Source organism: Clarias gariepinus, chromosome 17 (assembly GCF_024256425.1).
Source record: "Clarias gariepinus isolate MV-2021 ecotype Netherlands chromosome 17, CGAR_prim_01v2, whole genome shotgun sequence".
In the NCBI taxonomy this organism is placed as follows: domain Eukaryota; kingdom Metazoa; phylum Chordata; class Actinopteri; order Siluriformes; family Clariidae; genus Clarias; species Clarias gariepinus.
Window position 1 is genome coordinate 21,310,209 of NC_071116.1, and position 234,537 is coordinate 21,544,745.

Consider the following 234,537-nt stretch of genomic DNA (forward strand, 5'->3'; position numbering starts at 1 on the left):
TAAGAATATAAGTACCTGCTACATTCTGTGAAAATAAGCACCTTCCCTTCTCACTGGGATAATACGGGATAATACGGTATTCTTGACCCTGGAGCCATTCTTAAAGACTACATGTGTTTTAATTTAGAAAAGGCTGTTAATTAAGTGATAAGTTAAATCAGGTCTGCTGGGAGCTGAGGAAACACTAAAATGTACAGGGCATGGGGGTCCTCCAGGACCAGGGTCGAGGATCTGTGCCCTAAAAGCTAATTTATGCCACAAGAAATGTGCTTATGGCTCATATGAAAAGGTAGATTACATGCATATTACCATGTAATAGATACTATTTTAAATAAGTATTTAAATAAGGTGCACCCTTAAGGAATCCTCCCCAAAGTATACACAGATCAGCCATAACAGTATGCAACATATTATGTCCAGTATTGTGTATGTTCCCCTTGTACCACCTGGGCAGCGCTGGCCCCTCAGAACATGACTCCACAAGACCTCTGATGTCTGGCACCAGGTCAATGGCAGAACCCCCATGAGTCTTACACTTAATTAGACTACATTCATATTACCATGTAATAGACATAATTGTTTACACGTATAAATGGTGTAAGGGATCCTCCCTAAACTATACACAGATCAGCCATATAAGGATGCAAAACAGTATGCTCAGTATTGTGTATGTTCCCCTTGTACCACCTGGGTAGCTCTGACCCCTCAGAGCATGACTCCACAATTATGTTAAGTTATAACTTAAAATAAGTTAATGTTATATGTGATCCATGTTTTACAATTTTAGTCTCATACACACTCAATACACATACATGACTGAATACAGGTGAAAAATGAAAGGTATAAAAGCACTAAATAAATGTGCAACATTTAAACATTGCACTAGTAACTATGAGACGTGTAAACATAATCAGGGTGAACTGAGCATGATTTTCGAATAAGACTGCACAAAGAATTAATTAGTGTCATTAATTATGTGGCATGCATGAACCTGGCTGATGTTTCAGTGGAAAAAATTGGCCAAAATGACATCCTCATTTAGATTTATGGGAAAGAGGTGGTCACATTTCAGCTGAAGTGCTTGTGCCTCAGTGCAATATGTAAGGGAAACATGAAGCACAACTGTCATACAGGTGACAAGCATGAGACTGTCAGCAAGATCGTCTACAGAAGGGTTGCAGAGAGACCCCCTCCTTACAAGTATTAATAAACATTTTAGAGGTCAGTAGTGATACATCATAAACAGTGGTGAGTGAATTGGGGAAAAAACCAACATGGTCAGATGAGTCATCTTTCACCATATTCTCAACAGTGCATAACAGTGCATGTATGACGTCTATCAAGAAAACAATTTAGACCAGAAGGCGTTGACCTTTACAGCGAAGGGGTTTATTGGTTCTGTAAAGCTGTCAGGAATGTTTGCTGGCACAGTCAGGCTCCACTTTGTTCCCTTAGAGGGAACTATACTTGCAAATCAATACAAAACTATTGTGATTGATCCCCTTTATCCCATGATGTGACATTTCTGTACTGACAGGAGTGGGATGTTCCAAAATGACCCCACCCACATCCACAGGATATGTAGGCTCACCGAATAGTGTGATGAGTATGAAATGATAAACGCTAAATATTTTTAGTCGTTGCAGCCACCAGATTTTACACCAGTGGTAGAATTCGGAGCAATGTGTTAGACAGCACTTTCCATCAACAGCATCAAAACATCAGCCTAGGTAGATCATCTTTCCAGCAAAGTTGCAAAGACTTGTACACTAAGTTTGTCAAATTGTTTAAATTAATTTGTCACAGATCGGTATTTGCCATGTAGCTAATGTAACAAGATAAACATTTTTTAAAGCTTTAAAATAGATCAGGCTTGTATTAAATAGAAAATGGTGGCAATGACTTTATGATGGCAGAATTGCGGAAGACTTAGCTGTGTTTTGACTACAGACATTTATGCAAGTCAGCAATATTGATTTTACATTATAGCATAGCTGTTAAGCAGCTATTTTTTGTCAGACTTTTGTTAAACCACTTTTCCCATCTCTTTTTTGAATTGATAGTATCTTTTACTCTTATATGGTTAATTTCTTACTCAAACCAGAAATAGGATATACCCAACATGTTCGATTAGAATGCAGTGAAAACAAAAACTTCCTCCTGACCTTGGGAGGAACTCCATCTTGACCAAAGACATTTCATGTACAGCATTATGATCCATTCAAAAATGTCTTTTTAGCAATATTTATTTTATTGACAGTTTATCAACATGAAAAATGCTACCTATTGTTCCTCAAAAAGAACACAGGATAAAAACGGTGAACCCCCATAGAAATGGCACAGTAAAAACAAAGTTTTACAGAGGCACTGACAGTTTAGAACTGCAGTTCCTTTAAAATCTTTAGACAATTCATGGTACAATGCAGTTTTCAATACATCCTGTATAGGTGGAAAAGACAAAAATGGTGCTTCAGTGCTTACATACATTTATTGTAAACAAACAAAAAAACAAACATACAATAATGTACAACAAATTTTGAAGAAGACAGCATTAACTTTGCATGTAGTAGCCGAAACATTTTGGCTTCTGGGCTACCAGAAGGAGTCATCTGGAGGACACGCCAATCTACAACAGTAAGTGCACAAAACCACTATTCATCTCGATGAACTGCAGCTTTAAGACACCATTTTTAAGAAAACAGGTGTTGTGCAAACAGAGAAGCCTCAGTTTGAGTAACATCCTTTAGATACTAAGTCATGTTCAGTAGTGCTTTTGGTGGACTCGATAACAGAACCCTGCCGTGTTGCAATCAACTTTTTCAGGGAGGCCACTTCTGCCGACAGGTCGGCGATGCCTTTTTTCAAGTACAAGTTCTCAGACTCTGAGATGGCATAGCAGCCATCCTTAAGGTCTACAATGAGTTTGTTAGTCACAGGCCCAGGTGAGTCAGGACAAAGTCTGTTCTTGTAGCCATTTGGCAAAGCCTCTGTTTGGTCTTTGTGCCAGTACTCTGGTTGCTGGATCCAGTCCTGGACGTGGTTCACCTGCAGCGAGAGCGGGCTAAGTGATGACTGGGTGTATTCAGGTGTAGATCCCTGACCCATCTGGTAGCATGCCTGTGCAGACATGTCAATGGGGGAAGAGAACTTCCCAGTTGAGTCGTAGTCAGGATCGATAGCCTCTACTTTGATCTGGATGGCCCGGGCTTTAATGCGCAGCTTGTGGGGCAGAGCTGAACCACTGGTATCTGGCACTTTTACAGCAGAGACTATCACACTTTTTTGGTCAGCAGTGGATGGTGCCAGACCTTTGGGGACCTGCTGTTCATCTTCCCCATCTGATGACTTGCTCACGGTCCCATCATCGCCGTCTGAGGTCCGGGGGGAATTACTTGACGATCTGGTGAGCGGCAGGAATGGATTTGGCTGAGAGTAGCCTCCAGGGAAAGGGCTATTCAGGTAATTTCTGTATAATTCATAAGGACTGGCTCGGTCTCTCGAATAGTTGCCGTTCTCCAGTGGCTCTTGCTTGATGATTTCCGGTGTCCTGCATGTGTTCATAGTACTTGAGGAATCAGATCCATCTGATAAGGTGCTATGAGGTGAGTGTTTGATCACTGATATGCAGCTACTGCTCAGACATGATGGCTCAGCCTCTCGGGGGTATGAGCCTTTGACACCATTAGGAGGCACAAATTCCTGGTACAGGGCGTTAGTTGAAGTGGTGATCTTCTGCACCTCCTGAGCATAGGCGGCTGAGGTCAACAGACCAAACTTTAGCTTCAGTGACAGAAGCTCAGCTTTGAGTGAAGCATTCTCCTCACCCAGAGCCATTAGCTTGTTCTCTAGCACCATGTCATTGAGCCGGCGCTTCTCTCGTGAGCGCTTGGCCGCCTCGTTGTTCTTGCGTCTCCGCTCCCAGTACAACGTGTCCTTTTTCTCCTCCGGGATAAACTCACGTTTTCTGCGGCATGAGTTTGGTTTGGCCTTGAAGGGCATGCTGGGCAAGTCTCCGTCTGTGCCTTGCAGAGACATGGCTAGGACTAGGTCATCCTCAACATTGTAGGACGGCTCTTTCTTAATGGCCTGCATATTATACAATGGTGTGATCCAAATTGCATAAGCTCATTAGTTTTTGGTTGTGTTCAGTAGACAAATCATCATAAGTGCAAGAGAGATCATAGGCACCAAATAATGATTCCTGGTGGACCTGTTATAAAGACACAAAGAAAAGATTATTAGAAATTATATATATAAAATAAATGTTATGCAAAACTGGTTAGACATCAGATATTCCAAACAAGAATCTCTGCTTCCCATAAGAAAAGTATGAGTCATCTATCATAACTTATTCAAATTAAGGACTTATTACAGGCAGGGTTTTTCAGGTACAATGAAATGCTCAAACACCCTACAGTGGTTTATGACTAACACTATTTGTCTCTGACTACAATATATTTCCACCCATAAGTAACTAAAAAGCCTTCATAAAGCTTTATAATAAAAGGTAATTGATAATGACTGAATGAACTGATTACATTATCTATTATATTTTAATATACCTTAACCACTACATCACTTTAAGCCATATACTTCTCTGATAACTAAGTATAGGAAGAACAACAAATTGAATTAGTAAGCAATGCACAAACCTATTGCACCATTTTATTAAATAACAATATCACTTTATTTATGTTTATTTAAAAGTTTGGGTTCACTGCAAGTTATGAATGGGTAATTGTGAGCCAGGATCAGAGGCTAATGCCAGCAGTATGCCCGGGACAGCAGCACATTGTGCTCTGTCTTTGAATTCCTTAGTGTTTCTGATGCGTGACATCACGGACCCTGAGACAGGCTTGCTCCTGCCACTGGCTCATTGACATTCAGTAAATTTGTCAGCTGATAAAGTAACATTATGCAAATGTTGCCGAGTTGCTGACACCCCACTGCTCAGGATCACTACACAGCAACCTATTCTAAATGACTAGCCTGTGGATTGGTCTCATTTTGCACAGCATATCTAAATTGCACATCTTGACAGTCTGTTGGATATTTATCCCATAGAATAAATGTATATACTTTCTCAAAAGTGTTAGTGGCTGGGTGGGAGAAATGTAATACAGTATGTTTGTCTTCACGAGTCCTCATTCCAGGATTCCAGAAAGTTAAAGGGGTGGTCAGAAAAAAAACTACAAGAAAGCCGATAAAACATACTTTTACAAACTTTTCCACCTTGGTTTTATTTTATTTAGACAAACATTATGTTGGTTCCACTTGTGCTGTTTTGGCCCCTGAGGCGTGACCTCTAGGGTTGAGCTGTGATGTTTGGGACCAAGAATTTCTTGCTGGATCCTTGGATCGGACTTGTTTGTCTGGCAGACTCCATGGATGCTCAGTCAGACTGAGATCTGGCGAATTTGAAGGCCAGATCAACATCCTTAACCTTTTTCCCTGATAAGCTACATATACGGCAGAGTGTGGTACAATGGGTGTTCTGATACCTTTCTATTATTTACTTTTATTATAAATCTGTGCTACCTTGGCTTTTGCTTCCTTAGGCATATAAAAAGCCTTGGATGCCTGTGGTCCTGTCACCAGATTACTGGTATATAAATGATAATCAATGTTATTCAATTCACCTGGGAGTGAATGTTAATGTTGTTGCTGAGTTGCTGGCACGCCACTGCTTAAAAACAGCAATCTATTCCTAATGTCTACTCTGTGGATTAGTCTCATTTTGCACAGCATATCTAAATTGCACATCTTGACAGTTTGCTGGATATTTATCCCATAGAATAATTGTATACACTTTAGCACAAGTGTTAATGGCTGGGTGGAAAAAAATTCAATATGTTTAGGAAGGATTTGTATTTGTCTTTACTCATTCTCATGCCTGAGGTAATTTTTTTCAAACTCTGATTTGAAAATTAGGATGAAGACAGAACTTTATTAATACAGAGGAAAAATGTTGTGCTCCGTGCAGAAATACAGGGTGAAACATAATTAACAAAATCAAAATTAAGTTGAGTGATTGACATATACAGTAAATTAAGTTTAATATAAAGTATAAAAATGCAGTTTAATTTTTAAATTAAAATCAAGAGTTCAACAAACATGCAAACGGCATTAAGATGCTTCTTTTTTTAAAGATTTTTTTTTTCTTTCAAATTATGCAACTCGCAGCGCACAGCAACCGAAGCACTCGCCTGATGACGTCACCCCTGGAGGTCGGTTACGCAAAAGAGTAACATTGAATCGGCAGTCACTCTTTCTCTCTCTTTGACACATTAAGCATTACCAAATCACCAGAAAAGCACTAAAATAACTTAAACACGCATTTATAACAGAGTAAAACAATATAGACACGTATGTGAGTTTTTTCTCTTTTCGTTAAGGCAATGACCTTCAGCGTGTCGGTCCTGGCAACCCGTGCGCTTTAAGGTTCCCGAGCGGGGCGAGGGCTGCACGAGTGTTCGTACCTGCAACGTGGGAGCGATCCGACTGATATGGTGCCTTCAAAAATGTACCACGAACCACACACAACAGCTTCTTATGCTTATGTAGTGTATGTTTTATTTATTGTTTCGGGTTGCGCCTCCCGCGATCAGAGCGCAGAACAAAGGAATGCGAGCAGCCATCATCATCATCATCATGGTCACCATCATCACACGTGGCTGAACAGAATCGAGACAATAAAAACAAACGGGGATGGCCCGAACCACGCAACAGGAAGACAATAAATAATAAGAAGCTTTGTCTCTGTTTGGATCACCTTGTTTTTGGAGAGACGTGAGCGCAAAACGCGAGGCTTACGCTTCAGGTGTGCGGTTTGGGGTTTTGTAATCCAGTCACATCGCACGTTTACATCACCAAATAACCCGATCGAGGCGGTTATTATTATTAAAATGATTGACGCTCGTGTGGGTTCATTATTCAACTCTCAGGACACACACTGATCACAAAGTGATCATGCGACTACTCCACGCAGTGAGTGTTTAAACAATGCAGCATGATGCTTTCTGACAGACCGCTCCGACACAACGCGTTCCCAAGCCCCAGTGCACACAGAGTTTGGTAACAGGCTACAGCGGGACATGTCCTGGTGTTAAATATTAACCAGATGTATGCACAAAGGCTGGTTTTGTGAACTATTTTCACACACGCGTATAAGTCTTCATTCATGCTTCATATCCTTTTATGGAGTACAAATTGTATGGATTACAACGGATTACGCATTCCGTACGCGTCAGCTATAAGTATAATAACAGACGGTTCACTTCAAATAGATAAAAAGTATAAATAGTAAATATTTATTTTTATAGACTGCATGATGAATATACGCTTTCGATGCTTCCAAAGGATTTTTCTTATTTTGTTTGCTTTTTTGTTTGTTTTTCTTTTAAAAAAAAAACTAACAAAGTGTTACACTATACAGAATAATCCTATGTAAACAATTAACGTTACGATGACAACGAAACAGACTGGTAATATGGGAATAAGCCCTCTAATGTGGAGCGGCAAACAAATGCTGTAAATATGGACCTTTCAGCAGAGGTGTATACACCCATCCGCATGCATTATGGGTCACTGTGCCATTCAAACTGTTGTGGTCACATTTCCAACCTCCGTGGTTCAAATGCTTAGGAGTCAGAAGGTGAAGTGTGCGGTGTCGATGGTGCGAATTGTTACAAATCAATCAACACGGGCTTAAAAGAAAAAAGATCCAACACCACTAATATTAAACAAATCCCAGCGCATGTGAGTACAAGTTTTTTAAATGAAAAATTGTAATGCATTCATACGGATCAGCCACATGTAAATATTTCCAGTAGTCCTAAACCAGATACAATCTTACAAACTAACAAACAACAATGTGACACACTAGCCTTTAGAACCCAAATGAAACTGGCCACATGACTCAGAGTGGAACATGTAACCTTATGAAAAACATTTCCACTTACCTTTATTTTTTATATTTCTTAATGTAGTCCGTAGAAGGGAAAGCGTCTAAAAGACTGAAGAATAATAGCTGTTTCATAAGCAGCACTAAAATTCCGTTAAGGGTGAGGTAATGTTTCCCTGTTCCTCCTTTGCGTTTTCCTCCTGAAGTGACTGCTGCCTCATGGATCTGTGTTAGTAGGTCACTGAAGAAGTGTATTGGCAGCGTGCTGTGACTGACAGGCCGCTCGTCCAATCAGAACGCGGCGTTTTCCGATTTAAACCAATGCCTCGCTTTTCTCGTGGATATATCGGGAATCTAATGCAAATGAATGAGCTCTACTTGGGGCTCTACTGTATGTTGGGATAGCCATGCGGCGAGTAACCCGATCAAGTGCTGCAGTTAAAAAAGACAAAACAGCGAACAACTTACTGATTGGAAAGCAAACTCGCAACTATGATCAGTTTAAGACACGTCAAAATTCCGGAAAGTCATAAAACAAATGTCAATATGAGGTCATGTAATGTAACAATTAGGCTACCGAAAAGGTGAGCTGTGAGATTACATCATGGTCACGTGGCCTCTTTTGTAATTACACAACTCAAAGGCAAACTATTACTCCTGTATGGTAAGGCCATAAATATCAACGTGTTGAATAAATCCTTAAACATAGTCATAGCACTTTAATCATAGGTATTTAGTAATGGTTCATTTTGAATATCACCTTTCATGTCACTTTAATGTCATTCTAATTTTACAGCAGTTGTTAAACAAGCATCAATGGCGCCCTCTCGTGTCCCAGAAACACAAATAATCTCAGAACATGCTCACATTTTATTCTATCTTGTGCTGTGAGCCTCCTGCTGTTCAGAAACAAAAAAATCACGCTGTCATACTATAAGCCCAAGTAAGAGGAGTACATTAAACTTGTTTCAGGAGCCTAATATATTTTAAAATCATTTAATACTAAGCCAACTAAGATTGAGTCTGTTACCCTAAATGTGCCTCGTGCTTACAAATACTCTATTAAGGCCTAATTATGTCACAGAGCATGCGTCATTTGGATGGATCCCTTATCGTTTAAACACTAGATTAGGCTAATGATTCATTGCCCTTGAATGTGATGCAAGTGCATATGTATTGCACAAACCCATTTGACGCACATAAAGCAAAGAGCTGTTGATCTTAGTATTCAATAAAAAAAAGAACATGTTTGTGCGCAGGTCAGTAGGTCACGTTTATTGCGCATGCGCAGGGATAGTAGGCCGCCAAGGCAATACATGATGTAATAGAGGAAAAGCCATATTACAAGAGATAGGTCCTATCTTACAATCATGATATTAGCACACATAGGTATTTTATTTCAAGTGTAAAATAATGACTGGCATCATTAGTACACCTAAGCATAGAGTAAAAACAAAGATTTTAAATTCACTTAATTCTTGTACAGTACTAGTCTATAGATAATAAATAACATGTATTTTTATAATAATATTTATAATTATAATAAATAGTAATTAAAATAGTAAACATAATTTATAATATACTATTTTTTGTAGGTGAAAAGTTAATGAGTAAAAAGATTATTCATTTATCTTCTATATTGCTTTATCCTGTATACAGGGTCACATGGGCCTGAAGCCTATCCCAGGGGACTTATAGCATGAGGCAGGGTACAGCCTAGACAGGGTGCCAATCCATTCCAGGGCACACACACACAGATACACACATATACACAAAAGGCAATTTGGGAATGCCAATTAATGCACCAAAATGTCTTTGGGCTGTGGGAGAAAACCGGAGTACCGGGAAGAAACCCACCAAGCATGGGTAAAACATGCTAACTAAATGCACACACAGACCAGAACCCTTGACACTGGATGTGCAAGACCACAGTGCTAACCACCATGCCAGTAAAAAAAAAAAAAAAAAGAAAGAAAAAAAAAGTATGTCTCAGTAAAAATTAGAATATTATGGCACAATTTAGACTAGTTTATAAAATATATATGCGGGAGGGATTTTATTTTATTATTGTTGTTATTTTAAGTTAAAGTGGTCCCTTTAAGCAAAATGTATACTTAAATGGGTTGCATTGCAATTTTCTTTCTAGCATGCAGCTATTACAAAAATAAGGCAGAAGCTTTACTCATGGCAAAATATTTTATTTGTAAATAAATCCGTACATGCCAAAAAATGTGGGTAACTTCATATCATATGCCTGGGCTTTCTCTACACAGTATGTTTAATAAAAAAAAAAAAAAAAAACTGTAGGCTGGACGATGATGTCTAATACAGATAGCTCTGTGAACGAAATACTTATTCCTGCATTCAGTGAGTATCCCCGGCTGATGTGAGCGCGCTCTCTCCAGCGCCCCGCGCTTTATTGACCTTGTAGCGCAGTTTATGCGGCAAAAGCGGCGAACCGGGGACGCGCTCTGTCTCTTTGACGATTTCCATTTCTTTGGGCTCAGCGGACTCGAATAAACGTTGCTCCACGTATGCTCCATTCAAGCGCGTATGAGCGGCGCATGTAGGTGCGGCTCCTGCAGGACACCTGTAACCGGGCACGGTTTCGTTTAAAGAGAACGCTGCAGAGTTTGGGTATCGGTTCATGGGATGCGCATGACCCCATTTTCTCGCATATGAGACGGGGCTGTAGGCGTTTAAAGGAAAGTTTCCATCACCGGACGCGTGGACTCCGAGGTACCGGTCTGTCTGGTGCGTGTTTTCTACGGCCGCGGGAAAGCTGTGCATTCTAGGAAGAGCTGAACCGAGGTCGCACAGAGCGTAATGAGGCATGCGGCGCGCTCCAGGGAAGCTCACCAGGTAAGAGTCCCGTGACAGGCCCCAGACAGAGGAACAGTCATTTAGGGGATCGTAGGTAGTCTCTTTGCCAGCGCCGTGGTAGCTGATCGCCGAAAGCGCCGCCTTGAGTTCCTCGTTTTCTCGAAAGAGTTGCAGCGCGCGCTCTTCCAGGAGCCGCTCCTCCAGGCGCCGGCGCTCGCGCGACCTCTTGGCCGCCTCGTTGTTGCGGCTGCGCTTCATCCAGTAAGTGTCGTCTTTCAGCTCGTCCGGCGTGAACTCTCTTTTCCGACGTGTCGGGACGTTCGCCTTTACGCTCAAATCGCATTTGAATCCGTGATCGCAGTTCCAGGGGCACTCGTAAGCGTTCGCATCCCGCGCGGAACAGCACGCACTGGATGACATCGTGGCAGGAAAGGATATCGTCCACCTGATCACTTCATCTGATCTCCAGAGGCGAAGACGAGGCGCGTTTTAAACCGATCTTGGCAAAGTTTTTTTTTTTTTTTTTCATTAAAAAAAAGCGTATAGACCAAGGCAGGGGGTTAAACGTAGGTTTGTGTCACACTTCTTGCACGCCCACTGTGAGAACTTCACGTTCACCTTCATACACACCTTCATTAGCTCCTTTCTCCTGTAGTTTATGACTGTGTGAACAGGGACATTTCTTGCAATGTTAGACAAGTTATGTCAATCATGAGGATTTTTCTTTATCCCAGTCCATCCATCTAGGAACCTCTAAGGTCCAACTAGGGACTGCAGGCCAACGTTGATTACCATTCGATTTATTCCCAACCATAGGACCCACGGGTAATTTGGGAACGCCAATTAGACTTATCCGTATGTCTTTGGACTGTGGGAGGAAACCCACCAAGCACATACGACCCCAAGATGGGAATCGCACCCGGACCCTAAAGGTCCAAGGCGACAGTGCTAACCACTTGGCCATCGTGATGCCTTTTATCCTAGTGGCACTTCATTATTACTTAATGTTCTCACAATCTTCCTCATTAATTCTTTTATAATTGCCATGGAAATATTAACTATAATCACAACACAATGGTAATATGAAAAGCTGTATAAAATGAACGAATGATGCATCACTACCACCAATCATTTAGACTTCATATGTGCAGGTATCTGGAGTGGTTGAGAGCATTTGAAAATAGTATAATGTAGAGTTTTTTTGTTTGTTTGTTTTTTCAAAAACACAATACATTGTTTCACCTCTCGCTTTATTTGACACTCCCTCTTCACATACACAATATATGGTTACGTAATAACCGTTTGGTTTTTTTTAAAAAAAAGAAGCAAATATTTGGTTTTAAACTAATTTAAGTAATATCAATGGCTAAACAAAGTTATCTAAAAGAAGGACAAGGAAAATTATAATCAATTTCTTTAAGAAAATCAATGCTATAAATTACACTTCTTTACAACAGCGTTTCAACCTTAAAACAAGTATTTAAAAAAAATAACAAAAATCACATATTTTGGGGCCAACTTGCTTTTTCGAAATGTCTGGATAACGTGTAAGGCAGCTTAGCACTGAATATTGCATAGTGTTGAGTCTGTCAGTTAAAACCGGTGCTCTGTTATATTCACCCTGTGGCCACCTTTAGCAAGACATAATTAACATAAGCTTCAATGTAGTAAACACAGTAAATCCTGTTCTCATTCATTCTGAGAGTTAGATAAACATAAGGCACTCAGATTGCCTAACCATTCCTATGTAATTGTTTAAAGTAAAAAAAAAAAAAAATCAAAATGCTAGTCAAATGATTTGATGGCCGCAAACATCCATATAAAAAGATACAATGGTCCATGTTGCACAGCAACAGTAAGAACTCAAATTCTTCTGAATGGCTTTGCAACAAATTTAATAGAAAAAAAACACTGTCAGTGTGTCACATCAACAACCCACCGCCTGTCAAAAGGTGAGAATTTCGATTCTTCATTGCAGCCAAAAGCAGCATAAGCGTACTGCTGTCACCAGACCTAGAGGTATAGCCTCCAAAAGTAGAAATGTTGTTTTAGTGACTGCCAAATAACCCACAAATAACATTCAGTTTTTGTCACAAACAATGATTTCCCTTCACTGTGTGGTTAAGCTGGCAGAAGCTATAAAGTCACAATCAGAGAACAGCTCTTGCTGTCATTGGGTCCCAAAAGGCTGCCTATGCTTCTGAATGCAGCTCATTGACATCAATCTGTGGGCTGTCGTTGTCGCCGAGAAGCTCTGTCTCGGGGACGGATGTGTCATCATTATGCAGGCCATTCTGTGAAGCTCCATCAGCCATGTTGTCCTCAGCTGCCTTAGCATCCTCACTCAGCAGGCCGGTCTTCTCTGTGCCGGATGCATTGGATGGTGCTGTGGTGACGTAACCTGTGCTGGTGGAACCGCTGCCGCTGTGGTGTGAGCCTGCCTTAGGTACCATCTGTGGATGCATCTGTTGTGAGGGCATCTGCATAGGGATCTGCATGGGGTAGAAGTTCTGGAGGTATGGGTAGGCAGGCACAGGCTGGTAACCATTTACTGGGATGTAAAGTTGGGGTGGTACCATAGGCCTCATCTGGCCCTTCATAGGCATAAACTGCGGCTGTGGGAATGGGGAGGTCTTCTTGGGAGTGACGTAGCGAGCAGCACTGATATTGCTGACAGGGCTTGTGCTCAGAGAGCTGGTTTGGGTGGTGTTGCTCGCCCCAGATGTTTGCGCTGAGCTATTGTAATTGGACAAGCTTTCCCATGTGCGCAAGCGTGCATGAATGTCCTTGAAGCGTGGCCGGCGCGCTGGGAATTCATTCCAGCATTCCAGCATTAGCGTGTAGATCCAGGATGGGCAGTCATCAGGGCAGGACAGGACTTGTCTGTTACGTACCATTTCAATTACATCTTGGTTGGAGTAGCCACAGTAGGGCTGCAAGCCATAGCTGAAGATCTCCCACAACACCACGCCATAAGACCAGATGTCAGAATCAGTGGAGAATTTGCCGTACATTATGGCCTCTGGCGACATCCAGCGGATAGGAAAGGGACTGTTTCCCATCAGCTTGTAGTAGTCAGCAGAGTAGACCTCACGGAACAGCCCAAGATCAAGAATCTTTACGTTGAGTTTGTCACAGACTAGAATGTTTCGGGCAGCCAGATCTTTGTGGACGACATGGTGACTGGACAGATACTCCATCCCTGCTGCCACCTGAGTGACAATGTGCAGAAAGTCCGCCTGTTCAAGAGCCGACTTGACTGTTTTGTCATCATCAGAGCTGCCAACGTCAGAGTGGGGTGAGCGCATAACCAGGAACTCATGGAGGTCACCGTGACCCGAGTAGCTGAAAATCATGCTCATGGGCTGTTCTTTGATCACCACGCCCAGAAGGCACACAATGTTTGGGTGCTGGAGACGGGAACGGAGCGTAGCCTCATGACGGAACTCTTCTTGCAGTGTTCCCTCATCTTTGTCTTTGACAGTCTTGATGGCCACCACTTGGGTCTGTTCTCCTGGTGCTGTGCCGTAGAGGTGACCTTTGTAGACTTTCCCAAAGCGGTCTTCACCAAGTTCCTCCATAAAGCGTACAGCAGATAGGTTAACTTCTCTGAGTTTTCCCTAACAGAAAAAAAAAACATACGGATTTACATATTATTGAAGGATGTAACTTTGGTATAATAAAACGAAATGTAAGTGAAGATGTTACCAACACATTGACCTAGTGTAGGTCAATGTGTTTTAAATGGTGTTTTAAATGGTGTTAAAGGTGAAAAATACTATTGCATGAGAATGAGTTGCTTCTCACGGTCATTACAGAATATGACTGATTATCTATTAAGCTTGGTTTTAGAATAACAAAATCACACCTAGTCAAACTGCTGAAAGTAATACCTGATGCTTGTGCTGGTTAAGGAGTGGCATCTCCATGTCCTGACTGGGAGAGGCAGCAAGTTGCCGACGAGGGGGAGTGTCGATCGACTCCTTTTGCTTGTTACGGCACATGCACACCAGGAAGAACAAGCAGGCGATGACTAATGGGATGGCGATACTGGGGATGAGGATGTACAATACCTCCTTCTTCATGCTTTCAGGCGGCTCTGAATTTGGAAACAATTAATATAGCTTGATATCTAGCTGAACAGAAGTCTTTACTATGTGGACACATTACAGTTTTTCCGTTTATTAATCATGAGGGAAAGTTCTACTTACTGCATGGGCGAACATCACAGAGGTCAGCCCTCACATGGGGATCGAGAGTAAAACACCATGGAGCCTCCATTTGTCCTCCCGGGTTCCTGCAGAAATTGTGCCCACCTCGGAGCTCTGGGTACTCAATCGGTGTCAGATGATGGCTGTGGGGGTACTGAGTATTCCAGGGCTGGCACTGGTGGCCAGACTTTGTTTTACTGACAATTCCTCTGTAATTGGCCCCGCTATCATTGTAGCAGCTGTGATCTGGGGGAGAATCTTTCACAAGGATTTAAAATTAGGAAGCAGAAATGTACAAAAAAAAAGAATCATCATCCAATTAGATGATGCAAAACAAACTAGTAAAAAAAAAAAAAAAGACATTTCACATGTAAGACCACTAGAGGGCCCTCTTGATTCATAACATTAATTGTCATACTCATGATTAGGCATTTTTCTTGCTCATAACAGCTCACCAAACCCTAAACAATGTGATTTAAACAATATGAGCTATTCTTAATATAGTACTACTGAAAATTTCTAGACAGTCCACATATTTCTTCTGCTTCTACATCCAACCCCAGTAATCCAGGTAATCTGAGTTACACATGTCTTGGGTAATGTAAAATGTGAAACAGAACAAAAATGCAAACCATCTCCAAGTTTGGACTGGTTTGGAAATCTTTGCTTCAATGCACAGGCATTTAATTATGGTATGCACAACAAAGAGCTTACTGTCAACACCAAACACCAAACAAAAACAGTGCCCATAAATTATGGCATGTCCACCTACATGTCTCCAGACGGTTGTTGGGCACTCCAATGCGCATGCAGCTGGCAGCATCTGGCGAGCCTGGGTGAGGAAGCAGATGGCAGTTGGGCAGCTCCAGCTGCATAAGGATTAGTGGATTGGAGCGGGCGATGGTGTACTCGGCACGGCACAGGTCGTTCTCAAGTGCCTCGCACTCGTCCCTGCAGAGCTGCCGCTGCTGAGGGCCCCTCGTGCCTTCCTCGCACAGTGGGAAGACGTAGTGGCAAAATGAGGGGATGGCAAACTGTGAACACTGATCTGAGAGTTGGGTGGAGGTGCCAATCATGGTTAATGCAGCTAGGGGTGAGGGGGAAAAAAAAGAGAAAAGAGGTGAGGCAAAGACTCAGGTGCACATGTAACTGCATATTTAAGTAACAAACAATACTGGGTGGTGTTAAATGTGAGCTCAGGTTCAATACACACAAAAGACTCAAGAGGTCTATAAGAGTTTCTAGTAACCAGTTAATTACCACCACCAATACAGTTTTAGTGCTTTAGTTGACATGCATATGTTTTTAAATGCTCATAAAACTGGGCAGCACAGTGGTGCAGTGGTTAGCACTGTCGTCTTGCACCTCCAGGGTCGGGTTAGATTTCGGTCCAGGCTCGATTCCCACCTCTGGGTACTCTGGTTTCCTCCCACAGTCCAAAGATATGCAGGTTAGGCTAATTGACGTTCCCAAATTGCCCGTAGTGTGTGAATGAGTGTGTAAACGTGTGTGTGCCCTGCGATGTATTAGCACCCTGTCCAGGGTTTACCCTGCCTTGTGCCCTAAGCCTCCTGGGACAGGCTCTAGGTCCCGAGTCTGAGTGAGTGAGTGAGTGAGTGTACACTACTGTCAATGCAAAATCCCCAGCCACTGGATGCAGTGCTGGTACCAAGCCCGGATAAAAATGGAAGCGTTGCATCAGAAAGAGTAATCGCGTAAACCTGTGCCAAGCTTGTGTGCAGATCGGCGGTCCACTGTGGCGACCCCTTGCTGGGAGCAGCCGAAAGACCCACAACAACAATATTGAGAAATATTTTTTTCCCAAAGAGCCAGACTTTCTTTTATTTTGAGTTATTTTGTTTGGAATCTTTCAAGCATAAAAAAAAACATATAACTTAAAGCATGAACCGGTGAGAACCAGGTGCAGATGATTACAGATAATTAGGCGGGTGAATAGTATACTGCTGAGTGGTTGGAACAGACGAGAGGGGAAATGAGGCTGCTGCTGATGTTGTTACATAAACTATTTTGCACTTTGCAGCCTGTTTCCATCTCTTTAATTTAATATGCATTATTTAGTTGTATTTAATATAAATTTTATATATAATTTTTGCCCATAAATATTTGTTAATCAGTTTGGGCTTATAATTAATGATAATACATTCATGATGTCTTGTGGACCCTCTCGAACATTTACAGAAGCAAAATCATTTTTCTTCACATCAGTTATGCGAAGGAGAATACGGAAACATAGGAAAATAGTTTTATAAGTCTCAGATTTTAAAACCACAGTATCTTCAGTTTAGTGAGATTACATGTAAATATAAGTAATTACATTACATGAGAGACATTTCCTGAGTGGAAGAAGGAACCAAATCATACTTGGCTAAGGAATCTTAGAAGAGGAAAATTCTTAACAGATATATAGTATTTCAGCTAAATCATTTAATACTGATACTTGATTGTAAAATTAAACTAATAATGTGTAATTTCCTGTCCTTATGTTTTCTTTACAAAAACTGTTCTTAAACAAACCTGGCACTGGATGCCTAAACTGGACAAAAATGTATTTTAATCTGTTCAACATGGATGTTCAGAAATGCTCTACACGAGATCATTCTCAGCATTTTTTTTTCTTCACTAGGTATACTTTTAAATAATAAGGTATATAAAACTCCTACGTGTAATACATTCCATATGTCTCTGCATGAGAGGTTACACATGCTGCATATAAGACCAACAGACGGTGTAAAGTGCAAGGCTAGTATGGCAGCAATTCCTGGGGGAAGAAACAACTGGAATGTTTATCTAAATCAGACAAAATGACTCGCTGAGAACTGACAATGTTTCTATGAGTCACCAAAGGAACCTAAATTGAGAACCGCTTTGAACGTGATGTGAGATAAGGAGAAAGCAACTTCCAGCTGGTGAATGTAAGAGACGATGTTAAAATGGAATGGTCAGCACTAAAAAAAAATGACCTGTGATGCGCTTACCCGTGATACGGTTCTCACTTTCCCCTTGCATCTGCAGAGACTCTACGTAGATGCTCCTGTTCCCAATAAATCGTGCACATGCGATGCCTCGGTACGGCTGGCAGAAACCCTTCTCGTGAGTCCTGTGAAACAAGAGACGCTTAGTAAACCAATATGTGGTATTCTTCGAAATATCTTACGACGAACATGTTAACAGTTTTTCTCTCTTATACATGCTTTACTCAGGTCCTTTAATCAGATTGGGGTATAACAGAAGACCAAAAACATGAATAATGATGATAATAATAATATTATATAATATTATGTAAAAAAAAAAAAAAAAAAGTTTAGAATCAAATTTTTAGTATCAGATCAGTATTAAGATTCAGTATTAAAAGACTCATATTTCTTGGCAGCATGACACAGTAATCGTAATATGTTCCAGATGGGCAGGCTCACTTTTGGGTTCCACACCGAATCCCAGAACTGACCACAGCTATGCTTAATCGTAATAAACCCAAAACATCAGTATCATATTTGCCAGCAGCAAAAAACAGACATGCAAGAGTTGATTATCAGCATCAGCCCATTTAAACACGAGTATCCCTGCAGAGCGGAACATGAACTACTACATCCAAAGCTGCGGATTTCAACCTCAGCAAGGGATCCGTGGACTCGCTGACTTTTTTTTTCTTTTTTAATCCCAACATTAGGAACAAATCCTAGTTCTCAAACATACTAAACTACAGATTTCTTTGTCATTAGTTTGAATGTGGAAAATGTCCACAAACACCATATATTTAGTGATTAGTAAACGTTTTCCATGAAATTTAACTTCATGCTCATGAACTCCAACATCCCATGTTTCCCCAATAAGGATGAAAAGGTTTCATTGATGCACCCCAATGACTCACTGCAGAGGCTCGGTCTTGGAATACAACACGTCTGTTATGTGAAACAACTGGCACACCCAGTACTCTAATGACAAAGTCAGTAGAGCGAAAGTGCTTGCAGTGGAAAACACAAAAGGATTTTCCACACGGGGCAGGAGCACGTGCCCACACGTGTGCACTTTCTCAGCAACATGACGTGCATGCTTAAAACCTTTATACAACAGCACTGTTGAATAAATGAACCTGATTAGTGAGAAGAAGAAAAAATCAAGACCTTCTAAGACACCATATGGAGTGAAATTCTCTTCCTCACATTTAAAGCACTTGGTAATTTTACTCCCCCCAGTGTTTCTCAGAGCTTGTACAGTTCTACACCCCCTCTCACACTCTTCATCAAAGCTCCTTGTTACACCTCAATGCCCGTCCGCCTGACCAACATGGGCTCTAGAGCCTTTAGCCGTACTGCTCATCGCCTCTGGAATAAAACTTAAGACCCATTCATACAGAATCACTTATCCTACATGATGTAAGGCTTAAATCTCTATTTAAATCCCCATTTGGTTTGAGATGTTTTACATGATGACACTATCTCGTTTCACTTAATATTGTTTAATACCACTTACTACTTAATGTTATCTTTGTTATTAATGTTATCTTTTGTTTGAATTGGAGGGGAATCTTGGGTGACCAGAAATGTGCCTATTTAAATAAAATGCATTATTATTATTATTATTATTATTATTATTATTAACAGTGGTTTATTTAAAAGCGTTCCTCTGATGTGGTGTTATTTCTATAGTCACAAATAGTCACTTCACAAAGGATTTGTAAGCAGAGGTAATTCGAGAGTCTGTTGGAGCCCCAGGCAAAAACTTGCAGTGGGCCTCTTCAACCAGCATTCATCACCATTATCTTATAAATAATAGGTAAGCTTGTCAGCCCTTGGGGGCCACCTACTGGCCGGGGGCCACAAGCAGTCGCCTACCTTGCTTGTTGACATGCAGAACCTCTGTTAGTAAGGTAGATACTGCATAAACCATACTTAAAGGCTATATAAAAACCACAGAGACAGAGGATTGTGCAGACTAGAAGAGTCACATTATCAGCAACCAAATCCTTTTTTTTTTCCTATAAGGATCTAAATTGCATTTTAGAACATGCAACTATAAATGGTTATAAAAAGTGCAACATATTTACAAAAATAAATAAATAAAACAGTCAGGGACATCCAGCTATGGGAACATTTTAAGGTGGCAACGGCACCACGTGTATCGCTCAGTCATGCCTTTTTTTCCTCATCGCCGTCCCATTGTGTTTTATTCCGTGCTTAATCGACTCTCTGGCACGGCAGAGTTTGGAATGTGAAAGTTGTATAAGAGCTGTTTGAATAAATTAGATTACTACGGGATGCTTGGAATGCATTTAACTGATTTGCTGTAGAAGGTTTGTTGCATCACTCGCTGCCTGTGAAGACAGCAGAACCAGAAATGTTAGAAAAGGCCGATTCTGATACGCTCATGGTCGTTCAATCATTCTGTGTACCAAACTCCTGATAGATGTAGGACAGTAGTAATGTCTTCAGTGTCTTTACGTGTAATGACCGCGTATCCCTGCAGCACTCAGTGGCTTTTTTTCGACTGACGTATGCATGTTTGTGGGTTTTGATTGGAGCTATTCAGTCCAACTGGTCACTGAACTGACTTTTGGGTTAGCTGTTTTTGTCATTATCGTGGATGAAATCGATCTGCACTGATGGACATGAATAGCAGCTGAAATTGGGTAGAATTTACAGAAATATATACAAACTGTCTGTTATAACACTCCAGTCTTGGCAGGGACTGGCTTAACAGCGTCACACCATGAATTTCATTTTGGTATAATGTAGAATAAACACATCAGCTCTGTGAGGTTTCCCCCGTCATGAATTCCCGAACCACACATAATTAATATGAAAGAGAGTTTAAGATAAATTATTGTAACAAATATTGTAGACACAATAAACTTCTCTTACTCTTACTCATCGTCTGTACCGCTTTATCCTGTATACAGGTTCGCGGGGGGCCTGAAGCCTATCCCAGGAGACTTAGGGCATGTGGTAGGGTACACCATGGATAGGGTGCCAATCCATTGCAGGGCACAAACTTACTCACACTTCCTTATTGGGCAGTGGTGGCTCAGAGGGCTAAGGCAGTGAGTTACTGATCAGAAGATCGGTGGTTCAATCCCCAGCTCCACCAGGTTGCCACTGTTGGGCCCTTGAGCAAGGCTCTTAACCCCATCTGCTCCCGGGGCGCTGCATCATGGCTGACCCTGCGCTCTGACCCCAGTTACGCTGGGATATGCGAAGAAGGAATTTCACTGTGCTGTAACGTATATGTGACAAATAAAGGCTTAACTTATTGGGAACACCAATTAGCCTTAATGTTTTTGGATTGTGAGACGAAACCAGAGGAAACCCACCAAGCAACATGCAAACACCATGCACACAGACCCAAGGAATGGCGTGAATCGAACCCGGACCCTGGAGGTGCAAGGCGACCTCAAGGCGACAGTGCTGCTCTACAACGAACTTGCAATTTTTAATCTTGCAACTGGTTCCATCCTCTTTTCTCAAGCTCAGAAACAACCGATCTCCGACACACATTGGACTTATTAGACTTTGCATAAACGACGAGGGAAGTGCGCATCAAAGAAAGAAAGAAAAAAAAACATTTTTTAAACTGCCACATCCTCTCTTATCCTATTTCAAAGCCAAATGTGTAAATTGATATTGTGCTTGTGTGATTTTTATTATAATTTTTTTAAAACCCTTTTTTTCCCACAAACTAGCCTTGCACAATTCACATTGCGTTTTGCTCAAGTCTCAGCATGCTGTAATGCCAAAGGAGCTGTTAATGTCCAAAACGGCCTGGTCCTGCTCACATCAATATCACATATGGTTACAATTTTACTGCAGTCTAAAGTGACTGGAAGGAATTTTGCCTTTCCAAAAATGTCTAACGGCTTCAGCTTAACAAGATTTAGATTTACTTCCTACTTCTTTCGGTTAAAAAAATATGATACTGGGTAAGAACAAACCTGCATAAACAGAAAACGGACCGAAGAACTGGAGTTGTGTCTGAGCACCAAAGGTCATGAATTCACAAGCTGTGTTTAAAGCCCTAGGATTAGTTACTTAGTTTTTTACTTCCTGCGAATTTTGACGTCATGTTTTTTTTTTCCATTTTCTTTATCCATCTTCAAAATTAATTCATAATTAATGAAATATTTTATTTAAATAATTATTATTTTATGTTTAAAGTTAGACCTTCATGTTTTTACGTTTCAACATGAACAGCTACTGATTTTTAACTGTCTTATGTATGCCGTTCTGTTTGCATGTCTGTTTGCAGGAAAATTATGGGTTTAACTGCAGTTGTTTATTTAGCACAAAATTCGAAACCTCTTTTTGCAAAAAAAAGGGCTTTCATGTGGTCGTTACACGTAATCTCATGTCTCAAAGCTCATCTAGTGAGTTACCCATTTGATCCTAAATTAAATTAAATCTCTACCAATTACTCTCCTCACTGAAAGTAATATAATTCTTCCAGACCCTATATTTACGCAAAGCGATTTCGGGTCGTTCTGCTTCAAAGGACAAAGACGCTTTGTGACTTCACAAAACAGCAGAACACTTTGGATCATGTTTATGATCATATCAAATGCTGATTGCAGGCATTTTTCATAACATAAAGATCCTATGAGAACACAGAAGAACATAGCTAACAAGTCCCGGGAGACTCCTTTTAAATAGCAAAACTGACTATTCAGAATTATGCCAGAGGACACAAAGATTTGACACAGAGCCCTGAACCATGTCACGTCTTTGGCAGGAACCCGATGTGAAGAGCCAGACTTTACTCTTGAGGTCTGGTCTTGAAGGAAGGTAGAAAAACAGAGGAGGTGTTGTGTGAGGAACACAAGCACGCTGCAACGCTTCTACCTGCTGAGGTCCGACACTCATCAGGTCCCTCCCACTACTGCAAATCAGGGACAATGTCCTCATTCAGGAAGCTGACAGAATCCTAGGCGTCTCGGCAACAAGAGCACGTCGTCTGCTCAAAGATCCTTGTTATGTCTGAGAATTGTTTGACCAAATTAATCAAATAGGTTTTTGAAAAAAAGAACAGCTTTGATGCGTATTATCAGAAGGAATGTTGGTGCTTGCTGTATTAATAAAATCGCTACATGATTGTTTTTTAAAGAGCAAAAGATCGAAAGATCTTTAAGACATTCCACGTGCTGCAATCTAAGAATACCTTAATTCTTCACGGCAAATTTATTTCTATTTATAGCAAAAAAGAAAAAAAAATAGATTAGATTTAAGTGTATGCCAAGAAAATAAATGTTAAGCCTTTATAGGGCAGTAATAAAAATCCAATTTGTATGTTGCAATGTCAGTGACATTAACAGATATGCTTGTCACCTATTTAGAGTAGTACTTCTTTTTCTCCAAAAAGTGCGTATATACGTAGACAGCCCAAAAAATATATGACATGCACTTCAGGAAAAGAAAAATTGTATGATGTATATTAGATTAATATAATATGAATAATATTATTATCATATTACACACATATACAGTATATACAAATATATATATATATATATATATATATATATATATATATATATATATATATATACACAAATAAATAAATAAATAAATAAATAAATATATATGCAGGAATCATTTTTTAATGATTATTTTCTACAAATATGTGTTTTTGTGAAGTTACCAAACATGCTTCTTCACCTGATTAAGGGTTAAATAAAAATCTGTTTTCATGTTTTTGTATTTTCTATTTTTTCATGAAAAATGAATGACAGCAACATACACAGATCAAAAAAATATGCACGTAAATAGATTACAAAAAAAAAGAAAGAACTAGGCTGTGATTGATCCAAGTGGCAAACAGCCTAGTCAGGCTCTGACTGACAGAGACCAGATGGTAACACTGATGCCAACTGATGCCTGATCTGCAATATCTGAGTAGAACCATGTGTCGTTAAGCTAACTCAAACATCACTATACACTGAGCGAGATCCTTGCTAGGCCGGGCACCCAACTGGGCAGTTTAAACAGAATCTCTATCCAGAAACTCTGAGAGCAATTGCAAGGATACAAGCAAACAAACAAGGCCTGTGCCAGGGAAAGAGATCATTCTGTAAACAGAGCCCAGGGTGAGCTGGGAATACTGTTTAGAACATCTCAAAGCTGGAGCTCTGATTGGAGGAAACGCTTAATTGGAAGAGAGCCTTTAAATCCCTCCTAAACATACCCGGTGATGACTGGGAGTCTCTCTAAAAAACACAAAGTGACAAAACACTGGACTTAATGGAGGATTCAGGACATGGTGGTGCTCCAGGGCCTCCTGCACACTCAGAGCATCGTCCCATATCACTGTATAACATCTGTTACACCACAAGATGGCAATAATTACCCCCAAAATAAGTTCTGTCCAAAAGCCTCACATTTTTAACTATAACATTATCAACCTAGAACGGGTATGTGACATGATATGGCTATCAACCTAAATTATAATGCAATATTCTTTTCTGCGATATATTTTTCTGTGCATTGCCATAATATGTATTTACTCTTAAGAATAATAATGTTAATGAATTATCACAGAAAAGTCTTTCACAATCTTATATGCAATATAATATAATCTTCATATGGCTCCAAAATATAGAAACACCTTCACTTAGATTTGTACTGCAAATTGGACTGGTGGAGGTGTAAGCTTGCTTTATAAGTAACATATCTCTATAATCAGCAAACAGACATACAAGGCTTTTAGGACACAGGCTCTCTGTGGGGCAGCAATGATTCCAAGGAAAGGCAATAGTTGGAGCAACAAGACAGACAAAAGCATTCCTGCACAGTGGAATTTACAACATGGTCCTAATCAGTCTGTGTGACTTGAGAGTAAGCACTGGACGTCCTCTAGCATCATGGAAATAACACTTATCTCCATCTCTCTCTCTTGCACTCTCTCTCGTTCTCTCTTTCTCTAACACACACACACACAGGCACATAGAGACACACACACACACAGGCACATAGAGACACACACACACACACACAGGCACATAGAGACTTTTCCCCTAATGTGGTTTGTGCCGTTAAGCCATTTCCTATTACAGGAGATCTTTATCAGAGCATATCTTTCTCTTCTTCTTCTTCGAAACATTTATCTATCCCGAGGAACCCCATTGAGTGCTGACACTCATTGGCAAGTCAGAAAAAGGGAAAGGCTTAACTGTGTGCCCAAATCACGCCCAAATACCCAACTGAGCCCCTCACAAACATGGCATACCAGCAGCAAACCTTTTACAGAGGTAGTACACTTACTTTTTATCTCTCTCTCTCTCTCTCTCTCTCCCTCTCTCTCTCTCTCTCTAACCTTGCTATTGGGATAGTGAGATAAGATCAAACACATTTTGCCCGTAAAGTGCATCTTTTACCTGCACATCAAGAAAAAGTATACTACATGCACTTTCCAAGGTAAAAGATTATTTACAAAAAGAAATGCAGCACTTTTATTCCTATGCACGTTTGAGTCAAATTAGTTATCAAAAAACGCCCCTTAAACCAAACTTTGTTCTCTAGCAGTTTTCACCGAATGTCCCTTCAGACATTATCCCCTTTATTTAAAAGTTGGAGAAGGATCAATTTGGCCCTCACCCTGTGCTTTCTTTCCTCGGGCCATGGTGACCACCAGCTCCCTGGTTCTCAAGGAAATTTCGCCAAATCTTGCTCTGAATGAGAAAGGCTCTTTGTTGCTTATGCAGCGCTGACTCCAGCCACAGTCCTTGTACACACACAGCATCCATGGAGAGCGCTCCAGGGCTAACACGTTTTAGTCTCACTCTCAGAGTGTTTTAGGGCCAAATCAAACAAGAAATGCAGTGCTGCGGCAAAGCTGGCAGAGGACAAGGAGAGACAGAGTATGGAATAATAGAGGAGGAAGATGAGGCGAGAAATCGGGAACAGTCAGACCTTTTCCACCGGCACAGACTGGTGCACGGGCATAATCGAGAAACAATTCGCTTACAGCACCAAAAAGAACCAGTGACGTCAGGGTTTAAAGCGCATGAAAACTCTAGCAAACTGACCACTATCGCCAACATTAATATAAGACATTGTGTGTGTGTGTGTGTGTGTGTGTGTTAGGGGGGTTTGTGTTTTGTTTTTTTTAAGTTGGGGCAAATTTTTTAAATAACTAACTAAAAGTAATTTAACCATTTGTTCGTATTATATGAAGATACTGTTATTATATCTGTTATGCAGTTTAAAATTCCCACATTACCGTCTAAGTTATGTCAACTGGCATTAAACACCTTAGGCACAGTTTCAACTGTAAAGAAGAGTCTTTTTTTAAACTATTTATTTTTTGGGTGGGTAGGTACACTGAACATTCCAACCGAACACACTACGCTGACTGTTTGATTGCTGGTTTCTTTTAATTTGTTTCTGTATCACTACATTAAACCCACTCAATCCAAGTGTCCGGTCAGTCAGTCTAATAAATTCAGCTATTAGAATTTAAAACGTATATAATAAAACTGTATGTACCCTGTGTTAATCGTTGTAAATAAACGAAAACCGATACACTCTCCGCCTATGACAAATGGACCCTGAGTGTGTCTGGACACGACTTTAACAATAATTGTGTTCTGGGTATGGACTCAGATAGCTTATTTCAGGATAACATACAATATGTTCTTTATGCATGGTAAAGCTTTTTAAAATTTCCACTTGTGTTATTCCTTTTATTTTTATAAAAATAATTTATTTGAAAAAAAAAAAAAAAAACAAGCCCAAATTAATGTAATGGTCATTTATCTTAGCACTAATAATAAAAAAAAAAACTAACATAAAAAAGAACAATAGTGATGTCATCACATCTGCTCAGTTATGAAGGTCTGCATAGATTCCCTCCTCATCTATTCTACTTATACCGAATGCACTTTAAGTTATAAGAAATGTTGAAAGCACTGCTCGTCTGAAGATTCCAGATGAGTTGTCGGACAGGATTCACACCCACATGACTAGCTGTCGCTGCCTGGAAGTGATGAATCAGTTTTTTATCATGCACTGACCCCAGCAAAGCGAATGCCTTTCTTTATCACTCTGGTAACGAGCGAGCTCTGTTTTATGACTAATTCACTGCAGGACTGTCTCTACTCAAATGGAAGAGAATATGATGAAGTCTACAGGGAATTGTTCTGAAAGAGTGATGTCAAATGTCAGGTAAACAAACCAGACATGAATTAAAGGAGACAAACAAATGCATACACACACACACACACACACACACACAAACAGAAGACTTACGCATCATCTGGACCCCTGGTTGGAGACTGGCCTAAAAAAAAAAAAAAAAGAGAGAGGATTAATTTAAGCTGTAAAGTGAGTAAAGCCAGGTTTGTATGGTTTCTGGGCCAATTTCGGCCGTCATAGACAAAAATGGCACAAACTGCATTCAAGTCGAGATCGTCAGTCTGAAACTGCATGATGTAGCGATGTAGTGAATGAGCAGAAGGCAGAATTACTGATCAAAAGGTCGTCAGTTCAAGTCCCAGCTCCAGCAGGTTGCCATTGTTGTTGTGCCCTTAAGCAAAACCCTAACCTTAGTATGCGAAGGAAGAATTTCTCTGTGCAGTAATGTATGTGACAAATAAAGGCTGAACTTAACCTAAAAGGCTTGAAAGGAAAAAGGTCACGTGGTCTGATGAGTCAGTTGGAGAGGTCTAGGCTCAGCAACATTATACGGCAATAAAATGAAATCAGCTGATGACCTGAAAGTCCAGGTTATCACATCTATTGAGTTTTTTTCCCCCTAAGGCACGAACACATTCCAGGACTTAAATTGTGAAAGACTGGTTCTGAAACTGTCCACCAAATCGTAAGCTGTAATCAAAGGTAAAGGCAACTGAACGAAATGTTAAGAGTGTTTTTTTGGGGCCTGACATTGTATATCTAAAAAAAAGAAGACAAAAAAAAGCTCTTTTACCACACTAGAACACATATCAAAGTGGCATGTAAGGTCACCTATCTAAACTTGCCAGGCTTTCATCATGAACACATAGTACCGCAACCCTGATCCTGACCATCACTCATGTGTGTACCAGATCTTTCATCTGCTTCCTCCCTTCCCTCATGTTCCTGCTCTGAAAACCACTTAATGTTTTCAAGAGACCTGATCTTGCATTTTAGTGGAGAGAAAAAGACTAAAAAATTCTTACACTAAGATGATTTTGCATGAAGAGTGGGGGCAGAAGACCACTCAAAAGCACTGTTAAAGCTGCCAGGAACATGGTGGGGAAAAAAAACAGCATTCGCTTCTAGTGGAGAGGACGGTATGCAAACACAATGGATATGTTTCCCTGTTAAAAGCCAAAACGTTGGAGAGTTGTTTAAGTGGAGTCCCAGTGGTGTGACACTGAAACTTATACCGGTGTCGTGCTATAAACGCGCTTGCTCCGATACCCAACACTCAGTTCATGCATACGGTTCTTAACAGAGCCGCTTTAGTTCAAGCTACGAACCAGGCTTTTCATATAATAACCTAAATTGAGCAGACGGCAAGGAAAACACTGCCCCTATGACGCTGACGTTCAGTTGGGGAGAATATGGTTATTATGATGGTTAATGGGCTACTCAGAAATGTGATGAAGTAAAAGGACATTATACATGCAAAGCAAAATCAGAAGGGGCTTTGTTTATGGAAAACTCACCACAGGCATGCTGTTGACAGTATCATCATTCATTGCAATGTTCTCCAATACAGTTTATGGATCCATTAAATTAGATACCTACCTTCAACGGCAATGAAAAACAACTCTATATTTAGTATTAAAAAATAACTTTATAAGCTCTTACCTAGGCGTACATACAGAACACCAGTGGCTGCGATCATCTTCAGGGAGTTGGAGGCTACGCATTGATAGTATCCAGTGTCAGTAGTGTCCAGATCCTGGATACGGAGCTTTGAACCAAACTCTGTCTTGCGGATTGAGATGCGGCCCTGCTCCTGCACCACTGGCGCGTCGTTCTTCAGCCATTTGATGGTGGGCCTTGGGTTACCTGCCACTTTGCAGTGTAGCGTAGCTGTCTGACCTTGCATGATTGTCATGTTGTTTGGAGGCTCAACAAATTCCAGAAAGTACCCTAGGGATAAAAGCAAAGGTTAGAATCAATGCGGCGGCGTGGGCGTGTAGTGGTTAGCACTGTCGCCTTGCACCTCCAGAGTCCGGGTTCGATTCCGGGCCAGGCTCGATTGGTGTTCTCAAATTGCCTGTAGTGTGTGAATAAATGTGTAAGTGTGTGTATGCGTGATCTGCAATGAATTGGCACTCTGCCCAGGGTGTACCGTGCCCTGGGATAGTCTCTGGGCCGCTCGCGACCCTGAATACAGGATGAATATGTTATAAACGACGAGTGAGATGAGTTGCATTTGCAAATCAATACTTGCATTTTAAAAATTAAATAATTCAGTCGGATCGGCACAGACAGTCCAAAAGATAACACATGGCCCAAACTACACGCTTCCTAGACTGCAACACATACTCCAGACAACACACACAAGTCAAACTATTATTCTCTGCCCAAACTACAACATATTTCCCCCAACCATAAGCCACCGCCCAGACAACACATTCTGTCTAAACTACAATATGCATCCCAAACTACAACCCACTGCCCAGACTAAAACACTGCCTGAAGAGCCCTGGCTACAACACACTGCCAAGACAATAACACTGGGCCCGAACTACCACATACATCCCAACCTGCAACAGAAATGATAATGCACTCACACAATGCTCTTGAAAAATTTACGACATATGTGTCTTAATGTGCACATCTGCATCTCTGTCCTTCACATGCCAGTAATGCAGACTTAGCAGTTACAGGCCAACGACCCTGCTTTTGAAGGTCTGATCTTTCACTAAGCGCAGAATTCCAGAGAGCGTGATTTGCCACATCTGGATTAAGTAACTGCAGTTTTTTTTTTTTTTTCAGCCCATGAAACAAACATACTGTTCTAAGCAGCTCCAGCTTGATAGCTGCAGGGTGAATGCGGAGCATCAGGAAAGGTTTTGTTGTTTTTGGCTGATCCGCAGCGGGAATTTTTTTTTTTCACCACAAGACACACTAATGTCATATTTATCATTGGAATACTCTGACAACTACAAACAACATGACAGTAAAATAGATATCCTACGAAAAACAATTACTTGCCAGGAACTTGCCAAATCGCCCTTAGTGCACTAGTGTGAAATATCACTGCGCTATTCACTTGCAAATCCGAATTGTCCGACCTATCCTAAACCAACAAAAGAAAGCAAGATGAGGGGGTGATGGTATTAAAGGTTTAGCATTGCAAACACAAAACGACCGGAATCTGTTTTTTACTCTTCACGTGTGACGGAGACTAACTGCGGTTTACCATGCAGAGGCTTGGAATCCAGCAGGTTTCAATTTAAACCAGCGAGAGTGAGCACAGGTCAGAGCCTCACACAGGAGTGAGAGATGACACATTAGTGCAGAGGTGACGTTAGAGTACGTGACTGGAGGAAGAGAAAGATGAAGAAGAAAAATATGTTCTTTTCTCTCATAAGTCTAGAACAGGAGAATCAGATTATGTTTATTCTTTGCTTTGGACAAATCCATGAGATACAGTATGCTAATAATACCAATTATCAAGATGGTACAAAACTCTCTAGCTTCCAAATCTTTCCAATGTCCAGACACAATCTCTGATTGGCTTATTAATGAATAAACGCATCTCTTATAAATATCACCACTTTAACAGTGTACGTTCGGGAGTCTGGTCACAGATTGTGTGCAATTATTTTTACCTACATTTAATTTAAAATACCTGATGCCAAACTAGAACGCACATCAAACTACAACACTAGTCGTCTAAAATAAACTAAACATACTGCACAACCCAGACTTTGCCACATTGCCTATACTATAACACATGGTGCCTAAACTAAAACACGCCGGACCTATACACAGCCTGAATTACAACACACTACAATACACCACATCCAAACTACAATGCATTGTCACACTGCACCCCACCAAATCTACAACGCACTACACCCCATCAAAACCACAATATACCTTGCCTAAACTACAACACAACACTCAAACATTTATACGTTGCCCCAGGATTATAACACATCACAAACTATACCAAATGTCTCAAATTCCAAACAAATTTCTCACTTTACAAAACATAGCTGGTTTCTTCTTTTTCCGCAAATCTAATAAATATGCAGTAAAACTAAATATGTGAGAAGGTTTAGATAAAAAGGAGATAAGAAGAAATGGATTTTGGAAGTGAGAAAAAAAGTAGGCAGGAAAAAAGGGAGGGCAGGTCTGGTCAGCTTCAGTGAGTGAAGGGTATGACCTCAGATCATGTGAGGAGCCAGACGAAGCTCAAATAAACACTTAGACGGGAGCACCAGACCTCCATCTTATCACCCAGACATTAGGACCGGGCTCTGCCAATCACTGCGTTCTCCCCAGCCCCCCCTGTCCTTCCCAAACCTAGCTGAGGTTATGTCTCTGTGGCCTAGTGTTGGCCTTACCCACAAGGCCAAGCGCAAGGCTAACAAGGGAAACATCCATATATGGAAGTCTTCTGCCCTACCACCAGCCTGCTTCGGTTAGCATATGCTTGGGTTATATTAAGGCCTGAAACACAACCAGACAATTCATAACCTTTGATTTCATTTAGTTCATTTACTTTCAATGCAAAACGTTACTCTACTGACAACAGAGAAGTTCAAACACGGCAAACGTAAATCCTTTAATGGGAATGTCTACACAAGCTACAGAAACCACTAGTCCTGACAAAACGAGTGTTGACAAAAAGCGCCTCCAGGTAATCCAGAGGATAAATTGAATCCGAAAAAAGAAAAAAAAAAAAAGGTAAAAGATAGAAAAGAGAGGGGGCCGTGGGATAGACAGTTTCAGTAGTACAACCTGTTCAAAATAGCACGTAGAACAAGAGAGGAAGCGTGATGGAGATAGAAAAAGAAAGCACGAGTGACACATTGTGCAACAGGCAGGTTTATACAGGTTGTTAGCAATCTTTCATTGGTGTGGTGGCAAATGACTTGCAAGTTATCTGTTCTGGGCACGCTCATTTAGAGCTCTGATGTGCCTGGCTGATATAGACGGCACTGATAACATGTGAAATACGGAAATCATACAGCATGTTGTAGTGGCTGAAGTGGTAAATCTACAGCCTTGTTCATGTCCGGGTAAATCCAGAAACCTGGACTACAAGAGATATATTACTCAAACTAAAGGACAGAGCAGTAAACATGCAGATGAGGGACATACATTTTGTATTTCCATTTTCTAAGAAATAATTTTTACTTTCCAGTAATATAAGGTAAATTGAAAACGTGTGCAGTTTAAGCAGGCAAAGGAAAGGGCAACTCAAAGTCAAGTTCCAAATGAGGAATAATTTGCTTTGATTTTTTTTCCCTCCCGTGGGGAACAGGTCTCTTGGATGATGCCCATCTGCTGATTGGAACAAGCACAAATAAAAAGCATATTTCTAAAGGGTGAGTAAGGACAAGCCATTTCCACCTAAACATGTCCAATTTCTCTTTGTAACACATATTGTACAATGCTAATAGTGATTTACACAATGCATACCTGTTGCTATATATGCATAAATTAAATTTCTTATGCTCTGGACAGTTCACAGCCTTACAAACGAGTGCACATGCTGTTTGCTCTCCTTGCAAACTGTCTGGAACAGGACAGGGACAAGCACTGACATGCCGCATTGCAGCTGGTGGATGGCACGATATGTACCCTTAAAAGGTGGCACAGCATTGATCTTCTCCTGCTGCAGGTACTGGCAGTCTGTTTTCAATGAGTGATGCAGTGCTTTCTAGTGGCTGATGTGCACTAATATGGTAAAATCAGATAGAACCCACTGGGACACAATAAGCCAGAGATGAAAAGATTTAGCACAAACAATAATTACGAGACATTTCCTTCTAAGAGGAATGGAAACTATGTAACTGAAAAACAATTACAACGGACATCAAAGGTCAAAACATATCATTTCTAGAACAATTTAATGTCTCTTTATCCATATGAGATGGATCATGTTTGAGACAGACAATAGTATTTAATTGAATTAGCTTTAAATAAATCAGTGGCTTAAATAACGGTATTTATGTAAAGTAGAGATTAAAGGTGGAGAAGCACTAGTTACTGAATAGATTTCATTTGGTTTATATTTTTTCCAAATCCAAAAGGATGTTGTACATTATCCATGGCATTAGATGGAAAAGATGAGAGACATTTCACCAGCCTGTAAGAACAACAAATTACAGTACAAAACCATTGTTCATATATTATTAATAATAATAATAATAATTTCCAAAAATAATAATTTAGAAATGCAAACTCTTCCAAAAATATGTTATATATGTTCAGAAATCAGTTTTAAAGTTGTAAGGTCAGGTATTCTTTAAATGCAGCTGTCTCCTAAAAACTGCTGCCCTTTAACGTTACTTATCAAATAAAGTAAAAATAATATCCAATACTTTGATTTTACTGCTTGTGGTGTACATATATCCTTTACAGATGTTGCGGATAAATATCAAATAGAATAGGTTTAAATATTAAACAGTGAAAAGGTTAAATATTTGTCAAAACTCAGAATATGATCTTTCATTGGGAGTAAACCGAGTTGGCAAAAACAACCTCAACGAGTGGTGAAAGATTTGGCATGCTGCCTCGAGCATTTTTAAGGAACCACTCTAACAGTGATACTGCAAATTTGTGTTGTACATGGATGGTGTGTTCGCCAAAGGCACCGCTTTACTTTTATGACCCATTTGAAGAATTCCACCACAGACAGATTTAACTTCACTTTCACCTCGGTTGCTCCAATGCAAATTACAGTCAACTGAATCAGTACAGGAATGCATGCGGATCGTGCAGCCAGGCCACCAGCTACACGAGAGGGTGCTTTAAATGGCTGTACGGCAGAGGCTCGAGGCAGCTTCAGACCTGACGCAATGGAAAATCTGCTAACAGTGCCCATCACCACAAAGGAGCACTCAACCATGATGTCACCACCATGTTTAATTAAAGTTTCCTAGCCCGCTGTTTGAAACTCGCTCTGTATATTTTGCTATCTCCTTTTGTTATTTTCACATTATGCTCTGTCAAATCCCCGTTTCCTTCTTCCCTATTTAAACCTATTCAGAGTACTCTCAGCTGTGTCCAGGCCAAAGGAGCTGGCAGGCTGGTCAGCACAAGTTTGCTTGCTTGTGGTTGGCCATGACTGAGGTGCTAAACAATGTAGGCAGTGCTGACAAGCCACTATAGCCCTCTCTGGCCCAACCACCACACCAGTTAAAGGGATTTTAACACTGACTTGCTTACTAAACTCTAAAATAAGACCTGTTGCTTTAAAGATCAGATAAAGGGTCTTTTAAAGAAACTACAAAAAAAATATCACATTTACAGGCTTCCATGTTGCAGAGCAGATAGGCAATCAAATGATGGCATTCTCTCTCTCTCTCTCTCTTTCTCTTAAGAATTAGGGCAACACTAGCTAATCATTGGTGTCTATGGGCTCCAGAACACACTGCCCTGTGATGCAGAATGAGCAGCATTAAAAAAAAAGATGCAGGAGCTTCATGTTTCTTGGAGGAAGCATGTGGCAACCTCTCTGCCTTTCTGCTTGGTAAACATCTTTGTAGATGGTCAAATTTGGAGACGTCTTCACCATGAGTCTACATATATAAATATAAATCCTACAAACATTCAACCACTCATTGTTTGAGATAAAGTGCTCACAACAATTTGAGGAAGGCACCCTGAATAATAGTCCGTAGACATACAGGTTAGAGTAATTGGCAATTACCAAATTACTCATAGTGTGTGAATGAGCATGTGGGTGTGTGTATGTGCATGTGCCCTGTGATGGATTGCCACACTGTCCAGGGTGAACCCCAACCTGTGCTCAGCCCCCATGACCCTGTATATAGAATAAAGTGGTATGGGCAATGAGTGAGTGAAAAATCTCAACCGTTCTGCAATCATGATCATCTTTTGATCAACACCAAAGTTTAATAATGTCTCCTGATGAATACAATGAATAATCCATATAAAGTCTACAAATATTTAGCCACTTCACTCCGCACTCCAGAAAAAACAACAAATTCTAATAAATAATATATAATAAAAATAAAATACATTACTAGCTTCTAAAAATCATAATGCCTAAAAACAGGTCCGATTAAAAAAAAAAAAAAAGGCCAGATTTAAATTCTTATCAAAATCCAAATTCTCTGGATGGAAACCAGAGCCATGCCAGGGTGTCAGGAACAAGCTCACTGATTCAAAATTTTTAAAAAGAAATAAATCAGAAAGACTTGACCCCTTGCTCTCTGAGGTAATGCCACCTCTTCCATCAGGCCAACACATCTCCATCTGTGTAAATGGCTGTCCAGAGCGTGTAATGAAAATGAACAGCAAGGCAAAAGCCTCAGAGAGATACATTTAACAAGTCCAACAGTCTGTCTGAGCATCAATAATACAGACTCAGACGCAATATAAAGTGATGACAGATGAGAACTTGCTCTGTAACACAACAAACTAGATTATTACACGCTTTCATAAGTAATCAGGATGATTTGAAATGCCTCACTGTTTTCTTTCTTAACCTCACTGCTTGGTGTGTGACTTTTTCCTTCCCTCTCGCTTTGGCAAGAGCGTGTAAAAAAATGCTAATCAAGTGAAATTTAAACACACTCCAGAGTATCAACTTTGCCTTCTAGGAGTAAAAATTAACAGCTCTAAACACCACTCAGATCTCAAACAGCCCTTAGCAAGGGTCAAACATCATGTTAATAGTTTTACATTTTGCTTCACGCTGCCATTTATTATAAAAGTATGCTTTTAAAACACATTCCTCGTCACTTTGTCCTGTTCTCATTTTCGAAAAAAACGTTGCTGATTATGTTAATTTCCAGACCCTCCGCTTCATGGCCAACACAAATATAGTAATTCGCCATGGTGCACCATTCTCTTTACTTCAGCTGCTCTTAAACAGGCCTGGCAGGACCAAGTGGTGCATTTTACTTTTCTCATGATTTATGTGGGTCGAAGACTTGAGTACAGGCGCGCGCCCCTGCACGACCACAAGAAGCCATATATCAAGATCCAAATCTTCACAAGGAGCCTTCCTTCACGGTCTGACATGCATGTGATGAACCAGACCATTGTAAATGCTCTTAAAGTCATTATTTCCTTCCAGAATGATGGCTGAGGGGCTGTTAGATGTCACTGCTGTTAAAGAGGGACAGACATAGTGTTTTGCCTCCAGGTCCATGACAGAGGTATGCACCGAAATAAGGGTGAAAAAAAAGGGTGGAAGAGTGACCCATCTGACCTAATGCTTATTTAAAGGTTAATGACTTCCGCGACTCGTAATCATGAAGAACTAGCCGAGCGTGTCATGAGCCGGAACTTTAAACAAGAGGATTGGTAGTGTTTGAGAATCAGGGGCTGCAAATGTCAGTGTGATCTTAAAAAGAGAGAGAACAGAGAGCAGGAAGTACATAGGACAAAAAGCATCAGCAAAGCTAATAAATTAGGCCGAGAATTTTCCGCAAGATTTTTTTTTTCCCCTCTGACCGCAAAATTAGGCTGAAAATCCATCAACGTCTTTATATTGACTCATTAATACAATTTTTATTAATTGAATTGATTTACTTGATTAAACAAAAACAAAGCTCGATATCACTTTCATATTTTTTTCATATTAACTTTTGGAAGTTACTTTTGAAATGTATGTTAGCAGCTAAGGATAAATGCCCTGTGTACTAGTAAGTTAGCAGCTAAGGATAAATGCCCTGTGTGCTAGTATGCTAGCAGCTATGGATAAATGCCCTGTGTGCTAGTATGCTAGCACCTAAGGATAAATGCCCTGTGTGTTAGTATGCTAGCAGCTAAGGATAAATGCCCTGTGTACTAGTAAGTTAGCAGCTAAGGATAAATGCCCTGAGTGGTAATATGCTAGCAGCTAAGGATAAATGCCCTGTGTACTAGTAAGTTAGCAGCTAAGGATAAATGCCCTGAGTGGTAATATGCTAGCACCAAAGGATAAATGCCCTGTGTGCTAGTATGCTAGCAGCTATGGATAAATGCCCTGTGTGCTAGTATGCTAGCAGCTAAGGATAAATGCCCTGTGTGCTAGTATGCTAGCAGCTAAGGATAAATGCCCTGTGTGTTGGTATGCTAGCAGCTAAGGATAAATGCCCTGTGTGCTAGTATGCTAGCAGCTAAGGATAAATGCCCTGTGTGTTAGTATGCTAGCAGCTAAGGATAAATGCCCTGTGTGCTAGTATGCTAGCAGCTAAGGATAAATGTCCTGTGTATAACTAATTTAAAGCTAAAAATGGACCAAGACTGAGAAAACACCAAAAGGTCTTGGTACTCTTTATCCATAATACCTGAGGTGCTGACCGCAGAACCCCAAGTAAACTGCTAAAATCTAACGTAGATAAAAACAAACACGTCAGACAATTAGCCTGCTGATGGTAAACAGATGGGTTCAAAAGCCAGCATGTATTTGAAGATCACATGACCTAAACAGCCCATGCTTTTAAATGTCATGGGGTTGTGTAGAGGAGTTCAGAGTTGAATTGGTGTACCTTCAGCTGTTGGCAGACCTCCACTCTGGGCTTCGGCCAAAGGCTCGATCTCTCCAGACTCTGAAAGGTTCACGTTGGTGGCTGCAGAAAACAGAGAGAAAGAAAGAGTTAGTGGATTCTCACTGACATGATCTTGGATTGTGTGTTTGCAAATTATTGGAAAGTGTTGAAAGATTTCATGATTAAAAATCTCTTCATGTTCGCATAATCTGAAACTAATGCTCAAATTTTTTTTGGGCAGAAGGTTTGATAAGATAGAAAGACAATTCCTGCCTTTTCCCCTTCGATTTCACCTTTGCAACAGCAGACAGACATGAACAATCATTCAGCATGAAATAGCACAAGTTATCTATTTCAGCACTTAAGAACAGAAATCCCAGCACAGGCTGCGCCAACATTATTTCTACAAGCTGCTGACATAAATTTAAGTACTAGACACGCCAGAAAGATTCAGTAACCTGGAGTAAATATTCAGCCACAGGACAGAATCAACTTGGACTGAAGAGGCGTGGAACTCACAAAAAAAGGAGAATTCCATGGGGAACCCTGAACATGCCTTACATGGGTACATGGTTATATACTATATATATACACATTTAATACAGATGGTAAGCAACAAAATATCCAATCACTAGCACTGATGAGATTGAACATTGCCAAAGGTTGGGATTAGTAACGGATGAGTTCATCCCTGCAACGATGCCCAACGGGATGCTCAATTAATCACAAATCACAGGATGAGATTAGAGCAGCTCTGATGTCATGTGAAACACCCATAATTATAAAACAGCAACAAAAGATAAAAGCACTGATGGCGCTGACAAGCCAAATAGCAATGAGATTTCCCCTCCTAAAAACAGCAAGCACTTGAAAATGACTAAGCACTGAGAAAGACCACATCTACTTTCACAGCATTTGGCAGATGCTCTTATCCAGAGCGTCTTACATTTTTATCTCTTTATACATCTGGGCAGTTGAGGGTTAAGGGCCTTGCTCAAGGGCCCAACAGTGACAACTTGGTGGTGTTGGTGTTTAAACCCGTGACCACTATGAACCATAGTCCAACACCTTAACCACTGCCCCATATCAAACATCTAACACATGAATAGTACCTGATCTGAGGTTTCAGAAGATTTTTCTGCTTGTTTAACTGAAGAATGTCTTCCTCATGGAAATAAATAATCTGCAAGGACCATTATGTTTGTACAAGACAGCGAGTTATTTTGTGCCGAGGGGTTAAAAGTCCTAATAATATGTTATTACTGAAAACACTCAAACTGAAACATATCCTCCTGACTTTCTTGTTCCCTCTTGTCTGATACAGCGAGACATTAAAAAGGGTCAACACTCAGAGGGCAAGATTTACACAAGTGTTATTCTTCGTTCTATTAATCTTTATGACAGCCTTGGATATGATGGCTTTGAGTTGGAAATCACATTTGGGGTGCTGTCAGTAGCCTGTCCACGATGAAATCGCACACATAATTAAATAATACTCTAGTAAGATGGAGTGTTCAAGAATGCACTGCTGCTCTGACTATTAGCATTAATGATCAAAGGATAATGAAGTCTAATCAGGAGTGCTTCGTCTAATTCAGGATCCACTGGTTGTGCAACAGGCCCTCGACACGATGATAAATGATAATTTACTGGCATATGCTGTTTTCAAGAACAATGCATCTGTGAACAAAGTTACATTTAATGTGTCTTTGATAGATGAATGGGGATCACATTTTTAAACTTTAGAGTCATTGATATTTAGTACTGTGCAAAAGTCTCAAGCCACCCCTCATTTCACACTACCACATGTTGTAATTTCACTGTACAATCCCAGCGTGTAACAGCTTTAGTCTACATATATATTTTTTACATTGATCATAAACCTAGCGATAACCCATATTTGCAAATCTATTATGAAAGTGACATTTTCTGTTCATATACAATACTGTGGAACAGCCTCAAGATATCCTTTATATTTTGTTTTAAAAGTGTTAGACTTTCCATTATTTTTAATGAAGTATTGGAGAATAGTTCTTCAGGCCTTCTGAAGAATATTTTTGCCTCTCATTTTTTTGGCAAGTTTAGGCTCTCAAATTTTCAGTCCAGTGCCTGTACCTGACCAGTTTCAGAAAAATGTTTTTTTTGTTTGTTAAGCCACACAGTATCCTATGACTCATGCATGCATTAAAAAAAAAAAAAACATAAAACAGTAAGAAACGGATGCAAACGATGATAGATGATCAAGCCGGTGATTAATATATTGGTGATGCTGAATGATAAGTGGTTGGAGAGGGGAAATGAGGTTGCTGCTGAGGTTACATTAACATTAATTTCATTCATTTTTAAATTGCATCTTTAAGCACCCATCTCTTTAATTTAATCTACATAATTTAATTTAATTTAAGTTAATATGAAAGTAATGAAGGGTGGTTTAAGAGTGTTGCACAGAACTGTATATTATCCTGGACAGTTCATTTGCCTTAAAAGCATAAGGTGTAACCTAAAAATCAACACAGAGTATACTCCTACATTAAAAATAAGTAATATGTGTAACCTGGTTGCTGACTAAGTGCTCTTATTTTTAAAACCTTTATCTTTTAACTGGAAATTTGGACACACTGTACCTTTAAAGAAAAAATTATATACAGTTGGCTTGTCATTTTCTGTTTTTTAGGAATATTTAAAAGGTGCAACCGGTAAAAGACACGCAGTAAATGTCCATTATGTATAGACTCTAGGTTTATGGAAACGTACAGTTTACCCTTTTTTATTAATCATGTACAAGTTTATCAGTGTGGAAATCAGACCTGGTCCAACATATAAATACTCATCCGTCATAAAGCATGAATAGTATGCTGAAAACCAAGGCAGATTTTATAAGACCATTAGGGTAACTGACAAAACAGGACCTTTTACAGCTTGTGATTAACTAAGGGCGATCTCTTGTTAATATAATCCAACTACAAGCAGTTAGGAATGTTATTGCTGGATAGGAAATCAAGGCCATCAGGCTGTTTGAGCTGAACCATTCCAAATATTTGCATCTGTAAGAGGATGCAACGTATTCACACGTCATAAGATAAGTAACAACTTTACAAAAAGCCACTGGAAGCCAAATATGAGCAGTCCCACAATGTTTAGGTCACACCATGGGGGGAAAAGTGTGATCTCAAACCAAGAAACATGAAATGACATTTCGGCATATCTAAAACTAAACAAGAAAGAGATATAACAACACTTAATTTACCACATCTGGAATGTGAACAAGCTTCTAACCTCTGAACATGTAGGAAAAAAAATTCAGCTCCCTCAAGAAATTAAAAAGAAGAGAATGTGCAGGCTAACCTTGGCACGGAGCTCTGCCGTGTCCTGAGGGAGTGAGCTAAGATGAATGAGTAACTCTGTTTTTTGGCTGGGAACCAAGGCGATTTAAGCTCACACGGGTTGACAAATGAAGACAGAGCTGTTAATTGTTTGAGCGGTAACATCAGCTCCACCGCTCGCTGTCAGCTTGTTCAAAATCAGCTCTTCCATCATAAGTGTTTAAAAGTATGAGAAACTGCTTCTTCAAACGTGGCTCTGAGAGTAAATCATTAAAAAGAAAAAAAAAACAGTTGTCTCTCTCACACTGCTTTGCAAAATACAGATTATTAACTGTAACTTGAAGTTGTAACATTACAACAAGTATGTGGAAATGAACTATTTTCTTTCTATTGTGGTGATAAGCCTGCTTCTCAACACACAGCTTGCAGATTTTTTTGTTAAATAAAATTTCACATCTTAGGCCAGACATGAATCTCTAGAGCATTATATACATTTTGGCATTAAACATCGCCAAGAACAGTCTGCTTTTAAGAAAAATCCATCTGACTGAAAATCCAGGAAACTAGCCATGGTTTTTCTGTAATGCACCGACATGCACGTGACAATATCTTGTTTACTTGCTACTTATGGCTGGGAAAAAACCACTGGGGTATCTTTTAGTACTGGATACCTTAGACATACTGTATTCTATTTCTTGCTCTACGAGATTAGTGTCGGCACATGTAATTTTGTCTATAAAAGTACTTTAATTTTTTTCTCTAAATCCAGGTAATAACTTTAAGAAAACTCTAAAAAAGGTCTTACACATTACTTGCCAAAGTAATGTGCATTTTTCCTCGTACTAATCATTCCTGCTGCCTATTAAATTAAACCTATTTTAAAGCAAATGCCTATAATGAACAATAACAGCAAAGCCGAATTTCACAGTTTCCCTCCACCTCTATAAAAGCAGACCTGAGCTTGGGCTGCCTATATCACAGAAAGGAGGGTGGACAAAAAAACAAAAAACAAAAGGGCCAGTGTGGAAACCTCGGTCAAGAGGCTGATCTGATTATTTTGGCTCAGCATGTCTGCTAGTGCTTGGGGGCCCTGAATCGTCGCCTTTCACGGCCCATTCTCCCTTTTCAGTACACACTGCTCCTGGCAATCGTTGGCCAGCAGGCCGCTCTAGATCGCTCATAAAGAGGTGACGGCAAACAGCACAGAGGCTGAGCAGCACCCCACCCCTTTCTCGAACTCCCTTTTGGGAACGTCCAGGCTCCAGGATGAAGAAAGAGAAGGAAGGAGTGCACTCTTGGCCTGGTTGAAAATGCAGGAGCTTGTTAACACTCTATTTTGCTCTCCAGAGGGTCGTTCTGTCAGGAGATGAGTGCCAGAGTCATGAAATAAAATGAAGGAAACGTGAAATGAAGGGCAGTCACTTTAGAGTTGCTGGCTGTTTTCAGAAAGAAGTGCATAAAATTAATAACTTGTACAGCAGAGTGGTAGCTTCCTGTTGAGTATATTTCCAAACCTTTCGACTTTTCTGTTTTCTAAAGATGGATTAACCCCGAGTTCGTTTTGCAAAATTTGCCAAGAACAATTCTCTTTGCCAAACACCAAAGAGAGACGGAACATGCACTAGTATGGATGACCTGAAGTCAGAAGGAAACTCAAATAAAAGCACGTTTGGAAAATAAAAGGAACCCTCCGAGGTGTAGTATACCTGTAGATGCTCTTAGCCCAGAGTGACATTTGTGAAAAACAGCTCCTGGAGGTGCCTGATATCCGTTGGCCCACATATCCTACGACCTGGAAGAGGAGCGCTAGGAAGTATCTGAAAACCAAAGTCTATCACCTTTCAGGTTTGTAAGACGGGCCAAAAAGAAAAAAGAAACCAGTCAATGAGTCTCTCATGACTCCGTCATTGAAATCGACTCAGGTCTTAAAGCGCAGCCTTGAGGTCTTGTTCTATGTTAGGGAGGATGCTGGGTTTCGATGGCTGTGAGCCAGTTTCACGGTAGTACATCAAGTAGTGCGTTAGTGGTGCATTGCAATTATCGCCATTCCATTCCAAGCCATTATTCTTTTTTCTGGTAAATACTGCAGAAAAGAGGGGGAAAAAAATCAGATGACCACATCCTCTGTGGCCTTCTAGAGCCTGGCACCAAACTAGCCTACTAATTGTAAATGGCCTTTCACCACGAGTGCAATGTCATGCTGAACTCCTCACCTCTCGTTTTTTATTTCCTACGGTTTGAATTACACACTTAATTTGCCACCATATAAGAACCTTGTAATGACTTAGGTGATGTAATTTCATGCCAGCTTTTAAAATCTGTTATTCTTGTGACACTCCGTTGGCATAATACAAGCGAGCATCCCCAAGAGACAGAAACAACAAGGCTCAAGTGCATGGTTGTAGTTTTTGGCTGGATTAAAAAAAGCAGTATCGCTACAAAACCTCTATTGTTTCAACCAGTAAGGCTCAAAGAAGTTTTCATCACTGTGTAATAACTATAGTATAACCATATCCTGTAGAAAAAGCCAAAATTTTAACCTGAGCTGCAAACGTTTGCTAACGGCTGATCAAGCAAAACGCTATGTCAGATGGCAAAAAGTAAACACCTGGCAAAAGCATGCTCACTTACAAGGGCTCTTCATTACTCATTAATGCATGCAGGTGTGGAATCACAGCAAACATCACGGTACAGCAATTATCCTCTACATCAAGGGGGGAACATCAAAAATCCAAACAAACCAACAACCCTGCAGTGGGAAACCAAACTCTTTAGCATTCACGATTCTTTGATGAGCAATGAGGATATCTCAGTAGAAAGCATTCAGAAGAACATGATCTGCTGCAAAAAAGTGTACCAAGGCCAATAGAAATAAAAGAAAAGTAAATCTGTAGGCTGCTTTTCCATACGGGATGAATCATGCGGACCGTGCAGGGCATGAAGTTGGAAGTCAAATTAGCTGAATTAGCTTCTCTAGGAAAGGTCATGGGAGCAATAATGGTATTCCCAGACCTGAGCACTCTAGGTTTACACTTTTTTTGGGACATCGATCAGTGGCATAAACTTACTTTCATACTTGGGTTCTTCCTAGCCGTGCTAAACCATTCATGCAAGTAAAATGAAATAACAAATTTAGCTAGCTATTTATCAAACTACCCGCGCAGTATATGGGAGCTAGGGTTTCATAGACATAATCATGGATTGAATGTTTTATATTTTTGCTTTTCACGTTACTACTGCCAGACCAATGTCTTCTCTATAAAATTTCTGCAAAGTCTTACCTAATAGTTCTGTAGCCTAGGCTTTTTTTTTGTTTTGTTTTGTTTAAGTTTTGTGATGAGCTCGGGTTTTTGCCAGGTATTGGAAATATACCTCAGAACGGACAATAATTTAGTGTTTCAGAAATGTGTTTGTATAGGTTTTGGTGCCCTTTCAGTTCTCAAACTGTACGGAAGTGATCATGTTAAAACCCTGTAAATCAGGGCTTTTGCCAACAATGAACTAAAACCTAAGATTTTAAATATCTGAAGCAAAATTAAAAGGTTTTTAACCATTCTACCAAGGATACATTCAATGCTATTGGAATGGCTCATTTTGGTAACAGCGAGGTTCAAACCTGATGTCATTTACACAGTGACGTCTGTATTGCATGTGTAACCAGAAAACCCCTTAGAGAGGCAGTGACGGGGCAGAGTAGTAGTTGAACTCTTGTCACTGAAGGAGGTCTGGACGTGTACAGCATGTAACATCAAGGCCAACTTGCTAAAAATACAGCAAGAAAGACACACATAGAGGAGACGGATGGAGACTTAAGGAGAATAAGCGCGAGTGAACTAAAAAGAGATGGCCTGATTCTAGTAAAGCTGTGTGTGTGTGTGTGTGTGTGTGTGTGTGTGTGTGTTTTATAACCAGAATGTAATTACATGGCAGCACACTAGCTCTGGTCCTCAGATCCTCTGCACAAATGATGGGATAATAACAGCTCTTCAAGCTCTCTCCACAGACATAAACTGCACTCCGTACAACTCGCCAAACTCTGTGTTTATCGACAGGAATTCTGGTAGTCATAACAAGGCCGCTAAATATAAAAGTTAACAAAATGGTGGCTGCAGTGCAATATCAGGTACATGTGTGCTGCCATCCCCCTTACACCTTTTACCAGTATACCGTATACTGTAATTAGGCTGGCTGCATGTTGTGCCAGGAAAGCTATACATTCAACCACATGCTGCTCAGGCTCATGGCATAAATCATATCAAATACCAGTCGTTAAGCACCAGGAGAAACAGAGACCAGTAATTCCCAACCCAAAGAATTATTGGGGTTGCATGGTCCTGAACAAATTATGTCAAAAGTACTGAATGTAAGTCAACTGCACACACGCACGTTCGTGTCATTTCTGAAAAGATTTCAGCAATTAAACCTTCTTCGATGACTTATTGGTCTCCATCAACAAAATCCACCAATACCATTCATTTTAACGAGACAATTAATCGCAGAATGCAGAAAATTAACTTTGTCTCTACTAATAACGTGCGTTCACGAAACATATGCTTGCGTGTCCTTTTATCACCCTGTGACTCTCACTGGAAAAAGGCCAACTGATAATTCTTCAATCTTCAACAGTCCAGCTTCTAAGAGCCTGTGTCCACTGGAGCCCTAGGTTCCTGCAATGTGGGCTTCTGCTGTTGTCTCTTATCTGCCTAAGGGTTCAATGTGTTGTGCATTCTCTTCTTTTCTGCTCACCGAAGTTGTAAAGAGCGGTAAAGTTAGCACAGGATTCTTGACAGCTCAAACCGGTTTATCCATTCTCCTCTGACAGCTTGTATTAACAAGGCATTTCCTCCCACAAAACTGCCATTCACTGAATGTTTCTCTAAAGCATGTTGTGCATGAAAATCCCTGGAGATTATCAGTTTCTGAAACACTCTAACCAGCCCATCTGGCACCAACAAATCATTATAATCCTATTTTTTTTCTTTATTCTGATTTCTGTAGTATCCCAGAGATATATCCTGATTCAGCTTGCAATACAAGCAATTGCTAACAATTTAAGCATCATAGCGTGCCCGTGTTCAGCAAACGAGATTACCTAAGGATAACTTGGATACACTTATAGCAACAGGTATCTATGGTTGAGTCACACATAGTTGGAACGGATCCCAGCTTGAATTTTATTGTGTAAAAAGAAATCAGCTTTGAATTGTCTCTTGTTGAGAAAGCAGTCCTATGTAAAATGTTTCCCACACCAGACTGTGTTTACATTACCAGCCTGAATTGACTTAAATCCGTGTCACTTTCGTGCGTTGTACTAGATCAGCTATATATCCAAAATGTGGTCATGCGACTTGAATAAGAACGGTCCAAACTGAATTCATGCATCAACGCCGACAAAAGCTGCTAAAACGGCTAAAACAAGGCGTCTGGCTTTCTTCCTTCATCTGGACTTCAACAAATACAACCGACTAACTGCGTGACATCCTCCAGGGCAAAACCCCAAGCATATATTTTGCTAAAATAGCATACTTTGTTTGAAATGAATGAGTGGTCACACAATATAATGTTTTAACCAAAAATGTGCGAGCCGAGACGTATCGGTGTGTGCATGCGTGACGTTTCCGAGAATCATCATTAGAGTCAGATAATGTGAACAGACATGACGTGCAAATCCAATCTGACCAAAAAACTGGAATTGATCATTGTGGTTTGTAATGTGAACATAGTCTAACTCGCTCAATGCTTTAAATCAAAACACATATCTGTGCTGCCTCTTTTGGGTCTGTTTTGGAAAAATAAAATGGGGACTTCTGGGCAGAGCTGAGCCCAGAGCCGGAAGAGTCCCTTACCATCTTTTATCCCCTCTTTGTATATGTCATGAAGAACAGACAAATTTAAAGAACATGGATCCAAAACGCATCCAAAGTAATGCATTTTCCCATGGCTTTTGTATAATTATGCCAACTAGACCTTCCAAAAATGTAAGTATTGTAAGGGCCCCCTTTAAACATGGTGCATACATTTAAAATGTGCATACAGCCTGATTTACAATGTAAGTTTTTGAAACAGTTTTCAAAAAAGTAAATATTATTTTAATGATATGCGCAGGTGGTTACTTGGATAGCAAATGCTTCTTTTTTTCCCCACAACGCCAGTATAAACAGTTTTACAGCTATTTGCTTGGATTATAGTTATTATCATTACTCAAGCATTGAAGCTTTATGTTTGACTCCAACATCTTGTCAAAAAATATGTTCAAGCATCAAGTCTTATTATGGGGACGATAAGCTTAAAATCTATCATAAAAAGAAAACATTTTCCCGACGATCCGCTTGATATGTATTTACAATTATCACAATTTCATTTTCCAGAGTTTCAATGAGTGAGGGGAATATGAGAACATGCCAGAGATTACTGTTGTGCCATGTCACCGTTATCTGCGAGGCAGAAAAGCACACGATCAGACTCTATTGCCAATGGACCTGGATCCGGAGTTATTTAAGAAGTAGATTTAAAATCCTCTTAAAAGCAACATCACTTTATTTGGAAAGTTCTTCCATTTAACTTTGTTGATTTATATATACACTGTATATAATAATACATCTAATAATACAGAACAAATAATACATCTCATTTAAATTCTTTTTTATAAAATTAACATTTGAAGAATTAAATTTAGTCACTATTTTAAGGTTATTTGCTCATGTAGATAGAATGAAGAATGATGTTTGAAATCATCTATCGCATGTGTCTGTGATTTTCCATACCACCCATAATGTTTTTACAGAGATTGACATGTACATCTATAATAGCTGTCATAGGAATGATACAGTGGATTGGATGGCTCTGGTCATTTAAGTCTCTACATCTTCTTCTGCCCATATAAGGTGACGTTCTAAGACTGTAAAGAAAAAAAAAATGAAAAACTACCCCCACCCTACAACCAAAGACCGTTTACACGGAAAGGCAGCTTAGACCTCCAACAGTCAGTGCTGTTCTATAATATACTTTACTATACCACACTATACAGCCAGCATATGTGGCCACCTGACCATCACACGAATACGGAGGTCTTTCCAAAATTCTTGCCACAAGGTTGGAAGCACATTATATGGATAATGTTTGTGTGTTGTATAACATATACAATTCCCCTCAATATTTCAGCACGACAATGTCCCTCCTGAACAAATAGTGACCAGATTAAATTAGGTCTCTGTATAGTAAATTAATATACAAATACACATATTGTATAATTCACCATAAGTGGCTTTTTAATGAGAAATATCTTTCTGCAATTTTTTTCTAAAATTGAACTCTCCTATCCAAACCGTAAAATTAAACAGGTTATTAATAATAAAAAATTAAACTTCCTTTTTTGTTCGTAGAAGGAAATCCAATAGGATATAACATCTCCGATTCCATACATTTCCATAACCAAGCAAAAGGTTTCAGTCCTTTAATTCATATCTGCAGGAATGCATGTTTCACTGTCAAGGTCACCGGTTCACGGGTGAGGCATTATAACTAACCATTTCATGCAGTTTTGGCCCAACGTGAAGCAAAAGTCAAAGTGAGAGGCCAAAGTAACACATGCAAGTTATTCTTGGCTTTAGACTTAGACGGACCTACTGGAGATGTGAATGGGTCATTAGAGATTGACAATGCTGTTATTTTTTGGTAGCGGTTTATGAGGTGTGACATCTCATGTGCCTTTTGCCTAACTAAACTTTTCACTAGTGTGTGAAATGCTCATGTGTGTGAATACTGGTGAAAAGGGGTTAATCAGATTGCTCACGGGGGGTTAAAAGTGAACGCGATTCTGAAGAGCCAGAAACAAGAAACCCGCTCCTTCATTCTTTTCCCCCCACTTTGCAAATGTCGGATAAATAAACATGACATGAAGAGACCTCAGGCAGTTGCTCAGAATGGAAATGTGTCTACGTGCATTGCAGATTAATGCCCTCCGTGAATTCTATCCAGCTCTGGTGGTGTTTGCATGAGTTGTGATTTAAGTAAGAATATTTAATAAGATTATGCATGCATTTAGGCAATAAAAAAACAATTAATTAAAAAGAACATTAAGTATTTATAATAAAAAATAAGTTGACAGGTTATTCATAACAAAATCAATAATGAACTTGTAGTTTTTGTCAAATAATTGCGATGTCAAAAATTGAAAAAGGAAGAAATATCTTTTAAATGACCTCATTAGGAGGAACGGACTGTCAGAATAAAAAGAATTCCAGAAAGTGGCCCACACATTTAGAAGAAATGAGTATATACAGTAAGGTTAATGATGGACAAAACAAATATTCTATAGTTCATTATGCATGAATCAACTTACTAAAGCTCTTAGTCTCCATACAGCCATTCGAGCAAAGTCTGCAATCTGCATTAGTCCCATCTGGGCCCTTCATCCAACCACTTTCATAGCGCATTATGGAACACTTACAGTCAAAGACTATGATGACTGAAAAGCCAACTTTCAGGAGAGATGTTTTTTGTTTTGAGCCTTTTCCAGCTGAGCCCAATTTAAAGAAGCTGTAATGACTGATAAGGTTGTTTTCTATGCCGTAGTGATGTCCTCCCATCATTTGAGCCAACATCAACCGTGATTTTTTCTTTACACAGTTTGACCACTTGTACTCTAACACTCTATGCAAAGCAGGCGGTTACTTTTTCCTTACACAGTAACACAAAGCTTTACTTAAAAGATACTGATCTCAATGACGTAGAAAGGTTCGCTGTAATTCATGGTCTAGCATTTTATCATGAGCCATGACTATTTTATTTTCCATCCATTTTTTAGCCCTTGGCAGGTCTTTGAAACCCGATGGCCATTTCCTTTTTCAGCCGAGACAAACTACAGGACATGGAGAAGCACTTACATTATTCATCATCCAAGCCTTCAGCTTCATACATAACTTTCAGACAACTTCAAGTATTTTATAATATGAGGAAAGAAAAATGTTTTTTAATTGCATTAACATAACTACTGCAGTATTTTGCTAATATTATCTCATAAAATGGCATTATCCATTCTGTCCATGACACCGTCAAACCACAAAGCCTTTGAATCTTTCCTACCATGCTTTAATTCATGGTGTTAAACATTAACCACTAAATCACTTTTTGCTTCTTCGCCAAAGCAATCATTAACTCAAAATTTCCTCTTTTAGTAAGTAAGTCTATTGAGCATGGGCATAAAACGCATCAGCATTGCCAGAAACAATGTCTCGAAAGGTTTAGACTGTGGCTTCTTCTGTATTTAACTCTCCTACTGGAAAGCTGACAAAGGGCACATTAACCAAACACTGAGCTCCAGCACATCTTTTTGGCTTACATTATTCCCCCTGGCAGAAGATGAACTTAAACTCACCAACAGAGAGACACACTATGGTTCTCTATAACTGTGTGACAGATGCAATGTTTGGAGCAAAGCAATCAGACATAAATTCCTGGATGTAAAGGAGCAGGTCAGTTCATCTATGAGGATTTACAGACTGCTCTGCGTTGTTCTTTTTCTTTTTGCCAGCAAGCAAATTAATTTTACAAACTGTACCGTTACAAATATACCGAAGAGACAAACTCTGTTTACATGAGATGAACTCAGCCAGGTCATAAAAGTCTGTGTGCCATCCTTAAAGTGGTACACGCTCTCTCAAAATAATCAGACAGAACTAAGAGGTGTTAGAGAACTGTGCAAGTATATGATGCCATTTGCCTTATAAGGAGAGATTATAAGAGAGTTTGGCTTGTACAACAAGGACAGACATGTGTTTGAAACCCAGGCGGAAAGAAAAATCTCCTTTCTCTTATTCTGTAAAACCCGAATCCTTATTAGAGCTGTGCCGTCCAAGTCGCACCTGCCATTAGGCTGAAAACTTGAAGGGGAAATAAAGAATGTTAAATATGTGGAACATGAGAATATAGCAGAAGATCATCAGTTAATTATCTATAGGAATAAACTAAGACTTGTTTCTTAAGCATAGGCATTAAGCCTTACCTAGGTAATGCTCTCTATTATACTTTCCTAATACAAATTAACAAGCATTTATAAAGCATTAAATAATGACTTAATCTGTATACACGTCCAAGTTCATCAGTGTTTATATTTTTCATTCTACATCAGTAAAATCTCATGAATTTTTTTGCAAAAAGAATCCTATAACGTGTTCATCAATCCTAACCGAAGAGCAACGACTGGGAGAAAAAAAGAAATCAAAATCAGGGTGGGCTAAAAGCTAAACAGAAAGCAAGACCTGGGAGCCAGTGGTGTGTAGCTTTGCATGGTTTGCCTCATTCTGTGACACTAAAGATAAATGGAGGGCCCGTGTGGTTCATGCATTAGACAGGACTGTATAGACAAATGGTAAGGCAGATCAGATGGTCTGTTGATTGTGTATTGTAAATGTTTGTCCTTTTCCTCCATGCCTTGTCTTTTATGTTAAAATTCCACCATCATCAAGTATGGCTTCAGGTCAAAATACCAGAATGCACTGAAGGGTTAGCTGCGTAATTCACTCTGAAAAAAAAAAAAAAACCCCACAATGCATTGCTTTTCTCGACTGAGATCATGTTACTTAAAAGTCGTTGCCAATGAATTGCCAAATGTATTTAAAATGAGAGCACCATGGTGCCATTATTGTTGTAGTCTTTCTTTGCGTAACCATGACTTAGTAACTTATACCTTTTAGTCAAAACAATCAATCAGCTGCATAATGTTGTATTGGTCCCTCTTGTGTCACCAAAACAACTCTGAACAATCGAGGCATGGACTCCACAAGACCTCTGAAAGTGTGCTGTGGTATCTGGCACCAAGTTGTTGGCAGCAGACCCTTTAAGTGCTTTAAGTGAGCTTTCACACAAAGCATTTGTCCCGCGCCCAAGAACGATTGTTCCCCCACCACACTCGCCCACTGGCCAGCATTTACATCACTTTTCTCTGTACTCGAGTACACTTGCGTATTTTCACCCTCCAGTGCAGCAGGTGGCAGTATACACTTAGATGGTTTGCAAGCCACCATTAAACACAAAAAGACGAGGTAGTCAATCTTCACGTTAAGCCTAACTGATATTTCATTAAATATGGCTATGGCTGTGTAGGTCAGAGGACAAGATTGGCATGTGCTATGTGCACACGGATATTATGGAGGAGACAGATGGCACTAATGAAATCAAGTCCACTTCCATGTTCAGGTACAATTGACTTCCATATCCAAATCAATCCGTGAGCATGTACACCATATCGTTCTCGAGACCCTCTTTTCCAGTGGACTCGCGGGCACGGAACACTCATGTTCTCACTGATCACACTTTGGGGTCAAGTGTCCTTGGAAACAATCCTGCGTCCGTAATGTGTACGTGTAAAGGTGGGCTGTTCATGCATCAGATTTGTTGGTCCAGCTCATCCTATGGATGCTCACTCAGATTGAGATCTGGGGAATCATGATAAGATCATTCCCACATGATTTTGTAGTAGTCTGTCTGCAACAATGTTTGGTAGGCGTTACATGCCAAAGCCACATGGCTATCACGGCTTGACCTAAATATGATATAAAGGGAAAACGTGATCCATAAAACCAGGCCACCTTTTCTATTCCTTTATGGTTCAGGTCTGACATTTACGTGCCCGTTGTAAGAGCTTTCAGCAGCAGACAGGGGTCAGCATGGGCACTCAGACCAGTCTGCGGGTAATTCACCAGTTGTTCGAGAGCTGATTGTTCACTGACTGCCATCTAATATATCACACTGCTTGACAGGTGTCAATATGAGAAGATAAAGTTATTCACATCACCTGTCAGTGCTTCATAATTGATCTGTGCATGTCAATACTCACAGACTGCATGCTAAACAATTTTTTTTTATTATCATATATAAAAAATATATGGTTCACTGGAATCAGCTGTTAAATCCGTCATCACTTTAAAAAAAAGCTAAATGCTGAATGACAAAGCATTCCCTATACAGTATATAATTATCAGCCTTATTTTATACACGTATCATGCTGTTGCATTATCAGGATTTTTTTTTTTTTGTACCGTAAGCAGAAATACTTCCAAAAAACAACATATAAATAATACAATCTGTATGATATAAAAATCACAATGCCAATAGTTGTGTACTTATGTACATGGATACAGTGATTACATACAGTGCTGGTGAATTTCGCAGGTTCTGCTCTGATATTTCACACTACTATGTTGCTATTTCAGTAACATCTGGGTGTGCAGGAGGAAGCAGGGCATATCGGGCAGTCAGGAAGTAATTATACACCATTTTTGTTCTTTCATCTCTGTACTCCAGTGTTTTAAACTTAAAATGGTCCGTTTGTTGAAATGTTCCTTACTAAGAAGCAATATTTTTGCCTTTTGCCAATATTTAATGCTGATTTCCAGCTTAATCCTGTTTCAAGGTCATTGACAGATCATTGAAATGAAAACACATTATTCCACATGCATAACACCGCTAAGCGTTTAATTAACTGATCCAGTTCTGCGTTTCTTCTATTCTGCATCATCGCCCAACTTGGATCTCACTTTGCCCAACACCCTGCTGTGTGCTTTGCTATTCCCCTTTTTCCCTGGTATAACTTGCAAGAACCTCAATAACTTTAACTCCTTCTAAGTCCTGCGGGTCACATTACGTTCGTTTTACGTCAGTTATACCGCTGCCAAGCTTTACACGGTCGTCCACTTTGTGAATCAACTTTGACACTTTTACTCCCAAACTGACACAGTAATTCTACTTCTCCATTGGAATATGTAGTACAGCACAGAACGTTGACAAGTCCAGAACAGTCTGTACCATGGTTGAGTGCCTTATTTCTTTTTTCTATTGCATATTTCCTGCATTCATGTTCCCTGCATATTGTCATGTGGTGACATAATTTACAATGCAACACAATTATTAAATAAAAATACATTATGGTTTCTAAGACCCTACAAGCTCATGGTAAAGGCAGAGAAGCCAGTGCCACGGTGCCTACATTTGATGCCGATTTGTTTTAGGTCTTCTTTAGGCTTTTTTTTTTTTTTTTTTCACCAAAATAGCCAGTGATACTTTTTTTTTTTCCAATGACTGACAAAATCGCAGAAGTAGCTCATATGTATTGTACAAAGTGCGCCAAGTCCCAATAGTTACAATCATATACAATATTTTCATTGTGTAAGTGATTTTATAAAAATGTCCAATGTCCAGTATATTGTCCTCCCCATAATGTCTTCCCGAGCTCCCTTTAAACCAGGTCAGCTGACCACGCTGGGTTACCGGGATTCCCCTCGCAATTTGGAGGCAACTGCTCTTGCAGTTTATGCAGGTGTCTCTTGCATACAACTGCAAGAGTATGTTTACATTATATATGGGTGTCAAAGATGTATAAGACTCACTTCGTCGGACATAAGAACAATGACTTGGTGTAGTTTACATATTGCTGTTAGATGCTTTTGCCAGTCAGTGATGGGCAGACTGTGTGTTTTTAGAGATTGCACAAATTTGATGAGATGCAAGGATGGATGTTGAGACACTTTGCATTGTCTTGTTATTTTAAAAAAAAGTTAGTTTATGAAACTGTAACATGCGTGTTTTTTTCTTTAACTATGCATCGGGCATTGATGGCTCAGTTGTAGGTTTCTCGCCTGCCTTGCGGAAGACCTGGATTTGATTCCCGCCCAAACCCCTGCCACTGAATACAGTGCTGATTCCCAGCACGAATAAAACGGGCGGGTTGTGTCAGGAAGGAGATCTGGCGTAAAACCTGTGCCAAGCTGTGTGTGGATTTGATGGTCCTCTGTGGTGCCCCCTCAATGGGAGAAGCCAAAAGACAACATTTCTTTAACTGTGCACCCCTCAGCTGACGCGGCGTTCACAGCATCACAGATCCCTAAGTGAGAGGCATTCATATACAGGATTCCCATACAGTAAGCAAAACCTACATCAAACTTAGATGTACAGACCTTTTGTAAAGGTAAGTATGGGCCACTGTTTGGTTTGCCATTTCCTTCACAGAAAAAAAAGGTTCTTTTATGGTCCTTTTTATTCTTTCAGGATTTGGCAGGTACTCGTGGAAATTATAAAAATACCCTTATATTTTTAATGTGGTTCCTTTTGATTCTTTACCAGAGCGGTTCTCTCCAAGGTTCCCAGTATGAGTGGCCTAAGGGGAAGGGAGGGTTGCACCAGACACATGGTACGTGTTTCACCATGAAGTGGTTTCAAAAATGTCAAAGATGTGAGTCAAAACAACAGCTTATTTAAGTTCTTAAAGAAAGTCTGAGATGAGAGCAAAGTAGTACTTATGCATTGTTTCATCGTTCTTTGGTTCTTTCTAATGGTTACAAGTTATTTCCAAACAACCAATTTAATGCTGGTCAGTGCAGAGGCCAGAAAAGTCCTTAGAGACACTGGTGTTTAAAAAGCCTTGAGGCTTCGGTGCCAGGGGGGGGGCTTGCTTAATCAAACACCATACATATCCAGTTCTTAACAATTTCACCATCACTGGATGATTTTACTAACCGATTGGTGTGGAGTAAAATTTTACTGCAGATCAAAAAGAATGTCTTCCCATTAGTTCTGCAAGCCTGAATCTTATCTGTTTTAGAGCCACATGAGGTGGTGCACCCCTAACAGTGCAAGCTCTGCACATGATCACATAACTGTTTTAAGCTGGTGTAAACCAAAATCAACATGAATAAAACCATCCGTAAACAGACCTCAAGCACCACATATCCAAGCACATTGGAGCATAGCAAAAACAAGATCCCTCTGACCACAGAGTAGCAAAAATCCATCATTTACAGTAATCCTAGAAGATACACAGGATATGGTGGATATAAGAAAAGCAAAATGAGGAGTTTTGGTATTGAATGCCAGACTCTCCTATTACGGTTTTATTCTAAGTTAGCCTTAACCTTGTTGTCATTTACAACGAAAAAACAGTGGAAGTGCACTAGAATTTTCCTGGGATGGGAGTACATCAGTTATGCTGAAGTATCTGAACAGGATGGACTTTGGCTCTCTAGATCAATTCTCCCCAACCCTGGTCTCGGGGTTCCCTCTGCCCTACTGTTTTCCCAGATCTGTCACACCCTGTTCTATTAGGAAGAGGCTCTTTTTTAGCTAATTAGTTGAATCAGGTGTGCTGGGAAGGCGAGGAGTGCAAGGGTCCTCTAGAAACAAGGTTGGGAACCACTACTCTAGATGATGAACATTTATCTTTAAGTTAGGTAGTTAGTTAGCCAGACTTTTGTGTCTCCATTGTTCCGTTTTGATTTTTTTTTTTTTACATTTGGTTACGTCAACCAGTCAGAGGCTGCGTTCCTCCGTTTTCAAACAATGGGATGTCATGCTCCTTACTTGTTAACCAATCAGAGGCTGTGCAAATGCCTACGCTGATTTATTTAATCGCAGTTTTCATAATATTTCAACCTACTGGCTTAATTGCAACCTGCTATATTTTATTGTTGCTCCTCAACATATCCTTGGTTTTAACATTCTCACAGAAAAAAAAATGTTTATTGATTTTTTTTGTATAATTACATTTTTTTAAAAATATTCTACTGTTTTCAACTGTTCAGTAAAAAAAGAAATGCCCCAAACAACCGCAAACTAAATTGAGCTAAAATTTAATTGAAGCTGATAGTGTAAATCATAATTCAGTCAATTATTCGTTTCAATAACGATAGAACTATCAAAATAAATGAAAATCAAAGTTATTAGTATATTAATCCTGATTGCAATAGCATAGCCACACCATACAATATCTTCTAATGCAAATATTTATCAAAAAATATGACAGATTACCCTTAGTATTTAAAAGGATAATCAAGATTTGGACAGGATTTGTCCTAATTCTGTATTTTCCAAAAGGGAAAAAAAGCGTTGCATGAGAAAGTTTTTCTATAATTATTTTTAATAACCCTCATGTGCTCTGACTTTTTATAAAGGATTCTTTCAGCTTTAGCGTCTGCTCTATTCTGAACAGAGTCTTATTCTGACCAGATACACTGGAAAAAAGCATGAACACACCCTAAATGGGTCATGAGGCTATCCTTGGGCACTGTGTATTAAAATAATAATAATAATAATAATAATAATAATAATAATAATAATAATGCACACATTAAATTATACATAGGGACAATTTAAGTTAACGAAAGTACATACTGTTTTTGGGAGGTGGGGGAAACTGAGGACCTGGATGAAACAGATACACACTGGGAGACCATATGAATCTCCACACAGACAGTAACCTCATTGAAATTTTATCTGACACGCATGCACACACAGTATTATGTCCAATGAACTGCTCCTAACCTGTAGAGCTGTCCGCCAGCTATGCTTTGCTTTGGACTCTACAAGCTGTGCATATTATTAGAGATTAAGTGATGCGTAAAAATTCCTGGACTGTTGGTAAGTAGCGAGTCACACAAACCATGCCCAATGGGTTCATATCACGCTAAAGATAAGCGTGGCATCAAAAACATTTTTTCGTCTTTTTACCATAGAGTGTTTTTCTAATTAACTTCTGGCTGATGTTTTATTGACCACAAATTTTGGCAGATGCATTTATTTACAGAGATTTAGCAACATGCCAGTCGAATCCAAGCATATCAAAGTTAGTTATTTCGGGTCTAACACAAGATCCCGATTTCGAACTCGAAACCAGTGAGAAACTTTACTGCTCAGCCCTCCGTTTAAGAAAACAAAGACTAATTGTGCAGAGTACGCCATGAGTAGTTTCAGACCAACAAGTGTTTTTCTACTTTTAACAACTTCAGCACAGAGTCCCCCCCCGCCCCCCCCCCCCCCCCGCCCCGCCCCCGACCCCCTCTTCCTCAATGATGCACATGTGCTGTAGTACAAACCCTGCTCACTGATGGGAAACATATCAGCGAGGGCAACATCAAACAGGATCCAAAGGCCTTAGAGGAGAATGGACTGATCAAAGTCTCTGTGCTTAGGGCTTCTGTGTGTGGGACTGTCTGTTCGAGTTTAAATGAAGCAGAGGCCAGGGCAAAGTCAGTGGACTTATGGCAAACTAACCCAAACCAGAAAAGTGTAGCTAGGAAGAAGCAAGAGGGGTCAATCATGGGTAAAAAGAGGGCAGCGATCCAGGTACATCACAGTATGTAGTCGAGACATTTACGTTTGATGAAATGTATAACCTATATATGTGCTTCTTCAGGACAGAGGCCATGTGTATGACTGATTTAATCTCTGGCTCCTCATGAGATATAATCAGACCCAGGCATATACAGCGACTGCACTCCAATCTCCCTCTCGCTCTTCCATGGCACTGCCATGTGCTCAGCAGATGTGTGAGGAAACAAAGCCTTGTGCTTTCTTATTCTATTCCAAGCCCCACTCGTCTGTGTAGTAGGTCTGCCTGACAATATCTGATGGAGGACCTAAAAACTCAGATTAATTAGACACCGATGCCATTTTACAACGCAATGAAATGGCTGCCTAGTTTTCATTATGACAAAAAAATTTAAGGTCTGTTACCCGGAGAGAATTAGCGTTCGTGCATATTTTGTGACACGACATAGACTGTATATGATAACTTGATCCAATGAATTATTTCACTTAAAGAGCATGTCAAATAAGGCATGACTTTTTGTAAACATTTCACCGAGCAGTTTAGAAAAAGCGTTATGCTAAACAAACAGGCTCTTATGAAGACAAGTCCATGCAGACCAATACAAACTAGTACGTGTCACTGGAAATGATACTCCTTAGACCAGTTCCCATTTTTGACAGGGGTGTAAGGAGTTATTCTAGAAACTGACATAAAAGAAAATCCTGTGTAATAGACTAACATACCTCAATGAGTTAAGCAAAAAGCAATGAGTTCAGTAAAAAAATTAAAAATAATTAAAAAAAAATTAAGAAATGGAAGAAAATTATTATACATTTCATATGGTCGTTATAAAATCGGTGTTATGGAAGTACTAAAAAATTGTGACGCCCAAGCAACGTTATACCGTAAAAGTTTAAATTCCAGTCTTTTTTTCAATAACATTGTAAAGTTTAATCTACAACCTCTGCTTCATGGACCCAGCCAGATGAATGAAACTTTTCACTAGACTATGTTGTAGGTCCAGCCATATCCAAGCATATTCAGATCTCAATTCAATTTGCCTTGATCTCTTGCAGAGCCAAAAATATCCATAACATCATAAAGGGTTGCACTGCAGATTAAAATAACATTGCAGATCTAATACACTGGACTACAATGGAATACATGATTGTACACAAGTGCTGTGATTGCCACCCCTTCCACATTTAATAACCTCACCAAGTCAGATAAGAACAATTTCCTTCAATTTGCTCCCAAGTGAGCTAACCACATTTGAGCGTGTAGTTACTGAATTAGAAAAAGAGGAAGAAGAAGAAGTAGGACGAAGAGAAAAAAAAACATCACGTAATCCAAAGTTGGTGGAAAGCATTTATGGTCTAGAAGTCACCAGAGGAAGTCTTTACTGTCTGTGAACAACTGCAATTAAACTTAAAAGGGTCTGAACCCACTAACAGGAGCACATCTCTTCTCCCACCCACATCTCCTACTTTCAATAAACATAAGAAATAAGCCAAGACATAACTGAAGGGCAATTAAATGGTCTACAAACTGCTGGAAATAAAATGTCTATCTAAAACCTGTCTGTATTTTTTTTTCTCTCCCAAACCCATATCGACATTATGGTACGATTTAACTGTCTTTCAAAAGCCTAAATATCTAGCTGATATTAGGCTTGCACAAAAGTCCCTCATGTTCGAAGGGTCATATTGCCATCAGTCCAGTGCAAGGCAATATCTACTCTAGCTGCATTCCTCCAGCCAACTGGCCAGACCATGAATACGTCCATTGAGGAAAGGAGACCCTGACTGTTCCATCTACAGGGGCACGAGAGAGGGCCGTCTGGTAAGCCTCATCCCTCTCCTCCACCTCTGTTAGTTAAAACTCCTTTTCAATAGGTGTTTTTTCTCCTGCTCCCCCCACCATTCCCTCCCTTTAGGACTCTTTGTTCTTTGTTGATTTCCATCTCTTGGTCACATTGAAACCCTGTTAATGGCCCTATCCCTGCCGACCATTTCACTTTCAACCCTGCAGCAAGCACCTTTTGTCCCGGCCAAACTGGCTTTCGAACCGGGTGATGGCCGTCCAACTGCAGAAACGATATCCGAGCAGACAGAACACTACTTAAAATCACGTTTGATCTAAAACTAAAATCTCCAAGTCGATTGCTACATAAATAATACAAATAGCTTGCAGGACAAAAAGAAGAAGAAAACGTCCCAAGCGTATATATATATATGTATATATATATATATATATATATATATATATATATATTTAATCTCCAAGCAGACCACACACCAGTGCGAAAAACTCATCACTACTAACTGCTAGTCATCTCCTTTCTGGCAGGCCTCTCATGATAAAACCCAGGATTGGAACAAACAGTTCAACATCCCCCTGGTTTTGTGTGTAATATTGTAATTATTTCAGTTTCCACATATACAGAGCGCTGTGGTCGGCCAGCGCTCGGACCTGTTGTTTTCATAATGCGAGCTTAGGGACCATCGCTTGTGTATCTTTCGGCACCTCACACAAAGTTTACAGTCTCTCGAAATCTCTGAGGGGCACAGCGTTCGTGTAAACATGACAGGATTGGGTCAATATGCAGGGGATTTAGAGAGTCTCAACCACCTGCAAACTGCAAACACGACTGCTTTGTGGTCAGTTGGAACTTCTCTCCCACGGTTCATCCAATTCTGACTGAAGACTGTGGGCTTGCACCCAAGATCAGGATTAAGGGGTGGTGAGAACCCCGAGTGCCAACTGTGCCATGGATCCACACCAACAATTACTCAAACGAGCCCGAGATATCAGTGAGGGATTAACTCTGTGAGTGATAAAGGAAGGGCCCAAGTACAGAGCATGTTGTGTGCTTTGAAATTAAGACCACAAGGTAAGTGTGAAAGGAGTTAAGGATTTGGTTTCTCCAAGCACTGCGTGAGAGGGCAGGACCGATGTTGATGCTTGCTGGCTTTGATCACCATCCTGTTCAAAATACCGAGCCAAACCACAGTGTAACTGATATGCAGAAAGTCTGCAGTGAGGGCAACTTTAAAGAGGAAGCCTGCACATTGTGTTTGGTTTAATCGCTATTCTTCAATAGACCTTTTTAAATCTTTAATTAATTTCACTTCTGGGAATCAACAAGGACGTCAGTGAATGAAAACGGCACTCCACAATCATCATCATCATCATTATCATCATTATTATCGGTATATATAACAATCCCAAACAAATGGTTGCGACAGATAAAATATAAACGGACAGACATTCAATTTAATTGAATAAAACCCCAATTTTAAAACTGTACCTTCTCTGGAAGGTGGCAGCCAAATATACTGGAATACAAAGCACACTTTCAACTTCAAGGAAAAGAAAAGAAGAAAAAAAACAAGTCTGTTTTTTCTCCCCACGACATCTGGATGCCATTGCTACCTTTGCAAACTGCGTTTTAATTGCAGCATTAATCAGATGTCCACTACGCTATTCCAAAGGTCATCACATAAAGGAGATGTTTATTTGACGACTGCTTGTCATAACATTGCTAAGGTGTTCGGTTTGAGCACAAACAACTTACTAATCCTAGATCACTGCTTATTAAGCAATTAGACTCCCTTAATAAGAGAGTAAGGTTAAAATATCCTTCTTAAGTACATTTGTTAAATAGACATTAATTACTTCCTACACACACAAAAAAAAACTATTTTGTCCTAAAAGATTTATTTAGCGCTTGTACTGGGAGAGGGCGAAAAAAAGCTTAACCACGTCATAAATCAGTAAAAATCATAATAATAAATGATAATAATCAACAGGGGTCAGAAATGCATTTAAACCATCACTAATAAAAAGTGAAATCCAGACATTTTCAAACAATTGTGTGAGTTTGTAAGTGCTAAATTGACCCTGCTGTCTGGGTGGCACCTACCAAACACAGGTGTCTGTGAGTTCATGTATGTGAAAGAAGGCCCTTTGATATAGTATGTATCAGCAGGTTTTGTCAAAGGTGACACTTGTGAGACAACACACTTGGTGTGGGACTAAGCAATTGCTCAATTTGGGAGAAGGCAGAGTAAAACTTGAAAAAGTGAGAAAGGTGATTCACTCGAAAAAGGCCCCAAATATTCAATAATAACTTTTTGCTATAATGAACCAATCTGAACAAAAAAAAAAAAAAAAGCTACGTACCTTGACGTATGTATAGTCGATTGAATTACATGTAATGCTGGACCACATTGTATGTTTTTCCGTTCAGATTGCTTTGTCCTATAGAGTTATTGGATAATATTCGGGGCCTCTTTCTTGTGAATCACCCTTTATGTATATACAGGATGTATGTATATTCACACACATACATACACACAAAATACTCAATATTTACCGGTGAATAAGTACACAAGCATCTTATGTCAGGTGAATCACTTTGGCTGATTCACCTGACAAGGACAGGGCATTTACAGAAGATGAATGCATTTCTTCAGTCTAATCTGATGTGTTGTTGATTAGGGCCCGCACTTCCACCACCACTGCTGAATTCCTGAGCCTCTGTTGAGGATTAAGTCCTGTGTTTTGGATCAGTCATGTTAAATTCCTGACCCTCTGTTGAGCTTTAGATCACAGACAGGCTTCCTCACGTTGTGCTGCAGAATTTCCGGGTTTCTCAATGGTTGCAAGCTGTTGAGGTCCTGACTCAGCTCTACAGCATGATGCCAATTTGATGTTTTACAGCTGGGATGAGCTTTTGCAATTTAGGGATCTCCTAAATTGCGATAAATAAATAAATAAGTAATTTAAATGAATATCTCATTTGTTCTTCTTTTAACACACCAGTAGTAGAATAACAAAGTGGTCACCATATTCGATGGAAACAGCAGCTCTTTATGGAGAGCGATTTCCAAAGGAGACAATGAGACAAAGAGTGCCTATGAATTTCATTTGGTGTCTGACTGGTTCCAGAACTCTTAACTGGTTCAACTGGGTATCCTTTGTAACAGATGAACCCTGTTGAGGGGTGAACCGAACAAGACATGAATCCTAAATGGAAGATTCTTTCACATCCATCAACTAAGACTTGATCCATGATCATATGAAAGTGGTTTGTGCAACAGTGTTAATCAGAAACATGTATGTTCTTTAAGGATTCAAGATGTCTTGGTCTTTAGCAAATCTTCATTTTATGAGCTATAACAGTTATTTTTTTTTCTTTTAAGCAAACATCTTATAAAATCTTTTGATCGAGCAAAATGTTATGGGACGGAATTCCATAGTTAAGAACAAATAACTACGTTTTTGTGGTTTCTTATATGCCATGGCAGGACAAATATATTCCACCTGACCTCAATTAAAATCTTTATCCTGTTTGCATATTTTCCCTTTAACAGGTCCATGCAGGAATTCAGATTATTTTAACGAGTTTCCTTCATAACTGCATAATGTTAATTCACTGTGCTGCTGCCGTGAGCTTCCTGATGTCTGTTCTCTCCGCTGATCAAACATCAAACAGAAGATAGAAACTGCTCCTCATGGGTCTAACCCCTTCATTCTTAATAAAGTGCCGAGCCCATGTCAGCTGTCTGCATGGGGGCACATTTCAAGTCAGAGGAGAAATCCCAAGGCAGCCTTCAATCACAGAGACAGATGTCTGCCCCTTGTTATTTCCAAGGCTGCTTAAGTCAGAGAGACTATGGTTCCCGCTGGGAGAACAGCAGGGTTCTGTACCAATCTCACATTAAAAGAAGGAAGCAGGAAACGCCAAATGAAAAGAGAGCTCAGCCTACACAGTCAGTGAGCTTAGAGGAATTCACCATGGAGACCTGAACACAGGTATGTAGGGGGTTGGCTGATTTAGTGTGGTCTGGTTTATGGCCACCTGGTGAGGAGATCTACATGAGCCTGTCAGTGTTTAAAGCCACCAAGTTTGACCTGTACCCTGTCTGCTAGCCGTAACTTTAAAATACCTGACCATGGTCTACCATGCTAAGTGCTTTAGCAGATACCAGAAAAAAAATGCCGGGATGTTCTTAAGCGCTTAATGGCAGGCAGGACCTGAGAAGGTGCGATGCTTGGTCTCTGCTGATACTTGATTTACTACCTTTGGGTAGCAAAGCGATAATAATGCAGTCAGCAATGTTTTTTCCACCTTCCACCTCTATCATCTTACTGGATGGCTGTGAGCCCTCCTTATTTATTACGTCCGGCATGGAAAAAAATGTCTTTTCACACTTTGCGAGGAAGCTCAGGATCAGAGCAAAGGATTAGCCATTGCACAGAACCAGTGGAGCAACTCAAGCACTTGCGCAAAGACTAAACTGGGAATTGGGTCTTCAGTGAAGCAGAACTGACTGAAAGATTTAGTACAAACCTACAGGTGCCAATGGTGATGCAGGCTCAATGGACACATTTAAGATACATCTTGCTTGCTTAAGGATAGAAAAAAAAAACAGCCTATAGTCATGTTCCCATCATTGAGCTTGTGCTTTCTGTTGGGTTTAAGCAAGCACCAGTACAACTAGACCTAGTATTGAAGGAGTTTTTCTGAAATGAATGTCTAGTTCAAGGGTCCTGCAGGTCATATTTGCTCAATCGTCCGCAAGCCAGCGGGCCAAGCCAAGAAGACAGCTGCTTTAACTTTACATCACAGCAGTGGCAGCCAATAGCAAGAGAGAAGGATGTCTTCCAGGTGTTACTCACATAGATTAGCAGGAAGAGAAAGAGAGTAACGTAACTGGAACACATCCTGACAAAACTTGGAAGCGAAATCCTGGACTGGCAGATTACTGAGAGCTTTATCTCTCTTTAATATCGGACATCTGTTGGCAGCCATGTGACACATGCTTCCTCCTCCAGTCTGGAGATTTAACACGAGACTCATCATCCTTATCATAATCAATCTCTCCATATATTAAAATGTTAGCAGAGAAGAATCCAACATGATATATGCTGGCTCTGTTTCCCCAACATCTGCTTAAAAAACATGACCAATATCAGTGCATCAAAATTACAAATAGGCTTCTGCTGCTGTGAAAGATTCTTCTTGCAAATGTTTACTCGGACCCTGAACATGTAATGCAATTAGTTATAAACATGTTGGACGCGAACACAGCCAAATTCAAGATAACAAAATGTCTTGCGCGATCTTGTCATTCTACCAAAACATGCTACTCCCATTATGGAAGCAACATAAACCATTAACACCTCTGTGTTGATTATTTTTCTATAACAGCGTCTCGTAACGACTTGTAATCTTTTTTATCTTCTACTTTTTTTTTCTTTCTCTTAAAGTTAAGACAAAAAAAACCTACATCTTACCAAAAAGTTCTTGGTCCTAAAGGCTCTCTTGTAGTAGAGAACCTACTGAGTGTTGACAAGTGCTGCTATACCAGCATTAAAGACTATGGCTACATTCACATTATAAGCTACAGTGTTCGATTGCTATTTTTTTTTTGTCAGATCGGATTTGATTGTTATGGCAATTTATATTTATAATTAGATGTGACTTTTATTTGATTCTAATGTGGGCTCATTCTCACTCAAGGCGCATGATCACATATCTGGTATATATCTGGTCTAGGATGACAAAAACAACAAAAATCTGATCTGTGTCACATTAAAATAAAAACGTAGAACGTGACCAATACTCTTTCATGGATCAAGTAACAGCATCAAGAACAGAATTCTGCACCCCATGCATCCTTGTCAGCCCCTTTACCAGCTTTAAGCCTGACTCACTCTATGCCTCACTTGTTATTATATGTTGAATAGAAACTGTCTGCCAATTGTTGAACTATAAATGAAAGGAATTATGATATATTTAATGAAATATTTATGTAAACTACATTTAGCTCTTTCAGAAGACCTCAAAGACTTTTCAAGGCTTGCTAAGTCTGTCCCAAAACCCACAGCTCGCTCCAGGAACAAGGAGCAAAACCACAAGTCCGTTTTTGTGGTCAGTGTAGAACAGAAATTTGCAAATCACACACACGCACACACACTCCACAGAAAAATTGGCAAAATAAAAATTGAGTATTGGAATTCAAGTCACTGACTTTTTAAACCATCAAATAAATAGCAAACTCTAACTGATTGATGTCTCTGTAGACAGTTAGGTTGAAAGTGATGGACTTAAACCTGTAACTGATTTTCTGGGAAGACAACATAAGTCAAATGTATTTATATTTTTAATCTATGACCTCATCTCATATCATTACTTGAATAAAAAATGTTGGCTAGTCTTACTTTAAATTATATATATATCTTAACTGTGTTACATCAGCGCTTAAAGATTCAGTAATATTTATATTCAAATGTTATAATCTTTGTTAATACGAGGTGAATTCAAGTCAAACCAGGACTTTTAATTGTGTAGAATAACAGAACACGGTTAAGTAAATAAAATCTCCTTACTATTACTCCCAACTGAGTTCCTGTAATGTGCAAGTGGTGTTCGTGAATGATTGTGTGTACAGTTTCCACAGACAGATGAGTCTCTTCTGCAAGTTCTATTTTCAAGAACTCAGCATTCCACATGCTGAATGTTCAACATTCAAACAACAGCAGTAGGTTCCGAGCAGGATCATCATTCATAGGCATACGGCCTTCTTTAAAATTTAAACGTCTCCTGTAAGTGTCAATCACTTTAACGCCTTCATTTCTATGAAATCTCATCACAAGTCCAAAATGAAATGTTAAACCTAAAGCATCTTATAAATGATAGCTCAAGGCTTCTGAAAACATATTTCTAGCAACCAGTTTAAAAACCATAAGTGTATCTGGAGTTTTTAAGGAAAAACGTTTTAAACTGTTCTTTAAGATGTGCATGGAACATCAAAAAAAAAAAAAAAAAAAAAACATCAAACCAAACACAAAGAGACACACATTTCTGTTCCAGAAAAAAAAAATTGTTGTGTTCTTAAAGAGTTTAAATAATTTCTTTAGATTCACAAGATGTTATGATGTGTGTTCGGCACGCTGACACGATTCCAACATTAACATCCTGGGGATATTAAACTTGGACGAACAACAGAGCTGACAAGAATGGCTGTCTCTGGAAATGTTCAGCAGTTTAACAGGGAAACCATGTTCTCAGTAGAACATAAAACATTACTTTTGCCAATAATTTTTAATTATTCTTGTTTAAGGATTAACCTGGTCCCCAACCATCAGGCATAACAGATAGTGATAAAGTTTCAACCAAAATGAATTCATGTTTCCACCAGTGAACATAATGAGTATGTAAGGATATTTCAAACAACCAATATAAAATGTGGAGAACAACCGGTGCAGTCATATACACTTGGTGTAGTGAATAAAATTGCCTAATATGAAGACTGTGCTAATAAATTAAACATACATAAATAAACCTCTTAGTATAAGACAAACTGCATAATAAGAGGATGAATGAGTTACAGCGTATTGGTTCAGTGGAAGGTTTTAAGTTCAGAGTCCTTAAAATGCAACAGGCAGAATGTAGTGGCCTTTCTTCAATTACAACATATCTCCAAAATAAAAAATAAATAATGAATTCACTAGGCAACAGTGTTTTTATCCACAGTTAAACAGACACTTCTACAGTTAAACATTACAATGCAGCCAAAACACAGTATTGGTACGGATTTTGGTTTCGTTTTTTTTTTAAGTTGAACATATAAAACACAGAAAATATGTGTGAGAAAGAAGCTACTTCTAAAGTTCATGCATCATAGAAATGACCAATCTTGCTTCACTAAAAATATCAAGTTGCTATCCTTTTATATGTGCAACATTCTGGCTATTTTTTTGTGTTATGCTGTCTTGTTTCAATCATTTTAAATGCTAATTATTTATATTTCTGAGTATTGATACCAAAATTGGTATAAGCTTCTAAAAGCATATAATGTAAAAATTGTTAGCATTCCGTGCAAATTCTTTTTTTTTTTAATTTCAAGTCCGTAACCATGTCAAATTTATGTTACAATAACTTACAAATAATACAATTATTTAAGAAAGATCATTTCATTTTTTTAATCAAGTTTGTACAGACCCACATACATGTACAGTATAAGTTAAACAGAATCATCATTGAATTTTTTTATTTTTTTTTTAAATACAGATGCATCAATCGAATGCTCAGTGATTTAATTATGTGCAATAAACATGCACAAGCTCCCATATGATCTCAAAAAGAAGTCCTACCATTTAGAGATTACATGTTCGAATTCCAGCTGGGTCTAGGAAGCAGATTGGCCGTGCCCTTAGGGAGGAGGGGTGGCATACTTGCTCTCTAATGTCAACAGAGTCTATGCAGTTGACCTTACAGCTCGGGCTTGATCTACTTCTAGTAGTCTGTTTTCTGGACCGTGACTATTTTATTCATTCAACCTTATTGCTAGCTTTGTGCATATAAAATGCTGGTGAAAGTTGTATGAACCAATGTTTCAGCCAAAAGACTAAGAAAAAAAAAAATTACAATTCCCTTCTGACTATAACCAGAGCTAAGGGCCAGGTGGAAATTATTATATTGCCTTGTTCAATATATCTAACCTGAAGAAATAAGTGTATTTGACACTGTTCTATTTGCTACATGCATTTAATAGGTCCCTCTCTTATATTATAATTTTCTTAGCATTCAGTGCAGTAGGTAGATGTCAGGCCTGTTATTATGTTGTACATAAGTGGAAATCCTAAGATTGGGAATGTAAAATCATCACTTTTCCTATCAGAGTAGTGTCAATACCGGACAGAATTAATCTGCCAGCCTGCTGTTTGTCCATTTTAAACACACACACTTTTTGGTTTGCTTGACATTAAATTTTGTCCCATGTCATGTTCTTTTTATTTAATTGCAGCAAAACTTGATGCTGTGATCATTCCAATGCAGTGGCCAGACATAGTTATTAATTATAAACATACAATTAAGTTTCATATTAAAGAAAGGTTACGTAATGTTTGTGCATGTTTCTTAGAACGAAAGAAAATTAGAAATCGCCTGAAAATTGGGTTCAGCCAAGAAATTTGCAATCGATGCATCTCGATTTCAACCAAAACAAATGAACTAGGCTCAAATAAAACAATCTTGTTATCTGACCCTGTAATACCCTATGACCTGTAGTTGCACAGTCCGTACAACTGTAACTTTAGTTTGGCTCAAACTGTGACTTTTTTTTGTATTGTTTTTTTTTTTTTGAGACTGAGACTTGTCAAATGATAAATGCAACCTTACAAACTACTAATATCTGCACATTTTTGTGCAATGTGTTAGAGCTTGTCTGTTATCAGATTCCTTTCAGATTGTATTCATAATCATTTTTAAAGCATGTAATTTTTTTTTCCAACAAAAACTAAATAATTATAGACTATTCTCTTTATAAAAATACACTGATCAGCCAGAACATTAATGGTCACTGAGAGTTGAAGTGAATAACACTGACCACCAAATATATATCAGTAAACTGGATCAAGGGAACGCAAGGCTCATCTATGCCTGCGTGGACCAAAGGGTAGCCCATCCAGCCTAATCCCACAAAAAAGCCAAGGCAGCACAAAAAAGTCAATGCTCACAATGATGCGAAGGTGCTTGAACACCCGGTCCACCACAGCTTGCCACATATGCGAAGGCAAAGAGCTCAAGGATGCTGATACAGCTTCCAAATCCTCAATCAGAAGAGATTTTAAATAAATAAATAAAAACATATGCTGCCTTACTTTATTTAATTAAAGCGGAAGCAAGGAATCATTTCTACTAGTGCCACTATCAGCGGGTAGTAAAATGGCATCGTGGGTGGTGAAGGAAAATGTTAACCAAAGAAATAAAGAGAGAATATGTAGATCATGAATTAAAAAATAAAGCAAAAAAGCAAACTTTGTCACTAAACAAATCTTGTGTGCCACCAAAGAACATGCTAATTATAACGATCATGATGCAATTCATTTGGGTGGAATTTTCTTTCATCCTCTCTTATAAACACTAAGCGCAGCAGAAACTGATAATGAAATGTAACCTACTCCACAACAAGCATTTTACAGAATAAACACTACTTTCAACAGCCCCACGATAAAGACTTCCTAACAATACGCGCAGAACAAAATGGTGACACCACACACTGGTTACGGTGAATGAGACCAAAGCTCCTTGGAGGGAAATGGTGAACCAACTGAAGCAAAGAAAACACAAGAGGAGCCACTTGATGCACACAATAGAGAAGGATTGAGTATCTCCGGTAGCAAGGAGAGCGAATAAGGAATGATTTAGGTGGCCACGTTGATAATGGGGCTCTTCAGTCAACGGCTCTGTCCTAGATTACAGAACAAAGGGATTTCTTTAAGCATTTGAAAGCATTTAAAAATCCCCTTGGCACTGTCTCTGTGGAGGGTCAAGTGCCATCTACATTACTGAATGTTGTCGCACAAATGCATCATAACTGTAGAACAGGGTATTTGTCCTTATATATTTATTCTGCACTGAGGAAAGTATACTATATTGTAAGATACCTAACTCAAACCTAAAGCCTACACAAAATCACAAGTAATTTGGAGTACGCAGCTTGTGGTGCACAAAAAGTGGCAAAAAAAAGTCAAATAAACTCAGAATAGTGAACAAATGGAACAATTTGCGCACATGCATTAAGGGATATAGAGCTAGAAGGCTCTGTATATCTAGGTGGGTTTCTTAGGGACAATTCCAGCAACAATCGTCTACAAATCTCTGTCAAGACCGTTTTATTACTCTCCTAACAGTATGAAAATCCACATTATCGATTCTCTCAGCTTACTGAGGGAAAAAAAAGACCAAGCAGATCAACTGGAAAAGCAGTCAGATGAACCATAATCCTGGCATCCTGATTGCTTTTCCAAGCAATAATGCTGGTCAGACTTGGAACGTCACAGTCACTGTCAGATTAATTGAAGGGGTTAGACACATCCTGGGTAAGGATCATCTCCCTCTGACATTTACAAGATATTCCTGGGCAGCCCTAAACCCTATGGAACGCAGATCTTCTAGAGCTCAAGCTTCGAATGGAAAGGCACACATTCACTGTTCATTCTTAGCTGCTTTTTTGTCAAAAAAAAAAAAAAAGGACTTAAGGCATAGTTTGGCCTTGTGGATATGGAACGAGAAAAGAGTAGTTGCAGTAATTATTTAAATAGGAAAAAACTAAATTCTACCTTAGATCACACAAAGAAAGAGACCAATTAGTAAAGATAGATGTCTAGGTGCTTCTACAATAGTGTTTTCACTAAACAACAGAAGGAAAACCAGACTATAGACTCACACTGAGCCAAACCTGCAATTTGTTACACCACGTTATCATCTCCTACGACAAAAAGAAGCTCTGCAACACTGCCAAAGGGTTTCGATGTTGATTGTAACGCTATTGTCGTGCAATGAATGAAGTGATTATGGGCCAATTCAGGCAAAGAAGGGAAAGAAATCCAAAATAAAACTGCTCACGTTAGCAATGTTTCCGATGCCAAAACTCATTTCATCATCCTTACTAGAGTACAAGGCCATTTACAAAACTAAAAATATACAGCAACACTTCCATGTTGGCAGTACACGACACATGAAACCTGGCATTCGTTATCATCATTTGTTATAATTTACAGTGTTAAATATATGACAATCAAATTACTGCCTTTTAAATACCCTAAGGCTAGCTTGTATCAAGAGCAAGCTGAAGCATAGCTAGCTACTGTACCTAGCGCTTCCTGTTGAGTCATGTTATATTAGCTGACTTAACCTAGGTCCTGGGGGGACAAAAAAAAAAATCAGTGCTCAATAGCCTGAATACAGGCTAGAAACATAGCTTCTTTTTCTTTAAATAAGGTTTGCTTTATATCAAGTGTAAGATGGCTAGCTAGCTAACTGCCTCCTATTAACTTACATTATGCTAGCTGCTTAAAGCTAACAAGTCAAATGCAGTCAATCTGGCAGTCTGTTCACGCCCTGTGCACTGGTAATAAAAGCATTAAGTCAAAATTTATTTGAAAGCTACATTCTTTAGCTGGAGTGACAATTTTTAGACTGTTACAAGACTGAGCACTTTCATAAAAACAGTGCTGCTGGTTTCTCAAATCTGACTGCTAAGAAGGTGATGATTCATTTTCTATACCAGCTGCTCTGAAAGCAAGTGCAGCTGCAACACACTTCATGTTATCATCACTATCATCTAATATGGGCAGCACAGTAGTTTAGTGGTTAGCATTGTCGCCTTGCACCTCCAAGGCCAGGGTTCGATTCCCAGTTCGAGGTCTGTGTGCATGGAGTATGCATGTTCTCTCCTTGCTTGGTACTCCAGCTTCCTCCCACAGTCCAAAGACATGCAGAGTAGGCTGACTGGCGTTCCCGAATTGCCCAGAGTGTGTATATGTGTGTGTGCATTGTAATAAATTGGCACCCCATTCAGGGTCTACCCCACCTTGTGCCCCAAGTCTGGGATAGGCTCCAGGCCCCCTGCGACCCTGAATACAGGATAAAGCAGTGTAGACGATGAGAGAGTGAGTGCACGAGTGTTCTAATATGCTGTAATTATTTCTATAGTAATTAGGTAATTCAAAGAGGATTGCATGTAAATAAAAGAAGTAAAAAATTTACATTCAATAATAATACATTTGCAACTGTTGGCATGGTAACGTAGTTAAAGAGATAGTCTTTAACGTTTTGAAAAGGATTTTTAAGGTCCAGTGCTTTGAAACAAATATAATATATAAGACTGTTCCTTGAAGTTTTCAGACAAGGGGAAAGTTCACAGGATAAAGCACTTTGTGTTTTCTCAATAGCATGACAACCTGCCTTTTTTGTCCAGTTACCTTTAAGCGAGAGAGCGAGAGCGCGAGAGAGAGAGAGAGAGAGAGAGAGAGAGAGAGAAGAAAGACAGGTGATGGAATGACTGTTTATAGCTGAGAGATAACACGAGCTAACTTGTTCTTTGAAATCTTCCTTAACATAATATGTACTTATAATCAGATTTTAAAAAGTATAGCACATTCTTTAAACAATAACAAAGCTATACATTTTAAAATCTGATTATGAGTACATATTATGTTTGTATTAGTAAAACTGTGGTCTAAGAAGAATAGAGCACTTGCAGGATGTGCAGTTTCTTGGAAAATAATCAACTCGATCCCCTCGGGTTACATCTCAGCAACCTGTTATTGATCATTTTCCTATAAAACCTGTTGTTTTTATTTCCTCCATAGATACTGTGTGACTGATAATTGTTAGTATATGCACCTTGGATACAGAAAAAGAAAAATAGTAAGTACCCATAATGGCCGAATTTCCCAAACTACAAATAAATTCTTCCAAACAGAGCTGTTCCCACTGCATGTTAACGTTTTAAATTCTGCTTGAGATTATGGGCTGAAGGTATTAAATGACCTAAACAAACACAAAAACCGAAGCATAAACACGGATAGATCTAGAAATAAACTGCAACCAACTGTTTGGGAGGACAGATTATTAAAAAGACAGAATGAATCATAGTGACTCATAATATGGCGAGGGGGAAAAAATGGGAAAAATGGTCGATCAGAAATCCTATTTAGGCTGCTGCATGCATAGACGACTTCATCTGGCTCCTATTAATTGGCTAAGTTTAGGAGTGCCAACAGAGTGTGTGTGTGTGTGTGTGTGTGTGTGTATATATATGAGTTCAGTGAAATCTGAGAGAGCTGAGCTAGAAGAGGGATCTATGGGAGTCGTCTAGTAAAACAGAACAAGTCACTTCTGACTGCTGACCAGTGAGCTGTGGTCCCAAGGTGAAATTCCACCCTGGGAATCTGTCAAGAAAATAAGAAAAAATGCAAGTGTTTAAGTCTATGCATGCGTGACTGTATGAGTCAGTTTGTGCTGAACGTCATGACATCAGATGTGGATATTAGTTGAAAAAGAGAGGGAGAGAGAGAGTCTAAAAGGGTGAGAGAGATTTAAACTCTGCATACAAGCAGTGTAATTAAACACAGATGCCATTAAACAGTTTTTCACTTATCAGACACCTTTCCAGTTTCCACTGCCTTGTCTTTTTTTTTTCCCCCGTCCAACAACACAATTAATCCTTTTAACATTCACAATCAGTGCCTTTGTATCCACAACTGACCTTAAGAGAAGAAAAAGCAAGCTTTTCGATGATTGAAGAAACGCTGCGCATATTCCAAAACAGGCTGCAGACTTGTCAAAACGGGTCAGGCATGATTAGTCAACCTGTAGATTCCTGCCAAGTCAACACAGATGTTTCTCCTTTGCAATTCAGTCAGATTCAATATAAAAGGATTTAAGGAATCACACCTTTATATCGGCTAGGCTAATGCACAATCTACAGAAATCTCATCATCTCGTCGATCAGATTCCTAATTTCGTGTTACAGTTATTCATGTCGATGCATGCAAGAGCATAGCACTATAAACGTTTGACATACTGCATCGACAACCATGCCAACACTTAAGTGGTTGCTTAGCGCTGTTTGATTAGCTCCATCAACATGGGTTAACATGATCTGGATATGCCGACGGTCGAACACAACCATCAGCAGATCCATTTCCGTCATCACGGCAATGGTATGTCAGCGAGAGCTGAACAGCAAAGCCTTTTCATGTGCCAGGAGATTTTATCACCGTCTGCACGCTAATGGTATTTTCACCAATTGCAAAAAAAAAAACAGATGTTATCTGCAACCAGCAGCAGGGATAACCCTCATCGTTAAGGTGAGTAACTGATTGTAATTTCATCCCAATGCCTGGGTTAAAACAATAGTCCAGCTTGTAAATACAGGATATTCTCTGGAAGGTAAAGCAAACATGTAAAATGGAGTGGCGGAACAAACGTTAAAAATGCAAACTAAAAACGAAAGAAACAATTCTGAGCATGTATATATATATATATATATATATGATAGATATTAAATAAAACCACATAATGCAACACTTGAACAAGTACGCACAATCCACAATAAGACAGTATCCTGTGTGTGTGTTTACGAGCTAAATTAACAACATACAACATTCAGAATGCAAGAAAAATGGCTCATTAGAGGACCGAACTGTTTAACGCTGCCTCCAAGTATCTCCACAGCACATGTGGAAAATATATGGAAATGTCCATACCCATCAAGTGGAAACTGAATCAAAATAAACAATGGGGTCATACAAAACAGCCAGTGGAACATGTCCCACTGTTAAAATCGGTTTTCAATTCCTAAGACATCCATAAAAAAAAATAATAAAATAAATAAATAAAAATAAAAAACAGAGGCACAGATGCTGAAAATAACAATTGATTTCAAAAACTTTGCATAAGGATGATGTGAATAAAGGTCCTGACTGAAATTCTTAACGAAGCTGAATTTTAGCACACACACACCAACACGTGTTTCCCGTCTACACTCTCAGGATAAAAGGTTGGACTATTCTTAAGCTTATCCCCATACACAATGTCTCCATGGTTCCATGTACAGACGTTTCCTTTTTCCAAAAAGATACAACCCTAGTTTGAGAGCAAGATCCCACTACTCATACAAAAACCCTTGAGGAACTTTTTTTTTTCAACGAGTATAAAAAAAAGGCTGTTGTACTTTTCTTCATGCTGCTGCTTCATTCAAAACATGTGCAGGTTAAAACGGTGGATTATGGAACAGCAGCAAACTTTCAGCTGCCTAACAAATGTCGTCTTCTTTTTTTTTTCTTTTTTTTAGCCAGTTTTTTAAGCCAGTTTCCCAAAGTTGACTCAATTTTTAAAGAAAGATTAAAATCCTGTCTCTTCACTTTACAATGCCTGGGTTGTTCTATGTAAAGAAATTCTGTTCAATGTAAAAAAAAAAAATCTTTCCTTCGAAATGGGTTAAAAGCACAATCGTATTTTGAGGTAAATCCATTATCCTCCCTCCACCCCACCAAAAAAAACACAATTCTTTCCAAGAAGTTTACCAGGTTTGTTGTGTTTTTCTCCATGTTGGTGGTTCATTCAAAACATGTGCAGGGCAACATTGTGGAACACCAAAGTCTCAGCAGCTTCAGCTTCTCATGTTTCTAAAACCAAGGAATTTCCCAAAGCTGACCAGAATTTCAAAAAAAAAGTTGAGAGTTTATCTTTACTGAATATGAACAGATTTTAAACAGTAAGATTATACAGACTAAACTACGAGAGTCGTTCAAGTCAAACCAGGATCTTTGATTTTACAGAACAAAGGAACACGAAAAAATCAAACCTTTTATGATGTGTTTAAATAGAAATAAACAAAGGCAAATAAAGAAGTTATGTAGCCTATGACCTCATTTCATGTCATCATTTTTTTTTATGACAAATCTTTTTTTTTTTTAGAATAAATAAATTAGTTATCTAGTCTAACTTTAAATAATATATTTTTAATTGTGTTACAGCAAAGCTGTTTTTACATTTAAATGTTATAATTTTTGTTAATATGAAGTGCATTAAAGTCAAACCAGAATAACAGAACACAGTTATAAGAGTAAAAATCTACCCTAATTCCTCTATATAACCCCCTGCCACACTAATGCACTTGTCACAGCGTTCCACTAGTGCTTGGATACCATCAAGGCAGAAATTTTGCACTTTGCCGGCACCATGATCAGAGTATTTACTTCATTCCTGAAATGCTGGCCTCCCAGGAAATCCTTTAATGGCCCAAACATGTGGAAATGGCTTGGACAGAGGTCAGGACTGTACAGGAAATGTGGTAATAACTTCCAGTCGAGTTCCTGTAACGTGCAAGTGGTGTTTGTAAATGATTGCGTGTACAGTCCCCACAGACAGATGTGTCTCTTCTGCAAGCTGGCGACCTAGATTTTCAGGGAGCAGGTGTTTCACTCGCTAAACGTTCAACTGCATTTTAATTCGCAAAAAAAAAAAAAAGAAAAAAAATAATCACGTCCCGGTTTGACTTGAACACCCAACATATTTACAGATAATCAAGGTTCTCACAATAACCTCACGCTTTATTTCTTAGTTATGTAATAGCCGGTAGAAGAATTTGATGCATATTTTTGTTAAAGTCAGTTTATTTGTATTCGAAACAGTTTCTCGGGAGGCGTCCATAATAAAAAAAAAAATAAAGAATTCTTCTGTTACAAGACTCTTGCATCTGGACGAATAAACGCACACAGCACATCCGAGTTTTTACGAGGTCCCTTCAAACTTTGCGTGACACTGGAATATGATCACTTGTATCAAATATTTATTTATAGAACACTACACTCATTATATTATGGCAAATATAAAGCATGAGGTTAAAATCCAGATGTAGTTGCCATTATGAAGGCCAATTATAATCAACCTGTGAGACCACACTCTTCGGTTTACTTTATTTATTCTTCTAACATGTCCCGTAAGAGACAATGTACGTGATGTAAACCGCAGTGACTAACTTTTAAAAGACTTCCAAAGCATCCGTCATCTGGGATTGCTGGAGATAATTAAAAAGCTGGTGCTCTTTTAAACAGAACTTAAAATTGAAACATATTTTCTGTGAAGCTTGCTCAACACAGATGAGAAAAAAAAAAGAAGAGAGAAAAAAAAAACGGAAAAAGAAGAAACCCTTTTAGTGCAAGTTGAAGTGATGTCTCATTGTTCACACATGTTTTTATTATGATTTATTTATCCGTTATGTCATCGTTCCAGTCTCCGGAACTTTTCTAAACAGAGAGCCCCCCCCCCCCCCCCCATGGTCTTTACTTACTTACACATTTTCTATACCGCTTTATCCTGGGTCGCGGGGACCTGGAGCCTATCCCAGGAGGCTTAGGGCACGAGGTCTTGATACATTTAAATAGTATTAAAGAGTTCATTTATAGTTCAGTAGAAACAAACTAGATCCAGTGGAATGCCTGACACCAGGATCATAATGTTAAACAGAAAGTATTTCATTCTCTTCTGTCTGTCAGTGCAGCACATAATTGGAGGACATTTCAAGTACATTATGTTTTCTATGCCAGAACTCCAAAATGCAATTTTCACTCATCACTTTTTCCCCCCTGCCCCCTCTGTATTTCAGTTCCAGTGCCAGGCTAGGGTACCACCTGATGAAATGCCAGATCTCTAAAGAAAACAGCTGGAGGACCTCAAATCAGTGAAGACAGATACATGATGGATGCTCATGAAAGCCTCTCTGTGCTCCATCGTCATTTGGCTGACTCCTATAATCTGTCTAGGGGTGGCCAACAGACGTTCCTCTACACATCTCTGATGAATTCATGTGGAGGGGGTAACAGATGTTATCTGGACATGGCAAACCAAAAAAAAAGAAGGACTGTTCTTCAACTTCCATGCCTGGCCTCACTGTGGATCAAGCCGTAAAAATGCTCATCTGACACAAAAAACATTCATGTCAAAACTTTAAGCAAGGAAAAAGAAAGGGCAATAAAACTTTACTTGCAAATCAAAGTAATGTGAGGTAACGAAATATCTTAAAAACCAGACGTTATTACGATTACCTTTTAGAATAAAAAGCACAATAAAAGCAGCGAGGTCTCATTACAGAACAACTAGTTCTTGCATGTATTTGCTTTATTGGTGTTAAATTAAGAACACAAGTGTTGTCTTGCATATTTTCCAAGACCAAGGCTAAGCCTTTCCCAGAGTGAGCAGTAACACCTGTTTTCATATTGCTAAAATTATTAACCAGCCACAAAAACGATCACAACCCAATCTCTACAATCTCTACTTCCAAGTCGAGTGCGTGCTCCTCCCTTTCCCCCTGGTTAAGAACCTGACTTGACGTTTGTGACAAATCAAATCTTTTTGATGTCAGTCAGCTTCAAACTGCTTCCTTTATGCACATTTGTAAGCTGCACCCATAAAAAGGCCCCTGAGCATACCGATGTTTATCCTTTCGCCTTGGAAAAGATTAGCGGCTCCTCCACATGCAGGCACACAGTCCAACGCAACCGTAATGTCGTTACATCAACACTGCTTTTGATTAGCAGCACGGCACTGGACTGAAACCAGCTTTCATTTAGTCTGAAAATCCACTAGTTACATAATCAGTCATTTCCTTAGATAGAAAAAAAAACAAAACGAAAAAACACCGCATGGTATTTATGGACAAGCTGGACTCATTTTAGGTCTTTTTCTCAGCAGGGTGTTTGCTTTTACGTTTTATGCACTTAGCATCTTTGTAATTAGTTCTTCGAGTCATGTGATGTATATAGATGTGAAGCTATCAGACTTTTCCTTTATAAAAAATGTATTATTATTATTATTATTATTATTATTAATAATAATAATAATAATAATAATAATAATAATAATAAAGGCAAGCTTTTACAGTCCATTTGACTCCAGAGCAGTCAGACAAGTATGGACTTCAGTGATTATGCCCGAGACATATTTCACCATCATTAGCAAAGAAAATGAAGTTTAAACACAACTGTGAGATTGTTTTTCCTAATGTGTTGGAATAATTCAAAATAATGAAGAATTCGTTTTCGTTTTAAAAACAACAACAATAACCAACAAATCTGTGGGAAGGACATTGTTCCAATATACATCATAGGAGAATGAAGTATGATTTAACTCTAGAAGAAGCTACGGTTTTTTCGTAGTGATATATTACAATATTCCGGGCAATCTCTCCAGACAAACCAAGAACAAATAAATACTTTTTAAAAAATGGCTTTAAACGTGTATAACACAGAGCACTTCCTGCAAATTACCAGATAAAGAATTCACATCAGTTTTTCACCATGGACCAAGACCAGATCCAATTTTCCAACAGAAGGCAACCGCATTAATATTTCACTGCTGGGGCTGAGCGCGCTCCACTGCTGATGGGTCACTGTGTCAAAAATTGCCATGTCAGCTCTTCGGTTAATCCCCGTGTCTCCTCCTAAACATACCGGTGCTTCAGATGGAGTTGAATCCTGATATAACAAACTGTTTGTACTATTTCAGCACTAATGGAAGCATTACCACAGTCTTCCATACAGCCCCAAAGGAAGCACGCCTAAGACAAGCTAATGATGTGTCAGTGTTTAAGTAAGTAGATAAGAATTTCTTTTGGTTTATGTCAGAGGATCATCACCTGGCATATCAGACGGAGATTAGCACTGTTTTTACAGTATGTGTCATCAGATCTATCACCCGTTCAGGTTTACAGGGAGGAAAAAAAATCTCCTTTTATGGTGAAATGTATGACCAAGTGCTGTTATCTACTCAGAAGCTGCATTACAGACTTTTTATTCAGCTTTGTTCAGTACAAACCAACTTCGGAAAGATTTACTGTTGAAATGCATGAAATCTGTTATATCTCGGCTGTTACATGCTACGGGATTTATGACCGTTGCTGCACACATTCGGTTACAAGTTAAAGTCTTACAAGATGCTCCAGACCATTATTTATACGAGGGGGTCATGTCAAACCAGGACTTTGTGTTAATTGTGTCGAGTAAATATTACTGTTATTTCTCTATATAATCCCCTGCTACACCAATGCTCTAATCTCAGCATTTCACTAGTGTTTGGATACCATCAAGGTACAATGTTCTCTCAGTACACCGGAGACTGGCAGGTACACTGGAGACACGAAACGCTGGCCTCCCAGGAACTCCAAGTGGTGAATGTGTGTACAGTTTCCACAGACAGATGCATCTATTCTACAAGTTGGTGATAAGTTATCTGTGGCTTTTCAAGAATCAGGCATTCCATTCGCTGAATGTTTATGGGAAAGACTGCAGTGGGCTCCGAGCCACCTTCGCCAGGACCATCATTCATGGACTTACTGACTCTTTTAAAAACTTGTTGCATACCTTAAATGTTTTACTGAGTCTCATAACCGTACTGTGCTTGAAGTCTTTTGTAAATGTCAATCCGTTTTACGCCTTCATTCATGAGAAATGTAATCAGATGTCCCGCTTTGACTTGAACGCCCTTTTAGTTTCAACTCCTAAACGCTAACATTTGGTTTTAACTCAAATATCATTGATCAAACTTTATTGCCTACCATTTGCTATGATGAGAAAGAGAAATAATCAGTCTGGTTTTATGCCTTTTTCTTCCCCATTTCGGTATAAAGTCTACTAGTCACTATACATAGGGAGATTAAAAAAAAAGTGTAGATCTGTTTTTATAATCCAAGATATAATTTCCCCCATGTTACTAGCATTTTGTTTTATTCATTGTCTATGAAATTGTATTTTTCCATTTTCCTTGCAGTGACCAGTTCTGTATACCACCATCCGGTATACTACCATCCAGGCAGCCACCCAAAATAATTTTAGCACATTTCCTTTTTTTTATAACCCCCTGAAATTAATCTGCAGCCATGTCAACACACATTGAATAGACCAAAAAATGATTATTTAAAAAGCACATGTAATATAACTAAAACACTAAACGCCTCTCAAGCACAACAGTCAGAAATCATCCCCAGATTTCTACACCGTTTAAAAAGACCCCTTGCTGGAGGTACAGCTGGAGAGGTTTATAAGGGGAGGAAATTTTTTCTATTAATAATAAAAAATACACTCACTGTTGATTCAGACTGATCCCTGGCTCCACTAGGCTTAGAGAGTTTATTCGCGAGCTAAAGCTGGGTGGCCCTTGGAAAAATGTCGCTTTATGGGCTTAACATGGAGTCTGGATGAATTGGGGTCCTTAAACTGTCAGAAGAAATCTTAAGAACTGGAGACAGTAGAAATTCCACAGACTTAGGTCATCCATGAGCAGGAGCAAGGATAGCTTGAATGCTAGAATATTATAGTTTGACAGTCAAGATATTTAATATAAATAACCTTCCATAAAATGTAAAGGATCATAAACAACAAAGAAAACTTCCCTTTCACAAAGCTGAAGAAGGAAATTTGAGGAGTAAGAAAGATAATTTTGTTAGGAAGTTCCAAGAAAGTGATTATAAATCTTCAGTTCAGTGGGTTTTTTTGGTTTATTCAATGCAATCAAGACTCACCAAAGAAAAAATATATAATATTAAGCCTGTAATAACCCAGCTGCCTTTTCAAGGCAACAAATCAACTCCAATTTATTTTATTTCTACAGTCCTTCAACACTCATCTCTTTAACTCCTTATTAGGGCTATTTTCGGGATATTCGAAATGATGCAAAATATCTAATAATGTGTTCTTTCAACTTCATTTCTCCACACACAGCTATCCCTCATAGCATCTCCCAATTTATGGAGCGTGATATAGGCACCTTCGGTTCGTTCCCGGTCATGGCACTGAACCAAGAAAGGGGTGGAGGTGTGGAAGCAAGCAGTAATGTTTGGAATAGAGGTTCTCTGAAACCATAGACCAAAATCTTAAAACCATTCAAAAAACATTTCCATTTCATACCCAGCCACTGACCACAGCCCTCTTAACTCAGTCTGGTTAGAAAATCAGGGATGCCTTTCATCATCATGACATATCTTTCCAGGAGCAGCACAAGCAACTTTATTACCAATGCAGACTGTGCAGTGTATTGCACCGGACTGTACAAATGCGCCCTCTCTCTCGTATTTTTTTGCCTGCAACTCAAGAAGTATTTAAGTCACACTGTGTGCAGATTATCATCGGTACACATCCATGCCCTTATAGGTTAATTACGTATAAATAAAGAACAAAGTGTACTTAATGTTCATTTTCACCAGCCTGGATACTCTCAGGGGGACTTTGATGCATAATCCCTGTATAAATAGTGTCCATGCATATCAGTTTAAGGGGCTGACAGACTTTTTAAACAATTGATAGGGACACTGAGTAAATTTAAAACTCCTGAAGGATCAGCAATACGTTTCTTCATGGATTTTCAGCTAAAAATCCTCTGTTGTGGCTCAGGGTGTTAGGTTCTTTGTAGATTTACGCCCTTGCCCTGGTTAAAACAGGATTAACCCAGTGGACTCTGGCTAACTCCTCAACCGTGTCCACTTCTTCTCGCTCTGCTTCATTTCACGGCTCAGAAGCAGGGCAGGGAATGGGGGGAGGAAGGTGTTGTAAAAAAAAAAAGGCAACATGCACTTTTCTTCTTTGTTTCATCATTCCATAGGTCCTGTAACAACTTAGCCCTTCATAAATCAAGCCAGAGTGGTCGTCTTTGTTGGCAGATTGGCAGAACCAGTTTTTTGTACATCGGTGGGGGGAGATTTCTGTAAGTACTGTAAATATACCCCAGATGTTCTCCTTCCAAACTGGGTAGATCTGTTATTAAAGTCCTAAACTAATTTAGCAACAGCGAGGACCTCTCTGGAAGCAGGGCTCGAGTAAAGCTGCACAGCGGGAAACTCGACATCAATCATTCTGACTGGCTGTTATTGTTCGCATTCGCTTTGCTGGATTAGTGTTGGGCATGATGGGAAATTGGAATGTCATGGTTGTTCGTCCAGAACACCAACCTCATGGACCAAACAACATTTGACGACAAAGTTAACAAGTCTTAATTTCAAGCCCCTTAAGTGACCTCTCTGTGTTGAGCAGCATCAAGTCAGTTATGTTGAACGCCACTGGCAGAACAAAACAGATTCAGCACAAACAGGGTTAAAAGATATTCAATTAAAGGGGGAGGTCAGGATGCAAATTAAACATTCATGTTTGAAAAACCCATCCATCTTTTACCAAAAGTCCTCCTTTGTTTGGCTCCAAAACAATCACCTCTGGGTTTGAGGACTCTTCTTAGCAAGTGAATCAATTACCATGTCAATGAACTTGCTGAATATCCACACACCTTGTTCATGGGGGGCGAGTGGTGCTGGCCAAAAGAGCTCAACCTCCTGTGGTTAGGCACAAACACCCAACTCCCAAAATGCATTTAACTTAAAGCGGCGATCTGACTGTCACTTATTCACAGATACACACTTTTATTCATAATTTTCAGCAAGTTACTAAGAGTGCTAAATTCCAAGCTTCAATCTTAACCAGGCAAACCATTTACACACCTTTTAAGCCAGACAAGAATCAGCACTGCTGGAAAAAGGGTGATAAAAGGGTTAGGAGACAACCTCCAGGTCTCAACATCTGCCCCCACCCTTAAACTCTTTAACCAAATGGAATGGCAAGGCCCCAAGAGGGCAAGCTCAAAACAGGAAACATGGACATCTGTCACCCCCCACCCCTGCAGGGAGCTAAATGAATTAGTGACTCTAACAAAGGTGCATCACTTTCAAATAATCTTATTGACTGTCTGGGGAACGTGTTAACGAAGTGGATCAGAGCTGGTGTTGTGGTGCTGTGGAAATTGGATATGCACGCAGCATGCACTTTTAAGGTGATGAGAAATTCACTTGAAACTGCCAGTGGCACCAGATTGTATAGTTTTACCAGATTACGTCACTTTATCTACGCGCATCAAATAGACTCGCAGCACTTGTAACAATGTAACGCAATTCAAAGGTTGTTTTGTTTCGGTTGCATTTGATCTTTTTCGAAGTGTATTTATGAGGAAAAAAAAACAAACAAACATAAAACACTTACCTGCGCCTCTCACAGTGGTCAAGACGGACAAGGCGAGAAGAAGAGTTTTCAAAGAATTACGCAAAGTCAAACGAATAATCCTTGAAATATGCATCCTTCCAGGGAATAAACTCAGCCAGTCTATGGACAGGGCATCAAACATCCAGCGCAGGTACTGATCAGGGCTCTTCTTTCTGTTAGAGGTGCAAAACCCTCCGAGTTTGTTTAGAAATGTCTGTGAAAACAAGCCACGATTTTTTTTTGGTTTTAAATTTTTAGGTTAGAAATAAAAGCTGAGCTGTGAATACGGCTCTTGTTCGTGGTGGCTGATTTCCAGAAGAGCAGCGCGTTTCATTCCGGGAGAGCTGCACACCGCGTTCGCGCGTCTCAGGGCTGGAAAAGTGAACTGAGAGAAACGGAGGTGTTTCTCCACCAAGCTTGGGATCAGTCCTGAGGGAGGGAAGCGGGAAACGTGGAGCCAGGCTCCTGGCATGAATGAAACGCGCCACCTACGGGTGATAAACTGTACTGACGGCGCAGATGCTGCAGGCAGTGGACGATGAAATGGAGAGCAGTGATCTAATCCTAATTTGAAAGATATTAGAAACAATTGGATTACAATTTGATTACATGTTGGGTTACTATTAAAAACTACATGGCTTATTGGTTAGTACTATCGCTTTGCACCTCAAGGGTCCGGGTTCGATTCCCACATGTTGGTGGGTTTCCTCCAGTGACCTTCCCAAATGGCTCTGTAGTGTATGATCAAATTAAAATTTCAAATTAAAATTTTATTTGTCACATACACAAACATACACAGTACGAAATGTAGTGAAATGCATTATATGACTGCCATTGACCCTAAAAGAGAATTAAAGTTTACAAATAAGAAATAAATATAGATAAGAGAATACGATAGAAATTAAATAAAAAAAATTAAATTAAACTAGGAAAAAATAGAACTAAAAATAAAAGTAGAAATGTGCTAGGAAAAATAGAACTAAAAATAAAAATAGAAATATGTGCATAAAAATAGAAATAGAAATATACTGTACATAGAAATATGTGCATAAAAATAGAAATATACTGTACAGTGTGAGTGAGTGTGTGTGTGTGTGTGGTGTACTCTGCCTTGTGCCCATAGTCTCCTGGGATAGGCTCCAGGCCCCCCGCGACCCTTTGCACAGGATAAGCTGTATAGAAGATAAATGAATGACTGAATGAACAAAGGGACAGCAAGGTTGCCTTGTAGTTAGCACTGTCGACTTGCACCTCCAGGGTCTGGGTTCGATTCCCGACTCTGCATGAAGTTTGCATATTCTTCTTGTGCTTGGTTACCTCCCACAGTTTTAAGAGATGCAGATTAGGCTAACTGGTGTTCCGAAATTGTAGTGTGTGAGTGTTGGCTGGAGGTTCTACCACAGTCGAAATATATAAATACAAATACAAAGGTCACCACTGGCCTCCACGGTTGGTCCCTAGTGGGACTTTGGACAGAGGAACAAATAACAAAATACGCTTGGCCTCTTAAAAATGATGTAAGACGAATGCATTGTAAAAATATGTAAATGTATTTGTATTATATGTACCATTTGTAAATCTTGATGATTTGACTGAATTCTTATGAATCTTATGACTGTTAATTCATCATGTAAAAATGTGTAAATGTATATAATAGTTTTCCTGTTTAATCTTTCTGTAAAGTTTGAGTTAAACAGGACAGCAGTGGTTATGTAAGATCTTAAAGTTATTTAAGAAAACATCCGTCCTCGTTTTCTCAGTAACACACGATTCAATGATGATCCAATATTTCTACTACACTTTTTTTTTTTTTTATTGACATAATGGTCTATTTTCAGTTTGGTTACGTTTGCTAAATTCACCCACAATGCTATTGGACGTCCTGCTGGGACTACCAGTGAGAATTCCTTTCTACCTAAAGAGAGCAATGCAGCAGCGCTTAGGCCTTGAGTTTGTCCAGCTTTCTCACCTCCCCATGTGTACTTTATGGTTAGATAAGATTCCTAAGGTTTCCTGCTAATATACTGTCAGTGTAATCATGGTTATCATCTTAGGAACTAGATGCTCATTAATTTAGTAAATAGCTTGATTTCTTAATTCTAAATCACGTAAGTTAAAAAATTTTAAAGATTTTTTAACATCACACATTTTGTGCTTTACGGTGGACTTTTTCTTAAGAGCCATTTCAGTTTCAAGAACCTTGGATTCCATTCCCACCTCGAGTCTGTGTGCATGGAGTTTGCATGTTCTCCCCGTGCTTGGTGGTTTCCTCCGGGTAATCTAGTTTCCTTCCACAGTCCAAAGACTTGCAGATTAGGCTAACTGGCATTCCCAAAATTGCCTTTAGTGTGACTGAGCCAAAATCTAGTTTGGCTAGATTAAATATAATAAGGCCTGATGTTCCAACAGGCATGGATAAACCGCTATGAAGCACAGAATGGCCAAATGAACATTTAAGTATAGGAAGAGCTGCCTCTTGAAAACAGGATGCTGCTTTCACAATTTCAGCCTCAGTCTGCTGAACAGTCACCACTACTCTGATGCTAAAGAGAGTGAAGGGAATTCATTTAGACGATGTTCATGGTTGGCATAATTAAGCAAATAAATAAGAGAAATAATTAACAGTCATATTCAAAATACACGTAGCTCCTCTTATAGGCAGCTCACCATGTCATTAACCAACATGTATAAATCAAATAACAGTTTTGTGTTTTCTCAGCCCACACCCACTCAGCTAATTAAAAGCCTTTTCACTTTTCTAATCCAAACACAACATATAAAATCAACATCTTATGGTGGTTTAAATGCCAAAGACAACATGAGTTTTTAGATGGGATTTAAACACCATCAGTGATGCGGCCTCACGAATGGTCAAGAGTAGGTCATTCCACAAATTGAGTGCTGCCACAGAGAACGCCAGATCACCCCTAATCTTGCATTTGGTTTTGGGTACAGTCAGTTCTCAGTCATCAATTAAAAGAAGCTGGACCGAACCACAGCACTGATCTGTTTATCAAATTTAAGGCCATGGTTGAAAATAACACCTAAATATGACGCCTGTGGGTTTAACATAGTGCTCCAAGGCTCCCAAATCCAGAGGTGGAACTAGGCACCAGGACCAAACACCAAAACCTCTATTTTTTTATCATTAAAATTGAAAAAATTCAGAGCTAACCATGTCTTTAGTTACAATTCCAAGATTCACTAAGCTCAAGTAAAAAAATGGATCTTGGAGCATGATGAAGATTTTGAATGACAAACATTTTAGCTTTTAAAAATATAATAACTGATATAAATCGTTACCAGTAGAGGGTAATACATATGTGAGAGTCTGGGAAACCCATCTGTGTAGTCAAAAGTTTACAGTTTCTGTAGTATACAGTATCAGAAAAAAAATCAAAGTAGAATTGTTTTCCAGAATTCAGCCTCAGCAATATCCGGTTATGGCTGCTCACATGTTCTGTTAAAAAATAAATAAATAAAGGAAAAAAATATGACAACATACAGTACAACAAAAAAAGGAAACTGTCTCTGGAGTTTAAAAAAAACAGTTTAATCCTGTATTTCAGGCCAAAATATTACAGACCCTCTTAATCACAATCACAAGAGTCACTTTCTTTCATAAAAATATTCAGCACTGACAGACTGCCTCATGATTCATGCTCCCAACCCTTTCCAATAATGACAGAGCTACATATGGGATAATAAATGACATTTCATGGAAGTGCTTTGATTGGGAGAGCATTTTGGCAGAGCTTTGGGTTCAATGTTTAATCATCTGTCATGGAAAAATATCAGGAATTAGAACGACCTAACCCTGCAGTTCTTTGTAGACACATTTACACTTTTTTTCTCAGGATGGAAAGTCTTTTGAAAAGACAAGATCATGTCAAGATTTCTGTCCTGGATAGCAATATTTTCTAATAATCTATCTCATAGTGATTAGTTTAACTTGGCCATAAAAATCCTTGTGCCTAATAACTTCTACATTCTCAGACATGAACCTCCTGTGATCCTACTCCTTTGTGACATGTGATAGACGTGTCCCAGGAGACTCACAGCCCTAGACTGGGTGCCAGTCCATCACAGGGCGCACAAGCACACACTATGAGCAATTTGGAAACACCAACTAGTCTAATCTGAATGTTTCTGGGCTGTAGAAGGAAACCTTGAAATCCTTGGTACTTAAAACCTCAACCCTGGTCACATTGTAAACTGAATATCTGAACATTTCAATGAATAAACTAGTGTTTGTCAAAATGAGGTTCGGGAACCTCCAGCAGCATCTAAAGCATTTGTTACAGAGGCAGACATGACAGTTATCAAAGGTATTATATTTATTGTGGTTGTGAAAAATTCCCAAGCAGGCACAAACCTAGAAAATGTTTTTTGATGTTCATACACAGGTGTTGTCTTCAACTACGCACATACCAAAAAGCCTTTCTGTAACCATCCTACAGTACATAGGCTGCTGACCCTGGGTTATCACAAAGACCCTGGGTTACACATTCCTGTTCAAGGCCCTGACTAACACATTCCTGTTCCAGTGAGGAGGTTTTCATTAGCCCATGAAATGTTTGCCATGCTCCAATGGGTTTAATACTTTCATTTCATTACTCAAGAGCTTTTAGAATAATTATGCTCCACTCCCATTTTTTGTTGAATTTAATGAGCATTAATACTAATAAAAACAAGTATATTTTGATTGCATTTGGAAAACTGGATAAAAAAAAAAGTAGTATTGGGTAATTAACTTACGAAAAAAACTAAATTGTTTGTATAAAAGAATTAAATTGAATTTAATTATTTAATCATTAGTGATTATAGAGTGCCTGGGGAAAAAAGGCACCATTCCAGAAAGGTCAAATTATTGGCTGCATCAAGCAAAGAAAACAACAAAGGAGATTTGAAATGACTGGAACTGGGTTAAGAACCCTTTAACACATTATCAAAGCCTGGAAGAATAATGTTGAATGCTTGCATAGTAAAAATTAACAATAAAAACCAGAGCTATGTTTTATTGTAAAAGTAAGAGCATTTCTATCTGCACACTATGTGATGAGAACTCACAGCATGTGAGTGGCCATAAGAAAACCACTTGTTAGTAAGAGTAATCAGAAATTCAATTCAATTCAATTCAATTTTATTTATATAGCGCTTTTAACAATGGTCATTGTCTCAAAGCAGCTTCACAAAGATGAAATAAATAAAAATAAAATAATAATAATAATAATAAAATATTAATAATAATAATAAATTGTGTATGTGTGAGAAAAATGTGTCTAGATAATAACGAGATGAATGAATGAAATTTCTCTGATGAGCAAGCCAAGGGTGACGGCGACAGTGGCAATGAAAAACTCCCTGAGATGGCAATAGGAAGAAATCTTGAGAGGAACCAGACTCAACAGGGAACCCATCCTCATTTGGGTGATAACAGATAGAGATGATATAACACCATGTGTGTTATGCAGCTGAGAGTACAATATAACAGAAATTCTTTAAATTAACATGAAGTCCAGTTCAGCATAGGGATGAGTCAGTAGGTGCAGAGGGCAGATGAGCACAGGAGCAGGATGTGTAGCTCCAATCATAATAAGGCAGAATTCAGCTGGAGCTGGTCCTTCTCTGGATGCCTCAGGATCCTCACAGGGTTGGCCTTTATCTACTGAAGCTGGTACAATCTCCAGATGCCTCGGGATGGGTAGAAAAATACAGAACAGATGGAGAGAATTAGCGTAGTTGCCATTCAGAATAGATGTACTAAAGTCTGAAGTTATGGGATGAGTTACGCGTATGCCAGATTAAAGAGATGCGTAAAGAGAAATAAAGGCTTCAGTTTGCTAAGAGCATAAAGATTGAACTTTGTAGAAATGGGAAAAGGTCATGTGGTCTAACGAGTCGAGATTGATCCTATTCCATAGTGATGGGTGCATCAGGGTAAGAAGGAAAGCGCATGAAGCGATGAACCTGTCATACATAGTTTCTACTGTACAAGCCTCTGGAAGCAGTGTTAAGTATCTGGGGATGCTTCATTTGGTCAGGTCTAGACTTAGCAACATTATGGGGTAATAAAATAAAGTCAGATGATGACCTGAATGTACTGAACGACTAGGTTATTACATCAATAGAGTTTTTCTTCTCTGCTGGCACAGGAATATTCCCGGATTCAAACTGTGAAAGAGTGGTTCTGCTTAGAGTGCACCCGCCTGTTTATGTCCGCTACTAGAGAAGAAGCATTGTTAAATGTGTCTGGGATGAACCATACTGTGGAACTAAAACTATGGTGGCCAAGATGTGCAGATATACAGGAAGTACTGCAGCCTCAAGGACATGTGAATGCTGTGAGACTGCAGTACTTCTTGTATATGTTGAGTGACAGATGTCTTGTCCAATCAGCGATAAGAATTTCATTCGCAAATTATAGCTACCTTTTCCCGTTTGTCTGAATTGTCGTCGTGTTTTCTGATTTGGTATTTTGTTATTTTGTTTTTTCAGTTCAGTTATTTTGTTTTTAAATTTGTTATTTTGTTTTAGGTTTTATTATTTAGTTTTGCAAATTTGTTATTTTGTTTTAGGTTTTGTTATTTGGTTTTAAATTTGTTGTTTTGTTTTGTATCAAGTTTACCATTTACCAATATTTAACCCAAATGAAAAATGATAGCTGAGTTAATCCGTCTATCAATATATATACTCTACCTGTAAAAAGTTGTTAAAAGTTGCTGACCCAGTACCATTGTTACATATTTTAATAATTAGTTTAATGTAAGCAACTCATTAAAAAATATTGTATCCTTATATCAAAAAGGTGGTTAAAATAAGTGGAATTGTGAGATTAGGAAAATTTCTACGCTTGCCATCCACTTGACAGTAACAATGGTTTATCATACAAAACTACAGGTGTGCACTCTGTACCCAAGACAATTTCAACTTTTGTCTTTTAAAAAAGTAAAAAGGTTAAAGTTAAAAAGTCATCAGAAATTACAAGGTAATGAGAAGGTGATGGAGGAGTTTCAAAGGAAGACTTAGTCCTTTTAGAGGGAGGATGCAGTCAGGCTCACTGACTTGCCAACAGATGCACCAGATGCACCGGATGCACATTCTCCATTGTTAGTACACAATACCATTAAATAAATTTAAGAAAACCTGTCAAATCTCCATGTAAAGGGCTGGGCTGAACAGAAATGATTCTAGGGTGGATATAATGATGTGGGCTCAGGAACACTTTGTTAAAGGCTTCTCTGGGCTCTGGGCTCTGAGATAGTGAGACAGTGGCACACTGGAAACGTGTTTTATGACCAGATGTGTCAGCATTTTAAATTGATTTTAAAAACAACAACCATCATGTTCTCTGGGTGAAAGAGAAAAAGGACTATCTAAGCTGTAATCAGCATCAGGTCCAAAAAGCCTTGGTATGGGTAGCTCAGTGGTTAAGGCATTGGATAAGGTTTGGAAAGTCCCAGATTTAACCTCCATGACCACCAAGTTACCACTGTTGGGCCCTTGATCAAGGTCCTTAACCCCCAAGTGCTCAGATGTTTAATGAGATAAGTTACTCTGGATAAGGCCGTCTGCCAAATGCCTGGATGTAAATGTATGGAGGTGTGTCAGTGCCTGTGGCATGGGTAAACTACACATCTGTAAGGGCAACTTTAATGCAGAAGAATATGTTCTTTTTAGAGCAACATATGCTGCCATCCAAACAATTTTTTAAAGACATTCCTCTACTTTCCAACAAGACAACGCCAAACCGCATTCTGATCGGATTACAGATTCATGGCTGCCAAACCTAGAGTACGGGTGCTAGACTGATCTGCCTCATCCAACCGAGAAAATGTGGTGCATTTTAAAGAAGTGCAAAATTTGGCAATGAAGACCTGTACAATCGTGCAGCCACAGACATAATGCAAGAATGGGGGGAACTTCTCCTAGATAAACTTGATCAAATGGTGTCTTCAGTGCCCAAATGCTATAAAGTGTTATGAACAGAAATGATGATGCTACACATTAGTTTTTTTTGGGATGATGTTGTAGCAGCCAGATTCGAAATGAGTGCATATTCTCAACAAACAATTCAATTCACATAAAAAATTATTAAATAATGAGTTGTTGTGTAGTTAATATAGACTCAATATAGAATAGGGTGAAAAAACATGACTTATTTTTGGTTTTATTAGCAATTTCCATATTGTCCCAACTTTTTTAGGGATTGGGGTTGTATCTTAATCTTGAGATCTGTCTTCCTATTCTAATTTATAATTTTATTGCTGGTTTCATGTGTTTGCAGTTTTCTTTATTTTAACCTTATGTCACATTTCGCTGCAGTTTTCAGCTGGACACAAGTCTTTAGGATCTTGTAGATCTTCAAGTTTTGTAGATCCATAGCTAATGTGATTTTTATTAATTATGATGGGAGGTTCTATATAATAAATGGGTGTATATAACAAAGATCACAAAGATCTACTCACACAATGAGTAAAAGTGCAATAGCATGAAGGCTCCAATTGTTTTCCTGCAGTTGTCCTCTTCATGTATACTGTACAGAGCAAAACAAACAAACACACAAGACCCCATCCTAAAGAACACTAGAGGGCTCTCTTGACTCATGCCCCCTTACTTTAATGATCACACTCGTTACATTTTCTGCAACATTAGTGAAAAGCTAAGGCTTCAGCAAACCTTAGTGTGGTCAGTCATACTTAATGCTGTATTCTAAATATGTTTGTTATTGCAGAAAGCTTTTACATGCAACACAAGTAATCCACATAAATTAACATATAGATTGTCTATTTTATGTTTATATTAAATATAAATATTTTTTATATCTTTATTCAGTCTATATTCATATAATATAGAGCTCAGTACAGTGTTTTATGTCTCAGTGCTGGGAAAGTAAACCGAGAGAAACTAAGGCATTTCTTGACATGGCATCAACCAGTCCTGACGAAGTGAAGCAAAAAAAATAGATCTGGGATCCAGGCATGAATTAAACATGCCTCCTACAAGCGATAAAAAAAAAAAAGTATAAATTTCGTGATTTAATAAGTGAAACTCCAAATTCATTAAATGTGAAGTGAAATATTTCAAGTCTCTTTTTTTTTTCATGACTTCTGGTTACAGCCTATTGAAAATCAAACATGCACTATCTCAAATTAAATTACAAAAAATTATAATACAGAAATTCTGAAAAACTATTTTCATTTATTCACACAACAGTTGGTCATAGCTCCTTTAGTACAAATTACTGCAGTGAATGTGGCATGGTAAGGAGGCATTATTTATCAAAAATATTTTAGCAAACACTTTTTTAGACCTTTAAGTTAATTTTAGAAACAATTCAAGTTTCAATAACCTATAGTACAAGATCCTTGGAAACCCTAATCTTTAGATGAATTAGAGCCTTCATGCTATTGACAGCTCAAGGAAACGTTTGTTTTAACTTTCTAAAACAGAGCAAAATTACAGACACAACACCTTATTTACAAATTGATTTTTATTAAAAAGAATCCCCACAAACAGTTAGCAGCAAAACAGTATAGGTTAAAAAAAAAAAAAAAAAAAAAAAGCAGAGGAAAAAAAAAGTTCTTTGAATGGCAATAATTAATTTTTTTACTATTTTCTTTTTCTAATTAATAAGGCATTACTTGGGACACTGGGCCATTTGGAACACTTTTACCGTTGGATGATTCAACATAGAACCTTTAATGTTTTACTCTGTTTGAGAAACCGAAGAACCGTTTCTACTGCTAAATTGAAATTTTTAAGAGAAGAATTTGATTAAAAACGTTTAACCAAACAAACCAAAAGAATAACATAGTATTCAGTAAAAGTAATAAAAAAAACATTTTTATAAATTATATTATTATTATATTATAAAGGGCTTTGCAGTTGTAACTTTTTAGGCTTCAACACTGAACAGTTTCTTTAAGAGGATACCTCTGTTTTAGGATTCCGATAAACCCAAAAAACTTGAACGTTGCTTAAAAGGAAAAAACTTTTTTGAATTCAGGACTGAAAAAAAGTGTAAATAATGCTGGATGCAGTCATGCCGTCAAAACAAACTGACAGTCTCATGCAAGATATTTAAAAAAATAATCATGTTAAAAAAAAAAAAAAAAAAAGGCAGCTAAATAATAAATTCCTAACTGTACTATAAATGTTGATGGAGGAAAAACCCAGTGTATAAAAGGAGTGTGCGTGTTTGAGCTTTGAATTCTGTTTTTAGTATTCACTGCAGCAACTTTCATTCAAGGCATCAGATGGAAATACGTGAGTGGAACTTACATTCATTTCAATATGAAACTGAAACACGAAACAAATCAGTGTTTTAGAAATTATATTTATAATGAAACAAAAAAGCTGCAGCCATTAATTCAGTTCTCTTGGTGCACAACGTGCTCAGTATCCCACAGCAAACCGAAGTCTGCAGTTCCAACAGCCATGGCATAAGCTCTATGAGGTGCAAAATGGATGATGGTCTGCAGCTGGACAGATGTGTTATTGTTGATATCAATGTCCGTCGCCATCCTGAGCCGTTGTCAATTATTTAAGTGCAGCAAGAGCTGCCTCACGAATACAGGATGCTGCATTTTCAATTTCTTCCTCAGTCTGCTGAACAGTCACCACCACTCTAATGCTGGAGAGAGTCATGCAGAAAAAAAAATTATTTACGCATGAAAATATATGAATCAATGCAATATTATTTTATTGTAAAATTGGCCAAGCAAAAGGATAAAACACTTAATATGTAGAAAAATATGTACATGTACTGGATGTAGTGCATAAGTTCTGTATTATGTTATACAGCATATTATTGTTTCTTAATGAAATCTGCTTTTATTCATAAGCTTATTGTTTTTCTGGCACAGGGTGAGCTGAAGGTTTTCCCATTAATTTATAAACAGACAAGAACAAAAATCTAAATCTATCATGGGTAGAAACTCACCCAAACAGTTCAAGACTGGAAATATACCAGGTGATAAAAAAAAAAAAAAAAAATTATTCATTAACTGTCCAGTTTGGTTTGGTCTGTACCCATGATAGCCTCAGGTTCCTGTTCTTGGCCGACATGAGTGGAACCTAATGTGGTCTTCTGTCGATGAACCCATTAATTTCAAGATTCACTGTTTTTGTGCATGCCGAGATTAGGCGTGTAATAAATTAATAATAAAAAAATTAAAAAAACAGTTCAGGTCATATTGATGAATTGGATCATTTTTGGGATCAGCCAAAAAAAATAAATAAAATAAAATAAACATTTAACATACATTTAATAAACATTAAAAAACATTTAAAGCAAGGAACATTGGCCCATGGCAACATTCACAATGTCCAGTGCTTAAATAAATTCCATGTGGTCACAAGCTTTTTTCTAGAAACAAAGTATGTGCATCTACATCAATAAGCCATAAAATTACCACCGTATAACATCAACACATTGACATTGATCATCAATTATATAGCAGTAAACTTTTGACAGGATCATGGGTATCCGATGCTTATTTATGCCTCTGGGGAAGCAAAGGCCAGCCTGTCTGGTCCGATCCCACAGAAAAGTCAATGCAGCACAACTCTACAGACACCAAAAAGACACTAGAGCACCCAGTGCACCACAGCCCACCATACACAAAGCCCAGAAGGGTAAGTGCCTCAGGCTGCTGACCCGGCCTATGACCTCCCCAAATCCCAATCTGATTGAGGATCCACGGTATGAGCTGGACAAACAAATCTGATCCATAGGCCTCTGCAACCTATATCCCGGTGCCAGACACAAAAGTACACCCTTAAAGTTCTTGTGGAGTAGCCAGAGCTGCCCAAGTGGCACAAGGGGTACCTACAAAATATTAGTCATAATGTTTTGCGTTGAAATGTTATGGGCAAAAATATGGTTTGTGTGCATGCAAAAAAACTGTTTTCCTGTCAGTAATGGTAGATGAATATTCAATGTATAACAGCAAAATCCATGGTTCAGGGAAAAAGATCCATAACGATCACAGATCAACAGCACCAGCTGAGATACTTTCCTTTTCACTACGGTTGTGTTCATTGAGGGGTTATTTGGGTTACTTTGTCCTTCCTGGCAGCCTAAAACAATCTGGTCCGATATCAACAAAGTGTTTCCACATGCAGAACTGTTGCTAAACTGTTTAATACTCAGTTTATGAATTCCTCTAACCAGCCCAAATAATACCAATAATCATGCCACAGTTAAGAGATCACATTTTCCCTTTTATGATGTTTGATGTGAACATGAACTGAGAATTTTTACTTATATTGTAGCTGTACAAATGTGTGCGCTGTGTTGCTCTTATATGTTTGGCTTCATTTTCTGCATAAATGTGCAGGTGAACAGAAGTTCCTATAAAAATGGGCAATGAGTGTAGATATTACTTTACATTTCCCATTAATTTGGGTTAGAGAGTTGTTTCGCTCACCTTGGGGGTGGAAGGAAACGCTCCTCTTTGTCTAGGTAGCGAGCCTGAGTCAGAGCTATATGTCTGTCCAAACACTGCAAACAAGAAAATACAACAGACTTAAATCAACTCAGTCCAATCAAACATCCGGGGTATTGCTACAGTTAAGGACCTATTATTATCTTTAATATTTAGCAGTCTTACATGGTAAACAATTTGCCAATTTACATCGAAATTGATTCAATTGCTTAACGTAAAAGTTCCAAAAAAAAAAAAAAAAAAAAACCTATAGAAAAAAAAAACATTAAATATAACCCTAACTTTGACAAGTTTTAAGAATTTAGATGAGTATCTTACATAATCAACAATGGAACGCAGTGTCCTCATATCACTCTCTCTGGATCCGGTGCTGTTCTCCAGCTGGAGGTGGAGTGCTGGAGCAAAAGACTCCCCAACAACCTTTAAGCCTGGAATCCTTAAATGGCAAAAAAACAAGAGATGAAGATTTACAATAAACAATTTCAAGAAAGAATTTGAAATGATTAAAGTTTTAGCTCTTAATAATAGCATAAACAATTAAGCGTTATCTGCATAGTGTAATAAGTATGTGGGGCCCTGAGAGGACCCAGTCATGTGGTCAAATTTGTACATTTTCTTATGTATATAGTAAAGGTTTTTAAGTAAAGGTGTCAGAAAATCATATAGGCAGAGAACTCAAATCTGGTCGAAACCTGATGTTTTGCCATTTTGGGCCGTGTTCCAGAATTCAGACGTAACAGTATATCGTGGATTTTAATGGCTGCTTACATATGTTGTTTTTCCATGCTCAGAACCAAAGCATGTTCGCACAAACTTTCTAAAAACTATTTCCCTATATTATTAGAAGAGTACACACACTCGCGCACACACATTAACGAAAACACTTGTCTGTCGTGATTTATTTTTCCTTTTTTTAAAGTGCAGGTTAATTTGTTTTATTTTTACTTCATATTTTGTACCAATTATTTTTATGTATTTATTTTTTTGGGCTGTGAAACAAATAATTTTAATTTCCATTATTTCTTAAGTGTTTTGAAATATAAGCTCGCTTCCGGAACGAATTATATTTGTAATCCAAGGTTCCACTGTACCAAACAATTAAAAGTAACTAATGATTTATGTTTGCAACAATTTCCAATAATTACAGGGTTACATAAACATTTGATAATAATTTACACTACAGAGAAGTGCTTTGAGTTTTTGGCAGAATGCCCAATCGTCCAATATTCAGAAACACTTACCCTTGCAATGCTTTGTGGACACATTTACACTTTTCTCTCAGGATGGTAAAAATTTCTGAAAAAGAATAAGGCACTTTAGTCAAAAGTTTTTTTTTCCCTTTGTGAGAAGAGCAAAGACACAGGCAGAAATTTAAATAAAAAAATAATCTAGCTCACGATGATTAGTTACACGATGATTTGTCTCCTATAATAAAAGTCTTAAACGACAAAAAAGAAAAATGATCAATCAGGTGTTTTTATTAAAAAGGATCTGTACGGACCCCATAAACGCCTATATAGTCATATATTAAATGTAACAGTATTAACTGCCTGTAGTAGTAGCCTAATAGTAAAACATTTTCACAGTAACAGTTATTGACAATGCTATCATGTACTAAAGTATATGTACGCGCGTGCATGTGGCTTGAGAAGTCGTGGTGCAGACTGAAAAATAGGGCTTCCCTAAAAGCCACTGTACAAGTCGAACCCTTTATTTATTATGGCAACTTTTATAAAAATCATTTAAACTGAATTGGTTCAATAAAGGTCTATAGAAAGTAAGCCTATAAATAAACATCTATTTAGATATCATGTGGGCTGTCTTGCTGCTAATTCACCAAATTAGTGGTGCTAATGTGTTAGTTGATGCCCTTATTTTAATTTCTATAAAAATGTAGCAGTCAACCATCATGCTGAATTACCCCTAACTCTAACCTCCTGAGAATGAAAGATAAAGCTTTAGAAGCTGATTTGTATGACAGATGAGAAGGTGAGAGAACTGCACCAACTTAAAGACTAAATGAGTTACTGCACCGCTCTCATTAGGATAAGTGTAAGAGCTAAATCTCACGATTAGTGCAAGTAGTCAAACGGCACAGCCCATATGCAACTGTTAACCAATGTGAAAATAGAGTAAAAATCAATGACACAGTAAAAAAAACAAAAAAAAAAACGCTCTTAATAAGCAATCTACATAATATAAATGAATTAATTTATTGATTAATTGAATTAAACACAGAGGTAAGACTAATAATTTCTTACTCCTTAAGTGGTATCCTACCACCCAGTTCACATGTGAGACAGAAGTTGAAAGTTAAGTGTTTTACTTAAGAGCACACCGACGCTCCCTGGAGTCCATAAATGCTCTTTACGACAAACTTTTACATTTTAAACTATTGCTGCATCATCCATAATAGAAAGATCCATATAAATCAAGAGAGTTTTCACAATGAATGTTTCAATGAAATCCAGAGTTAGATCTGTGTTGTGTTATGAGTCCCTTTTCGGTTCTCAGTGTTTTTTTTTTTTTTGTAGCTTTCATATGGGCCTCAACATATGGTCTAAATCAGGAAGATAGTTGTTCTTTCTGTCTGAAGTCTTTCCAGTTCAAAATTGTGTAGTGGACTGAACCCAGTAATCTGATGGTTAACAAAAACTCTCATTAATCTACTCACTGCTTCTCCCTTCTGATATTCCTGTGCATTCAAACAGTTTTTGTGTGCTTTGTTAAGTAAACAAAGTTGAAATATAGGCTGAGGGAGGAGAGCTTGAATGCTGGGCCTGTGTGTGGGTGTGTGTTTACCTGGGTCCTCCTCCATGATGTTGAGGGCCTCAATAGCAGCTGTAGCCAACATGGGTGGAAGAGATGCTGAGAAACAGTAGCCCTGTCCAGACAGACGCTAAAACACACACACAAACAAGTATTACATATTAATCAGAAATATCCTATAAATGCTCAATGTCTAAGTAAAGTATTGTGAATGAAGGTGCCTAAGGATTATTATTATTCAAAGTCTATTCTCCACTGAATATCGTGTCCAACAGTCACTGTGATCAAATGGTTCTTTCTGCCAAAAATCTGAATTGCATATACCAGATACTACATAAATGGGTCATCTTGCATTTAGCTTGGTTTATATTTCAAAGGACATATGTATCCACTTATATCCACTGCTTTTGATCATTCTATCGATGATGCAAAATTCATTCTTTAAAATGTAAAGATTTATTGCAGCACATCTGATACAGATCATGTCCAGACCCCCCAAAAAATTAACTACAGCAATAATTTAGATGTATGATTTGCACAGAGAAGAACAGCATGCACTGAAAGAGGCACAACTCTCAAATACCTGATGATCAATAACAAATGATCGTCCACAGCAGAATCCACCTATGGAACCTACTGCATTCTCCATGTTGGCACTTATGAGGTCAATGTCATCTATCTGAACAGAGTAAAAGCCACAACATTACTAAGACACAATACTAACTGTAGTAATAGACATAGCGGTGGATTTTACAGTGTAAAGTAGGTGTAAATTATCAACAATTTTCATCCAGGGACCTCGATCACTGCAAACATATTTCTACAGATCAAGTTTTTAAATAATAATTTTTTTATTAATTTATATATTTATGGTATGCACATTTAAAAAAAAAAGTGCATCCAAAATCTTGATCTAACATGATTACATAAAGACTTCCTCAAACAAGTTTACGCAGTCTTTTACAAACGATAAATCACACAGCTCACAGGCTCTTTGTCTTTATCTTGTGAGTAGTATGGATTTAAGAGACCCACAGCTGTGAGCTTTTATCGCACACACAGATTTTTTCTTGCTTCTCTCGAAGCTTGCACAACAATCAGTGGAATGCTTTCTGTTACAGCAAATATGAATACATTGTGTAGTTTTGTTTAACTGTGTTAAATTAAATAACATTTTCAACCATCTTTTACAAATTTTTAACAATGACAATGATTTTGATTAGAACTTTCCTTTATTTACATGACTGCACAACTTAATTTAAAATTAATGCATGGGCAAACTAGCATGCGCTACTTACGTTAACATCAAAGTGTTCAGTGACGCCCCGGCCATGCTCTCCTAACACACCGAAAGACATGCTTTCTTCTAAAAAGATGCGCACTTTATACTTGTACTTCAGCTTTATCTACAAGTAAAAAACACAGCCAGTAAGAATAATTTCACTGGTTATGCATCATTTTCAAAAATTCAGTTGCTAACGGTTTTGAAATCAAGAAACAAAATTGGTATTTTTATTTAAGAAGACCAACATCACTCCTTGAAGTTAGGGGTAAGCATGTTAACACTGTAGTCAGGAGAAATAGTGGACAAGGTGTTTTCTCACCAGCTGTGGGAGAGGGCAGATGTCAGCTGTGTTTATGTACAGGCCTTCCACAACTATGAATCTTCGAGTGACCCTGGCCTTGCGTGGATTCTAACATAAATAAATAGAAAATACACATATAATAATATGTGATAGGCAGATAGGCAAGTAATACATTTAGCAGACAATATACAATATATAAATACATTTATGCAGAGCGACTTACATAAGTGCTTTGAAGTTATTAAATATAAATGGCTATTATAATAATATCCATACACTGGTTTACTAAACGACCAACTAGAAGTACCACTAGAATTGGGGGGGCAAAGTAGGGGGTATTTAAACCAAAAGCCTAAAAAAAACCCCCAAAAAACAGAACTTTAGACGTTGCCTAAAGATTGCCAGTGACTAAAGTTTATTCCATCACCAAGGTGCCAAAACAGAAATCAATCTAGACGCAGGTCTCCCTTGATCCCTGTGAGATGGTGGAACCAGACCAGTCAAGCAGTGCTGGATGATCAGAAGATACGTGGTAAAGTGAGGGGGGATAAGTGCTCTGAGGTAAGTGGGTGCTGGCCCATTTTTTTGGCTTTGTAGGCAAGCATCAGTGTTTTGAATTTGATGTCGGCAGAGAGAGAGCGGAGAAGTGGGATAGTGCGGGGCAGTTAATGGCAGTTAAAATGTTCCAATTCAAGTCACAAGTCTAGAGTCTTTAGTCCAAGTCTAATGATTCGAGCCCTGAGTCAACAGAATATATATGAAAAGTAGGAGTTGAACTGCATATTAAGGATAAATTAAGCATGTAGCGTTTATTGAGTCTGTGTCCAGTCAGTGTAGACTTAGATTCTTATTCTTGGCCAAAAGAAGAGCAAAAAGCAGAATCCGACCATTCACCTCCAACTTTGTGGTTTCGTATACTACAGGCTGCTTTTCCCCCCCCCACTCACCACAGTTATAAAGAGTGATTATTTGACTTGTATCCTTATGACTACATTTTCCACTCTTATCAACAGGGCACTTCTATAATATTATTTGTTTTTGTATTCACACTATTCAAAGTAAACTCTAGAAATTATTGTGGTGAAAAACCCATTAGATCAAGAGTTACAGAAATACTTAAACTGACACCAACAATCATGTCATCGTCCATGTGACTAAGATTATATCCCTTTTTTTTTGTCAAGGTAGCCCAAAACAAATTAATTAAATAAAGCAAATACACAGAGCAAATACAAAAAAAAAATTTTTTTAATCAGAAACTGTCACAAAATTTGGGTGCCCAGCCTGTATGGAGGTCAGGAAAATTACAGCTAAGAGAGAAAAATTAAATATTGAACTTATTTGGTAAAGGAGCCAGATTAAGGCCACGTCTAATAACCACAGAGGCGATATTAGACATCGTTGTATGCATAACTCTTTCCTGACCTTCTGGTCCTCAAGCTCCTGCTCCTTCAGCAGTCGTTCCAGATCCTCCATGTCATTGTGCTTGAAGTACTTAATGAAGCTCCGGGAAGCCTGCAAGCCCTTTTGGATTGCAAAACATGCTGCTTCATCCCTGCACAAACAAGATGACAAACAGTACACAGTAAAAAGTTTTATCCTTGTGAAATCAGAAACTGGTGCATCTGTAGAATAAGCAAAAGTAAATGTTATCAATAAACTAAAGAAACACTGGAGGGAAAAACATTATAAATCACTCTTGCTGAGAAGACAGAAGTATATAAAATGCAAGCACTTACACAAATACGATGTCACCTCTTTTGGAGTAGGCAGGAATGGCACTGGCTATGGTTGCAAAGCCGTAGGAATAGATGATGGCCTCCTCTGTCCTCATGAACTTAGCCAAGCGCTCCTCTAACTCCAGGTGAACATCTAAAAAAAGGTACGTTAATGGCACGTTTTAAAAAACCCAAAAGAAGCATACATTATTTAAGAAAAGTTTATGAATATAAAAGCATGTGGAAAGAAATATCACCCACCAAACGTCCCATAGAAGCCTCTTGGGCCACAAGTACCCACGCCATACTTCCTAAGTGATGCAAGTGCCTTTTGCTGAAACAAAAAAAAATTATTTAAATAAATTTATAAATACTGTAAATAGACAGTTAGCACAGAGCTACTGATACTTAAGACCAACCTAATTTGTAGATTATCTGAGTTACTCCAAGTTCCATTTGTTTGGATAATCTTATCAAAAGCAATGAAATATGTTTAAGATACACTTTTCTATCATTTAGTAATAAATAAGTGGCGCTGACAAGATGATTATGTTCCACCATAAAATTCATTAATGCTGTTAAAATACACTGAGAACTAAAACAGCTGCCTCTGACCACCACTCTGAAATCAGAGCTGGATACGATCCGAATTTTTAAGTTTGGAAGTATGGAAAAGCAATTAGGCAGACTTCTGCATTCACGATGGTACAAACCTTAACACGTGCATTTTCCAGCAGGCCCAAGAAGTTAAATGAGGCAAAGTTAATGCACTCTTTCCCATTAACAATCATTTTGTGGCTTGGAGAGCTGTAAAAGAAAAGCATTGTTATTAGCAGTAAGTAGGTGGCAAGCACATGAATTATTCTTTCAGCTTGGAGTTGATAGAGCAGCTGTAATCGGTCATGTCAGAGCTAATAACGTAGTACCAGTGAACCCAAATGGAAGATGTTCCAGGCCAGCTTACCCAGTCACGACGTCGTAATTTAGAAATGGCTGATCTTTCAACGAAGGGGGAACCAGAGGCTCTGGCTGCCATTCTTCAATTAACTCCTCTTTTTCCTGAAACACAGCCAGTAAAGCGATTTCAGTGTTTAGCAATTAATCAAGTGAGAAGAGTTTAACTTGCACTATATAGCCAAATGTTTGTGGACACCTGAGATCCAAACCTGCATGTGGGCCATTAACAAATAAGTATCACAAAGATAGAAGCACAGCATTGTACAAAATATCTTAGCATACTGCGGCATTAAGATTTCCTTTAACTGGAACTAAGATGTATTATTCAAGTTTGACAATGCCCCTGAAGTAAGATTTGCCAAAAATACATGGTTTATCAAAAATGATGTGGAAGAATTCAGCGATCTCCACAGTACTCTTAAATTAACCGCACTGAACAACCTTTTAATTATCCAAACTCCAATTTTATCCAAAATCTATAGAAAGCTTATTATAACAGCACAAAAGGACTAAATCTGGAACGGGATGTTCAACAAGCTGATACAAGCCACTTTCAAACATGCGCTCCTTCCACAAATCTGGTAACAAATTAACTTGTTGACTTCATGTCTGCTTGAGCACTCTGGTCCCTTTTTCTATAAAAGTCACAATGGCAATCTGACTAGGTCAGGCCTGTTGACATTTATGCGTCACTTTCTACATGGTACAGGATCTTATATATAGTAGGCATAAGACTTATAACAGTCTGAAAGTGACACCTTAAAATCTGCTAGTTTTGTTATAAGATTGGATAGTTTTTTAATCCCAATTGGACACTTAAGAAAAACGTACTTTTAGTTTTTCTGCAGCAGGTTTTTATAGATAGTAAGCAAATAAAACACCTTAAACTTATGTCAGCTCATGTTTTATCTGTGGCATTCAGCACCACCTAGGCAGGATTTTGTCAGAATGATTTGGCAACCATGAATACACTGTATGAACTAATCCCTGAAAATATTTCGAAAGCAACATGTGTGACTGTTAAGCAACATGTAGAGTTTCTCACACACTACACTTCACTTGATGCTCTGCAGACACTAGCGGGTTCAGCAAATATTGCATGTGTACCGTGGCTCTTTCCTATATCTAAAAAGGGCTTCACACCTACTGAACACTTTAATGGGTACACTACATATTTGCTAGTTTTTTTCGAGAAACATTCTTTGAGATTCTGCTCCACATTAAAATGATTGAACATCAGATTTTCAGATGGACAGATTTAAATAGGGAGACTATTGTCAGAATGTTAAAAGAATTCTGCAAATCTCCCATTCTACAAAACACCAAACTTATTTTTCGTGTTTAACAAGTTCTGTTTTGTGACATAGTGGCAGTGCATTATCACACTGGAAGTTGCCATTTGAAGATAGTTGCATAGTAGCCACAAATGGGTAGCAGTGCACACAGCCAGCAACAATACTCTAACAGGCTGTGGCATTTAAACAATGATTTTATCATGCATTTGAAGATTGATTATAATACGTTATTTAGCAATTTTACTAAGTTAATATTTAGTTAGGTTTGGACAGTACACACAATACAAAAAAAGTGTTTTTATGGAGTGCTTTTGGGAAAAAGCATGAAAACTCCATTCCCACAGGATATGACTAAATCTTTATAGCAGTTAAAACATGACATCTATAAAAGCAAAAGCCCAGGCAGTACATTTTTTTATTGGCATGTCAGATTCAGACTGAATTAAAAGCAAAGAAATATGTCTGTTATACTTACAATTATATTTTTACCATCTATTATACCATATGCTTTAAGGGTATGTAGGGTCTTATAGATACAGTACAGTATAGTATACAGGGGTATATAAATGTATGCATCTTCTATTTTGGTCAAATAAAATTAGCACATGAACAAAATTGTTGGATTAAAAATTGATATCACTAAGCATTTTCTTTTTGTTTTTAACTTGTTGGTCCATCATTTAAAAATATATATTCTTACAAAACTGGAGTATTATTTCTTATCATAGTTTTCTATCCATAGTACTAAGTGAACCCGAGCTAACATACTGTAACGTTATACAAGTTGGTTAGTCAAATCATAAATAGTTAAATATGATAAGACGGATTACAAGTAAAAATTACTCATGATATTGTGCTTTAAACTGGCCGTAGCTTACTGTTATTACAGTAACAATCATAAGACATTATTAGATGATTATTCTAATGTATGTTAATATGACTGACGTGATGATGCGGAGACCTTGTTTGACAGTTTACTGCAGTGCCAACATGACCTTTAACTTATTTATGAACAGAAATTTCTAAAGAACCTAGAGTCTTCCAAAACCTACCAAATGACCAATAACTTAATCAGGTTGTTTTTAATGATTAATTAAAAAAATATATATTAAAAAAATAAAAAACATCTTTAATACTCACCATTTTAAACAACCTTTTAATTATCATAAATTACACAACTATTATTGACAAACTCAAAACAGCAATGGTGGACACACACGAAAACGTTTTCGAAAACGTTTTGTTTTTCTTACCTAGATGTGATAAAATGTTTAGGATGTTTCTCAGTACCTTGTCAGTGAGATCAGACCTCTCTTGCAGCTTATATGTTTTTGAGAACAGCAGTCTGATGATCCATAATATTAGGATTCCTTCTAATATCAAATGATATGCTGGTGCCTAGAAGAAGAAAAAAAATGTTTATGGAATATTTATAAACAATCTGGAAAATAAATAAATAAATGAATAAATAAACTAAATGACAACAACAACAAACGCCTATAATGTCTCCGAGTTTGTGGTTAGTATTAACTGTATAAGACAGAAGACAAATTAAAAACAATAGTCTCCTTATTCAAATCAACATCTGTTCTTCCACAACTACCCTAGAAACTTATTTTAACTTGTACATAAAATTTTTTAATTCCTTTTAACTGGGTTTTGCTGCAATAAATGCATACAACTAGTGTAGTTAATAAACTAGATTGAAGTCCTTACCCCAAACGACTGCTTATTTTTTACCCAAATGCACGTAATAGTACATGGCAAAATTAACTCTACACCTTTTGTAGAGCACTGCATGTGAAATTGGGAGTAACTCAGGATGTAACCAGTACCTATTTGGCAACCTGGGCCGGTATTTACTCAGCATCTGAGTTTAGGAAATCACTATTAACTAGCCATAAATTCTTGTGTGTGCAAGAGTGATAAATTCTTGAGTGAGGCAATTTTGGTGTTACTTTCAAGAGAAGGAATAAATGCAATTTATCATCATGGTTAAAACAGGAAATCAGTCCTATCTCCACCAAAATGTAGGAGAGCCTCTGAGGTGTGTGCACAGGGAGGATACTTTAATTTCTTCTTGTAGTACAGTGTAGGTTGTTTTTAATGGTAAGAAATTAAAATTTCATGCAGAGCAATCCCTGTGCACACTGTCCTTAACTGTCCACACCCTTTGGTGTACGGAGTGTACAGTACATTGACACTTAAGACCAACCTAATTTGTAGATTATCTGAGTTACTCCAAGTTCCATTTGTTTGGATAATCTTATCAAAAGCAATGAAATATGTTTAAGATACAATTTTCTATCATCTAGTAATAAATAAGTGGCGCTGACAAGATGATTATGTTCCACCATAAAATTCATTAATGCTGTTAAAATACGTCCTCTGTCATTTCTTTGCCTCTATTCTGACAAGTCACTTGATAGCATCAATAATGGTGTGACTACAGAAATCTTTGGAGGAAACATGGCTGGCAAAATATAAATGGAGTTTTAAAAAAAGAGCATAGATAATCGTTGTCATGTGTATAATATAATTAATATACAATATTAAATATACTACACACACATAACATACTACAGTGTATATACAGGAGCATCGCAATAAAAAACTGAGAATACTTTTCAGTAGTCCAACATTTCCATGTTAATCTATTTTTAATTCTTTTTTATTAGCTGTAAACCATAATCATAAAAATTAAAAGAAATAAACACTTAAAATTTTAGTCTGTGTGTAATGAATCTATGTGGTTTACTGCTTGAACTGAATTACTAAAATAACCCCATGAGTGTTGATGCCGTGATCATGTTTTTGTTTCTTGCACTATTGTTTTTGCGCATCACTGGTTTCCCTGGAGTTGTGGGCGTCACCCCTGGCACGCACATTAAAATGTGTGTCTGGGATAGCTCAGTGGTTGAGGCATTGGCCTACAGTTCAGCAAGGTGCCAGGTTCAAATCCCATGACTGCCAAGTTGTCCCAGTTTAGTGGAATTGTCGTCCACTTGAGCAGGGCCCTTAAACCTTAACTGCTCACATGTACAATGAAATAGAAATGTATGTCGGCCTGGATAAGGGCGTCTACCAAATGCCTAAACGTAAATGTAAAAATCAGTCGACTTATGTAAAACAAAAACATTATAACGGCATCATGAACGCATTTTTTTTAACACTCCTCAGTGGTACATGCAACAAACTGGCAGGTGTCATTGATGGTTTCACAAATTGTCGTCCAATCGCTTTTTTTCTCTTTAGATGTAAAATTAGGGCAGAATGGTCCTGTGATTATTTCTTTACATTTTACTAACTCCTCTGCAAGTCTATCCTCTGAAGTTTAGATAATGACAGTCCTGCACAGCTCTGTTACAGGCCTTTATCATTTCGATTTTCCACATTTTAATAAAACTAGAAAAACCCTGTCAAGCCTACAACACCCAGTGTAATGTGAAGCCTACTTTACGGCTCTCAGTGTGGACTCTACAGTGACGTCACCCGCTGTCCTAGGAGCAGTTAAAGTGCGAGTTTGAAGCTTCATCAATGACTTCCGTGTCCTGCTCTGAGATAAGAGTATTTCAGACCTAAATTAACCCTCAGCTCGAGACCCAGCAGTGATTTTCAGTTACTCAGTGAACACAGGCCCTGCTTTTACTTCCTGTATTAGCCAGACAAACTAAATAAACTACAATTCTCCTCTTAAAAGAGACACCAAACCGCCTCGGCTTCAGTAGAATAAACACACAAAACGTACAGTAGTCTAAAAAAAATAATAAAACGCTCCAAATGTTTTACTAACCTCATAAAAAGCTTGGACCATCTCAACTAACACCCACTGCTGCCCAGCCGCCATCTTGGTTGTCAGTCACATGACCATGAAACGTCATTTTGCCCTAAAAAGAAAAAAGCCTACGTCAATTTCCCTAAATGGTACCTGCGCCCTCTTGTGGACGCCTATTGAAAATGTTAGTGTCCTTTTGAACCCCCCCCCCCCTCCCGCCCACAATGATTTTTTTTTTTTATTTCATAAAAGTAAAGGAAACGTTTTCTCTTCAATTCTAAACAAAGAAGACAGGTAAAGTTAAAAGCTTTTAAAGGGAACGCAGAAAACATCTCTGCATATTAAATTATAATCTCTGTTACTGTATTGATTTAATGTGTGTAATAAATATAATGTATCTGTACAGTTACATTACCTATGAAGAAGCAAAATATTATTTTGGTTAAAAAAAGTAGAAAAAATAGAAAATTGCAAAAGACACACAATAAGATATTGTTTTTACTATTTTAAGGCCAGTTTAACTATTTTTGGTCATTTTTTTTTACTTTTTATCTTTTTCCTTTTGTATTCTATTTAATATTGCCCTAATTACTTTTTTTTTTATAAACCCTTTATTGCCCTAATTACTTTTTTTTTATAAATGTAAACCCTGTTTTGTTAGCAAGATAATTTGTAATGAAATGCAATAATACTAATTAAATAATTATAGTATTTATATATAATTATAATTATCTTTTTAAAATGTTTATTATTAGAAATTATTAGAATTTCAAATACTGTATAAAAATTATACATTTGCAATGACTAACTTAAAATACACAATAGAGAAACATAATTATTTTGTTTTATATCATCTTCAAAAAAGATTAATGCACATTTTATACAATGATCCTCTTTTGGGGTTCCACTGGTAAAAGAAAAACAATATTTGAATATTGAAAACAAAATATGAACTATTTTAATTATAATGTTTCAAATAATCAACTATTTTTAAATATATTGCATTCATTCTATAGTAAAGCTGTATCAAAATGTAAATGGTCAAGTCAAAATATGCTGAAAGTTGTTCAGTGAAAGGTATATGAAAATCTTTATTGTGTATGTGTTTAATGGCCAGAAGAGGACGCTGTTCTACAATACTGCATCACATGAGACAGTAACAGACAATAAACTTTCAATGTAAGTAAAATTTTTATATAGAGAGAGATACTAGTAGTCATTAAGTAATTTTGTGAATGATACAAGATTACTTGATTTATTATGATTTATTATATGTTTCCACTCTCATGCTGAAGAGATTTGCATTGAAAGGTGCACTATTTACAAGAAAGCTAACAGTAATTTACTAGAAAAGCTATTAACCTCTTGTGCCAGAGGTGTGTCCTTTCTTAACCTTCTGACAGCTTTTAAATCAAGCATATTGCACAGACATGTCCAAGCCTGTGCTGAAAAATTGGTCATCAAGTTTGCCAATGTCAACATTGCCTAATGGGGTGTCTGCTTTGGGAAAACACACACACACACACACACACACACACTGCAGTGGTAATGTCTGAGGTTACACACTGGAAAATAATGTTTATATAATAAAGAAAAACATCAAATGTCATGACACCATAAACTTGATGATCATATTAATGGTCTATATTAAACACTGAGCATTACAGGAGGGTAATGAAAACATTATTTCCAGGCATCTATTTCTAGTATGATTAAAGTTAAAAGGAGAAATCGAAGGTGCTTGATGTGAATGGGTTAAGAAAATGCTATAGGGTTACCATCAGCATGAAGGATCAAATATTATATATTCTTTCACGTCTTTACTTCCTGGTGTGATATCACATATGAAGTCACATGAATGTCAGAAACATGATTGCAGGAAATGTAGCTGAGGTAAGACTAGTAGTGAGGCATGATGTGGATGAGGTAGGTCTAGTTAATTCTTTTTTTTTTTTTTTTTTTTTTAAAACCCACACATTTAATAAGCCTGTTTATTATTCTAATAATGTTTTAGTACTATCATATATTGTATATTCTACATTAGTGCGGTGTTTACATTGGTGGCTAAGTGGTGCTTCAATTCCACTTAATTCAAATGCAGTGCCAGTCCGATTTTAGGAAAGGGCATTCACCATAAAACCCTTTGGATGGACAAAGCAGATGGACCCCCAGCCAAAATGATAACAACATTAAGACATACTGTAAGTGCAGTGGTTTGTACTGTGGCCTCCCACCTTCAAGGTGAAGGGTTCAATTCTCACCCTCGTGTGCGTGTGCGTGGAGTTTGCATGATCATCATCAGTTTCTACTACAGTCCAAAGACATGCAGGTTAATTGGTGTTCCCAAATTGTGTGTGCATTGGCGTGTACCCCTCCTCATGACCTGGGATAGTTTCCAGTATAAGCGGTATAGAAGATGAATGAAGATAGATCATATATTATATACATACAATAATAATCTCCCAGAGCATATGGATGAACACTGGTTATTAATCAGGTGCATCCTGCACAAAGAGCACATTCCAGGTGTTCTTATAGGAATTTAGCCCTTCTTGGATTTTTCACCATTTATGTGTGTGTTTTTATGGACACTGTTAGTATAACATAATATATAAATGTACATCTCTTTTTTTAAGTATTTGGGTTGAAATTTTATTCTGTTTGACTTCCGGTTGTAACCTAGTGAATCAGTGTAAGGATACATTTATTGATGGAAACTTCAACTTATTTACAGAATTCGCTCTGGATAAGGGCATCGGTCTAAATGCCGTGAATGTAAATGTAAATGTAAAAAATGTAAAAAGACTATACCTCATTCTGTCCTCCCTCGGGATGTATAAATTGTCCCTTCTGCCCTCTACTATCCCTTCTGTTTTTTGTCTGTAATTGTGTATCCAGAAAATAACCAATATTGTTAATGTAGCCAAAAGAGCAAAGAGGCATACAGGCAAAGAGGCAAAGATGGAAAAGAACAACATAAAGTGTCTTATTAAGTTGTTTAGTGACAACGAGTCACAAGCTTCAGGCTTTAGAATGTCCTCTAATCTATTATTGAAAGTTGTCTTATGTACAATATTTGCAGAGGCGTTCGTGAAATGACAAGTAACAGGGTGTGGGTGTACTAAACCAGGTGGAACAGTCCAGGTGTAAGACTGAAAGTCTTTCATCGTGGGTTTATAGGTCGCTACTTTCCCTATGAAAACCTTGAAAAACAAATGTGAACCATGTACATTCATATAAACATCGACTTTGTTCATCAACACTGGGCACTTTCTCTTCAGCTGAACGTGAGTCATCAAGATTGACGTCATCGAGGAGACCTCTTCATTTGCTACCTGACCGGTTGCCTAGCAACAGCATGGCACACCAACTGATGGCTTTGCAAAATGCAAACGATGAAGATCTTCATGGAGGTGAGAAGCCTTGCGCAGAGCCGCAGATCCGCAGAGCCTCAGGGCCTACTTACTACACCTGAATAGATCTCCTTGTTAGCGAGCTATGCATTCCACTGTATTGTTATCTGTGTGGGTTTGACGCTGCTGCTGGTGTGTTTGCTTCCACGGTTTTAAAATAGATTTGAAAAAAAAAAAAAAAAAAAAAACAGCCATCTTAAATCATTACTTCTTCAATAATCTTAACGTGCAATAATTTGTTAAGTCGTGTAACATGGAAAAAATATTTATTTCAAGTGAACACATTTGGTAATGTATAGGTCGACATAGAATGCAAAATCAAGCGTTAAATGTATAAAATGTGCTCTGGCATCTAAATCTTTAGCTTTTTGAAATCCCTGATGATGGAATCCATCTGTGGCGAACAGAGGCTGAGGGTCATTGCAATCCTAATGCATGCCAGTTACACCACTGTAAGCAAAAAACTTGATTATTTTGTATGAACTTGATCTCTAATGTCCTCAATAGTTCCTTTTTTTAATACAGAGGTGCCAACATTGTTCAAAAAACCCTGTGATTTTTTTTCAACTGATGAGAACACTACTGGTTCACAACTTCAGAAGATCTTAAAAAAAAAACGTGAAAGATCTATGAGATCTTTATAAGTGTTCTGCATCTCCCCCATCCCTCATGTTGCACATCTGTCATGCCACATGTCCTTTTCTGCCAAGGTTTTTTTTTCTTCTTTTTTTAAAACTACAGCAGAAAACTGTCATTGCCAGTTCATTTTGTTAACTGACTAAAAATCTAAAATCCATCCATCCAGGGAACCTCTGTAGTCCAACTAGGGACCATGGAGGCCAGTGGTGATTACCATTTTACAACAACCGATCATTTGTCACATAGTACAGGCAATTTAATAACGCCAATCAGCATGTCTTTGAACTGTGGAAGGAAACCCACCAAGCACTGAGAGAACAAGCAAACTCCACACAGGGGAATCGAACCCTGACCCTGGAGATGCAAGACGACAGTGCTGACCGCTAAGCCACAGTGGCGCACAAAAATGCGGAAACGCTAGACTAAATTATAGATGCTGGCACCTCTGTAAACATCACAGATATATGTTGCTCCTTTAACCACTCCTTCATTTAGAGCACCAGGAAAACATTTCAATTTGTCCTGCTCTAAAGTAACAAACCCTGCCAAAGAAAAAAAAAATCTTCATTTTGACAACACCATAATGAGATACATTTATATGACATCACATTAAAGACGTTGGGAAAGGGCGGGGGGGGGGGGGGGGGGGGGTCACACAGAAGGAAAAAGGAAAAATAAATTAGCATAGTTTAGGTCGTGGCACACATAATACACTGTATATACAAACAGAAAGCACACAATTGGACATTCAGCTGTAAGATCGCCCTTCATACTGTATGGCCTTGTATCTCATTTAACTTTACTGGATATACCTCCCTCTAAACTGAGGTTGTTTTAATGTTCGAATTGATCAATGACTTGAATCCAAACTAATGTCATTTGTAAAATTGATTGAGAAGCCTTAGCGACTTGTAAAAGTCATCTATTGTATTTTAACAAGCCACACTTTAAATTTCCAATAATCTACTGATGTTCACTTTGCATTCATAAAATTAGTGCAATTCGACAAAACTATTTAGTTTAATAACCATTTAAAACGTGAGTCTCTCACGCCAAAAAATCTTTGAGAGTAATAGTTTCAATAATAAATGGCAGGCTTGGGGCATTTGTTCCAAAGAAGTAAAAATCGCTAGAGCATTATCTAAGAGGTCATATTATATTTTCCAAATGACTGCAAAAACAACAGAGATAGCGAACTGGCCCCAATTTCAAGATCTTCCATAATCTCATAAATATTGATGCCATATCAGCTTAAAGCATTTAGACACTGACGACATTGTTAAAGCATTAGGACATTGACTGTACAGCAAACAACTATATCTTGAGCATCTTCATATCAAGTTTATGATAAAACATTTACAGCAGGGTGGTAAAAGAAATGTCAGTTGTGCATTTCAGCATCAGTTATTACCAATCTAATCATGTTTTATCACAAAGAAAAACAAAAGATACAAGAAATGATCTGAAATGACGAATAACAGAAGAACATTTATACTTCTTTACAAAATAGCATTCATTTGAGCGTCCGTCTCCAAAAACTAAACACACTCACACAAAAAAACAAAAAAAAACAAAACGGTAGTTCTGCTCAGAAGTGACTCCTCAAACAATCGGAAACGAGCATTTTGACATCGCAGAGCAACAATTTATACGAATGTTGTTCATGTTGTTGTTCACGCCAGGATTCAAACTCAAAAAGTCTCTGAAGGAAAAAAAGAAAATAAATCAAAACTGAAAAAAAAAACAAAAAAAAAAGTTTGTACTTGTAGGTTCCAGACCTTTGCGTATGAGTGCTGAGAAAATGAGCTGTTCAAACCACAGACATATAGGCCAGGTTACACCATGCACTGCTAGACGGTTGTTGACGGGGCATGCAAGCGTCCATTATGAGGGCGGCGAGGACACTGACAGCCGTGGACAGGGCATCCTCATTCCCATGGAGTGCATGATGGTCCGTGTGTTTGCTTGGTGAGAACAGAGGGATGCTGGGAGGCTATGGAAAAAGTTGGAATGGATACACTGATGCAGTGGAAGCCTAGCGGAAAAGGGATAAAGAGCACTGACTGTCAAAGTGTTTTCAAATAATCATGTGAATCTGTTGTGTCCTATGCAATTAATTTTTCGATAAAAAAAAAATCGGCAGTTAAAATAAATAAAGACTCACCTCCTGAAGTTGGGGATTATCCTGCTTTTGTGTCTACCATTTGCATCTGCGCATTAATGGACATGGTCTCACGTCCGTACCCGCCCTTCGACTGCATTTGGTTCTGAATTGAGTTCACCTAAAAAAAAAAGGCAAATAATTAATAATTGATTATTAAACTATCGAGTTGTTGCTGTTGCTGTAGGTGTGTAAATACACCGCCTGGCTAAAGTCACGCACACTAATATTTTGTTGGGCTGCCTTTGGCTTTGATTATGGCATGGTTCTGTTTCAATAGTTTTGTTTCAACAATCTCATGCAAGGTCACATTTACTTCCATCCAGAGATGCATACATTTTTGGCTGACATCTTGCATTAATGATGGCGGAGTCAAAACACTCCAATAAGTTTTCTCAAGCACATCCCGAAAGAATTTCAACTGGGGTACGGTCCAAACTCTGTGGTGGCCAATTCATGTGTGGAAATGAATCCCAGAGTGAATCTTGGCATCGTTATGCCTGGAATATGGCCATGCCATCAGGGAGGTCGAAAAAAAAATCCTTTGATGGGATAACCTGGTCATTTAGTACATTCAGGAAGTCAGCTGACTTGATTTTATTGCCTCGTAACGTTGCTGAGCCTAGATCTGAGCAATCGAAGCAACCCCAGATCATAACGCTGCCTCCGGGGGCTTGTACACTCGGCACTGTGCATGACGCATGCAAGGCTTTAGGCACTTCCCTTCTTAACCTACTTAGCCGTTTTCTTCTTTTTAAGGCAGGCCGATATTCTGACCCTTCTGAAACACAGTAACATTGTTTCCTGGACTAAAGAGTATGTTTTCTACAATGGAAAATGATTTATTTATTTATTTATTTATTTTATTTTACTGTTGCTAGGTAACAAATTAATCACTGTAGTTATTATCTATTATTATCACGGGCTCTAGAGGATTTGCTTAGTTCCATTCAAACTGCAACTTTTTTGGCCAAGCATTATATGATGGGAAATATTGATTCATGTCTCTAAATCCCACGCAGGATTGTCAATTGTTTAGCTTTAAATTACCTGAAGTTAGTGCCATTTTACATAAAGATTACACGGTCGAGTGTAAATAGTTGTTTAACTTAATTTCACATCAATCATTTTATAGCAAGCAGTGCAGAATAATTTCATGAATTAAGACTAGTCATTCATTTAGGAAAAAGGAAAAGACATAAAGGAATTTATTACTTGACGATTTAACACTCATGACTTTTAGGAAGCATTCTTTCAGTGTTTAGCGGTTTAGTCGGTTGACTAGTTTTGAGTCAGTGGGTTTTGCCTTTTATGGAGTTTTGTGCATCACTTTGATATAAATCAGCTGTATTGTGAACATTCTAGGTCACTTATGACTAATCGGTATATAAGAACATGTAAATGTAATTCTAATTGTTCGTGTTATATGGAAATTGTTTTATTGTACTACTTAATTATATTGTTTTCAGATTGAAAAGATTTTGTTGCAAAGGTATTTTATATAGCAAATAGTAAACACATTCTGAATTGGTTTCTGAGTAATTAATAACAAATCTAAGTAACTGTTTTGTGTTGATGAAACTTGGTGAATCAGAGCAAGGGAAGTTATCTTACAGAGTCCATTCCGCTGAACAGATCTCCAGATCCCACGTGGGCTGTGTGGACAAAGTTTGTCGGCTCACCGATCATACTCCTGTCAATGCGCCTCCGTCGCTTCTGCCAAGGAAATAAAACGCATCGAAAATTGGTTAAAAATAAGCAACTGCTCATTAGACAAGGTATGGCTCTGATACTGATCTGCAATTGCACCTTAGCACAATCTGCTGGAAAAGCGTTTGGATAAATGATTAGTTATTGTAGCCCCTAAAACTCAGAGCATTTTGGCCATTTTTTGATTTTATATATTTTTTTAATCAATAATTATATAGCGCTCAGGATTGTGTGGTATAGAGTGACAACATTTTTTCAGCAAAAAATGCGCAATATGATGAAATTATTATTTATTTACTTATTATTATCATTATTATTGTTATTATTTCGTTTTAATCAACTATAAAAACATGTCTTAGGAAAAAAAAAAGGTAAAATGGGTCACATAGGCAGAGAAATAGCATAGATACACATGAGCACATGAGTTGTTTTCAGTTCTTACATTTTTGTGACATCCCATATTCCTTTACTGGTAAAATTTACATGTTATAAAGGTAACATTAACTTTCTATGTACTTGACATACCCAAAACCCAAATGCACAGTTTGATGTCTAAAGCCTCCGTCTGAACACACACCAGCAAGGCGTCTGCATAAGCACACGTGTCGTTAGTTTTAAGGGTTACTCCAACATACATGTGAACATTACACATGGAAAGGATACAAAAAAATGACATCATAGCCTTTCCCATTGGATATAACTGTGTATCTGAGTATATGATTCCTCTCCTTATATTTAACAATTCCCTGGGTGCACTAGGGCCTAACATGCTGAAGGTCTTGTATTGTTTTCATGGCAACTGACTCAGTCTTTTAACTATCACGGTTCTCTAAAGCTTATTCGGTTTACAGTCATACAGTGTGGGCTTTTGCCTCAGAGACTTCAGCAGAAAAGTCAACACTTGTGGCTTGGTGTGAGTGAGCACTGCTATCAGCATCAGCTGCTACTCAATCACCAGTTAGCTGCTGCCCACAAGCCGTGTAGCAGTTGCTATGACAACCACAACAGTGGCTAAGGCAATGGCATTTTACACTTCACTAGACCCGAAACAGCAAAACCTGCGGCTGCATCTTAAAAAAAAAAAAAAAAAAGTTTATTTATAAGTATAGCTATAAAGTATATAATCTTTTTGAGTTGTAAATGTAGTACATTTTATAATCATATTGTATGTTATGTTGCGTCGGAAAATGTGGTATAGCTTTAGTTAAATTTAGTTAACTGCAGCCATTTATATGTAAATTAGATATGGTCAGTGTGACAACATACTATCAATATCATGATAAATTATGCCAAAATAAACTCTTAAATACAGAATTATATATACAACGACTGCATTTTAGTTTAAAATACCGTATTTTTTGTCAGTAAAGAAAGTACACACTTTCTTTCTTTTCTGTTCAATCAAACTTAGTTATTTTAAAATGCAATAATGGCAGCCTTTACAGTTTATCCTGATACATATCATCTATAATAAAAATGTCATTGAGTATTGTGTTGTGGTATTTATTTCACATCGATTAGCGGGGATTTTTTTGATTAGTATTCGTTATGGAATTATGATTTATTGCTTTTTAAAGCGATCAAGCATTGAAAACTCAACCACTACACCAGCGCCAATCTGGAACTTCCAAATGGCTTTCATCCAGCACTAAAGACATATGAAAACTGAAAGAACCTAAGAGATATTCAAAGCCGGCCTCACTCTGGACCCCCTGACTTCAATTTAATAAAAACAGATTTTTATAAACCGATGCCAAATCTGTTGCTATTTCATGTACAGGCCTCCAACTAAGCATGGATTTAACGTTAAGGACCAACTTGCAATGTGCAAATCTGGCCTGCTATTGGGGTGAAGCGCAGGTCAAACGAACAACTTCTTCCATTCAGGAAAACCCTGGTTGAATCACTCACACTATATGATAATTGTAAAAGTACAGTACATCATTAGCCTGGTTTTAAAGGAAGAGAAAGAGAGAGAGGACAAATCATTCCACCATTATGAGATGAGCGACTGACAAAAAAATGTCAATGTGTAACTGGGAAATTGTGATTGCTCTTTGCTGAGTACTCTCTGATTCATTCATGCAAAGGAAAAACCAAAAAAAAAAAAAAAAAAGCCTGACCCAGAACCATAGATGACATTTGAGCATGTGAGAGCACATGACACACCCACTCACACCTACAGAATACATGACATTTTCAAACCTTTTGCTATATTAAAGCAAAATTCTCAGACCGTACAAGGAAGGACAGAGAAAAGATACAAGATGAACGCACACCATGCAATGTGACTGTGACACTCACATGGCTACTTCATCTGTGAGGAAGCTGCTTCTCTTATACAATGGCAGGAATTCAAACTGCTCTAAAAGGGGAACTTCAGAGGAAACAAGTCAAAACCAGCATGGCCATTGTGAACTTGTTACATTACAACAATCCCCCAACAATCCATTCCTTGTCAGGCTGAATATTACCCTATTAACTTTGGTATCTCGCACTTAACCACACAATGAATTATTTCGTAAAGGCACTGACATTTGCAAGACCCCTTTGACATCTCTAGTATAAATTAAAATAAATAAATAATAAAAATTTGTAAAATAATAAAACAACACGCCCCATTGACCTCTTTCATGTGCTCACTGCCAGCGTCACTCTTCATAACTCTATAATTTTATGTACATTTATACTACTCTTATTGTTCTGGTCAATCTGCATCGTTTTTGCTGTGGCAGATTTGTGGTGGCCATCCAGGTGGTGGTTACGCATCCATGGAAACTGCCTACCCTTACAAAAGCATATCGGTGCAAAATTGCTGACCATAAGTGCATGCGGTCAGTCTTATAGGTCTTGAAATTTTCTATGTTTAAAAAGACATCAGAATAATCTTTAATCACTTCTTAAAAGCTTTTCAGAAAGATTTTTTAATCCTCAGACAGAGACCCGGTAAACAAACCAGCATCCATGGAAAGGAGCCATATACAATGCTGCAATGCAATCACACTGCAATCGCCGCCCACCCCCAAGCACTAATATAGGAGCCTCAGAAAAGGCTAGCTTTTCACCCACCTTCAACCTAAACTACAGCTGTCCTCTGGATTCTTGTTCTCCAGAGATCCGATGCACAAGCCTGTGACTGAAACACTGTCACACCCAGCTGGAGATGCCAATGTCTACTTTCTCACACCCAACAACTATTAAAACACTACTAGCCCATATATTCCATTTGGCACCAGCATGTATATAATGAAACAGATGGCAGAACATCCAACTGGTTATATGACATACCGCAATATTTAAGATGCCAATCTAATTTATTATTCTAATTCCACAATACTGTTGTATTCTCAATTCTAATTGTTCAGGTTGTTGTTGATTCATGTTCTGTAATAGCAGCTCAGACAGTAAGGTTAGTTATAAGGAACTCGCAAATTATTTTAATCAGCTTGTGTTTCTTTAAATATTATTTTTATAGTAATGACTCATGAACAAGTAATAGCTCATTCATGTCAACTTGCTGGAAGGAAGCTCCATATGATCTACGCCTTTTGTAGGTACTGTACATAAAGTACGTGACAAAAGGTCTCTGGTGTCGATGTTGCAGAGGTAAAACGAAAAAAAAAAAAAAAGTCCCCTTCCTTGTATTTTTTTTTTTCCACAGATTAAAGATGCACTTTGTGGTGTCTTAGTAACAAGCTAGATTTTTCCGTCTTAATAACTTCAGGTGTAAGTGTGGGAACATCTATACAGAGCTGTTAAAACAGAGATTGTACCTGGGAACCAGTCATAGATCGTTTTCCTCTAATTGTACACCATCATGTTTTATTCTTTAGTTCATGTGAAATAATTAACTATGAAATAATTAAGGTCATTAATTTTTTCGTGACATAAAAGGAAAATAACATTTCAATATGGCTGATGGACAAAAGGTTTAACGTCCTTGAACTAAATATCAGCACGCCCGCTTAATATAATTGACTAATTTTGAACAATGAATTATGCTTAAAAACAGGCCACACTTGAAGCACGTTTTAAAAGGGTGAACAAATGGATGGAGGCGAAACTGAAAACAGCTGTCTGCTGTGAGGAAATGTTGATTACTAAAGTAAGGCAATTTATGTGCGTTGAATATCAAAGGCCTTTTACTGCAGTGAGGAAGGGGCGAGTAGAGAACGAGTCATATTACTGCCCGATCATCTACATGTCTGTGGTCAACCACAGCAGAGGAAATGATCCAGACGTAGGTCTGTCATACCCTTACTGCAGACTTATGACTGACTGCAGGTGCAGCCAATACATACAGAGCAATGAGTTGGGTCGGGAACGCCAATGAAACTTTACAGTAAACTGGCAACAATCTTGAGAAAAAAGCACCAATTAAGTTCCAAGTGCTACTATAATGTTGATGCAAACTATTAAACTATTTGTATTGACATAAAGCAGGGATTAGGTTTACATTTAGGCATTTGTCAGATGCCCCTATCCAGAGCAAATTACATTTTTATTTCATTATCATCTGAGATGTTGAGGGTTAAGAGCCTTGCTTAAGGGTCCAACTTGGTGGTCGTAGGATTTGAACCTGGAACCTTCCGAACCGTAGTTCATTTCTTTGATCTTTTATTCCAAAGATCATTACAGTTAACCAGTTGCAAATAAATTCTAGATCACAGTCAGTTTACATTCCAAACTATTAAATGTTAATAATTTTTTCATTTTACACAATAACCTAAAGTATATTAGTTGGGTACGAACAAAATCAAAGCAAATTCCATATTTAAAAAAATAATAATTATTTTTATATATATATTTCTTTCTTTCTTTATTAAATAACATTTTTAATCCATTTATTGATCTTAGATTATTTAGTCTGAGATTTGGATTAGATTATGTGCAGCATCCATCATACTAGTCCTGTGGAATGAGCTTTAACTACAGAAACCTTAAGTTAATACAATCAAATAAACTTGTGATTTAAATTGCAGTCGGTAATACTGTCAGAGCTGCTGTTCTAAAAACAAATATGTAATCAATAATTACTGATTAATCAAAAGAGTACTGTACAGAATTGTGGTATAAGGTTAACTGCCTAGTAAGTAAATGTGACTGTGATGCAGATATAGATTTTTTTTTCCTTTTAAGCGGACATATCCACGGTGCATATCTGTGGAATTATGATTTATAATGGACTTTCCATTTACCTGTCTCTCAACAATGTAAAAAAAAAAAAATTGCGTCATGTCTGTTCCATGCATCCACCCCCTCACTTCAGAAAATATATATAGAAAGAAAAATATCTAAAAATGTCAGAAATATTAGAAGCTACACTTCAAATTCAAGTAAACAGCATCTTTGCATCTTGTATGCAATCTATGCACCATCTTAATTCATTTAGGTCTCAATGTCAGAGCTTATTCAACATCACATGACGGGTCTAAAACCAGGACACAACCGCACACGCAAGCGCACATACGCAGTTATCTTAAGGCCAACTGTGACCTAATTCAATGAACACCGTATTCCGAAATAACACTAAGAATTAAGATGAGGGGAAAACTCATAGCTGGCATGTGAGGTACTGATTTGTATTAATAATTTACACTCTGTGTTTTTAATAGCCCAACTTCCTGGATCACATTGTCCTCTATATTACTGCTCTTGTATTCAACTGTGACAATAGGCCTTTGGAAAACTACTAAGCAAAGTCAGAGGGGGGAATACCACACCCAAATTTCACTGCCAATAATAATTACCTAAGTAAAGCAGATCCAAAGCAAGAATGTTGTTTGAGAGCGTTTTTTTTTTCTTTTCTGGAAGCATTTGATAGCTTTTCTATACTAGAAACTGTATTAAAGTCAGACGATTCTCCCTATATATTAAGTGAAACTCTATATCTTGATGGTATTCTTCCAGAAGATCTATAAATGGATGATTCACTGCGCCCTCCTCTTCCATTTACATCAGAGGCTAAAGTAGATAATACATGACCGTGAATCATGCTGAAATTATGACATACTTACGTCGAATTGTTAACTAATCAGAAACAGACTTGCCAGTGTAATTTCTAAAAGAGAAGCCATAACATTAAAATGCAAAACATTACGTGCAATATTGTATTGGCTCCCCTTGTTCTGGCTCCTCAGGGCATGACCTCTGGTGTGTGCGGTGGTGTCTGGCACCAGGACATTAGCGATGATTCCTCACGGTGCAGCAGGTTGTAAAATAGAAGGAACCTTCATAGATCTGACTTATTTGTCCGGCGCTTTCATTGGATGCTTGGTTGGGTTGAGATCTGGAGAATGTGGAGGCCGGATCAACAACCTTGAACTCTTTCTGCCTGCTTAACTCTATATGTGATGCACTGGGACGTTCTGGTGTCTTTCTAATGTGGACAGGTGGTTGTGTTAGTGTTGTGGCTGATCAGTGTGCATGCTAGAAATTATCAAGGAATATAATTAAATCATACTGGCAAATCAGTATGAATCCCTGCATTTGTCTTTGGTCTATTAAACCAAAGACATTAACCTTTCCATGAAAGAATTTATTTCCTCATACATCGAAAATGTAACCAATATTTGGGCACATTTTGCTTGGCTACTACACTATAACTAGGAATTACAAGCATCTTCTAAAACGCATCTCAATACCACCGGTTTCTATTGGCTGATCCTACTGCTTTAACTCTCCAAACAAATTGCTTCATGGGCTAATCATTCTTGCTATAAAACAGACCAATAGAAGGTGGAAAGTCATTTGAATTGTGAATTTCAGTGTAAGGCTGCCAAGTTTTTGCGCATCGGTGTTGATTAAGGGGAGAGCCAGCGAACACTTGAGATTCCTCAAATGTTTTTGCCATAAAAGGCCTTGAGCGACATAACTCATCTCCTCCCAGCAGCCACTAAATATGGAGCTCCAGACAGGAGGAGTAACATGGAGATGCACGCCGCCTAGACCTGGAACGCTTCAGACGGGGAACAGCCCAAAAACGCTGGACATCATCCAAACATATATTATTCACTGGTTGATTTTAAAAAATGATATATAAAGTATAGACATTTAAGTAGATATTGAACAGTAACATAAAACCACATTAAAAAGGTATATAAAGTTATAGAACCCACTACAGTCTATCTTGTAGACATCTCAAGTCAAGGTTTACCTGTCAGTCAATGCGAACTGCAGGGAAAAAAATTCTCAACAACTAAACCAATTCTCAGATCCAAATCAAAATGAAACCATTATCTTTCTCAAAATATATAGAAGTAAAGATAACTAAAAATCCAAACACAACTCGTACGCAAAACTAGTAGTTCTGATGATACAGTTGGTCTAAACTATCTTGTTCGGTTATTTTTAGATGTGCGCTAAATGCAGAAGAATGCAAGGCTTTTTATATTAATCTTATCAGTCTTGAAGGCAAAAGGAGATAAAGTACGACCTGAAGTCTCAAGTTCTTGGAAGACCTGGGGATAGCAATACAGAACGAGTTCAAAACCTCAGTCAGGAATAATTCTACCTTGTTGCAGCTTAAAAAAAAGAAAAGAAAAGAAAAAAAAAGGTCACAATGACGCCCGCCTACAATATTTCCTTCAGCAGTAAACAACAAGCACACACACACACACACACACACACACACACACACACGGCTAACTCTTACGTATAATTGCGTGAATAGAAACCTTGTGTTAGATCTGCACAGGTGCCGCTCAATAACCAGCGAGCACTTCCTGTTTCCTGTGGTATGAATGTGTCTCAGGAGACGAAGCACGAGTGGCTTACCGGCTGCGGCTGCTCGGCGATACAGCAGTTGAAGCACAACCAGAACTCGCTCATGATTTGCTGTCCTAAAGTGCTGCTGTGCCAGTGTTTGCAGAGGGTGTGAAGGGCTCTAAGGGAAAAGTCAGAAAAGAGCACGCCGGGCTCAGCAGGCCTGGCACGCTGGATAATGATGATATTTCTCAGTCGAACGTGCTGTATGTAGACGGGTTTCTCAGACAAAGCAGATCCTGAGAGAACCACATACACACACCCACAGGGAGAGGCTCTCTTTGGTGTGCTTCGATAGGCAATCCCTCAGACCTGCAACACAAAAGAGCAAAACATGAATAGTTTATACAATTACAGACTGACACGGAGGTGTACACGTGTGCATAATGTATATAGATGTTAAAAAAAAAAAAAAAACAGCACTAATGCATTGTGCAGGCTGTTCTGATAGCGCTTGGGAACACAAAGCTGGTGTGTGACTTCTGGTTTCAGTTTCTCACACCACCAGCACTAATTAGGAGCTGGTTATGTCTCCTGATTCAAGGGAAAATTAATTAGTGTTGTTCTCCTTTAGTGTGCAATTATACTAATGTGCATGTTCACATGAAACACCAAGAGGCTGGTCCATTGGAAAACAGGAGCCTATTCAGAGCCAACAGCGGGCCATTTAGAAGTCACTGGAACGGGGCCATAACGGACACATGCACTAAGCACAGAGTACGCATTGACCCTACTAGACCAGCTATAAAAAAAAAACCCATTGGATTATTGCCTTGTTTCAATTCCTCACCGACCATAGACCATGATAAACTAATGACATTGATTTCATGACCACAGGCCAATGATGTTGGCTCTATCATTGATGGAGAACTGTTTCTCAAGCCACGACTGAGACTGCTGTGTTTGAAACCGGGAGTGATGCCTCTGGTTCATACGATCATACAAGCACCACATAACACTCGAATGTCACTTCAACGTCTGGGTCAGTGTTGTGCGGACACGAATGATCCCCCATCCAAATATCATTGATGGGTTCTTTTCAATAATGGATGAGGTTGGAACTTTTGCAGAAGAAGACCTAGCCACTTTTACCTTCAGGTGGTTCTGTGGTTAAGGTTTTGGGCTACAGATCACAAGGTCATTAGTTCAAAACTCGGCACAACCAAAGTCTCAGTCAAATAACTAAACATACATATAAGACACCCGGTGTACCTATATGTGTACATAAAAGGTCTAAATGCTGTGTTGTACCATGCTAAAATTAAGTAATAACACATGATAGACTGTGATGTTAGAGGCAAATAATTCACCATGGGGTGGTGTGTATGGCCCCATGTTTAAGCCAGAAGCCAGAAGCTATTCCTCTTATACCACAGCTATTTACCAATGATTTTAAATTTTGAAACGTTATATTATAAGCCATTTATAGCTATTTTTAATGTTTCGGAAAAACCAAGAAATTGGTTAGTTTGTCAGCACATTATCATGTTACCTGAGAAATCATAAAGCAAAAAGTCTCTCCCCTGGCAGAAACCTGACCAACGGTACTACTAAAGTGCTGACACTTAAATAAATGTTGCATAAATAAAATAAAAAAGGCCGTGTCTGGAATTGTCGTTCACAAATGTACAGCCTTTTTAAAAACGTTTGCACCATTCGAACGTTTACAGAGGCTAGGTGGAAAGTGTGTCTCATCGGCGTGTCTCAGGCCTTCTGTAAATTTCAATCCTTTTCCACCTTAGAAAAAATTTCATCAAAAGTCTGTCCCGGTAAGACTTGAACAGCCATCGTAAGTTAATTTATTGTTAGTTTTAGTATTATAACATGCAACCTCCATAGACTTTCCTGTGAATGACCGGCTACCATTAAAAAGAGAAGAACTGTTCGATTGTGCTGTTGTAAAAATCAATAACACATCCCGATTGAAGCATTTGACAGTTCTATGGTAAAAGATTTTAGTAACATGACCAAACGCAAGTACTGGCCCCTGGGAAAACGCCAGTACAGTGTCACAGAAAAATGTGTATCAATTCTGCCCAATTTTTCTTTTTTTATAGTGGGAAATAAAGAAAATAAAGCCAAGCCATCACTGGAACTGCCTTTCTTTGACGTGTGTGGGGCAGAGATAAGAGTGGCCTAACCCAACCCAGCACTTTCCACATTGGCTACAAATGAAGAACGTGCAGCAGAACCACTCTGGGAAAGTCTTCGTGGTATGTTGTAGTCATTAATGCTAAGAGTGCCGGGTTCTAGCCATTAACCCTGCATGCTGCACACTGGTCAGTGGAGTGTTTTATTACTGCAATATACATTCACGCGCAGGCTAGACAAGGGATAAATCTTTCATTCACCCTCATTAAAATGCCCTTACACAAAGCAGTGTGCTTTTTTAAACCCAAAGCAGGTGCTCTACACACCTGCCTCATGTGGGAAAAAAGGCTTTGTTTGGGAGGCATGATGGCTGGTGCTTCATGGTCCCATTATGTAGAGTTTCCCAAAAGATCTGCGGTTTTCCCCTAAATGCTCCAAAACTACACCATAGGTGAACTGGCTACAATGTGAACGAGTTTCACATTGGCTAAACTGGGGCTCAAACCGCCAGCCTTCCGATCAGTAACTCAGAGCCTTAACATGCTGATCCAGCACTGCCCAACCACTATGTTTGTGCACATACTGGCCTGTGATCCAGAGTGTATTTCCACCTTACACCCAATGTTCCGGTAAAAAATGGTTACTAAATATGAAAGAATGTACTATTCTGTTCTGCTAACTCAGGAAGTGGAGGTGTCATCTGTTTACGTATTCCAGTTGGAGGTCCTCAGGGCTTGTCCTTGAGAGAAAGCGGAGATCTGTAGTCGCTAGACTGTGCCAATCTTTTGCTGTCCACACCCAGAGCCATCACACTGACACGTTTCTGGGTGTGCAGCTTACAACATGTAAGCAGTTTTGAATCATGCAATTTGGCTTTATTGCTGTGTGAAACATGGAGGTTGGAGTGGAGTTCTCATGTGGGCAAGCTTCCACAAGGGAATTATGAATTGAGAGAGACAAAAGGTAGCATGAGTCACAGATTGTACAAGCTTCAACATTTACCGCAAAACGTTCGTCTGGGAAGAAACTGAAAGCACAGCAGGAGTATCGTAATTAAATATTCTACCAATATGCAACTCAATAGCTATTCATCTAGAATACACATTCGACTTTAACGACACCATAGTCAAAAGCCGCGCTATCTGAAATCAAGCCCTTCCTTTCCTATCTACTGATAGAAGGTGTCAAATGTGCCATTCATCTAACTAGAGACCGCCCAGTGCTGTCAAGTCTCACATCCTGGACTTAGAAGAGAAGCTTTGTGGACAGAGCTCAGCCTCAGACATGTGGGCCAAATATGTATGTAAATGAGCTCTAAAGCTGCCCAAACTTCATCCTCTTCTGCTAAAATTATCCGTCCTCTTCCGGCTCCTTTGATTCCTTCACTGATGTGCTTGTGTCAGATACCGGTCTTTTTTTTAACCTTCATCCTGGAATAATTTACCAAAAAAAAAAAAAAAGTATGGCTTCACTTCAGAAATTAAAGCTCTGGATGAGTATGAAAGAAGAACTGGGATCACACAATGCTGAGCTTAACCCTAAACTAACATGGGCAGCTAATGAAGTTTTAGCTTGTCAGGGCCAACAGAAATATGTCCCCGAGAGCCCCAGCAAACAGACAGTCAAACAGAAAAAATAACTGTTGAATTTAAGGATTTAGCAAACATACCATGGTAAGCCCTGTTTGAAATAGACTAGTCTTACATGGAGAGGTGGGGTATTGTTATTATTGTTGGACGATCTGTTGGATTTTGTTTAAGCTGAAATCCATGCTTTTGTGCATGCACAAAAATGACTCATGCACTGGAAAGATTAAGCCATATTCGACCTTCTATAAAATAACCAATAAAAATAACCACAGGTAACCACAGAGTCCAACACATGTCCAGTGTTGCCTTTTTCTCCAGTATAAAAAAAACATACCGAGGGCAGGGGTAGCTCAATGGTTAAGAAGGAGGACCTCGGTTCGAGCCCCGATGCCGTGCCATTCTTGGACCCTTGAGCAAGTCCTTCACCATCAAGTGCTCAGATACAATCTGGCGTTGAGTTGGCAACTTCGCCCTGTAAATAACTGCCACAGAAACAACGGATATACTGTATATCTGTCACCCGGTGTGCTGGGTGGCATCTTTAAAGTCCTGCCTGAGTTTAAAACATATAACAACAAAACACACTCAACATCTAAGATAACATATTATGTACAGAGATATTTTGTGGTGGGGTGGAGGAAGAAGTATAGTTAGGCATAAGTAGATTTTTTAAGTTTTTGCAACATTATTTAAGAGACGTAAGCTCGGAAATGTTATAAATCTTATTCCATCTAAATAGTATTTTGGTCAGTAGAACAATCATAATCCAAAAACTTCTCATCATAGGTTTAGATAACGTCCCATCACAAGATGCTCAGCAGCAAACAAAGAACCTGACAACAAGATCTATTACTTAAGGCATTGCATACAGGATTCCAATCCATCAGGTCACAAAAGACCCCATGAAAGTATTCATTAGCCATGTAGGAATGGAAGAGGAGCGGCATGGGTAATCGCTCCGAGTATGAATGGCTGACCGATCCATGACACACAAATGTTAGAGCCTAATTGACCTTGATGGAGGAGGAGTAAGGATGTTTCTGTCCTGTCTCTGATGTCTAAACAGATTCCTCAGAGATGTCCACAGAGTCCCTTTAATTCTGAAATACAGTGAACAGCAGGTTGCTTGATAGAAACATTTTCTAAAAGAGAGAGTCTGCTGGAAAGTGAGAAAAAAAATGTGCTGAGCAGAATGAGCATAGAGTGAGAGTGAGAAAGTGATCATGTATTGTATACGCACTCCAAGACTAATCCTGCACAGTCTTCACCAAAGCTAGTGGAACATAATTGAAAATAAATGACGGTCATCATTCTATGATATACCTCTGCAACAAAAAACAACAAAAAAAAAATCTTTAACAGATGCCAAACAATATGATCGTTACTCACTCTCCACAGCTGAAACCGAAGGACAGCGCAGCGGGCTGTGCAAGAGAACTATGAAGCGTCACTTCACTCCGCGGGAGGCCTTTGTCCCTCACTCAGTTACGGATCAGTGGCCAAGTGGCATTCACTCGCTCCATCACTAACCCTTTCCACACAAAGCTGCTGCACGCTCCTGCACTAAGCCCTGCCTCCAGCCCCACCCCTTTCCTTCATCATGTAACCATGACGTTACTTATACGTATATAACCATCACTGTTTGTCAACTCCAACCTGCTGTAAGAGGACCTTCAATTCTAACATTCTAAGCACCTTGGATCTTAATATTCATGAATGGAAATGTTTTATTTACTATACCGTGCTGAATTCAGGTTATAGAAAGAATTTTTAGTACATTGGAAGAAAGGAGCATGCTCTTTCGCCAAAGCTGTGGAAAGGCAGCAGATTACAATTCAGCACCAATACCTGAGCAGACACAATCACAAATGGTATCTGTGCTGAGGAAGCAAAACCGAGACTCCTTTGCTGCAACAATTGGCCGCCTTGTTGCACGGGGACAGCCCTCAATTCTTCCATCCAAAGCCTTGTTGCCACAGCAGCCACTAACCACTGAGGAAGGGGGTTTGTATGATTGCAGAAGATCACAATAGACCCCCATTTTAACCCCCCCCCCCCCACCCCTTCTGTCTCTCCCTCTCTCTATCTCTGTTTAACAGGAGGCTCAACTTACAATTTTCATACAAATGACCCAAATGTGACTTGGCCAAGTGAAGGACATCTTTGCAAAAGTTTGCAAAAGTTTCTGCAGTCACTATACATCTAGAACAAGATATTGTTGAGACAAACGAAAAGATTTAGTGACAAACGCATCCAGTCTCACTTGATGCAAAAGAAGCATGCTCAAAATTCCAGCTGCAAGAACCGAGTAAAAGATATCTACAACATCTAACATTCCCGAGGGTATTTTGAACATATAACATTTTAATTCTGGCATGACTAAGATTGAGCTCCTTCATTCCAAGAGAGCAGGAATTTTATCAAGTCTTGAAAGTAAAAAAAAAAATCATAGGCACAAATCTTAAAATCTCTTTAAGTAAATTCTATAACAACTCCTTTTTTGGTCTTTCAGAAGTTCATTTACAAACGCTGTTACTTGAAAAAGTTTGGAATTGCATTATCATTGATTAGGATTTCCAAACCTTGATAGCAGCTTAACTGCAGATACACCACCTTGTACAGGCTGCACTGTTGGGAGCTTACAGTCACCATATGGTGACAGCACAGGTGTGACATCTCTAACCTTTTACAAGATTAACATATTGCATGAACGGATTATGCAACCACCAATAACTATGCCTTTAAAAAGTTAAGAAGCATAGGCAGTAAATTATGGTGTACCAGAACCTTGGAGTACAGAGAGAAAAAAAAATCACACGCCATTCAAAACTATTCTAATTTTGAGCAACAACTGTTTGAGTAAACTTTTTTTTTTCCTTATCAAGTATCTATTTTGGTAACCTTTAATGTCTTTTTCCTCTTTCTTGATTCTCATGACAATCAACAATTTTCAGCTGCAGTTCTGCTTTACAAAGCGTTACAGTACATGCAAAAGAACTATGTGAAGGTTTCAAACAAGAACTTTAACACAGCCACTCTTAAACATGCTTGAATCTTTCTCACTGCATCTGGTAAAGATGATGTTTAGGCACCATCAACCACAGTTTAAGGGGTCAGGGTAACCACTACACCACCAGTAGCACAAAATAAGTGGTGCTCAGGATATGAATCATGCTGATTCTTCTTCTATGTTCTGTCCATACCAGAAACCATCCCACTGCTTCACTCAACATTCTCCCTGCTATTGCTTGCATGGGTCCATCAAGTGACATTGTACCAAATACCTTGGTTCGATTTAAAGCCTAATCACGAAACTATTCTATTAATAAGACATCATAAAAGGGGTTGGATTGTAGGTAGAGAGACAGAACGTCTACAGGGAAACACAGGGAGAAAGAGAACAAAAGAAAACAGGAAGGAAGGAAAGATCAGAAGATGTAAGAATACATGGCGAATCTCTCAGCAAATGAAGTCTATAATGGCTGACTTATATATAATCTTTGCCAGATTCATAAAAAAAAAAAAAAGACTTTAATACACCATATACAACTGCATTACAAGCGCCACGGACAACCCCGTATGTTTTAATCCATCGCCTTTCATTATGTAAAGCATAACTGCGTGCTTATGTAAGGTCTAGAACAATGTCAGCAAACGATATTATCACAAAATGGATGAAGTGATAGAAAAGCATCTATTAGATGTCTTTGTCGTTTTCCATTTTGGACACAGAGATCAACATCGAGTACACGCCTAGACAAGGTCATTTCTGCACAATAGCCGTGTTTAATATGCAGATACAGCACAAATCCTGCAGCCTCCCTGTGTAACTTACCCCCGGCTTCCTCAAGAAAGTCAGCTGCTGAGTTTAGCAATCCGTTTGAGCCAGACAGGGAAGTGGGACGAGAAAATAACTGAATAAACACCACCACTACAAAACAGTTCCCCAAAAACGCAAGATGAAACATGACGTTTCATGTTATACCTCACATAGCCACACTTGTTTCCAAGACAACCCACATCAAAGTTAAGGCTATTTCCAGAAGATCTGCTTCATCTGTGTGTGATATGGCAGGAAGGCAGCTGGGACACATCCAAAATATCCCCACTTATCATGCCAGGGGCCACTATGATGAGGTCATACTTCTTTGAGCCAGCAGCACTGCTTCAGGCGAGCTCTCCTCAAGCAGGCGAGCACAATCGCAGGATGGTGTATTTAGGTCTACAAGTCATGGCTCTATGTAGCATGTTTCAAAAAAAAAAAAAAAAAAAAAAAAAATCGCTCTACATGCATTAATTGAACCCTCAGTGAACCCTAGTGCACAGAGTTCAATGAGACATTGTAAGCCTCTATTTGAGCAGATATTAAAATTGGATACGGGACCAAAGCTCAAAATCTATATAGCTTTGGTTGTCAATGCAAAATATGAACCAAAACTGTGCATTAAAGTCTGTATTGTTACAGTTTTTCATAATCATTCCCTTACTCACTAAAAAACAAAGGCTTTTGGCTTAACAATATTATTATTTAAAATCATTACTATTAGGCGTAGTGGTTAGCACTGTGGCCTCGCACCTCCAGGGTCAGGGACTTGGGTATGTGTGTGGAGTTTGCATGCTCTCCCAATGCTTGCTCAGTCTCCTCCAGGGAATTGGCATTCCCATACTGCACGTAGTGTATGTGTGTGTGAGTCTGTGTGGCCGCACATGTGTCCCCATTTCATGCCTGAAGTCTCCTGGGACAAGCTCCAGGCTTCCCGCAACACTCACCAGTCACCACCCAATATGATATTATCACGATACCCAAGTGCCGATTCGATTAAAATGCAGAAGTATCACAATTTTATAAATATTCAATTAAAAAAATGAATATTAAAATTTTCCTTGATTTTGTTACCTACAATTTGAAACCTTTAAAAATATTTTATAGTTAATTACATTTACCTCATTCCTTATAACACTAATTTTTCTAACTTAAAAACCAAGCAAAGTATTCTAAACAAAAGAAAATAACTTCAAATACAAAAGATTAACATTTTACTTGAGATTAAATTTAATTACATTTTTATATTTATTTTTTTAAAACATAGCAAAAAATTAAGTTCAGTTTAAAGTTTAAATGAAAGTTAATAGTTCAGAGTATACCACCTGTAGGTTTATAAAGAAACAGCTGGTATCAAAAAGTCTCAAAACGCAACTTGACTGTGAGGATTAGGGTAGCAATTTATAGCTGAATTGTTTTGTCCCTCCCGTCTCTAATTTGGACACAAGCCATGCACTGTGTCTATTACTATGCTAGTTAGCAAGCACATAAGACTACATGTTGTTAAGGAAAAGGACAATCTGTAAATTTCTGAGATCAAATAAAGTTAATGTAGGACAGTTACTGTATAAGGCCCAGGTTTCCATGTAGCTCTATAATCCATGCTGAGAATGTGGACACCTCCATCGTCAGTACGTAAGAAAGAGCAATTTAAATATCAGATAGTGGAATAGCAATTATGTAACCCTCACAAGTTTCCCCCATTATTCACTTTCACACAGTTTAAAGTGTTCATTCTTCATTGTTGCGATTACATTACAAGCTCTTGTATTAATGTAAATAAAAATACATAACCAAATACAGTAGATGTAAATTATACAAGTTTACATTTCTTATCAGAATGCCTTATCACAAGTAGAGTCATCAGGAAAACAATAATGAGTGTTGTTTAAAACAGCAGTCGGTTTTTTGGGACGATTACCAATAAAATATAAAGATCAAGAGATTCTTGCATCAAATAATGTATTGTAAATATATTTCATCTATGTTGTGAAGCATTCTTATGACATTACAAAAAATATTGTGCGCTAATGAACCAAGAAGAGTACAGAGTATGACTTCAACGCCCTGGAAAGAGAAAAGAAAATGTGGTCTATTAAAGCTCTTAAAACCCAATGTCCACTCACTCAAAGAACGAAACATGCTTTGAACCTGCCTACTGTACATTTCCTCTGACTATTATCAAATTACACATCGTTGCAACATGCAAAGAGACAGAAGCTGCTTCATGGTTCTATAAAGCAACTTCAGTCTCTTTCATAATGACAATAATAAGATTATATTATTAGGCTATAGTCCCAGTCTGACATATATTTATGGTAGATTATAGTCCTATTCTTGACACAAAGATAATGTTCAAATAAATGCAATGGCTAACTTAAACATTAATATGATTAATCAGTACTTTGCATACTATCATGATAAATTATAAAACGATTTATAAACACTACTTAAAAATATGTCAACCTCTTACACTTGACAATTTCATGCATTTTTTTTCCAACCATGAAGATTGCATGAGGTGCTGCTCTTGCCACAAATACCACCAAAGATACAGATTTGCATAGCTGCAGCATGCAATAGTCGTGGGGATTTTCACAAATGCCAACTACAGCCAGTGGTACTAGATGGTATTAAAGAGAGGATGCACAAAACACAATCTGCCTTTGTTCTAAAGTCTAGAACCTCCTTTAGATCATCAGCCATAAGAAATGTCTCAACAATAGAATGCATAAACAATTATGATTAGTATGTTCAAATGAAAATGTAAGCAATCTACAATGAAACTGAAAGTCATCATTTTTAGTAACCTCTGCTTTCTGTAGGGAAATTCAAGTAAACTCTTTAAGCCCAATTGTTTTGAGATGTAAAACTTCTAAAATATGGAAGTGGGTACCAGGCACAGTTAAGACAGGAAAACCCAGACAGACATCTTTTCACCTTTGGCAACAAAAAGATGACAAAGCTGAGCATAATAAAGTTAAATGGAAGCTGCCGTAGAATGCTCCTAGTTTCTAGCGGTTCTTATCTTGTGAAACAACTGTCAATAACCTGTCGAGCTTTTCTAGGATGTGCAAGCATGATGTGCTAAATCAGACACTTTCATTTTTTACTACATAAACTAAGAGATATGTAATGTATATACAAAGTAACACAAAACAACTTGCAACAGAGAACTGAGATAAAGAATAAAAATAAGTATCTGACAAAAATAAAAATGGTAATGAATACAAATGCAGGTGTGTGGATGTGTGTGTATACATGAATACACAGACATAGAGAGAGACACATGTATACATGTAGATACAGAGACCTGTATACAGCCTACAATACCATTTGACAGCTTTTGACCCAAATCAACCCATCCAGCAAAGACCATACCAGATACTAACCCCACTCCAATGCTGGGCAAGCACCCACCAGCTCCAACACCACCACCACCACCACCATGTGACCAACTAACCAGACCACCACACAAATCCACAGATGAATCCTGATCAGGGAGGGGATTGCAGATTTGGTTAATGGGGAATAAGGAAAAAGAAAGAGAGAAAAGAATCAGCATAAAAAACAAACAGGGGAGGAAACAAGAAACCATAGCGACTATATATACAATACATGTTTAAACAAAGATAAGTTGTAAAGCTAAATAAAATACATGCGTGTTATAAATACTGCCAGTAATATGAACCTTTTGCTACTGTAGACTGTTACTGTTATAGGGCTGTGGTAGAGTGCATGGCCGCAGGTGTCTGGTGTAAATCGAAATGAATTAGGAATGGGTTCCAGATATTGGTAAAAGTGGTTGCGTGCTTTTATGGGTGGATGTGATTTTCTCTAATGTGGTTTATTCTTTAACAGGGTTCATCCATTGAGTGACGTGTAATGTCATTTTAGATTTCCAGTTTAGAAGTACAGTGAAACTTCGGACTGCGAGTAACACGGTTTGCGAGTGATCCATAAGACAAGCAAAGATTTTTTTTAAAAATTTGACTTGGAAAACAAACAAGTCTTGGTTTACAAGTACCGAGTATCATGTATCATGCATGCACTTCTTGTTTTGATGCCAAGCGTCACATGATCACAACTGAGCCAATGTTTTTTCTCTCTCTTGCGCTGCGTAATTGTGGTTAATCATCTCCCCTGCTGGGTCCTGGGTCTTACTGGTATAATTAACATCCGAGCATGCGTGTACTTTTTACTATAACACTGACTACGTGTGTGCGTGTAAAACATATTTTATGTTGTGTCTGTATGCGCGTGTGTGTACAGCGGGCGTGTAAAGCAAAAGCAAGTCTCATTAGGGAGGCTAAAAGTCCATTTTCTTTATCTGTATTAGCCTGCCCTTTGTGTCTGTGTGCGAGTGTTTTAAAATACGACCCGCTTCCTACTCTCTCACTTACTCATTGGCTACACCACTTACTGTGTGTACAGGGTTATAGTGGGCCTGAAGTCCATCCCAGGAGGTATGGATGGGGTGCCAATCCATCGCACACGGTTATTCTCAAACACTATGGGTAATTTAGGAACTCCAGTTAGCCCAATCTGAATCTGCATGTCTTTGGACTGTGGGAGGAAACCGGAGTACCTGGAGAAAACCCACTAAGCACAGGGAGAACATGCAAACTCCCATGCACACAGATCCTGGGCAGGAATCGAACCCAGACCCTGGAGGTACAAGGCGACAAATGCCTAAATATCAATGTCTAACCACTAAACCATCGTGCTGCCTCATAATAGGACAATCGTGTATTTATCGTGTATTACTTTTATACTTTATAAATGCGCTTAACTAACTAACTCATCATATGTTAGGTTTCTGGGCATCGAAAACATATAACTTGTCGGACTGAATTTATTACAGTGAATTGACCATTTGAACTCATAATGAATTTATGATTTGTCTATAATACTTTACAATTGAAACGTCCAAAATAAACAGCCAAAAGTTATGACATTCTCAGCAAGTAACTCTTATGTACATAGCAACACATACTTCGTAATGTTTTGCCAGCTGACCTTACTTGTTAAAATGAATTCTAGTAAGACCTCTATCACACGCCAGTGCTGGACGGACACCCTTTATTGAGGTTCAGACACATCAGATCTATTTCACTTAATGACCAGCTTCAGTCATGTTCAAGCAGTGAAATAACTAAACTAGGCTGGGCTGTAGACCAGACCTGGACGCTCTTGTATAAAGCAGATCAGACCAGTTTGCATTTTCAGTGGAAAGGAACGAAAACCTTGACTTCACCACTGGTCTAATGAAACACTTACTATATGTAAAGTCAATACCCTTGGTATGATGACTAAGTATTATGTCAACAGGAGACTGGACCAGAGTATTTGTCAATGCAACTTCATTAAAAAGAGGTATTCCAACAATCTGCAGATTCAGCTTAGCTTAACCTGACAAGCAACTCTTCATTAAGTAAGGAATGCATTAACAAGGAAACCAAACATGTTAGCAGTAAGTGGTGGGTTACGTCCTGTCGAGCTCAGTAATGGGAAGTGAAAACTGTGTTCTTCTGATAATGTTAACAGTTGTTTGTATCTTCACTTCCCATTTTTCCTCAAAGTTTCATTGTGATAAAGAAATCTGAGAACAGCTGGACAAGGCTCTCATATTTTTAGGTCTATCCCAAAAACGACGTCTTTTTGGAACATTTGTTGGACAAGAGAACCACTATAGTGTAGACTTGTAGAACGCAATGTTGAATGTTTGTTGAATAATACCTAGTATTATTTTTAATTATTCCTGATAGCTATTTATTTGATAATATTTAAGGATTAAAACTTTGTAAGTTGGTAATGAATCTTCATAGGCATTTTCGTAAAAATAGTCAAAGCTCTATTAATGTGTTTCACAAATTCTTTCGTTCGTTCTTTTCTTAAATAATCAATAATAACACAAATATAAGATTCATATATTCACTTATATAGTTTCTAGAAATGCTAAGCACAGCTTATATTTATGAATATAAGTGTCACAGATGTGAACCATGATAGAACACAGAAAAACAATAACTACAAATTTTCGTCTTTTGGGAGTCTACCTGGAACAAGAAGCACTTTATTTTGTTCATCCCAGTTCTGACTAACTGAATTTAACATGTCAACTCTGCTTCATGTCATCCCAAACCTCTACTTAAAACACCCAATGCTCCGTTACGCATGGTGTGTGTGTGTGTGTGTGTGTGTGCATGTGCGTGTGTGCTGCCGCCGATTAAAGACTCTTGAGATGTAGTTCAGTTACGTTACAGCGTACAGATCCCTGCAGGACTGAGTTCAGGGTCTTGTCTCATGTGATGGACAGGGTGTGAATACGTAATTCTCTGGGTGTTTTTCCAGGCCAATATGACAAATGTGGCTTTCCAGATGTGATGCTTTAGAGTTTAAAACCACTTCCTCTTCGGCCTGTTCTCAGTCATTCTCGATGTAGCAATATAAAACACGCATCACACTGAGTTTGGAATGAATAGTCTTGGGAAAGTATGGCAATTTATAAGTGACTAAGAGCACATCAGCTGGGACATAAAATGTACGCTTCTCAGCTATAACTGAGACATTTTTTATTTATTTATATAACGCTTTTAACAATGGTCATTGTCTCAAAGCAGACATTGGCGTACATGGATTATAAAGTTCTCCTTGCAGTCACTTAGTTGTGAATGTTTCTTGAGAGTAGACTTGAGTAGACCTGGTTGCGCAAGGTAGCCTTTTATGGAGGGGGACTTAAAACTTTACATTCCGCCCAAAAATTAAATAAAAACTGCAGTGCCACAAAGTAGGGGACAACTTCCAAGATACATTTACATGCAGAATCCCTACGTATTACAGAGCGTAGATGTCTTAAACATGGAAATGATCTCTTAAAGAGAAACATATGAGGTCTAAATTAGATTAGAGGGTTACAAGAGAGCCCTGCAGGTTTAAGTAATACTGAGTGCTTAACAACATAACATGAGTCATGTGTATGATTGAGGTTACCTACATCACTATAGTCTTGTAAAAAATAAAAAATAAAAAAAAAGGTTCGAGAGATTCTCATGTGTTTCTTGGAACAGTTATAGTATGTAAATAAAACCTCTAATGAATTCAGTGGCATAACATAAAAAAACCTTTGCACTGACGTAATCCACTCATGTGAAAGGGGTTCTTAGAAGAAAAAAAAAAAACTTTTAGTCCTGCTGTTCTTCTTATAGATTCTAGTAGCAATTGCATTTGCTATTGCATAATGCAAGCTAGTGATTAAATTCCTTTAAGTAAATCTTGATTGGCTGCCGAATCATGTTATCTTTAATTGTCTGTCATGCTGGAGGATGATAATCTAGGAGACTGTCTGCTGATAACTGGTATATAACATGTCTACCTGCTAGCCTGCCGGAAAGTCTCCTATAACGTTTCAAAGTTGCCACAGTCCAAATGATAAGGAATAGTTTAGAGTGAAATGTATTAGGACTGAACTAAAAGGAAAAAACATCTGATTTTGCATATTATAGATATACAAACAGTCTTGTGCAAAGGTTTTTAATTCTATTTGTTTTATTATCAAAACAGAATAAAACTTGTTGCTAAATACAACCTAACATAACTTTTTTCACCGTGCCATTATTTATTCAACAAAAATGAACCCCAAAAAGCGCCCCCATGATTCAATAACCTGTAGATCCACCTTTAGCATTGCATGATCTGACCTTTGGAATGAATATGCTGGAACGTCCACTCCTGGAAAGATTTGTGAATCATTTTTCCTCACAGTAGAATGTTGAACTCTAACATGTTTGGAAATGGTTTTATAACTCTTTTCAGCAACAACTGCTTCCCAAACCCTATTGCTTATGTCTTTTCCTCTTGGCATTGCGTAAACACACACCTGAACGCTCCAGACCAGCAAACTGCCAAAACTTCTGCTTTTATAGAGGTCTGCACACCTGCTGATGATCAGCTAATCAAGGTGTGATGATTAGCAGCACGTCTTTTTTTCTTTTTAGTTTCATTTTCTTGTTAAGCAAATAATGACACTGTAAAAAAAGCTATATGTTGTTACATCATCTAAGTTAATTTGCTAGGGAGCATAAATTGAACTTTGGAGCAATGGAAAAGGGTCATGTGGTCTGATGAGTGACCCTATTGCAGAGTGATGGGTGCATCACGGTAAAAAGGGAAGTGCATGACACAATGTTAAATATGGGTATGGCGGCAAAATTAATAGAATTTTAATAGCAATCACTATTTTGGCTACCCACAATTAAATGAACATGATTCGTGAACATGACGTTTGCTCTGCCAATAGAACAGCATGAGCAAATGACGTACAGCCACATGGATTTAGAAGAGCTGCAAACGCAAAGTGAGTGAGTGAATAACGCACCGCTCGTTTGAAAAGCACACACAAAAAAATAGTTACAGACACGGGTATGCACTAAATTGTCTGAAAATGTTTTAAGTTGAGTTTTGAAAGTAGAGGCAGGGACAGTGATTGATGTGGATCTAGACATAGCTCAAGACTGGCCTGTGTGTAAATGTTGTAGGGTTTTTTTTTCTGAATAAAAAATTATATAACGTACCTTTTAGTTGCTTTTGTTTATTCAAGATTTTATGATGTATGTGTAGAACAAAAAAAATTTATCTTGTTACTTATATTAATAAGGCTATTATCACTACTAGATAAAGGTGTATCAGTAAAAAAAAAATTTTGGGTCTTAGCTCCCATGAAAATCTTCTGTACTGAATAAATGTTTTTATTATAGTGATTATTATGTTGTAATAATAACAATAATGGTTGTAATCATGGATGTGAAAGCAGTGTTCTGTTTATGTGACAGTTTAAAAGAAATTGCTGTCATTGAAAGCAATAAATATTAGTGATAAATAATTGTGACCTCATTATTGATCAAAAGAATTGTGTCGATTATTTAGGCCATAATCATGCAGCCTTACTCTGGAGGCAGTGTTGTGAGGCAGGGTTGCTTCAGTTTGTCAGGTCACTACCTGACTACCTGAATGTACTGAATTATCACGTCAGTGGAGTTTTTCTTCCTTGATGACACAACCACATTCCAGGTCAACAACTCCAAGATTAATTGGGCTTAAATTGTGAAAGGGTGGTTTTGAAAGCATGGGGAATTATTTTCACACATGAACTGGTCACCACAGTTTTCTGAACTTAACCCCATTAAAAGTCTCTGGGACGTGCCTGAGAAGACTCAGCATTTCCATTATCGATAAAAGACGTCACAATCTAAGCTAGAGGTGGTCACAAAGACGTCACAATCTAAACTAGAGGTGGTTCAATGGAATATTAAAGTGTGCATATTTTTGTGCGGCTCGACAGTGTGTGTGAAAATATGCAGGGGATTTCTACATAAGGAAAATGAACAAAATACCACTTGTAGATTTTTCATAATTGGTTTATATTGTTATTAAAGATCCTGTTTAAGGAAACTTTTGCAAAGGAAGAGCCTGTTGAAATCAATTCCCTGGCTCGACTGGGAACCTGACACATTCAGAACACATGCTTAACACCAGATCTATTGACACGAGTTCATCATGAGTTGGAGATACTAATCCACGTGTGTAAAATGATATAGCAATCATCGAGAGAATTTTTGGGGAAATAAAGGTACATTTTGCATGTATGGTGATTTTTGAAACAGCTTATACAATACTGCTATAAAATGATGTAATCGGTGCCTTTCACATATAGAATTTATGTAATTAATATGTTTAGCTTTTATAAAGCTCTGAGGCACCATGTGTAAGAATTCCACAGATATGACCTCACTTGGTTAAGCTAATATGGTGATGACTGTTCAATTTATCTTACATTTATATTAAAAAGTCTATTTTTAAATTAAGCACTTTGACCATGAATTAACTTGGGTTTCTGCTGCCGCCAAATTTATTACATCTAAATTGATTTGAAGGATTTAGCCAACTGAAATTAGCCCTGTCACCAGTGAAGGTCACCATTTGTTTACTGTGGCACCTACTACTATTCAAATACCGAGTACATATTGTGAGACGTGTAAAAAGGTCAGTTCACACTGCTTTTCCAGACATTTAAATTAGTAATGCTACGTCTTTGTATAATAGGCCAAGCAACACAACTGCAACATTTTCCTGTAATGTTTTCACCTTTAAGAAATATTTATTAAAAGCAGCAAATGAAGGTATACCTTTATAAGAGAAAACCACAAATGAATAATCTAAGATTTCCATTATGCTAAACTGGTCTAGAAAAGAACCTGAAAACAAGGTAGCATTTACTGGAAGTGAGTTAGGCCTGCATATAATTCCATGTCTTTCTTTTTTTTTTTAGATCTTGTAATATAGTGGTCACATTAATTGTACCAGAAATCACTGTAGAAATACTGCATAATATAAAAAAAATAAATTGTGCAGCTTAAATGCTTGGAGAATTCTAGATGTTGGACTTTCCATCAGACTCAAAAATGACTCAGAAAACCTTCAGAATACAGGGCGGATCGCTATTCATCTTGAGCCCTGGAGACGAAAAAATTAATAACAGAGCCAAACGTTTTATGAATAAACCATTCAGGATGGTACAGAGGGGAGAAAGTGTCAGCGTGTGTTTATGCTGCGCTGTGATGGACTGGTATTTTATCCATGGTGTATACCTGCTTCATGCCTGGTGTTTCCAGAACAGGCTGTGAGTTCATTGCAACCCTGACCAGTATAAAGCGATTATATGAGGAATGATTAAACAGCATCCATCATGTCCTCTGATAATGTATAAATCACTCATGCTGGTCATTTCCTTATAAGTTATCTTGATCATTGCAGATAATGAGTAATGTATTGAAACAGGTATTTATATATATTAATAAGTGTCTTTAAATTCATTTAAAAAGACACACAATAACTCTCTTGAACAGGTTATACGCTATATACATGCACCCACACTCACACTCTGTACGTATGTGTGTATATATATATTTTTTTTTTCAATTCAATTTTATTTATAGCGCTTTTAACAATTTACATTGTCACAAAGCAGCTTTATACAATCAAAAGAATTAAGTTTTTATGAAATGTGAATGTGTATGAATCAAAATGATATGATTGTCCCTGATGATGATGATATATATATATATACATACATACATACATACACACACACACACACACACACACATATATATAAATATATATACATACACTCACACATATATCAACCTTGCACCTTCAGATTCAGGGGTTCGACTGCCGCCTTGGTGGGTTTCCTCCGGGTACTCCGGTTTCCTCCCACAGTCCAAAGACATGCAGATTAGATCAACTGTTGTTCCCAAATTGCCCATAGTGTGTGAATGAGCGTGTGAATGTTGACCACAGTCGTAAAATGCAGAATAAATACAATTGTAATCACCACTGACTTCCACGGTTCCTAGTTAGACTACAACGGTTCCTAGATATATAATTTAAAAAGACACACAATAACCGTCTTGAACAAGATATTAGCTATACACACGCGTACATATGTAGACAGTCATACATTTGTGTATGTGTGTCTATATACATACATACACATATAGGCCATCAAATATGGTTTTCAACGCAAAACAGTAATTATCATTTATAATGGTGAAGTATGCTGTCATATACCTACAAGTAGTTGGATATAGCTATGAATAGGAATTGCACTATATATATATATATATATATATATATATATATATATATATATACACGTCTTGACTACAAGGTAGAAGGCCTATAGGAGATTTATATGTTACATAAATTATCATCTGCATGGTAAAACTAAAATCTCAGGTGCAAGGACTGTCTAATCGTTCTCCAAATCATACACCATTCTGTACCAGTTGTATAACAAGGATCTCGTTAAAACACGTCTAAGTAACGATACTGCAAGGACTTGATGCTTAGAATTAAAACGCGAATCCAGCACAGAAACGAGCCACAATCGTGTACAGTAAAAAGCATCTTTAAAAACACACACACACACACACACACATTGTACACTTACATCTGCAGCCTTAAAAGATCCAAATAAACTGCCGCCTTACCGATGTGGACGAATCGCACAAAGCTGTTCTTCTGTCCTCCACACACACACACACACACAGGCACTGAGATTTCACCTGTGCTGTAGGGAACAGCGCGCGCCGAGCTCCCCGACACGAGCCCAGACCACCAGCAGCACGAGGACACGGCGCCCGGGAGTCCAAGCTAACCGGAGACAAAAGCACGACTTGTCAGGAGCGAGTCAGCAGTAAATGTCTGCAGCCGGGAAAAAACAGAAATGACTCGCTACGGCTAAACACTCCCATCAACGCTAAGGAGGTGCGCGGTAAAGACAAAATGTAAAATCAGCGCCGCCTACAGGGACGTCATTAACGGTGCGAGCGCGCGCGAGAGAGAGAGAGAGAGAGAGAGAGCGCGAGCGAGTATATATATATACTTGTTCACTTGTACAGTATATATATATATATATATACTGTACAAGTGAACAAGTTCTGGAACTGGAATGCGTCGATGCACACTGTTCTGAGAACAGTTCTAGACCCGGACCTGTTCAAACTGATAAGAGATTAAATGACTGTTCTCAGAACGGTTTCCAGTCGATTTCCAGTTCCAGGGTTTCTTTATTCGAATAGGCTCTGTACTATGTATTTATAAAATTGCCCCTTCCTGTTTTTTTTTTTTTTTTTGTATATTTGTCACACTTAAATGATTCAGATCATCAAACAATTTTTAATTACACAAAAGATAATTTAAGTAAATGTAACCCAGGGTCTGGGTTTAAGTTACGTTTGATTCTGGGTCTGTGTGTGCATAGAGTTTGTATTTTCTCCCTGTGCTTGGCCGGTTTCCCCCAGGTACAGACATGAATTAGGCTGATTGGTGTTCCTAAATTGACCATAGTGTGAACGTGTGTGTATACTGTATGTGTGTGCCCTGCAATGGATTGGTACCCCTCCCAGTCTGTATCCTGCCTCGCACCTCATGAAAAAAAACAGTCCACACCTACCTGGCCCTATGTGAAAAAGTACTTGCCCCCTTGCTAAATCATGAATGAACCATGATTTTTGGAAAGCTAAGTTTAAATCCCACATCAAGGCTGTATAACTGTACTGCACTGTATGTTGTCTGCTATTATCAGTTATTAAAACCAATGCTTAATGTATGTAGGAACTGGTGAAGATTTCTGACACTAAATATACTAGAATAATTCATTTAATAAAACTTGAATCTGTGCGAACGTTTGGGCTCAGTAATGGGTTTGACAATGTTAATGTTGGATGACGGATTCTCAGATGATTCTTTTAAAGCAAGTCACTTGCTTAACATGTGGTAACTTGTAAAACGTAACAAAGTTGCCAATATTAAAAATAACTTTTACCCTGGTCAGAAATTTCACAATGAGAAATATGACACATGACATAACCTTTATTACAACTACAGAAAACAAAAATATTTACAAGTATACACTGGGAAATATACTGTCACTTTTTTTCTTTTCACAAACTTTAATTATAATAATTTAATTGTACTCAGATGTTTGCTAACAGATAAAAAAAGTTATGATATTAGATAAATCTAATGAAAATGACTTTGGGTATTTAAAGTCATTTTAATTTGGTCTGTTAAACCAAACTCAAACTCGGATTTACACTATACACAGACAGATAAGTCCTAAGTTGAAAGACATAATACTTTTATGCAGTCACAGAAATGGGTTGCATATTGAATGGTAGGAATATACTCAGTGTATAATACAGAAAGACTTGTATGTTTTTATACAAAAAAAGCTTAAGTTACCCTTTCCAGCTCATTACTTAGAGGCTTGAACAACAGAGAACAATTAAAAGCAACTGTCTGACACCAACTTCAGAGAAGGATTTAGTCATGGAACTTTTATTAATTTTTTTATCTTACAACAATAAAAATAATAATTTAAAAACACATTAGAATTTTAACATTTTTATATTACAGCCGTAAATTCCTCAGGATCCATGGAAGCTGTCCTCTGTGTTCTAACAGTCATTATACGATTAGGCATGTTATTAGATGATTTATACACAACATGGCAAAAAAAAGGGCTGTAAATCTATGGAGGCTATGTTTTTTTTCTAGGTGTCTCACAGAAAGGTACATTTTCTAGAAGAAGACTATCTCTGGGTCGTAGAACTGCAGAAAATGAAACAAGACAGTTGGTTTATAACAGGTACTGTTCACAATGATTATATCACGATTGTTTAACCACAATGTTCTGCATCCAGACATTACCAAGCTTGTTTTCTCCAACATGCTCCGCTTGGAGGACATTTTCCCGCAGGATGGTTTCGACAGCTCTGCTCATCTTAACCATCTGCAGAGAAACATAATGATGTCAAATTATTCATTTGTACATGAAATACGTGATATGAAAAGGTCTTGCAACTGAAACAAAACTAGACAAAAATGAACTAAATGAATAAGTTAATGAGTAAAATAAACTCATTTATCTTTCTCACACATATGTACAAACACACACACACACACACACACACACACACACAGGATGTCACAAAAAATGTGACAATTTCGTGCTCTAACACCACAGCCAATTCTCCCTTAAATTATCCCAATTTTTAACGAGATGTATAAAAACTGAGTTTAAAATTTTACTTTTTCTTTCAGTGATAAATGACATTGTGCTGTTAAAATGGCCGTCACATTCGCCTTACTTTACACCTTGAGGGGCTATGTGGAAGGACTGGTCTTTATCCCCCCTCCTCCTACAAGCCTAGAGGAACTCAAACAGAGAATCATTGAGGCACTGGAGAAAGTTACGCAAGATTTGGGGCAGTGGTAGCTCAAAGGGTTAAGGCACTGAGTTATTAATCAGAAGTTCGGCGGTCGATCCCTAGCTCCACCAGGTTTCCACTGTTGGGCCCCTGAGCAAGGTCCTTAACCCTAACTGCTCCAGGGGCGCCGTTTAATGGCTGACCCTGCGCTCTGACCCCAGTTACGCTGGGATATGCGAAGAAGAAATTGGGATTAATAAAGTTCTAATTATTATTATTATTAAGATATGCTACAGCAAGTTTGGCAGGAGCTGGACTACAGACTTGCCATGTGAAATGTCACAGGTGGTGTGCATAGTCAACATTTGTAAAGCTTTGTAAAATCAGTTATAAAATCTATATCCGTTTGAATATTATGTTGGAATTTTGAGAAATAAATCTGTTATTTTTTATTTTGCTTGGCTAGGACATGTAGTTACTTAGATATTCATATTTCAAATGATGTCAAATATTTTGGATATATATATATTTATATTATTCACACTGTATGTATGAGCCATACCTCTTGTATATTTTCTTCTGATGTTTCATTTTTGTTTTTCTTAAATTCTTCATTGATCTTTAATCTGGCTGCTGTGGTATGAAAAAGAAAACTAATAAAAAACACATTGACTAAGAAATAGTTTTCATACTACCTGCCACATACTAATGCTGTCAGTTACTAATTATTTCCCACATTCCTACAAAATTAACCCTTGAGCAGAAATATATTGCCCTTGAGCAGAAATATATTTGCAAGTTACATAAAACAAAAACAGCATTAGCTAAAAGTGAAATTATCATTTGACCTTCACTGATGACAGTGTGAGACAATTAGCGTCTTTTCCACCTGTAAACCCTGGCATCCTTTACGACTCCTGCAATATACTGTAACTCTGTACTTTGGCCAAATGAACAAAATCATCTAAAGTGGAGTGGAGAATCTAAAGGTTTTTTTTTTTAAAAATGCATAAAATTAAGTGGACCATTTACATGGAAAATATACATGATATAGACAGTACCTGTCAATGCCCGTTCATCATCTTTAAACACAACCATCCGTGTTCTATGTAGAGCTTTAAATGTTTGAAGTACCTGGGAGAAAGAAAGCATTCAAGAAATCATTATTTTACATACTGTTAGCTACAAATCTGTGTATTGCATAAAAATATATATTTTTTTAAATCTACAGTAAAGCATCAGGTTTAACAGTTAAGGAAAAAAACTGCATTACGATTACATTTGGGATACAGGCCATTTTTTCTATTCTGATACTGCACACACCTATTAATGGAAATACATAAGGAAATATGCTACATTCAATGGAAATATATTTCAGGGGAATATGAACTTATCCAGATGTTTATATCTTTTGAACGTAAAGTGGGGGGGAAAAAATTAGTAATTTGTAGGAATTTTTCTGCTTATATTATATTCTTGCCAAATAAGTGCAGTAGGGTGCGACTGTGACGTTATTTTCTCACTGATCAATGGACCACTTTCAAGTTTAGCTCCCTTAGCAAAAACTACGCCCAACATGGTCATCAGTGGGGTCATGTATAAAAAAGTTCAACTTGAGTAGCAAGAACATTTGTACAATCTGGAGGATATATATTTAGGCACACAAGTCAGCATAATTTATGTGTAGACCAAAATCAAACTAAAACAGCTATGCTGCATTTTTTAATGAAAAGTTCTATTAGGCAGCATAGTGGCATAATTGTTAACACTGTGGCCTGGCACCTCCAGGGTCGAGGGTTTAATTCCCACTTTGGGGCAGTGTGTGTTTGTGGAGGTTGAATTTTCACCCCATGGTTGGGGGGGGGGGGTTCCTCCCATGATAAATGAATAAATTTTACTATCTAGCCTATAGCCCCTTTCTCACAGAAATCAAACTATTCCCCAATATCCTGCTTGCCATTAGATTTGGTAATTAATTTAATTAGATTCAAATACCGCTTATAACAATTGAGGAACCCACAAAGTCTGTATTCAGCCACATTAAGTGTGTACTTTTAAGAAGTGCACAGGCATTCCAGGATTATAGCAGACCGGATACTTAACACAACAATGTTAACGCATAGGTTGACGTACATGCGTTGGAAATACTGTGCATACAATAGCTAGTGTTAAGGTTCTTCTGCACACATTTGGAAAATTCACCAAATGCAACCTTCTGCTCTGAGGTCACCATCTCCTCAATTAAAAATAGTTAAAATAAAAAATTTAAAAAACTAAAAAGTATTTATCAGAGCTGTGTGACCAAATCAATCATAGGCCAAAGCAACCATTAGACAGAAGATGAAATTTGGCAGAAAAGAGCTTTTTTCTCACAGCATATCAAGATGCTAGTGTCAGCCCAGTGCTAACAATCACACTTTGAAAAACAGTGTATCACACATCACACGCCTCACACTGTCAGACTCCATTCTTCAATGATGGTTCTAACTTTCACGAATCTCATCTTGCCCGTCACTACCTCTGACCCTAGCTTAAAGCCACCAGTCATTAACAGGTAGCCCATGTGCAGATCCTGATGCACCGGTGCTACCATCACTTGTGAATGGAGTGTGCAGTCAACTCATTGCTGCTCCATAATTTCAGCAGATATATTACTACCTCACAGTATGACAAAAAAAAGTGTTTATGACACCGGCCACCCATTACATCTGGGTTCCAGTAGTTATGAACTCGGCCTGATATACTCATTTTTGCCGTAGACAACACTGCCTACTGTTACAGTTGGTGATAAACATAAGTTGATGATTATGATGCCTACAACCTGCCTGTACAAACACTGCCCATCCCCACAAACAAACAGAATCTTGTTAGGCAACTCAAGTATAACTAAGCAAAGTAAAAATGTCTCTTTTCTATGGGTCCCAGGGGAATAAGAGGGTATTGAGAGTTGGTAAAAACCAAAAAAGTGGATGTTCAGGTAAATATCAAATTATCAAAGTCAGAGGCGAAAGGTATAGTGTGGAAAACAATAGCAACATGAGAGGGATAATAAACCAAGCGCGGTGGGTAGGCGAACACCCAACCGGACTCTGTAAGCAATGCCATAAAAGTGAGACTGTGGAGAATGTATCGATCTTGTACAGGAAATATATGCAGAAGAAGTTAAATACAGTATGGTGGGACCAGGGAGAGTAGAAAGCAATCTTAAGAGTCTTTTTAAATGGGGGAGTTACTGATCATGGAAGGAAGCATTTCATGTTTTTGAGACTGAACTGGAAAGTCGGTTTTAAAAGTCAGGGAAGCTGAGGGAAAGAGAGATCTATGGGTGGCGGTGATGCAACCTATAGACCTCTAAGTAGATGCTGAGTGGTACTAAAAAAAAAAGTGTTGAGAAGAAAGAGAGTGTGGAAGTACCGGATAAAGCAGACAAAGATTTCAAGACACAGAACAAGTCAATATGAGATCAGGGAGGGATGCATTAGACGTTTTAAGGAAGGCTGGTCTGGGAAAATTTTTTTTTATGAAGCCGGGAAGTTGACGGAGAATAAGTGATGGAGTTGGCGGTAATGTAACCAACCTACTAGATTCCAACGTACATATTGTCTCTGATCTGTTACATATTTTTGTTTGATTTCAATTAATTTCATCTTTTCTATGATTAAACAAGAAATTAATGAGTTATGTGATATTAAATATGACTGAATTTGTTTTACGTCACACAATTTCTACTGTTTTTCACTTAAGGTAATGAAAAGCAGCTTTAATCACACAAGCATTAAATCCTCATAACTTTAAATTTCATGACATATGGTTAAAGTTTTATCAAGATCTTTAATTTTATATAAAATAATAATTTTTGGTCACATTCCAAAGGTGATTAAAAAAAGAGATGAAGTCCAGAGAATTCTGATGGTCTTTAAACAGCAAAAATAAATACATGAATAAATTGATGAAGCACTTTTCATAGGAACACAACCTTAAAGTGCTTACAAGAAATATAACAAAAAAAGAAAAAATAAATAAAACAAATAGCGTTAACTGAAGCCATTAGTAAACAGAAAGCAGTGTTTTAAACACGATTCTCAAGCAGACAGACTGTGGTGAATGTAGATAATATTAAAGAAATGGTAAAAATTTTTATCTTAATCATGCACACTGTATTTAACAAGTCATCAAAATGTCTAAGTATAAGAGTGTAAAATATTATATTTATTTATATAACTAAGACAGTGCTCCTAACCTTCAAGCGTGTCGCCATGGTTCCAGTGCAAAACCCTTCTTCTGGAGTAAAAATACACTTTACTCGCGCACTCTGTGACGACAGCAGCGCCACCTGTTGTATTGGAGCACTCATGGCAGGTTAGTTTTGAGGTGGAAAAAAAAAAAAAAGAAAAGCTAGTGTGCTAATACTTGCTGTTTCCATGAATCTTACCTAAACGCTTACGTGAGCTCCACTGAAGTATTTTAATGCATCAGAAATACCCAGCCTGGGAATGTGGGTTCAAATCCCATTCAGGATGTAGTTTAAGCAGAGTGGCGCGGAAGTGTGCTTGGCCCATAACCCAGAGATCGGGGGATTGAAACCATTCTCTGCTAGCCTTTCTGTTCTGTCTCATATTATCCAGAAATATTACAATGACTTTAAGCATAGAAATGGCAATGACAAAATTAAGACCAAGATTCTTTAGCTTGTGACACAATGCCCCTCATCGAAAGATGGTACGCCTGACCCAAAGTGCAGACGCGCTGATGGCTGCTATTAAAGCAACCTGGTCTTTAATAAAGCCTCAGCGGTGCCACAGGCTGACTTATTCCATCCTATGCCGCAGTGGAGTAGTTAATATTAAAAGAGCTATGACCAAGCACAAATTTTTGAATGAATGTATGAATTTCTTTATTGTAAATACTTTTTTACTGCTTTAAGGAAATATTTAAAGACATTGGATTTTTGATTTTAAGATTTAATCAGAAAAAAGCTTGAAATATTTCACTTTACATTTAATGAGAGTTTCACTTTTTAAATTAAATTATCTCTCAGCCCACAAGTGAACCAATGCTGCCCAGTAACCGTATCGAAGCTTGGCAGACTCTTCAAGCAATTCCTTTCTCATTTTACTGTAAACCAAACAATCTTAGGGCTCACTCTCATGATTTTAATTATAATACTCTGCATTACTGATTTATTTCTTTTAAAATATTTTTTATATTGCAAACAGCAATGACAGTGTAAGAAAAAAATGAGCACATTGAAGAGAAAAAGAATATCCCAATATCTGGACTAAAGCATTTATAATGTTCCTTCAACAACCTCCCCCCATTCCTCATGTATATAGGAATTGTTTTATATACAATATCCTCAAACCAATTTTGTCATGAACGTATTTATTCACCTACTTTTGAACAGCGGTGATCACATCTTCTTTGATGGTATTCGTTGACTTGCTACCATTCTCACGCTATCAGCGATGTTGCACCACTAGAGTAATACTATTTACTGTACATACTACTGCAACCAGATGGCTAATAAGGTCATCCTTTAAACATAAGATGGTTCTCAATGGTCCACTGTCTTACCCAGATGTAGATGATCACTCTACTATTAAGGTTCACATCTTACCGAAGGGATTGCCTCTATGAGAATTAAGCTGGCTGGGGGATAAGCATCAAACATACTGTAATGTTTTTTTACTCTAATGTTGGGGTTTATATATATATATATATATATATATATATATATATAAATTATTTTTTTATTTTTTTTATTTAAATTCTTTTATTATTATTCTTTTTTTTATTCCACATGTTCTTGGTATTTTTGACATCATTCTTTTGTGACCGATAAAGTAAATTAAACACAATTAAACCAGTGTTATGGCAGAATATGTTGATTTTGAGATATGAAAAAGTGTTTTGGTAGGCTTGCATTTTGCACGCAAGGTTATGTGTATGCTAGTAAAGATCTATGTGCTAGTAAAAATTATCTGTGTGCTAGTAAAGAAAACTTTATTAAAAGTTTTGAAAAGATGTGCCTAGTATAAAAAATAGAATCCCTCTTACAGCAATGGTAATAATAATAATAATAATAATAAATATAATTCCTGTGTATGCAATTGATAAACCTATGCATTTAAAACATAATTTACATCTATAATATTTAAAATGTTCCACTGCACAGTGGATTTTATCTTTGTTCTTATCAGTCTTTCGTGATAAAACATACTTTCTTATTGCTGATTGTTTTATGTAGGAATCAGAAACATGCTATTGTTAGAGCATTGAGAAAAGCATAATATTATAAAAATTTAAAGTTTATTTGGTTTTAATACATTGTGTAGGTTTTAATATGTTTGTAATACAGTACATCAGATGAGATATGGTCTGAACCCACAGTCACTGGTTTGAGGGGTTCCGGCGTATCCAGAGGCATAGCATGGACTACAGGCATTGATAAAAAAAAAAAAAAACAGAGGAAAGCACAAGGAGAATAGGCGAATAAGACAGAGGCAAGATTTGAACCTTAAACCTGAAAGCAAGAGACACTATGCAGCCTTAAAGGATGTTCATATTTCGCATTTATGTATTTTGTCTTCTTCAGACCAGAAACTGTGACGTAATCCACTCTATTTTTAATTCTTTGCTGACACTCGATGGTGGAAGGTGGAAGTGACAGAAAAAAAAAATCACAAAACAACTGAATTCCTAAAAAGTCAAATAAAACCTCAGATGCCACAAAGAAAAGTACCGAACCTTGTGTGAACTAGACAATTACTACATTTTCAAAACTAGTTTATCCTCTTGGTTTTAAGAAATACGAAATATAAATTATTTGTTTTCTTAAAAAATATATTTTTAATAAGCATTTTTAGCTTTATTATATTTTTTATGTATTTTTTATAAACATAATTCTGTGCAATTTCAGCATATTATATAATTACATTTTGTCTAATATGTACTGTATGTGATTCATATTAGATTTTAACAACAGAGCAAAAAGGTTAATTTCAATAAAACATGAATAGTGTAAAAAGTTGTGCTATCCATCATATGATTAAACACTTCCTTATGTTTGCTCCAAAATTTTACAACAACTGCTTATTATTAAAGATAGAAGAGTTCCTTCCTGTGTGAACTGCTTTAATTAAAAAGAGTCACTTTTCAAAGTTGACCCCCCCATGTTATGATTAATATTTTAGATTTTATTTGCTGCAGCGAAATATTTTTTCTTGGCTATAACTGATATACTAAAACACCAATTTCTTTGCCTTCTCCCAGGGAAATTCTTCTCTTCCAAAATGTCCAAAACAGGCGGTTCTCTGAAAAATGGGAGTTTTCAAACCAAGCTGTCTGTAAAAGAATAAAAAAAATTAAAACAACCTAATAAAATCATTATATAAGTCATCCTTAGGAGCATTATAACCTGTACTATTTTAAAGTCTTCACTTAATTGTGTCCTAATCCTACTTACCTAACAATTACTCCTGGTCTTAAGTCAAAATTCTTTTGTACAATTTCCAGAAGCTCATCTTCATCTTTGGTGGACGTCCCATAATGGAAAACTGAGATTGACAAAGGTTGGCTTATGCCAATAGCATAGGAGATCTATTAAAAAAAAATTGTTTGGAAAAGCTGTTAACAAATTGAAAACCAAATTTTCATGATCTCTTTTTAATTAGTAAAACAAGCAGTTGACCTTTAATACCGAGAACCAAGACAAAATTTTATAGAAAATCTTGTATAATGTGTAGACACAATCGAGAATATTGGCCTTCCTTACCTGTACCAGTGCTCTTCTGCAAAGCTTGGCTTTTACTAGTGATTTGGCGACCCAGCGGGCAGCGTACGCTCCAGAACGGTCCACTTTGCTGCAATCCTTCCCAGAGAATGCACCGCCACCATGACCACCCCAGCCACCATATGTGTCAACAATGATCTTTCTGCCTGTAAGCCCCGCATCGCCCTGATTACGGAATCAAATTTTCAGACACAAGAAGGTCAGGTCATACCAAACTTCTTACACAGCGATGTAAATCAACTAAAATTCTTTATAAAAATCAATATATCTTCAGAAACTTTCATTTAAACCTTAAATATTAATGTTCTATTAATTAAAAATTGCACTCACCTGTGGGCCCCCCATTAGGAATTTTCCACTTGGAAGCAGGTGATATATAGTTCTGGCATCCAGGTACTTGGCTGGGATAACCGCTTTAACCACTTTCTCCATCAGATTCTGTCGTATTTCATCTAATGTAATGTCAGCTTTATGCTGGACCGAGATGACCACTGTATGAACTCGAATTGGCTCCATAGCTCCCTTGTTATCACAGTATTCCACAGTAACCTGTAAAACAACATTGTTTTAAATCTGCTGCTGTTATTAGACTGTATTGTGAAGTCTCCTTCCCTTCATTGTACCTGAGATTTACAGTCAGGTAGTATCCAGGGACACACTCCATTTCTTGACAGCTCTTTCATCTTATAGTTAAGCTTATGAGCCAAGAGGATGGTCAATGGCATGCATTCCTCAGTCTCATCTGTTGCATAGCCAAACATTAAACCCTTTAATAAAAAAAGAAGAAGAAGAAGGGGAAGATTAGTAATAACCATTTAAACAAACATATATGACATTAATAATTGACGCTATATGAATAAGTTACTTGTATGATTTGAGTACACATAAAGAACGGGTAAAATTGAAAAATGTATAGTGTATTTGTATAAAAATGTATCCAACCTGATCACCAGCACCAATGTCATCCTCATCACGACCTTCAAACACACAGTCACTAATCTCAGCACACTGTGGTTCTAAAGCAATAATCACATTGCAGGTCTTGTAGTCAAAACCTAGTGAGAGAGTAGCATCATAAGTGTTTCTGTGCCACCAATTATTTCATGTCACTTTGCCCATCTTCAGAAAAATCTTTATCCTGGTCAAGGTTGGAATGAATTCTACGCAATATATACAGTATGGACCCAAAGTGGGATGCCAGGTATAAGACACGGCACAATGCACACACATTTGCATCTTTATTTAGACCTAAGGACATTTTAGTATATCTCTGGCATGGTCTTGGATGGTAGGAGAAAACCAAACAACCCAGAAGAAAGCCACACATACAAGGGAGAACGTGAAAGATTTAAACAATGACAATAAGGATGGTGAGATTACTAACTGCTTTCATAAAAGGATCACAAAATGCATACAAACTTAGTCTTTTCATTTTCAAAGTAATTTGTCTTTCTTACCTTTGGATGAGTCATCGTAACCAATATTCTTCACAGTATCTCTGACCACTTTTTGAAGATCAATGAATGCCTTCGAGGTCACCTCTCCACAAAGCAGGATCATACCCGTCTTAGCCACACATTCTGTTCGAAAAGAATGTTCCTCTTAATTGAAGCCCAGTTAAACACTAAAAATTTAAAGACTAATAAGACTAAATAACAGTCATTGACTGAAGCCTAACCCTACTATTCTAATCACACACATGCACACACACACAGATACTATACTGTATACACTGACCACACACTTCATTAGGTCTCCCAGTTCAACTGCTCGTTAATACAAATATCTAATCAGCTAATTCCATGGCAGCATATTAATATATATATTGGCATGTAGACATGGTCAAAAGAATCTTCTGAAGTTTATGCCAAGCATCCGAGTAGGAAGGAAAGGGATAGTAACTTTTAAACATGGCATGCATGTATAGCAGCAACAATGTGATATTATGTCAGTATGGACCAAAATCTCCAATGAATGTTTCCAGCACATATCCATGCCAAGGAAGTTACGAAGACAAAAGGGGGACCAAACAAGTACTAGCAAGGTGTAGCTAATGAACTGGGCAGTTAGCATGTATCACACACACATACAGAAGAGTGAGGCAAAATTAATCCACACACTGGCTGTAGAATTTATTTTACTGAACTATTAGAAAAGACAAATACATAATATTTTGCCTTGCTTTTTTAAAACACTTTGTTTATCTGTCGACAAGATTTTGTATTCCCTCATTAACAAAATATTTTGGGCTGAGCTGCGAGCCACAAATGCACCACCATCTTCACTTCTTCATCCTCGTTTGGCTGCTTTCAGGGAACAAAACTGGAGTCCAAGTCCAATGGAACAAGATGAGGACTATAGAGTGGTGGCTTTTACACCTCAAAATGAAGTTCTTACAGAGTGTTGACAATGTGAGCAAAAGTGTGCGGACGTGCATTGTCATGCAAGATCACAACGGCCCTTTTTTCTGATAATGTTACAATACTGGTCCTTGAGAATCCCAGTGAACTGTAAACATCAATTTTCCAATTGATGGTTGACTTTCAAACTTTTTTTGAGGATATTTCCGTTCCATAGCCGTTTTACTCTCAGGCTCGTAGTGAAGAATCCATGTCTCGTCACCAGTCGTGATTGTCTTCAAGAAACTTTCTCCTTATTTAGAGTATCAGCCCAAATTTAGTTTGCAGATATCTGAACGATTCTGTTTATGCTCTTCTGTGAGTTGTTTCGACACCAGCTACACCATGGGGCCACACACTCATACAAAATTTTAAAAATCCACGAATCGCCAATCACAAGTGGGGCATCCATTTTTGCTCGCACCACAGTTACAAATGAAGTGATGTAACATGTTCACACCTGCAGTAAGACAGTAGCCTTGAACGGAAAGCGCTGATAAGACAGAGGTTGTAATATAGCCAGGTTAAGGATCATTTTTGACTTACCCTCATACATATACACAGTTCACACAAGAGGACAATTTGGAATTAAACTCAAAGGACAACTCATACCACAGGCAACTCTGGAGTCGGGGTCTCGCGACAGATATGCATCCAAAACAGCATCACTTATTTGATCGCACATTTTATCTGTGGGTGAAACAGAGTACACTTTGTTTTTTTCCCCCAATTTTTTTTTAATGCTATGGTATACAATGAATGAATTTTAAAATGAATATGGATTATATAATAAGTTTATTACTTCATTAATAAGGCATGTATGGACATGTCTGAACGGGTACGTACAGGTTGTATTAGAACTTTTCAAGATTTAAAAAAAATGAATCATTAGCAATAACTGTAGTCAGTAAAGAATAGTTTTATTATTTGTATACAAGTAGAGTATAGTACGTGTATAGCGGGTTTAATTTCTGGCGGATACATTAGTACAAGTAACATAGGACAAAAATCAAAGTCTCACCAGAGTGACCTTCACCGACAGATTCCGATGTAAAAAGGAAGGTTTTTCCTGGTTTGCTATACCCGGTATTATTCATTATGAATGTACAGAACAGTACAGTATAGAACAGTACAGCTTTTTGCTTCGAGAAAACAAGTAAAGGATCTTCACCCTCCCCCCCTAGTGGGCGTGGTCTATTCGGTCCGTGAATTTTGCCCCGCATTCAGGCTCACTGAAAGTGCTGCGTCAGCAACCTCTAGTGATAAACACCTACAACTACTACAAAATTCTTTAAGTTAACTTGGAGAGTTCCTTTAGCTTGAAAATAAAAGATGACATAAAGAAACCGTACACACACAAAAAAACAATCGTTCAGGAAATAGGCTATGACAAAACAAAATCTGTTTTTACATACGCGCGCGCGCAAACCGAATTTCCTTGAATTGCTTCACGTTCAAATATGTATATGGTTTTTGTCATATGTCATATATTTTCTTGGGTTTGACTTGGATGGGGGGCCAATTCAGGACACATTTTGTACTTGTATATGCTTAACAGACAATTTGGGAGGAAACTCACCAAGGACAAGGAGAATTCCATGCACACCTGAAGTGGGAATTAAACCCAGACCCTAAAGGTGCAAGGCAGTGCTATCCGTTTCTCAGTCAGGTCTATTTACTATTCAGATGGGGTTCTACAAGTTCACCATTAAGCACACTATTGTGTTATTTCTGGTGAAAACCACTGAAAGTGTCTGTGATCATTAGGTAGTAATCATGTGTTGTTGTTTTTTTAACCATGTTTTTGAAGATGATCAGACTCATTGGTCTAGACATCACGATATGACCCGTGTCAAAGTTGCTTAGATGCTTGCCCATTTTTCTTGTTCTTAAGTTATAAACAATAACTTAAAAAACTATAAGAGGTTTCACTTGCTTTCTAATATAAATGGTTTCAAGTAGCTTTAATGAAGAATCTCACCTGAATAGTGAAGACTTAGGTATACCTAAGAACTGCAGATGTAATTTTAAACAAGTATTTAAAAAACGGGAAAAAAAAAAGACTTTACTTTAGCAGTTGTTTGACGACCAGGTGTTTGACGAGCATATGCTAGGCCTGGTCTGAATGATTGACTGACTCATAGCCAGTAGGCAGGCTGCAGTTATCCAGCAGTTGTTAATGTACATAAGAGGTTTCACTTGCTTTCTAATATAAATGGTTTCAAGTAGCTTTAATGAAGAATCTCACCTGAATAGTGAAGACTTAGGTATACCTAAGAACTGCAGATGTAATTTTAAACAAGTATTTAAAAAACGAAAAAAAAAAAAAAAGACTTTACTTTAGCAGTTAATTTCTATTCATTAAACAGCACCTGATTTATCCTGATTACAATTGTAGTGGGGCTGCAATATTGCCTTGCACCTCCAGGCTCCAGGTTTGGTTTCTATGTTTGGTTTTCTAAGTTTACATGTTCTACCCGTGCTTGGTGGGTTTCCTTCCACAGTCCAGAAACATGCAGATTATGCTAATTGGCGTTCCCAAATTGCTTGTAGAGTGTGAATGAGTGTGTGTGCCCATCCAGGATGTACCCTACCTTGTGTCTGGGAAAGTCTTCAAGCGTCCAGTGACACTGTGTACAGGATAAAGTGGTGAATACAATAAGTGAGTAAGTAAGGGATTGTTGTGGACCTTGAGTCTGTGGGTGCCGTGTGGGATGACACCCAGAATGGGAAGCGAGACACTACACTGACATATTTACATAGTTATATACATCCCCCCCAAAAATAGCGAGTCCAACTAAATTGCAGTGAGACAGCAATGTTACCCACTAACATGTGTCACTCCATAATAGAGATTATATTCTAAGATAGTTTTAGTAAGTTAAAACTGAACATTCTTTTGACACACTTTATACCGGTTACCTTTATAAAAGACTAACAATTTTAACCCCATTAAAAAAAGATGGTGGTCATATTAGCATTGACTCCAGTTTCTTGCCTTATCACACTGGCTGTAAAACCCCAATTTCCAGAGTGAATGTAGATTTTGTCATATAAATATCTAATAATTTAAAGGTACAATTTTGTGACTATGCCAAAGAAGAAATAAAAAAATTGTATTTAGTGCTGAAAGGATCCTTTGCTAGGATTATATAATAGTCTGTGACAAGAAACAGAATGGTAAACCTTGTTCTTTTATTACTTTCCTCTTTTTTATTGCCTTTTTTTTAACAGTCCTCTGATAAAGATCGTGGCCTTTGGTCAGTCATATGAGTACATATACCTCACCAGGTGTTTGACGAGCATATGCTAGGCCTGGTCTGAATGATTGACTGACTCATAGCCAGTAGGCAGGCTGCAGTTATCCAGCAGTTGTTAATGTACACGCAGTCTGGGAGGGGTGGCCTTGTGTGCAAATGAGGTCTGAAACCTTCCTGCCTGTTTGCTCAGACTTGTATCGTAGCTAGTAGCAGCCTGGGATACAAACTATATCCTGTTTCTGGTAAGCAATGGTAGAGAGATTGTTGTAAAACAAAGTTGGTGGTGTTAGGATCATTCGAGCACAGAACACTTGAATTCGGCATCTGAGAGAAGTACGACTATGGTAAGTGAAATGTTTCCTCGTTCTGTTTGCCTTGTGATTGTGCACTTATTTGCTTAAGGTTAAAACCAAGCTGTTAGCTCCACAAGTTCTTAAAGATAGAAAGAACAATATACAATAACAGCAGATATGTAGAAAAAACAATGTATGAAGTACAAAGATAAAAAGACTTTACAGAATTGAGAATATAAATGCTTTAAATATACCAAAGTCTATTACATCACTCAATCGACATATAGAGGAAGTCCAGGATCCGCTCAAAAGGGAAGTATGAAGGCGAAATGTCAGCAAAGGAATGTCACAGCTTGCAAAACAGACATTTTGCTGATAGTTCGTATGGCGATTGCATAACAGTTTAATTACTGCTATTTGAACTTATGTTAAACTGTCAGCCAATGATCAACAACTCCTACAACACACATTGTACCAGGCATAGTACCTAGTACTAATTGATGTTTACAGATACAAATAATAAGTATGTACTGTCTAATGTCATATTTTTCTCATTACGATGCTGTATTTTCGCAGCGAGTAAAGATTAAGTGGAACTTTTTTTCACTTTTTTTATATTAAATTCTTTGGATACCATCTATAGGCTGAGCAAAATGTCCAACCCCAAGGCTCTAGTAAGATGCATCAAGTGCAGGAGCAAGTCAATGATGTCAAAATTATCCTCAAAGACAACATAAACAAAGTTTTGGAAAGGGGAGAGAGGCTAGATGACCTAATCGAGAAAACAGATGATCTGCAAGCCACTGTAAGTTAATTCTGCTTTATTTACTGCTCCTGACTATAATGCATAAATAATGTATCTTTAATGATTCTGAATTTCAATTACGCTACTAAGTTACCTCCATTTTTACATTATCCTTCACTTTTTTTAACGCATGCCCTCTCGACCAGGCGGACTCGTTTCAAAAGACGTCTGCACGAGTATCCAGAAAGTATTGGTGGAAAAACATCAAAATGATGATTATAATTGGAGTGATCGTGTCCATCATTGTTTTGTTCATCATTCTTTTGGCGACTGGAGTCATTCCTACATAACGTAGTGACTTTTTTTCCTGCTCTCGTATTAAATGTAATTAAGTGCAAATTAGATCATCCATATTTATGCTGTTTCTTTTTGGTCTTTCAACTGTACCTTGAAAGCTAACATTTGACCATGTAAATATAATGCACAATGTTTACTGTGTTAAAATTGATGCTAACAGATAAATGGTACATCGAACCACTGAGGTTGCAAGGGTTGATTAGTAATAAACATTTCATTCTTAGTATTTACAAGACTGACCGACACTAGTTCATTTCTATCCTCTGTAGACCTTTGAAACTGCATAGTGGTTGTAGTTTATTTGACAAATGAGTCATAAAATACATTTCTGTCAAGGGTAAAGGTAGAGAAGGAAGTACATTTATGATTGCATTAGGTATTTTGGAGTACACGTATCCTATTTATGGTCCAACCTTTGTTTTGGATGTTCGTTAAATAGTATTGGTTTTTATTTTATAGTATTTCATTAATTATGAAGGTTTTCTTTTTCTGTCTTACACTAAACATCCTGGACAAAATGAAATGTACAACTATCCTTATTCACTCAAAAAATATGTTAATTTGCATGTAAATACTGAACACTACACAACAGACTGCTCATAATAAAGAGAGACTCTGTGGCATGCATTGAATTCAGAATTTTTACAATTTTATTTCATTCATAGAATCACTAAATGATTTCGCAGCAAAACACTCCTAAGCCTAAAAAATATATATATCAACGTACTTGCATATATTAATGTTAACTAATAAATACTATTGAAATGTAGAAATGATCTAACGACCTAGGAGCACAATGTTTGCAAATAATGGACTATCAAACTCTGCTAATATAAACTAGCATATCAACACAAAACAAGAAATTATGTCACTAGAAAAAATTGTGTTATACTGCATCTGAGGGTAAGTTAAATGACGAATGGAATATCCACCTTCATCAGGTGACATTAACACAAAGCATACTGTACATGGCCAGTAGCTGTAATTAAAGTGTTTTTTTTTTTTTTGTCATTAACACTCCTTAATAAACATCTGCCTCGACTCAAAGATGTTTGCTTCAGATGTTACCTTCCAAAATATCTCCACCTGAAAAATAGAAAATAAAATAATGAATTAATTTTATACACAAAAAGATGTAGGCATGTTTCTCGGAAAAAAAAAAAACTCTACTTCTTTAATACTAAAATGCAATAATCTAGAAATACTTGTTTAAAATTCCATAATATAAAAATCCCAAAATACATTAAACTTAATTAATAAATTTAAGCAAAGACACACAAATATGAAGATTTTACTTTTAAATTCACAATAATAACATTGTCATGCAAATTTTTCAGGTTTGCAAAGATTAAAAAAGAGAATTTGTTAGATGAAATTAATGAACTTCTTCCACCGCTGTCATTAAAACACAATACAAATATGAAAATTAAGCAATTCTCCAACGTAGTGGTGTCCAAGTACAAACCAGGTTTTAGCTCATGGACTACTGGATATTACTGCTACACGAGCTATAAATAAAAAAGCAAGCATTACATGTAAGATTAAAAGTGCATATATATATAAATATATATATTAACACTGGAAAATCCAGAGAAGGCTGTATCCTTTGAAAAGTAAACAGTTATTTTTTTTTTCAGTGTGTGTCGTATTTTACCATTACCTGTAAAAAATGACATTACGAAATTACAGAGATATATTGTATTACATAAACAAATGCCATGAATTTTAAACAGAATGTAAAAAAGGCAAGAATAAATGCTTGGTGTATCCGTTATATGTTTTCTTGTTATTTTTGTTTGTTTTGATTTTTTTGAAAATTCATATACAGGATGTTGGAAGACCATACCAAATGGGAGCATTCGAGAGCGTACGCCTCTCGTACCCTGTCCGCATTGAGCGGGCCTGAGAGAATCGGGAAGTCAGCTCATGGCCTGCAAGGAAGTTCCCGCTGGCAGGTACAAACAAGGTCAGAGTTAGGAAACAACATTCTTCTTTTGTGCGTTTTCGTTGCAAATCCTTATTTTCTTTCTCGTACCCATTTAGCAGTACTGTACCTGTTAACTTTTTTTACTGTTACAAAAAAAAAGGCAAGAAACAGCCAAAAGCCAGCTGTAACATTATTGCCAAAAGACTGAAGTCTCTATGTTAACCACTACAGTAAAGCACTCCAGGGTGCTGTGAAAAACTTTAAAGAAAAGCAAAAAATTAAGCAAAATACATTAAATATGGTGGTTAATGTAGGATAAGTTAAAGGCTAAGGATGGCTTGGGTTAAGTAATACAACTGCATACCTGTATGTATGTTTTGGAGTTTATGCTTGTAGTATGCTAGTATGGCTTGTAACTGTTTTGATGGCCACCTCGCCTTGGAGATTTGCCGTAACCACTCTGCTGGTCTGCAAGTTGAGCAGAGAACACAGGAGGAAGAAAACAGTGGCTATTAAATGTATACGAACATGGCAGGATGATAATAGCTTAGAGCCAAAACATTCTACTTTGGATATACATGATGTAGATTCACATACCAACAACACCATCGGAATTGCACTTTATTAATCCAGTTTTAATTAGCCAATTACTCAAAAAATATTTTGTAATTAATATGTTAATTGCATTAGATACTTACGTTACACTGTATTTCAAATATAATGTTTTCTGCAAATATTGGAGGAGACAAAAAATTTTTGGAGTAAACTGGATGAATTTTTAAAAATAGTTTATTTTCTTCTAAAAGTGGCCATTGGCTGGTGGTCATTTCTTCACTGACCTACAGATGTACATTTTAAACTCTTGTTGAAGGCTCTCAAGGCACTTGTGACAAATGAGTTGTAAAGGTAAGACATCCCTTTCCCATTCCACATAGCACCACATCTTATACAATAAATATCTACATTATATTTTATGTTAAAGCAAAGACAGACAAAAACAAAAACACGAATGATCTAAACAGCTATGCTTAAAGCTCAGGTAATTTAGTGTACAGTTGTCATAATATCAGTATCAAAAAAATTCTTTCATACATTATTTTCTTAGAGTTTTTGCAGCGTTTTTTTTCACAAACAGCATTACATACTGCTGTAGTCACCATATCCGTAGTAGTTGTAACCCGAGTAATCATATCCCCCGTATCCACCATAGCCTTGATTGTTGTAGCCATAGTTTCCATAATTTCCATATCCTTGATTCCAGTAGTTTCCATATCCCTGGTTCCAATTTTGATTAGGCCCTGAAATGGAGAGCCAAAAAATTTTAACATATTGCATACTACATGCACAGATAGATCAAACAATAACCAAAATATATACTGTTATTATAAGAAATGCTGCTACATGAGAGCAATTCAGTTCAAAATTAAGATAACTTGTACCTAAAATTTTTGGGTACACTGCATGTTGTGCAAATATTACCCCCTGCTCTCATGGCCTTCCACTCACCTTGCCTGATGCATGCAATGCCCGAGAGGTGTCTCTGTCTACAACCAGGTTTACAAGCAAACCTTTTGATCATAAAAGTGTTTTTTTTAATGAAAAGTATTTAATCTGTGTAACCCAGTAACATGGATGGTGGGGATTAACAAATGCAGATGTGTTTTAATCATTCACTATGCAATACAGCTTTTTGCCCAAAACACAGAAAGTTTTGGGAGCCTTCTATTTCTTTTATTAACTTGATGTAAATCTTAAAATAGGGCAAATCATACATTAATAAAGAATCTACACAGCGCACTTAACTTGTCATGTATGATTTATTAGGAGGCATATATGACATGAAACAAGGCGGCACGGTGGTTAGCACTGTCACCTTGCACCTTCAAGGTCTGGGTCGATTCCTGGCCAGGTTCGATTCCCATCTCTATGTGCATGGAGTTTGCATGTTCTCCCCATGCTTGGTGGGTTTCCTCTGGGTACTCCGGGTTTCCTCCCACCATCCAAAGACATGCAGATTAGGCCCACTGGCGTTCCCAAATTGCCCTTAATGTGTGAATTAGTGTATGTGTGTCCTGCGATGAATTTGCACCCTGTCCAGCCCCAAGTCTGCTGAAACAGGCTACAGGCCCCCCATGACCCTGTATACAGGATTAGGCGGTATAGATGATAAATGAATGTATGTAATATATGGCATGAAACTATTCAAATAAACTTATTTTGATTTATTGAGTCTTTGTCCCTGAAGACAAGACGTTTAGTAATTTTCAACGTTATTCATCAAAAGCTCTGTTTTTTTTTTATTATTAATTTTTTTTACTTATTAATTTTTTTTTTTTTTAAATGCCAGTGTCATTAAAGCCACTAGCATGCATGCTCTGTCAGTTCAGTATACCAGGACGTAAAGTTGTTTTACACAAACAGTACTCACCTCCTCTCCCACGACCTCGAGAGGTGAAGCCACCTCTGCCACCCCACTGCTGCTGCTGGTACTGCTCCTTTGACATTGCCACTTTGACTTCACACTGTGTGTGTGTGTGTGTAAGTAAAAAAAAGTACATACAAGCATTAACATTTACATTAATGCCATTATAAAATTTCTTGACCTGATTACTAGTCATGTTTTTTTAATAATACTAATTAATGCAATCTTAATTAATACAACAATAAAGGTTATTATACCATACCTTGCTTAGGCCAATGTTATGGTACTTCTTTTCCATGATTTTCTTTACTGGTTCCTCCTCACTGAAGGTAATAAAACAGAATCCTCGCCTTTTATTTGTTTTGTTCTCCATTGGCAACTCAATAGACTCCACCTGACAGCAGAAACAACAATAATTGTTATGAGGTTAAAGGTAAATATAATTAAACCATCAAGAGAAATAAATTTTAATCAATGAACAATACATTCCATATGTAACCCATATTGAAGAGACAAAAAGATTTGCTCAAAATCTTTAGGAATTCGAAAAATCATTTTAACACACCTCTCCAAATGCATGAAAGTACTCTCTAATCTTATCCTCGGGAGTGTCTGGTGAAATGCCGCCGACGAAGATCTTCTTCACAGGTTCCTTAGATTTCATGGCTTTTGCTTTCTTTGGGTCGATCACTTTTCCATTAAGTTTGTGTTCTTTTTGTTGAATAACCTGCAGCGAATAGATGACATATCATCATTATTAAGTGGGTACTGTCTTTTATAATAGAAAACTGGTTGTACTGTATATTAGACCAACATGTAAATAATAGGCTAACTAATATAACAGGAAGTTGAGAGTTATGTTTGCACTCACACAGTGTTAGATAGGTTGATTTACTGAAACCTCTAATCTAAAGTGCTTATTATAATGTGAGCAGTCTAACATGATATCATTTCGAAAGTAACAACTCTTTCAGAGAGACTTGTATGCTGTGGCTCGGCATCATCAAAGCTAATAATAAATGGGTTGTTATTTAAACAAAGAATAACACATTATTTTTATATTTTAAAGGGTTTTAAAGGGAAATGTATATATTATGGTGAGTAAATAATGGTGAGTAAGTTTTCAGCTGAAGGAAAATATTCAGAACAACAGACATTTCGCTTTTCCAATTTATTGGTATTATGGTGAACTGTGTTTTTGCTATTATTTTAAAGTGATAACTGAAACAACCTTATTTGGTAGATTTTTCACAACATTACTATGTTTGTATGAATATCCAAACATATATAATATGTTTGTAAATATAAACTGTCCCAACGACATAAAAAATTTTGTTATGTGGAAACTGCTGTAGAGATTTTGGAACAAGTTGTTAAAAAAACAACGACAACTTTGGTGTGGTTCTGCATCTCTTGGTTTTACAATGCTTATTATTTGTCATGTAAGTTGAGTTTTATTCCATTCGTTTTGATGGGTTTGAAAGGCTGTGGCTTTTGAGGATGTAAAAAGATCAAAACACAGCACACTGAAGAGCACTACTACCTTTTCCACACTTTCAGCATCTTTAAACAGTATGAAGCCGAAGCCTCTGGATCGACCAGTCATAGGATCCAGCTTTAAAGTGCAGTCTACAACCTCCCCAAACTTGGCGAAGTAATCTTTCAAGTCCTTTTTCGTTGTGTCCCAGCTCAGACCTCCAACAAACATTTTCCTGTAGGAAAGAACAGAAAGGTGCATATTATTATTGTTATTATTTTAACGCCATGTGTGACATCCTAAGGTTATTCTCCATTATATTTTACTCAAATAATGCACAAGTGACTCGGCTTGTGTAGCTAGTTTGCATGGCACCACTGACACTATTCCGAGAAATAAAAGCGAAATGAACTAGACAAAAAAAAAATCATTACTTTCTCAAGTTATGCTTGTTAGAATAGGATCAGTTTAGGAGAACCATTTAATTGCCCTTATGATCTAAAACCTGGGCACATTAGCGTGCTAGCTACTTTATTAGCAGGTGTTTTGTTTTATTGAAACATTCTATCGTTAAACTAAAGGGTAGTGCGTAATCTGCATTAGAAACAAAATCGATACAAAAAGTCTGAATGTTACATTATAATATTTCGTTGCTACAACAGTGTATGAAAACAGAACTATCATTAAAAGGTTAGCTACATAGCTTAAGGCCCTGACAGGTTTCATTCAACATCTACTGTATTTCCAGTTAGGCTGGTTGTGGCTAATAATGATGGTGTCTGCTTTTCTTCTATTTTCTATTTTCAAAAAAAAAAAAAACACAAACTAACTCGTTTATAGTGGTTAAATATTTGCCATAAAATTAACTGAGTAAGTTAACTAGCTGGTTTTGCTTTACCGGTTAGCTAGGCTAGCTAGAAACGTCACCAGATCAGTCCAAATAAAAGCTTACCAAGAGTGCGGTGGAAAATAATTAAGAGTAATAATATAAAGCATATACTTGGGGGGGGGGGGAAACATGCATGTAAGAAAAACAAAACCCTGAATTAAATGAAATTTTCGATTTTGAAGTTTCCATACGAACATGCACTTGGATACTTTGCTTGTTTTGGCTAAGTTTCTATCTAACAATCAGCGTTTCTTCGTAGTAAATAATTTACCCTTCATCTTCCTCGTTTTTACTCGCATCAATCTTCGATCCCTCGCTTTCTCCCGGACCTCCATCACTGACCGCCTGTATCTGTTCTTCCATACTCGCTTCTTCGTCTTCCTCCATCTTCATAGTCGGATCCTCTCCGATGAACTGCTCCTCCATTTTCCCCCCGTCCGTCTGTCTCTCTCGGATTCAACGCTAGCGAGTTTCCTTTACTGATGGCCGAGATCCAGCTTTAAAAACCACTAAAAGGGCGCAAAAGGCACCGCTTTCGGTTTCTAAGGAAATTCGCAAATTCGAAAGCAACTTACTTGGATTCCAACTACAAGGAAGATATCTCCTTAAGATGTTCGCTCCTAACCTTTAGTCTGTACTTTTGTTGGCGCACAGCAGTGTTCTGGCACAAAATGGAGGCAGAGGGAGCAAGAGTCCGTCAAGCGCAACCAGAGCGTCAAATCAGTGTCTCGTTTATGCAACAGGCTTTGTTTTCATTTCAAATATATATATATTTATTTATTTTTAAAAAGGCTCTTAAATATCTTAAACGTAAAAGTACCTCAGTGTATGTCTAGCCTTAAATCACTTTGAAAAAGTAGAACTCATCTGTAGGAGATAAACTAAACTTTTCTTGTCACTGTGGTGGTACCCTCAAGAGGACTTCACAATGTAAATTCAGTGTTTATCCTTGACCCAGAAAGATGTGTAGAGCTCAATATTGATAAAAAAACAAACAAAAAAAAAAAAAAACTTAATTTAATTGCAAACTAAGGGGTTTTTTTTGTCCAAAAGTGAAATCATTTTCAAACATATAAAAATTCATTAAACACACAAACACACCACACAGCCATGTTTTTTGTACCCCAATTTTAATTTTTTTAATTTCCATTTATCCAAAACTGAAAAAAAAAATAAGACAAAAAGGACACTTTGCAAATCAGGATCTAAGCACACATCACAAAAACTTTAAGGGTCTACTTGAACAAAGCACAGGATAAGAAACTTAATATTTACAAGGTCTGACTGTGAATGTCTTCATCAGAGGACAATGAAACAAAAGTACTTTAAAATCAAGACGCTCTTTGTTTAAGAAGAACAGGGTATCCACGAGCTGCCTCCAGGGTACGAACGCTCAAGTCTGCCCACCTAAAACAGACGAGATGAGACATTACCTACTCCGCCGAGGCTAGAGTTTCACTGAAAAAGATCACCTCCATGTTTCAGTTTAACTTCGTGAGCTGTTGACTTTAAGCTATTAAGATCACCATTCAAGACTAAAGATCATATGTATAACTTAAAAGTTACTAAAAGCGCACACATGGCCAGTGAAACGTTTAGCTCCACTGAGCTGGTAATGAACAAGCTCAATGAAAATGAGCATACCCTTTAAAAAGTGTCATTAATTTTAAGGTAATTTCCAAACACGCATTACTTGCATGGAGCTTTTTTTAATGTCTTTATAAAAAAAATAAATAAAAAAAATGGTTTACATATGATCTTTATCATCTATGTCTTAAGGAAAAGGACTGACGTGTACCATTTGAAGTTCTCTATGGAGTCTAAAGAAAAAGCAAGCATTATGAGTTTTATGCAATTTTATGGGGTGGGAACCATTTTAGACAAACAAAAGAAAAAAAAATTATAATAAAGGAAATAAATCACTGAAGCTCCAGAACTGAAATACAAGAACACTAAAATAAAAAAAGAGAATAAACAGCAAGGTTAACAAACAGTTTAGGGTTCACTGTTAAATACCTGTAAAAAATCCATTTTAAAACTGTTAAACAAAACCTTGATAAATTAAGGGAAAACGAGAGATCTCCTGCTTAACGTTTGCTCTTTAACGCTGGTACAGGAAATTTGAAGAGACCATACCACAAGGACAGCTTTTTCTCGTGCATGCCGTGCTCTCTGCCCGCTATGTGCGACGCCCAGAGAATTTCGTGGTCAGGTGACACACGGCCTGCAATGAAGTCCCCACTGGCAGGTACAAACAAGGTATAATAATCAGAATTAGGGAAAGAATGGAAAAAAAAATCAGGAGAGGTGCCCTTACTCTGTACCCTTTAGCAGTACTTTACCTGTTAGCAATGCTATCAAGTTTATGTTATTTCCTTATGAACACCTGTTAAAAAGCAGGGAGAAAAGCGGGAAAATCTACAGAAAAACACTTACGTTTTTCTGAAGAGATTTTATTAAAAAAAAGAAACTGCTGTGCAAGCATTAGCAATTAAAGATCTATAGACATATCCTTAAAATGGCATTCAAAATGTGATGCATTAATATGCATACCACTCTGTTTCAGGATAGTCAGTGTTGTCTATTGATCTTTAAAGTTCACACATAATGCCAAACAAAAGGCTTGGATTCTAATCTTACCATTTATTCTGGCAGGTCAGGTCATTTCATCAATATGGCTGGTAGTTGTTCTGATGATTTCCACCCTCTCGGGAGACTTTGCCATAGTTGCTCTGTTGACCTTTTGGAATTAATAACAAAAAAAGGGAATTAGAATTAAACGGTAGTTGGCATTATTTGCATTATATAAACACAAGGTACTTAAACTTACCATTGTATTCATCATAACCTTGTCCATATCCATAATTTTGGTAATTGTAGCCCGAATAGTCATACCCAGAGTAATCATTATAGCCCTGGTTGTATCCGTTGCCGTAACCCCCATAGTTCTGCCCATAGTAGCCACCATAGCCTTGGTTGTAACCTTGACTTGGTCCTGCACAAAGAGTTGGAACAAGACAACGATGCTCAGAATTTGCAATTTAAAACATATAAGCAAAACAGTAACACAAGTGATTTCTTTTTTTAAACAGTGCTTGTAAACCAAACAAAATACCTCCTCGTCCACGGCCTCTGAATCCTCCCCTTGCTCCCCTGTCACTTCTGTTCTGCTGCTGTCTGTAGACCTCTTTAGGCTGGGCGACTTTAATTTCACACTAAAACACCACAATTTTTTTTTTAGATGCATGCCAGCCATGAATACCCGTTTTGGTTTAAACAAAAAGCCGGTATACCTTTCCTGCTCCTACGTTGTGGTATCTATTTTCCAAAAGCTTCTTAACAGGTTCTTCATCCACGTATGTTACAAAGCAGAACCCTCGCCTCTCGTTTGTGTTGCTGTCCACTGGGAGTTCAATATTTTCGATCTATATCGAGAAAAGACAAAAAATGTTTACTGTTTGATATCAACTGTATAGATCTGGTAAAGATATGTTCAGAGCATCAGGCTTACAAGTCATATTACTTACATCACCAAAAGAGCCAAAATATTCCCGAATTTGTTCTTCTGTTGTTTCTGGACGAAGACCTCCAACAAAGACTTTTTTCGGTGGCTCTTTCCCTTTCATGGCTTTGGCCCGCTTTGGATCGATCAGTTTACCGTCTAGTTTGTGCTCCTTCAGCTCCAGAACCTGAAAACAAGGTAAAGTTTTAACAATAAAATTTAACCCCTTCCAAAAAAACTAACAATAAAAAAAAACAATAAACCTCAAGCTACAATTAAACATGCATTTTTGTTATTCCAAGAGGAGCTTACAGAAAAAAAAAAGTTTAAAAATAAATAACTGGGTTTGACCAGATTTACACTCATTCATTTTCTGTAAAAAAATTTTAGTCAATAATAACCCCCCACATAATATTGTATTTTAAAACAAACTGCACTCACTCTGTCGACACTCTCGGCATCTTTAAAGAGAACGAACCCAAAACCTCTGGATCTGCCGGTCATGGGGTCTGTTTTGATGGTACAGTCCAACACTTCTCCAAACTTGGACAGGTAGTCTTTAAGGTCTTGCTTGCTGGTATCCCAGCTCAGACCACCAATAAACATTTTCCTGAAAATTAGTAAAAATAAAAAAAAAAGTTTTAAACTTACACCCAACTTTTAGTTAAGCACTAGGATCAGCATGGACATGGTGCTGAAACACAGCATCACCGCTTACGGGTTAGTCTTAGTATAATAAATTCGAGCTAGTCACACGATCGGAAACTGATCTGTTCACTACAACAACATAAATCGACCTTAAAACAGGTCGATATTGTTTACTATGCGAAACGTGGACGTTTAAACATGGTCAGATAACTACCGCGGGTTTGGTCTAAACGACCTAACTTGCGCCTTGCACGCCACGTTTGAGCTTTCTGTAACCGCTAGCTTGAGCTCTGGGAGACAAACCGTGGAGAAATCCCAAAAACAGCCGTTTTCTAATATTAATTACTTTACAAAGAATTACTATACGTTTCAAAAGGTATGTTTAAAAATAAAAACACATAGCATTACATAAAATAAGCTCAACATAGGGGAAAAAACAGCTAAACGAACAGATTAGCAGTGTTAGCTAGCTAACCCGAGGCGTTGTTAGGCCGCGTTGCCCCGGCCTAGCGCCGACACTCACCCATCATCCTGCTGATTTTTGCTTGCGTTTATTTTGGACCCCTCTGGAAACTCATCCGTACTGAAATCGGTCTGTTCATGTTCCGCCTGCATTTTGGGGTTTCGGTAATCCGGTGAAATCAAATATCTATATGAATTAGTGTGAATATAAAAGACCACGACACAGCGGCAAACACAAACACTCTGACCCGTTTGCTTAAAATGGCGGACGGTGACGCAATAGAGCAATCCGAGAATGCGAAAGGGAAAGAGGCGGGGCGTGTGGATAAATAGGCGGGGCGCAAGGACAACAGAAGCAGGCGGCAGCAGGCGTGTCCGGTCTTTGATACAGACCTTAAAATTCAAAGCATTTTAGCGCTTTTTTTGTTTTGCTCTAAGCATATATAAGGCTCAGGATTGTGCAATATATACACACTGTGCAAATATATATGATACTATATATAGTATCATATAAAAGCCTACTTGACTTGATCGAGTAATTGATCAAAAGTACTGGAAAATATTTTGTCACTGTTGCAGTACTTAGATATCTGCCTGAAGTTTAACCTGCACTATAAGTGAAATTTACACTTTACATTTCATACATTGGAGGATCCGAAACCAGTGTCTTTCTGTATGTCTGCCTGTCCAGCCAGATTTCGTCAAAGCATTACACAAAACTGCCTAATGAAACTTCTGCAGGTTTACTGAAGTTAAATCTTTTTGGTTTTTATTTTAAAAAATGTAAATGCGATGTTCTGAACAGTTATGTGCTGGATATAATAATCTACAAACTAACACCTGCACCAATAAATATATATATAAAAAATGAATATTTTTACTGGGACTAGTTAATACTGTACTTTGCCCACTGAAATAACAGTGCTAATGTGGCACAAGAGAATGGAGCCATTTTAAGAAAAGATTCGATCTTTATCCGTTCTATTTTTCAATTTCTTATCTGTGATTCACTCTCCGATCACAGAAGAGGGAGTGTTTTTGGCTGATGACAAAAAAATTACACCTTTGCATGAACAAAGCATAAACATAATCTTTCCTATATCCTCCCTTATACCTCTTTCATCTTTGTTTCAGGTAGACATTTACACAGGCTTCAACATAAAATAATAATATTACTGATTACATTAAAGCTGAATTTAGCTTTAACTTTTTAACTATTTCTAACTTTTTTAGCATTGTCACCTTGCACCTCCAGGGATCGGGTTCGATTCCCACCTCAGGTCTGTGTGTGTGGAGTTGTGCATGTTCTCTCAGAGCTTGGTGGATTTCCTCCAGTTTTCCCTACACTAATTGGTGTTCCCAAATTGACTGCAGTGTGTGAATGCGCGTGTAAATGTAAAAGGAATAAATAAAATGGTCGCCGTTGGTCTCTATTGTCCCTAGTTGGACTACAGAGGTTCTTACAGTAGATGGATGGATGAAATAAAAAAAATATAAGCTGTCAATATTAAAATAGCATACAACCACATCCCATATTATTGATAAAATAATTATATTATAAATAATTAAATTTGATATGCTAGATTTATTTAGTTCACATTGTTAGTTTTAATTACCAGATTAGAATCAGGTAGAATCTGTTAACGTTCTGAACTGCTTAGCAACTCACTAGAATCTGATCCACATGCAATGGCCATTAAGAAACGCAAACTCAATGATCTACAGTGGTTATTATCCACCGGAAGTACTTTGGGTTGTTGATGTGCAAATCATTGAATCTTGACTATAACGGTGGCTTCCCGGTAGGTTGACGCTAGCTTATAAAGTTGCCAGATTGGCATTATGAACGTTAAAATCCATTACTCCTTTACTACAGTACAGTGAACTTTTTTTTCATATATCCCTGTTAGAAAGCCAGGGTCTACGTGCAGGATCAGCCACGATGTACTCAATTGGAGCAGACAGAGTTATGTGCCCTGCAATGGACTGTCATTCTGTCAAGGTTGTACCCCAAATAGTGCCCTGAGTCCCCTCCCGGCCTCTCACTACACTGTACATGAATGATAAGCAGTATAGAGAATAAGTGAAAGTAAGTGAAAATAAATATTAGGACAAAAAATGTCTTCAGGTTAACTAAATCAGCATACTATCATCTTAAAAACATTGCAAGAATTAAATGTTTTGTTTTCAGTCAAGACTAGAAGAAACTGTCCATGCCTTTATCACCAGCAGAGTGGATTATTGTAATGGTCTCCTCACCGGCCCTGCAAAAGACAATTAGACAGCAGCAGCTCATCCAGAACGCTGCTGCCAGAATTATGACTAGAAGCAGAAAATTTCCCATTTAGCCATTATGCTGCCCGCAGTTGGAACCAGCTTCCAGAAGAGATCAGATGTGCTAAAACATTAGTCACATTTAAATCTAGACTTAAGAAACACTAGAGTGTTTTCCCTGATCATGTCAATTAAGAAAGTCAGTTAATTTATTTTTTGGTTAAATCAGGTGTGTTGGGAGCTGAGAAAGCACTAAAATGTGCAGGAAAAGTGGTCCTTTATGACCATTGATGGGTAAATTGTGAAAAATACTATTAATTTCATGACACACTTTCTATAGCCGGTATTATTTGGGAGGTGGTGACGGGTTGATTCACAGCTCTGCTAGGTTGCCACTGTTGGGCCCTTGAGCAAGGCCCTTAACCCTGTGGAATAAAACAACCCTGTGGCCTACTAAAAAAAAAAAAAAAAACTGGAATATGTGATAAAATAGTATACTATAATAAATACTTTCACTGTTCAGTAATGTAAATGTGACAAATAAAGGCTGAATTTGAAAATCAGTACTTTCTTAATAACAAAATCGTGCATTGTTACAACTTATATAATCTTAAAAAGTATTGCATAATTTATAATAATCAAACTTGACAAAATTAACTGACTAAAAGCAGACTTACCATGAAAGGGGATTTGGTTGAAGTTACCTGGCAACCCGTTGACTGAGCCATGTGTTAGCACATTGCTAGCTGGTTACAGTGCAGTTCCTCGTATGAATTGTTTTCGCTTCTCGAGCCTGTAGTACTCACCTTAAACTCGTTTTTAAACACATATTTGTTACTGCAAACCGTCGTGACGAGTCTGTCGTTGTCCAATTGAGAGAAAGAACAAAAAATGGCAACGGTTACAGTTCCTGAGAACGTTAGCGTTATTCTGTTGGACATTGAAGGAACCACGACTCCTATCACGTTCGTAAAGGTAGGAGTGTGAGATTAGATAATTAGTGTGACCGCGTGATTATGAAATAACTAACGTTTATTTCTCGTGCAGGATGTTTTATTCCCATATATCAAAGAGCACTTGGAAGAGTACCTGGGTGCGCACTGGGAGGAGGATGAGTGCAAGCAGGATGTTCAGCTCCTAAAGAAACAGGTCGGTTTACTGCACCATTTTTACTCAGATTCACATAATTTGTCTATTTGTTATGTGCACATTTCATAATATTGACTAGTTTATCAGATGAGCATGGGTTGAGAAGGATTATCCAATGCAGCACTTTGTTTCTGTGCACACTTTGGAAGGAGTAAAAAGGGTCCAAGGGGTCCAGGAACTCCACAGATGGGTGCCAACCCATTTCAGGGCACAGGCAATGGACACTTTTAAAAAAAAAAAAAAACAAGGAACAGGGGAAATCCACAAAGTGCACGGAAAAACATGCAAATGGGAGTGGTGGCTCAAGCGACTAAGGCTCTAGGTTGTTGATTTGGGGATCTGAGGATCCTGGTTCGAGTTGCACCATCCTACGCAGCCAATGCATGCAGTGCCAGGTCCCAAGCCCGGTTAGAAAAATGGGAGGGTTGCGTCAGGAAGGGCATCCTTCATAAAAACCTGTGCCAAGTTGGGTTGGTCCGCTGTGGCGATCTCTTGATTAGCAGCAGAAAGAAAGTTGGTTACAGAGAGAACCTGCAATCATCACGGACACAGACCGGTGGTGAGATTTGATTCTTTAACCCTGGTGGTGTAAAGCAGTAATGCTTAACTGCTGCTGATTTTCCGTGTATGTTTGTTTTGTTTTTAAACTGTAAGGTATTATAATATAATTTGGGGTGCACTGGTAGCTCAGTGGTAGGTGCTTCACCTGCCATGCAAAAGGCCCAGGTTCGATTCCCATCCAGTGACAAATCTCAGCCACTGGATACAGCGCCGTTACCAAGCCTGGTTAAAATGGGAGGGTTGCGTCAGCCAAAAGGCCAACAACAAATATGATGAGACGGTTTCTATACCCATAAAATAACTCCCTTCATGACGCACTTTCTATAGCCTGTACCCAGACAAAAAATATTATTGAAATTACCATTAATTAATTAATTAACGTATAAATATTCATCCAAAAATCTTGTTTGCTAGAACCCTATTGTTTAACCGGAAAATGCTATTTTATTTCTCTCATCTGTCTTTCCCTGATTCTTGTTGATGTTGATGACTGTTTCTTCTGAAGTTCGGCATGTACTGTAAAGGGCACCTGGCCAAAAGCATAAATATGCTCTCTTTTGCTAATAATAAACAGCGATCTTCAGATATCATGTGTGTGTGCGTGTGTCTGTATCTCCAAATACAGGCTGAACTAGTAAGTGTATCAAGGTGTGGCAGACACAAGAAGCAATAATTGCCACTCCCTCACTCAAGGTCTATCCTGCTTTATCCTGTATACAGTGTTGCAGGGAGCCTGAAGCCTATCCCGGGAGACTTAGGGGTACACCCTGGACCATGGTGCTGATCCATCCCAGGGTGCACACGCATTCACAGGCTCATTCAAATACTACAGGCAGTTTTGAGATTGCCACTCGTCTTTGGACTGTGGGAGGAAACCGGAGAACTCACAAAAACCCCAAATGCAGACAGACCCAAGGCGGGAATCGAACCCAGAACCTGGAGGTGCAAGGCGACAGTGCCAACCACTAAGCCAAACCCAATCTTATAACTTATCAAATTCAGATACAATTCTTTTTAAACCTAACAATTCTTTTTATTTCAATGTGTGCCTTAGGTTTTTTTTATTTTTTATTCTTAAAGTCATTTAAAATACCTTTTTTTTTTTTCATCCGAGAAAAGGCTTTAAAATAAGAATGTATGGCACTGTAATGCACTTAATTTATCTCAGGCAACTTTAAAACCCCTAATCTCACCTACACGGTTTCACGCAGTGGCTGGAAGTACCATGCATCATGATTTACCGCAAGTTTTGGCGCTGTGGTTACGTTTCCATCTTTCCACGCGAAAAATTAAACATGTTTAAGCCGTCCTAAAAACGTGTTTAAACAAGTTAAATTTTTTTGACGAACCTTGCAGAACTTTGTGGAACGTTGGCGGGCAATCGCGGCAGCTCACAGTGCCTAACATTGCATCTCACCAGAAGTCAAACCGCATAGGTGAGATAGGGGTATAAGGTTTAAATCTTGGTTTCTCTTATATATTTTACCTTGCTGTTTAATTAAGCAAACATACATTTTATTCGATTACTCGATTAATCAATTACATTTTTGGTAGAATACTCGATTACTAAACTATTCGATAGCTACAGCCCTACACTGTCAACTCTGGCTGCTTTTTAGTGCCACTGTGGTCAAAGACGGCTCATGCAAAGCTCTGCGGGGGTCAGATATTATTCATTAAAATCTCAGTGTGTGATTAACCACCTTTTCTAGAACACCACCAGTGGAAGGATGGTGAAGGATTACACTAAACTCAGTGCTGGTGGTGGTGACAAGGGCACAATATAATTGAAGCCAACGTAAGGACATACACCTTATTAATTATAGATCTTTTGACGATGTTTGATGATACTAAGTGTATAAGCTGATATGTACGAAAGCTGAAAGTCTATTATAGAATTAATTTTTCATTGGGATACAGTCTCCTTCCCTGTCTTTAAGTTAAGCTGGTTAGGTCACCATAGCTAAATGTTTAAGCATGTGTTATTTATAAGGCTGTGCATTACAGACTTATTCTATTATATAATAAACAGTACATATTCCAGTTCATATTCTATCCCACTGAAAAATCTACTGTATGTAGCAAAAATTGCTGAAAAACCACCAGTTACTTGGTGCGAGACACCACAACACGCTGCCAGGGTGGATGGGTGAGATGCCTAAGTGGTTAGGATGCCCCAGTGGAATAAAGGAAACCTGAAATCTAGTTGGTCTTACTGCTATGGGTGATCGTTGTATATTTTTGTCCCAAATAATCAGACGCATTTTATGCGACATTTGTCTTTCAGACCGAGGAAGACTTAAAGCAGAATAGAGCATGCCCAGTTCATGCTGTAGACCAGACGGTTCACACGGACGAAGAGAAGGCAATCCGGGAGGTGGTTGATAGTGTCCTCTGGCAGATGGATGCGGACAGAAAGACCACTGCTCTCAAGCAGCTGCAAGGCCACATGTGGCGAGCAGCCTATGTTTCAGGGAGGATTAAAGGCGAGTAAGTATGCAGAAGCTCCCATTTTCCCCCTCCCTCAAAGCACATTTTTACATGAATGAAACAAGTGATTTAGAAAATTTTAAAATTTTCATACCATACAAATATTATTTTTGCATTTATACTCATATATGAGGTTGCCTTTTCTGAACTTTTCTCATGCAGAGTGTATCAGGATGTAGTTCCCACTATAAGAAGATGGAAGCAGGATGGTCTGAAAGTCTACATTTATTCTTCAGGAAGCATAGAGGCCCAGAAGCTACTCTTTGGCTATTCAGTTCAAGGAGATCTATTAGATGCAAGTTCTAATCTGTCTGCTTTTTTCATATCATGTGGGCTAATTGTTTTATGCTTGTAGTATTTGAATATCTTTCTGAATGTCTTTTGCAGCTATTTGATGGTCACTTTGACACCAACATTGGTGCCAAAGTGGAGAGTAAAAGCTATGAAAAGATTGCAGAGAGGATTGGCTGCTCACCAGAAGAAATAATGTTCTTAACAGATGTGACGCGAGGTGGGTACAAAATGTTGTTAATTCATGTGTCTTTTATTTTTTACAGTGCTTCTTTAACTGCCACTGTCAAATATATTACACAGATAAAAAAAAAAAAAAAAAAGATTTATTTCTTTTGTCACTTGTTAAGGCAACCTTTTGAACTGCAAATTCTTGAGCCTTGGTCCATTGAGCAAATTGAAAAAAGGGCAGGGCTGTGGTTTCTGGTTCATAAAAGCATGAGTAACGACTCTGATAGTAACCAGGTCTTTGGACAGTAGTGATGTGTATAGCAGCTTAACATAAATCTAATCATTTGCACTGACAAAAATAATGCCATGTCTATTCACTGCAGTTTAAAGTTTTAAAATCACAACACTATTTGCAAATAATGCCATGGCAGCCATAACCAAAAAAAAAAAAAAATGAAGTTATGTGAGTCACTAATTTAATGCCCATTCTAACTTCTTATTGGGTTAATCAAAATGACCAAGTCTTTACTAACTTGGTTATGATGGTGCACCACTCATACAAGTCAGGATTCAGTGTTCATTTTTGGGCCCCACTTTTATGTAAATAATCAAAAGGCAGTCTTAAAACTTTGAGCAGCAAACTGACAGCAGCTGAAATAGTCTGGAAACAAAATCGAAATGTGTGATGTAGCTAGATTAATGCCTTTAGTATCACAAGAGGAAACGAAATCTATTCTGATATAAACCACGTTGATTGTAAAGTTGCGTGTATATTTAGAATCTAAGTTTTTAGAAATAGTTAAAAGGTTAAAGCTAAAAATAAGCTGATCAACTTTAATCTAATCAGGTATTATTTTAGGCTGAAGTCCACTTACAGGTCTGCCTGTCTTTCTGTAAAGTAGAAAACTCTGCCTAACGTAATACAAAAGAGATAAAATTTTGTAAGGTTGAGTATCTTATGTCTTAATTACTCTAAGTTGTATTTATTTCGCTGTCGGGTAATCAAATGGGATATCAAAAAAGTAAATAGAATAATGATGTTTTGTAATGATTAAAAAAAAGTATTGTCTTAAAATTAATTTAGCATATTAAAATTGACATAGCACTTTTATTTCAGGGTGAAAATATTAACTTATCCCAATAAAAATATTTAGTTTAGCTTTTCTAATTAATATCTATTGGTGCAGGTGTTTGTTTACATTAAGCAAGTAGCTTATTAGTAGCTTATTTTAAAGTGGATTATTAAATCCATCACATAACTGCTCATAACTTGCCTTTTACTCAACATTTTGATTTGTTTTGAGAAACCTTTTTTTCACCTTCAGTTGCAGGCCACCCTATTGTTAGAAAAATTAACAAAAGAATAATCTTAACAAGTAAACTAACATAAATAACACCTTATACTTGCTTGCATATTGCTTACTTGATTAACAGTCAGCACTCGATCTTCTCAACTTGCAGAAGCAAAAGCAGCAGAGGATGCTGGGGTGAACGTGGCCGTGGTTGTGCGACCAGGCAACATGGAGTTGACCGAAGAGGAGAGGAGCCATTATACAACTATTACAACTTTTAACCAGCTGAAACTATCCGGAAGAGCCTAACATACAAGGACAGAACAGTGTCAGCACCCCTCAAGTGGACTGTATCAAAGATGGGCTGACATTGGATCACCAAGTTATAGCTTGTTACTTGTGGGGGGAAAAAAAATGTTATGCAGCAAGTGCCAAGTGCATTATAATTAAACTCCAGGTGCTTGCATTTTTTTTTTTTAAACAAAACAGTGAAGTTTATAAAATTGTCATTCTATTCGAATGTTTACTATGATATGAAAGTGTTGACGTGTACGTGTAATTTAAGTTATTAATTATTTTCACTGTAAATGTACCTCTTCCTTAATCTAGTAAACGTATGTTATGCTCTCAAACGATATTTTAAACACCATTATGTAAAACCGGTATTGCCAAAAGCAAATGTGCAACTTGGATATGCAGTTACAGGTCATGTAGGACCTGTAATGTAATCATTGAAATAAATGAAACCTAAAACGTAAATTAATCAATCAGTATGTCCAAGTTTAAACTTAACTTGCATTTTAAAAAAGTAGGTGTTTTACAGATAATTCCGATCACGACAGAAAACCGAATCTCATGAATGCATGTGATTTTCAATATAGATTAAAAAAAAGAAAGCTGATCGTACCTAGCCTGTGTTTTTAATATTACTATAAAGTAGATAAAGCACTGGTATTTTTACAAATATGATTCTTAAAGATTCTAGCCTTTGTAGGTTCGGTTTTATCTGTATTGGGCAAAAATTGATAAAGGTAAATAGATTTATTTGTATTATTATTTCTAATTCACCACATAAGGACTGAAATTTCCACCACCTTTAAAGAAAAATGGCAATGAAACTATGTAGTAGAATGCCATTAGACTTATATCACTTCAATATAAATCTTCATTAAGTAGGACTAAATACATAATCTTATAAATAATGTACAAAATACACCACACTTTTAGTTTTTTTTATTTTGATCTTGATAAAAAATGTGCATAAAATGTGCAAAGAACTAGTGTTTATATTTAAAACTAAACTTCAGACGTTGACCTACTTTTTAAATTTATGCTTATTCTCTTGTAGATGATTAGGTGTCTTTCTCAAGTGCTACAAATGATGTCTAGTCACAAATCTAATATGTACCTTTACTATCTATACACACACATCTTCCATGTAAAACACTTTGTGGCACCTGCGATACAAAAAACTTGCTTTAATTCAGACATGATGTCTGTTTGTGCTTCTCATATTTTTTGTATTATACCTGCGAGAAAAGAAACATACTTCGTTATTATAAACATGCATTATTATTGAGGGTAATAAATGATGGAGGTTGCGGTAATTCTGCTGAAGAAACAGAACCCGGAGAGTCTTATAGCTGGTCTGATTGGTACTCTGAGACCTCAGAGAAGGTCTCTGACAGGCTCATTGGAGGCTCCTGGTCATCGCTGCACACGATCTCGAAGTGGTAGTGACGGAACTCGATAGCGAATGACCCCAGGAACGTCAAGAAGAACATGACCAGTGCCCACTGTGCCCGAGCGGCGTGCATGTGCAGACGCTGGGCCATTAGAGCAAAGTCTGGTAGTGTGTTAAGATCAGAACACGTGTAAGTTTATCTGAACTTAGTATTCATGCAGTAAGTAGTTATGATCTTCAAAGTGCTGTGTTTAAACATTCTAATGCTGGTGCAGGCATACAGTAAATCCTATACACCATAATGACATAATGCTTTTAAATCGCTTGCAGTCTTCTCCATAAGTATTGGAATGGCAATCCAATCCATTTGTTTTTGCATAACACACTAAAAAGATTTGTATTCAAGGTCAAATACACTCCTTTATGTCACTGCCTGCACTGCCTGTAAGTCAAGACCGGACTACTGCAGCTTACCCCTGGCAGGTCTGCCTCTGTCCACCATTCGTCCTCTGCAGCTGCACGTCTTGTTTTTAACCTTCCCAAGTTCTCCCACACCACTCCACTTCTCCATTCCCTCCACTGGCTTCCTGCAGCTGCCCGCATAGAATTCAAAACACTGATGCTCGTCTACAAAGCTAAAACCGGCCCAGCACCCACTTACCTCTCAGCTCTAATCACACCCTGCACTGCACCACATTCCCTCCGATCTTCCAGCACTGCACGACTGGTCCCACCATCTCTGAAGGAGCGAGGAAGACATGCATCTAGACTTTTTTCCATTCTGGCACCTAGGTGGTGGAATAAGCTTCCTCTAGATGTATGTACAGCTGAGTGACTGGTGATCTTTAAATGACGACTAAAGATGTATCTGTTTCTTAGATATTTTGGTTTATTCTAAAATTCCTACCAGTGTTTGACTGATGGTACTTAGTCCGAAACCTAGTGTAAGGATATATCCAATGATGGAAACTTCAAAGCATTTTTCAAGTTTTTAAGCAAGTTGCTCTGGATAAGAGTGTCTAACAAACGCCTAAATGTAAATCAAAAGATATATATGTGAGAATGGGTTAAAATCTTTTGGATATTCAAATCAAGATTTGGTCCAGAACTGCATTTTAAATGACTAAATGCTGATCAAATAATTGAATTGACCGCTGTAAAAACCTGTATCCCCTGATGAAGTCATTTGTTGTGTAGTGTAGTGTAGAGTACAGATAGAATAGATGCATGTATATAATAGTGTTGTTTTTTTTTTTGTTGTTTTTTTAAGATTGGCTACGCACAGTGCTTTTTCCCATATCAGCTGTCTTGTCATGCTGGTTTCCCCTTTAAACAATAAATTTAGCCTTTACAGGTGAAACCTTCAAAACAAGATTCAGACCTATTAATTGTTTCCATCATCAATCTAACAACAACCACCGGCCAGGGTAGCAACCAGTGTTCCAGTATTTTTGATCACATGAAAAATGGATGGGATCAAACAAAAGTCGCCATATTCCAAGCTGTTTAACATTTTCATCTTTTCATCCCAAATGTCTACCATCCCAGTTCTTTTGGAGAGGCCTCTGTATTTATGAGATATTATAGCAGCTATTAATAGTTTCTTCTCATCAGCTTCTCTTTTAACTCATTTGTAGTTTTATAAAATAAAAAATGCTATTTGTGACATTACAAAGTACCAATCCCTCACTCATGATAAAATAACCAGTGTGTCTTAAAATAACAATTGACTGTTACTTCAAACTGTTAAACTGTGTTACTTACATAATTCCGTATTTCATAGTTTTAAAATCTCCAGTATAGTTCTAGAATGTAGAAAATAAATTACTCAACAAAAAACACTTATAAGTTATGTCCAAACTGGTACACTGTGGAATTCTATATAGATATATAGAGATGTGAAGGATACAAAGCACCATGCACAAAGTGACTGCCCCGGACAAGAGGAAGCGGGGTATGCCAGCTCGTCTGCCTTCGTTCCTCAAGTTGACCTTTAGAGTCATGAATGACTGGATCCAACAAAAGAGTGTACCTAGGCCAAAGGTCATGGATGTGCCAATATTGTGGAGCTCCTCATCATTTGACAACTAGACAGTGAATAAAACAGTGAATAAATTGATCACATTTAAAAATATCAAGACTGTACTGTAATAAACCCCCTTGACTTTAATATTTTTAACATATAAACACAATTACTACAGTCACAAAAATACTAGGGACTGGAAAGGTCCATACCACTTTTTATGTCATTTTCTCATTCTCTATACCACTTACCCTGTATAGGGTCCCGGGAAGCAAAGAGCCTATCACAGGGGACTAGGTAGGGTACACCCTGGACGGGGTGCCAGTCTATTACAGGGGACAAGTAGACATGCACTTACACTCACACACTATATGCAATTTGGAAACGGCAGTTAGCCTACAGTAATCTGCATGTCTTTGGACTGTGAGAGGAAACTGGAGTGCCCGAAAAAACCCAAAGAGCACGAGGAGAACATGCACGGATACTAATCAGTAAGCAGGACTTAAACCCTTTGACCTTGGAGGTGTAAGAACACATTGATAAACACTACATCACCATGCCAATAATCCATACTATACCTGGAAATTCCCAACCAACGTCATACCGAAGCAGGCCAGGGACAGAGCTACCAAACTGATGATATTAAGCCAGGGTTTGCATAGTCTTGGCTTCAACTGCAAGTATCTGAGGACTCCGAGGATGAAGCCTGAAAAATTAGCTATTATTAAAACCAAGCTTATCTAAAAACTGACAAAGCTGTTCTGAAATATAGACTTATAGAAAAAGATCCTGTAATATTATATAAATACTAAGTAACGTAGCCTGCATTTACATTTTGTTCAGCATTCTCTTTGCTGAACTTCATTAGCCCACAATACTCTATATACAGTAATATATATATATATATATATATATATATATATATATATATATATATATATATATATACGCTATATGGCCAAAAGTATGTGGACACCTGAAAATTACACCCATATGTGCCCCTCCTAAATCCATGGGCATTAACACAGATTTAGATCCCCCATTTCAGGCTATAACACTTTCTCACTTTATTATGACATCCTGAAATAATTTAGCCCTATAATCTCAGTGATGGGAATTCTTAATATTACAGCATACAAAGACATTCCAGACAGCTGTGTACTTCCAATAAAATACTCGACATGATCACAGTAACATTTAGGCATTTGGCAGACATTTAGGCATTTGGCAGACGCTCTTATCCAGAGCGACTTACATTTTTATCTCATTACACATCTGAGCAGTTGAGGGTTAAGGGCCTTGCTCAAGGGCCCAACAGTGGCAACTTGGTGGTTGTGGGGTTTGAACCTGGGATCTTCCAAACCGTAGTCCAATGCCTTAACCACTGAGCTACCCCTGGCCCAGTAACCATAACCATATTTGTTTTTGCTAGTATTCATTCATTCACCTTAAACTGCAATATATAAAACAAACCCTTTATACACAGATCATTACCTTACCCACAAAAGCTGCCATGTTCATGACTTGGCTAAAAACACAGCTGGCAGGAGGAGCATCACCTGCGATGCTAAAATATAGAAAGGCATTTAAAAAACGTATTAAGACAAGCTTTCAACTGCAAGAAGATTAACAACATAGTTTTGGGAGTATATAATTGATTTATACCTTATATATGGAGGAGACTTTGAAAATGCTCTCCTGTAAAAAAAATAAATAAAAGTCCATGTGACGCAGATGGATAACACTGTAATATGATATTAAGATACAGGATATAAAGGAAGAACATTAAACTTACTTATATTCAGAATTTAGTGGTGTGATTTTGTCATCCTCCACTGCTATAAAATAGCTGTTTTCAACATATAAGAAAAATTTTCTCAAATCTTAATTCAATTCTCTTCAGTTCCAGATTAGCAGGCTTAAAATGATCGGAACAATACAGTTTAACACTATCAAAGTGTGACATGTGATACAGGATCAACTGCCCAGTATACATACATCAAATGGAAGTACATTGTAATTTACTTTGAAACCAGATATATCATTAGTCCATTAAAGCTACAGAAAGAAAAAAGCAAACAGGTTTAAATACTCACACAACCCATAAGCCTGCGGCTGTGAAGAAAGACAACATAATAGGCAGAAACGTCCAAGGGCTGCACTTCCTCATGGTTATTAATAAAGCTTGACCTAAAAGAAAATAGATTGTGAAACTGTGGTTAAACAACTCCAACATCTATAATACATCCATAAGGCATACGTTCGTGAAAATACACAATGAGCTTTAAGCTCACAGATCAAAGACTTTTTTTTTCAGATTAGGATCAGGATTGGAAGGATGGAGAATTTGCCATCTCTATATTTTCCATTTGTTTTATAGCTGGTGATACTAATGAATTTCCTATTTATATCTGGAAAGTTTGCCATTTATATGGACAGCACAAATTAAGAAAGCATTTGAAAACAAATTCACAGGACTTAATCAGTGGACAGCGGAAATCGCACCAGACTACAGCACTTACGTACCACTTGGCTACATAATGGACATACTGCCAATTAAGCCTAGCTCTAATAATACTGAAATGACATTAGCTCTAAAAATTGTAATATAATATTACTTAACTGTAGACAAAATCTGTAGTTACGACACTGTTTATAATAATAAAGATGGACTGGGTATTTGTAGCAACTTATATTTGCAATTTATCAAAATAAAGAGCATGGTGTAAATATGTCAAAACAACGAAATGATTTTTATTATAAAATAAGCAATATAAAAAAGACATGTATGGGAAAAAAATTATAAATTATATATTTTTTTCATATGCAACATGTATATTTTATACTGCTTATTTTATAATAAAAATCATTTCGTGTAATTTTTCATCATAAACAATATTTATTTAGTGTAAACATTTTTGTATTACATGACAAACCCCTGCAAAATAAATGTGCCACAAAATAAACATTATATGAGAATTTGTATTTCGTGTATTAATTTGTCACGTGCCTAGGGTTAATTATAATAGTAATCTGTAGCAGGGGGCATTTTAACGCATAACACACACATTGAAATAAATAATTATACAAAAAAACTAAGCTGTGCAACTTAACTTTCAGAACTAAAAGTAAAAAAAATTTACAGCTCAGGCATAACATAAGCCTTTACTGACAATTTCTGTCGTTTTCTTTTGCTGGTTTCTTCATCTCTTGGCTCGCTGATATTTTTATCGCTCCTTTCCATTTTGCAGCTCGCAACAGAACGCTCCATTAAATCAATACACAGCTAACTGTTTGCGTCTCCTTCCTCTTTTTTGGGTGATGTAAGCGCTTCTTCTTCGTCTGTGTTTAGTGGTGGCTTGCACCAGTAGGCGCGCTGTCACGCCAAACAAATAATTGCGCAAAAACATAACGCAAGCTTTTAAAATTTATTTTTAAAAAAGCTCAGAGGCAGAAGATATTGCCCTGATCATTTTTTTTGTAATCAAATTACTCGAGTTACTCGAAAGAATCGTTTCAGCCTTCGTTCAATCCTAAGCCCAACATTTTGTCTTGTAAAGTTTTTAATACTACAGGGCTCAATCCTGAGCCCGGCATTTTTTGTCTTGTGGAGTTTCTAACAATCCAGGATTTAATCCTAAACCCAACATTTTGTCTTGTAAAGTTTTCAATTCACTCCAAGGTTCAATTATGAGCCAGACATTTTGTTTTGTAGTGTTTCTAGCTTTCCAGGGTTCAATCCTGAGCCCAGTATTTTGTCTTGTAGAGTTTCTAATACACTACGGCTTGATCTTGAGCCCGGCATTTTGTCTTGTGGAGTTTATAATACTCCAAGGTTCAATCCTGAGCCCAACATTTTGCCTTATGGAGTTTTTAACACTCCAGGGTTCGACTCTGACCCTGGGATTTCGTCTTGTGGAGTTTCTAATACCCCAGGGTTTGATCCTAAGCACTGCATTTCGTCTTGTGGAGTTTCGAATACCCCAGGGTTTGATCCTGAGCACTGCATTTCGTCTTGTGGAGTTTCTAACACTCCAGGGCTTGATCCTGAGCCCGACATTTCTTCTTATAGAGATTTTAACTTTCCAGGCTTAGACCCTGACCCTGGCATTTCATCTTGTGGAGTTTCTAATAATTCAGGTTTCAATCCTGACCATGGCATTTTGTCTTTTAGAGTTTCTAATAATAAAAGTTCATAATACTCCACAAGACAAAATGTAAATTTATGTAATTGATTGTGTGTGCATGGTGCCTTGTGATTGACTGGTGTCCCATCCAAGGTGTGCTCCATTCTCCATGACTCAGACCAGAATGGGATGCTCACTGAAGCTGAATGAATGAAGAAACAAATCTTAAAAACTGGTTAAATAGTCTCTTAAATAATTAAATTTTCCAACGGACACTAAGAGTATGGCAGACTGCCATATGTTTTAACATGAAATTATGAAAGGGGACATACTGTAAATATGTGCTAATGTTTTCCTGCACAAACATCTAAGGGGGTTATAATAATTTCTTTGCCTATTTATCTATGAAGCCTGTTACAGTTTGTACTGTACATGATCCTCATTTTAGATATTTTCCCCAACTGCATAGCGTGATTTCTGTTCCAGAGACGGTGCAATTGCTCAACTCCTGGGTCCAATGACTCAGATTAAAACAAAACCAAACCAAATGAAAACACATTTTGTTTCATGATAATTCCCTCACTCTGATAATTAGCTTACAATATGACCAAAAAAAAAAAAAAAAAAACAGCGATAGTAATCACCGCGCCAGTCCGAGCATAAGGAAGTGTATGCTTAAAACTGAAAGCAGACCTCTCTGTCTCTCTCTCTGTCTGGCTGCAACACACACACACACACACACACACACCTCATAAAATGGAGGCTAAGCTAACGCGCGTTTGTTTTAATCAATATCCTAAGACGCTATTTTTTAAAAAGTCTACCTTGTGATAAGTGCACTTCAGTTCCGTGTGCAGTCCTCGTCTCCTCTTCATTTGATGAAGACCCGTCTCCCCTCTCTCTCTCTCTCTCTCTCTCTCTTTCTGCTGGTCCGGTTGGGAAGAAGAGAAGAGGCAGGATGTCTGTACACGGTATTAATGCACTATTGGCTTTCCTGTTACAACACGGCTGATACGAGTGCACACCAGATCCTTCACACAAATACACACACAAAAAATCCTACAGACTGCAGGGTGGATTCACACTCACGAAGTCTTTCTTTAAATATTCCATTCTCTCTCACCCGCTTTGACAGCTCTCTCTCTCTCTTTCTCTCTCTCTCTCTCTCACACACACACACACACACACAGTTCCTCATTTCCCAGTGAAGACATTCAGTAATTACTTATTAATGCACTTTATTATGCTATGCTTTTCCTAAATCCACCCTTACTATCAAGGCAAACTCTTTGACAGTGTTACGGTTTTCATGTCGTTTTGCACTGTCAACTCTTACAAGTAGAATTTACTCGAAGTATTGAAGGAAATTCGTTGCCTTAAAGACGCCACTTCTTTTTCATTACACTAGTGGTTAGTGTTGATGCCTCTCACACCTCCAGGGCCAACGGTTCGATTCCTGCATGGGGTCTTTGTGTGTGGAGTTTGCATGGTTTCTCCGGGGAACTCTGGTTTCCTCCCGCAGTCCAAAGACATGCAGATTAGGGTCATGTCCACACTTACCTGGGTGTTATTTAAAAAAGCATTTGTATTTTTTTGTGCGTTTTTGGCCTTTCATCTACATGCAAATGTAGTTTTGGTCATTGAAAACGGAACTTCCAAAGTGAAGGTTTTCCAAAACTTCAGGGGAAACAGAGATTTTGGCTTGTTGTAACGTCACCTGTGCCGATGATGTCATTGTCTGTGTGCTAGTCTCCTTGATTTGACATCAGGTTTGTTTATGAGGATGTTTTGTGCAATGGTGGATTCACATACAGTAAATAGTGACTGTGTTAACGCTGCTTACTGGACTTTTTAAATGCGTGGACATACACGTGCAGTTACTTAGAGATTACGATAACAAATAGAGGTGCCTGAATTACTATGCTCATTGCTGCTACATGCAAAACTCCAACGACACAGACCACAGCGACAGCAACAGCGGTTTTAGACCCGGTCTACATAGCACAACCGGTAATGACGTTTTGTCTAGGCTTCTGATTGGCCCCCTGTTGATTAGGGATGCTCAGCACTTAACAGAGTTTTGCGTTTTCATGTGGGCAAAGATATTTTCAAAACGTAAATTATGTGGACAGAATTATTTTTAAAAATACCTGGCTACGTGTGGACATAACTGGTTCCCAAATTGCCCATAGTGTATGAATGAGCATGTGTAAGTGTGTGCCCTGTGATGGATTGCCACCATGCCACCCTGTATACAGTTTAAAGCAATACATACGATGAGACTGATGATGAGTGTGTGTGCCCTGCAATTGATTGGCAATATGTCCAGGGTGTACCCTGCCTTGTGCAGGGTGTACCCTGGGATAGGCTTCAGGTCCTCGTGACCCGTCAGTCGCGATTAATCATCCCTGCTGCTCATAAGGGGATTAGAAGCAGCTTGGCAGTGTTGGGGCTTAAACCACCAACCTTCAGATCAGTAAACCAAAGCCTTAACTATTAAACCACCACTAAACTTTGGAATGCATTTTAACACAGAACTAGTGTTATGGAATTTGGTTGTGATTACTTATGTTGGAATAGTGTCTTGGGTGACAATCTTGGGTGGTTTGCAGAGGAAGAAAACCTCAGTTTTAAATTTTAGTTTAAAAAATAAAATAAAATAAAATTCTGAACTATCCCTTTAAAAATCAGAGTGCAATAAACGATAACCTTTTCATAGTACAAAACACTAATATTTGCTAAGTAATGCAATAGACTTCTTTTTAAAATTGTGTTTATTTTGGGCTACCAGGGTGGCAGTGGTGGTCACAGTAGAGACTACAGTAGTCAAATATCTCCAAAGGAAATTTGATAAAAAAAAAAACTCTCTCTTCCCTTATTATTGTTGGCTTGTTATTTTTGCTTCAGAAGGTCCATGTGATAGAAGAAGCGGTATAGAAGATGAATAAATGAATAAATGTTTGCCTATTTTTTTCCTTTTTGGATTACTTTACTATTCTATATTTGTCTATGTTGTAGCATTAGTTGCTGATGGTCTGCCAACCTGACTGGCTCAACCTGCTTCAGCATCTGCCTCAGCTGTAAGACATATTGCAAGTCTTTACTTTGTTGCACACACATTGCAGAGTAGACACACACACTGTATATTGATATTCCAAACAGTTTAATTGGAGCTTTTAAACTTCTGCTGCTCCTAAACTTCTTAAAATGCTATGTGACAAAATCTTGTTTTGATTCGTGTAAAAATCAAGATTGGCTTCATGTTCAAGCTTGTGTGCAAGACCCACAACAATCTGTGACAAATAAAAAAAAAGGCAATAAGTTGTAAAAGTGTCCACCCACAGGCTTAGACAAATCCAATATTGTAGCAAGGGTCAATAATTCCCCAGAGTTATATCTGACAGAAGTTGTGCACAGGGCTAGACAGTTCCACTTTACACAGTTTCACTTCACAGAACGAAGCAGGTAATTAAATGTTGAAAGATTTTTAAATTAGTTAAATAATCCAATTCACAGATTTGATTCTTCATCTTCATCTTCAACAATTAAACACAAACACATGCACAGACACTTCTCTGGCTCACCATCTGGATTGTAGTGGCCACTGCAGTGCATTTTCATCATTTGAATGTGTTGAAAGTTGTTGATCACCAGATACCTAAGCACTCCCTTCCAACACCACGACAACCCTTCTGAGATCAGACCACTGGATTTCGGTTACAGCAAGAATCAAATTTAAAATGTTGTTCTCACATTACAAACCTCAAAGTTGCATACACCTTATTATCTATATGATGATGATGATGGTCTAGAATGACAGACTACATACCTGATCAGATTGTCAACATGAATAGCATAGGTCCTAGCCTTTGATCTAGGCTATTGCTTAATGGGATTTCACTGCACCCGTTCCATCGTCTTGTTTTTCAATTGATTTTTGTAAAAGTGTAAAGACTTTTCAGGCAATTTTAGGTAAATTATTTTGGTTATTTTTCTGCACCTTTTAGTTTTTTTTTTTTTTTTGATGGTGGTGGTGTTATTTATTATTTTTTTAGATTTCTGTACATCAGATTTTTTATTTATGCATATAATCAATTCGTGCCCAGGATTGAAATCTGTTTTTTTTTTTTTTTTTTTTGAGTTAAGTAGAGCAGGGTTGAGTTAAGTAGAGTTCAGTTGAGCATATTTTTTGTATAAACCAACATTCTCTAGTTAAGTTGTCATCAACACAAACCTATAGGACCTTGTACCCAGACTTAACTCAGAACTTAAAAAATACTGTAGCACAGCCAACAAATGCAGTTAGTTTAGTGACAAGATAAAGCAACAAATATTGTTCAGCTATATTTGTATATTTTCCCAATATCTTTTCAAAGGTGAACCAATCTTACGTTTGTAATAAATTATCTTCTACAGTATCTTCTGCATGACATTTGTTTAAATTAGTCAAATAAAACCAGTTTTAGATGTTGTTTTGTAATGTATTTCAGATGTAATTTTTGACCCAATTTATTTTATTTTTATTGAAAATTTTGACAAATTTCACCAAAAACAAAATGTTTACTATTTCGTCGTGTTGCTTACTTAAGCCCTTTTCATATATACAGGGGGCTGGCAAAAAATCTTGTAGAGAGTGATTTTGGCGAGAAAATGGTTGTTCTTTGATCTAGAAAAGGTGTTACATTGTGGGGGTACTAATTTGAGGAGAGCTTTGACGAGAGCAAGGAGTTCTCAGTGAGCATGCGGTGTGTGTGCAGCAAGAATGAGGAATATCTACTTATTTCAAGGTTTGGCAAAGAGTGAGAATGAGGAGCATTCCTACAGGAGCAAGGAGAGGTGAGGATTGCTCTACAAGAGGCCTGCAATTATAAAGAAACCTTGGCGAGATTATTACATGGCACAAAAGAACAATGCTACCACCGCGTATGCTCCACCCGCACCTTCTAGCAGGAGCTTTCGCCAACGCTCTCCTCGATCTCAACAACTCTCTTTGGGATTAAATAGATCACTTGCCAATGCTTTGCTCGTTCTCCCCAATCTCTCCAAAACTCCAGCCCAAGAGAGCCACATGCCCAGGAGTGCTTCAGGAGTGAGTCTACTGTACCATCGCCAGGAGCAATGTGAGAGAAATGTATAATTTTGTCTTGTAAAACTTTTACAGAGTTTTTTAAGAGGCTTGGGATAGTTGAAATAGAGCCCAAGAGTTCCAGGAAATCTCAGGAAATCTACAGTATGCCAATTTTCTCTCTTGCTCTTGGTAAGATTTCTTGTCAGAGTCTTGTATGTATGAAAGGGATTTACCCAGACCTTTGTAAACCTTTTTTTTTAGTCAACATTTTTAGAAGCTTATATTAGTAAGGCTGCTTGCTGCTCCTTCAGCAGTGTGCACATTTTCAACATTCCCTGTGATATTTCCCGGGGATTTAGCAAGTAACAGGTGATGTTTATATGTACTTTGATGCCTTGGGATCATCAGGCACTGAAAATACCCCTACTGAACCATGAATCCAATCTTATCGTATTAATTTCCTGATCTTCCCCTATAACAAAGACTTCAAAGAATGCAGCTCAGTTATTGCTAAAAATACAGACAGAACCACAGTTTCTAAAGGCTGTGCCAGATTGTCCAGTTGGACTGATCAAAAATGTGTCTATAAATTAACATATTACCGTGAAGCAGGAATTATGGGTAAACGTGAATATAACCTATATTGCCAAAAGTATTTGCTTTGATTAAGAATTGGATGCTACATTTGACTGCATATGAACATGATTAACATGAGCATTGGCAAACAAGCAAATACTTGAAATATATATATATAAAAGCAATCATGATCAAACTTTCTCTCTGTGATAGCGGTGTTTAGGTGTTAATCCTTCCATACTTGCTTTTTTTTTTTAAGGCAAGTAAGCCAAGTATTGTTGCCCAAGCATGAATTATAACAATTATCTGTGGACGAAAGCAATATAATAAAATAAATGTCAAAAATGAACAAAGCAAGTTACAGTTAATACTTAATATGAAAAAGCTTACCTAAAAGTAAGTAGTAGTCTGTCAATATATTTATACAGACCTGGAATAGATCAGGTGAACATCTTGCACTGGGAAATTAATCTTTTTTCTTTTTTTTTTCTCCTAAAATGGTAAATATTTAATTTTTATTTTATAGGAGCTAGCACTTAAACCTGACTCTTATTCACTGTATTTGAGATTACTGAATTGTTTTCTTGCAAGAATAATGTACTGTAAAAACAGCACCAACCAACAAATTAGCACAAGAACATAGCTTCGTACATCACAAATCATTTATTATACGCACATTTAATGTTCCAGGGCGAACTTTCACTTCAACTTCTTTAAGCTATGTTTCATGTAAATCTGTTTGCTAACATTAGTGTCAGTACAAATTTACTCACTAAATGACTTGCTTTCTGTGACTAGTATTTTCATTCTTTAATTGATTGACCTGACGTAGGTCTGGTCATATGTAACGTATATAATATAATTAAACAACAAAGTGATAAAATATTGCATAAATACCTGCAAGAAAAAGTCGGGTTGCCAGGAACTTAAAAGTAAATTCATTCCTACAGCATGTTGCAAACAAAATAATTACATGCACTGATGTACACAGAGCAAAAAGTTACACAGCCACACATTAATGCACGTATGGGCATCTTCACAATGAAAATACTTACATATATTCTGCTACTCTACAAAATGATTCATGTCAACTGATGGGAATAAAAGCAAATTTTTCACATTTCTACTCATGTGATGCTTTTCGCAGCATTCTACTGTATGTAATATTAATGTAAAAGTAGGCTACAAATCTGCATAATCTATAATAACCCAGGGCATTGATGTGACCCACATGTAACAAACATGTACAATCTAGATTTAAAAATGGGGGACGATAAAAAGTAACATTTCCTTGTATTCCTTCAACATCTTTGTAAACTTTTCCATAATATGTATTTTAATATTAGCAACAGGAGAAAACAGACAGCTAGTTTCACTTCATTTTTTATTTAGTGACCCTCTGCCATGTTCTTGCACCTGACAGCTTATAAGCGATAAGGTGCAGCCATAGAATACATCTAGCTTAAACTTAATTGCCCAAAAAGTGCAAATTTACTCATTGCCATTTGGATTCAATTAGGCCGTGTGTTCATGAAAAGCCTGAACAACTTGGGCTTTTCTTCATTAAAGTGCCTGATTTGGAGGAAATTACAAAAAGCAGCAAATTTAAGGCAAAGCCTGCACATGGCAGATTATTGGGAAAATAGAACAGACTAAAGATGTCACCTTATAGGGTAGGATGGGGCAGATGTAAACATAACATTAAAGTACCCTACCTTAATTATGCTACAAAATATGTGGATGCTTATGTTACATGGATTGCCTAACTAAAGAAAAAAAAAAAAAAACTTGTCAACAATGAAATCTAAAATAAGTACAACAAAGAAATTCACATTCAAATCTACTCTCCTATGAAACAGCCAAAAATGTCCACAGTTTTCAGCTAAATCGAAGCCATCACAATGGTGATCTTGTTTATAGTTAATTGCTATGTGACAGATTAGAAGTAAAGACGTTTTACAGAAAGAATACAACACTCCACTTTTACATTGCCGTTCTCATATATATAAGCGGTGCTCAGAGCTTTTATTCTGCATTTATATTTCAAGCACTCCCATCACCTGTCCTTAGCTTCCGAGCCATGATCATCTCCGGCGTGGCTCTCTTCCGGTTGCTGGCAAGGCCGAGCCAGCACATGAGATCGATGAAAAACGTGGTGGTGTTGAAGCGTAAGCCAAATTCACTGGCCGCATAGTCAAAAGGGAACGTGTGATGGAAGTTGTGGAAACCTTCTCCTGGGAGATGAGGAGATACAATGACCAATGTAAACAATTTAAAAACATACAGTTTTTTTAATCTTAATTTAAAAAAACGTTTTCTGAATAATTGGATAAATAATTAAAAATGATTTCACAATAAAATATTATACTATTATATTATATATTATAAACATTTAACTAAAGCATAGTTATATACACATATATTTGGTTGGACCCCCTTCAGCTTTGATTACGGCACACCTTCGCCATGGCACTGTTGCGACAACCTTATGCAACCACGCAACAATTATTTCTTTCCCGATTCGGGATGTGGAATTGAATCCTTTTTTCTCATTACCCTCACTAATAAGTGATTTTCCTACAGTAACACAGATGTTTAGTCTTAATCATGTATGATAATGTGTTGGACAGTTCACAACTTAATTCCAGACATTTCAGAGATGATTAATTCAATTATTAAAAACATTGCAATGATATAGTCATTCAGTGGGATATTTATATTGTTTACAGAATCCACCACTATAAATGCAGTACATAAAAATATAATATATCATAGGGGTTTGTGCATGCTTTTATCTTATATATATATATATATATATATATATATATATATATATATATATATATATATAAGCATGCACAAACCCCTATGACATCACTAATTGGAATGATACATAATACACAAACATAAACATACCAATAGCTCCAAATGTGACAAAGCGGTTTTCTCGAGGATTGATATTCTTGTTGTAGGGTCGGTTGCCATACATATGTGCAGCACTGTTGACTAACCAGGTGAGATTGAGAACAACGGTGTAGCGTAATATTGCAGCCAAGAAGTAGGAGTTCCACATGCTCTCACCCCAGAAGTACCATGGCACCAGCGTGGGCAGGAGAAAGCACATCACCAGCACTGAGATTTTGTAATATCTGGGCCAAAAAAGAATGCCACATTTTGTGAGGTGTTTAATAATTTATATAGTCTCACCCTCAGGTTATATTAATGAATTCAAAATACTTTATTATAAAAGATTTTTTTAAAAGAATTTTTACTGTCTGTCTGTCTTGCATTAGTATTCACCCTTATTACACATTTTCAAGTGTTGTATTGATTCCATAGAAAACTCAAGTTTAATGGCGTTAGTATAACTGGAAGTATAAACTCACTGGCCACTTAATTGGGTACACCTGTTCAAACTCTTGTTAATGCAAACAACCAATCAGCCAATGGCATGGAAGAAACTCAATGCATTTAGGCATGTACTGTATATATGGTCCAAAGAAACCTCTGAATTTCAAATTGACTTGGACCGTGAAATGAGTGTTGATGGCAGACGGGCTGTTCTGAGTATTTCCGGAATTGTTGAATTACTGGGGTTTTCAGGCACAACCATCTCTGGGGTTTAGAGACAATGATAAAAAGTTATTTGGGCAAAACTGCCTTGTTGATGCCAGAGGTCAGAGGAGAATAGCTAACTGGTTTGAGCTAATAGAAAGGAAACAGGAACTCAACTAACATCTCATATGCCGAAGAGCATCTCTGAATACATAACATGTCAAACCTTAAGGCAGCTGGGCCCTTTAGTACCAATTAGGCATTGTTTAAGTGCCACAGCCTACCAGAGTATTGTTGCTGACTGTGCCCATCCTGTTATGCCCACTGAATAACTCACCATGTCAAGTGCCTCCATTCACCAGATCTCAATCCAACAGAGAACCATTGGGATGTGATGGAACAGGAAATTCGCACCATGGACGAGCAGCCAACAAATCTGCAGCAACTGCTTCATGCTATCATTTCACTAAGGACCAAAATATCTAAGGAATGTTTCCAGCACCTTGTCAAATTTATTATATGAATTAAGGCAGGTACAAAGGCAATAGTGGACCAACCCAGTACTAACAAGACGTACCCAATGAAATGTCCAAGAAGTGGATATCAATCAACATAATTTAGTCCACAATACTCAACAATTAGTTAGCAAAATTATTTACAAACAAAAAGTTATGATTTCACATGTATTCATATATGTTGCTATATGGACAGCTTTTTCTGAAAAAAAAAAAAAAAATGTTTCTGTCTGTAAGAGACATGAGACAAAACTGATCATGTTCTCCCAAGTATTTGACCTAGGGGTGTGTGAATATCTGTAGTCAGCGTCCTTTTAGGTAATTAACATTTGTGTCACAATAATAAAAAAAAAAAAATCCACCCTCTAACATATGGTGTAATTAAATGGTATAAATCCAAATAAGTTCAATTTCAATTGCGAAAAATAAGAATACAAAAGGTGTACAAGATTAGAGGGGTGAATACTTATACAAAACACTTCTTATACACTTATACACTTTAAGGTTTCAGCACAATGTACCCACTTTCTCTGGAACATGACGACAGGGTCAGCCAGCAGATCACTAAGGTCCAGCCGCTTGCCTTTTTCAATCACGTCTTTGTGTTTATGAACAAACAGCCAGCCTACATGTGAGAAGAAAAAGCCTCGCTGTGCATTGTGGGGGTCAGCGTCTGTCTCTGAGTACTTGTGATGGGACCTGTGATCTCTGGACCATTCAAATATATCGTTCTGCAAAGAAAATAATGTATTGCAATGTTTTAGCCGAGACTTCCATCACCTTTTGTAGCATGTAGACGTAATTGAGGTAGATACGAGAATTTAAGATAACTTGCTCATGTATTTTTGAAAATTTAAATAGGCAGGTTATTGTCCATTAAATGTCAAATGTTGGGTATTAGATGTAAGTTATATAAAACAAAACTTCCATACCTTACTACCAGAGAAGGGAAGGATTGTAAATGATTTTTTTTTTATATTTTAATCTTGACCTTTTTATTTTTCTTAATACATATTAAAAGGTAAGACCATATACAATATACAGTCATATAACTATGCATTTATGACTACGAAGGAATAAATAACATGACAGATGATGTACTTGTAAGTCCCACAAGTTCCACAAAAGTTGTTACTATAGAAACTATAATGTGTTACAACAAGCACATTAACAAAACTACTTTTAAAGCTTCTATTATAGACAAATAATCAACACCAGCCAGAACAGAGAATTTAACAATCATGTAGTAAAAATCGTTATAGTTGAGTTGATTATTTTTAAAACCAACATTTTTTCCTAGAAGAATTATACTGTTAAATACACCATGAAACAAGTCTATTGATCTATCGACACTAATGGAAATAAACAATTATGCCGCAGATCATATTGCAACATCTTAGCCAAATCAGAGATTACTGGACATATTAAAACCCAAAAGGGATCCTTCAATACTCTTTAAAAATTATTTTATAATAACGTTCATTAGAGATGGGGAAAAAAATTCACAAATCACAATTGTTTTTGGTGGGAATTTATGTATCGCCACAATGATTTCAAAATTGATTTTTTTTTAAATTAATTTTTAGGCTATATACTGTATTACTGTATGTTTGCATTTTAAGTGGTAAAACGTTACGTTTCCTCTATGCTCCTACAGGTGGTGCTCTAACCTATTCACACATTGGCAAGCAGTGTGTGTAGAAGTTTGTTCCAAAATTGTAACAAAATCTAAAAAAAAAATATTCTGAATGATTTATTCATTCATCCATCTTCTATATGATTTATCCTGTATAGGGTCGAGTGGGCCTGGAGACTATCCCAGGAGACTTTGGGCAGAAGGTGATGCCAATCCATTGCAGGACACACACACACACACACACACTACTGGCAATTTGAAAACGCCAATTAACCTAATCTGCATATCTTTGGGTGTGGGTGGAAACCGGGATACCAGGAGGAAGCATGGGGAGAACATGCGAACTCCACAAACACAGACCTGAGGCAGGAATCAAACCCTCTATCCTGGAGGTGCAAGGCCACAGTGCTAACCACTACGTCACCGCCTACTATCGATTCAGGATATTTATATATAAAATCGGGACCCTAACAGAATCGTAATACAAATCGAATCGGCACTGAGGTAGCATGATGATAACGTATCTGGAGGTTTCTATTGGATTATGCTGAGTTCTTTAGCTTAGAATACAACAAATACTAATCACCTGGAAGGCCATGGAGTTGGCGGCAGCCAGAAAGATCCTTAAAGGCAGTTTTGCTTTGTAGGACCTGTGACTCCATAAGCGATGGGCTCCGGCTGTAATCCCGAGGGCGGTCATCATGAAACAAATGTAGGCTGCAAAGGAAAAGCACAATGCAGCAGGCTTCTCATTAAACAGCTAAAATATTCCAGTCAGTAGAATTTTAATGGCTTTCAGTCAGGCTAGCGTTTGAGAGGCAGATGGTTAGACGGCCTCGATGGCTTTAGTCATCATATGAGCAGTGAGTACGTAAACAATAACTAATATCAACACCAACAGTCTCGAAAATGTGTTAAAGACTAATCAAGAGCCCGGAATGAAGGCTACAGCAGTGATAATGACAGTGAATGATTCTGTCTCCTATGTTTCCATAGAAACTGCTATTAAAAAAAAATAATAATAATTCAGATGTATAACATTGCATCCAGGGTTGCAAAGACACAAAGACACGCCTGATGTTTTTGACATCTACTACCGTACATGCACCACACTTCGGTGTGAAGTGTTGGCCTTGGTGATGGCTGTTCTTTTATCTAAAAGATATCAATAATTAATGCTTGATTAAAAGAATTGAATCGACTGATCAGGGTTATTCTTGTTTGGGGTTTATTTTATTCACACCACGAGCAGAAAGGGTTTGCATAATACAATACATGGAAAATCAACATTGGAAAATATAACAGTTTCCATGGTGCATTAAACAACAGGCTTCTGGTGGTGTGTGTGTGTGTGTGTGTGTGTGTGTGGTTAATAAAAAATTGTCAGTGATGTAAAATGGCTCACTGTTTGCATACACGAATGAAAGCTTTGCATTGCATGGTTTCTTTTAAATATAAGCTAATGGGCAGATAGGTGTTTATACGTTGATGTCAGTATTGCAAATAATAATAATAATAATAATAAAATAATAAAATAAATAAAATGAATGATGCCTTCGTGTATTACCCAAATCCAGGATTCACCCCATTGTCAGACTTACACCATATCCAGGTGAGAAGATGCGCCTTGGGGATGAGGAGCAGGGAGTAAAGCGCGCCGGTATGGAGGAGACACATGAGAATAACGTTTCTCCAGACGATGCGTGGCCGCTTTGCTCCGTTCAGCTCGCGGCTCTCAGCGCCATCCGGTCCGGTCCGGTCCACCACCTCGCATCCCTCACGATCCGGAACTGCGTCCATCGCTTAAATCCTTAAATCACTTAAAAAAAAAAAAAAAAAAAAAAAAGACCAGCGTGAATTTCTAGGCCTCCAACGGGCATCAGTTAATATCCATGTGAGTGCGTGTGTAGATGGTGGAAGAAACGTCCGGATGCGCAACAGACACACAGGCGCAGGATTCTTATTATACCCTGCACAGTGTATGGAAGGCCATACGTATCAAAATGGATTCAAAGGTGTGGCTTAGCAAAGAGGCCAGCAGTACTACAGTCTTTGTTTGTTTGTTTGTATGTTTTTTAAAGCAACAAGGGCTACGTCAAAAATTTACGTTAATCTGATACAAATCTTTTTTTTTTTTTTTTTTTGCATAATTTTTTTCATTTTGGATCCGAGACATTTTTATTGATGTTTCCCTAAAATAAATATACAGTACAGGGTGTGTTAAAAGTACTGAAATTAGGCATTAATGCAAATTCATTGAAATAAATACATTCCGTATTCTCAAATACGGAAGCAACATTGCATTGTGGGAAAGGTCATAGGTTAAGGCCTCATAAACTGCCCCTGTAAACAAAGTATGGGAAGTTTTATTGTGTAAATATTTGGATACAGTATTTACAACTAAATGTACTGGAATTTGCAGATTTGTGTTAGATGTCTAGTGTTAAAGCAGTCTACTTGTTGGTAATAGGACGTTGGCCATAAAACAATTTTGCTTCAAGTTAATGCATGATGTGTACTGTCATTGTTAAAACCAGCCTACATTCAGGCAACAACGTTCAATTCCATATTTGCATGTCATGACGGTTCGCATGCAAAATTACAACTGACTTACAACAAACATGATGCATCTGTTTTATGAAACAGGACCGATAAATCTTGGCTCTTGCGGATCCTGACGGCTGCTTGCTAGTATTACCTGCGAATGGCATGTGCGGTCAACCAGCTGCGGCTCCTCACTGAAACCCCAGTGTTTCGGCAGCCCTTACTCCCATCTGTCGTACACATCATTGCTGTAGGTGCGCCATGGTCTGATTTGGGGTTTCAGTAGATATGTGCTCCAAAAAGATGCATTGCTAATCTTAATGCACATGATGAGACTTTGAGGTGTCACAGACACCCACCTCATTGAATGTAACGGTAGGAAGCATTATCATCGACTTTTATGTCATACTGTTAACTAACAGTAGTCAGTGTCATCATTAACATTTATGCCAATCTCTGGAGTTTAAGAAACCCAGACTCGAAGAATGCAACTCACTGTTCAAAGATTATGTCAATCAAAACCGGCAGGGATAATCCAAATTCGAAAGTCCAGTAAACAGGCAAATGTCAGGCGATGTACAATGTGCATTAACTACATCATGCTAAACTCAAAAACGAAGAAACAAACATGGTGAAAATCCGAAATCGCATGCAAATATCAAAAACCTTGGTAACAAGCAAGCCACACAGAGCGTATACTTCGCAAAGACCGGAAGTGTGTGAATATCTTTTATCTGGGTCTGTAATTAGAATTCAGTGCCGGTCCCAAGGATGGATAAAATGGGAAGGTTGCGTCAAGAAGGGCATCCGGCGTAAAACCCGTGCCAAATTGTAGTGCGGACTGGGTATTCCGCTGTGGCGACCCCTTGCCGAGAGCAGCCGAAAGACCAACAACAACTCTGGAGTTTAACAGTGTGGGCAATCTGCTGCCACTTATTATGCTGTTTCGGCCAATGTTTCAGCCTGTCTATGTTGTATCAGTCAAAAGTCTAGCATACCTGATAATTCAAGAGTTTTTCTTTATCATTTTCTACGTTGAATGCTGAAGACCACAAAGCTATGAAATCAAGCAGTATTACATGTTATTTTTGGCAGCCAACAAATGCTTAATATAGAGGAATCATTTCAGACAACTACCTCATGAAACTGGAATCATAGAAAAATAAGCTACTTCGAATGAGCTGAAATATAAACCATTTTGCCTTTGTTTGTTTTTTTTGCTACATACATCATTGTAGTTGTTTTGACATCTTCAGAAATGTTCCATAATGTAGAAAATAGCAAAAATAAAGAAAAATATCTTGCATGAGTAGGTGTTGTACCTTTGACTGGTTCTGAATATTCATACATGTACAAATATCAAAAAATACATGCATACATCAATTAGCCACATAACTAACATAATTAACATTAAAACCACCTACTGTAGGCCTTAGGTTCCCCTTCTGCTACTGGGGCAGTTCTGGGTAGCTCAGTGGGATGTTTAATTTTGTGCTGTAATGTTTGGCACCAGGCCGTTAGCAGCGTCTCCTTTGGGTAGTGTGGGTTGTGGTTCGGGCCTCTGTGGATCAGGCTTGTTCATCCAGCGCATTACAGAGGTGCTTAATCCGACCGGGATTTGAGGAATTTGGATGCCAAGTGAACAACACTAAACACGTTACCTACTTAGCCACATATGTGGCAGGCTGTGATCAGGCATAGAAGAGCTTTAAAGGCTTATCATTCTAATCACTCAAATTTGAAGTTGATCCAGGACATGTAAGAAGTACTACTGCCTAATCGATTGGGCCACTAGCATATTATCATTAATAATAATTTTATTTATATAGCGCCTTTCCAGAGCTCAACTGAAATCACACTGAACATTAAGAGTTCTCCACCACTAGGCAAACTGAAAGTTTCTTTAGCAAACCACATGATTGAAAGCGAACCATCTCTCCCTTACTCTTAATAGAGTTCCAGAACATTATTAAACTCAGACCCAGAGCTTGGCTGGGGGATGATCCAAAAGATGACATGCATAACAGTGCTGATGAGAATTTTATCATCATGAACACGTAGGGTTTGGAACTCTTATCCGTTTTAACAGAGTGTACACTCGAGAAGGTGATCTAGCTGAACAGTCCGCTACGAGAAAACCAGAGCACTGCTGCATTGCTCTCTTTAGGAGCATGACAACTCTATATGAGCAAGAATTTAGATGGCATTGTGGGTAATTTAGATCAACAAAGGTTATAGTAGACCAACATTAATAATGAGGTAAATCTTAACTAAATAGATTTCTCAATTTCAATAGGAAATAAATTCTGGACACCGTTAATAAAGACTCATATGAAAGTCATTTTGGGATATATTTTTTTAGGAGTTTAAAAAGAACACCAAAGCTGAGAAATATTGAGCACTTTATTTAACCATTTCATTAAAACGCAACACCCTCCTCTGATTTTTACAATGGTCATTTAAACATTGTGCACTGATTCCTCCCTTAAAACTAAGGGGCACAGGATTTGTACAAAATAGGAGTTTAAACAGGAGTGGTGAGAAAAATTACATTGATGGCTAGTTTGCTCTCCGTGATATCGTCCTTAGTGTTTAAGCCAGCAATGCCTCTAAAATATCATGCGATCCTTTAAGAGTACATAATAGAAATGTTATAATATCATGAATGGTTTGCTGATATGCAGTACTGAAAAATTATTTTCCTTTCAAAACATTTCCTTGAGCAAAAGAACTAAAGTGAGTCTACCACACTTTTTTGCCACCATTTCTGCAGCAGACAGCTGAGATACTTCTAAACCATTTAAGTCACCTAACTGTGGCGTTAAGGTTTCAAATTACTACAGAAGGGAGTAAAACTAGACAGCCATATAACTAGGCAGGCCTGGTTTGCAAAAGCTGTATGCTTACTGATTAACTCAAATCTTAAAAGATTTAAATAAATAACATTTATTGAAAATATTTCCTCATTACCAAGACTGTATGTATATCCTGGTAAACGGATAAAATGCAATTACATGTTTTTCTTTTTTTTGCATTGAACATCACTGAAATGGCAAGGCTTCTAATTAGCACACAAAGCAATAGCCTAAAATTCTTACTGACAAAAATTGGAAGGGAAAAAAAAAAGAATCTAAAATAAGTCAGAGCTCAATTACATAATAGCAAATATCTGACAAATGCTGTCTGACATGTGATTGATTTCTCCAAGCTGTGAATCCTAGGAGTTGCCCAAAAACATGCAGACAAAAAGAAAAAAGGGGAAAAAAAAAACCCATTGCACTCTGCTCTGCCACAATTACAAATATGAAATAATGGCAACAAACATATACAAATTCTAAGACTAATAAAAAAAAAAAAAAAAAAAGGAAGAAAAGTACGCCTTTTAACTGGAATGCTATATTCCAGATTTAAGACTGGTGAAGCACGTCAATATGAGTTGGTCCTTATTGACTGATGGCTTGTGTCGGAGTTGCGGGAATACTGGTGAGAACTGTGTGCGCGCACATGACATCAGACACCCAGCTTATTAGCCTGTGTTAGCACAACCTTCAAGACTGGCATAAAAGCAGAAGTCTCGCTGAAGTTACTGTTGCTGACGATGTGTGTGTGGATGTTGAGGCTGTCCGTGTAGGCGCGGGATTCGATGCTCCTGGCCATGTTGTGCAGGCCGCCCACGATGGCTGGGGAAAGCTGGAGAAACAGTGGCGGTGACGTTAAATAAATACCAACGCCCCAATATTGTAAAATTCTACAGAATAAAATAGTCATGGTTATGTATAAAGTTCTGACTTCTGAATGTTTTTTGGCAACAATAAACTAATGTGGTATATTATTATTATTATTTTTCCCCCACAAAAATATTAAATAAAAAGTGATCAAGTTGAAATGTATCTGCTTTGACCACACAGAGCCGTTTTCCAGAGCAACTTAATTGTTATCTCATGATACGTCTGAGCAGTTAAGGTCTAAAATGTACTTTATACCACCCATGAATATTGTTCTGCCCCAAAACCTACAATCAGCTGAACCTGGATGCTAATTACTGTATATCCGAGTGGCGCTCCACCTTAGAATGTGAGTGCGAGTGAATTTTCATTAAAACACTTACAGTTTGCTCTCTCAGTTTGTCATAAAGGGACTCTAGCCTCTTGTTAGCATCATCCAACTTCCTCTTTGTTTGCTTATTAAAAAACAGGAAGTGTTTGGTTAGACACAGAAGGGAGAAATAGCTAAACACAAACAGATTTCCTATGAGAAGACAAATTAGGGTAAAATTACAGGGTCTGTGGCAGCAGCCAAGCACTTCTGGATCAGGCCCTCAAATGTTGTTTTGAGAATGAGGTGCTCATCTGGGATGGGTTTCTTGGTGATCTTCTCAGTGGGGAGTGCTTGCATTGGCTAGGAGTAAAAAGATGCATATTTACAAATAAAGTCTGTTGCTTTTCTTAATCGATTTGATCACAAATATAAGCAGAAAAGGAACAACATATTTTAAGTTGTGCAATAGTTTAAGCTTAAAAATATCCATATATTAATTATACAGCTCAATAACTTTAAAGGTGCATTTGAATTTATGTAGCTTTTTTGACACCTGTATGACATCCCCGGTGGGTGCGCCAGGTGGCCCCTCAATGGGCATGCTGGGCATGCTGGATGTGGGCGGGTTCATGAGTGCAGCAGTAGGTGGTTGTTGCTGGATGAGGTTAAATGGACCAGGAACCCCTGTTGGCTGCGGAGGAAGAGGAGACTGTGGCTCGCCCAATGGAGCCATGATGGGTGCTGTGATTGGAGCAGGAGGAGTGTAGTTTTCTGGAACCTGGAAACAAGATTTCGCAATTAACAGAAACAAATGTCAAGGTGATGCAAGAACAGGAAGCCATTAGCGACCATTTTCTGAACGTTTGCAGATATTATATCTACAACAGATTATATAGACGTTACAGTATAATCCAGTTATGAAATACTTGAAAGCGGGTGACATTTTGGTGAAAGTACAGTAAACTACGGTTCTGTTTTCACTTCATCAGAATCCCTGGTTTGCCAATGACCATATTGGCTAAATTAGTAAGAACAAGAGACCAGGTAAGCACCGTCATTCTTACTCCATCCCGTCGCCTGTAGAAATTTTTACCTAGCTTCTAGTTAGGCTAGTCCTCATGATGAGTTTTATGTTTAATACCTTTTACAGTGGTACTTTGGCATACAAATTAAATCTGTTCCAGCCACCCAAAAATATGACCAATACTACCAATTTCCAACACTATAATCCTATTTTAGGATTCCTATGATTCTATCCTTTCATATAAAAAAACAAAACAATTAGAACTGACATGTAATTGTAGTAAAATAAATAGACATTAAGCCTCATTTAACCTTAATTTATGATTCCTCTTAGCACTGGCTGTTGTAAAAACATAGATAATTTGCTTTGCAATGATTATCTATACATAGAAATTGCTGCTATTTCTATATCATCTGTCACTATCACAACAAACTGTTAGGATCAGGTCATATATAATTACTTGGAATGTTGGGGAAAAAATATATTGTTAATAGTGTTAATAGTATATATTGTATAGTGTTAATGAAAGAGCATTGGCACCACTGCATCCATTGTAAGAACCCAATTAGACCATTTTTTTAAGCTACTGGATCAAACCTACCTTCTTCTTCTTGGTTACTCGCATGAGAGCAGGAGGATCATTCCAACCATTTTGGGGCCCTAGGGCAGAACAAAAGACAGATAATGTACTTAATCATGTTTATAGACAGTGCTAAACTGACTCTTCAAAATGCCATACAATTGATATCAGTCAAAGAATTTGCATCTTTATTAATGCATCATCAAGAATGCTGGTTCAAGCATCATTCATTTTGTAATCATCAGCCAGAATAAACAGGTGTGCAGGAAATATATTGCTTTGTAATCTTAAATGCATTTTAAAAAAGTGAGGGGAAAAATAAAAGCATTTGTCATGATTTGACAATGAAATTAATGTGCAATACATTGAGCTAAATTTAGAAAAGAAAATACATGCTAAAAAATGGAACCGTTTCACCCACAACTATTCTCATTAGGATAATAGCTGACCTACATTGGGCTTCATGCACAGGGCTGATCAGCGTTTAATAACTACTGTGCTCATCAGTTATGAATCTAGGGCAGCTGGTGATGTTCATTATGCCTTCCCAGGCTCAGACAGACAGAATTAAGCTACAAACTGATTGTTTGCATTGTTTGCCCGAAATTTCCATAGCAGGACCAAATTATTATTTTTTTATTTGATTTTGCAGAAATTACTTTATCACATAATTGTCAGCACAGCATGATTACAGTGCATTATATAATACTACGCACTACAACCGGTATGAAAATTCACCTTCCAAAAACCAGAAATCTTGGGTAATTCCCCCTGTGGATAAAACAATGTCAAAATGTGCTTTATAAAAACTAACTGCCTAATGTATATTCATTAGAGCAGCAAAAATCAATATCACAGATTATTATTTCTACCTAATACACCAAAAATGCAGGGTAAGAGTCAGATTAATGCATGACTAAACCCGTTCTCTAAAAAGGTATGGGGTGTTCCGGATGTCTTGAATTTCCACATTTTTAACGTTATATATTATTTATTATTATTGATTATTTATTTTACATATTTGATATATACTTGTATATATACTTCAGGAAAAGAAACACGCCTATAAATATTTTATACTTTATTTATTTATAGCTATACATTGTATATTAATATATATGATAATATAATTTTTAAAATGAGAATATTATTTATATTATATTAATATAAGTTAAAAAAAAATTCTATTCCTGAATCGTGTATATTTTTTTGGCCTGTAAGTGTGCATGCATATATATATATATATATATATATATATATATATATATATATATATATATATATATATACACACACACACACACACACACACACACAAATAAAATATAACCTAAACATCCATGTTCCATGTTTCTTCCTCCCAAAATGACTAACATACTAACATCAATTTTCTCTAAACCTAACCGCTCTTTAGTTTAAGCCTTAAAGGGAACCTATTATGCTTAATTCGCTTTTTATTCAGGTCTCTAGCGTTTATGTACAAACTAAAGAACCTTAGAGGGAAAAAAACTTTTTGCCCTTATTCTGTTTTTTATTGTATAGGCCTGGGCTTAAACTAGCCAATTAGATTCTCCCATATTGTGACCTATAATAAGGAGATCCCTGCCCCTGGCCTGTTGCTCAGCTCTGCTGTTCTCTCAAAGGGCGTGGCTCAGCAGTAGCTCATTCACACCGACATTGAAACAGCACATTTGGAGGACAAGTGAAACCGAGGGAAGTTTGTTATATGAAAAAAATTATTATCTTGGGGATACTTTTGGGGCCTCAGAGCCCACCCAACATTAATTGATTTGTTAAAGTAATAGTAAACTGTGGGTTTGGGCATTGGTTATGCCATGAAGATGGTTAGCAAAAAATATTAACCGGGTTCCTTCACTACAGGGCTCCAATAATGCGCAGGTAAAAACTATTCTATCGCAGTAAGAACACTGACAACAGGATCAGCTGAAGATGCAATAAGGCAAAAATCCAGCATGTCTGCTGCTTAATACTGCTCCTATATGCTACAATTAAACCTCACTAAACCCTATATTTAGGAAAACCTGTAACATCAAATCTGTGGTACCACAATCTGCGCTAGTTGTCCATGTAGAAAGCCTCAGCCTGTTTTAAGAGTGTTTCAAGAGAAGGCACTGTGGTGCAGACCTGTTCTTTGGGAGGCTGGGATCATGTCGGGTTCAGCCTGAGTACCTGAGGCTCCGGTCGGTGGGGGCGGGAGCATGGCAGTTGGAGAGCCTGGCCCGCCGTGCCGGAACGAGCCTCCCGAGGAGAAAGGAGGAGGCGAGAAGGAGGAAGTAGAGGTGGAGGACAGACTAGGAGCAGTTGGAGCTTGCTGGCTGGGAGAGAAAGGAGGTCTGGAAAAGGTGGGTGGTGCAGCCTGAGACGAGGGAGGATGCATAAAATGAGGGGGGTAGAAAGAAGCAGCAGAAGATGAAGGTGGAGGAGGAAGAGGAGCAGATGTAGAGGAGGAGTTCTGGAGCGGGTCATAGATCGCAGGACCCCCAGCACCTGGTGTGAACTGCTGGACCTGGGGGTAGCCTGAGATTTACACAGACAAGAGAGAGCGGCAGTCATACACATTCCAAAAGGACAAACATGCAAAGATCATTTATACCATGGAAAAGTTCTAATGTTATTAGTATTAGTTATGACATCTAGCATTAAGAAAAAGATGGATAGTTATTTCTGAAAAAATGTTCTCATGCAAAAATTGTTATCAATAGCCATAGCAAAATGTAAAAAAACAAAACAAAAAAACATTTAGCCATTGCACATTCCAGTCATTGCACATTCCAAAGTTGTTTGGTCCACAAACATTGCAAAATGTTTGCCAGTTTAATCAACTTGAAAACCACTATGCGCACATGTGTCTGAGAAGCTGAGGTGCATCTGAACACTTACTTGAATACGGCTGCAAGTGTGAGTATGGATTGGAGGCATCCGGGGCATGCACAGGGAACCGTGGCACAGCTACTTGTGTTGGATCAGGCTACAAAAGAAAAAAAAAGAAAAGAAAAAGAAGACAAAGTAGGAGGGCTATAATAAATATTTCATAACCAAGTCATCATGATCTGTGTGCATCATGAATGGGGTTTAGGTTTCGTCTAGCACCGACACCTATGATCAAGTCAAAAAGATTTTTGACCATTTTGTACAAATAATGTTGTTGTGATCGGCTTCACATATTAACAACAATTATACGCTGTATGACATGTTTAGATACACTTGGATCGGCCATAACATTACGACCACCCGTCTAATATTGAGAAGTTCCCTCGTTTTCCTGCCAAAACACTAATTCACTGTGTTGTTCACCTTTTTATGGGAACCAGCATTACCCTTTTTAGCAGTGTGAGCTACTGTAGCTCTTCCATTGGATCAGACTGAACAGGCCAGCCTTCACTTCAAACATGAATCAGCGAGCCTTGGTCGCCCATGTCCCTGACGACGGGTTTGGAGTTGCTCTGATCTGGTGTTCTAGTCATCAAAATAAGGCCCTTTGTCAAAGTAGCTCAAATACTTCAATACACCTACCTTCAGGGACAAGGTTTATCTTGCTGTCTAATTGCATTCCACTCACTTCCAGGTGCCACTGTAATCAGATATTGTAACTGTAGCTATTGTGACAAGGGCCAACTTGTAACGGCTAGACGACTGGGTCACAGCAACTCTAAAACAGTAGGCCTTGTGGGATGTTCCCAGTCTGCAGTGGTCAAGACCTACCACACGTGGTCCAAAGAAAGAAAACAGGTCAACCAGCACCAGGTCAGGCAGGCCAGGGTTAATTTATTTACGTGGGGAGTGAACAGCTGGCCTGTGTAGTCTGATCCAGTATATGTTAATAATATTAAGTGGGTGTTCATATTGTTATGGTTGATCAGCGTTACTATAAAGCAATGCATTACATGACTAATAAAACATTTTTGCTTTACAAAGATTTTTATACATCGTTTATTGCTATAATGTATTGCTACCAGATAGGGCTGCAAAATAACAATGCAGTTATATTGCTAGACATTGCAATCGCAATATGAAGCCATAATGAGTTAAAGATATAGTAAAAGTCTTTTTAAAACCCCACAGCCCTTTAAAAAATATCACTCATATATTATTTGCATATTTCAGTCTTCTATGAAACCAGTATATTATATATAACCAATAACAAGCAATATAATACATCCCCTTGACATACATCAGTGCAACATTTCTTTCACAGTGAAAAAAGACAAACGGCATGGATAAAAAGAAAAAGAAAAAAAAAAAAAAAAACTCTGGACCAGTCATGTATAAACTGCTGCTTAAGAAATTCATAGCATAATGTAAGGACTGAAAATGTAATCAATATGCAGAGAGACAATCATTTTTTGATCAGAAGAGCTCTTGATCAGCAGCTGCTCCTGTCACAGTGTAAAAACTGATGAATAGGAGCACAAACAGATGTTATAGGGAAAAAAAGGAGGACATGCAAGACTCAGGATGGACTCAGTGGGACAGCAGGACATGGTGCACACTCCAGAGAGGTGAAGGGACATGGGGTTAGGGGTGGTGGGACATCAGTGCTGCTAAGACTTGTAAGTCTGCAAATTTGAGTCATTGCTACGGGTATGACAAAGAAACGAGAGATTTCAATTTGAAAACGGGTTTAAATAAAAACAAAATATATAGGAAAAAGGGTTCTTCGTTGAACAAGGAATATATTAGTGCATATTTTGGGGATTTACAAAGCAAAGTAAAAGAAAACAAAATACTGACATCATTCTGCACTGTTCCAAAGTGGTTTAACTTTTTATGTTGAATGCACAATCTTTTATAACAACAAAAAAAAAAATCCTAGAATTTTACATGTAAAACCTGTAGTAGATGTTGAGGGGGGAGGGGAAAAAGTAATATAAAAATTATAAAAATAAATATAATTTTTTTTTTTGTTAGAAAAAATCAAGGAAAAAAAAAAACAGTTTTTTTGTCAGAACATTAAACACTACAGAATCTTTATAATTTTAATCGTATATAATGAATATATTTGAGGTTAGCTAGGGTAAGTAATATAAAAAAAAAGTGAAAATTTTGGAAAAGCAGAAAGCCTGGAGCAAGAATTTTTATTAAATGCAATGCACTCACTGACTGAGTTAAAAATGTCTCTGGTAAGAACATCTCACCAGTCTCCTGGGTAAAAAAATAAAATAAAAATAAGCGGGGAAAAAAATAAGCGCATGTTGTGTTGTGCGTGTGTGTGGTGCGGGCACAGCTCCGTCTGTACCTGCGGGTCTTTGGCTGGGGCTAGCGGATGAGGGGCACTGGGCAGAGCGGTTGGGGTTTGGTTACTCCAGGAAGTGACAGTACAGGCAGCCCTAACCTGAATACAACAGAGACACACACTCACACACACACTGTGGCTGCCGTCGGATGAGGAAAATGGATAGATGGATAGGAAGGAAATAAAAGCTTATGGAAGGAGGTCAAAATTATTTGGGGGTTTATATACAGATTTAAAAAAAAAAAATTTTCATTTGAGTTTACCACTCACTGTTGAGAAAGAAGCGCACGAATCACACAGGTAATATCATTTCCAAGTTAAAAAAAAGAAAGAAAAAGATAGCAGCATGCAACACTGTTGCCTGAATATTCAGTAGTTGACCCCTATGTTATGTTGGTCTCGACTCACGAGAGATTAATTTATAAGCAAATTTTTTTTCCCAAGGTTGAGACATAAAATATGTTAAGTATTTCTTCTCAGTATATTTATCTAGGATCTTCCCAGCCTGTTCGTGTGGGAGTGTCAGTGAGAGGGAGACAAAGACAGAGAGAGAGAGAGAGAGCAGTACCTGCGGGTAATACTGTGGTACAGAAGCAGCAGGAGGGAGCTGAGAAGGCAGTGGTTGAGGTTGAGGTTGAGGTGGGATCGGCCTGTAGCCTGGTTGAGGCGCAGCAGCAGCAGCCGCTGGGTGTCTGTTCGATACAGGTGCTGCTCCGTGCTGTCCGAGTGCTCTGCTCAGGCGCTCTCGCAATTGTTGCACTGCAGCCTGGAATTTTTATTTTTTTTTTTAAAAAAGACTTATTATGCGATGGAACAATCCACGTGCTTCAGGTTATTTTAAATATCCAATGACTTCTAAAGATGCTTTCAGACCTATTAAACCAAGTCTGATTTTAGGCTAAATTAATTTTGGTTTGGTTTGTTGGCACATTTACAAAAAAAGGGCTGCCTCCATCACATCATGTTTGTCCCAAATTGATTTAAAGTTGTTTTTATTTGCTGCTGCAGTTGTACCAAGCTGGATTTCACTTGGTACCAGACCAAGACCAGCTCACGTAAGTGCTCTCGGGCAGGGTGCTCTGATCCACATTGGAGTGTGATTGATGGATCGTCCTCATCTACTTAAACACCATGGTTTGATTCTAATGGATTAAACTGTGCATATGCAAGAATCTTAACAGTACCAAATTAGTTCTTGATGCTCCACCACCAATTTAAGAGACTTCATAATTAAATTAAATGTTAAATCACACTGAATTCATACTATTTAACAACAGAACATTAGACAGTAGAAGTCATCAGTTACTAGACAAAATAAGAATCCTGTTTTTTTGTTCTGAATGTCATGTGGTAGCAGTCGGGATATTTTGCAAAACTGCTGATGCCAACACCATTCACAAAATGGGGAATTTTAGGAATTCATGGTCCTAATCAGACCGGTATATCCCCATAACAATAATGAAATATTTTCATTGTGCTCACCTGCTCCGTGTTGGTGGGCAGGTAGGAAATGGCGGTTTGCAGGCTCCCCTGGGAGGCCAGCAGGTTGGCATACTGACTCATCTTTTCTGCCCATAAGGTGCCTACAGCAGGGGCGACTCCACCCTGAGTCTTCTCCACAGCCCGCCGCAGTATCACCACTTTTTCCACCAAGTCCTAAAGGAATAAAAAAAAAAAAAAAAAAAGGTCAATTTAGCTATGATTGACTGTTATAGATGCTAAAATGTACAGGATAAGCAAAGAATGCAATTTGTATTTATGAATGTCTTTGCATTTATATGACTGAAGCCTCACCTGGAGTGCGAGAGGGCAGCTAGAATCCTGTGCTTTCGACCAGCAAGACACCAGCTGCTCTACACTCCCAGCACAAATGTAACACAGACAAGCCTGTGCTTGCAGAGCAGCATCTTTAGCAGCCTCCAGCCTGGAGCCCAGTATCCCTGTAAACGCAAACATCCATTGTGGTCATTAACTAAGAGCTGCCATTCTCCCTAATTTAGTCGTGTCCAATTTCTCCCCGTCACTAGGTGGCTTCCACATTAAGGCTACTACTACCACTTAGTCGGGAGGGCGAAGACTATCACGCGTTCCCTCCGAACCACGTGACGCACTCGAAGGACAGCACTATCCGCTCCGTCCGCGAGCTTACAGACGCCCCTGATTGGCTGTAGACCTGTAATTAATGTGGGAGCGCTAAGTGCCTCTCATCCCTCCCCTCTGCGAGAGCTCGGCCAATCAGCTCTCTCTCGACCTCCGGCTGTGAGAGGTAACAGCATCACCCGGGAACCGAACCAGCGACCTCCGGATGAAGACGAGCACTTTACCACTCGGAGGCCATAACATTTTTATTACAGTTTGAGGCATCTAACAACCCCCGGCCAATTTTTTTTTCCTTTGCCACCAAAACAGTAACGCGATGTGCTTTCGGACACCTTTCTACTGGATCCCCCATTACCCTTTTCTTCAATTTGCAGGTACAGATGCTTTTCTATTGGATCAAGCTACACGGGCCAGCCCTCAGTCCCATGTGCATTAATAAGCTTTGGTCGCACATAACCCTTACTGTTTGTCAAAATCACTCAAATCATTACATTTGCCCATTTTTTCTGCTTTCAAAACATCAACTTCTGGGAGAAAAAAAAAAAAGTTTACTTGCTGCCTAATTTATCCCACCCACTTCCAGGTGCCATTTGAAGACGATATTGTGATGGCTAGACATCTGTGTCAAAGCAACTCGGAAAAACATCTTGTGGGATGTTCCCGGGCTGCAGTTGTCAGAACCTAAAAAAAAAAAAAAGTGGTCTTAAAAAAAAAAAAAAAAAAAAAAAAAAATCCCCTAAATGTGATAGGGATGTGTGTTGGTGACCTATGCTCATTAGTCCGTGTAGCCATTTCCGATACAATGGAAGAGGTATTGTAGCTCAAATTGAGGAAAAGGTTCAGGCTGGTTCCGTTAGAAAGGTGTTAGTAGACACACAGTTCATTCGTATTTTTGTGGGACGTAGTAAACATAAGGTGGGTGGTCATAACGTTATGGCTGATCGGTCTATACTAAAAACCAAACAAACAACAAGCAAAAATAAAAAAGCTTTGCAATAGATGTTTTAACACACTGGTGGCTTGCCCTACGATTTTGACATTTATTGTTCATAATGCATATGCCTGTTGATTTTAGGCTAATAAACCTCAGTATAAACCTCTGCATATTTACAACCACAATGAGACAGTCAGGATGGCTAAAAGTGGAGAGATCAATTGATCTGATTATTGTAGTACAACCCATTGCAGTACAACCCATTCCACATTACACTCACCACAAAGAGAGGAGAACTCTTCAGGTTTGGCATAGGTCATAACTGCAGCCAGAGCCTCCTTCCAGTTCTGAAGCTCACACGTCTCAAGTATATTCGACCAGTCCCTCATAACCACAGCACTGATGATCTACAGGGTGAAACGCAGACAGATGTTGATTAAGAACATTTTTGGCATTAGAGCAATTAGAGCACTGGATCTAGGACTGTTGGCAAGCGTTACTTATATCGTTAAATAGATCTTCTGTAGAAATCTTTCTCAACCCAGGATAAAAAACCAACATCTTGCCTCACCTTGCCAACTTTGCTTTGAGTTTTGGTTAAGTATTTCTTCTGGGTCTTTTCAAGAAGCTCTGGTCCACCAGCGATGGCTAGGATGATTGCATCCGCCATGCGGTCGTCATGAAGACAAAGGTTAACAGCAGCCTCAAAGTCCCCAACGAGAAGAGCTTGGGTGATCAATCCATCTACATCTGTAGCAGCAAATAAAATTAAAAAAACAAACAAACAAAAAAATGGGCTATTAGAAAAGCTCGACTGGTAACTTAAATATAATCGTCCAATTCATAGTAAATCCTTTACATTCACATAAAAATGGCACACGGCTCTAGTTTCTAATGATGAACACTTGCCTTGGTTAAATTTGACGTTAGAAGGGATCTGATGAACAGGTTTCTCTTCAACAACCGGAATTTCTGCAAGCACCGGGGCTGCAAGGGCATCCTCTGATGTTAGGTCTCCATTCTCTTCCACCTGGGTGCATGACAGAAGACTTAATAAATGTTTTAGAGAACCAACTTTTTTATACTTCAGCATAACCAATATGAGTTAAACATACACACTTTACTCATAGAAATTAAACCAAATATTTGACCATCAAATCAATTTATCAAAATGTGTTTAACCAGAGTACAGTGATGCTGAACGTTGACTAAATGTGGACTTTTAACATATGCCTGTATATGCCTGCCAAAATAAACTTTATTCTACGTATAAATGGTCCACTTGTAAAGTGCTGTAAGTAAAGTCCTGATCGATGCATGGAAGATATACTGTAACTAGAAATTTTCAACAGTACACTTAAAATGGAATTATAATTTAATATCAAAAGCAATTAATGAAACAGAGCAATCATAAAGCAGCCTTTCACTGTGGGCTTTCATTTACACATTCATTTAGTTGCTCAATGTGTCAAATCTGACAATTTCATCGCTTGTTTGTATTAGGGTTCATTGCCATATCAGCTTTACAGGCTATTTCATGGCAGATACGTATTAAACATTCAACGAATTTATATGAACCAATATAATATAAGGTAGTAAAAAAATTAATATATAAATAAAGTAAATATCACACTATTACATGGCCTTGGCAAGAAGAACAAAATTTTATACAAGGTTCTTTAGCTGCACAATTGTAAAAGTTTTTCTGGTTTTATCTTGCAGAATAAGTTCTTTAAAGTTTGTTCTGGTACTGTATAAATCATTTTCCTATGGCCTTAATAATCATTTCTGGGGCAGGTCAAATGTTTTCAGATGTGTTCAGATTAGGGCTACAGTGCTGACATTTTGGACCTTCCTCGCCCTTCAATAAATACGCTTGGGTCAAACTGAGAATTTCAACTACATTCGTTAATCTCAAGAAAATGTATGCACAGCAAAATTAAAATCTGTTGCTTAATATCCAGAATAACAATTATAATAAAAAAAGAAAAATCCAGCATGAATCCAGATAGTATAATATTGATGGACACTTGGACTATACTGGAAAGAATTCTGCTTAAATGTGCAGCAGGTAACTGTTTTAATGTCCAGTTTCCTGGAACTAAATTAAAGACGAGAAATTTCAAATTAAAAATCACTGTTCGTGTTTCGAATATGTGCAAGGTTAAGCTCAATCCATGCCCAGGAAACAATAATACATTTTAAAATAATAATTTGATTAAATTATGCTAAAATATCCATAATACAAAATGATATATGGGATTCTGGGGAAAGAAAATACAAATCTTGTCAGCATTCCTGTGTGAAAACCCGAACGATGTTTCAGAGCACTTAACCTTAAGCGTAAATGTTAATCCAAAGTGAGTGTACAGTTATTATTTTGTACTGAGAGAAGATTAGCAATAGAGGGCACTATGATGCTATCACACAGGGATGCTGTGGCAGAGGACTGGACTACGGCGGGCAGGTCAAGGGTACCTCCTCCGGCAGGTCTGGCTCCTCTTTACTCGTATTGGCAGCCACGACCCCATCATCGGACTGCTCTTCGGCCAATGGTACAGCGCTCAGATCCAGCTCAGAGTCTGGCTGACCGTTAACTGGAAGAGCGAAGTCTGTCTGGGGTGTACCGTCTAAGTCATTCGTCAATGTCGTGTCGATTTCAGGTTGCTGTGACATAACGGGCAGTGTAAACATGGGAATAGGCTGTTGGTCAAGTTGAGGTAAGAAGCTTGAGACATGTTGGAGGGATTCAAGATTTGCAGATTTTAACTGAAGGCCAGCCTCATCTGTGAGGTCAGCAGATGATTGAGACTGTTGGTGATCAAGACAAGGCATTAACACAGCTTCTTCTGAGACAGCAAGTGGTATAAAATAATGAGAGACTGTGATTGGTGTTGGGGTGCCAGGGTAGGCACAGAATAAATTAAAATCTCGATCTAGAGAAACCAAATTATAGTCTGGCTCATGCGAAGCAACTGAAGCACAGAACAGAATTAGAGGCACCAGCTGTGGCTGGGCTTTAAATATAAACTGGCCAACCTGCTGTATCATATGAGGAGTTCATTGACGAGGATATGTCGGTACAAAAGGAGATACAAGATTGGATGGTGGGATGAAATCAATAAGAGACGCAAATGGAAGGGAAGAGATGGAAGGGAAGGCTCAGGTTTGGATTTGAGGATTTTTGGATTTAAGGAAAAAAAAAGGCACTGGAAATAAGATCAAGCAATAATTTATCCCAAATTTGCAAAATAAGCTCAACTAATGGCTGGGATTCAGAAAGTCTAAGTGGGGCAAAAGGCTGGGCAGGGGAGTCGTATCTATTACAGGTGTAGGATCACAATCAGGTGCGATTGCTGGGTCAAGTACAGAAGTGGAGGAACTCTACACATCCACACCAGGTGCAGGGATGAAAAGATGTGCATAAAGTTGCACAGAATTCAGCAAATAAATATCATTATCCAGCAAAAGTTAAATCATGCAGATGAGGGTTGAGCAGTGTCTGATTGCACCGAACATGTAAATTATGGGACAATTAAGATGAACTGAAGATAACATGAGTTACTCTCAGATTAAAGAGATAAACCCAAAGTTAAAACATTTATTAAAAAGAAGGCATGCAGAGATCTGGAAGAGGTAAAAATTCATTCAAGAAACTTTATTTATGGAATGCTTTTAAATTCATCATAATAGATTTTTTTTTTTCTATTTACAGGAGGAAACATTAGAAAACAAAATAGCATGGAAGTCCAAAACTAATCATGATCTTATCATCAATTCATGATCTTAATTTCCCAAACTCAAATTAATTTTCTTCATAAAAGATATGACAGAAAGGCCACTGATCTCTGGATACATAACCAAAATTTACCCCATTAAAAGTGATCATGATGTCATCAATGAATTAGCATTTAAATTAAAACAATCACGTTTAGTCTCGCTAAAAAAGAATCTGTATGATGGACCTTACCTCATTGCCTTCATCTGATTTGACTTCTTTTCTTTCTAATGCTGAAGCAATCTGAAAACACAAACCGTAAATAGAATATCAGTTTGACACTATAGGGGTGGATTAAAGCTAATCAGCTGGTTATTAGACAAGGTGTTACAGTACAACACCAGAACACAGACATTTAAAAATGTAACAACACTATAACCCATATAGCAATAACTGTTTAACAACATGGTTTGAAAAGTAGCTTTGCAATAGTACAGTATCGGGAAGATATGTTTAATACAAATGATGAACTTAACATTAATGCGCTAATTTTAAAGTAAAACATATAATCACTGATGTGATGTGTTTCCGTCACCCCTGTAATATAAGTGAGAACCGTATTTGAACTTGTCTCCACAACCTTTAAACTTTAAACTCCACAACTAAATGCATCACTCCTTATTTAGTTAAACACTAAGTTCAATGCCAAGGAAAAAGGAAAAAAACTGGCCAATCATTTTTAATTACTGTGGTGTTTAAGATTTTCAGTTCAACGCATTTGTGTGTGTAGCATAATACTTGATAATAAGTAGGACGTTACTACTGTATACAATCAGATGAAGTTTATTAGCTATAAAAAAAAATCTAATTGTGTGCGTAGTCTCTTAAGTGTTAATTAAGTGTTTTTTTAAAAAGAGAAAACAGTTAGAGACTTTTATAAACTTATAACTATATCTTTTAATATCTTAATCAGGTGTTGCTTTGCAAATGCAGGCAGAAAAAATTTGGGAGAAGCATGGTCTGTAGCAGCAGAGTTTATAAACGCCATTAGTTAAAGGAAATGCTATTAGAGTTTCTCTGTAAAAACAGCACTAATTACTACATGCTACATCATGAATGTGAATAATGAGAATTGATAAGAATCTGCACCTTCAGTGCTAGTTCCTCCTTCTTGTATCCCAGCAGCTCCAAGTATTTACCCCGGGTATCATCTTCAAAGTGGACCTGAGGAGAACATATATTCACTTTAAAAAAGCCCCCTATAAATTAAGTACTATGTAGGCTTGGACCCTGATCTATCTTTCCTCTAATAAGTGTGACCTTACTTCTACTTCTTTATAAGCAGCTGACTGCAAATAATACCTTCAAGAAAGCCCAAATAGTCTTCTCAAACTCGTTCTGTGCAGCTTCAATCTTTCCCTGGCAGAATTCCACAAAGTTTCCAGCGGTAAGAGTGGCCTGCAGTTGGTTTGAGCGATCCAAAAAATCTGTATCGGTGACAACCTGGCTCACATGGACGACGTGGGCCGTGGGCTGCTGGGGCTGCTGTGGTGTTGGTTTAATGTTTTCCAGAGAAATGAGTTTACCACCAAACTGGGAGATGAAAAGAAAAGTAAACTGGTTAGACGCTTAAAAACGCATACCAAAGAAGCACAAACAATTACAAATAAATACACAAAATATTCGTCTCTGTGAAGGACATAAATAAAACTTACAGCAAATGAAGCCCCCACTGGTCTACGGATCCATTTGGGTGGTTTCTTCAACGGTGTGACGGTGCTGTTAGCACTGGTGCTTTGAGGCAGCTGCAGAGGAGGCAATGTCTGGCCTGTGCCAAAGGGATCCATGTTGGCAAATGAAGAACTTACCTGCAAATTCAAACAGTTTATGTTATGGACATGGTATATGGAATGCTAAACCTCACCAGGATACATACAGCAACCTTACTTTATAGTAGCACTACCTGATCAGCCTGAGCACTGTTAACAGCGTCATTATTGCCTCCCATGATTGAGTAGATGCTGATGCGCCCATCAAAGGAGGCAGCAGACAGAACAGCTGGGTTCCTTGGACACCACTGGATGTCAAAACACCACTGCGAGCTTGGGAGCTCATACAGGACCTGGTTAAAACACACAAAAACAAAACATCAATCAATCACACAAAATAATGGCCAGATTTCATACCCTTTGCTGTTACAAAGGATGTAATATTAAGTAAGTAATGTACAAGATACAGATGGTATGGTGCATTTGATGGCTTTCATGTATGTCATGTTTAGTGCAATTTTTTAGTGTCTTGTTTGTTCAACAGATGGGAACAGATATCAACTCAGTTATGAATTGCAATTATTTTGCATGGGAAATTAGGTCCTGCCATGCTGACTCCAAAATCCAAAATTTTAAAAAAAATATTTTGATGTTTATAATATAGATATACTGGTTGATCATCCAGTGATTAGAATTGGCTGGTTTTCAGTTTGATTAGCCATGACTAGTGATCAGCCGGTCAGCCTCAGTGCAAAAACTTAAGTGGCTCAACAGAAACGTTTTCAAGGCGTTACATTTTAAAAAATAAATCATTTTAAAGCCTCGGATCTACTTTTTTCCGCCATACTCTAAGTGAATTAGTTTAAAACCCCCTCATTACACATGCTTACACCAGTCTCAAAACGCAGTGAGCACAAATTAGAATTTTGAGACTTTGGAGGCATTTGAGGAGGTAAAACGTTGCAGTGTCTTTATGATCCTACAGGTGGCGTACTCTAAACTGTTTACACATTTTCATGTGGAGTGGAAGTAGTGAATTATTTGCAAAGCTTGTAATAATAATTATGGTTAATGACAGATATGTGATGCTCAGAATTTATTTAAACTAAAAAAGGTTAAATGTAAACTTATGCATTTGAAGTCAGTTTTTATTGTTTAAATGCTGCCCTTGTTTTAGTTTAGTTGAAAAATTTATGTTATAAGGAACGAGCTGTATTTAATTAATCAGTAAACTTTTTTTAAAGGTTTAAAATTGTAAAAAATAAAATAAAAAATAGTAATACCAAATTGGGATAATTATTATTATTTTTTAAATCATGATGCGCATGATTGAGTGAATACTCGTGTTCTAATTGATCAAAATAAAACAGACTTTGGGGTCAAGGTTACTTGAAAATGTGCCCAGCTTCCTATATTTCTTAACAAAAAAAGACTTAATGGGAATGTTTATAGCCTGGACTCCTCATGAAAGGCCCCACCAAATGCAATGTGTTTTTTTTTTGTTTGTTTTTACTTATGTGCAGTGTAAAAAAAAAAGAAAAAAAAAAAAGCTAAATAACCACAAGTATCCGTTTGCGTGTAAGAATCACTAACCTCAGCAGTATTGGGGTTCCAACATAGGATTCGGTTATCTTTCCCACAACTTAATAGCAACTCAGGGTCAGCTAAACTCCAAGCAATGGCCAGAACACCCCTGATAACACACAAAAACATACACACACATTATCATAAAATTCGCAAACTTTCCAGTCATCCAACAAAATGGCCAAAAAAAAAACAAGGCAAGTAACTGATGCGATGTGCTGTGAATCCTTTTTTATCTGCTATTAAAAAAAATAGACAACCTTTTTTCAATTTGAACTTCACAGGTTGATATCAAATTTTTTTTTCTACCTTGTGTGGTTTTCTAGGACTTTAAGAGGAGAGGTGGCAAAGCGCAAATCCCACATTTGGATGACAGGCATTCGGTCATCTTCAGAGGCTAAAACCAGCTGAGTGGCAACATCTGGGTTCCATGCAAGACCAGAGCAATGCATCTAAACATATCACATGAAATGCTCGCTTTAGAACATACAACTGAACGTTAGGACATATTCAAACATCTAAAGCGAACAACAAATATATATATATATATATATATATATATATATATATATATATATATATATATAAAAAGTGCAAAAGACACGTGACAGACCCTGTTGCTGTGGTCGCTGACTTTGATGATGAGATCATTTTTTCTAAGGTCCCAGATGGAGGCTCTGCCGCTGGGGCTGGCTGAGGCAAGGATGTGCTGCACCTGGCAGTTCCACGCTACGCAGCTAATGTCCTCCGCAGGCTAACAATAGCAACCAGAACAACCACCGACAAAATGATCAGCAAAAGAAAAATGATGAGGCTCGGCATTCCTGAAAATAAATGAAACAGCAAAGGATGTTAAATGCAAAGTGCGCACCTGTGACTTCGGTCCTGGAGTCATTGGCGTACTAAAACTGTTCAAATCCCAGATGTAGATTTCTGACTCGTTACCTCCAGACACTACCAGGTTTGTCTAAGAAAACATTAAATACAATATTTTTATAGTTTGACCAACATATTATTCCAAAGTGTAAAGCCATTTACATAGTATCTGCAAAAGCCTGAGCATAAGCTTAGATTTTACCTGGAATGAGTTGACATCTAACGCTCGAACAGGCCCTATATGTTTATTACTTTCAGCAATGATGACTTCACTGTCACCAGCAATGATCTTGGAGGGATCATAGAGAATGATGTCACCGGTCTCTCCTCCAGCTATGAGCACTCCAGAGGCCGAGCCTTGATCATTGATGCCATGTGGTCCCCAAACCAGCTTGTGGTATCTAAACCCAAAATTTTTTTACATTTAGAAATTTTATAGCTTTTATACATTTTATGGATTTTAGAAAATTATTGTTATATACTAGAGATGGGGGAAAGAAAAAATTTATTAACACAACACAATACTTCTGTGTGGCAAATATTTAAAAAATTTTATTGCCAATTTTTGTAAATGAATTTTTAATTCATACATGTTTGCATTTGAGGTGGTAAAATGTTGCCATTCCTCTGCAAATCCTCTAAACTATTCACACATTAGCAGGCAACCCAGCATGCTGTGAGGTCGGGGGCCTAAAGACATATTTGAGGCATAAAGACATATTTGAGTTCTTCCACTCCAACCTGTCCTGCACAAAGCCCTGGCCTCAAGCTCATTTACCACCCTTGGAATGAACTACAACACTTAATGACTGAGGCCCAGCCCTGCTTATTTTTTATTGTACATTATTGTAAACCTCCACTCTTTTGAGACGGCTTTATGTAAAAAAAAGCAAAGGGGACTTGTTTTGGAAGTGGGAAATCCATCAAACACAGATGCGCGTGACAGCCTCATATACTGTATAACACATGGACGACAGAATGACAAATAGGAAAATTTCAACAGGAGAGATGACGGACATGCAGTCAGGGTTCTTTTGTCTTTCAGTATATTCTTTAACCCTAGTAGGCACTTTAGCACCTTGTCAGCCACTGAAAGTTAGGTGATTATGTGCGTTTTTACATTAGGCCTGAAAACTGGAGGACTCAAATTACAGGCAAGCTTTGTGTTTTATCATCAGAGGTTTGCTTTCAGACAGATCACCCCCTCCAAACTATTTCATACATTTTCACTTTGTTGAGTGTGTCTTTGCTCCTGCAGTATCTATGTACATTTTAAGTCAAGCCTTTCAGTCACAGCTACTAGTTTACATAAAGAGAGAGAGAGAAAAAAGAAGCAGCCCCCCACCCCCTTCCTCTATGCATCTAGTACCAGCATGTACAGAAGGCACCCAGACCAAAACATCCCTTTCCCGGTTATAGTGAAACATTGACGTAGTGATGCAAACTACAAGTACATAACAGTCACTTGACACTCAGACCTATAAATAGCATTACCAATTACAAATAACATTTGCAAACAACCTGTATTTCAACCCCAGTGATGCCCAGAGACAACAGCTACATTTTCATGGACCCCGAGATTTGACAAAAAAATGAAATAATGTTCCAATTAGAATAAGGATGCATCATGTAATCAGACCAGACCGACATGACAAGGAGAAACAGTGGAATGAGAGGGTGTAAAAAATGAATAATGCAAAATAATGAAATTTTAAGGCAAAAAAATAATAAAAATTACACAATCCAATCTTTGCTCTCTTACTGGAATAAATACAGTACTGTGCAAAAGTCTTAGGCACCGTATTATATGCTGTATCAATTTTGTTATATATGGTTATCATGCCTGCATAGTTATGTACAAAATCATTCAGTATTTCCATATATAACTTGAAAATTATGCATGGCAGAATATATGCATGGCTGTAAAGAAAAAAACAGATATAGTACAAGACGGTTTTTAGATGGAAACAAAAAACCTGATGTACGCTCCTGGGACTTACATAAAAATAGAAAGGAGCGAGTGTGACAAAGTTATCAGAAGAACTCATTCTCCAGCAAGCTCAGTAAAACCTAACAGCTGTTACTGAAAATACTGAACGATTTCGTTGTCATGCAGACATGATAAACATACATAACAAAATTGGTACAGCATATAATATGGTGCCTAAGACTTTTGCACAGTACTGTATATTATTTCTACACGTTTGCACCATGCTGGGGTAACATTAGAAAACCTGAGTGTCTCCAAAAGGTAAAATTTGCTTCCCTTCCTGACGTGTAAATGTGTGTGAATACTCCTCTCTCACCTGTCTTAACTTCAACCTTGGTGGAGGACAGGTTACTGATTGGCTCACATGCAGTAAAGCTCTATTCAATCATAGTTAGGACTGAATCCTAAAAGTTTGGATTTGTCAGGAAAAAATGAGAAGCCTAAACTAACCTCAAAGTTGAGGGGAACACACAACTACTTCTATTATATTCCTGGCAGATAAAATGCTTCACAGTGAGCAGAACCACTTTCTGCATATTAGCATTTAATATATATATATTCTGATTAAATGCTCTGAGAATGTAAATGCACATTTTTATCCAATCAGCATCCATGTAAAACAGGTAAGCTGGGATCAAAATGATTTTAATCAGATTAAAGAAATGCAGCATATTGTCCATTGAGCTAGTGTTTCTGTAAAATAAAGAACATCTGGATTGAACACTATTATTAACAGTTGAATGATAAGATCAAACTCTCAGTTCAGATGGCTATAGGTTGTGAAAACAAGCCTAAACATTTATGTCATGTCCAAACCTGGAGTAACATGCACTGTTAATTGCACTCTATTTAAGTCCTGAAGGTGATGATTCATTTTCTTGAACATTTCTGACAATCGTGGTGGCGAAAAATCAAGTCATAGAATTCAATTAACATGTCCATTCTACTACATTATCATTTCGAGAGTGACCACTTATTCACAGATACTTGGATGACAGATAATCTACATAAAAAAAGAAAAAAATATATGTTTATAGACCCCATAATGTTAGTGATAACACACTTTACCACACTGTATGCAACTCAAACTGTGTTGTTCAATAATAAATCAAAAACTGCAAACCTGGTTTGCAAAATCTCTGTTATCTAAGTGGAATAAACATCTTAGAGTGCACTGTTACTCAAATAAAATCCAAATACAATATCATGATTATTTTCCCATAATATCACACATTAGTTCAAGCACACAATAAAAATAAAAAAAAAAGACACCTGTGCGGTAAGGACAAAGCACCACATGACTTCATGGCCAAAGCAGGATCAGCCAGGTCGAGTTCGAAGATTTCCAGTGAGGCGGTGGTGCTAAACGTAGCATCGAGCTGCTGAGCAGAAGTTCCTTTGAAAAAGTAACAAGAAAGAAACATTTGTTGCTAACCAAACACATAACAGAGAGGCAAATTGATTTAGCCAGCAGCAGGAAGGACTAAAACAAACACAAAGAAGAGACTTCATACTAAGAGCTGTACCAAAAGTTATGCAAAAGTCAGCGTAACTTGTTTATTAACCAACATAGGCTGTTGAAATGCTAGTAAAGGAACTACCTGTATACAAAAGGTACGACTCAACATAGTCTTCATCATGAGCGATGCTTTTGTACTGTTGTTGAACACAACTGTCAATTCCCCTTTATTGAACTTAATGGTCTCTTTATTGTATGGTTTGTCTTTAATGCTGGCTCACATGTCTTTAAACTTCTTCACGCGTCTGTGCACATTGCTCTCGTCAATGGCGTCATCTCGATATACATTCAGTAGCGCAATGATTGACTGTTAACCTCGACAAAGTGTATTTTCAAAAAGGATTTGAGAGTTGGTTTCAACAATGATGCAAAAGCATGGCTTGCGATTGAGACTATGTTGAGTTGTACCACCTGTGTAGAGGAGGAGTTACCCAGCACAGCCAACATGTGCCATTTGTACAACCTATATAAGTTTTAGAATTACTTGAATTAATTTCGGTACAGCCCTCGAAAATCCTTCAACAAATGAATAATAATACTATATCTGAGTGGTGCTATTTTGTGTACGTTTGTGCAAAAGTTACCTGCAGCCAAGTAAATCGGGTGGTGCTGAGCTGGGCTCCAAGCCGGGATGGCGGTGCGGTTTATCTCTTTTAGCTTCATCCTGCAATAAAATCCCCAATGACAATTGAGTCATTCTGTTAATTTACAAGGTGCATTGATCTCTATCCACAACATTGTTATGCATATGCAATTCCCAACTACAAGGTATGCGACATTTCAATTCTATTCGAAGTGTAAGGGCAGAGGCTGATTTCTGGCAATAAACATTTAAAATTTAGAGTTTTATTAGGTTGCCGGCCTGGTCTCTGTAAACATAAACATTACCACAAACATAATTGTCTCTTCTTTTTGTTCTGCGAATTACCCAGAAAAACGATCTGTAATGCATTTAAAATAATTTATTATACCAATTATAATTTTTTATCGTCATCGGGAGAAAAAAAACCTCCATCAATGTGATACCCTGGTCATTACATTCAGTACATTAAGGTCATCAGGTGACTTTTCTTTATTGCCACATAACTTTGATAAGCCTAGCCCTGACCAATTGAAGCAATCCCAGATCATAAATCTGCCTTCAGTGACTTGTACAGTGGGATCTATGCATGAGGGGGTTATCCCTTCATGCGGTTCCTTTTTACCCTGATGTGCCCATCGCTCTGAAATCGAGTAAATCGGGACTCATCAGACCACATGACCTTCCTATTGCTCCAAAGTCCAATATTTATGCTCTCTAGCAAATTGAAGCTTTCTTTCTGATTAGTCTTACTAACAAAGGGAATTTTTTATTTGCTACACAGCTGTTTATTCAGAATTCTTTGAGTTCTCCTCACACTGTGTGCGTATGTAAATGGAACATCAAGCAACTTCAAGTGTTTAAAGCCCCATTTACACTGCAGGTCTCAATACCCAATACTGATTTGTTGCCAATATGTGATTTTTTTTGATTGTCTGTTTACACGTTCTTTCAACTATGACCCATATGCGATTCAAGTGTTTACACTTACCATACCATCTGAAACATCATGCATACTTGAGGGGAGGTTCTTGCGCTACACACTAGCCAAAATGGACGAAGGACAAAATATGCTTGACACTAACTCTGCGATATATGTAAAGTTCGCGAAACGTCACCATGGTTTTGAAACGGAGGAGGGGAAAAAAACAATAACTGCAGCCTGTTCATATGCTTCATTCACCAAATACTGATTTCTTAATGTTATTTAGCCTAAATAAGCTTTAACACAAGGTGGGGGGGCTTTTTTCTCTTCCATGTCACCTGCAATGTTATCACACGAATGTTAAATCGTGAAGAAGCCGCAGTTTTAATGACGTACAGAACACAATGCCTCAGGAAATCCGATCTCTCTGTTTACATGACCATAACATTAGCACATATCTGATTTATTTCCATATATGAAGGAGGCCTAAAACCGATTTCGAAATATCGGAATGCATGCGTTTTTTTCTGTTTACATGGACATAGAACATATCCGATATGTGTCACATATGAGCAAAAAATCGGAATTGGGTCACATTAAACTGACAGTGTAAACATAGCCTTAGTGATCTCCATTTCTTTTACAAAGTTGACGGTTTAGCAATGTTCATCCTTCCAGGTTTTGTTAACGTGCTGAAAAGTCCAAAACCCAGTTCCAGTAATTAAAAAATTTTCTTTTTTGTTTTCTTTGCTTAAAGCAGCCCAATAATTTGGGCTATTTTTTTTGGCCAGGCAGTGTATATTTAAAAAAAAAAATTCAAGTTACCTTGCAAAAATATACCTCTTTTACCTATACATTTATTGACTGTCTCAATAATTGTGCTTAGTCAGAGCTCCTTCATGACTCGAGTTGCAACTTCGTATTCCTTTTTTAGTTCTTAGAAAAATGTTGATGTTCTTGTTTGTAGTAAAAGTTGTTGGTGAATGACAAGATCACAAAAGGCACTGCGGAATTTACCCTTAGGGGTGTCTTTCGAAACAATGCCATCACCGAAAAAAAAAAATCCTTTGCCATCATGTAAAATCACTGTTCTTAAATCACATAATTTGACAACCTTGCTGTATTTGGTTTTTAAAAAAGGAGACTAATGTCATAAAGAACAGGTTACATTCAATTGATCATTCAACTTTTTTTGGTTTAAATTTTACATGGTTTAAAAAAAAAAAGGTTAAAATTGTAACAAAATTAGGGGAAATTTTAATATCCAATCTGGATATTTATAAAATCACGATATTTATAGTATCGTGATGTCATTTTGCAAGGTAATTTGAATTCCTAATAAAAAGAGTTGCCCCATATGTTATATGTTAGTCCATCACTGAATTAGACCAGGATTTTATTAAAATCAGGGTATGCAGTGCAACACAAACTTCTTCAGGCATGCTTATGCCCAAAGTCTAAAGCCAGTACCTCTAGGCTAGAGATTTTTCCCAGGCCTTATATTTTCAAGGCTGTAAGAACATGTTTTGGTGACAGATTTGACTTTGCATGCTCTCGGTCATGACCAAAATCACTAGGCTTTGACGTGAGTGTCGTATTTTGCATAAACAAACTACAAATGCATGATACAAAACAGCATGATAGAAAAGTAGTATTATACTCTATGGATAGAAAACACCAGGGATTGCCTGATACAATATTATCGGAATCTAGGTATTGTGGTTTGATCTGTATTGCAAGTCTAAATGTGCGAATAGTTCAGAGCATGCCACCTGTAGTATTATAGAATAATGGCACCATTTTACCACCTCAAATACAAACATAAATAAACTGATTTATAAAATGATAAACTTAAAAAACGATTTTGGAGTCAACGTGTTGATGCGTGAATTGGCACTCAAAAGAATGACGATAAATTAATGAATTGATTTTTTTCTCCCATCTCTATAATACTCCAAGACATCCAATCTAAACCCCTTTCTTACTCCTGCCTATATCGTATAACTAGATGTGCCCACGAATTTGTTCGCATGGAATTTATCGCATCCCCATAAGGATGTTAAAAAAAAAAGTACAATGCCATCTGTTAAATTTTAGAATAAACAAAACCTTTTTTACGTGTTACCGTGAAGTGTGCCGAATTAAGTTGTGAGATTGTGTTTATTGAGTAGATTTCACTTTCATACTCATAAGCACGTACTAAAAAATGTACAGCGCCACCTGTTGAATTCTGAGATGAACTAATGATTTTTTAGTGATAAGGGGTAATCCATTTAAATTTTAAAGTAGCATATCTTTTCTTCCTGTGTTCCTATTGTGATAAAACAAAGCCTATGTGGTATCTCAAGCTCAGCCAAATGCACCTGTGAAAACCCCATTAAAATTTGTTCACTTGTTTCTATGCGATGCGTGCACAAACAAACAAACAAACAAAAATTCCAAAAACCATCTTAATGTGTTCTATCACTCAACTTTTGTCATTACAATTTTTTCTGCAAATATCTTCGCATGTACAGAGACACCAGCTTTACAGTTTTATTATGAAGATTACATCGTAGGATTTAAAAAATAAAACCACTATATTAATGCAGATTTTTTTAGGAGCTTTAAACACCTCCGTAATACAAACAATCCTCAACATCCTCTAAGTTTGTTAACTTCAGATACCTTTTAGTAATTAATTACAGTACTAAGAGTCACAGGGGGAATATTAAATAATTATGAGATATATTATAGGATATTTCAGCATTCATGATATACTTTATTTCACACTGTGTTCACACGGACGAGATTCACTAAACTAGCTTACTGTATGCTTTCCAGAGTTAACGGTACGTTACTAGCTAGCAACGCGCTCACACTTGCTAGGTGGTTAGCAAGACATGCTAGCTTATTGCACAAAACAAAGCTTGCAAAACCAAACTTAAAAAACCAACATATATGTATAGTTTACGTTTTAGAAATAGTCATTTTTGGTAGAATCGTGAAAGTCTGTGTGACACCATGGCAACGAAATTAGCGATACGTCACTTGCTAATTCACGCAGAAGAGTTAGCATGAATTTGTGCACGGCTGAGGAGGAGGAAGTGAAAACAGTAAACACTGCTGTGTTATTCGCTTTTAAAACTCTTTTAAAAGAAAATCCTCATGATATATAGGTTGCAAATCAAGTTAACTCCACGTAGAGGGTTCACAAAAGGGTTGTTTTTGTTGTTTTAAAAAAACATCTGTACCCGTTTCTTAAACAGATTTGCGGAAAGAAGTGACGTGGACTGGGTTAAGGTTCGCGTTAAACTACCTGAGTTCAGCAGGATTTATGAATCAGGTTTAAATGAACAATATCAAGCAACTGATCCTCAATGCCTGCTTACTTTTACAATACTCAGATCGCATATAATGTGACTAACTTTTCTATTTTTATAATTATCCACGATATAACATTAGCTTTAAGAAGTTAGCTAACTTGTTAGTGCATAACAATGTTTTCAGATAACACACACACAAATATTAAATTAGAATCGATTTCGATAATCACAGAAACAGGCCGCGAAACCTACAAACACGGATTAGATGATTAACAGGGGGTTAAAAGCATTTGTGGAAAAGGTTGCCCAGCCAAACAGAAGTGTGAAGCTAACGCCGCTATCAAAGCTCTCCTATTGCACACTAATAGTGCTTACCTTCCCTCGTAGCACTGCTCAAATGCATCCAAGCTGTCCAAAATCCCGTTTTAAAACTTCGTTCTGCAACTTAAAGATTGCCTTTCTTGCCTATACGAGATCCCCTGATCAGAATTACAGAATTAGCGACTGTCCCGGTTGCACATAGGGAGAATTCCACGTCTCCACTGGTCTCCATCAACGTGGCACAAGAAGTCCCGCCCCCGAAACCAAGCACTTCCGGTGGACGCAGCAACCATGGCTGCGTCCGAAATCAAACCCGAGCACTAGTAGGAGAGAAGTGGAGTACTAGTGGGGGTCAAAGTGAGGCCTTTGAAGCGTTGCCTGTTATTATCATTATTTTTTTATTAGAGTTATGAAAATCATCGCCACATTATCAAACGACACCTTGAAATTATATAACATTATCTGCTTATTTTGAGCTTCAACGCGGCACGAGGCAGGGATGCCCTCTGTCTCCACTTTTTTTTGCAGTCGCAATGGAACCACTTGCTTTAACTTTAAGACAAAGAGACGATATCCAGGGGACTCAACGGGGAGTATTAGAACATAAGGTTTAGCTTTATGCGGACGACATGTTATTAAACTTGTCACAACCCCTGATAAACTTACCTAAGTTCGTGACTCTACTTACAGAGTTTGGCAAAATATCTGGCTATAAAGTTAATATCCAGAAAAGTGAACTAATGCCTGTTGGTGATGGGGTCAGTCTGTCATCTTTAAGCTCAATTTGGCAGCCTTTTCTTACCTGCTGAGGGCATGAACCCAGATAATATTGTACTGTAAAGAAAGGGAGTGGGAAAGATTACTTATCATTATTATTTTATTTAAATTTTTTATGGACATCTGATTGTTAAGGCATCCTTGTGTTTGTCTGGTGTTGGGGGAGGGGTTGGTTGTGTGTTCTCTTTTGTTGTGTTTTCTTGTGTATTTTTCTTTATAGTTTGAAAATAAATAAATAAAAATTTG

General features: G+C 37.8%; 13 protein-coding genes across 29 annotated transcripts; 2 read left to right on the plus strand and 11 right to left on the minus strand.

The window, feature by feature from the left end:
- Window positions 1–2,230: 2,230 nt before the first annotated feature.
- On the minus strand, window positions 2,231–8,134 carry nfil3 (nuclear factor, interleukin 3 regulated). The gene is made up of 2 exons (XM_053476136.1): window positions 7,962–8,134; window positions 2,231–4,210 (listed from the first exon to the last, which is right to left on the minus strand). Exon 2 carries the CDS (start codon window positions 4,090–4,092, stop codon window positions 2,725–2,727), a length of 1,368 nt encoding a protein of 455 aa, XP_053332111.1. The 5' UTR covers window positions 4,093–4,210; window positions 7,962–8,134; the 3' UTR covers window positions 2,231–2,724.
- A 3,825-nt stretch (window positions 8,135–11,959) lies between these two features.
- On the minus strand, window positions 11,960–84,725 carry ror2 (receptor tyrosine kinase-like orphan receptor 2). Of its 2 annotated transcripts, none has more exons than XM_053516437.1 (9): window positions 84,350–84,725; window positions 37,568–37,648; window positions 28,737–29,024; window positions 27,189–27,219; window positions 17,934–18,055; window positions 15,710–16,024; window positions 14,938–15,183; window positions 14,620–14,825; window positions 11,960–14,346 (listed from the first exon to the last, which is right to left on the minus strand). In XM_053516437.1, the coding sequence occupies exons 1-9, from the start codon at window positions 84,489–84,491 to the stop codon at window positions 12,919–12,921; spliced, it is 2,859 nt and encodes a 952-aa protein (XP_053372412.1). In that variant the 5' UTR covers window positions 84,492–84,725; the 3' UTR covers window positions 11,960–12,918. The 2 variants fall into 2 exon arrangements, with proteins under 2 accessions (XP_053372412.1, XP_053372411.1); XM_053516436.1 differs by having other exon boundaries at window positions 14,938–15,195.
- Window positions 84,726–94,672: 9,947 nt separating this feature from the next.
- Window positions 94,673–108,991, minus strand: sptlc1 (serine palmitoyltransferase, long chain base subunit 1). Its single transcript, XM_053476234.1, is given in 15 exon segments — window positions 94,673–94,985; window positions 96,784–96,857; window positions 97,120–97,237; window positions 98,043–98,097; window positions 99,604–99,700; window positions 100,154–100,249; window positions 100,869–100,976; window positions 101,175–101,264; window positions 102,582–102,711; window positions 102,896–103,028; window positions 103,136–103,208; window positions 103,588–103,681; window positions 103,839–103,933; window positions 106,417–106,524; window positions 108,920–108,991. Coding segments are annotated over 15 exon segments (1,437 nt in total). The 3' UTR covers window positions 94,673–94,891.
- Window positions 108,992–113,599: 4,608 nt separating this feature from the next.
- cdc42se2 (CDC42 small effector 2) lies at window positions 113,600–144,379 on the minus strand. Of its 2 annotated transcripts, none has more exons than XM_053476378.1 (5): window positions 144,145–144,379; window positions 124,601–124,900; window positions 116,729–116,830; window positions 115,118–115,235; window positions 113,600–114,988 (listed from the first exon to the last, which is right to left on the minus strand). In XM_053476378.1, the coding sequence occupies exons 2-4, from the start codon at window positions 124,652–124,654 to the stop codon at window positions 115,134–115,136; spliced, it is 258 nt and encodes an 85-aa protein (XP_053332353.1). In that variant the 5' UTR covers window positions 124,655–124,900; window positions 144,145–144,379; the 3' UTR covers window positions 113,600–114,988; window positions 115,118–115,133. The 2 variants fall into 2 exon arrangements, with proteins under 2 accessions (XP_053332353.1, XP_053332354.1); XM_053476379.1 differs by having other exon boundaries at window positions 144,220–144,377.
- Window positions 144,380–145,980: 1,601 nt separating this feature from the next.
- Window positions 145,981–151,184, minus strand: lyrm7 (LYR motif containing 7). The gene is made up of 5 exons (XM_053476152.1): window positions 151,109–151,184; window positions 147,930–148,002; window positions 147,431–147,501; window positions 146,369–146,450; window positions 145,981–146,269 (listed from the first exon to the last, which is right to left on the minus strand). The coding sequence occupies exons 1-5, from the start codon at window positions 151,124–151,126 to the stop codon at window positions 146,199–146,201; spliced, it is 315 nt and encodes a 104-aa protein (XP_053332127.1). The 5' UTR covers window positions 151,127–151,184; the 3' UTR covers window positions 145,981–146,198.
- A 1,976-nt stretch (window positions 151,185–153,160) lies between these two features.
- mat2al (methionine adenosyltransferase II, alpha-like) lies at window positions 153,161–158,218 on the minus strand. Of its 2 annotated transcripts, XM_053515702.1 has the most exons (9): window positions 158,081–158,218; window positions 157,672–157,749; window positions 156,118–156,240; window positions 155,603–155,715; window positions 155,284–155,427; window positions 154,991–155,209; window positions 154,643–154,825; window positions 154,334–154,467; window positions 153,161–154,212 (listed from the first exon to the last, which is right to left on the minus strand). In XM_053515702.1, the coding sequence occupies exons 1-9, from the start codon at window positions 158,154–158,156 to the stop codon at window positions 154,110–154,112; spliced, it is 1,173 nt and encodes a 390-aa protein (XP_053371677.1). In that variant the 5' UTR covers window positions 158,157–158,218; the 3' UTR covers window positions 153,161–154,109. The 2 variants fall into 2 exon arrangements, with proteins under 2 accessions (XP_053371677.1, XP_053371678.1); XM_053515703.1 differs by lacking the exon at window positions 153,161–154,212 and having other exon boundaries at window positions 154,330–154,467.
- A 2,186-nt stretch (window positions 158,219–160,404) lies between these two features.
- si:ch73-234b20.5 (uncharacterized protein LOC449923 homolog) lies at window positions 160,405–162,346 on the plus strand. Its single transcript, XM_053516077.1, has 3 exons — window positions 160,405–160,663; window positions 161,256–161,417; window positions 161,564–162,346. The coding sequence occupies exons 1-3, from the start codon at window positions 160,661–160,663 to the stop codon at window positions 161,705–161,707; spliced, it is 309 nt and encodes a 102-aa protein (XP_053372052.1). The 5' UTR covers window positions 160,405–160,660; the 3' UTR covers window positions 161,708–162,346.
- Window positions 162,342–169,117, minus strand: hnrnpd (heterogeneous nuclear ribonucleoprotein D). 6 transcript variants are annotated; one of them, XM_053516076.1, is made up of 8 exons: window positions 168,701–169,117; window positions 167,607–167,775; window positions 166,629–166,790; window positions 166,326–166,457; window positions 166,070–166,163; window positions 164,799–164,939; window positions 164,006–164,109; window positions 162,342–162,800 (listed from the first exon to the last, which is right to left on the minus strand). In XM_053516076.1, the coding sequence occupies exons 1-7, from the start codon at window positions 168,853–168,855 to the stop codon at window positions 164,042–164,044; spliced, it is 921 nt and encodes a 306-aa protein (XP_053372051.1). In that variant the 5' UTR covers window positions 168,856–169,117; the 3' UTR covers window positions 162,342–162,800; window positions 164,006–164,041. The 6 variants fall into 6 exon arrangements, with proteins under 6 accessions (XP_053372051.1, XP_053372048.1, XP_053372047.1 ...); XM_053516073.1 differs by having other exon boundaries at window positions 164,787–164,939; XM_053516072.1 differs by having other exon boundaries at window positions 162,342–163,662; window positions 164,787–164,939.
- A 421-nt stretch (window positions 169,118–169,538) lies between these two features.
- On the minus strand, window positions 169,539–173,318 carry hnrnpdl (heterogeneous nuclear ribonucleoprotein D-like). The gene is made up of 7 exons (XM_053475864.1): window positions 173,103–173,318; window positions 172,373–172,541; window positions 171,957–172,118; window positions 171,723–171,854; window positions 171,545–171,644; window positions 171,260–171,424; window positions 169,539–171,169 (listed from the first exon to the last, which is right to left on the minus strand). Exons 1-7 carry the CDS (start codon window positions 173,192–173,194, stop codon window positions 171,099–171,101), a joined length of 891 nt encoding a protein of 296 aa, XP_053331839.1. The 5' UTR covers window positions 173,195–173,318; the 3' UTR covers window positions 169,539–171,098.
- Window positions 173,319–176,016: 2,698 nt separating this feature from the next.
- On the plus strand, window positions 176,017–181,746 carry enoph1 (enolase-phosphatase 1). Its single transcript, XM_053476140.1, has 6 exons — window positions 176,017–176,290; window positions 176,363–176,464; window positions 179,313–179,515; window positions 179,678–179,810; window positions 179,903–180,026; window positions 181,439–181,746. The coding sequence occupies exons 1-6, from the start codon at window positions 176,207–176,209 to the stop codon at window positions 181,576–181,578; spliced, it is 786 nt and encodes a 261-aa protein (XP_053332115.1). The 5' UTR covers window positions 176,017–176,206; the 3' UTR covers window positions 181,579–181,746.
- A 731-nt stretch (window positions 181,747–182,477) lies between these two features.
- Window positions 182,478–190,241, minus strand: tmem150c (transmembrane protein 150C). Of its 2 annotated transcripts, XM_053476137.1 has the most exons (9): window positions 189,928–190,005; window positions 189,229–189,305; window positions 187,073–187,166; window positions 186,772–186,825; window positions 186,642–186,674; window positions 186,476–186,543; window positions 185,555–185,682; window positions 184,863–185,040; window positions 182,478–183,115 (listed from the first exon to the last, which is right to left on the minus strand). In XM_053476137.1, exons 2-9 carry the CDS (start codon window positions 189,272–189,274, stop codon window positions 182,907–182,909), a joined length of 810 nt encoding a protein of 269 aa, XP_053332112.1. In that variant the 5' UTR covers window positions 189,275–189,305; window positions 189,928–190,005; the 3' UTR covers window positions 182,478–182,906. The 2 variants fall into 2 exon arrangements, with proteins under 2 accessions (XP_053332112.1, XP_053332113.1); XM_053476138.1 differs by lacking the exon at window positions 189,229–189,305 and having other exon boundaries at window positions 182,480–183,115; window positions 189,928–190,241.
- Window positions 190,242–195,395: 5,154 nt separating this feature from the next.
- On the minus strand, window positions 195,396–202,414 carry LOC128505776 (stearoyl-CoA desaturase 5-like). Its single transcript, XM_053476383.1, has 5 exons — window positions 202,055–202,414; window positions 201,040–201,170; window positions 199,343–199,548; window positions 197,664–197,896; window positions 195,396–196,981 (listed from the first exon to the last, which is right to left on the minus strand). The coding sequence occupies exons 1-5, from the start codon at window positions 202,251–202,253 to the stop codon at window positions 196,791–196,793; spliced, it is 960 nt and encodes a 319-aa protein (XP_053332358.1). The 5' UTR covers window positions 202,254–202,414; the 3' UTR covers window positions 195,396–196,790.
- Window positions 202,415–205,382: 2,968 nt separating this feature from the next.
- On the minus strand, window positions 205,383–233,756 carry sec31a (SEC31 homolog A, COPII coat complex component). 8 transcript variants are annotated; one of them, XM_053515835.1, is made up of 29 exons: window positions 233,569–233,756; window positions 228,968–229,047; window positions 228,137–228,260; window positions 225,077–225,275; window positions 224,870–224,965; window positions 224,612–224,752; window positions 224,308–224,450; window positions 224,008–224,107; window positions 222,609–222,767; window positions 222,361–222,513; window positions 222,008–222,238; window positions 221,795–221,869; window positions 220,898–220,948; window positions 219,406–219,594; window positions 217,837–217,957; window positions 217,499–217,677; window positions 217,208–217,334; window positions 215,688–215,833; window positions 215,376–215,549; window positions 214,462–214,659; window positions 213,897–213,992; window positions 211,541–211,628; window positions 210,830–211,177; window positions 209,378–209,410; window positions 208,661–208,719; window positions 207,589–207,813; window positions 207,276–207,395; window positions 207,106–207,177; window positions 205,383–206,687 (listed from the first exon to the last, which is right to left on the minus strand). In XM_053515835.1, exons 2-29 carry the CDS (start codon window positions 229,044–229,046, stop codon window positions 206,508–206,510), a joined length of 3,906 nt encoding a protein of 1,301 aa, XP_053371810.1. In that variant the 5' UTR covers window position 229,047; window positions 233,569–233,756; the 3' UTR covers window positions 205,383–206,507. The 8 variants fall into 8 exon arrangements, with proteins under 8 accessions (XP_053371810.1, XP_053371808.1, XP_053371813.1 ...); XM_053515833.1 differs by having other exon boundaries at window positions 210,785–211,177; XM_053515838.1 differs by lacking the exon at window positions 219,406–219,594 and having other exon boundaries at window positions 210,785–211,177.
- Between the last annotated feature and the right edge of the window lie 781 nt (window positions 233,757–234,537).

Excerpts from the sequence above, each read along its gene's own strand:
- nfil3 (XM_053476136.1), bottom strand. The coding sequence starts at position 4,092 with ATGCAGGCCATTAAGAAAGAGCCGTCCTACAATGTTGAGGATGACCTA.
- ror2 (XM_053516436.1), bottom strand. The coding sequence starts at position 84,491 with ATGTTTGATGCCCTGTCCATAGACTGGCTGAGTTTATTCCCTGGAAGG. Across the intron at positions 37,649-84,349 it reads GACCACTGTGAGAGGCGCAG|CCACCAACGTGAACCTTTCA; the intron begins GTAAGTGTTTTA and ends TGTTTTCTGCAG. Across the intron at positions 27,220-28,736 it reads TGTTCTGTATGTACGCCTAG|GCCAGTCTCCAACCAGGGGT; the intron begins GTAAGAGCTTAT and ends TTTTTTTTTTAG.
- cdc42se2 (XM_053476378.1), bottom strand. The coding sequence starts at position 124,654 with ATGAGCGAGTTCTGGTTGTGCTTCAACTGCTGTATCGCCGAGCAGCCG. Across the intron at positions 116,831-124,600 it reads TCGCCGAGCAGCCGCAGCCG|AAGCGACGGAGGCGCATTGA; the intron begins GTAAGCCACTCG and ends TTTCCTTGGCAG. Across the intron at positions 115,236-116,728 it reads TGTTCAGCGGAATGGACTCT|GTGAACTCAATTCAGAACCA; the intron begins GTAAGATAACTT and ends TTTTTTTTTTAG.
- lyrm7 (XM_053476152.1), bottom strand. Across the intron at positions 147,502-147,929 it reads TGATGAACGGGCATTGACAG|CAGCCAGATTAAAGATCAAT; the intron begins GTACTGTCTATA and ends TTCATACCACAG. Across the intron at positions 146,270-146,368 it reads TGTTGGAGAAAACAAGCTTG|TTCTACGACCCAGAGATAGT; the intron begins GTAATGTCTGGA and ends CATTTTCTGCAG.
- mat2al (XM_053515702.1), bottom strand. The coding sequence starts at position 158,156 with ATGAATAATACCGGGTATAGCAAACCAGGAAAAACCTTCCTTTTTACA. Across the intron at positions 156,241-157,671 it reads CGACTCCAGAGTTGCCTGTG|AATGTGTGGCTAAGACGGGT; the intron begins GTATGAGTTGTC and ends CTTTTCGAACAG. Across the intron at positions 155,716-156,117 it reads TTACGATGACTCATCCAAAG|GTTTTGACTACAAGACCTGC; the intron begins GTAAGAAAGACA and ends CTCTCTCACTAG.
- si:ch73-234b20.5 (XM_053516077.1), top strand. Across the intron at positions 161,418-161,563 it reads CAGATGATCTGCAAGCCACT|GCGGACTCGTTTCAAAAGAC; the intron begins GTAAGTTAATTC and ends CCTCTCGACCAG.
- hnrnpd (XM_053516073.1), bottom strand. The coding sequence starts at position 168,855 with ATGGAGGAGCAGTTCATCGGAGAGGATCCGACTATGAAGATGGAGGAA. Across the intron at positions 167,776-168,700 it reads AAAAACGAGGAAGATGAAGG|GAAAATGTTTGTTGGAGGTC; the intron begins GTAAATTATTTA and ends TCTTTCCTACAG. Across the intron at positions 164,940-166,069 it reads TCGAGGTCGTGGGAGAGGAG|GGCCTAATCAAAATTGGAAC; the intron begins GTGAGTACTGTT and ends TCTCCATTTCAG.
- hnrnpdl (XM_053475864.1), bottom strand. The coding sequence starts at position 173,194 with ATGCAGGCGGAACATGAACAGACCGATTTCAGTACGGATGAGTTTCCA. Across the intron at positions 171,855-171,956 it reads ATTTTGGCTCTTTTGGTGAT|ATCGAAAATATTGAACTCCC; the intron begins GTAAGTAATATG and ends TTCTCGATATAG. Across the intron at positions 171,645-171,722 it reads ACAACGTAGGAGCAGGAAAG|TGTGAAATTAAAGTCGCCCA; the intron begins GTATACCGGCTT and ends GTGGTGTTTTAG.
- enoph1 (XM_053476140.1), top strand. The coding sequence starts at position 176,207 with ATGGCAACGGTTACAGTTCCTGAGAACGTTAGCGTTATTCTGTTGGAC. Across the intron at positions 176,291-176,362 it reads CTCCTATCACGTTCGTAAAG|GATGTTTTATTCCCATATAT; the intron begins GTAGGAGTGTGA and ends TTTCTCGTGCAG. Across the intron at positions 179,516-179,677 it reads TCAGGGAGGATTAAAGGCGA|AGTGTATCAGGATGTAGTTC; the intron begins GTAAGTATGCAG and ends TTTCTCATGCAG.
- tmem150c (XM_053476137.1), bottom strand. The coding sequence starts at position 189,274 with ATGGAGAATGGAGCACACCTTGGATGGGACACCAGTCAATCACAAG. Across the intron at positions 186,826-187,072 it reads GCCGCAGGCTTATGGGTTGT|CTATTTTATAGCAGTGGAGG; the intron begins GTGAGTATTTAA and ends TGTTGAAAACAG. Across the intron at positions 185,041-185,554 it reads CGTTGGTTGGGAATTTCCAG|TTGTCAAATGATGAGGAGCT; the intron begins GTATAGTATGGA and ends TTCACTGTCTAG.
- LOC128505776 (XM_053476383.1), bottom strand. The coding sequence starts at position 202,253 with ATGGACGCAGTTCCGGATCGTGAGGGATGCGAGGTGGTGGACCGGACC. Across the intron at positions 197,897-199,342 it reads GTCGTCATGTTCCAGAGAAA|ATATTACAAAATCTCAGTGC; the intron begins GTGGGTACATTG and ends TTTTTGGCCCAG. Across the intron at positions 196,982-197,663 it reads TGTCACATTTGGAGCTATTG|GAGAAGGTTTCCACAACTTC; the intron begins GTATGTTTATGT and ends CTCATCTCCCAG.
- sec31a (XM_053515833.1), bottom strand. The coding sequence starts at position 229,046 with ATGAAGCTAAAAGAGATAAACCGCACCGCCATCCCGGCTTGGAGCCCA. Across the intron at positions 222,768-224,007 it reads GGAACCCCAATACTGCTGAG|GTCCTGTATGAGCTCCCAAG; the intron begins GTTAGTGATTCT and ends TGTTTTAACCAG. Across the intron at positions 217,678-217,836 it reads TAACGTCAAATTTAACCAAG|ATGTAGATGGATTGATCACC; the intron begins GCAAGTGTTCAT and ends TTGCTGCTACAG.